Genomic DNA, 286,977 nt, shown 5'->3' on the forward strand with positions numbered 1-286,977 from the left:
AGGGTGGTGGGGTTTTGGGTTCCGCTGAATAGGTCAGGAGTTCACTACACTCAGCTGGCGGCTACACGGGTAGCGGAGGCTGTGTGGTGTGGACTGGGCGGTTTTTTAGGTTAGAAGGCCTCGGGAAAGTGCGGGATGGGCTGCAATGTCAAAGGGTGCTTGGCAATTACAGGATGTGCTTGGATCAAGGAACAGTCGGAATTTTAGTTGTAAATTGTTGTAGTTGCGCTGGAAAAGTCCCTGAGCTTCAAGCGCTAATAGAAAGCACAGAAGCTGATATCGTTATAGGTACAGAAAGCTGGCTAAAGCCTGAAATAAGTTCTGCAGAAATTTTTACGAAGTCTCAGACGGTGTTCAGGAAAGATAGATTAGGCAGAATTGGTGGTGGAGTGTTTGTGTCTGTCAGTAGTGGTTTATGTTGTAGTGAAGTCGAAGCAGATACTCCGTGCGAATTGGTGTGGGTGGAGGTTATACTTAACAGCCGAATTAAGTTAATAATTGGCTCCTTCTACCGACCCCCAGACTCCGATGATACAGTTGCGGAACAGTTCAGAGAAAGTTTGAGTCTCGTAACAAATAAATACCCCACTCATACGGTTATAGTTGGTGGGGACTTCAACCTACCCTCGGTATGTTGGCAAAAATACTTGTTCAAAACCGGTGGTAGGCAGAAAACGTCTTCCGAGATTGTCCTAAATGCATTCTCCGAAAATTATTTCGAGCAGTTAGTCCACGAACCCACGCGAATTGTAAATGGTTGCGAAAACACACTGGACCTCTTGGCCACAAACAATCCAGAGCTGATAGAGAGCATCATGACTGATACAGGGATTAGTGATCACAAGGTCATTGTAGCTAGGCTCAATACCATTTCTTCCAAATCCATCAGAAACAAATGCAAAATAATTTTATTTAAAAAAGCGGATAAAGTGCCACTAGAAGCCTTCCTAAAAGACAATTTCCATTCCTTCCGAACTGACTGTGCGAATGTAGGCGAGATGTGGCTCAAATTCAAAGATATAGTAGCAACAGCAATTGAGATATTCATACCTCATAAATTGGTAAGAGATGGAACGGATCCCCCGTGGTACACAAAAAAAGTCCGAACGCTGTTGCAGAGGCAACGGAAAAAGCATGCGAAATTCAGAAGAACGCGAAATCCTGAAGATGGGCTAAAATTTACAGACGTGCGAAATTTGGCACGTACTTCAATGCGAGATGCCTTTAATAGGTTCCACAACGAAACATTGTCTCGAAATTTGGTAGAAAATCCGAAGAAATTCTGGTCGTATGTAAAGTACACAAGCGGCAAGACGCAGTCAATACCTTCGCTGCGCAGTGCCGATGGTACTGTTATCGACGACTGTGCCTCTAAAGCGGAGCTATTGAACGCAGTTTTCCGAAATTCCTTCACCAGTGAAGACGAATGGAATATTCCAGAATTTGAAACACGAAGAGCTGCTAGCATGAGTTTCTCAGAAGTAGATACCTTAGGGGTTGCGAAGCAACTCAAATCGCTTGATACGGGCAAGTCTTCAGGTCCAGATTGTATACTGATTAGGTTCCTTTCAGATTACGCTGATACTATAGCTCCCTTCTTAGCACTCATATACAACCGCTCGCTCACCGATAGATCTGTACCTACAGATTGGAAAACTGCGCAGGTCGCACCAGTGTTCAAGAAGGGTAGTAGGAGTAATCCATTTAACTACAGACCTATATCATTGACGTCATTTTGCAGTAGGGTTTTGGAGCATATACTGTATTCAAACATTATGAATCACCTCGAAGGGAACGATCTATTGACACGTAATCAGCATGGCTTCAGAAAACATCGCTCTTGTGCAACGCAGCTAGCTCTTTATTTGCACGAAGTAATGGCCGCTATCGACAGGGGATATCAAGTTGATTCCGTATTTCTAGATTTCCGGAAAGCTTTGGGCACCGTTCCTCACAAGCGACTTCTAATCAAGCTGCGGAGCTATGGGGTATCGTCTCAGTTGTGCGACTGGATTCGTGATTTCCTGTCAGGAAGGTCGCAGTTCGTAGTAATAGACGGCAAATCATCGAGTAAAACTGAAGTGATATCAGGTGTTCCCCAGGGAAGCGTCCTGGGACCTCTACTGTTCCTGATCTATATAAATGACCTGGGTGACAATCTGAGCAGTTCTCTTAGACTGTTCGCAGATGATGCTGTAATTTACCGTCTAGTAAGGTCATCCGAAGACCAGTATCAGCTGCAAAGCGATTTAGAAAAGATTGCTGTATGGTGTGTCAGGTGCAGTTGACGCTAAATAACGAAAAGTGTGAGATGATCCACATGAGTTCCAAAAGAAATCCGTTGGAATTCGATTACTCGATAAATAGTACAATTCTCAAGGCTGTCAATTCAACTAAGTACCTGGGTGTTAAAATTACGAACAACTTCAGTTGGAAGGACCACATAGATAATATTGTCAGGAAGGCGAGCCAAAGGTTGCGTTTCATTGGCGGGACACTTAGAAGATGCAACTAGTCCACTAAAGAGACAGCTTACACTACACTCGTTCGTCCTCTGTTAGAATATTGCTGCGCGGTGTGGGATCTTTACCAGGTGGGATTGACGGAGGACATCGAGAGGGTGCAAAGAAGGGCAGCTCGTTTTGTATTATCGCGTTATAGGGGAGAGAGTGTGGCAGATATGATACACGAGTTGGGATGGAAGTCATTACAGCATAGACGTTTTTCGTCGCGGCGAGACCTTTTTACGAAATTTCAGTCACCAACTTTCTCTTCCGAATGCAAAAATATTTTGTTGAGCCCAACCTACATAGGTAGGAATGATCATCAAAATAAAATAAGAGAAATCAGAGCTCGAACAGAAAGGTTTAGGTGTTCCTTTTTTCCCGCTCGCTGTTCGGGAGTGGAATAGTAGAGAGATAGTATGATTGTGGTTCGATGAACCCTCTGCCAAGCACTTAAATGTGAATTGCAGAGTAGTCATGTAGATGTAGATGTATATCTAGAGATTGGCTGAGGTGATTAGAGATCACAGGTGGGCCCTCCAATGTCATAAGAGGCACCTCTCACTGGAACACCTCATTGCCTTTAAGTGGCTCTGTGCCCGGTCCCAACACCTTATTCGCAACAGAAGCAGGAGTGCTGGGAAAGGTATGTGTCTACCATTGGCATCTGTACCTCTCCATCGCAGGTTTGTACCAAGAGTAGGCGATTCTATGGATATCAGACCCCCGTCAGCGTACCTGTGCTTTCCCTTAATGGAGCAGTCTGTACTGAATCGGACATGATTGCAGAACTCCTAGCAGAGCATTATGCTCAGAGTTTCACTTCTATGAATTACCACCTGGCCTTCCACTCCCTGAAAGAGCGGTTGGAACGTCAGTGCCTTTCGTCCATTCGCGCCACCCAGAATCGTACAATGTTCCATTCAGTGAGTGGGAATTCCAAAGTGACTTAGCTGCTTGCCCTAATATGGCTCCTGGGCTGGATCACATCCACTATCAGATGCTCAAACATCTCTCAGTGGAGTGCCAGCGACACCTCCTAGACCTTTACAACCGTATCTGGGTTGTGGGTGAGTTCCCATCACCATTGTGGGAAAGCATCATCATCCCAATTTTGAAACCTGGCAAGATCCCCCTGGAGGGGTGGACAGCTACTGCCCAATTAGCCTCACCAACGTTCTGTGCAAGTTTCTCAAATGCATGGTGAGCTGGAGGTTGAATTGCCTCCTTGAGTCTCAGAGCCTTCTGGCTCCTCCTCAGGGTTGGTCCATAATGGCCGCTCTGCCACCAATAATCTGGTCTGCCTGGAGTCTGCCATCCGTATGGCATTTGCCCACCGTCAGCATCTGGTTGCTGTCTTTCTTGACATGCGGAAGGTGTATGACACAACATGGCGACATCACATCCTCACCACACTTCATGGGTGTGGCCTTTGGGGCCCGCTCTCGATTTGTATTCAAAATTTTCTGTCACTTTGTTCCTTCCACATGCAAGTTGGTCCGTATCTTGACGGCGAACCTCTTCTCTTGCTGTGGTGGAGAAGCATTGACTTTTGGGATTGCTTTTTGATACCCAGTTGACTTGGCTCGCTCATATTCAGCAGCTTAAACAAACGTGCTGGCAGCATCTTAACACTCTTCATTGCTCGAGTCACACCAGCTGGGGTGCCGATCGGTCTACCCTTCAACGACTGTGTCAGGTGTTGATTCAGTCCTGTCTTGAGTATGGGAGCCTGGCTTACAGTTTGTCCGCCTTGTGGTTGCTTGGCCTCATAATTCACTGCGGGATCTGACTCACAACTGGAGCTTTGCGCACAAGCCCTGAAACAGCCTACTTGTGGAGGCTGGTGTCCCACCATTGCGGATTCGACGCCAACGACTACTGGCAACTGTGCTGCACAAGTTTGTAGCTTTCCGGGGCATCCAAATTACCATCTCCTGTTCCCAAACTTGGTCGTCCATCTTACAGAACGGCGGCCCCGCTCAGGGTGTACGATTGTGGTTCACATCCGGTCTCTTCTCTCTGGACTTGAGTTTTTCCCTCTTCCAACTCTTTTTTCGGCCCATATATGTATAACCCCATGGTGTGTACCCTGCCTGTGCCTTCAGCTGGATTTGGCACAAGGCCCGAAAGACTCAGTCCCTCCTGAGGCCCTCTGCCAACACTTTCATTCCATCCTTGCCACGTTTTACGCCTCTGCCATAGTCTGTACTGACTGTTCAATGGTTGTTAGTAGAGTTGGTTATGCTTTTACTCTTGGGACAACGCTCATTGCTGGATGGCTGCAGTGTTTTGTCTCGCGCCCTAGAGTATATCTGCTCCTGCTCAGGTGAGTCCTTCATTATCTATAGTGAATCCCTGAGTGGTTTATGAGCTATCGACTAGTGTTTTCCTCACTCTTGTGTGGTGATGGCTACCCAGAAGTGCATTCATACTCTTCCCCATTTCAGCCGCTCCAAGGTTTTTGTGTGGACCCCGGGTCATGTCAGCATCCTGGGTAATTAACATGTCGACAAGCTGGCTAAACAGGCTATCAGTGAACCGGCCCTGGAGATTGGCCTTTCGGAACGTGATCTCCAGTCAGTATTGTGGCAGAAAGTCCTTGGTACCTGGGGTGATGAATGGTGCACCCTGCCTTCACCCAACAAACTTCGGGTCATCTAGGAGACTACAGGTGTGTGGCGCTCCTCCATGCGAGCCTCTTGCAATGAATCAGTTGTTCTCTACCGGCTACGCATTGGCCACACCTTGCTGATGCACGGTCGTTTATTGCACTGTGGTAACCAACCTCTATGTTGCTGCAGATCAGTGTTGGCAGTGGTCCACATTTTGTGGGACTGTCCACTTTTAACTGCGCTCAGACGGACATTTGCACTGCCTGCTCTTTTAACAGGTGACTCGGCAATGGCAGGCTTAGTTTTGAGTTTTATTTGAGCAGGGGCCTTTTATCGCTCAATCTGAGGGTTTGTCTCTTTTGTGTGTTGAATCTGGCCTTTGACCTACAGTTTTAGATTGAGGTTTTTAGTGTGTCTCTTGGTGATTGGCTACTCTCTCTCTCTCTCTCTCTCTCTCTCTCTCTCTCTCTCTCTCTCTCTCTCTCTCCTTTTTTTCCACCCCCCCTCATGGTGGCCAACTACTGTACAACTCTGTGTGCTTTTAATTCCTTTTTTTTCTGGTCTTTGTCTATGTCTTTCTTGTTCTGTGTCGTCCCTTGTTATCTCCGTTGCTTGCTTTTATTCCTTGTGGCTGTTTGGTGGTCATGGGAAAAGGGGCCAATGACCTATGAAGTCTGATCCCTTCAGCCCCACAAACAAACCAACCAACCAGATCTACCATTCCTTATCTCTCCAGTCACTCACCACCTCCCAAAGTCCCACTGTCCAGTCAACTAAGAGCCTTCTCCTCATGACTCAGTAGCACCCTGGACTGAAGCAAATGACACATTCCCCACCAGGGTTTCGACTACCTCTCGCAATAAGGAATGTCCTACCTTTCCCACCCCCTCAGACATTGGTATTCCGTTGCCCACCAAACATACACAATATACTCGTCCATCTTTACAAAACCCTTGTTCCCAAACCCTTACCTCGTGGCTCATATCTCTGTAATATCCTCCCACCACCACCTACTCCAGTTTGGTCACAGTCACCACCTGTCCCATCAAGGCAGGGCTATCTGTGAAACGTCATTTGATGTACAAGCTAAGCTGCCCCACTGTGCTGCATTCTATGTGGGCATGACAACCAATACAAGCTGTCTGTCTGCATGAATGGCCACCAACAAACTGTGACTAAGAAACAGCTGGGCCACCCCATTCCCGAGCATGCCACCCAACACAATATTCTTCACTTCAGTGGCTGCTTTACAGCCTATGCCACCTGGGTCCTTCCCCTCAACTCCAGCTTTTATGAAATGCACAGGTGGGAACTTTCACTGTAATATATCCTACGTCCCCGTTACCCTCCTCGCCTCAAGCTTCTTTAGTCATTGTCCTTACCCACCTAGCCCTTCCCTGTTCCCATTCCACCACTACACAGCCCTCTAGTCCACCAACACACACACACACACACACACACACACACACACACACACACACAGAGTCTTTTTACCTCTCTCCTAATGTCCACTATCCCCCCGCCCCCCAACCTCCCCACCTCTGCCCTCTGTCTAACCTCCCGACTACACTTAGTTGCCCTACCCTGTCTCCAACTTACCTCTGTATACTCCCACAAGTGGTGCTTTACTGTTCCTCATGCCTAACCTGCTATTGCTCCCCCTCCCCACCCCCAGCCTCCTCACCACCTCCACCACCTAGTTGTCTCTCCCATAAAGTGTGGGAGTATGGGAAGTGTTTGGTGATATGAACTAGGAGAGGAAAGATTCAATGTTGAGATTTGATTGGTTTTGTTTGGAGCTATTGGTGGCAAAAATTGTTCCATTGTAGAGCTATATTTTCCACACAGTATTTTATGTGGTCATGACCACCAACTGGCTGCCTTCCCAAATGAATCGCTACTGTCAATCTGTGGCCAAGAGATGAGGTAACCATTCAATGGCACAATGTGCTGCTGACTGCAGTGTGCTAGATTTCAATGGCTGCCTCACAATCCATGCCATCTGGATCCTTCCACCCAACACCAGCTTCTCTGAATTATGTAGATGGGAATGGTCCTGTCATTACATCCTATGGTTGTGAAATCCTCCTGGCTACAATATTTGCTGATCCCTACTCCAAAACTCGCTTACACTCCTGCCCCTTGACCTTAATTTCGTTCATCCTGCACCCATATACTCTCTTCCCCCAAATGCCTCCTTCTCAAACTCCCTCACACAAACTACAACCACCATGTCACCATGCACAGTTCACAACTCTCTCTGCCTGCAGTAAAATGAGTCCACTGGTGCTGTGCCGCATCCTGTCCTGCACACATGCTGCCTCTCCCTCACAGTCATCAACCACCTATACCCAACCTTCCATCCCGCTCCTCACTTTCTTTTTTATGTCACCTACTCCACCGCCACAACCCAGTCGAGCTGCAGTGCTAGCACAATGCAGCCAGCACGGACAAACAATGTAGCCACATAGGTGTATGTATGTGCTTATATGTATGTGTGTACTCTCCAGCTCTGAAAAATGATTTGTCCGCATGTTAGTTGTCAGTCTCAATTATATACTTTTTGATAACTCAGTTCATAAACTATTTAGTGAGTTGTTATTCTTACTCTTCAAACTAAAAGTTTGGTAGTGAAATATTAATAACCACCACCACCACCACCCCCACCCCCACCACATCATAGTAATCTGTATTCGACATCCATTGCTGAACAGAGGTTTCCTCTAGAACACTCCACATATTACATTCTTCATCACTATGTATCCATTTCGGTCCTATATTTGTTTTTCTGATGGCATTACTCAACCCCATTGTTGTTAGACTTCGTAGTAAACATTTTTACTTTAGATGAAATCAAATAATTTATTGTAATCACATTTTATATATGCTGCTTCGTATACAGACTGGTAAAATATTGTGCATTAAGTAATACGTGAAATGAATGAAAGCAAAGAGTGTGAAGTGCAAACCAGGTCAGGAAGCTGCTCTACACAGTCATGTTTGTGAATATCTTTACACACGTCACTTGTGGCACTCCTGTGCTCTCCACAGTTATTTAATCACCTTGTAGACTGTATTTTCTAGATGACCATAAAAGAAAAAGTGTACACCTGAAAAGAATTGCCTCTTCCACCCACCAATCTGAAAATAAATTGTCCTTTCATATCTTACTATTGGAGGTTTTTTTATAGGTAGGGTGTATATGACTGACATCTGTACAAAAGTACATTTATTATAACAAAACTGAAATATTTATTAAGAAAGGCTATAATTAGTCTTCTTTCAAAGTTTCTTCAACAAAGAAACAAGAATCAAACACGGGTTATTCAGCTATGCTACACTACACGTCCAAACCTGGCTGTCATCAACAGCACAATTGATGGAGTCAGTAGAGAGTTTCCATTGGCCAGTAATGCATATTTCACAAATTTATGTTCCCACAATATATGAACACAGTTTATCAGTAAACAATATTTTCTCCGCAAAATTATCGTGCAGGAGAAACAGTATGCATAATGACAAAAATTACTGCTAAGTATCTCTTTACTTGGTGAAAGATGGAATGAGTATGAAGAATATGCAAAATGATTTTTAATAGCTAGGAGACATGATTGGCTGATAGTACTTACTTCGAGGATGTGAAATTCCAGGTTCTGTTGATAGCTAGTAGGGAAAAACTATGCCTGGCTTTCAGAACATATGTATTACATCTGTGTGAATGAAAAAGGGATTTGTTGAAAAAGAAGAACAGGTCATGCAGACTTCATGTTGAGAAGGGATCTACACAATGAAGTTCTACAATTGGAACACACTGAAGTGCCAAAGAAACTGGTATAGGTATGCGAATTAAATAGAGGGATATGTAAACAGGCAGAACACGGCGCTGCGATTGACAACACCTATATAAGACAAGTGTCTAACGCAGTTGATAGATCAGTTACTGCTTCTACAATGGCAGGTTATCAAAATTTAAATGAGTTTGAATGTTATGTTGTAGTCAGCACACGAGTAATGAGACATATCATCTCTGAGGTAGCAATGAAGTGGGGATTTTCATGTACGACCATTTCACGAGTGTACCGTGAATATCGGGAATCCAGTAAAACATCATATCTCCAACATCACTGCGAATGGAAAAAGATCCTGCAAGAATGGACCAACAAAGACTGAAGAGAATAGTTCAACATGACAGAAGTGCCACCCTTCCGTAGATTGCTGCAGACTTCAATGTTGGGCCATCAACAAGTGTTAGCGTGTCAACCATTCAACGCAATGACGTCGATATGGGGTTTCGAAGCCGAAAGCTGACTAATGTACCCTTGATGACTGCACAACAAAAAGCTTTATGCCTCACCTTGACCTGTCAAAACTGACATTGGACTGTTAATGACTGAAACAGTTTGCCTGGTTGGAAAAGTCTCATTCCAAATTGTATCGAGCGGATACATGTGTATGGGTATGGTGACGACATCCTAAATCCATGGACCCTGCATGTCAGCAGGGGACTGTTAAAGCTGGTGGAGACTCTATAATGTTGTGGGGTGTTTGCAGTTCAAATGATACAGGACAACTGATACGTCTAGATAAGATTCTGACAGATGACATCCATTCATGTCCGTTTTGGATTCCAATGGACTTGGGCAAGTCTAACAAGACAATGTGACACCCCAGACGTCCAGAATTGCTAATGAGTGGTTCCGGGAATAATCTTCTGAGTTTAAACACTTCTGCTGGTCACCAAATTCCCCATAGATGAACATTGTTGAGCATATCTGGGATGCCTTGCAACATGCTGTTCAGAAGAGATTTCCACCCCCTCATACTCTTGTGGATTTATGGGCAGCCCTGCAGGATTCATCGTGTCGATTCCCTCCAGCACTATTTCAGTCATTAGTTGAGTCCATGGCACATTGTGTTGTGGCACTTCTGCACGTTGGGAACCCTACATGATATTGGGCAGGTGTACCAGTTTCTCCAGTTTCTTTGTACAGGTGCGTGAGCCGCCCCCCCCCCCCCCCCCCCCACACACACACACACGTTTGCACTTCAAGCAACCAGTGACGAAAGGAAAAGAAAGGTTCAGGAGTGTATTAAAATTCAGAATGAAAGGCTGTCAATGATAAGAATCACTGATGACATTGCTATCTATCATTTGTGAAAATGAAGACAACTTGCAGGGCTTGTTGAATGGAGTGAATAGTCTAATGACCACACACTGTAAATTGAGAGTAAACCACAGAAAGATCAACATAATGAGGAATATGAGAGATGAGATTAGTGATAAATGTAGCAGCAAAACTGTGAATATGAAGTAGACAAATTGAAGGAATTATGGTACATTGGAAGCAAAATAATGTATGGCAGACAAAGCAAGGACTACATCAAAACCGATTAGCACAGGCAAAGAGGGTGTTCCTGGCCAAAACATGTCTACTAATATAAAACATTAGCTTTAATTTGAGAAAGAAAATTCTTAGAGTGTAACTTTGAGTACATCATTGTATGGAAGTGAATCGTGGACTGTGGGTTAGCTAGAAGAGAAGAGAACCAAAGTATTTTGGATGTGGTGCTATAGAAGGATGTTGAAAATTGGTGGACTGATAAGAAGTGAGGAGGTTCTCCACAGAATTGGTGAGGAGAGGAATGTGGGGAAACATTAACAAGATATGTGCCAGTTGGTAGGGCATGTGTCAAGACATAAAAGGAGTAACTTCCTTGGTAGCTGAGGAAGTGTAGAGGGTAAAACTGTAGGGGAAAGAAGAGATTGGAAAAATATCCAACAAATACCTGAGGACATTGAGTGCAGGTGCCACTCTGAGGTTAAGGGGTTGGCACAGGGGAGGAGTTTGTGGCAGGCCGCATCAAATCACTCAGAAGACTAACCAAAAATAAAATAAAATAAATACTGTTCATTAAGTTATTCATTCTACTTATGTAATCTTCAACAGTCTTCTGTATTGTTACACTTCAAAGGGTTCTAACCTCTTCTTGTCTGAAATATTTATCATCCACATTTCACTTCAAAACATTGCTGCACTCCAGCAAATACCTTCAGCAAAGACCTCATAACTCTTTAAAGTTAGCTTTTGGCCAACAAGGTGTTTGTCAGAAATAAACACACACACACACACACACACAAATGCAACTCTCACACACATGACCACCATCTCTGACAGCTGGAGCCAGACTAAGAGCCTCAGTTTATTGTGGGAGAGGCAACAAGGTAGAGGGGAAGGGGGGGGGGGGGTTAAGGAGGAGGCTGGGGTGGGGAGGGCTAGGTGTGCAGGGTAGGGGTGAGGATCGGTAAAGTGCTGCTGGGAGCGTGCTGGGACAAGGTGGAAAGCAAGGCAGCTAGGTGCAGTCACGAGCTTAGGTGGATGGAGGGTAGGAGCAGAAAAGGAGAGAAGTAAAAAGACTGGGTGCATCAATGGATTGAGAGCTGTGTAATGATAGAGTAGCTAGATGTGGATTGAGAGCTGTGTAATGATAGAGGAGCTAGATGGGTAAGGACAATGATTAACCAAGGTTGAGATCAGGAGGGTTACGAGAACATAGGATATATAGCAGGGAAAGTTCCCACTTACAATATTCAGAAAAGCTGCTGTTGGTGGGAAGGATCCAGATGGCATTGGCTGTGAAGCAGTTATTGAAATGAAGGACATCGTGTTGGGCGGCATGCTCAGCAACAGAGTGGTTTAGTTGTTTCCTGGCTACTGTTTGTCAGTGACCATGATTGATTTCACAGATAGCCTTGCCTTTGATGGGCTAGGTGATGTTTGTGACAATACTGGACTATGGGTGGTGGGAGGCTGTATGGGATAGTACTGGGATTCATTCTGGATTTTCCATTGTTTGAATTTAAATTAGATGTTGATATCTTTAATGCTTCTGCTGCAGCTACCAGTCTCCATTTTATTACTTTTAGGGTCTCATTTCTTAATCAAATTACCTCATCATTGCCTGCTTTAATTATTCTGTATTCCATTACCCTTGTTTTACTTTTTGTGATGTTTACCTTACAACCAATTTTCAAATTATTATCTATTCCATTCAGCTGATCTTCCAAGTCCTTTGCCACCTCTGACAGTAGTAGAATGTCTTCAGCAAACCTCAATGTTTTTATTTCTTCACTTCGCTTTACAAATTTCTCTTTGATTTCTTTTACTGCTTACTCAGTATTCAGATGGAATAATACGCAGGATAGGCTACAACTGCATATCACTCCTTTCTCAGCTACTGCTTGCCTGTCATCCTTTGACTCTTGTAACAGTAGCCTGGGTTCCTGCAGAAGCTGTAGGTAATCTTTCAGCATGCCGTATTTTATCCCTGCTACCTTCGCTATTTTAAAGAGTGTGTTCCATTCAGTATTATTTAAATTTACAAGTACTGCAAGTTTGAGTTTTTACCTTTCGTCAGTTTATCATCGAAGACATGTTGAAGCGCATACATTCTCCCAGTTACTATTCAACCATTTCACATTATATGGTAGGCTCTCAACACAAATTCTTACTACCCACAACATCTAAAAGGAAACAGCTGACACAATCACAGATCCACTCGCACTCAAAGGTTGTTCAAAATTGTCTCTCACTAAACTGTAGGTTTTATCTTGCTGTATTTTATTTGTTATGGAACAGACAGTTAATAATTCCAACCACAGAAAATGTTTCCATGCATTGGAGGGCTTTTCCAGTCATCTTTAGGAGTTCCTATGGCATTGCATACATTTATTTTTGCTACTGTGCCATTCGGTTTAATTGATGTATGTTGCGTGAAACAAATTATCTGACATATGATTCTACAGATTTAAATGCAAATGTTTGCTGGAAGACCCAGTTTAATCCAAGCATTAGTTGGGCTAATGCCAGTCATCAGCTGTGAGGTTCTGAATACCTGAATACACAGGTGATAAACAAGCTGCAATGCATTCCTTTTCCTCCAGTAGGCATTGTAGCATATGAACCATACTGTTCCATCTGGGGTTTGTTTCGTGAATTAATTTGTATACAGGTTTTTCATTAGATCGTTGATCTTAAGGAGTTTTTCATTAACATAGCTAATTGTTTTAAAATAACTGGCCTTTTCCCTCATAATGCGGAACTCACTGTTGCTGTTTAAAGAACTTTTCACGGCAAAGTTGACGGTGTGTACTAAACAGGAAATCTATTGCTATTAATAATATCATGTTATTGGCATTGTTAGTTGTGATGCTTACAACTTTGTTTTTGGTGTACCATTTTGGAATCACATTATCTAATGCTTGACTAATATTTAGCACTGTCTGTTTTTGTGGGAAACAGAATGTCTCAAGAGCTAAAGCTTACAGGTGTCAGTCACTGTTAACGAAATGGCCCATTACAGCCATATGTGCCTCACAGTTCAGTGAGACCCAAATATTGATCAGTAAAGAAACACAGGTAGAATATTTCATTTCCAAGTTTCTAGCCTCTTGTTCTGTATGGCTATTTCCTTAAGTCATGTAGCATATTTTTTGGTATTGAGTATTTTGGGTCCAGCAGTGCAACAAAACATTGAAAACCAATGTCCTGTATTACAGAGAGAAGTTTAAAATCATCTGTTACATGGCCTCTGGTGCTATATCTAGTTCCTGTTGTCATTTGGTTCCCCCTTTTAAGTGAAACAAAAGATGTAAAGCACTGGTCCAGCAAGGAGATAAATTTTGCTCAAAAGTAGTCCAATAAAATTACATATCGTACCGTACTGAAGCGTCGAAATTTGTGATTTTGGAGTTGCTTGTTATCAGTCTGGTTTAAAAATCCAACTTCAGCAGTTGCTGCAGGCACTGTCCAACCTTTCGTATGGAGTTCTGTTTTTATGTGATTTGGATGAATAACGTACATACCTGCGTATTTTGTCTGACTCTCATTATTAGAAGAATGAGCATCTTTACCCATGGACATTGGTGTTCATTTGCTCGATAAATTGTGAAACTTAAGATGTCTGGTCATGCCTGTTGTAGTTTTTGAAATGTTACAGAGCTTTTTAGAACAAACATTGCCATAAATATTATCTCCATCCTATGTAAAATAATAGTGGCTTCATGACTTTAGTTTTTGTGTAGCCTTAATTATTTGTCCCACAACTTTATTCGAATGAAACCTGAGACATTCGAGTCACGAGCACAGCGAGCTGCAAGTGTGTTTGTGTAGTATCAGCATTCACTTCAAATAACAACCCTGGCACTTGTCAGCACAACAACATGCACCTCTGTGCCATTTCTCATTAGATTCTTAAGAATTGCTTGAGAAGTAGAAGCTCAAGGAACTCTCAGTGTGCTGAAGTCACCATTCCATCCTTACTCAGAGGCTTGAAGTTATTGCAGTAATGAATACTGCAGTATACTGTCCAGTTGAGGGAGGAAATTGATGTATCTAAAAAAGCAGTCATAGAAACAAGATAGTAAAATATCTATATAAGGAAGGTACCAGTGACTGAAACCTCGGATAACAATAAAAACTTTAATTTATCAACAAAAGAAGGAAATACAAAAAGTTCATGGAAAGAAGGGAATAAAGTAATATAACTCACTTAGGAATTAAATCAATAGGAAACACAGGGAAGCTAAAGAAAAAAAATAGCTTCAAGAAAAATGTGAACAAATTGCAAAGGAAGTGGTTGTCGAAAGGTTAAATTTCGCGTAAAGAAAGGCCAGATAACTTTCAGAGAAGTTAAAAGCATAAATTGCTACACTGAAAGCAAATGGAATTCCACTGTGAAATGGGGAGGAGGGGTTGGAGAGATGAAAAAGAGTATATTAAAGGCCTCTACGATGGGGAGAGGAATCACCTATTGACATGAGAGAAGAAAAATTGAATGTCAATTTGAAAGACATAAAAGTTTACAGAGCTTTGTAGAACTTACCATTAAACAAAACAGAAGGGATAGACAGCATTCCTTCAGAATTTCTAAAATCATTGGGGAAAGTGGTAGCCAAATGATTATTCATATTAGTGTATAGAATCTATTGGACTGAGTCTTGTCATTGGACTTTTGGAAGAGTATCATCTACACAATCCTAAAGGCAGTAAATGCGGATAAATTTGAGAAATGTCCATAGCTAGCACAACTGCTCATGCATCAAAGTTTCTGACCAGAATAAAATACCGAGGATTGGAAAAGAACATTAATGAACTGTTTTGTGCCCATCATTTCAGTCTAGGAAAGGTAAAGATGGTTGTTATGTTGTGCATGATAATAGAGGCTAGATACTTTCGTAAAATTTATGGAACCAGCAAAACATTTGATAATGTATAAATGAAGATCTTTGAAACCCTCAGAAAAATAGGTGTAATGTGGAAGCAAATATGAATAATATATGCTATGTCGAAAAACCAAGGGAGAACAATAAGAATAGCAGACCAAAACAGAAATCCTTGGATTAAAAATAATATAAAGCAGGTATGCAGTCTGTCCAACATGTGCATCAAAGAAGCAATGATAAAAACAAATATAATTTTCAAGAATGGGAGTAAAATTCAGGGTGAAAGGATATCAATGATAAGACTCATTGATGACATTGTCATCTTCAGTGAAATGGGAGAAGAATTACATGATGTGTTGAGTGAAATGAACAGTCTAATGAGCACATGCTATAGATTGAGAGTAAACAGAAGAAATACAGAAGTAAGGAGGAGCAGCAGAAATGAGATTAGCAATAAACTTAACATGAGAATTTGGGCATGGAAGTACCTCTTTGCCTGTTGTCTTAGAAGCAAAATAATAGGCAAGATGTACTGCAAGAATCTTAGAAGCAGACTAGCATAGGCAAAGAACATTCTTTGCTGGAAGAAGCCTAAAAGTGTCAAACATTGGCGTTTATTTGAGGAATAAATTTCTGAAAATATATGATTGTGAATAATGGACTGTGTAAAAAAAAAGAGAAAAAGAATGGAAGCATTTAAGATGTGGTGTTACAGAAGAATGGTGAAAAATGAGTGGACTGATCAGATAAGAAATGAAGAGGTTCTCTGCTTAGTCATGGAGGAATGATATTTGTGAGAAACAGTAACAAGGAGAAGGAACAGGGTGACAGGACATATGCAGATACATCAGGGAGTAGTTTCCATGGTACTATCGGCAGTCATAGAAGCCAAAAATTGCAATGTAAGACTAAGATAGGAATATATATAAAGGAAATTTTGTGTGTTTATTTATAATAAAAGGAAAGCCTTCTTTGGCTATTAATCTCAGTGACGGAAAAAAATTATACTTTACAGAGAATGTGAGCTCACAGTCAGCAAATATTAATATGTACTCCATAATTTCATGAGGTACTGGGAAGTAGTACAGTGCTTTGCGTTCTAATATCTGATACCCCCATCAGAATGCAAAACCATTTCATTGGCACAAAGAGCTGTATTCATACATTTTGTACATTGTACAGGAAAAGTAATCTGTACTGTCATGAATAAAAACACATAAGAGAACTCAGTGCCTCAGTAACAAATGGGTGAATAATAAAGCAATAAGAATGAAACAGTTTATATTAGTAGTGGTAGAAAGGGGAAGATTTATTTATTTTAATGACATGCATATTCATTTGAAGCAAGGATGTGGAATAAGTCAAAGAATGTACAAATGTAAATTACATAAAATATTTAACAAGGGAAAGTGCAGTTAATTTGAAGAGTTGTAGTGAAAATAAAAACATCAAACCAGAACAAAACAGAAGCAAAGTGTGACAAAAGAAGACATAAAAGTATGAGCACATGTTGTAACACAGTAAATAAAACAAAATATTGAAAATATGCACATAAAAAGTTTTATCAAGTAAATAAATCTTTATTTTATTTTTAAGTAATGCATTGTTTGTAAGTAGACTTTTGATGTTATTCAGCAATGAATTAAATGTTGTAATACTGGAGTGCTTCACACCTTTCTGTACCAAAGTTTTAGGTTTTTGAAAACCGTTATCATGCTTCTTATATTGTGATCACACTACATCTTACGTCATCATCGGGAATACAAAACTGGCATTCTGCAGATTGGAGAGTGGAATGTTAGAGCACTTAATCCGGTAGGTAGGTAGTTTTGAAAATTTAGAGAGAGAAAGGGCTAGCTCAAAGTTACATATTGTGAGAGCTAGTGAATTTTGGTGGTGGGAGGAACAGGTGAATACAGGGTTATAGCCACAAAATCAAATACGGGTGATGGAGGGGTGGGTTTAATAATTAATAAGAAAATAGGAATGTGGTAAGCTACTATGAGCAGCACAGTGAATGTACTATCATAGGCAAGGTAGACATGAAGCCCAAACCTAACACAGAAGTACATGTTTACAGGGTAACTAGCTCCACAGATGATGAAGAGATTGAAGAAATGTATGATGTGATAAAATAAATTATTCAGGTAGTTAAAGGAGGTGAAAATTGTAATGGGAGAATGGAAGTCAATATTAGGAAAAGGAAGACAAAGAAAAATAGTAGGTGAATATTTACCCGGAGAAAGGAATGAAAGAGAAAGTGGCCTAGTAGAATTTAGCACAGGCCGAATTGTAAACAAGGTTGTATATGTGGAGGAGGCCTGGAGACTCCAGAAGCTTTCAGATTGATTATATAACAGCAAGACAAAGTATTAGGAAGCAGATTTTAAATTTTGACATTTCCATGGCAGATTGGCACTCTGACCACGATTTATTGGTTATAGACTGTAGATTGAAACTGAAGAAATTTAAACAAGATAGGAAATTAAGGAGGTGGGACCTGGATAAGTTGAAATAACCAGAGGTTGTTGAGATTTTCAGAGGAAGTGTTATGGATCTATTGACTAGAACAGTAGAAAGGAATTCAGCAGAAGACAAATGGGTGGCTTGAATAGATGAAATAGTGAAGGCAGCAGAGGAATAGGTAGGTAATAATATAAGGCGTAGTAGAAATCCTTGGATAACACAAGAGATATTGAATTTAATTGATGAGAAGAGAAAATATAAAGCTATATCAAATGAAGCAAGTGAAAGAGAATAAAAATATTTAAAATATGAGATTGACAGGAAGTGCAAAATTGCAAAGCAAGGCTGGATTGAGGACAAATGTAAGGATTTAGAAGCATATTTCACAAGGGGGAAGGTAGATACCATGGACAGGAAAACGAAGAGGCCTTTGAAGAAAAGGGAAGCAGCTGTATAAATGTCAAAAGCTCAGATGGGAAACTGATACTAACAAAAGAAGGGCAAGCTGAAAGGTGGAAGGAGTATATAGATGATCTATCAAAGGGAGATAAACTAGAAGGCAAGGTTTTAGAAAGAGTAGAGGGACACAAAAGGGAAGCAGTGGTTGAGAATGAAGTGAGACAGTGTTGTAGCCTATCGTTGTTGTTGTTGTTCAATCTGTATACTGAGCAAGCAGTAATGGAAACAAAAATTTGGAGTATGAATTAAAGTCCAGGAAAAAGAAATAAAAGCTCTATGAGGTTTGCTGATGACATTGTAATTCTGTCAGATACAACAAAGGACTTGGAAGAGCCGTTGAATGGAATGAGTAGTGTCTTGAAAGGATATAGGATGAACATCAACAAAAGCAAATTGAAGATAATAGAATGTAGTCAAATTAAATCAGGTGATGATGAGGGAATTACATTAGGAAATGAGACACTTGAAGCAGTAGATGAGTTTTGCTATTTGGGCAGCAAAATAACTGATGATGGTTGAAGTAGAGAGGATATAAAATGTAGACTGGCAATGGCAGAGAAAGTGTTGCTGAAGAAGAAAACTTTGTTAAGATCAAGTATGTAGATTTAAGGCTCAGGAAGTCTTTTTCTGAAAGTGTTTGTTTGGAGTGTAGCCATGTATAGAAGTGAAACATGGATGATAAACTGCTTAGACAGGAAGAGAATAGAAAATTTTGAAATGTGGTGCTACAGAAAGATGTTTAAGATTAGATGGGTAGATCACATGAGTAATGAGGAGGTACTGAATAGAATTAGGGAGAAAAGAAATTTGTGGCGCAACCTGACTAGAAGAAGGGGTACATTCTGAGACATCAAGGGATCACCAATTTAGTAATGGGGGGAAGCATGTAGGGTACAAATGGTTGAGGGAGACGAAGAGACGAATGCAATAAGTAGCTTTGGAAGGATATAGATTGCAATAGTTATTTGGAGATGAAGAGGCTGGCATAGGGTAGAGTAGCATAGAGAGCTGCATTAAACTAGTCTTAGGACTGAGACCACCATCACTACAATAATACATCTTATTATTTCATAGTGCTTCAGGTTATAGTGCAACAAATACGAGGGTGAATCAAATGAAAACCTTAAATATTGTTTTAAAATATTATTTACTGTGCAGAAGTGGTACAAAGCTGTATAACTTTTCAAGATAATCTCTTCAACACTCAATGCAAGTTCTCCAGCACTTGCAAAGATCATAAATTCCTTTAGAAAAAAATTCTTTTGATAGTCCGCGCAACCACTCATGTACCGCGAGGCATACCTCTTTATCAGAACGGAACTTCTTTCCTCCCATTGCATCCTTGTGTGGTTCAGGCATATGGAAATCACTTGGGGAAGGTCTGGTGAGTATGGTGGATGAGGAAGAGATGCAAAATGCAGGTCTGTAATTGTTGCAACTGTTGTACGGGCAGTGTGGGTCCTTGCATTGTCATGTTGCGAAAGGACACCTGCTGCTGACAGCAGTCCATGTAGCTTTGATTTAACTGCAGGCCGCAGATGATTTTTTAGGAGATCTGTGTGTGATGCACTGGTGACAGTGGTCCCTGTAGACATGTAATGCTCCAAAATGATGCCTTTTTCTTCCCAAAAGAGTCAGCATAACCTTCCCTGCTGATGGTTCTCCACGAAACTTCTTTGGGTTTGGTGATGAGGAATGGTGTCATTCCTTGCTTGCTCTCTTCGTTTCTGGTTGGTGGAAGTGAACCCAGGTTTCGTCCCCAATAACAATTCTTGCAAGGAAGCAATCACCTTCTCGTTCAAAGCGCTGAAGAGGTGCTTCACAAGCATCAACTCGTCGTTCTCTCATTTCAGGAGTCAGCTGCTGTGACACCCATCTTGCAGACACCTTGTGAAACTGGAGCACATCATGCACAATGTGGTATGCTGACCCACCGCTAATCTGTAAACATGCTGCAATGTCATTCAGTGGAATTTGGCAGTTTTCCTTCACTATGGCTTCAACTGCTGCAATGTTCGGTGTAGTCACAACTTCTTGTGCCTGACCTTGACGAGGAGCATCTTCCACTGAAGTCACACCATTTGCGAACTTCCTACTCCATTTGTAGACTTGCTGCTGTGGCAAACATGCATCACTGTACTGAACCTTCATTTGTCGATCAATTTCAATAGGTTTCACACCTTCACTACACAAAAACCGAATAACAGAATGTTGTTCTTCCCTGGTGCAAGTCGCAAGTGGGGGGCCATCTTTATACTGATACTGCGATGGTATGTGTGCATTTGTGCACTATCCTGCCACGTACAGGCCATTCTGCACGCTGTTTGTAGCACACTTATCAACTTACTGGATAACGGTACGAAATTTAAATTTTCCATTACAAATTTAAGGTTTTCATTTGACTAACTCTCGTATATTTTGAAGCTGTAGTTATTGTCACAAGCTTCTTAAAAAACGATTATATCAGAGATTTCTGGGGAACTCTACATATAACTCAGATGAGAGAGAGAGAGAGGGAGAGAGGGAGGGAGAGAGAGAGAGAGAGAGAGAGAGAGGGGGGGGGTGTGTTGTAATAGTTTTGCCTACATATTATAGTTATCAGTATTCTAGAAATATCTTTATTCCTTCTCCATTTGTATCCTCTCTGCAAAGAAAAATAATACCTGCCCTTGCTGATCTATTTTCAATTGCAGCTGAGAATCCAGACAGCTTCTTTATTCGAAGCACAACATGGTACAATGTTGCTGCCATTGCTAGACACCCATTTCACTGAAGTATGCTATATATAAAATCAAACAATTCAGTAAATGTTCAGGTGCAGTCTCTGTGGGAAAGGATGATTACATTTATGGAGGATGCCTTGCTGTAATCGTGTCAAGACTGAATATGAAACAAATCTTACATTTATGAAAGTAATAAACTTTCTTAATGTCAGTCAGTACATTGAACTGGTCAGAAAGATTTCATTGTGTCAGTCTGAATATTTGTGTGCATACAGGAAATGGTGACGGGAGCTCAGTGGAGGATGAGAAAGCACACCATGGGAGTGCAACTCTACCTGGTGGATGCAGTTTAACATCCACACATGCCTCATCGTTGCGCTTTCCTTCAGATGAAAATTCAGAGTGCAGCTCTGTGACCAGTGAGAGCTTACCTGCAGGAGGTGGCCACCAGTTGCCACAGTCTCCTCCTCCCCATCAGCCTGCAGCGCACCACACTCCGCAGGTTTCATATTCTAATCTGGAATCTATCCTACAAGAGCTACATGAGCGTGGCGAAGACTGTGAGCGGCTTCGTGAAGAGCTGGAAACATTGAAGGTATTTTTGTCATCTTTTTTCTCTCTCTCCACTATCCACAAATTGCTTTTTGGCTACTGAATTCCTGTGAGAGTAGTTATTCTTTCAGGCTTTCTGTTATAATTGCTTGTAAGCACTAAAAGAAACTCAGTTGCATCACAATGATGGAAAAAGCATGAAATAATAAATTATTTATCAGGAAAAAAATTTTTAATGTAGTGTAAGTTTATGAAAGAAGTCTTACTATACAACAGCTCTGCTGTAATTTGTGCACAGCATTTTGTTTGTGTGTGACCACCAACCAGTTTTCCAACCAAATTGATGGCCACCACCAAACTATGGTAAAGAGCAGAGTTGACCACCATTGACAGTGCAGGTTTTTCAGCACAACATATTCTGTTTCAATGGCTACTTCACAACCTGTGCTATCTGGATTCTGGATCCCCCCCCCCCCCCCCTTTTGCACCATCTTCTCTGACATGTAGATAAGACTTGTCCATGCAACACATCCTTTGGCCCTGTATCATCTGATCTCAAACTCCATTAGCCCCTGTCCCACTCCCACCTCCAATTGTGCCCTGTAAGTGTAACTTCACTTCTCCTGTACTAACACCATCCTGCCCATGGCCTCCTCTTCCTCTGGTCTATATTTGTGCTCCCAATCCACTCCTCTACATGATTGTGTGCTGCACACAACACCCTCTGCCTGTAGCTCAGCAGTGCTACAACATTATCCTCTGTACCCTGTACCTCTTCGTACCAGCTGTCAACCACCCTTCCCCAACATCTCCTCCCACGCCCTGCCTCCATTTCCCATATGGAAACATTGGTGCAGGCTATGGTTAACCAGTTGTTGAAATCTGGAACACCAGAGACTAAAGTAATGGACCCAGGCACTAACTTTATGTATGAGCTATTGAAGCAGTTATGCCTATTATTGTGCATAAAGAAGTTACAAACTAGTGCACTACAGCTGCAAGTGAACAGCAGAACTGAAAGTTCACAGGACAGTGGGGAAAATGTTGAGTTATGGTGTAAATAGTAGCTGCAATAATTGGAATGCCCTTCTACAATTTGCCGTGCCATATATAACTTGAAAATCAACAAAAACATGCGGTTATCCTTCTACGAGGTTCTTTTTGGCCAAAACATGTGATCTCCTTTTGGATTATTCCAACTTACTGTGGAAGGAGATACATCTTCCATTCGAGATTTTGCTAAAAAGTTAAAACATATCTGGTTTTAGGACAAAAAGATGAGGGCTGCATAAAGACAGGAAGACGCCCACTTCGGGCAGTGGGTAAGGTTATCTAACCCTTACATGCCAAAGGCGAAAACTAAAAATTCATTTCATAGTACCAAGGGCCCTTCCAGGTTACCTGCCAACATCACCAGAACCATTGTTCTAAACACCAATTACTCTCAATTAACCCACCTGCCAGACATACCCTTAGAGATATTGTCCAAGGAAGTCATAATCTTCTTAAATAGCTCTCTATTTCTGACTCATTGGCTTCATTGGACCAGGTTATAGCAGCAGTAAATGGTTCCATGATGATGGAATAGTAGTAGTAGTAGTAGTAGGTAGTAGTAGTAGTATTAGGTATTAGGTATTGCCACCTCAGACATAGATATGCCCAAATCCCATGCTTAACTTCCTTAACCTGTGGGTCCATAGTAAGTGAAGTTGTGAAAGGGGAAAAGCAAAGGTAGACCTAGAATCTTTGTGTTTAATTAACCACCACAAGAATGAGATGGTGTACGTAACAGAACATAAAAAGGAGAGTAAGAACAAGCCAAGGAGAAAAGTCGCAAACAAATTGTTACACTCAGACTTTGTGCAGTAGAATGTCAAATGTCTCCTTACGGGTGCGGGGGTTATAATAGGCCCGAGGTATTCCTGACTGCCGTAAGAGGCGACTAAAAGGAGTCTCACATGTTTCAGCCTTTGTGATGGTCCCCTGTCGGGTTTGACCTCCATTTTTCCAAATTTTCCTGTAGAGCGAGCCAATTGTTGTAGAGCGCCTTACATGGTGCATCGTGTCCATCGTGCATTGCGACCTTCAGCATCCTTCATCATCGTGGCTTTGCAGTCCCGCTCAATCTCCATCTTCCTGGGTGCGTTTTCTTCCATCCACTATGCAGCCTTGTTTTGTGTACCAACAATGACCATGGACTTTTTTGCACCTCAAATCCTGCACAGTAGCCAGTCTGCTGAATCTTGCACTGTTAACTCCCCGTGTACGCCAAGGAGTAGCTGCCCATCACCCTGAGACATCGGAACTCCCTGCAATGGCCATCCTGCCAGGTGGCCTTGGCTGAGGCTGGGTGGCGCCAATGGGGAGGGCCCCTCGTCAGAGTGGTTGGCATCAGGGTGGATGACACACCATGAAGCGTACTACATCATCTTTTGTTGGTGGTCCAACACCAGCACTCTCTAAGCGGGCAAGGTCTAATTTCAATGCGAAGAAGTATGATACCAAATAGTTCCCCTCCCTGGCCACACTATGGGAAGAAGGCAAGGCTAAGGATAAGGATGGTAGTGAACCTTATTTGTCCCGATACCTCATATATATATGAGCTGATGGGGAATCTTCATGGGAGCATTTAGAGGGCAAGTTTTGGGAGGTGGAGAGATTGTCCAAAATGCGATCCAGGTCAGTCTTGATAAAAACAGCATCCTCTACCCAGTCAGAGGCATTACTCACCTGTGACCATCTGGGGGATGTTTGTTTCCATCACACCCCATAAGAGCTTAAATATGGTTCAGGGTATTACATTACTGGACATTAAAATTCGTACACCAAGAATAAATGCAGATGAAAAACAGGTATTCATTGGACAAATATACTAGCACTGACATGATTACATTTTCACACAATTTGAGTGCATAGATCCTGAGAAATCAGTACCGAGAACAACCACCTCTGGCCGTAATAATGGCCTTTATACGCCTCGGCACTGAGTCAAACAGAGCTTGGATGATGTGTACAGGTACAGCTGCCCATGCAGCTTCAACACGATACCACAGTTCATCAAGAGTACTGACTGGTGTATTGTGACGAGCCAGTTGCTCGGCCACCATTGACCATACGTTTTCAATTGGTGAGAGATCTGGAGAATTTGCTGGCCAGGGCAGCAGTCGAACATTTTCTGTATCCAGAAAGGCCCTTACAGGACCTGCAACATGCGGTCTTGCATTATCCTGCTGAAATGCAGGGTTTTGCAGGGATCAAATGAAGGATAGAGCCACAGGTCGTAACACATCTGAAATGTAATGTCCACTGTTCAAAGTGCCGTCAATGCGAACAAGAGATGACCCAGACGTGTAACCAATGGCACCCCATCCCATCACGCCGGGTGATACACTGGTATGGTGATGACGAGTAACGCTTCCAATGTGCGTTCACCCCGATGTCGCCAAACATGGATGCGACCATCATGATGCTGTAAACATAATATGTATTCATCCGAAAAAATGACGTTTTTCCATTCGTGCACCCAGGTTTGTCGTTGAGTACACCATCGCAGGCGCTCCTGTCTGTGATGCAGTGTCAAAGGTATCCTCAGCCATGGTCTCTGAGCTGATATTCCTTGCTGCCACAACCATCGTCAAACTGTTCGTGCAGATGGTTGTTGTCTTGCAAACGTCCCCATCTGTTGACGCAGGGTTTGAGACATGGCTACACAATCTGTTACTGCCATGTGGATAAGATGCCTGTCATCTTGACTACTAGTAATACAAGGCCATTGGGATCCAGCAGGGCGTTCGGTATTACCCTCCTGAACCCGCCGAATCCATATTCTGCTAAAAGTCATTGGATCTCGATCCACGCGAGCAGCAATGTCATGATACGATAAACCCCAATTGCAATAGGCTACAATCCGACCTTTATCAAAGTTGGAAACGTGATGGTACGCATTTCTCCTCCTTACACGAGGCATTACAACAACGTTTCACCAGGCAACGCTGTCAACTGCTGTTTGTGTATGAGAAATCGTTTGGAACCTTTCCTGATGTCATGACGTTGTAGGTGTCACCACTGGTGTCAACCTTGTGTGAATGCTCTGAAAAGCTAATCATTTGCATATCACAGTATCTTCTTCCTGTCGGTTAAATTTCATATCTGTAGCACGTCATCTTCGTGGTGTAGCAATTTTAATGGCCAATAGTGTATATTCCACAGGGACATTCTTGTGCAGTCTGATGATGAGCAGTGCGCCAATTTGGAACGGCGAGGTGTTCAATTCGTCCGGCGTGTTCATTGGAGTCTGTGGGATAATCATTTTGCCACCAGTGATTTCATTTTGGTGATACATTGCCTGAGAAGGTCAAGGTGATGGTCTACCATGTGACGTCAAGCCCTATAGCCCTATATGCCTACCCTGATGTGCTGCTTTAAGTGCTGGAAGTTCGGCCTTAAGTCTTCCCGCTGTACTTTCAGCCTCACACGTCGAGATTGAAGGTGCCCATCACATCCCAATACTCCATGTGTGTCAACTGCGTGGAGCATCATTCACCTTGCTCGCCAGACTGCAGGATTTTACAGAAAGAGAGGAAAACTATGGAATACAAGACCCTGGACCGACTGACCTACACTGAGGCTAAGAGGAAATTTGAGAGGCTACATCCTGTGCCTATGACATCATCTTATGCCACCACTACCTGAACAATAATAGCCATATCACTATCGCCAATTCCCGTCAGTTCTCAGAGCCGTAAGACTCCACCTGCCTCCTTGACGGTGGTAGGCCTATCCCTGTTGCTCCTGCACCGCGTACTTTCGGAGCAACTCCCCCCCCCCCCCCCCACCCCACCCCACCCCCCCCCTCCTCCCCCCAATCATCGGTGACATTGGTCCCCACTTCACAGCTGGAGAAGTGTATGTCTTCTTTGGCTCCTTTTGCTAGGAAGTGGTCCCTTGGGTAACTCCCTTCCCAGGTTCATACCAGTAGTAAAGCAGACACTTGCCAGTGGTTGTAGCATCTACACGTAGTTGGTCATAGTGCTTCACAGTCCTCCTCAGTCCCCGAGACTGAATCAGTCAATCCCTCCTAGCCAGAAAAACCTAAGGAGCAGCAAGAGAAACCAAAAAACAAAAAGACCCTCATGCACAACATCGCTACCTACAAGCTCTGCGCCTGAGGGTTAAGTGGAGATTCTAGTGTCTGCTGAGGACCTAGATATCTCTGGATCTTCAGACACAATGGATATTGATCGCACAAATACTCGGTCAGTGGCAGGAGGTGACCCTAAGGCGTAACCTGCCTCCGTGAGTGTTTCATGCGTTCCCTGCCTCCTAATAACATAATCCTCCAGTAGAATTGCAGTGTTTTTTTTTTTTTTTTTCCCCTCCGCCTAGCCGAGCTAAGGCAACTGTTACGCTTTACACCTGCTTTCTGCATTGCCCCCCAGGAAACTTGGTTCCTGGCAATGCAAAGCCCTGCCCTTCGCAGCTGTAAGGGATATTACAAGAACCATAGTGAATATAATAGTATCAGGTGGAGTTTGTGTCTGTCCTGAACTCGGTATGTAGTGAACCTGTGCCCCTCCAAACTGTTCTTGAAGCTGTGGCTGTCAGGATAAGGACAACCCAGGAAAGAACTGTCTGCAACGTATATCTTCCTCCAGATGGAGCAGTAGCACTGAACAAATTGGCTGCCCTGATTCATCAACTCCCTAAACCTTTCCTACTTTTGCAGATTTTAACACCCATAACCCCCTTGTGGGTGGGTACCATGCTTACTGGCAGAGGTAGAGATGTCAAAAATTTACTGTCTCAGTTTGACCTGTGCCTCCTAGATGCTGAGGCCACCAAACACTTAAGTGTCACTCATGGTACTTACTCAGCTATTTATTTATCACTCTGCAGCCCAGGACTTCTCCCATCTGTCAACCGGAGATCCCACGTTGACTTGTGTGGTAGTGACCACTTCCCCAGCTTCCTGTCACTCCCCTGGCATCATGCCCATGGACACCTACCCAGATGGGCTTCAAGCAAGGCAGACTGGAAGCTTTAACCTCTTCCGTCACGGTTTAATCTCCTCCCATGGTAACATCGATGTGATGGCTGAGTGAGCCGCCAGGACAATCATTTCTGCAGCGGAAAATGTGATTCTTTGTTCCTTAGGGTGCCTCCGGTGAAAGACAGTACCTTGGTGGTCGCCGGAAATTGCTGAGGCCATTAGAGATCGTAGGCGGGCTCTACAGTGACACAAATGGCACCCGTCCCTAGAGCATCTAATAGCTTTTAAACGGCTCCGTGCCCGCATTCGCCAGCTTATAAAAAGATGGGAAGGGAGTGCTGGGGCCGGTTTATCTCAAGCATTGGGTGCCATACATCACCTTCCCAAGTCTGGACGAAGATCAGACATGTTTTTGGGTATTAGACCCCAACAGGTGACCCTGGCGTTAACATAAATTGCATGTTATCTACCAATGCAAACACGATTGCTGAGCAATTTGCTGAGCACTATGCTCAAGCCTCTACATCGGAGAATTATCCCCTGGCCTTAAGCGCACTCAAACAGCAGATGGAAGGGAAGGTCCTTTGTTCACTACACACCACAGTTAACCCTCTCCCATCCAACTACAAGCGACATTTCCTCACCATCTTCAACCGGATCTGGTGCGATGGCGTCTTTCCATAGCAGTGGCAGGAGAGCACCATCATTCCTGTGCTCAAACCCAGTAAAAACACGCTCGATGTGGATAGCTATCAGCACATCAGCCTCACCAATGTTCTTTGTAAGCTGCTAGAATATACGGTGAACTTGTGGTTGTGTTGGCTCCTAGAGTCACATGGCCTACAGACTCCATTCCTGAGCGGTTTCCACCAGAGTCACTCTACCGCTGATAATCTTGTGTCCCTCGAGTTCGCCATACGCACAGCCTTTTTCAGATCCAGCACCTGGATGCCATCCTTTTTGCCCTATGGAAAGCTTACAACATGTTCTGGCAACACCATACCCTTGACTCATTATATGAGTGGGGTCTCTGGGACCCACTCCCAATTTTTATCCAAAATTTCCTGTCGCTCCGTACTTTCCGTGCCAAAGTTGGTGCCTCCCATAGCCCCCCCACATCCAGGAGAATAGGGTCCTGCAGGATTCCATATTGACTATCTCTCTATTTTTAGTGGCCATTAATGGTCTAGGAGCAGCTGTAGGGCCATTGGTATCACCTTCTCTGTATGCAAACAACTTCTGCATTTCCTACTGCTCCTCTAGTACTGGTGTTGCAGAGCGGTACCTACAGGGAGCCATCCACAAGGCACAGTCATGGGCTCTAGCTCACGGCTTCCAGGTTTCAGCCGCAAAGTTGTGTGTCATGCACTTCTGTCAGCATCATACTGTTCATCCTGAACCAGAACTTTACCCTAATGATGATCCACTCACTGTAGCGGAGACATACGGAGACATATTGATTCTTAGGACTGGTTTTCAAAGTAGAATTGATTTGGCTCTCTCATCTTTGTCAGCTTAAGTGGAAGTGCTGGCAGCACCTCAGTGCTCTCTGCTGTCTGAGAAACACCAACTTCGATGCAGATCCGCTCTATGCTGCTGCAGCTCTACAGAGCCTTTGTTCAATTGACTGTGGGAGTCTGATTTATGGTTCGGCGGTGCCCTCAGTGTTGCGTTTACTCAACCCAGAGCACCACCGTGGCGTTTGACTAGTGACGGGAGCTTTTAGGACAAATCCAGTGACCAGCGTCCTGATGGAGGCCACAGGCATTGAACTTGCTGACAGGCTAGCCAAACAGGATACGCGGAAACCACTTACCGAGATCAGCATTCCTGTAACTGACCTGCTTTCCTTATTACGCCGCAAGGTTTTTTGGGTTTGGGAGATGGAATGGCAAAACAGTATGCACAGCAAACTGCATGCTATTAAGGAGACTATGAATGTGTGGAAGTCCTCCATGAGTGGACTCTGTGGTTCTCTGCTGGCTCCGTGTTGGCCACTCTTGGGTCACCCACGGCTATCTCCTGTGCCTTGAAGACCCACCTCAGTGTCGGTGTGACGCCCGGTTGACAGTGGCCCATATTCTGTTGTTGCGCTGTCCTACTTTGGCTGCCGTGCGGTAAAATCTTCGGTTACCGGACTCGTTGCCATTAATTTTAGCTGACAGTGCCTCAATGGCTAATCTAGTTTTATGTTTTGTTCGTGAGGGTGTGTTTTATTATTCTCTTTAAGTTTTAGTGCGTATCCTTTGTCCCTCTGTGTCCTCCACCCTAGTGCTTTCAGGCTGGAGGTTTTAATGTGTTTCAGAGTGGCTGGCTTCTCCTTCCCTTTTTATTCTCATGGTCAGCCAGCCATGGTAATCTGCTTTCTTGTTTTAATCTCTTCTACCTGTTTTTGCATCTCTTTGTGGTTTTCTTGTCCTGTTTAGTTCCTTGTAGTGTTTGTGGCCTTTCTGTTGTGCTTGTGGTTTTTCCTTACTTTCGGTATTGTGCTGTATGAGGTGTGATTGGAAAGTTTTAAGAATGGATCAGCTACTGCATACTGGTTTGGCGGGCAGGTACACGGAGGTTAGGGAGTGTGTCATTGCCTTGTCCTTGAATGCCCTCATGACAGGAAATTTCATTTTCTTTATTCAGTTCGTTGTGACAGCTGGTTGAGTGCGGGTCTGTTAGGGCTTGTTGCCAGATTCTGCCTGAGTGAAAATGGACATAAAAATGGAGCAAAGAGTTTATTTGAAATTTTGTTTTAAAACAAGAAATCAGCTTCTGAGACTTAAGAACTATTGAAAACAGCTTTTGGAGATAATTGTATGAGCCAGTCAAATGTTTTTGGCTGGTTCAACAGATTTCAAAATGGCCATGAACATTTGAAGATGAACCACAGTCCGTCTATCCTTCCATCTCAAAAACGAATGAAAATCTTGTGAAAGTTCATGACTTACTGCACTCTGATCATTGACTTACAATTAGATAGATGGCTGATGAACTTAATTTAAGTTTATATGCTGTTAAGTCAACTTTAACTGAAGATCTGAACATGCCTCGAGTGTCCCTAAAATTCATTCCAAAAGTGTTGTCAAGTGACCAGAGACCAGAGGCACTTGAAGTGTGCCAAGAACTGATTAATCAGGCTAAAAATGACTCAGTTTTTTTAAACAGGGTAATTATAGGTGACGAATCATGGATATATGGATATGATACTGAAACTGAAGTGCAGTGTTCGCAGTGGAAGACCCCAGATACACCATGGCCGAAAAAAAAAAGACTCGGCAAAGTTGGTTGATGGTGAAGACAATGTTAGTGATTTTTTTTCAATTCTACTGGTATTGTGCATAATGAATTCACTCCTGGGGGACAGACAATTAACAAAGAATACTACAAATGTGTCCTCGAGTGTTTGCGTGAATAGGTGCGAAAGAAAAGACCTACATTATAGAAAGACAGGAGTTGGGTGCTAAGCCGTGACAATGCTCAGGCTCATTGTGTCTTCTCCATTGTTGAATTTTTGACCAAATTCAAAATTCCTGTGCTTCCATAGCTGCCATATTCACCTGATTTGGCCCCTGCAGATTTCTACCTGTTTCCTAAACTGAAATTTTCACTGAAAGTGAAACAATTAGACTTGATTGAAGATGTCCAGGCAAATACAGAGAGCATTCTTAACCACTCCAGGAAAAAAATTTCCAGAATGTTTCCAAAAGTGGAAACACCATTGGAGTCAGTGTGTTCAGTCAGAAGGGGACTATTTTGAAATAGATGCATCACAGTAGCGTGTAAGTACTACCATTGTACAATTACAAGCCCATTCTTAAAACTTTCCAATCATACCTTGTACATCTCATTTGTTTTATTCTTTCCATTGTGGGACTGTTTTAACAGGAACAAGGGACTGATGACAAAGCAGTTTGGTCCCTTTGATGCAGTTGTTTGACCAGCATTCATATATAACATTATAAGATCATGCCACCTATGCTAGGATGAGTAAAAATAGTTTTGTCTCTAAACCTTGAGAGTTATTTGACATAATTGAGTGAGTGGAAGGTGATGCAAATTCACTGTGTTGGCACTCATCGATTGCTGTACACTTGTTTGCCAGCTATGCTAGGACTCGAACTACTTCCAAAATGCAACATTTCTTTCCTCAATGCCTACAGCAGTCACTGCAGCAGGAGGTGAGTTTCCTGAGCCAGGCATTGACAGAGGAACGCTTCCGCAGTGAGCGTCTGGAGGAGCAAGTCAACGACCTCACTGAGCTGCACCAGAATGAAGTGGAGAACCTGAAACAGGCACTGGCTGACATGGAGGAGAAGGTGCAATACCAGAGTGAAGAACGACTCCGTGACATCCACGACATGCTAGACAGCTGCCAAACAAAGGTAGGTTGATGTGCTGATGATGGCCATTGTATGTTCTGCTATTAGACTACACTGACTCCACACTGGAACTGGTTTGTGTTCCTGATTTTATATATTATTTATTTTTCTGTTAATGAGATATCTTTTTCTGGAATCCAGAAAATTTTTAGCTCTTCGAAAGGCCAGTGTATCTTAAGAAAATTCAATCATTTTTCTATTACTTTTGTTTGTCTTACTTGTACGTACTGTATAACATAAATTACAATTGGTGAAACACAGATGTGTGTGTTTATTGTGTGAAGTACTATGGACACTGACTTCAACCTGATCACAAATCACTAGTTGGACAACATGGAAACCGAAGAGAGAGTTAATTAAAACAAGCAATGCTGAGTAAAAGGCAAGACTCCCCTTAAATCACAAACCACAAAAACAATAGCAACAGACCAGAGTTACTCTAGAGGCTTCTTACCATGTAATTTCCCCAATGCTTGCAGGTTGGACTCGCACATGCAGCACACTCGTAACAGAGTTGTCTCCTTTTGACCCAACAAGGGCTACAAATTGATATTTAGTGTACTGTAGTTCTCCTGTGTAATCATTTATTCACAAACTACAGTTGTGGTGATTGAATTAGAGATGAAGACAGAAATCACATTTGAGCCAGAGTTGTTCTGCTGCCATAGCCAATCGAATAGTTTGGCCTGCCATGTCATCTACCCCATACTGACTATTCACACAGCAGTTAGTCATGAGTTGGGTGAGCCATTTGATATGGGCTCATTCCGTCACTGTGGGTGCTCTCTACATGAAACATACCAGAGGCACCAAGTTTCTCATGTCTTGCAGTGTTGAGATTGAATTGCTGGTATGTTGATTTGAAGAAAACTTCTGTCACTCAAGTTGACTACTGTGAGCAACAGTGCATTGGTGAGAGGACTCACCATCAACTTTGGTTAATGGAGCAAATAGATTGTGAATTTAATGTGAGGTGAGAAGAGCCACTGTGAGCAGTCTTACCATTCACGACGACCTCCTTGTTATGTTTTGCAAAAACAGACATAATGTCTTATGGGATAACAGCAATCAGTGATTTTATAATGTTACTTATTCATATGACCGGTTTCGGTTCATTCAGAACCATCTTCAGATCTGATATTTCAGTTACAGGAGTAACCCGTCCAAATCCAGCGATTTTCACATGCTACTGAAATATCAGATCTGAAGATGGTTCTGAATGAACCGAAACCAGTCATATGAATAAAAAAAATTGTAATCAAGACTGTTTTTAAGTTTCCTTGTTATGTGTTGAACAAGCAACAAACTGACACACAACTCTCACAGTACATCACTCTATATGGAGAATAATATGACTTTGGGCTGACAGGCTGTGGTACATATTGTTACCTGACAATGGCAGAGTTCAAGTACATAAAAAACCATGTGAAGCTATGCAACGTGCTTGCCAACAGGGCATCATTCAGGCAGACGGTGAGAAAATTTAAAGAATCATCATTTGAAGCTGACTGCTGTACGATCCTGTTGCTGCCAAGACACATTTTGCCTAAGGACAACGGACATGAGAAAAATTAAGGCTTGTACAGAGGTACAGAGACAATTGTTTTTCACACACTCTCTATGCGAGTGGAATAGGGAGGGAGAAGACTAGTAGTGCTACAAAGTACCCTCGGCCACACGCCATAATTGAGTGAGCAACACCCCGCTCCAAACTCGCTGCCAGTGTCCATGCTATTACTGTAGAGGGTCACTCTTTGTTTTCTAAGGTTGGTTCAAGGTTCCACGCCCAACTCAGTTTTAGGCCACTATCTTGGTTGGTTACACCACCTTGAACCCGAATTTCAATGGCCTCTTTGATTTTACAGCCCAGAAGGAGGAAGACTGCCTAAGTAGTTTGGTGTTGTAACAGTATGGTCAGCTACAGCTGGTTTAATTCAGTGTGGCATCTACATTCACAAAACCTCTGCCCAGTGTTTGTTTTGCACCACTGGCAGAGGATTTGTTTGACCTATGGTTTTTTAAGGCCTAGCCTTTACTGGATGTAGTACCATATTTACTCGAATCTAAGCCGCACCTGAAAAAAAGAGACTCGAAATAAAGGCAAAAAAAATTTCCCACATCTAAGCCGCACCTGAAATTTGAGACTCGAAATTCAAGGTAGAGAATAGTTTTAGGCCGCACCTCCAAATTGAAACAAAGTTGGTCCATTGTAATATGAGACACAATTTAGGTCGAATGAATGACGATACAGCTACAGTAGTTTGGTGCGAGTTGTAAGCTTAGCAGTTAAGCTTTACCAGGTAGCCATTGCTATGCGTCAGGCGCTCCGTCCATATTTATGCGGGTACCCTTCCTTTTTCACGTGCTTCGTCTGGTATGAATCGATTGCTTATTTTGCTTTGATCTGATAAGTGCCGTTTTCTTTGTTATAGGTGTTTACGTCACTCTAAGTTGAAAATGCATTACTGTACTGTGTCATGCATTGTTTGTCACACTCTGATACTGCTTGTTTACGGCCTGTCGCCGCTCGCGGCATGACTTGCTTTTGTGTGCGCTACCGCCGCTTACAATTGAGAGAGAGAGAGAGAGAGAGAGAGAGAGAGAGAGAGAGAGAGAGAGAGAGAGAGGGGGGGGGGGGGGGGGAATCATCTCATTAGCGAAACAATGGCAAGAGGCTGCTATTTGTTGTTACTTACACTGCTGCTTTCTTTGATAATGATCAACAAGAACCAAATAATAGACTGCGTTTGATAGAACATGATCTGAACGAGAGTTAGGCTAATATTTTTCTCCGTTTGAAAATCTTTGCAGCCGCTTCTTTAGTACATCTAATTCTGCACAGAAATTAGAGTCGTCTTAGATTTAAAAATCTAGTCAGTTGCTGTGCTTCATTTCTGACTGTATCACTATTAGGCATAAGAATAATAGGAATATAAACATGACACGATACGTATATTCTTCCGCATTTGCTGTTGTCTCACTCTAGTTTCGTAGTTTATTTGGCAGACAGGATTTAAATGAGATAGCAGCAAACATGAAAGAATACATGGCAAATTGTTTATATTCGTATTATTCTTATGGTGAAGAGAATACTGTACATGATTCACATTTCATCAGGTTCCTATTAGCAACCATCTCTTCTCACAGGTAGGAAAAAATTCAAAACATAGAGTTGGCCATATTGACAAACATCCCAAACAGTCTTGCCAGTCAGATTTTCGTAGTACATTGAAATGCTGCTACATTCGAAGATGAACAATACGGAATTGGTATTTACTTCATTGGATATTGTATGAAAATGCAGTGGTCGAAACTCGGGGCGCAGAAAAAAAGCTCGTCTTCCACTTATATTTGACGCAGAGGGTTTTGGCGCCAGTATTTATCTTTGTGCCTACAAAGCATGCCTGTGTAGCGCTACATATATTCGTCGGCAGAAGTTAATTGTGGCGGCACTTACCAACATTTTTCAGAACCTCCGCTTGCTTTGCACTCGATTCTAAGCCGCAGGCGGTTTTTTGGATTACAAAAACTGGAAAAAAAAAGTGCGGCTTAGATTCGGGTAAATACGGTAGTGTAAAGGTTTCAGGTGTGGATGAAATATACTTTTAACATTATGTTGCTCCACGATTCTGTCAACTTTTGAGGTATTGCAGACTAACAGGATGCATTCTAGCGATTGATGCTGTTCTTTTCCTTCCAGCAGTTTTGTAGGTGCAGCCTGTCTAAATGCATACTTTATCTGGTTGCTCCTATATTCATTTCTTCAAAATGTCATCTACAGATACTTCAGCTCCGTTGGAAGGCTGTCTTGGTCACAGATGGATTGTGACCTCTGAACAAGTGTGCAGAAAAGCCTACATGCTGAGAATTGTGGTAACTGCTGGAGGCATGTAGGTAAAGATCAGTGTATGCAGTTTCACTCCAACATATGGTTTACCAGGGAGGTGGAACAGCATGGTCCCCTCCCATTCCTTGATGTCCTGGTGAAACGAAAACCAGGTAGCAAGCTGAGACATGGTGTGCTCATAAAACCTACACACACTTATCTGTATCTACATGCCATCAAAATTAGGATTCAAGATGGTCTAATCAACAAAGATAGAGGCCCACAACTGAGTCGTGCATGGAACTGTGCACTGACCCTAGAAATGAAAAGTATTCACAGTGAAGTCAGTACCTGACAGTAAGTCAGCACCTGACAGTGATATGGCAGACACTGGAGGCCAGAGTTTGGAAACGGACACAAGAACTTTATTGTGTGTATTTTTGTGTGAATATTTGGGACTGTTCTTGTCAGTAACTATACCTTAATGTAACAGGTATAGAACAAATATTAAACTAACATCAGTACCAACTATCTCCTCAACTGATGGACAATTCACTGTAAGTGGAAGGTGTAGCTTTGTGATCAGGAATTGTGTTTTACAAGGTTATATGATCTGTTGTTAGTGTTTAAAAAGAATAAGGCACAAAAAGGAAGTTTTTTGAAATGCCACATGACATGATTCAAGTGGGCAGAAGGGAAATTAACTTTGAGTGTGTTGTGTGTGCATTGTTTTGTGACAAACATAGAAAATCCCATTTAGAATCTAATGATCTACACTATTTATAAATTAAAAGCTAGAGGGTTGTTTACTATTCTTAACAAAGCAAATACTTCTTTTCCAGAAAATTAATTACTGAATATTTAAATTTTGCTAATTCTTAGTTGATGTGCAAGATAAAAGCAATCCTCCTAGATAACTGCAGTGTCAAGGACTGTAAGGTTCTTATGGTCAAAAAAAGATTATTATTACCACCAATCCCAGCAATACCTTCTGTGGCCTGGCACATGACATAAGGCATCCAAAACACTCTCCTGTTGCTAAATTGCAATGGATACCATTGCTCTTGATACGCATTATATGATTAGCGATGTAACAACTATACTGTGTGCAAGAAATTAAAAATAGAAATATGCTGTGGTGCCTATACAGTGGCAATAACTCAAGAAAAACAAGAGAATGAATTCCTCTCTGTAGAGTTCACAAATGATTGAGCTGATGCTGAGGTGAATGGACTGCAGTTGTCACCTTTTTACTTGGTCATTCGATGTCTTCTATCCTTTCAGGGTGTGTCATGAAAAACTAATCTCTGTAGCTTTGTGAGGTCATTATGAAAGTTAAACACCCTGTTTTCTTCCTCCTCTCTCTCTCTCTCTCTCTCTCTCTCTCTCTCTCTCTCTCTCTCTCTCTCTCTCTCAGGAAGTAACAGTTTTCTATCTTCAAAGGCCTCTTTTGCTCCAGTCATCTGTTCTTAAATTTCTGTCTTCCATCGCTTCCTGTCTGTATTTTTCCCATTTTAGCTCTGGCCTTTGTCTCCCCCTCCTTCCAAGTTGCTTCCTTTGCTGTCTTCTGTTTGCACACCAGACTTTTGGCCAAATGACTGAATAGAAGCCTCTGATACATGTAGCAATTTTACATAGAACCAGAATTTTCTCTAGTTCTTCAGGAGGTTTTTACTAATGTATGATGGTAGCAGCTGTATGCTTTGCACAGAGCTTTTTCTGTTTTTTTCTTTTCTTTGTAAGTTATTTTTGCACAGAGATCTTTGCGTAGTTGACTTAATCATCTTTTGTCTGTGTGCGTCTCTGTGTTCTCTTTTGAACTGAAAATACAATAATATCTGTTTTCTCAGAATTTTTATTTTTTTATTAAACAGATGTTTATATTTTCCCACCTGCGCATTGCAAATGTTTTGACTTTTGAGTGAAATGCCCAGTCGATGTGCTGTTGTTTTCACTTCAATTCTACCAACAGTGAGAGGTGTTTAGTTCTCGGGGTGTTGTAAAATCCCGGGATTCGTCTCGTCGCTGTGCAGCCTATGAAAAGGATTGCGGAAGACTCCCAAATAAATTCCAAAGCACAGTGCAGTTTTAACACCAATATATTTCCAGGACTCCGGTGTCAGAGCCTGGTGAACTGTACTGGTTACATCACATGTACCCAAAATTGACATCAAATGACACAGAGTTCACAACAATCAACAAACGAGTGAGCCTACAATACACTTGCTCGCAACCCTAGCCAAAAAACGAGTGCCCCAAGGCGCCTGCGTGACCTCTATTTATACTTTCGTTAACAAATTACCTACAATGAAAATTACAATTTTATGTAAAATCACAATTAAAAGTTAAATCGAATATGAGATACACATTGCTAAAAATTTACAATCTCAGTGCTGAACAAGGTGAACCTATTTTCAATTTAGTTCAGAGTTACTATAACGTTTTCTGACTAATTATGTTACAGGTAGCAATTACATTTCTAAATTTGATTATAACAAATCAACTAGTGCCTGAATTTTAGTGCTAACATATATCGGAGATTCAATTAACATGCTTTATTTATATGTTCTATTTAATTTGCTGTAGTAATTTTATGATGATAGGTTTACTGGTACATCCTGACCATGTGCTACATTTCTTTCGATTAGTTACAGTATGAATTTCACATTTATATTGTGTTTTTCACATAAGAACAATGTTAATCAGCAAAACATCATTTTCGAATTATATGTATACTGAAATAGTGGTTATTTTTGTGTGTAATTTGGAAACAGGTCACTTTACAATCGGGCAATTAGGACTGGTGATTATCTTGAATGCTCTCTGAGGGGTTCTGATAGGGCAATGAGATACAGTAATATTTCAGTCTCTGTGTTCTCTTTTGGACTGAAAATACAATAATATCTGTTTTCTCAGAATTTTTTTTTTTTTTATTAAACCACAGTGGGCCTTTTGTGTCCTTAATTCACTTACTCAGCACTTACTTCTCCAGGACACAATTTACAACCACTTTAAATTTGGTCGATAATTCCTGTATGTGCATTCATATTGGAGCTGAAAGATATCTGTTCATTGTCAAAGTAGCATGCTAACAGTGCTTATCTGCTCTTCCCAAAACAAAGATTCTCCTAGTCTTCTTTATGTATTTATTAACCTTAATAGCCATTGTGACTATATTGTTATTGCTAATCCCTCTCTCTTTGTCGATAAGGTCAATAAGGTCAGGCCTGTTTGAAGCTACAATTTCTAAAATATTTCTGTTGCATGTGCATTGTCGCAGTAATTAGTAAATACAATGTTTGGAGAAAGCATTCAGAACTTCTTTGAATAATAAATTAGCAAGCTGTCAAGTCAGTCAGACATATGATGCATGTATGCAGGCCTACTAGCTACCACTCACTGGTTAGCCATCACATATAAACATCTCCCACAGTTAATCCTTCGTGTATTGTATTAAATCTTTCTCCTGTTCCAAGGGAGTAGCTATTTCGTGTGACTTGCATTGTCTATTGTCCAATACTGAGTTGTACAGTTTCTTGTTTTTTTTTTCTTTTTTTTCCCATTTATGTTTGCAGCTTTTTTTTATAGGAAGTGCAGTCACCTTTGAACTCAGTTCTTCATTTCTCAATTGTTTGAACAAAGTAAGTTTCCCTATAAACCATCATCAACTTTTGATGAATTTCTATTGACAAATAACTATTGAAAATAAATAATTTTTTATGACTACTAGTAGTATTCCAGTTTATCCAGTTGAATGAAAGACATTACATAGCAGTTTTAAGAATCTAAATAAGCACAGCTGTCGAACAGATAAAGCTGACAATTTATATTGGTGCATACCATGTGTTAACATTTCATTGTCAAAATTTCATTTACTTTTAATATAGCACATCCTGTGATAATATTCTGGAACAGTCATTGTTTTGGGGCATGGGACTTTGTGTAAGTGAGCATTGTGTATGTTGCAAGCTGTGGAAAAACAAATGGTAAAGATGTGTGGTGACTGGTATCAATTGTTGATGCAAGTGCTAGACTGGGCCATGATAGTGCCCTCCTTTCCATATTACAACTACTGGTGGAGATTTCTGTTTTAAAAACAGAACCAGGTGGCTATTATGGTCAAAAAACTTACTGTATGAATAAGAACTGCAACTGCAGCTGGTACCAAAATAGGAGAAATGTACTAAAATATTTTACAGATTCTTTGAAGAAATCTTTGTACCTTAACAACTTCTTTTTGAAAATAAATAAATGTATGTTGCTTGTTGTTACACACTAATATTTGACCTTATCCAAACACCAGTATAAGATTATCTCTTTCTAACATATTTTCCTACAGATCTCAAAGATGGAACACCAGCAGCAACAGCAACAGCAATATGTGACACTCGAAGGACTGGACAACTCAAATGCTCGGGCACTTGCAGTGAAGCTTATCAATGTACTGCTGACTGTCTTGCAGGTCATTCTCCTTCTGGTTGCAACAGCTGCTGGCATTGTCATGCCATTCTTGCGCACACGGTGTGTAATCAGTAACGTCATTATACAGACGCCTGATAAACTTAAGTTTAAGCTAAAAGTGTAGAACTTGAAAGGAGAGAGATCATATTACAATTCAGAGAAGTTTTTGGTGATAGTTACAGAACTTTTTGTCTTCTACAGTTTTTCTCCGCATAAAAATAAGAGGAAGTGACACATCTGAGTTTGTTCCCTTAATTAATATGCTGGAGCCATCAGTGAGCATCACAATTTCTAAACTGTCCATTAGAGGCATTTGAAGATTATTTATGTATGTTAAGAACAGAAGCAGACTTGGTACCTTCCTTAGTGGAGTGTTATATGTTACATTCCTCCATTCAGGGTTTAATGAGACTGCCTATGATCTGAGAAGCATAACCCCTCATTTAAATTCTTTGAATAAATAAATACATACATTTTATTTATATCAATTGCGCTTGGGACACTTATCACTCATAACAATATATTCAGTTATAATTTATCATTTTCCTTCATAGAATATTTGTTGTTCCCAATGTATTGCCACAAAGCGTAGAAGGATAACGGAAAGAATATCACATTTATTACTGAATGTCTTAGCCTGAATATGGAATGAAATTGATAAAAAGCCTAAATAGTACTAACTGGTCCCATATCTGAATAAAACTGTTTCAAATTGAGATGTATATCATTAGCTACCATTAAGAAATTTTCTTCCGGCATTACCAACTTAGGTAAAATGTACTTTTGGGCCATAGATCCATAGTGACAAGAATCCTAAGGATGTAGAGCACATGATAACAGTAATACATATCACACATTTATGAGAAAAGAGACATAATAATGTTACTTACACATTAAATAAAACACTGTGTTGAATTCCTTGGGAATCCAGGTGGTTAACAAGTTAAAATGGAATCAACACGCAGATGCACTAACCAGGAAGCATAGTGCAGCACACTCTGCCTGTGCAAGTATATAAGTGTATTAGTTCATTTTGCATATTTTTGGTCTGTGGTTTTACGGAATTATGTTCTGAAAGAAAGCGTCTAAAGCAATGAAATATTTATTCAATATAAATGGGGAGTAAGAATATTAGATAGTTTAAAATATAAAATATTATTTTTGACTGTGCGCTCAGCAGCCATTTATGCAAATATATAAGTGTAACAGTCAGCCAACTGGTTGCAAACAACTTTTTTTAAAAACATATTGACAGGTTTTGATAGCTCTAAGACTACCTTTATCAGAATGGTAAAAGTGACATGAACTCACATGACAACTTTTAAATTTTCGGCAACAGTGCTATTGTGAAAAGACATGGGTTTGTTCCATGAGTCAAGAATATAGGTCATAAAAAAAAAGACAGTCAGTTATCAGAGTGATACAATCATAGTTGCAAGTGGTGGCACAAGTTAACTGCTGTAGCTGGCTAAGACTGGCACATACACAGTGCAAGAGGCATCAGACTAAACAACCATTTTATTAGATAACCATATTAAATAACCATACATCTTGCAGAGGTTTCCTTAAGGATCATGGAATTCTTACTAAAATTTATCCTTCCTTTATAGTTATGAAATGGAAAGAAATAGTGCATGAATATTCTGCTTTAGCACAGTCTAATTGCAGTCAGGAATATCTTATTATCTCTCATAATTATCATATGATTACAGTGCTCAGATTTATGCGAAAAATTACCAAATGGCTATGAGAAATGTCTTAACAGTAATGTAATACATAGTCACTTGAAATCAAAAATCAAAGCTTGAAATTGTGTGAGATAAGTTGAAGAAGACAACATGCAGTTCTGCAGGTAGTGTAAAATAGTTCTGATCAATTCATTTTTGTAGCCCATGAGAACACTTAGTCTGCATTATAATTAGTCTGTCTTCTCTATCTAGGCATCCTCTTCAGACGCTTCGTCACACACACACACACACACACACACACACACACACACACACACACAGAGAGAGAGAGAGAGAGAGAGAGAGAGAGAGAGAGAGAGAGAGAGAGAGTGAGTTCATAGAGTGACTAGCTGAATCCTCCAACCTGTATCTGGCAGAGTGGCTGTTTGAGCTGGGCATGGTTGGGCAAACAACTCACATGTGAGCAGTCTGGGAACTGGGCTGTAGACTAGGAAAAGTGCCTACAGGCAGGGATGGGAAAATGCCTTACTAACATGATAGAATGAGACACTGATGTGGTGCAGGAGGGTTGCCCAACAGGAAGCTTACCCACCTTTGCCCGCAAATACTAGCTTCTTCCTGTCTTCGTATCTACTAAAACTTACATCTATTCGAGAATGCTTACTGTAGTCAAGCTTTCATCTCCCTATATACAATTTTTACCCATACTCTTACTTTTACCAATTGACTTACTTGAGGCTTCCAGAAGTGTCCTATCAACTAATCCCTTCGTGTAGTGAAGATGTGCCATAAATTTCTTTCCTATTTGATTCTGTACCTCTTCATTAGTTGTCTGGTGTAGTCTTAAACATTCTTCCTTGGTGATACATTTCAAAATGCCTCTGTTCTCTTTTTGCTTGAACTGTTTATCAGCTCTGTTTCACTACCTTAAAAAGTGACTCAAAGACAAATGCCTTCAGAAAAGACTTCCAGGCACTTGCATATCTCTTTTACATAAGCTCCTTTCTTGTTGTTGACAATCTGCATTACATATGCTCTTCCCATTGTATCATCAATTATTTCGCTACCCAAATAGCAAAAATCATCAGTGCTTTTCATATCTAAATGTTGCTTGATTCAATTCTACCATATTCATTACAAATGTTTAATTTTTACTGATGTTCATCTTATAACATCTTTCAAACATATGATCCATTCCATTCACCTGATGACCAGGTCTTTTAGGACTCGTAGACACCACAATTATCATCGCTGCAAACAATGTATTGCTGCTCAGTGTTATTACACACATTATTGAAGTACTGATGTTTTACCAAACTCCAACACTGTTTATTTTAGTTAAAAGTAGGTTGTCAGTTTTCTTTGTGATGTGCCCTGTGCTTAAGATTTGGCAAGTGTCAGCACATCCATAATACATCTTTTGAATTATTATTAACAATGGAAGAACTAAAGGTAGCATTTCCTTTATAGTTGTCCCAGGACTGCAGTGTTTTCTGTTTTTGTTTGTAAACTCTGAGGAATAACATTGTCCAAGAGCTTAGAGATTATTTCAGTTTTGTTTTTGTGCATATGTCACTCCTCAGTAATACAATGAATGGTAACATCACTTCTCCTATTGCTTTGTTTCCTCACAATTTTGCAGTAGCTTTTGAGTTGTCATTACTTTGTGATTATACCTCAATTTAAAGAAACCAGTGTACAAGATCTGTTCAGAAAATTCTGGTTCTTTGTCCATAAAATTTTTCTGTGCTAACCTTCTGCTTATCGTGCATGGTACCCTTCGAAATACTCTTCTCCCCAGTTGATACAGTGCTCCCATCGCTGTTTCGATGTCCGGAAGCAGTCTTCGTATGCCTCTTGCTGGATGATGCAAAGTGCCGTTTGTGAATTTTCTTTTATCTTTTCTGTTGTTGCAAGCCTTCATCCTTTCAATGGTGTTTTCAATTTTTGAAGTAAAAAAAGTCCGCTGCAGCCATGTCTGGAGGGTACGATGAATGAGGCAGCACAGTGATTTCAGTTTTTGTGCAATAGTCTTGCACCAATGGGGATGAATGTGCAGGTGTGTTATCGTGATGCAAGAGCCATGAATTGTCTCGCCGCATTTCAGGCCATTTCCTTCTCACATTTTCTTGCAGGTGTTGCAATATGTCCCAATAGTAACATTGATTAATAGTTTGTCCCTGTTGCACGAATTCATGATGAACTAATCCTGCGAAGTCAAAACCATCAGCAAGTCTTTGACACTTGACCTGAGCTGATGAGCTGCTTTTGGTCTTGGAGAATGTTTCCAAACCCATTGTGAAGATCGAATCTTGGAACATCATAACTGTAGACCCACGACTCGTCACCAGTTATGATTCTCTTAAGGACTCTCTTATTCTGATTTACACGACCCAAAAGCTCTTCGCAGATTGCGAGGCAAAAGTCTTTCTGGTCTTGACTCACGAGCCATGGGACGAACTTGGTAGCAACACTATGTATTCCTAGATGCTGTGCCATGATTTCATGACATGATCCATCTGAGATGTCCAAATTCATCCGCAATCTCTTGGACAGTCAGTCTTCAATTGGCATGCACAATTTTGTTGACTTTCCTGACATGGGCATCCTCTGTAGATGTCGAAGGATGTCCTGAACAAGGGTCTTCTTTAACTTCAGTCCCCATGGCTTCAGCACTCATCACTGTAGGCTTCCTGCGTCATTTGGTGGTATCTGTCAGGGTTTTCTTTGAGTTTCATTCAAAATTTAATGCAGACATGTTACACTTCTAAATCTGCGACCTCGAAATTTGCAAATTGTGTGACACAATGCTTTACTCAATACAGTACTGACCATTAACTAAAAGACATGAAACAATGAAACTTCTGGCAGTTACACATTAAACACAGGTGTGTGCTGGGATGCCAAATGCATTTCGCTCCAGCACACCATCGGTGTGAAATTATGCACGTTCCAGAAAATGTTTGAAGAAACCACCTTTTGGTATGATAAAAGGGTGCTTGTTATTTGAATGATGATGATCTGTGACAGGAACAATTCATGTATTGATTATATTGTGTTAAAAGCTATTTTCTGCTAGTGGTTTTTTTTAAAAGTCCTGTTGCTGATATACACAACATTGGTGACAAAATCGATGTTCTTGTTACTTCCATACAAAGTATTTTTTGTGCTCCAGAACAAGACAAATGGGGTTGATATTTCTTTTCTCTGTTCTTTCAGTTTACGCATCCTGACAACAATTATTTTAGTTGGTGGAGTGGTGTTCGTACTGAAGCAGTGGCCAGAACTAAGGGATGTCGGTAGCCATCTGATACGTCACTGGAAAGAAGCTTTGTCTGTGAAATAGGAGATTTAAAGTAAGTGCAGTTTCAATTAATGGCAGTATACAATTACATTATAACACCAATGAATATGACAACCAATGAAATACACACTTACGAGTGAAAACATTATTACCAACATGCTGAATAGCATGTTGATCATCTGCAAAATGCAGTATTCAGTCTGACATGGATTTAACAAATTGTTGGTAGGTTTCCAGATGTATGTTGCACTGAATGTCTACACAGAGATCATGCAATTCCTGTAAATTACAGGCCAATGGTTTGTTGGTGCAGAGCTGGTGCTCAAAAGTAAATGTGTTCCATTGGGTTCAGATCAGATAAGTTATGCAGCCAAGACATCAGCATGTTCACTATCGCGCTCCTCAAGCTGCTGGAGCATGCTTCCAGTGGCGTGACATGGACCATTATCCAGCTGGAAGGTGCTGTCATCATTGGTGGGAACATGAAGTATAAAGGGATTCAGGTGGTTCACAGTGTCCACAGCTGTCTTGGTGTGTTCAGTTACTACTTCAGGTCCCATGGAAGCTCAAGTATATATCCTTCATAGCATAATTTTGTCTCCACCATGTTGGGTTCTTGGCACAGTGAATGTTTTGAGCAGCTGTTCACATGGATGACAATGTATCTGGTCATGACCATTGATCGGGTGTAACATGAAACTTGCTTGACCCAACCACGCATCATGTTTCCTGCTGTACAACTGGGCAAGTGCCCAGCCTTGTTCTACAATGATGGGTGAATGTTCAACACATTGTCAGTAACTCATGCTTTCACTATCCTTCAGCCACTTTCCATTGATGCTTATGAACAGTAGCTCATGAACAGATGACCAGCTTTTTTTGTTTCGCAGATCTCATTCCCAAGACACTGGGCCATCACAGTGTGTCAGTGGATTTTCTGATTTGTGGTCCATATCATTGCTAAAATGATTCCTCATTCATCTCTGCTCCTGATTCCTCATTCGTCTCTGCTCCACTTATATACATTCTTTACCACATCATGTGCCTGCAACGAAACCTGCCAGTCCAGTCGGCAGGTGCTTACGAAAGGGGAGTGCATAAGGAAAGGTCTGAATTTATGAGTGTTTAGTATGTGGTGTGAAGGTAATCAGTAGCATATAAAAAACTGAAAAGTTTTGACCATTTTTTCTCTATAATTTCCTTCTGTTGCATTTTTGTAGATCTTAAATTTTTTTAGTTTTCACTTGTTCAGTGGACTGTTTCAACACATACCACAGTATATAGCTTGAAAGAAATGACAAAATTCTCAAATTATCAGAAAAACTTCAAAATGGACTGGTTTTTAGTATTACTGTTTTAATTTTATAATTTAAAAAAAATTGTAAATGCTTTTTAATAGACAAAACTTTATCAACCCAAAGAAGCTGTATGCGTTGGACCATTGAATGACCTGTTGGCCCAGTGTCCGTAAGAGAACCTTATTGATTAGTACTGTCCACCATCCTGCCATCTTCCTCCACCTCCACCTCAACCTGAGCTGCTGTTGAAAACAGATACCTGCACATCGTATTTTGGTCCTATCGCTACACCTTGGACAGTACTTCTGCACCTATATACTTGGAAAGAACTTCATTTTAAATGGGCGGAGTATTAGAAACTGCACATTAAGTGCATCAAAGAAATGATTTACAACTACATTTGAACAGTGCCAAGAAAGCACATCTGTACTCCCAGAACATTATCAAAATAAAAGACAAAATGTATGTGTGGGAATTCCACAAATTCATGGCTGAAGCATACTTCACTATTTGTCATACTGAAAAATTGTGATGGGACATCTGTTCAGGCACAACTGTAAAGCAGGTCCTAATAACAGTGATGAAAAATTATGGGAGGCTGACTGATGGTCATGATGTACGTGGACCATGTGCAAAGGCACTTTAGATGCAATACCTTAGTAGTGGTTTAATATATTATTATTGGTTAGTTGATTAAAAATATTCTTTATTTATTTATTACAAGGTGTACAATTTTGCTTTCGCCATTTTTTCCCCAACATTTGAGGCTTTAATGAAACAAATTGGTTACACATGTGTCATTCAAAGTATTTTCCATTGCTTGCCACTACTTTCTTCCATCTTTTGGGCAGTTTATGAAACACGCGTCGAAAAAATAGTTCATCTTTTGAAACGATCCATGAACCGATCCAATTTGTGACTTCTTCATGAGATAAGAGGTGTTGTCAGCCAGGCCATGCGCTATTAATCTGAACAGGTGGTATTCAGAGGGAGCAATGTCTGGAGAGTGCGGCGGGTGGGGTAGGACTTCCCATTTCAATGTTTCCAAGTACATTTTGACCCCTTTTGCAACTTGAGGTCGAGCATTGTCATGCTGCAAAATCACTTTATTGTGCCTCTCATTGTATTGTGACCATTTGTCTTTTAACGCTCTGCTCAAATGCATTAATTGCGTTCGATAACGAGCACCTGTGATTGTTTCACTTGGTTGTAACAGCTCACCGTACATGACGCTGAGCTGGTCCCACCAAATGCAGAACATGATCTTGGAGCCATGAATATTCGATTTGGCCACTGACGTGGAAGCATGGCTGGGATGTCCCCGTGATTTTTTGCGTTTAGGATTTTTGTAATGAACCCATTTTTCGTCCCCAGTAACAATGTGATGAAGAAATCCCTTCTATTTTTGCTTCTGAAGCAACTGTTCAAAAACACACAAATGTCGTTCAACGTCTCTTGGTTTCAGCTCACACCAGACCCAAGTTCCTTCTTTCTGAATCATGCCCATAGCCTTGAGACATTTTGAAATGGCCACTAATCGTGCCAATTCTTCTTGAATCCTCACTCAACAATGTCTCCAATTCTGCATCTTTGAAAACATTCTCTCTTCCATCACTATGCCAGTCTACGACTTTAAAATCACCGTTCTTGAAGTGTTGAAACAACTCATGATACTTTCTTTCACTAATAGTGTCCTTACCATATGTACTTGAGAGCATTTGATGAAACTCAGCCGCTGTTTTCTTCATATTGAAACAAAACAGTAACACCTCCTGCAAATGACGAGAGTTAGGCTCGTAAACTGACATTTTCAATCAAGAACAACTTCATGTTGCAGACACAAATCGACTAATGTTTGAATGAAGTTATGTTGACCGAGGTCCAAGCTAACTGCCTGACATCTGTGATCTGTTTCTTTTGACCACTACTTACCGTTGTCACCACCTATTGGCAAATGGGGGAAGCATATTCTTTATGCGTGCTTTTATTTTAATTATTGGTTTTAGTTGGTTTAGCTTAATTCCTCATTTCCTTTTATCTTTACTCTCCTTAAAAACCTGGGAAATATAAATATTTCGTTTCAAACACTTCAGGAGAACAAGAGATGTATTCTGCAATGGTGATCTCGCAGAAATTCCTCGTTGTTATCTGCTGCGCCTGAAATCTCTAAAGCCTTTACTCACCAGGCAGATCGTTCAGCACAACTGTGTGCTATGTTGTTTTATGAGTCTGGAAGATAGGTCCAAAGATTTAGTAAGTTAAAATTTATTAATTCGGAAGTAATTTCTCAACGAATTCTGACTGTGAAAAATGCAGGTTCACACTATCTTTCCAAACTTCACCTCCGAGCGATTTACATCTTGTAATATCTGTACCATGATAATTAACTAATTTTGGTATGGAGATATACGTGCCTTGAATACTTGATGTTATTTACTGGATTTTATTTTGTTCAAAATACTATTTGAACATTCACTATATACCGTAATGGCGTCTCTCAACAATACACACCCTCCCCTCCTCTCACACGTCCGATCTCTCCATTTCCTTCTCAATGAGTCCATAAAACAAATCTTTCGTTCCTTAAGACACAGAGATGCGTTCATAGCATGGGACATCTGATTCTTGCAGTCAGTATATGCCGTTCACCACAATTTCAATTCATCACATCCAAATTAGAGTTTTGGACACATTGGTACACCATAGTGGGTATTCATTACCGAAGTACCAAAACAATCATGCCATGATTTACTGCACTTGTCCACAAAATAAGTCTTCTCTAGAACAACAATTGGTCTCTCAATTATTTTTCTTTTATCTAGTGGCACCAACAAATGGAACTTCATCTTAATACTGATGACTGAAATGCCAGCAGAGGCATTGTGGTTAAGCAGAAAATAAAACATCTGTGACGATAATGAACAACATTATATCAGAGTCTGTTGGTGTTGATAGTTTTATCTTCACTGCTGAAAATGCAGATATCATGGTATTTGTGACAGCATTAGCCTCTTCTCAGAATATCTGTTTCCAGAAGAGTGGGAGGGGTAACTTCCCCAGTGAGTTGCACTTTTCAACATACTTCATCTCATGCACCAAATGCTTAAATAAGTTGTTACCTGAACGCTCCTTTTATGTACAGTGAATGTTGCCTACTGAATATTCAGTCACTGTTAAGTATTATTAATCAGGGTCTGACTAGTCTGTACCCTGAACCTGTGTACCTTCTTCCTCCAACTAAACTCAGAATTTGCCTCCTTACAGGCTGCAGATAAAGCTGTTCTCATTCACACCACCACATTAATAAGAAGTGAGATTCAATTCACCTTCTTTTATCATCTTCAGAATTACAACTCGGTACATGATAAATGGGGACAACCACTAACTCGTATACTGCCTCTTTTTACTAAATACATAACAGATCTGATATTCAACTTGTTAATTAACAATTACAATACATTTATTATCTTTAACATTCCATGTTCTTAGATTTCATGGAAAGCTTTCTTCCACACCACTTGCTCCATGGAACTCGTATCTCCACCTCAGCAGGTAGGGTTGTCTGACAGCTACCAACTTCTGTACAGTCACTGGAGTGTTAGCTTTGGGATCAGCCACCTACAATTTGGAACACCTTCCAACATTGGGTGCTCACCACTTATCGATTACTCTGTCTTGAACATCTTTTCTCTGACATTTGTATTTAAGAATGTGATACCTCCATTCAGTATGTATCCTTGCACTAAGAGAAAAGATGTCTTGAACACACATTCATCTTTAATTATTATGCAAGCGTTACATAATTACACACAATAACGTCACTATCGCTTCCAGGTTTTTCATTGCGGTAAGTGTTTCTTTGTGGTTGGTTTTATCATTAACACATATTTCGTTACACATTATCACAAAAATCTCTTTCTGTCTTGGAGAAGATAAATATTATATATAATTCTAGAATCAACCATCAGAGCACTCTGTGATTACATTGCATCCTCAGAAACAGGAAAATTACTTAACTTAAATAATTCCTTTTAATCAGTCAATAGGAAATGCTCTCTTATTCACGGCCTCTATCCTTGTGCAAATAATAATACTCTACAACATTTCTCAACACTGCCCTTCCAGGGGTCAAGTACTGTTTCCTCTAAATTCATAGCCTCGCCAACCTTTTTTTTTCTTCTTTTCTTTTCTTTTACCATAAAGTAGTTGGGGTCCACCCTTCCTTGGGTCCACCCAAAACTCGTATAAGTTCCCTTCTCTGTGGTAACTTTTCCATAAACTCCCATCAAGTGCAAAACACAGCTTCTTCACTATTGTTTTGAGTGCTCCAGAACTTCTCCCTGCTGATTTACTTTTTCCTCTCTGTACATCCCCTACCAGACTCTTACAGACTCCTGATTTTATCAGGACAGTTGTCCTGCCTGATGGTTCTACCTGTCGCTACTCTCCTCCAAAACCATTTACTCTACATCTTAGCTTGTCACTCTTGCCTTTGGATTATTCTGAAAGCTGGCCCCTTTATTCCTTCCCTCGAAGAAAGAAAAAAAAAAGACAAAACTAACTCCTAAAAAGAACAATCTATGTGGTGCTACAGAAGAATACTGAAGATAAGGTGGATAGATCACGTAACTAATGAGGAGGTATTGAATAGGATTGGGGAGAAGAGAAGTTTGTGGCACAACTTGACTAGAAGAAGGGATCGGTTGGTAGGACATGTTTTGAGGCATCAAGGGATCACAAATTTAGCATTGGAGGGCAGTGTGGAGGGTAAAAATCATAGAGGGAGACCGAGAGATGAGTACACTAAGCAGATTCAGATGGATGTAGGTTGTAGTAGGTACTGGGAGATGAAGCAGCTTGCACAGGATAGAGTAGCATGGAGAGCTGCATCAAACCAGTCTCAGGACTGAAGACAACAACAACATTTTGTTTGTATGATATTTCCCACATCTGCTTGAAATCATGTGCACGATTGTACACTCGGTGTGTGTGTGTGTGTGGGGGGGGGGGGGGGGGGGGGGGCGGGTGGGCATGCCTCCGTGCGCACTGTTCCTTGTCCAGGTCACTGAGGTAAACTTTATAATCTCTCCACAATGAATATCTCTGTTGACATGGCAACTAGGAAGCGTCTCAATGATGGAGACATAGGAATATGGCAAGAAGGAATTCAGACTTGGTTCTCAAGTTGATAAGTAACAAAGTGAAAAAAATAGAATCAGTGTGTTTGACCTGAAGAAGGAATGAAGGAGGACAGTATCTCTTCGCCCCACCCCCACCCCACCTACTCCAGGACACCCTCCTTGCCAGGTTCTTCATCAGGACACTGGAGGCTGCAAAGTGGTCAATGTGCCCTACAGAATAATGTCCTGATTTCACCCGAACAGGCCCCAAAAGGTGAGTACAACACTCTGCTGAGGAATGCCTGTGTTAATTTTGTGTGTGTGTGTGTGTATTTTTTTTTTTTTTTCCCCCTCTGCCTCTATCACGCCTTAGTGGGCTCGAAATTGGACTATGGAAGCATAGTTTACTCCTCTGCTCAGCCGTCTATCCTTCGGCGTCTCGACTCTGTCCGCCACCGTGGATTACATTTAGCATCTGGAGCTTTTTACACCAGCCCTATGGAAAGCCTTTATGCTGAGACTGCTGAACCTCCGCTGTCCAATCAGCGAGCTGTCCTTCTGAGTCGTTATGTTAGCCATTTATCTTACACGCCTGCTAATCCGGCCCATAACATTTTTTTCGATGCCTCTTGGAAAAGAGAACCACTTGTATGAATATCAAGAGCTCAGATGGAAACCCAGTTCTAAGCAAAGAAGGGAAAGCAGAAAGGTGGAAGGAGTATATAGAGGGTCTATACAAGGGCGACTACTTCAAGACAATATTATGGAAATGGAAGAGGATGTAGATCAAGATGAAATAGGAGATACGATACTGCGTGAAGAGTTTGACAGAGCACTGAAAGACTTGAGTCGAAACAAAGCCCCAGCAGTAGACAACATTTCATTAGAACTACTGACGTACTTGGGAGAGCCAGTCCTGACTAAACTCTGCCATCTGGTGAGCAAGATGTATGAGACAGACGAAATACCCTTAGACTTCAAGAAGAATATAATAATTCCAATCCCAAAGAAAGCAGGTGATGACAGATGTGAAAATTACCGAACTATTAGTTTAATAAGTCACGGCTGCAAAATACTAACGCGAATTCTTTACAGACGAATGGAAAAACTGTTAGAAGCCGACCTCGGGGAAGATCAGTTTGGATTCCGTAGAAATATTGAAACACGTGAGGCAATACTGACCCTACGGCTTATCTTAGAAGGAAAGGCAAACCTATGTTTCTAGCATTTGTAGACTTAGAAAAAACTTTTGACAATGTTGACTGGAATACTCTCTTTCAAATTCTAAAGGTGGCAGGAGTAAAATACAGGGAGCGAAAGGCTATTTACAATTTGTACAGAAACCAGATGACAGTTATAAGAGTCGAGGGACATGAACGGGAAGCGGTGGTTGGGAAGGGAGTGAGACAGGGTTGTAGCCTCTCCATGGTGTTATTCACTGTGTATATTGAGCAAGCAGTAAAGGAAACAAAAGAAAAATTCGGAGTAGGTATTAAAATCCATGGAGAAGAAATAAAAACTTTGAGGTTCACCGATGACATTGTAATTCTGTCAGAGACAGCAAAGGACTTGGAAGAGCAGTTGAACGGAATGGATATTGTCTTGAAAGGAGGATATAAGATGAACATCAACAAAAGTAAAATGAGGATAATGGAATGTAGTCGAACTATCTCAGGTGATGCTGAGGGAATTATATTAGGAAATGAGACACTTAAAGTAATAAAGGAGTTCTGCTATTTGGGGAGCAAAATAACTGATGATGGTCGAAGTAGAGAGGATATAAAATGTAGACTGCCAATGGCAAGGAAAGTATTTCTGAAGAAGAGAAATTTGTTAACATCGAGTATAGATTTAGTGTCTGGAAGTCGTTTCTGATAGTATTTGTATGGAGTGTAGCAATGTATGGAAGTAAAACATGGACAATAATTAGTTTAGACAAGAAGACAATAGAAGCTTTCGAAATGTGGTGCTACAGAAGAATGCTGAAGATTAGATGGGTAGATCACATAACTAATGAGGAGGTATTGAATAGAGTTGGGGAGAAGAGGAGTTTGTGGCACAACTTGACGAGAAGAAGGGATCGGTTGGTAGGACATGTTCTGAGGCATCAAGGGATCACAAATTTATCATTGGAGGGCAGTGTGGAGGGTAAAAATCATTGAGGGAGACCAAGAGATGAATACACTAAGCAGATTCAGAAGGATGTAGGTTGCAGTAAGTACTGGGAGATGATGGAGCTTGCACAGGATAGAGTAGCATGGAGAACTGCATCAAACCAGCCTCAGGACTGAAGACTACAACAACAACAACAACAACAACAACGTGGATTTAGTGATGTCAGGCCACTCTTCCTCTCTACTACCACAGGAGTCCGCTTCTGTCAACTGTTACGTTCTCTTCCCTTCAACTTTCCTAAAACTTTCTTGACAACGTGGGGTACAGTACTGCCTTGGCTCCGGCCCCTGACCTTCCTGCTCCGTGACCTTTGTCAGTTTCCCAAGGATGGTACCCCTTCTTTTGTTTATCGTCAGGCATTTGCTGCTCTCTGCGCACAAATGGAGGATGCCACATTTATTTACAATGATGGCTCAAAAACATCATTTGGTGTTGGGAGTGCCTATATTGTCGGCGACACCCCTAATGGATTTTGGCTTCCCGACCAGTGTTAGATTTTTACTGCGGAACTTGGCGCTCTTCTCCAGGCTGTCCAATACATCCGTCGCCATCAGAGTATATTATATGCTCAGATTCGCTCAGCTCTCTCCTCAGTCTCCAAGCTCTCTACCCTGTCCACCCTCTGGTCCACCGGATTCAGGACTGCCTCCACTTGCTCCACATGGTGGGGGGGGGGGGGGGGGGGTGTTCTCTGTGGTGTTCTCTGGATCCCAGGACATGTTTGTATCCGTGGAAACAAGGCGGCCGATATAGGGGCCAAGGCTGCAGTCTCTTCTTCAGCCTGCTGTTTGCATGGTTCCCTTCAGGCGATCTACAGTGTGTTTCTTGTCCTCGTGTCACTGTTCTATAGCATGCACATTGGTCGACATTTCCCAATAATATAGTGTGGTATGCGAAAGCCCTTCCCTGTGCTTAGACCTCTTCCTCCCGAACTCGTCGTCGTCAGAAGGAGGTAATTTTAACTGGACTCCAGATAGGGCACTGTCTTTTTGCCATCGACATCTTTTAAGTGGCGATCCTCCCCCCGCTTTGTCCCCACTGCTCTCAACTGTGGACAGTGAGACACCTTTTACTTGAGTGCCCCTATTTTAATCTGTTACGCGCCCGTCTACAGTTGTTGCCTTCCCTTTTAGCAGATGACGCACGATCAGCCAATTGTGTTCTTGAGTTTATTAGTGTCAGTGAGATGATGTCAGTCATTTGAAGCTCTTTTTGGGGACAAACAACCCCCCTTCTATAGTGTTTTTTTAAGCTTTCCTTCTGTTTTTAGTTTCCACACTTTTTTTTTGAGTTTTGCTCTCATTGCTGCTGGTTTCCAGTTTGGTTTTTTTACCATTTCCTAAGTCACAGACCGGACGCTAATGACTGTAGCAGTTTTGCGCCCTAAAACCATAACAAACAAAAAAAGTCATTGTGATATCTATGATATTATTTAGGACTTACATAAGCAGATTGAAGTGATGAATGAAAATTTGTACCAATGCTTGAATTCAAACCCAGGTCCCCTGCTCACCAGGCGGATGCGCGAACCAGTAAGCCACCCTACCACAGTGATTATGCACAACTGCGCAGACTACCCTAGCACATCTCCCTCCTCAATATACCATGCCAAGGTGGCATGGTGCTTAGCACATCTTCCTAGTGAGCAGGAGACCTGGGTTTGAATCTTGGCATTGGACATATATTCATTTGTTGCTCCAGTCTGCATATATACATCATAGGTGTTTGAGGTCTTAAAAGGTTTTGGGGCCATATGCTTCATACATGACCTGGAGGTTTACTATAGATGCAAACAATTCTGATATTGCTAGTCACCAGCCACATAATGAGTTATAAGTTTTAGATTACATGTTAGTCCTATATGATGTAAATATAAATGAGAAGACAGCAGAGAGCAGGCTGAATTGAAATTCATAATTTGAAGCATTGAGATTAGCTTTAATCTGGTAAGTAGAAACTGAGATTGTCATGTACCCTGGGATCAATAACACTGTGTATAACTGCTCACAGCCTAGAAAGTATTGATAAAATTGCCTTTATCATCAGGTCTACTCTTCAGGGAGCTTGAGTAGATGTCAGTTTCCACTCAACAAATCAAGCCATCTGTTGAGAAAGTAAATTAAAGATAATACCACACTGGAAAAGCATGAGTGGGTGAGAAGCCGTTACATGAACAATGTAAGGCAATCACTTTATAGTGGAAGTACTGAATGTTTTACTGTACAGGCACATAATTAAGAACTGGGCTGTCATAGATTTGGCATGTGAACTTTCACTCCGCTTTATTAAACTATTAGAAAGTCATATGGGAAAAGGAATAGAGGGGTAAGAATTCTAAATGAAATAATATTACACTGAAATCGTGTGGTGATTGGTACAGGAGAAATTAAATGCACTGCCACAATTTTGGAGGCTGCCAGCCGAAACAAAGTGGCATGTTTTCCAACACCGCAGAACGACGTCACATTTCAAGGAGAATTTAATTGAAAGCAGCTAGAGCTGATGAAGTCTACACTTGCAAATAACAACTCCAGCCTTTAGGTATTTAGTCATTCTGTTAAGAGTTCTAATATTATAAAAATGAAGACAAGTCATAACATGTCTGGAAAACTCATCATCTTTCTCCATAACACCGAAGCTTGGATAGTACGTAGTTCATTATTTCTCTGATACTGACTGGTTTTGACTGCAACTGTGACATTCTTATATTTGAATGACCTCTCTGTCTTACAGTTACTTGTTTCACTTTAGGTAACTTGTTTACTGCATAGGTGTACCATTTTATTGACTAGATTTTAACAGTGTTTTCCTCCCTTCCAGACTAGCAGCACCTCACTTGCTGCTTTTCGCCCTCACTGGTGCTACGATGGAGGATTGTCAATGTTTGCATCTGGACAGTCAGAGGAATAGTACTGCATTGCATCACACTATGCTTGCTTAGTTTGAAGAGTCTGACTGTTTGTGTGATTGAGTGTACATACTATATTTTTGTGTATCATTATGTAAAGATATGCACATTTCTAAGAATTTTTAATTATTCTTTCGTGTGTGTGTGTGTGTGTGTGTGTGTGTGTGTGTGTGTGTGTGTGTGTGTAAGAGAGAGAGAGAACCATTGAAATTGATCTCCTGTAATTTTCTATAGTATTTGCAGTGGAAGCTGAATTGTTTTCATGTGGTCACTTGGCAGTCTGCAAAAGTGAACATTCAGATAAATGAAGAGTATTAAAAGCTGTCTTTCAGTTTAAAGCAATGTGATAAATAATACAATGGCTTTCTCTGTATAATTGAATCTCGTTAAATAAGTTTAACATTTTATGCAGTAAATATTACACAAAGCACATTCTGTTGCTATTTCTACACCTTCAGTGAATGAAGTTTTAAAAGCTTAAAAGGTATTTAAGTAGCCAAACCAGATTGATTGTAAAACGTGTTCAATTATTTAAATATTTATCTGTGTATTTTTTATTTAGTAATTATACTCTACTTAGAAAATATATGATTCATGGTGTGTGTGTGTGTGTGTGTGTGTGTGTGTGTGTGAGAGAGAGAGAGAGAGAGAGAGAGAGAGAGAGAGAGAGTTGTGTGTGTTTGGTGTGTTAGAATATTTTAGAACTGTATTGCACATACTATTTAAATGTCTGTCTTAAATTTGGTGGAACCCTACTGCCCCACCTCTCCAGCTCGCTTGGGCCTCTGTAGGCATTTGGAATTGCTTCAGTAGCATCACTGGCTGTGAATTTTCTGTGACTTGTGTTTTAGTGGCCCTTGCACATAACTAGTTTGGAAGACATATGAGATATCTTTATCATGGCATAAAGTGTTAAGTGTTTAATATATTATACTCCCTGTTTGCTTTGTTGTGTAAAGGAATAGTTGTCTATCAAACATGTGCTATTCTCAGATTTTCAGACTTTATCCAACAATGTATTTTTGTTAAGATATTGGTACTTGTAACATCAACTGGCTGACTTCAATTTTTGTGTTTCTTTTGTAATAGTGTTGAGAGATTCTGTTACTTCTGAGTTACGGATAAAAGAATGAATCATTGCCAGTAAGTGCTTGAAAATTCTGGAAGTGATACACTATAATTCAAACATAAATATGTTTTCATTGAAGTGGAATCAGGATACAGCTTTTGTCAGCACATTAAGAGAGAAATTTTTTAATTTGGGAAACTGATCCATCTCTTTCTGTTAAATTAAGAAAAGGAAGGAAAAATGTGCAAAATGAAAAATGACTGCATTAGCATCATGCCAAACTATTTTCCTTTCTTATTTCTCCTTATTAGCTGAGATTTTTAAAGTATGCTATACACGTCCATGTTATGATTTTAGTTTTTTATGATTTCCAATATTTTGTAAAAGTCAATGTTTGTTAATCTTTAAATAATTTCTTGTTTTATGGGTCCTGTTGCTCACAAATAAACCGTTATTTGTATTATTTGTCTGGCTAGGCATTTCTTATGCTTCTTTAAAAAGGCACTGTTTTCATTTATCCATTCGGAAAATTGTTAAGGATTAATAAAGATCATTACAGTGCAGGTAGTTAACAAACAATATGGTATACCTAACTAAATAAGTCTATAGATTTTCTGATCTTAGAGGTGATCAAACTTGGAAAGATATGACAGTATTATTTTGTTCATCTCAGTTTCCATTGAAACATGTATGGTTTACATAAAGTGTATTTTGTATTGTAGTAATTTAGATGCACATATTAATGAAACTGTATGTCCCCACTTTATTTAAAAGTATTTAACCATGTATATCAACATTATACATTTCTACCAAAGAATAAGTCATGAAAGCAAGTTGCTCAAAAAAGTTTTAGACTAACGCACATTTTAAACTTTTTATTAAGGGTAGAATACAGGCATTTTAATACCCTTACTCCATGGAGCTTGGTGCTGAATAAACAGACAAATCACAGATGCCTCATAAAATATACCGGTTTGATTGACTACGCTGTCTGTTGGCACGGTGAGGAGCAACTCTCGCTCTGGTATCTTCAACAAATTTCCATGAAATTGTTTTCTGTGAATTAAGTTGTAGTGTTGAGTTGTTTAGCTGGTGTACGGGCAGTAGCAAAGCAGGAATTGTACTTTTATGCCACGAATAAATCAAGAATAACATGTAAATTATGTGGATGATGGAGAAGAGATCTCCTAAGTATGGATTGATTTTTAGGTTTGTAGTCTTTAAGACCAATTACCTGTCTTTAGCACATCCAGTATTTTTCATAACATTGAGAAGTTGCTTCAGAAATACTCAGCTAATAAATTTGCTTAGATTGTATTGACAAAAACAGTATCAAGTTTGCTTCGGAAAGATGCAGAGAGAAGTGTAGCTGTATGACTTAAAAGCATAAAGCAAGATAAAAATATATTAATGGCTTTGGAACTCCAAGGCATACATTGAATTCTAAATGGAAAAATTGAATGAAGAGACCTAATCTTGATTCATTAATATAAATTAACAACATAACTGCATTAGTCTCTCACAGGCAGTCTGCCAGAACTAAACTGAAAGAGGAAAAAAGGTACATGAATAATAATTTATGTAAATGCAGTGCAAATACATGCATTGTGTGACTATTCAGTTATCACTGATATAAATATTTTATCCGTCTGTTTCATAATGTTTCAGGATTTTGATACTGTATTTAAAATGTATATATTTGGCTAGCAAGTGTTGCTCATCACATTTTATGAAATTGTGTGTTGGCAGGTGGGGAAAATAAAGAGTTCCTCTTATCAGTCTGATTTCTTACATATGATAGAACGAAATAACAAGGCCATTTACCACCCCTCCCTTCCCCTGTTTTTTTATTTATTTATTTATTTATTTTTTTTTTTATTAAAGTTTGTCTGTGTTTGTACAAGTACACTGTAGTTCGGCACACTACTAACCTTTGTCCAATTTCAGAACATATTTCAGTAACAATTTTATGTCACCAACCACATTTGGTTGGTTTTATTAACTGAAAAGTTTAGATATTAGCTTGAATAACCAGTATATTTTTCAAATCTTTAATTTTGTGGTCTTTCTGCTATCACAGCCTCTCAAATTATTTTAGAAAGTTTCAGAAATATTTGATACTGTGAGTGTGTTGGGGAAAACTAAATGATTTATTGCAGCTTAGTTTTCAGAAGAAAAGATAAAAGTAGTAATATAGGTTCCAGATTGGGGTAATTGATTCAAACAGATAATTAAAATTTCAGTGTGAGTATTTTGTTTGATTGTGTAATTTCTTCATGCAACAAGTCTGTAAAAAAAAAAAAGGAAAAAAAATTAGCTTTATTGGTTGTGCATTTCAGAGCACTAGATCTGTAGTACAGTATTATTTTGTGCAACATGTCAAACAGACCTTAGGCAAACTCCTTCCCACACAGTCTTATTATACTAGCATGCTTCCCAGTGAATATTGAATATTGGTTGTATCCATACAAGGAATACACAGAATCAGCGTCATACTGGTTTTGAGCTCATGGTACTCACACTGGAAATTGGTGAACATTTTGTGTGTGTGTGTGTGTGTGTGTGTGTGTGTGTGTGTGTGTGTTTTCCAATGTTTCTCAACTAAAAGTATTTAGAGCCTCACTTTAAAAAGAAAACTTTCCAGTCTGCTGTTAATTTCAATTATTCACATAAAACTAAGAGATTTACCTTAATTTTTATGAGGATTACAATACAGAATCTGATGTATTTTTGCATCTTATCTTCATACAGTGGATATATTATGAAATTAATTAAATTACAATGGTGCATTCAATGGTTTTTGTCAGAATTATAGACTTTTCAGGCTGGTATTGTGCATTGTGCAGTGTGCAGTGTCCAGTGTGAAATTGAACTAATGTCAGTTACGCAAGGAGGCATGTTGGAACATTTACTAGAATTGTAGTCATCATAATGTCAACTGTGTCAGTGTGCATAAGGAAACGCCTGTCTTTAACTTCATTCATATTTCTTCTACAGTTCATTTTGATATGCAGTCCAAAAGCATCATATTGTGATCCCTTTCAACAGGCAAAGATTCAGTTATATATTGATACACTATTTCAAATTATAAAAAAAAAAATTAAATCACTTGACAGTTTTAAATGCCAGTGAAACATAATTTCATATGTAGTTTTGCCTTTTTTCTTAATCTTGTCAAGACATTTTGGCCACTCTATACTGCAGTATGATGTATTGGAAAAATAAGAATTTCCACCTGATAAATGTTCTGACATATATAAATGTTGTTACTTTTTTCTTTTTTTTTTTTTTTTGTATTATACTATCATTAAATGACATATTTCTTTACTCATGGAATTGATGCCTTAAAATCATGTTTCAACACTTGCTACTGTGTAGCAGTTATTTATTTACTGGAACTGCTAGTTTTAAATTTATATGAACTAAATGTTGTACAACACTTTTCTTATTTGTTAGTGTGTAAAACTGTATAAATGTGCTTTGCAATATCAAGAGAAATTATAAAATGTCAGAAGAAAAAACATGGGCCATAGTGATGGGGTGCACTTCACGAGCACCCTTTAATACTTGTTTCCGATCCATGGTACAATTTCACATTAGTATCTGTAGACAGATACTTTTTCCCCCTCTCGCTAAATATTGTTCTGCTCTCTGCCTCTTCACGCAGCCCTGCCCCCCTCCCCCTTCCCCCCAAATCTTTCAGTCAACCTTCCCTTTTGTTCCCTTCCCTTGATGTGTTTGATAATTTTGTTCTTTCTAGGTGTAAGACAGTCATTTTATATTTTTCTTATTTTATTTATAAACCCATTTTTATGTGTTTGTAAGTAAGAATAATTTAGAAGTCAGAGTTGCAAGATGCAATTTCTAACACATATGCATCATGTCTTTTCGGAATTATAACTTGGTTACAGATTTATTGTATTCACGGTCAATGGAACACAGAAATCAGTTTTAGTTGTAGAAAAAGGCACCTATACTGATGTTACAGCCCAGAAAATTTTTTTATGCCTTCTGATTTATTGTGACAAATTGAAAACAGAAAAATAAAATGCTAATGCACCTTGTACGGCAAACATGTTTTTATATATTTTTATATTTTATATTCAGGGGCTGTACTGTGGCTAAACACTAAATGTTGTAAGAGTGGGTTATGTGTTATACAATATATCAAGACCTACATTGTGGATATGTATAAAACTGAAACCTGTAGAAAAAAAAAAAAAAAAAAAAAAAAAAAAAAAAAAAAAAAAAAAAGTTGTCATTATTATTTATGTGTACAGTTTGTCCTCAATTTTTAACACCGAAATTCCAGAATGATTTTAGTGGTAAGATTTACTAGCAGTTGTGTATCGCCTGTATAGTATGGTGAAGCACACCCAGTAATCACTCAAGTGGTGGATACCCCAACGAATCCCACTACTGTGAATAACACAACTTTCAGTGACTGCAGTTATGACATGTAGCTCAAACACCTATCCATGGCAGACATCACTGTACCACACTACAGTGAAGCACTCACATCTCGGCCACAAAATAACAGATTCAATGTTTATAACTCAAATTTGACATGTTGAAAAGATTAGAGATGTACAACGAAATTCATAAAAGAAGGTAATAGTGCCAAGCAGTCAGTTCCAAAACACTTTTTAGTCTTTTGGAAACAGGGCATAACGTTGTTTGGTGTGAAAGACTACTCAGGTGGAGACATCAAGCATGGCAAATTCGCTTAAGGTTTTCAAGTAGATTAGGTCTGGGTGGTGCACCACCAGAACCTTTTTTTTTCTATCTCCTTTTGTATCTCCTGCACGGTTCTAATAAAAGCAGTACAGTAGTCTGCTTCATGTGATCTAGTTACGTATATCTATATCACGGTGCTTAAAAAGTCATGATGTAACTGAAATGAGGTTTATGGATTTTTCATTCAAATATAAAATGTAAAGAAAGAAAGAAAGAGATAGCTAATGGAATTGACATACTCTGTGTTTGTTGAGTCCCTGTTATAATTAAAATGTTAATAATATTAGAAATTTGCCCCACACTCATTGACTTGTTGATATCTGGTAAGACAAGCTGGGCACTAATCTCACTGATGGTATATCATTGAATAGCAGGAAGAGATGAAATATTAACTCCACTGTATGTTGTCACAGTTCTCAGCTTAGACTTCTTCTCGTGCTGAGTGCTGATGGAAGATAACAGAATTTGTGTTTCCTGAAACCTAAACCTAACCAAAAGAGATTATATATGGGGCAGTCAAATGAAAATGAGACAGATGGAAAAAAGTAAATTAACTGTTTATTATTTCAAAAGTAAGTGATATAACTGTTGCAACATTTACCCCACTGTGAAAAAAGATGGTCAGTGCATTTACGGAAAAATGTTTGCAGTTGGTTATGGAATCTGATTGTACCCAGATATGCACCTCTTCTTATTAAGCAAATCGATGGCCACAAATCTCTCTCTCTCTCTCTCTCTCTCTCTCTCTCTCTCTCTCTCTCTCTTTCTTTTTTTTTTAGGGGCTGCAGATATTTGTTAATTGCATGGGAATAGAGTGGTACTGTTTGGAGGATTTGTAAGGTTTTCTGTGTGAAACTTCTACAGCGTAGTCAAAACAACCTTGGCAGCATGGGGCAGGCATTATCATGCATCAAGTTGAAGCCATCTGTCTACATTCCTGTGTGTTTGGACATGATATTGTGCTTCAGTTTTTACAAAGAATCCACACACCACTCTGGTATTAATTGTGGTGCCGTGTTCCAGAAAGTCAATGAGCAGTGGATCCTTGAAGTTAAAGAAAAAGGTCATCGTGACTTTCCCAGGGCTGACAGGCATTTTTTCATAGAAGGGGGGGGGGGGGGGTGTAATGCATATGCTTCAATTTTTGGCTCTGATGTTGACACTCTAGCTCAAAATGATGACACCACATTTCATCTCACATGGCAGTACAGGATAGGAAATGATATTCTTCATTGTGATATAGTTCTAGACGCTGTAGTGATGTCAGTATTCTGTTTAACTGCTGCTTCTATGTCAAGTGGTGAGGAACCCACTGCACAGATGCACTGTCACAATGGTGTGAGTGGTACCGTGACAGATGCCCAATATGAGCTGAATGCCTACCACCTTGCCCCGTCAGTCATTTCTGATTGCACCTTCCCCCACAAAAGTGCAGAAGGGTTAATGACATGAGGAGACTGTCCTGGCCAGTAGCTGTCTTTCAGTGATGATGTCCGACCTTTTTGAAATAGTTTATTCCCCAAAAATACAAGTACACAGGACTTATTGTGTTTGCCAAGTGCAGCAGATTTTCAAGCATAAAGTTCACTTCCTGAGACTCCTCCTACAGTCAAAAGCCATGCTACGCCACACTATTCCTCTTTTTGGCCTCCGCAGTGAAGTTGGATGAGTACACAACTTGATGGTCTCACATTGAGCACGTCAGTTAATGTTCACACCGTTCCATCCTAATTCTCAATAGAAATACCTGTGTTACCAACATCTGTGCCATGCTTGTTACATGGTCTGTCTCATTTTCATTTGACTCCTCTTATACAAAGAGAATGGAAACATTATAGAAATTGGTATCCTATGTGAAGAATTGTGTATTTGACATAACTAAAGTTCGCGTCATGTAGGAAGGTGGTCCAATTATCAGCTGTTCTGCGCATCCGCCTTCACTAGCCACTGGCAGCCAATAATATTCATTCTCTTTCTGAGCAGCTAGCAGCAAGTTACAGCTATAGAGCGAAAATCAAGATTCCACATGCTGCACTGTTGCTGTACTTCGCAACAACCAAATTGATCATTCAACTCTCTCTCTCTCTCTCTCTCTCTCTCTCTCTCTCTCTCTCTCTCTCTCTCTCTCTCTCTCTCTCTCTCTCTCTCTCTTTTCCTTGCAGCAGTATAGTTGTGAATGTGTATCTATAAATGTTTAACTGTGATTTAATAAGCAGCCAGGTGACGGCAATAAATGTGATGTGCTTCACAAGCAGACTAGGGGGATTATTTACTGCATTTGTAACTTTTTCAAACATGGATTTGAAAGCAGGTCTCCTATTGACATTTGAAGATAAAGGAATGGACTCCATAACCACGCGGTATTGGCAAGAGAACTGTAAAGAGAAGTGTAAACGAAAGTGTCAGAGCTTTAGGAACCCTAGAAAACGTTGGTTTCGTGTCACATGGAAAGGATTGAAATCGCAAGGAACCTGTAACTTAAATTGATGCTTTCAGTAACGATGTTTTAAAGTGCTCCGTGTGAATGGTGAATGCTAGACATAACAAAAATGTGTTATAGTTATGCAGCAGAAAATTGGCTTCGATGGTAAGTGCTTCATCAATGTAAAGAATCTTAAGATGTTGGTTCCGGATATGTTGAGGAGGAGGTAGCTCAACAGTGTATTACCTTGATAAAATATGGGTCATTTAGAATCATTCCAGGAAGATCTGCTTGCAAATAAGTGATGCTACTGGTGGTTTTAAAGTTCTCATAGGAATAGGTTCTCAGGCAATTATTCTGTATGCTGACTCCTTTTCTGGTTCTGAGAAGATACTTGTATTTATGTGTAAGAAAAACAACAGTGACTACAATTCAGAAATGAACGCTGCCAGTTTCGTGACATGATTCACAGTTCTCGTCACACCTTGCTTCAAAGTTGGCCATTGCCAATTATAATTCAACTGTTACAGAAATAACACCGGAAAAGTGAATATTTTTCCCTGGTACAAACATAAAAATATTAAGCACAGTATCAACCAGACTCTTCCCAAACTCCTGCGACTCATTAATTTATACAATCGTGTGACAAAATGTACAAACTTGTCTTCCTTGTACATAAATGGGGCCTCTCAGGCTTGCATTTAATCACGTGTCACTGTCAGTGTAGTCCCATGGAAATAATTTGCGCAAAGGGTTAAGACTACGTGGGAGAAAAAAATAAAACATTCAAGGTAACATACACTGAATCGTTTGTGCATGAGGCAATAGAAGACATGCCACCTGTAGCGTGGGCACAGTCTGTGCGGCATGCTGAAAAGCTTCAGAACGAAGAATTTGACAGAGAAGTGATGACTGAAATGGACATAAGCTATAAACCTATCATCATAAATTTACAATGAGATCGTTTGGAAACAGACTCAAATAGAAATGACGATGGTATAATGGTTTAGACTTTGGAACTAAATAATATTATTTCTTAGTTTTAAAGACTTTTGGTTTAAGCAATGTGTTTGTCAACATATCAGTTCCATATATAGTAATGAGAACTTCATAGCCTTTTTGATTAGGACTTTGTATCCTTTGAATTATGCAGACTAATGTTCAAGATATTGCCAAAGGTGAAGTTAAGCTTTTACCACCTTGTTGTATGCTCTAATAACATGGGGGAATGCAGCTGGATAAATTCATCAGAAGTCTGATATTTTCACACACAAACCCCTGGTCATATTCAGGCACGAACTGAATAATGTCCTTAAATTACAGTAACTGTTACTTGTCGAAATATCAGTGGATTTCGATGTTATCAGTCAACATTCCCTGGAGTTAGTCGCATGTGATGGTTAAATCTTTGCTTGTTTAATGTATTATAAATGCAGTCTCTCACTATAATGTCAAAAGAGTGAATTTACACTCATAACGCTCATTAAGAGCGAAAAATATGACAACTTACTGACCACTTGTACAATAGTCTTTTACATTCATCTTTTCTATTACTAGTTCTTTTTTACTTGCAGTGATTACACTTAACTATAGTCAAACACAGATACATGGTCACCTTACACTTTTTTTTAAATTCTATTGAGTAGAAACAGTTGTCAAGCAAACATAATGGTTTTGGTTTGTGCTTGAAGTTAATTTTGTTGTGCAGTAAATTTTTACATATAATACAGTTCAAATTACAATAAATGATGATAAATTATTGCAATCAGTTTCAGTGATATTGTTGTTAGACAATTGTCCTTTTAAGAAAAATAGTACTTCATGTTTTCACAAAGCTGTGTCAGCTATTCTTGCCTCCCGATGTCATGCAGAGTAAATCCGTGGAGCAGTGAACACACCATCGTCAAGATGTGACTTAATATTTCTCTCATGATGATTGATCAAAATTGGTTTTAATATTTACTATTCCCTTGTAGATTTGAACATAAAATATGATGTATTGTAGGCAAACGAGCAAGACTGTTGTCCACAGCAATGTGGACTTTGTTTGCCCACTGTTTGCTGCTGCGCATGCGCAGTTCTCGTGCCCCCACGCTTCATTGCTGCTCCACCTTTCTGCTTGGAAGCACCGTCCTACATGATGCAGGCTTTAATTATTTCTTCCTGAACTATATAGTTATTACAAACTTGTTTCTCCATTCATGCATGGTACACTTGGGGAGAACATCACAGTAGGCTATGGATTGTCAACTTTTGGTGGAAAGACTTTTTGTAAAAAATGTTTTCACAACACTTTGGTTCTAAAAGCGATATTACGTGGTTTCATCAGTATACACTCTCATTCACTTGACGCCATGCAGATTTAGTCAATAGTTCCATCCTTGAAGAAGAACGTGTAATAAATGCTAGCCTTGCCCAGAGTGGACCCACTTGAAAGTGCATTTACAGGTCTTTATTCTAGCCTCTCAGCTACTGAGCTACTATGGAAGGTATTGTATGTAAAGAACATGAGTACAAACGCAGTTCCCCCACTGGCAGTGGTCTGTGATGACACGCTACAGCTCCACCTGGAGATGGAGGCCTGGAGGTGTAGTCTGACATGACACCCCCAGTGTCTTGTGCATCCTCAGATTACTCGTGGTGTGTGATAGGAGCTTATATAGCCTTCTCGGGCTCTGAGTTTTTATTGCTTTCTTCAAGGAGTTTTCCTATCTTTGATCATCTGCTCTTAGTGGAGGAAGTCTTTTACAGCCCTTGCAGTACTTCATTTTCCAAGATGATGATGTGACAATACAGGAATATAGGTAGTACTATTTAAGGGGACACAGTGGACACACAAATTTCCAGGGGGACTACTGGGACAGAATGAAGACAGAATCTGTTTTGGGCAGCTTGTATTTCTTATCGTGGGATCTCAAAAACAAAATGTTCCAGAATATGTTTGAGGCTATTTGCTTACAATTTTTTGTTATGACATAAGGGGGCAAAATTAGCTAATAACTGGATCATGAAATAAAGTGTCTATCCATGAATCTGTTTTATTTCAAGAAATTCACAGCAGTTGACCCTTATACACAAAAAACTGTTCATCTTTGACAGGATGTGAAGTCGTGATTTTCCTTCCTTCCTCCCTCCCTCCCTCCCATCCTTCCTTCCTTTTGTGATGTTCATTTCTGGAAGTGTTTTGAGCTGTCTGTGATCATTGCAGTATTGTGCCAGTGTACCACCATGTGCAACCTTACAGATTCCCAACAAGAGCAAACTGTGGAAGACTTCTTAGTTAGTTCATCAGTGACAACAGTGGCAGTTTCACTAAGTGTATCTAGTGCTGTGGTTATGTAAGAGAATTTGTAGGGAAACTTTGCAGCTGAGGCAGACAGCATTGTATTAAACAAGGTTGTTTCTACTCATAGGAAGATCACTGACCTAAAAGTGAACCCTGAGCTTAATACTGTAAGGGTCAAACTTCCTTGGTAACTTGGCACACAGTCATTGTGCATTCTAGTGTTGACAGTAATGAAATTTTGCTGTCTGTTGCTAAAGTAAGAGGTGATCCAATTGTGAGCTACTCCCTGTATTCCATAATGGTTCAACTTCCGGAGCAGTATTTTGTGATCAACACAATCAAATGCCTTAGTAAAATCAAAAAATATGCCTATAATTTGAAACCTTTTGTTTAAGCAATCCAGTGCATCACAGAGAAAAGGGAATATAGCATTTTCAGTTGTTAAATCCAAATTGTACATTTGATAGCAAATCATGTGATATAAAATGATCAATTATCCTTACATACATAGCCTTTTCAATAACTTAAGCAAACACTGATGGCATAGAAATAGATCTAAAATTATCTAAATTATCCCTTTCTCCGTTTTTATAAAGTGGCTTTACTACTGAGTACTTTAATCATTCAGAAAACTGACTATTACTAAAGGAAAAATTACAAATATCGCAAAATACAGGGCTGACATGTGCAGCACAGTACTTTCATATTCTGCTAGGCACTCCATCATATCCATGAGAGTCCTTAGTCTTAAGTGATTTAATTATTGTCTCAATCTCCCCATTGTCTGTGTCACAGAGCAGTATTTCAGACATCAATCTCTGAAAGGCATTTGCCAAGAAAGTTATATGATTCCTTGCAGAAACTAAATTTTCCTTTAATTCGCCAGCAATGCTCAGAAAATGATTGTTAAATAATGTACATATATCTGATTTATCAGTAACAGAAATATTTTTCCTACGAACGTACTTTACGTCGTCGACCTTGTGCTGTTGACCAGACACTTCCTTCACAACTGACCGTATGGTTTTAATTTTGTCATGTGAATTAGCTATTCTATATGCATACCACATACTCTTTGCCTTCGTAATATTTTTAAGCACCTTAAAGTACTGTTTGTAATGGGCTACTGTAGCTTGATTGTGAGTACTTCTAACATTTTGATATAATTCCTGCTTTGTTCTAAATGATATTCTTATCCCACCCAGGCTGCCTACTACTGCTAATACCCAATTTAGAACATTCTAATGGAAAGCAACTCTCAAAGAGCATGAGAAATGTGTTAAGGAAAGCATTATATTTATCATCTATGTTATCGGCGCTATAAACATCCTGCCATTCTTCTTCCTTGGCAACGTTTAAAAGCTCTATTGCTGTTGGATTAAGTTTCCTACTTAGTTTGTAGCTGTATGTGACATTTGTTTGACTACTTAAGCCTTTTTGTACATCATGGTCTGAAAGCCCATTCACCCTTTTGCTAACAGAATGCCCAGCTAGTAATGAAGTATTGTCTGTGGCTATGCTACTGTTCCCCAGCACTCTAGACGGAAAAAACACAGTCTGCATCATATCATATGAATTTAGAAGATCTACCAACATCCTTTTTCTTGCACCATCGTATACAAAATTTATGTTGAAGTCAACACATACAACTGTTTCCTAAAAAGTGAATCAAGAACTGTCTACAGCTTGAACAGAAGTGCTCAGAAATTAGAGTTAGGGGACCTATAAACAACAACAAATAGACGTTTAGTTTCACTAAATTCAACTGCTCCTGCACAACATTCAAATATCTGTTCAGTGCAGTGCCGTGATACGATACTGTTTTTTATGTACATAGCTACTCCCCCACCCCGCAAGGAACTCCTTCGAAAACAGCCAGCTAATCTGGTAAAGGAAGCCTCTGAACTGGCAAATTATACAAGTGGTGTTCTGCCATACCAATAATTTCAGAGTCAACATCTATAAGCACCGAGAGGTGGCGCATTGGTTAGGACACTGGACTCGCATTCGGGAGGACGATGGTTCAACCCCATCTCCAGCCATCCTGATTTAGGTTTTCCGTGATTTCCCTAAATCATTTCAGGCAGATGCCGGGATGGTTCCTTTGAAAGGGCACGGCCAATTTCCTTCTCAATCCTTCCCTAACCCGAGCTTGCGCTCTGTCTCTAATGTCGACGGGAGGTTAAACACTAACCACCACCACCACCACCATCTATAAGCAGTTCACTAACTTTATCTGTAATACCTCTTATATTCTGATGAAATATGCTAATTCCTTCTCTACTTGGAAACATGACAGCCTCTGAAGGTGAGCCCTTAGTTATAGGGACTTCCTTTAAGCAAGTAAACCTATCAGCTGACTTCACTCTAAAAAAGGTGCAGCTCTAACACCAACTACTACAGGAATTTTTCCTTGAGTGATCCCACCACCACCCACTACTCTGTCACCTGTAAGCTTTGCCAGCCTCCCCTTCGCATACCTATTTGAGGAGCAGGCCATGCCTAGTGAAACCTGATCTACTGATAGACCCAACTGGCACCTCTGAGATGTTACACATGCCCTTTGCCATCAGTGTCCTCTCCAGCCCCATGTTAAAGCACCTGACAGCTGCATTAAGATGAGGCCAATCATGACGCTGAAACAGTTGCACGAAATGCACATTAGTGCCACCAATTTGAGTAGCTATCTTCATTATTTGTCATGACCAAGTAGAATGTTTTTCAATGTCAGCAGCTAAGTTGGTAAATCACATGGCTGCTTGCATAGGTAGCCCTGAATGTGATGGAATAGGAAACGCATTTGCAGGGCTGGAGTATGTCTAAGGGTCGACTTTTCAGCTAACAGTAGTGAGGCTGAGCTAATACTGTGAGCCACAAACTCTTTACTGTGTCTACATTAGAGCTGCAAGTTCAAAGATATCGTGCTGCAAGACAGGTTTTTATTCCGAATTCGGATCTCCATGTCCCAGTGTCACCTAGGCTGGACTCAAAAGAACTAAGTTCTGTTTTGGAAGCGAATGAAAGATTATTTAAAAAAATGAAAAATTAGTAGAACAAATGGTAAGTTGTGGGCTGCAATGAGACCAATGGCAGGTAGCATGTGGGCTGTGGTCTTTGCATCCCTGATCTAGATCTGTTACAGGGATATGACGATGGAGCTTACCTCAGTATTTGAGTCATTTCTCATTAAAAGGTCACACGGTTTGGCTTACACATGAGCTGTCACAAATAACACAATGGATCAGGTACACATTTCCCTGTCAAAACAACAAATCTTCTTCATAAAATTGTTTTTATGCAGCAATCTCCATAGGAGACAGAATATCATGTTGACAATGTGTTTCTCGCAGGTTTGCCCTCTCCTCAAGGAAAGAGCAGCCTTGTAAGTCAGGAACACAGCTGACTCAAAAGTGGCACACTTGTCTTCCTGATCATGTCCTTGCATTTTTGGTTTCATGTGCAACACCTTGAAAATCTGTTACTGGGAATTTCCAGTTACTTGGAAGACCTTCTTTGAGTATTCTGGTTCACGCAGCAAGGATTCATTCTCTGGGACATTGCATCCCCTATGCACCAAAGTTTTATAGTCATCTCTGATTTATGATGTTTCCTGTCTATTTCCTTCAACTGAATCTACAGGTAACAATGGACAGCTTCTTCAACAGCACTGGTGAAGGCTAGTATTGGCAAAATAGTTTCATCCATATCTGTACCTGCAAAGATATAGCGGACCTGACAACAAAATTCTGTTGCAGAGGCAGGCTTAGTCAGCTTAGCCATCTGTCTAGCTCAGTCAGGTTTGTCTCCTATTGTACCATCAGTCCAGTTCCATGTATAATGAAGTAAAATTTCTCCTGCCTCATAATGTAAGTGACATAACACAGTCCAACTTTAGACAAGTAAACCAGTTCTGTGGCACTCACTCATATCTTATTTCCCATTGTGATAAAGCATCCATCATGTAATCAACCTCGAAGCTCATTCCAACCGTGGCCGGAAAATATTTGGCTAAAATATCAGTTGCGCAGAAGGACAAAATACTGCTACCCGAAATATAATGGATTACTCATTACATCATGAAAAACTGACAAATCACAGTGATCATCTTTTCTCATACCACTGATATTTTCATAACTTAATTTTTCTTTACAGATTTCTTTTAATTAGTACAGTGACTGTTACCCAGAAAATTGTTTTCTTCCCTTTAAAAAGTGTCTACCAGTTTTTCAATGCTAAGTTTAAACACACAAATGTCTCAAGTCATAAATCAATGAGCAAAATATGATTAACTTGAAAAATATAGAACAGTGGAAACTCCAAGCTGGAAATCAACAATAAGAAAAAGGATAGACTGCTGCTTCCCATAAAGATTATGGGTTGAGTTGAAGATGGGCACAATGAATAGATGTTACAATTTAGGTTTTAGCCAATGCCACCTTTAGAAAAAAACACGCACACAAGTGCGCGGAAGCACACCTCATGCACACATGACTGCCATCTACAGCAGCTCGGACCACAACGCAACTGTCATATGAAACAAAAGCAGCAATCTGGAGGCACCAGGAAAGGGCAAGGGATACCACAGTGCAGGTGGGTGGAGAGAGGAGCACTGTCTGACAGAGCATGCAGGGACTAGATAGAGGCATGAAGGCTGCAAGGCACAGTATCAGGGGGTGAGGTGAGGTGGTGGTGGTGGTGGTGGTGGTGGTGGTGGGTAGAGTGGAAAAGTAGAGGAGCAGGGAAGGGGGAAAGGGGAGGGCACATCAGCAAAGGGTGGCACACAAAGAGGGTGAAGGAATGTGAATAGGAGTGGGGTGATAGGACAGAAGGGTGGAAACTATTGGATTGAGTATATGAGGACAGTACATTACTGTAGGTTGAGGTGGAGATAATTTTGGGTGCAGAGAATGTCTTAGAAGAATAACTTCCATCTGCATAGTTCAGAAAAACTGGTGGTGAAGCTTTTCTGAACTGTGCAGATAGGAGTTATGACACATTCTCTGCACCTGAAATAATCCCAGTCTGAACGTACAGTAACCTACTCCCCCCATACTCTCCACCCAATAGTTTCCACCCCTCTCTCCTGTCATCTCCTCTCTATTCATGCGCCTCACCCTGTTTGTGTGCTACCCTCTATCAATGCACCTGCCTTCTTTCCCTTTCCTGCTCCTCTCCATTTCTGCTCCACAACCCTGCCCCCTCCCACCTTGCCCCACCATCAACCTGCCTCACATCTCCCTGACACTGTCCCTGGGGTTCTTCCCCCTCCGTCTAGTTCCTGCACCTGGTGGTCTTCATGCCTCCATCTAGTTCCTGCATGCTCTGTCAGACAGTGCTCATCCCTCCACCCATTTGTATCCCTTCCCATTCCCTGCTGCCTCCAAATTGCTACTTTCATTCCATGTGACAGTTGCATTCTGGTCTGATTTGCCAGAGATAGCAGTTATGTGTGCGTGCAGTGTGCTTCCTTGTGTGAATGAATGTGTGTGTGTTTTCTTTTCTGAAAAAGGTTTTGGCCAAAAGCTAGATCATAATAGTATTTTCATTGTGCCTTTTTGGAACTCAGTGCGCCTTCTTTGCGGTGAGATGCAATCTGCCCTTTTCCTTATATTGTTGAAAAATATAGAACTTTTTCAACATCTTTAAGGAAATGCTGTGTCTCTGAAAAAGAGTTGTGACATGTCGGTTTTGTTCTTGTCTCATTTTGTGACATTGAACATGAACTGTAAGCTTTATTTATTCAGAAAGTAACAAAAAATCATTTGAAAATTTTCTTTATTGTTTTTAATATTAAGTAACAGGTAGTTCTTAGATTCATTAAAAAGTTCCTTGAATGAAATGTGTATATTCTCAATAAATAGTTGTCAGATATGCCCAATGAATGTAGTATGAATGCAAGTCCTGTGGCAATCTGAAGTACAACAATATGTCCAGATTAGTTACAAATGCCTATAAAGCCTATTTTTTGTCCTGCAGTCTTTGTTTCAGCAATAAATTATGAAATATGATACTTCATGAGAAATCACCTGGCTCCTTCTTTGTTATATATGGCACTTGACTATATATGCAAGTAGCCTATTCTCTCCTTTACAGCCCCCCCCCCCCCCCCCAAAAAAAAAAAATCCATCTCTCTCTCTCTCTCTCTCTCTCTCTCTCTCTCTCTCTCTCTCTCCATTTACTGTGTGCACACACATACACACACACAGAATCAATCTTGTGGATTTTTATGCTCTTAGGCATTTTAGTTCTTCTTGTAGTGATGTGATGTCCTGTGCTGTAGGTACTTATGGTTAAAAATTATCTCTTCAAATTCACTTCTTTACACCTTTTTGTGGCCACTTCAACTGCTCCTATTAGGGCAGCTCGTAGTCTGCTTTGTTCCAGCCAATAAAGAGCCTCAGCAGTGGAACCTGCAATGCAACACATTTTTGTTATTTGTAATTGTTGTGGAGTATATGTGGTATAACCATTTTAAGATCATGAGGATTTGTAGTTCATATGCAATGACAAAGCTTCTCTTATGATAGTAAAAATTGCTTCACTTTCTTTAGTACATTACAATTTTATTAGCCTGAACTGTATTATTATACAAGGATTGTACAAGAAGTGATATATTAAATATGAATTGCAGAGAACAGCCTTGTGAGTTTATATGATAGAAGAATGTTGGGCAATTAATGTGATAATGGAAAGTTCTGGTAGAATGTAAATAATTAGGAGTAAAGATAACAGCTTTCCAAATACTAGAGGTGTTGAGTCATCACCAGGCACAAAGGTTTGAGTTATTTATGTGCCTGTTGATGAGTCAACACCCATGGTATTCTGTGAGTTACTACCTTTACTCCTAAATTATTTATACAATTATTTGACTTTTATTCAGGGGAGATGTAATTGTGTGAGCTATAATCTGTCTGGATAATATAAATCTTTCTTGGACAAAGAATTTCCTGTTCCTTGTCACCTCATTTTACAGTGAAAGTGAAACTGTCGACAAAATGTTGAGTCACTCAATTAGCATGCGGTTCAATAATTTGTGACAACGTCTGTTCTCAACAGCAGCCATATAAATAGTATTTTCCCTTATATTAAAAACAAATTTGGATTCTGCATTGTAGTAGATGTTTTTACCTAAAATATGTTTCATGTTTTACTTGAAAAACCATCTCCTCTGGCCAAAATATTTGGTGTATGGGAGAAATTTTGTTGTGACAAGCTTTATAGTCGCTGACTGGACTGCCTTTTAGCAACCAACTCACATTAACTTTGCTGCTGTGTGCTATTGTGCATGACCTTGTTTACCGCACTGCTTGCTTCAAAACAAGTGGATATTTATAGAACCCCTTTTTAATGTAAAAAATGAAGAGTCTTAAAACATTCAAATATTGAATTCGTTTGTTGTCTTACCTACAAATGTTCAGATCTGCCATTAATAGGACTCATGATAATTTGCATTCATTATTTCCCTTTCTGATTTGCTAGTCCATGCTCATCAACATTATTTGGTGACACTAACCAAAAACAGTTTCTCAAATGGAGCAAACCCTCCACTAAGTTTGCATCTATTGGTTTGTTTCTTTTGCTCCTGTTACTGCATAAATGGGGCAGTTATTTGATCAGGAAAATGTAACTACTTCTTGTTTTTCTTCTTTACAGTTAGCTCACCAACATTTTCAATATTTTTTGTCTACCTACTAACCAACAGATCAACTGTACAGTGTGGTGTTACCTTTATTTAATTTTACTGTTAACAATAAATGTCATTTAGAAAGTAATGTACTAGGAAGTGTGGGAAAGAATTCCAATATTTTTAATATAAGCTTTTGTTTAATGAATATTCTTTGTTCATTAGTGGAATTTCCCCAGAACAGAGAGTGAAAATACAATAAATAATGTAGTATCTTAGACTCCAGTTTAGGTAATTCAAAACAGATACAGAACATCATGAACAGAACTGTTTGAATAGTTTTTCTGTGTTGGCTTCATTTTAGCTAGTCATGTGCATGGAAAACAAGGAATTTTAAACATATTTCATTCAGCACTTGATCATTAAAGTTTCTTTCTGACACAAATAACTCATTTTCATTTTTCTGAAACTGCATAATATGCTTGATTTTAATGACTGCATCAGAACCCATTCCATACAGATCTCCCCTATCCCAACACCAGCTTTTATGAACTACACAGGTATGAGTTGTTCGTGCAACACATCCTTTGTTCTCATAATCCTCCTGGGCTCAATTGCTGCTAGTGTCTGCCCTGCAACCAACTCCCACCCCCACTCGGGAACCAAACTTCATCCAGTCTACAGTAACATCCTCTTTCCCACAATCTCTCCTTCCTCTGTTCTGTCATTTACTCCCAATCCATTCTTCCACATATTCATCATCGTGTGCTGCATGAACTCATTACTGCCAGAGTCTATGTGTCTCATTCCCCTGCAACTCCTCACTCGAATAAACATCCAGAACTGTAGTCTCAGTACTATGTGTACAACCAGAAACAAGGAATTCTTGAAAGTTTACCAGGATAAGACCTCAAAACTACTTTCTGCAATCTCACACCCAAGACACTGCTCACTTCCTTCACCACCTTTCCGCAGTTCCTGTCCCATTATCACTAGACATCTTGTTGGTCACTGTTGATATGGTGACCTTATACACCAACAGTCCCATGCCCACGGCCATGCGGCACGGAACAGTTTCTTTCCCATCCTCCTCTTGATGCCAAACCCAGCACCTCTTTCACAATCTTCCTAGCCAACTACATCCCAACCCACTATTATTCAAATTTTGAAATCCATAATCTGTAAACAAATCTATCAACAAATCTGTGGTACTGCCATGGGTACTAGCAGAGCAGCATCCTGTGCCAACTTATTAATGTATTCATCTCTTGGTCTCCCTCTATGATTTTTACCCTCCATGCTGCCCTCCAATACTAAATTGGTGATCCCTTGGTGCCTTAGAATATGTCCTACCAACCAATCCCTTCTTCTAGTCAACCTGTGCCACAAATTTTTCTTCTCCTCAATTCTGTGCAAAACCTCCTGATTAGTTTGGTGATCTACCCATCTAATCTTCAGCATTTCAAAAGCTTCTATTCTCTTCTTGTCTAAACTATTAATCGTCCACTTTTTACTTCCATGCATGGCTACACTCCACACAAATACTTTTAGAAATGACTTCCTGACACTTAAATCTATACTCAATGTTAACAAATTTCTCTTCTTCAGAAGCGCTTTCCTTGCCACATTTTATATCCTCTCTACTTCGACCATCATCAGTTATTTTGCTCCTCAAATAGCAAAACTCATTTACTACTTTAAGCATCTCATTTCCTAATCTAATTCCCTCAGCATCACCTGATTTAATTCGACGACATTTCATTACCCTCGTTTTGCTTTTGTTGATTTTCATCTTATATCCTCCTTCAAGACACTATCCATTCCATTCAACTGCTCTTCCAAGTCCTTTGCTGTCTCTGACAGAATACAATGTCATCAGTGAACCTCTAAAGTTTTTATTTCTTCTCCGTGGGTTTTAATTCCTACTCTGAATTTTTCTTTTGTTTCCTTTACTACTTGCTCAATATACAGATTGAATATCATTGGGGATAGGCTACAACCCTGCCTCACTCCCTTCCCAACCACTGCTTCTCTTTCATGCCCCTCAATGCTTATAACTGCCAATTTGAAAGAGAATATTCCAGTCATGTTGTCAAAAGCTTTCTGTGAGTCTGCAAATGCTAGAAACATAGGTTTGCCTTTCCTTAATCTATTTTATAAGGTTAGTCGTAGGATCAGTATTGTCTCATGTGTTCCAACATTTTTATGGAATCCAAACTGATCTCCCCTGAGGTTGGCTTCTACCAGTTTTTCCACTCATCTGTAAAGAATTCGTGTTAGTAATTTGCAGCTGTGGCTTGTTAAACTGATAGTTCGGTAATTTCCACATCTGTCAACACCTGCTTTCTTTGGGATTGGAATTATTATATTCGTCTTGAAGTCCGAGGGAATTTCGCCTGTCTCATACATCTTGTTCACCAGATAGTAGAGTTTTGTCAGGACTGGCTCTCCCAAAGCTGTCAGTAGTTCCATTGGAATGTTGTCTACTCCCGGGGCCTTGTTTCGACTTAGGTCTCTCGGTGCTCTGTCAAGCTCTTCATGCAGTATCATATCTCCCATTTCATCTTCATCTACCTCCATTTCCATTTCCATAATATTGTCCTCAAGAACATCGCCCCTGTATAGACCTTCTATATACTCCTTCCACTTTCTGCTTTCCCTTCTTTGCTTAGAAATGGGTTTCCATCTGAGTTCTTGATATTCATACAAGTGGTTCTCTTTACTCCAAAGGTCTCTTTAATTTTCCTGTAGGCGGTATCTATCTTACCCCTCGTGAGATAAGCCTCTGCATCCTTACATTTGTCCTCTAGCCATCCCTGCTTAGCCATTTTGCACTTCCTGTCGATCTCATTTTTGAGACGTTTGCATTCCTTTTTGCCTGCTTCACTTACTGTATTTTTGTATTTTCTTCTTTCACAAATTAAATTCAGTATCTCTTCTGTTACCCAAGGATTTCTACTAGCCCTCGTCTTTTTACCTGCTTGATCCTCTGCTGCCTTCACTATTTCATTCCTCAAAGCTACCCATTCTTTTTTTTTACTGTATTTCTTTCCCCCATTCCTGTCAATTGTTCCCTTACACTCTCCCTGAAACTCTGTACAATCTCTGGTTTAGGCAGTTTATCCAGGTCCCATCTCCTTAAATTCTCACCTTTTTGGAGTTTCTTTAGTTTTAATCTACAGTTCATAACCAATAGATTGTGGTCAGAGTCCACATCTGCCCTTGGAAATGTCTTACAATTTAAAACCTGATTCCTAAATCTCTGTCATACCATTATATAATCTATCTGAAACCTTTTAGTATCTCCAGGGTTCTTTCATGTACACAACCTTCTTTCATGATTCTTGAACCAAGTGTTAGCTGTGGTTAAGTTATGCTCTGTGCAAACTTCTACCAGGCGGCTTCCTCTTTCATTTCTTACCCTCAATCCACATTCACCTACTACGTTTCCTTCTCTTCCTTTTCCTACTATCAAATTCCAGTCACCCATGACTATTAAACTTTTGTCTCCCTTCACTATCTGAATAATTTCTGTTATCTCATCATACATTTCTTCAATTTCTTCATCATCTGTTTTGGGTGAGAGGAATGGAAGTACACTCCTTATAATCTTATGATATCTTGCCATCTGTCAAAAACCCTTCACATGTTCTTGTTGCACTGTTAAAGATTGTATGGGGCATGACAACTGCTGTTCATGTCACTCATTTGGCAACTTTTCCTGCATGTCTGTAGAGCTTGTACTATAACTGCTTCTGTTGTCACTATTATATGTTGTCATGGGAACTAAGCAACTGCTGTTAGTGAAAGTAAGAACCTTCTTTCTGATTGATCAGTAACCTCTGCTAGCATATTTAAGTTCAATTTTGTACATGAATTTATAATGGTTTGCACTGGGGCTTGTTCACATCATCAAAAGGAGTGAGTTCACCAGCAATATGTCAGCTGGAAGGCTTGTTAAATGCCACAGGTATTATGAAGGGGTTTCCTTCCTCATCTCTTCATGATACAACAACTAAAGAATTTGTTGTTCTGCTGATGTGGAAATCCATTGTATTAACACTGACTTCAAGAGTTAGTAATGAAGGAAAATTGGTGGGATGACAATGATATCTTCCACCATAGATGTAAAGATTTGATGAAGTTGGATGACCGTATATGCAAACTTTGACTTATGATTCTTTATTTCACTATAGAAAAATATTGCTTACACTTTTGCAAGTGTGTGTGTGTGTGTGTGTGCGCGCGGGGGCGCGCGCGCACGTGCGAGAGTGTATACCTGCACTTTTTAGCCCTTTCTGCTCCTGGGATTGGAATGACTCCCCTTACCCTCAACCTTAAAACCCACATCCTTTTGTCTTTCCCTCTCTTTCCTGATGAAGCAACTGTTGGTTGCGAAAGCTTGAATTTTTGTGTGTATGTTTGTGTTTTTGTGTGTCTGTCAACCAGCCAGCACTTTCGTTTGGTAAGTCACTTCATCTTTGTTTTTAGATATATTTTTCCGGCGTGGAATGTTACCCTAGGGTAACAAGGTGTAATCCCAAGAATTTAACACTGTCCACTTCTTCTATCGGCTTGTCATCATATGTTAGGCATATACTCGTGGGACACCCCTTCCAAGTTCTGAACTGCATGTAGTGTGTTTTTTCAAAGTTTAGTGACAAAGAATTGACTAGGAACCAGTGATTAATGTCCACAAATATTTTATTAGCTGATCTTTCTAAGACTTCACTTGATTTGCTATTTATTGCAATGTTTGTATCATCAGCAAACAAAACAAACTTGGCCTCTGGTAATGATACTGATGAAAGGTCATTGATATACACAAGAAAAGTAAGGGTCCTAAAATGGAGCCTTGTGGGACCCCACATGTGATTAGTTCCCAGAAGGATGATGCCTGATAGCTTGTTACATGTCTCTTTCCTAATAACACAGTCAAATGCCTTTGACAGATCACAAAATATACCAGTTGCCTGCAACTTTTTATCTAATGAATTAAGCACATTTTCACTAAGTGTAGATAGCCTTCTCAATATCATACCCCTTTAGAAGTCCGAACTGTGACTCTGACAGTACGTTATTTGAGGTAAGATGGATATAAAGCCGATTGTACATAACTTTTGAGAATGCTGGCAAAAGTGAAATTGGACGGAATTTTGATGATATTTCATTATCTCCCTTCGTAAACAGTGGCTTAACTTCAGCATATTTTAACCTTTCAGGAAATGTTCCACTGATAAATGACTGGTTACACAGATAGCTTAATATGTTACTTAATCACATTCTTTAATTAGCTTTGTTGATATTTCATCATACCCACTAGATGTTTTTGATTTTAAATATTTTATGTTGGGCATTATTTCTGCTGGGGTAGTGAGGGTCAAATTCATACTATGGAAGTTACTTGAAATGTCTGGTCGAGGTATTCCATAGCAGCATCTACAGAACCTGACAACTCCATCTTTGCAGTAACAGTTATAAAATGTTTGTTAAAAAGTTCTGCAACACTATACACATCTGTCACCAATGTATCATTTACTCTTAATGCTATTTGTCCCTCTTCATGTCTGGCTCTACCAGTCTCCTCCTTCACTATATCCCATATTGTCTTTATTTTGCTATTGGATATGACCATCTTTTCCTTGTAATATATTTGCCTTGATGTCCATATTACAATCTTTAATATTTTGCAGTATTTCTTGTAATGTGCTATAGCATCAACATCGGAATTGTTTGGGATTGACAGATACAGTTTTCTTTTTGTTTTACAAGATACCCCTATTCCTTGAGCAACCCATGGCTTCTTTGTAGACTTTTCTCTAACCTTGGTAACTTTTTGGGGAAAACAGTGTTCGAATAAGGTAAGCACGGTATTAGCAAAAGTGTTATATTTTTCATTCATGCTGTGAGCACTGTAAACATCAGTCCAGTGAATGTCTCTGAGGAGTGTCGTAAAATAATCAATTTTTGGCTTATTGATTACCCTCTTGAGCTCAGATTTAACAAGATTTTATATCCTGTTCAGTATTAACATTTAGCAGAAGGAACTGCATGTCATGATCTGAGAGGCCATTGACTATTGGTTTTGTAATATAATTTTGTTCATTGGACTTTTCTATAAAGATATCAATGGCTGCTTGGGAGCAATTGGCTACCCTAGTGGGGAACTTTACAGTGGGAATTATGTTGAATGATAGTGTCACTAACTCAAATAAGTTCTTATTGAGAGAGTTTTTAAGGAAATCTACATTGGAATCACCAGCAACCACCATTTCTTTGTTTTTGGTTGTTAAATGGACCAGTGCAGCTTCAAGGTGGTTTACGAACAGATTAAAGTTACCTGCAGGTGCTCAATATACATTTAATATTATGAATGATTTTTTGTGAAATTCTACTTCTGTTGTACATGCTTCTATATGCTGTTCTACGCAAAATTTATGTATGTCTATGTTCTTAAATTTATGACAGTTCCTGATGAATGTGGTAACTCCTCCTTTCTCCATTTCTGATCTACAAAAGTGAGATGCTAACCTAAACCCTGTAACACTTAAAAGTTCTATACCAGTGGTTACATGATGTTCAGAGAGACAGTTTATGTTAGCTGGGTTTGAAGAATCTAATTCATCTATGCAGATAATTAATTCATTAATTTTATTTCTCAGTCCTCGAATATTTTGATGCAGTAAAGATAGCTGATATTTCACATTGACTGAGTTAAAATATCTGCTGATTGTTGAAAATTCTTAACCAAGGTCTGTTTATGCTGATGTAATAAGCTACAGTTATGTTTTTTGGTTTCTTTCTCAAACTGAAGGTTTGTCTCAGTCCTAACCTCTCTTAAAATTTGGTTTCATTCTGTCCTCGCTACCCTAAAAAAGGGTCTTTTCTGAACCCTATAACCACTGGTATTTTATTACTCATGACAGTGCCTCCCCCTTTAACTTTCCTGCTATTTTACCAGCCAGTTTGCCCTTCCTCTTCCTATCACAGTGAAGGCCATGCCTGGTGTAATCCCACCTATTGATAGAATCAACAGCAACCACACCAATTAGTGACGCTGCACCTGACATAAGCAATGGTCCCAACTCCAAATTAATTCCCTTCACCGAAGAGTTCAAATGGAGTCAGTCATGGCGCCCAAGAACAGATACAAACTCAACACTAGTATGCTTCGATGCTGATGCAATATTTTCCAGGTCACATGCTATACTGTACCCAGGATCTCTGTCAATACTATTACCTTCCCCACTCACTATAACCATGGTGTCTTCCATAGTGAAATCTTTGCAAAGTGATCCTAAATCCTCTGTCACCTGCTCAGCACTAGGTTTAAAAAAATTAGTGACCTGGTATTCTGATCCTAGTTCATGCTGCAAAAGTTGGCCAACACCTCTGCCATGGGAACTACCTAACAACAACACTTTCTTTTTCTTTACTGATTTCCCTACATTCTTACTTTTCAATTTTCTGCTGAAAGTTTGTTGTGCCCTGTCTACACCTGCAACTGCTTGTGGCTCACCAGCTTCTAACTGAAGCAATAGGTCAAATCTATTTTCCACATTCACCACGAAACTGTCAGACAAAGTTGTAGGCCTGTTTCTCGTGTTGGCTGTTGCCACTTCCCACCTCTCTTTACCCTTCTCCTCCCGTAACCTGTCAAGATCTCCCCTGGCCTTGTGTAACTCGGCCTTTTCTATTATCTTCCTATCTCTACTACAAATCCTACAAAACCACTGATGAGTCTCGTTTACTTCCGCTATTCCCACGCCACTACAGTCACCCATACGGAAAAAACTACAGCACCCATCACACCAAACCCCAACCTAACAATTCTATGGCAAGTCAAGCACTTTTCACTCATAATAAACGTAATAGTTTATTAAGAATAAGATTCAGATAAACACGAAAATATGGTTCCACAAATTTGCAACTGTGTGTAAACAAAAACAACAGTGCAAAGTTTCTGAAACAACAACTTAAACTTTACACTGCTTTCCGGAAATGTCACCCAAGCCTTGATGTTAGACCTCCAAATCACATTTAACCTGATCTTCTGGACTTTACACTTTTGAAGACTTGTGGAGTTTCTATGTAGTAAACAAGCAGCAGTTTAATTTTCAAACCACCACTTGTACTGGCACAGAATAGCAGTGTGAGATCGTCTTTCATTGGCTTGTGACCAGGCAATGTATTCTCCTCTGCTGTTATAAAGGTACATTTGGCATTTGCATCAGATAACCTCAGAATATATGAGCATCTTGGAGTTACTGATGAAGTTCTCTGCTGCCTTTTTGTCAGAGCTGGCTGCTTCACCTTGCCTCACAACACTGCGGATACGGGTTCTTTTCTTGTGCTTCATTATCCACCCACGGCTTCTCTCAAACACTTATTTGGCCACTGATAATCCTCGTGTCAACATAATGAGGTCAGTGAAAATCATTCTTGCCTTCTTACAAATGATGTCCTCATTAATAGTGTCATATTGCAGTTGCTTTTCATTTATCCATATAAGGAGCAACCTTTCAACTTCATCCAGAATACAAAACTGTTGTTTAGATACTCTTGTCACTCCCTTTGAAGCATCTATCTCCTTAATCTTGTCCTTGTTCTTGAGGATATTGCAAATAATTGATGTAAACTGATTCTATGTGCATGCTAAATCAGCAACACTCACATGGTATTCATGTTTTGCAATGGTTTTACATTTTATTTCGGTCATTTTATTTCTGTTATATTTGTGCTCTTGCAACTTTATCTTCAGGGGCATTTCTATGAAGGTTATTAAAATTTTCACACAAAAAAATACTGTGTGAACGAAAGTTTATAAAAATATGTGATCACAAGCTGCACTAAGATGGTAGCAGAAAGAGCACTAAACCCAGACTGGAATACTTGCCAAAGACATTGTTCATGAGCTGATGCTGTTAATGAAAGGTGTTCACATTGTTGAACCTTTCCCCTGCTGCATGTGAGCACCTGGTGATAGCACACTAAATTGTCATCACTCATTATGCGAAACATCACTTATTAGGTGAGTCATTTTTTTTTTTTTTTTTTTTTTTTTTTTTTTTTTTTTTTTTTACAATTTGCATTACTCATTATGCAAATTGTGTGTTATGGGAGGTGCTCCTTAAGTGTTGTTCCACTATACTTGGAAAATATCCAGAGAGATAGGAAGATTCCAGCTGGATTACATCATGGTGAAATAGAGATTCTGGAATTAGATATTGGATTGTAAGACATATCCAAGTGCAGATGTAGACTCAGATAACAATTTAGTAAGGATGAAGAGTACACTGAAGTTTAAGAGAATCATCCACAAGAGTCATTGTGGAAGGAAATGTGATACTGATGTACTGAGGAATGATGAGAAACATTTGAAGTTCACTACAGATGTGGATGATGCAATAAGGAATACCAGAGTAGGCAGTACCGTTGGAGAGGGTTGGGCATGTATAAAAGTACAATCACAGATGTAGAACAGATGAACACAGGTACAAGGCAAGTAACTGCGAGGTAACCTTGGGTAACAGAAGAAATACAGAACGTTTATAAATAAATTCAGTGCTTTTAAAAATTAATAACAAATTGGTTTGTTTCTTTATATGGGCAAACCTTACAGGATAAGTAGTGGCAACTGTCCCAAGTTTTTGATGCGCTATGCGCAGTTCACTTATGATGCTTAGGGTGCAGGTGTAGAATCTGTATACAAGATGGCTTCACACCAGGAAGAGGTTTCCATTGTTCTCAGGTTTGAGGTGTCCAGGCCTGTGTTTACAGTGCAGTGTGAGTTTCACGCACAGTTTAAGGAAGACCCACCACTCAAGAATAACCTATGTAGGTGGTACTGACAGTTTGTGGAAACCAGATGCCTTTGTAAGGAAAAGAGTCCTGGTCAACCTTGTGTGTCTGAGAGACATGTCAAAAGAGTTCACAAGGTATTCCACAGAAGTCCTTGTAAGACATTTAGTAAAGCAAAGCAGGGAACTGTTCATGCAAAGGTTACAATGTGGAAGCTATTGCATAAGCAGCTATGTTTTAAACTGTACAAAGTGGGATTAGTGCAGGTCCTTATGCCAGCAGATAAAGAAGAAATGCATGACTTTTGTGAAGAGCTACAGTTAAAAATGAAGGACAGTGGTTTTGTAGAAAGACTCATCTTCAGCAGTGAAACCACTTTCGATGTAAATGGTGAGGTGAACAAACACAGTGTCCATATGTTTGTACCTGGTAAGCAATAAAACACATATGCAGATAGAGCACCAGCATAACTCTCCAAAAGGAGTGTTTTTATGCAACATTGCACGAGAAAGCATATGGTCCATTTTTCTTTGAACAACAAAACAGTGTCAGGTAATTCATTTCAAGGTATGTTGGAAACCTGGTTGTTACCCATTCTGAATACCAGTCATGATGACTATGTTTTGAAACTGGACTGTGCTCCACTCCATTTTCAGAGAAATGTCAAGAGCTTCTTAATCACGTTCTTCAGTAACACTGGACTGGATTTGCTGCAGCAGCAAACAACAATTTTCTTTCCTGGCCACCCGTTCACCATATTAATCATCATACAATTTTTTTCTATGGAGATTTGTGAAGGTTTGTGTACCACCAATGCTCATGTTCCCTTCTTGTGACTGGATAAAGCATTTACTGCAGACCATCATGGAGGACATGCTATATCAAGTTTGGGAACACTTTGGTTACTGTGTACATGTGTGTCATGTGACCAAGGAAGCACATTTTGAGGGACTGTGATTAATGCATCAGAAACCTGGACGGTTGCCACTGCTCATAGTGTAAGGTTTGCCAAATAAAGGAATAAATTGATTTTTTAATAATTTTCAAAATGAAACCATTCGTTTATAAATTCGTCAAAAAAAGACGGAAGTAAAAAAAAAAATGTTCATAGAAAGACAAGAATACTGCAATATAAATCCCTTAGGAATGAAATATAAAGGAAGTGCAGGTCAGCCAAGGTGAAATGGCACCAGGAAAGATGTGAAGGAATTGTAAAAGAGATCATAGTTGGGAAAATTGACCAAGCATATACAAAAATCAAAACAGCCTTTGATGAAAATAAAAGCAAAGGTGACAACATTGAAAACTAAAAAACTAAACTCCTCCCAAACAGGCCATGAAGGCCCAACAGTACCGAATGGCCTCCGTGTCATCCTCAGCTCACAGGCATCACTGGATGCGGGTATGGTCAGCACACCGCTCTCCAGGCCATATGTCAGTTTCTGAGACCAGAGGTGCTACTTCTCAATCAAGTAGCTCCTCAGTTTGCCTCACAAGAGGTGAGTGCACCCCACTTGCTGACACCACTCGGCAGACTGGATGGTCACCCATCCATGTGCTAGCCCAGCCCGACAGCGCATAACTTCGGTGATCTGATGGGAATCGGTGTTTCCACTGTGGCAAGGCTATTGGCAGCAACATTAAAAGTACACTGGTAATTCCATTGTTAAATGCAAAGGCCAGAGCAGGTAGTTGGAAAGAGTGTGTTGAAGGCCTCTAAGGACAACTTGCCTGATGACATGATAGAAGAACAAATTTCAATCGATATGGAAGACACAGAGAGTCCAGCATTAGAGTCAGATTTTAAAATAGCTCTGGAAGACCTCAGATCAAATAAGACAGAAGAGACAGATAGCATTCCATCAGAATTTCTAAAATCATTGGGGAAAGTGGCAACCAAATAACTGAGTTGATATGTAGACTCTATGAGACTGACATGTCATCAAATTTTTGGAAAAATATTCACACAATGCCGAAGTCAGTAAAGGGAGATAAGGGCAAAAACTATCATACAATCAGCTGATGCACCCAAGATACTTACTAGAATAATATGCAAAAGAATAGGAAAGAAAATTGAGGCTCTGTTAGATGATGATCGGTTCGACTTTAGGAAAGGTAACCTGACATTTCACTGGCTAATGGAAGCAAGAATGAAGGAAAATCAAGTCACATTCAAGCATTTGTCAATCTGGAAAAAGAGTTTAGCAATTAAAATGCTGTAAGACACTCGAAATTCTGAGAAAACTAGGAGTAAGTTATAGGGGAAGAAGGGTAATACACAGTATGTGCAAGAACCAAGAGAGAAAATGTTGGAAGACCAAAACTTAAGTGGTCAAAGTAAAAGGCGTGTAAGACAAGGATGCAGCCTTTCACCCTTATTTTTAAATCTATACATCAAAGAAGCAATGATATAAATAAAACAAAGGTTCGAGAGCAGGTTTTAAATTCAGAATGAAAGGATATCAGTGATAAGAGATGCTGACATTGCTATCCTCAGTGAAACTGAAGAAAAATTATGGGGTGTGTTGAATGGAATGAACAGTCTAATGAGCACAGAAATGTACTGAGAGTAAACCAGAAAAAGACAGAAGTAATGAGAAGTATCAGAAATGAGAATAGCAAGTAACTTAAAATCAAAACTGGTGATCACAAAATAGACAATGTTAAGGAATTGTGCTACCTTGCAGGCAAAATAATCCATGACAAACAAAGCAAAGGCACGTAAAAACACAGAGAAAAGTCTACTGGTATCAAACATAGATCTCAATTTGAGAAAGAAATTTCTGAAAATGTGTTTCAAGCACAGAATTATATGGTAGTGAATCATGGACAGTGGGAAAAGTGGAACACAAGAGAATTGAAGTGTTTGAGTTCTGGGGCTGCAGAAGAATGCTGAAAATTATGTGGACTGATAAGATAAGGAATGAGGAGGTTCTCTGCAGAATAGGTGAGGGAAAAAATATATAAAAAATATTGACAAGAAGAAGGGGCAGGACTATAGGACAAGCATTAAGATAATAGTAAATAATCTCCATGGTACTAGAGGGAGTTGTAAAGGGGGAAAACTGTAGGGCAAGACACAGATTGGAATACATTCAATGATTAATAGAGGATGTAGGGTGCAAATGCTACTCTGGGATGAAGAGATTAGCATAAGAGAGGAATTCATAGTGGGTCACAGCAAATCAGTCAGTCTTCTGTTGAAACAATCCCTGACATGATCATCATGCACATTAAGGTGGAAAGAAGACTGACCAAAGGACACAAGATACTCCAAGTCCCCGCCATTTCGCTTCACATTTATTTATAGAGTTGTTCATTTAGGGAAACATGCCAGTGTGGCATCGAACCTGAGGCTCTGCAGAACCTTCCTAAGTATATGACACAGCAATTCCCATGGCAGATCATTTCTCTATGAATTCAGCACAATCTGTGAACAATGGTAGAGAGTGCTTAACATTATAAAATAACAAATTGATGTTTATCCTTATTATAAGCTGCCACATCACACTTTTGTGCATTATGTGACTTTATGATGATGAGTCTGCATCAAGAATAAACTTTGCTGAGCACTACTTGATGTAGTTTACTTGATCCCGTAACATGTCAAATATTCCCATAATACCTTAACAATTAACTGATAGTGCATAATAGTATCAAAAGCTTTAAGTTAAGAGATATGGATCATCAGATGTATAATCATGATGAAACAGTGTTTATAATCAAATGGTAACAGAAATTACCATGTAAAAATTTAAGAAATAAGATGGGTTTTAAAATGAATTGAGATCAGATTATCCTCCTCTTTTTCATAAATAAATCAGGTAGTCATAAACTGAAATCTTTTTGCATAGACAAAAGTAAAAGCTTGAGATGTTTGAAGTTGTAAACATGTCATTATTACAGTTCACCTACATGCATTAAGGAATGTTGATGACATATGACATCTTTATACAGTGGTTTTGAGAAGATTTCTTCCATGAGTTAGAAAGCACCCATAATTGTGATAGAAGAACCCCTGCTGTGCAGTGTTGCAGTCAGGAGATAGAAAAACAAAAATTTGTTTTTGTCTAAAAACAGAATGACATCAATGCAACCACTGTATTGAGGCATCATATTAGTATGTGAGGCTATGCTATGAACTGCTATGAACTGTTCACTACAATAGTGAATTCAGATGAGAAATGTAAATTTTCTTGAAATCTGTGAATCTGAAGACTGTTACATATTTAGTAGGTCTGATCTGGCAAACTATCAGTCTGATCCTGATTAGGAATTTCTGGAACAAGTATTCCATTGAAGAAAATGTAACACATAAAGAATGTAGTGTCACAGCTTCCAACTGCAATGACATTCAGTCTGCAAGCTGTGTTCTGCCTTGCAGTATTCATCTTAAAGTTCTGAACCAGTGGGCAGCTGCTGACAATGTCCAACCAAATTCACAGATCACAGATTAAAAAGACATCATTAATATCATACAAAATGAAAATGGTAAAGCAGTCAAAGATGAGGATTGAGAAGAAGTGCCTCGTCCTGGTCAATATATATTTCAACTGCTTTGTTTTATTCAACAAAACATCAATAGACTGTATCTACTAAACTGTATAGTAATAGTGTTCAATGTATGGAAATCAAACTGTACAGCCATCTCCCAAAGCAAGTAGAAAGTAGTCAAGAATCAACAGAATTTTAATAAGCCCAAAGAGCATTCCTAACAAAGCATTGCTTCTACAGCACACAAGATTTTCTAGAATGTGACCTATCATAAATCTGTCTACCAGCAGCCAGAGACTGTGGTCATGTGTGTGTAAGTTGCATTTATGTGAGTGCATATGTCTCTGATGAAGGCTTTGGTGGCCGAAAGCTCATTTTCTGACTGTCTTTTTGTTGTGTCTGTCTACACTCGACATTTTCATTATGTGTTGAGTAGTGACTATGCTCCTCATCATATTGCTATCATAAACTAAATTAGATATTTTGATTATCTTTAGAAACTAAATTGTTGTTTAGAAATAACCTATTGTCCATAAAGAACTTTTACAGTTTTATATGGCCAGTGTTGTTATTTGAAGTTATTCTAATATTATTATGAATACATACAGATCATATCTTCAGTGTTATGTTCACTATAAGAAAAAATGTTATGTATATATATATGTTCTTGTATCACCTGTTTGACTTGTCCCATATCATTGTTCTTTTCTGTACACCGAATGATTCGTGTATCAATAAAGATACAATACAATATAAGAAGAAAGCATAGAAGATATTCCAAGTACATATGAAATATTAATAACATGAACAAAATGATTATAAGCATGGAGAGACAAAGTGAACCAAAGCATATTCCGTTGTTGCACGTGCTGAACATAAAACAATATGCTCAAAAGAAAATGCATGAAATGACCCACAAAAAAAGTTAACAGACTTCTTTAGAGTGATAGAAAATGAACCTATTGTAGGTTACAGATGATGTTGTAAATTACTAGTCTCAACCTGTTTGAAGGGTGTGCTGATTCTGCAGCTGTTTGTTTAATAAGTGAGAACTCCTCCAGTTGTTGCTGCTAACTTTATTGTGTCCACAACTGATTTTAGCTTTTACATTAGGCAATTTTAAAGTGGTCATTTGATATTGTTCCTCTACAATGTAGTCTTTTGTAACCACTCGAAAATGGCCTAATGTAAAGACCGAAACTGGTAGTGGATGCAATAAAATTCTCCACAGCAACTGGAGTGGATTTCATTAATTAAAAGGGTTGTAACTAGTTATTATTTTGTAGCTTATTTTACATACCATAGTGTAATACTCTGTTTTATTTGGAACTACTGTAGTGTTACTGTTGTCCATCAGTTATCTGATTGCTGTATTTGGTAAGTTTTTTAAAATGTTTTACTTCTAATACACTGTATGGTATAGTAAAAAATTGCTTTATGTGAATTCCATTTCTTCAACAACCCAGTTGAAATGTCTGTTCGTGATTAAATTTATTCTAAGTGATTACTTTCATTTCCAAAAGTAATATTCATAGCAATGATGGGCTTACCTGCAGGGGAAGTCACATCATCACAAAGTTGTGATAAGTGTTGGTTTGACTCTACTGCTGTCTTAGCTGCACCTAGTACAGTTTGTGTCACTAGCCTTCTGGCCAATTCCCTTGGCAGGCCCATCCTCACACCTCCTGTACATAATGCTTCCATGATTGCGTACACCTGAGTCAGATAACAACGTATGTTGTAACATGTATACTTCCCTTAAGACCAATGTCAGGGGTAATAGATATTTTCTGTTTATTCATATTCATATCTTTATTTACCACTGACCATACACTGAGGTGGCAAAAGTTGTGGGATGGTGATATGCACGTATACAATGGCAGTAGTATCGCATACACAAGATATAAAAGGGGAGTGCACTGGTGGAACTGTTATTTTTACTCAGATGATTCATGCAAAAAGGTGTTTGACATGATTATGGCCACACGACAGGAATTAACAGACTCTGAATGAAAAATGGCAGTTGGAGCTAGACACTTGGGACATTTCATTTTTGAATTGTTATGGAATTCAATATTCTGAGATCCACAGAGACAAGAGTGTGCTGAGAATACCAGATTACAGGCATTATTTCTCAACATGGACAATGCAGTGGCCAACAACCTACACTTAATGAGCAAGAGCAGTGGCTTTCATGAAGAGTTGTCTGCGATAACAGACAAGTAATGCTGCGTGAAGTAACCACAAAAATCAATTTGGGACGTATGATGAACATATACAGTAGGACAGTGTGGTGAAATTTGGCATTAATGGGCAGACAACTTTGTTAACAGCAAAAAAATTACTTGTAGTGCCTCTCCTGGGCTCGTGACTGTCTCAGTTAGACCCTGGATGACTGTAAAATCATGGCATGGTCAGACGAGTACTGATTTCAGATAGTAAGAGCTACTGGTAGGGTTTGAGTGTGGCTCAGTCCCCATGAAGCCATGGACCCAAGTTGTCAAGCTACTGTGCGAGCTGGTGGGGGCTCCATAATGGTGTGAGTTATGTTTATATAGAATGGACTGGGTCCTTTAGTCCAACTTAATGGGAGCATTGACGAGAAGTGGTTATGTTTGGTTAACTGGAGATCACTTGCTACTATTCATGGACTTCATGTTCCCAAACAATGATGGAACTTTTGTGGATGACAGTGCACCATGTTACCAGTTTGAAGAACATTCTGGACAGTTTGAGTGAATGATTTGCCACCCAGATTGCCTCACATGAATCTCATCAAACATCTCTGGGACACAATTGAGAAGTTAGCTTGTACACATAATCCTGCATCAGCAACATATTCACAACTGTGGATAGCTATAGAGGTAGCATGGCTCAATATTTCTGTTGGGGGCTCCTAATGGCTTCTTGAGCCCATGCCATGTTGCATTGCTGCACTACACAGTGCAAAAGGAGGTGCCCCATGACTTTTGTCAACTCACTGTACATAAAACAGATTAGGCTGCATCTCTTATACATAATTACAGACGTACATAGTTAACAATACACTTAATTACAGTCATAGGTAATTACTGTCATTTAGTCATACATTTGCAATTTTAACATATGTTCACAATCTGTACATCCAGAAGTCCTGTTATATTATAAAACAGGATTTCAGCCAAGTAGTTATACAACATAATTGGAGATAATTTCCAAGATATGTACCATTCTGGGGGTAATAAGTTATTAAAGACGGCCACAGAGATGATTCTGAGTGAGTGGGCTACTTTTACCAGTCTGTATCTTGGAGTATCCATTTCCATTTTGCCCCTTGTGTTCTGCTCATAAATATCTCCTCCTATATGAAATTCTTTTATATTTATTATAATTTTTAGCTATAAGAGATGTATGCACAGGTTTACATTTTTGAGTATATTAAGTTTTCTAAACAGATGTTGACAGTGATCTCTTGGGTCAGTCCCACACATTTCTCATATAACCTTTTGTTTTTTATTTTCGGTATATTACGTATGATGAAGAGTGAACCCCCCCACCCCCCTTCCCCCACCAGCAGTCAATAAGAAATGTGAGACTGGAGCAGACTAAATATATTATGTCAGTCATAGATATTCAGAAGTAAATACATCTCATATTCTCTAGACTACATATATTTCTCTTGATATTCTTTAGCAAAACTGACTGATGTGTACTCCCCAGGTCAACTTGTAGTTAATATGACATCTCAAAATTTTAGCTGATTGATTTTCTGTATTGTTAGATAGTTCTAACAGAAGATAACGATTCTCACCTGTGTTGCACAGAAATTTATATGGACGAGAACCATTTCACTGTAGCACCTAGTGATTCCAGTGACTTTTATTTTAATAATGAGTTGTCTTTATGGGTGGTAAACTATTGTTGTGTCATGTGTATAGTAGATCACAGAATAGGAAACACAACATGACAAATTATTGCTTGAAATTATGAAAAAGAATGGTCGAAAAACTTATACCTGTCCCACTACATCCTCAACAATTTTCAGCAGAGAATCTCTGTTTCTCATAGAGACAAAATATTTTTATTACTTAAGTATGAAATACTTATTTTTATGGATGTATGACGCATAAAATTCAAGCCTCTCAAGTAATATTTCATCACGAATAGAATCAAAGGAGTATGTAGGTCACATAAAACAATGGAGGCCATGTTCTTATTTTCAAAAGCAGTGAGTATCTGGTTAGTAACATCAAGAACTCCTGGCATGGTATTTTACTCCATCTGTAATAAAATTGATTCTTTGAAAAGAGGTAATTTTCTTAAAAATAATCACTTAATTTATTGTATACAAGAGTTTCAAATATTCTGGAAATTATTGGAACTATTGAGATTGGGTGATAATTCTGGGGAAAATTTGTTCTTGAGGATTTGGTTCTGCAAAGTTATATCTTCAGATAAAAGACTGTGTTTAATGCATGGGAATAGCTGGAATGAAAGCTTAACAGGACACTACAAACAATATTGCAAAATTCTTCATCATATTGTCAAAAAAGGCAAACCATGTACTACACAAAAAAATTAAAATTACAGTACATAACTAAGGAAATGCAAATTGGAGCATTATTAAGTAAGAAATGTGTTAATTTGGAATGACAAGTGACATTCACCTTCCTACTGGCAGGCGTTATTAAATTCAAAACACTGCCTACTAAATTCAGTGAATTCTTCCTAATAATAGTTAAAAACACAAGTACAAAAAATACACAATTGGAAGCAGATCCAATAGAGTTACTTAGACAAGCATTGTGCTCTACACTGCCAGATACCTTTTTTATCTGTTTTAACAAATCATCTGTTAGCAGGCACTAAAATTATTAGATCAGTAAAAAGCAATAACTCTTATGGCCATGTTGTTATTTCAAACAAAGTATTCACCTTTTTTTGCTGACTTTCTAGTTATTCCCTTCAGTTACCTTGTATCATGTTATACACATCTACAGACAGACAATCACCCTCTGCAAACATTTGTGAAGTGCATGGTAGAGGATGCTTCTACTTCTATCAATTATTAGGTCTCTTTCCAGTTTCATTAACATGTGGAGTGTGGGAAGAATGATAACTTAAACAATTCTGTGCATGCTGTTATTAGGCTAATCTAGTCCTTGAAATCTCTTCTGGAGCAACTACTAAGTGATTGTAATATATTATTAGTTTGTTGAAACTTCATGTGCAGGCATTCTCAGTACAGTGTGCATCTGTCTTTGAGTGTTTGCCAGATTCTTCAGAATCTCTTTTTTCTCTTTAATGGATAGGCCCCAGTTAGTCAACATGCCAATGACTCAAAGTTCTGGTAGTGTGAATACTTCAGTTGTAGAGTGAAAGTTTAATTTTGTGGAATCCTGTATTAGAGAACTATGCACAAGCTACAGAGAACAGATTGGACACATACCACAAAAAGGAATACATTTAAGAAAATGGGAGCCGTATTCACAAAAAGGTGTTTGTGGCTGAAAAACTGGTGCTTACATAGAAAACTAATTAAAAAATCTGAACTTTAATTTACGCTGAAGCTGTATTAGAGAAGTAGGCACAAGCGTAGAACAGATTGGACACATACCACAAAAAGGAATACATTTAAGGAAATGGGAGCTGTATTCACAAAAACTTGTTTGTGACCTAAAAACTAGGGCTTACATAGAAAACTAATTAAAAAATCTGAACTTTAATTTACACTGAAGTGCCTGTAAACAGGCATAACACTGTCCATTGGTTGGCAATGTCTATATAAGATGACAAGTGTCTGGTGCAGTATGGCAGGTTATCAAGATTTAAATGAGTTTGAACGTAGTGCTATACTTGGCACATGAGCGATGGGACACAGCATCTCTGATGTAGTGATGAAGTGGGGATTTTTCAATACAACAATTTCTTGAGTGTACTGTGAATATTAGGAATCCAGTAAAACATGAAATCTCTGACATCACTGCACACAGAAAAAGATCCTGCTGAAAAGGACCAACAATGACTGAAGAGGATCATTCATGACAGAAGTGCAACCCTTCCACAAATTGCTGCAGATTTCAATGCTGGGCCATCAACAAGTGTCAGCATGTGAACCATTCAACAAAAAATCATCAATATGGGCTTTCAGAGCTAAAGGCCCACTCATGTAACATTGATGACTCCACAATACAAAGCTTTGTGCCTTGCCTGGGCCTGCCAACACTGATATTGGACTGTTGATGACTGGAAACACATTGCCTGGTTGGACGAGTCTCACTTCAAATAGACGTGTATGGTTATGAAGGCAACCTCATGAATCCATGTCAGCAGGGTTCTGTTCAGTCTGGTGAAGGCTCTGTAATGGTGTGAGGCAAGTGCAGTTGAAGTGATATGGAACCCCTGTTACGTCCAGATACAACTCTGACAGCTGACACATATGTAAGCATTCTGTCTGATCACCTGCATCCATTCATCTCCATTGTGCATTCGAATGGACTTGGGAAATTCCAGCAGGAAAATGTGACACCCTACATGTACAGAATTGCTATAGAGTGGCTCCAGGAACATTCTTGTGAGCTTAAACACTTGCAGTGGCCACCGAACTCCCCAGACATGAACATTATTGAGCATATCTCAGATGCCTTGCAATGTGCTGTTCGGTTGAGATCTCCATGCCCTCATACTCTTTTGGATTTATGGACAGCCCTGCAGGATTCTTGGTGTCTGTTCCCTCTAGCATTTCTTCAGACATTACTCGAGTCCATGCCATTTCATATTGCAGCATTTCTGCATGCTTGCAGGGGCCCTACATGATGTTAGGCAGGTGTACCAGTTTCTTTGGCTCTTCAGTGTACATAGGAACAGCGTTAATCAAGACTCATATTCCCAATGAAAGGCAACATCAAAGAATATCAAAAAGAGAATAAGTTGTTAACTAAAAATTAAACAGACACAAATTAGCACAAAATAGTAATACTATCTTCATGGCATTAACTTATTTGTGAATAATGAGAGCAAGGATAATCTGAGCTACTTACATATGCTGGACCAGACCCACTTAATGCAGTAATAGGATCCATATAAGTTTCAGGAACCTCTTCACAAGTTCCAATTGAGCCAAACAACTTTTTTGTCAAATTTATGTCCTCAGATCTGACTGCACTTCCACAAGAGAATACTGATGCTGCACAACGAACAGTTGCTGGAGTATTAGGCATCACCCTGATCACACGAACATCTTTGGGTAGGCTCTGAAAGGTAGGAAATATGAAACATTTAAAATGAAACAATGGAAGTTTCAGGATGGAGTGTAACAATATTAGTGAAGGAAATTTGCTATTCACTATATAGTGGAGATAATGAGTCAAAATAGACACAACAAAAAGATTGACACACTTTTAGCTTTTTCCCAATAAGGCCTCTGTCAGCAATAGACACACACACACACACACACACACACACACACACACACACACACACACACTCGCACGCGCGTGCACGTGCAGTCGCACAAACGCAACTTGCACACGTGTGCAGTCTCAGATAACTGAAACGACACTGCAGGCAGCAGCACCAGTGCATGATGGGAGTGGGACTGGGAGGGGGAGGAATAGTATGGTGGAGGTGGCAGACAGTGAAATGTTGCGTTTAGATGGAGGGCATGAGAGAATGTGGGGAGGGGAGGTAAGTAGTGGAAAGGAGAGAAATAAAAAGAAATTAAAAGAACGGGTGTGGCGTTGAAATGACGGCTGTGTAGTGCTGGATTGGGAGCAGGGAGGGAGCTGGATGGGTGAGGACACTGAGTAACAAAGGCTGAGGCCAGGTGGGTTAGAGGAATGTAGGATGAATTGCAAGGAAAGTTTCCACTTGCACAATTCAGAAAAGCTGGTGGTGGTAGGAAGGATCCATATGGCACAGGCTGTGAAGCAGTCATTGAGATGAGGGATATCATGTTTGGCAGCATGTTCAGCAACAGGGTGGTCCATTTGCTTTTTTGACCACAGTTTGTCAGTGGCCATTCATGCAGACAGACAGCTTGTTGGTTGTCATGCCTACATAGCATGCAGCACAGTGGTTGCAGCTTAGCTTGTAAATCACATGACTGTCTTCACATGTAGCCCTGACTTTGGTGGGATAGGTGATGTTAGTGATCAGACTGGAGTAGGTGGTGGTAGGAAGATGTATGGGACAGGTCTTGCATGTAGTTCTATTACAGAGGTATGAGCTGTGAGGTAAGGGATTGGGAGCAGGGGTTGCGTAAGGATGGACGAGTATGTTGTGTATGTTTGGTGGACGGCAGAATACCACTGTAGGAGAGGTGAGAAAGATAGTAGACAGGACATTTCTCATTTAAGATCATGACATAAGGTAATCAAAACTCTGGCAGAGAATGTTATTCAGTTCCTCCAGTACCGGATGGTACTGAGTTACAAGGGGAATGCTACTCTGTGGCTGGACTGTGGGACTTTGGGCAGTGGTGGGAAACTGGAAAGATAATGCATGGGAGATTTGTTTTTGTTCAAGGTTGGGAGGATAATTACGGTCAGTGAAAACTTCAGTGAGACCCTCAGTATATTTTGAGATGGACTGCTCATCACTGCAGATGCAACGACCACGGGTGGCTAGGCTGTACGGAAGGGACTTCTTGGTATGGAATGGGTGGCAGCTGTTGAAGTGGAGGTATTGCTGGTGGTTTGTAGGTTTGATAAGAACATAGGTACTGATGTAGCCATCTCTGAGGTGGAGGTCAACATCTAAGAAGGTGGCTTGTTGGGCTGAGTAGGACCAGGTGAAGCAAATAGGGGATAAGTTGTTGAGGTTCTGGAGGAATGTGAATAGGGTGTCCTCACCTTCAATCCAGATAGCAAAGATGTCATTAATGAATCTCAACCAGGTGAGAGGTTTAGAATTCTGGGTTTTTAGGAAGGATGCCCCTAGATGGCCTATGAATGGGTTGGTATAGGGTGGTGCCATGCAGGTGCCTATAGCCTTACCCTGGATTTGTTTGTATGTAATGCCTTCAAAGGAGAAGTAATTGTGGGTGAGTACATATTTGGTCATGGTGACTAGGAAGGAGGATGTTGGTTTGGAATACATATGGTGTCTGGAAAGGTAGTGTTCGATAGCAGTAAGGCCATGGGCATTAGGAATGTTAGTGTACAGTGAGCTGGCATCAATAGTGATGAGCAGGGCACCATGTGGTAAAGGGACAGGAACTGTGGATAGTCAATGGAGGAAATGGTTGGTATCTTTTATCTAGGAGGATAGGTTCCAGGTAATAGATTGAAGGTGTTGGTCTACGAGACCAGAGATTCTCTCAGTGGGGGCACAGTAACCGGCCACAATGAGGTGTTCCATTGCCTAGCCCAGCCACCCATGGTCGTTGCATCTGCAGTGATGAGCAGTCCCTCTCAAAATATACCGAGGGTCTCACTGAAGTCTTCACTGACCGTAATTATCCTCCCAAACTTGAACAAAAACAAATCTCCCATGCCTTATCTTTCCAGTTTCCCACCACCGCCCAAAGTCCCACAGTCTGGCCACAGAGTAGCATTCCCCTCGTGACTCAGTAACATCTGGAACTGGAGCAACTGAATTACATTCTCCACCAGAGTTTCGATTATCTCTCATAGTGCCCTGAAATGAGAAATGTCCTGCCCATTCTCCTTTCCACCGCTCCTACAATGGTATTCCGCTATCCATACCATTGTAGGACCACCCTGTTGCTAAACATGCTGCCAAACATGATATCCCTCATCTCAATAACTGCTTCACAGCCTGTGCCATATGGATCCTTCCCACCAGCACCAGCTTTTCTGAATTGTACAGGTGGGAACATTTCCTGAAATTCATCCTACATTACAGTAGGAATGTTAGTCACTGTCCTCACCCATCTAGCTCCCTCCCTGCTCCAATTCCAGAAATACACAGCTGTCATTTCACTGCCACACCCAGTCTTTTTGTTTCTTTTTATTTCTCTACTTTCCGCTACTCCCCCCCCCCCCCCCCCCCTCCTCCCCCCACCCACCCACCCACCTTCTCTCCTGCCCTCCATCTACACTGCAGCACCTCACTGTCTGCCACCCCCACATACTATCCATCCTCCTCCCTGGCCCAGCTGCCTCCTTACCCTCACCCAGTCTCCTCTCCCATCATGCACTGGTGCTGCTGCTTGCAGTGTGGTTTCAGTTGCCTGAGACTGCAGATATGTGTGCAAGCTGCATTTGCGTGAGTGTGTGCGTGGATGTGTGTCTGTGTCTATTCCTGACAAAGGCCTTAATGGCTGAAAGCAGTAATTGTGCGAATCTTTTTGTTGTGCGTATCACAACTCAGCATATACACTATATGGTGAGTAGCAACTTTCCTTCCCTGATATTGAAACATTTAAAACTTATATTTACCATTCTAACTAAGGTAGTCCGTACTGTTATTTGAGTTAGAGGTAAATTTTGAGAGTTATATTGTTAGCACTTATGAAATCAGTGCTCTTTAGTTCACCAGTCAAATATTGTCTTTGTCATTGTGTTTATACTGAACAGACTCATAAGTGGAGACATTATCCACAACAACATAAATGTTTCACTGATTTCACGTAAGACATAGCTGATGGAACAGGTAGTATCAAGATTATAGTATCTAATTTTGACAGACAGAAGTGGAAAGACTCCTAATGGGCATGAAGATGATAGTGCAAGAAGCATTCAATGAATCAGAAAGTAAAATATGGTAACTGATTTGAATAAAATTAATTAGTTTCAGCATTTCATATAGTTAGTATCAGGAGAGAGACTAACATAATGTCCCTGAAGAGGAGCAGCATCCTTTAAAGTGATTGTAGTGACAACAGCTTGGATGATTGATTGATCTGACCTAGTAGCACTGGCCAGTAAGGCCTAGCTATGTTGGTATTGTGAATGTCTGAAAATGATAGGAAACCACAGCAATTGTATTTCATAATGTCCTGCAATTCTGCTCTATGGTTTAATAATGATATCCTCTTGGGAAAAATTGTCCATGAGGTAAATAATCACCCATTTGTATATCCAAGTGGGGACTCCTCAGGAGGGAAGAGTCATCAATGAAAACAAAGTTTTCCATGTGTTGGAGATCAGAACATTAGAACCCTTAACTGGATAAGTAGGTTACAGAATTTAAAAAGCCTCATAGATAGGATGAAATTAGATATCACAGAAATTAGGGAAGTGCAGAGGCAGGAAGTGTAGGACTTCTAAGTGGTTGAGCACAAAATCAATTAGGGGTAATGAAGAAGTAAGCCTAGTAAAGAATAAGAAAATAGGACTGCAGGTGAGCTATGGTCTACAGCATGGTGAAAAAATTTTCATATCTAATATAGACACAAGGTCACCAGTCACCATGGTAGTAGAAATTTAAACATCTACTGGGTTTGCAGATGATGGAGAGACTGAAAGACTGTATGATGAGAGAAAATAAATTGTTCAAATTATTAAGGGAGATGCAAATTCGATTGTTGTGGGTGACAGGAGTTCACAGTATGAGAAGGCAAAACATAGATTGAGGACATAGAATGAAAGGAGGAGTTACTTGGTTGAATTTTGCGTGGAGCAAAATTTAATTATTGCCAGTAAATGGTTTAAGAATCATGAGAGAAGTTTGTATACCTGTAAAAAAGCATGAAGACACCAGAATATTTCAGGCAGATTATATCAGGATAAGACAAAGATACTGAGATTAGATTTCAAACTGCAAAGTATTTCCAATAGTAAAGGTGGATTCTTACAATAATGTATTAGTTGTGATCTACTGACTGAGACTAAAGGGAGTGCAGAAAGGTGGTAAGTTAATAATATGGAATCTGGATAAGTTTAAAGAATCAGAGGATGACAGTTTCATAAAGAAATTTGCCAATGATTAACTGGAACACACGAAATGAATACAAGGATGAATGTGTAGCCTTTTGAGATAATACAGTGAAAGCAGCAGATGGCCAAATAAACAACAAGTCAAGGCCTGGTAGAAATCCTTGGACAACACATAATGTACTGAAATTAACTGACATAAGGAGGATATATAAAAATGTGTAAATGAAGTGGGTAAGCGGGAATGCTGAAGTCTAAAAAATTTAGAATGATACTAAGTGCAAACTGACAAAGGAAGAATGGGTACTGGAGAAATTCCAGGCCATAGAAGCAAAAATGACTATGGGAAAGACAGACAAATTGTATGGGGAAATTAAAGAGATGTTTGGGGAAAAGAGAAGCACTGTATGAATATTAAGAGGTCAGATGGTAAGTCCATACTAAGCAAAGAAGGAGAGGCAGAAAAGTGAAAGTGTGATGTAACAAGGTGAAATCCTCATCAGACAACTTGCCAATATGCATGCACTTCCTGACAACTGATCAGGACCGGCAGTTCGAGTCAGCCCTGTTCTCCAAGCTCTGCCACTTGTGTGGGTGCCACTGGTTCCACACCATTACCTACCATCCTCAATCCAACTGACTTGTGGAACGGTGGCACTGCGCTCTCAAGGCAATGCTCATATGCCATAACCAGGAGTGGACAGAGGCCCTCCCTGGATGCTGCTGGGCATATGAGCTGCCTATAAAAAGAAGATCTGTATGCCTCACTGGCACAGTTGCTCTACGGGGAACCAACCATCACATTCTTTTTATTTTTATTCCATGTTTGTTATTTATTCAGAAACACTTTTTTTCACTTCATGAACCGCAAAAATTGCAAAGTACATATTTTGTGTTCTGGCATAACCACAAACACCAGAACAAAGATGGAGAATGCAAGATTAGAGAAGGTGGTGAGGCAATGTCAGCCAATAGTTAGCTGACAAGGACTGTGCCATGACAGAAGCAACCTCTGCAAGAAGAGAATATAAGCGCCACTCCTGCCAGCCTTGACCACTCAGTATTTGGACAGTACACAGATAGGCCTAGCAGAGAATGATTCGATAGCAGTTATTAGTGACCCACAAACTGTGTGTCAAACTTATATGAACATTGTATATAGTAAAGAACTCTGACTTGTTTGCATGTCACCCATTGCTTGTGACACCATTGTAAATTCCAAGTATTGTCACTCTTCTTATTTGTAATAAAAACTATTAATATTATTTGCTTGAATTATTGTATGGCATTCCGAGAATGGAGCATCTCTATATGCAATGACTGGGTAGGACTCCAGATTTTGAATGACAAATGTTCCCCTAAGGAAAACACATACAATATGCTGCAACCACAATCTGGATATTTAATCTGTTGCTTTATAGATTATGTTACTCATATCACTACATGAAAAAATATGACATATTTCCTTAAACTTACTCCTTTCATTAAACTACATACACCAGGAAAAAAGTAAGTTATACAAACATTTGAATGTGAGACAAAACATGATATTAAACTGTTTAAAGACTTTTACAATTAAGAGGAAATGGATAGATTTGTTCACAGTAACTCATCAACAGCAATACATATGGAAGAGAATTTAAACAAAATATTCTCATATAGTATTTTTGATTATAGACAAATTTGGAGCTCATAGAAATGTATGTGTAAGTCTGGTACAAGATGGTGCATAGTAATTTAACTCTAAAATTATTTTAGTATCATTCAGTAGCTGTCCCAACAATTTGGAACGTTACATGTTGAAATCAAAAGCTACTACCTGCAACTACCCATCAACAGTGACTATGCCTGGGGACTATCTACCACTTGGCTCTGCTACACTATGAAGCCCTCAAGAAATGAGAACAGGCAAAGTTCATTTAAGATGACCTTGATTGTGGGGGAGGAAAATCTGAATCTGAAAATCTGTCTTCCCAGGAACATAGTATGTGACAAACCACAATATCAAACTCTCTGAACTACCAGGGACCGGACATTCTTGATGTAGATTCACTCAAATTAAGATTATTTCATTCCACCGTCTCTCGATTGCACTTTATCTGAGCCTCTAATGGTGGAATTCTGGAAAATTGGCTCATCCAGGTCTCTGAAACAGGAGTCACAGGGCGGTGGCTGATATGAGTCTCCGACTGTCAGTTTCTCTAACTGATTATGGTTTGGAGGTGTGTACCTTGAATCACAAGATGACAGTGCCCTATCCGATGATAAATAATCACTCACACTCCTGTCACTTACTATGAATACTTTTATTCTCACAAAGGTGCGTGGCATAGATCATGTGCTACAGAGAAATGATCTGGCAACAATACACTTGTTCTTGCTGCAGTAGGGCAGCACTATTATTGGGGAGGGGGGGGGAGGAGGGAGGGGGAGGGGGGGTTAGAGCCAGTGATTCTACATCCTCACAAATAGAGTGACATCAGAATGACAGCTAGCAGCCATGTGGTGGTTTGTTTGTCTGGGATGAGTCAGAACATTCTTGACAGCAGATACACATTCTTGGAAATGAAGTGACTTAAGGCCGAAGAAGGGGTGTCATTGTTTGGGGGTTGGAAAAACCTAGCCATTGTGAACCATGTAATCTTTTAAAGCATGAAGAGATAACATTTCTCACACAGTGTGTAAAAATGCAAAGTGGAATTTTATGGTCTTCACATTAGATGATATTTTGTGAAGGAATAAACATATTCATTAAGCAAGAAACAACATATTGAAGACAATGTTGAGACTGAATCACTGGTCATCAGAGCTCTTGAATGCAAACAGCAGTTCCAGAGCTACAGATAATTTAAAAAATGTATTTTACTACCACAATTTGAAGTTAGTTAACTCAATTAATAAACCTGTTATGACACTCAGACAGATACCAACAGATAGATCTCAGTGAGAGCTGTTTATTAATATATTCACTTACATCATTTACATGTTTCTTTGGCTGACAGTAGACTGTCATTCATTACTGCCTTTGATTTATCACTTTTGTGAAGCTGCATAATTAACAAAATTATAGCAAGAAAAATTCTAGTAGAATGTAAGTACTTAAGGAATAAAGAAGGCCACTCGCATAAAAGCAAGCTATCAGAATAAATACAAATTTCTACGCTTTAACAAAAATTAAGATCAAAATTAGGCAACATTAAGTGTATATTATTAATATCATCAGTTATGTGAGAACCAGGAGAGCTACATTAGTTCTAAATCCGTAATTGTAGATAGGAGGTGTTCCCCTAAGGAAGATGATCTGCTTATTGTATCATCATAAAATTAAGATGGATTTTGATCGTTCAACATCTCATATTTTATGCAAATTCTACAAATCACAGTAACTCATAAAATATTTTAATTAAAATATACCGGTAGTGTTTAGTGTTATTTTGTTCAGAAATTAAGTATGTATGTTATGCTACAATAATTTTGTAAATATCATGTGTGTTTCAAAGGATATGAACTTTTGAGTCTGTTGAACCAGGATAGTGGTGGTTGGAGACCCAAGTGGGGGTAAAAATTCCAAAACCTGAATGTGGGGAGGGACTACTGCATGAGACATTTTTGTGTGAGGTACCTGTGTAAGTCTAGGTGATAGTTGAGCCACATGGGTGAAATAGGTGTTGGGACTTAGAAAATTAGTTTGTGCTTCAGTATCTTCGATGGGACTTCATAGAATTTAACTTTAGTGAGTCAGCTATGCCCAACTGATCTTACCATTCACTACACTCTGCACATATAGTAAACAATCAATTTGACTTCAATTCTCATGTGTGTCAATTACCATAATTTGAATTCAGCCTTGCATAATAATTATTTTGGAATATTTACAGGTTTTTTGAAGAATAATATCTGCAGCAGAAGAATGCAGTGGTACACAGAAAACCCTTTGACACAAATGAGCCAGAAACATTAAGTAGTTATCAGTTCATCACCTTACACTGTCAAAGTAAGATTTTTGATATTAAAAAATAAACTTTATTTTATTTTAAAACCCAAAGCAGGTGCAGAAGCATCCCTGAAGGAATACATAGAGGGGCTATACAGGGGAAACAAACTTGATGATAACATAACAAAAAGAGAAGAGAAAGAAATGATAATGAGATGGTATATATGACACTGTACGAAGAAATCCACAGAGCTCTGAAATACTTAAACTGAAAAAAGTCCTCTGGAATGGTCTATACTCCTCATCCTTGGGAGAGTGAGCCACAACAAAAGTGTTCCACCTGGTGTGCAAGATGTATAAGACAGGTGAAATACCCTCAGATTTCAAGTGAAACATAATGATTCAATTTCCAAAGGATGTAACTATGAATATAACTGAACCTTCAATTAAATAAGACATAGTTGCAAAATACTAATATGAATTACTTACAGAGAAATGCAGAAACTGGTAGAGACCAACTTCAGAGAGGTTCCAGAGAAATGTAGGAAAATACAAGACTATACTGTCTCTATGACTTAAATTGAAGAAAGGCAAGTCTACATTTATAGCATTTGTAGATTTATAGGAAGCTTTTGACAATGTTCATTTGAATATACTCTTCAAAATACTGAAGATATAAAATACAGGGAGAAAAAGTTATCAACAACTTGTACAGGAAGAGGTTGCCATCATAAGAGTTAAAGAACATGAAAGGGAAGCAGCAGTTGATAAAGGAGTCAGACAGGGTTGTAGCCTATCCCCAATGTGGTTCTTCAATCTATAATTTAAAAAAGAATTAAAATAGAAAGGACTAATTTGGAAAAGGAATTAAAGTTCAAGGAGAAGATATGAAATCTTTTAGGTTTGCCAGTGACATTGTAACTTTGGTAGAAACAGCAAATGATGTGGAAAATCAGTACAGAGTGAATAGTATTTTAAAAGAAGTTCTAAGATAAGTACCAACAACACCAAAACAAGGAATGAAATCAGGTGACACTGAGGATACTACATTGGGAAATGAGATACTAAAAGTAAAAAATGTGTTTTGCTATTTGAGCAGCAAAATAACTGACAATGGCCAAAGTAGAGGAGATATAAAATACAGAATGACAATAACAAGAACAGAAATTTCAGCAAAAGAGGAATTTTTTGACATGTAATGTAAATTTAAGTGTTAGGAAATCTTTGTTGAAGGTATTTGTCTGGAATGTAGACTTTTATGCTAGTGAAATGTGAACATAATTTATGGGACATAGTACTTTATAGGGCCAATGTAAGATACAATGAAGTACAGGCTGCACATAGCACTGAACACATTAATGGACAACAGTAATACAGGTTACATAATAGGCCAAGCAGTCATCTCAAATCACTTAAATAATACTGTTTCTTTGGCTGCTCACCAAAGGACACCAGAAGACCAACCCAGGTACCCTTGATAAGGAGGCCTGTGAGCTGTTTGGATGCACAATCTCTGAAATTTCGTGCATCATGAGTAAAGGTACATTACTCCTCCCTTTTAGGAGGTGGAAAAATCACATACAGACATAAAAATACTAAGCCCAGAAAAGTACAAGGTACAGAAAAATGTAGGGTTCAGAAAAATGCATGGTACAGAAAAAGAAAACTGGAGCATGTGAAGGCCAGGCACTGGTGAGTTGGGGCAGAAGTGATGAAGGGGTGGTTTGGTACCTCTCTTGTGAAAGGTGTCAGGGCAGGACCAGGGATGGCATCTCCATAGTGATGTCCTTGTTGAGATCAGTGATCAGCAATGACATCATCAGTATGGGCGTCAGAGATGATGGCCGCACAGGACCCAGAAATTGAGGTGGGGACTGCACCAGCTATGGCAGTCAAGGAGTGGGGGCAGAGGTAGGGACTCCAGACAGTGATTTGCCAGGCTGTGGCCCCTGCTGCTGTGTGAAACAGGCTGTCTGCAACACAGGAACAGGCAAGGTGGGGAAAGCAGTGGGCTCTCCAGAACAGGCCCCACCACGTACGGCCACTGCTGGTCAAAGTGATGGGATGTCTGTCCATCAGGAGTGTGAAAACATAAAAGTGCCAGCCCTGGCAATGCTCGATGATGGCAGGAACCCAGTTTGGCCAGTGGCTGAAATCTTGAGCCCAGACAGGTGCACAAGGCTGGAACCATCGCAGAGTCAGCAACACCGGTAGACATGGTGTCAGATGCAACATGTGAAGGAGGGTCTGTGGTTGGCATCCATGTAGCAGTTCTGCCAGGTTCTCGTCCCCCACAAGAGTGAAATGGTACAAACTCAAAAAATGGTCTAAAGCAGTTGCAGGGAATCTACCAGATACATACTTTCACATCTGAGTTTTAAATGTCCAAACCATTCATTCAGCCTCACCATTAGGTTGAGGATGAAATGAGGGGGCTGTGAGATGATGAACACCACTAGCCATACAAAAGATGGAAGTTCTCAAGAAACAAACTGGGGCCCATTATCAGTAACCACTATATACGGAAACCCCCAACTGCAAAAATCTTAGACAGGGCTGAATTAGTGGTCATCATGGATGTGGATCCCTCCCATGAACCATGGACCTTGCCGTTGGTAGGGAGGCTTGCGTGCCTCAGCGATACAGATGGCCGTACTGTAGGTGCAACCACAATGGAGGGTTATCTGTTGAGAGGCCAGGCAAACATGTGGTTCCTGAAGAGGGGCAGCAGCCTTTTCAGTAGTTGCAGGGGCAACAGTCTGGATGATTGACTGGTCTGGCCTTGCAACATTAACCAAAACGACCTTGCTGTGCTGGTACTGCGAACGGCTGAAAGCAAGGAGAAACTACAGCCGTAATTTTTCCCGAGGACATGCAGCTTTACTGTATGATTCAATGATGAAGGCATCCTCTTGGGTAAAATATTCCGGAGGTAAAATAGTCCCCCATTCGGATCTCCGGGCGGGGACTACTCAGGAGGACGTCGTTATCAGGAGAAAGAAAACTGGCGTTCTACGGATCGGAGCGTGGAATGTCAGATCCCTTAATTGGGCAGGTAGGTTAGAAAATTTGAAAAGGGAAATGGATAGGTTAAAGTTAGTTATAGTGGGAATTAGTGAAGTTCGGTGGCAGGAGGAACAAGACTTTTGGTCAGGTGAATACAGGGTTATAAATACAAAATCAAATAGGGATAATGCAGGAGTAGGTTTAATAATGAATTTAAAAAAAATAGGAGTGCGGGTAAGCTACTACAAACAGCATAGTGAACGCATTATTGTGGCCAAGATAGACACAAAGCCCATGCCTACTACAGTAGTACAAGTTTATATGCCAACTAGCTCTGCAGATGATGAAGAAATTGATGAAATGTATGATGAGATAAAAGAAATTATTCAAGCAGTGAAGGGAGATGAAAATTTAATAGTCATGGGTGACTGGAATTCGTCAGTAGGAAAAGGGAGAGAAGGAAACATAGTAGGTGATTATGGATTGGGGCTAAGAAATGAAAGAGGAAGCCGTTTGGTAGAATTTTGCACAGAGCATAACTTAATCATAGCTAACACTTGGTTCAAGAATCATAAAAGAAAGTTGTATACATGGAAGAATCCTGGAGATACTAAAAGGTATCAGATAGATTATATAATGGTATGAAAGAGATTTAGGAATCAGGTTTTAAATTGTAGGACATTTCCAGGGGCAGATGTGGACTCTGACCACAATCTAAACTGAAGAAACTGCAAAAAAAGGTGGGAATTTAAGGACATGGGATCTGGATAAGCTGAAAGAATCAGAGGTTGTACAGAGTTTCAAGGAGAGCATAAGGGAACGATTGACAGGAATGGAGGAAAGAAACAAAGTAGAAGAAGAATGGGTAGCTCTGAGGGATGAAGCAGTGAAGGCAGCAGAGGATCAAGTAGGTAAAAAGACAAGGGCTGCTAGAAATCCTTGGGTAACAGAAGAAATACTGAATTTAATTGATGAAAGGAGAACATATAAAAATGCAGTAAGTGAAGCAGGCAAAAAGGAATACAAACGTCTCAAAAATGAGATCGACAGGAAGTGCAAAATGGCTAAGCAGAGATGGATAGAGGACAAATGTAAGGATGTAGAAGCTTATCTCACTAGGGGTAAGATAGATACTGCCTACAGGAAAATTAAAGAGACGTTTGGAGAGAAGAGAACCACGTGTATGAATATCAAGGGCTCAGATGGCAACCCAGTTCTAAGCAAAGAAGGGAAAGCAGAAAGGTGGAAGGAGTATATAGAAGGTTTATACAAGGGCGATGTACTTGAGGACAATATTATGGAAATGGAAGAGGATGTAGATGAAGACGAAATGGGAGATACGATACTGCATGAAGAGTTTGACAGAGAACTGAAAGACCTGAGTCGAAACAAGGCCCCCGGAGTAGACAACATTCCATTAGAACTACTGACAGCCTTGGGAGAGCCAGTCATGACAAAACTCTACCAGCTGGTGAGCAAGATGTATGAGATAGGTGAAATACCCTCAGACTTCAAGAAGAATATAATAATTCCAACCCCAAAGAAAGCAGGTGCTGACAGATGTGAAAATTACCGAACTATCAGTTTAATAAGTCACAGCTGTAAAATACTAACGCGAATTCTTTACAGACGAATGGAAAAACTGGTAGATGCGGACCTCGGGGAGGATCAGTTTGGATTCCATAGAAATGTTAGAACACGTGAGGCAATACTGACCTTACGACTTATCTTAGAAGAAAGATTAAGAAAAGGCAAACCTACGTTTCTAGCATTTGTAGACTTAGAGAAAGCTTTTGACAATGTTGAGTGGAATACTCTCTTTCAAATTCTAAAGGTGGCAGGGGTAAAATACAGGGAGCGAAAGGCTATTTACAATTTGTACAGAAACCAGATGGCAGTTATAAGAGTCGAGGGGCATGAAATGGAAGCAGTGGTTGGGAAGGGAGTGAGACAGGGTTGTAGCCTCTCCCTGATGTTATTCAATCTATATATTGAGCAAGCAGTAAAGGAAACAAAAGAAAAATTTGGAGTAGGTATTAAAATTCATGGAGAAGAAGTAAAAACTTTGAGGTTCGCCGATGACATTGTAATTCTGTCAGAGACGGCAAAGGACTTGGCAGAGCAGTTGAACAGAATGAACAGTGTCTTGAAAGGAGGATATAAGATGAACATCAACAATAGCAAAACGAGGATAATGGAATGTAGTCAAATTAAATCGGGTGATGCTGAGGGAATTAGATTAGGAAATGAGACACTTAAAGTAGTGAAGGAGTTTTGCTATTTAGGAAGTAAAATAACTGATGATGGTCGAAGTAGAGAGGATATAAAATGTAGACTGGCAATGGCAAGGAATACTTTTCTGAAGAAGAGAAATTTGTTAACATCGAATATAGATTTATGTATCAGGAAGTCGTTTCTGAAAGTATTTGTTTGGAGTGTAGCCATGTATGGAAGTGAAACATGGACAATAAATGGTTTGGACAGGAAGAGAATAGAACCTTTCGAAACGTGGTGCTACAGAAGAATGCTGAAGATATGGTGGATAGATCATGTAACTAATGAGGAGGTATTGAAAAGGATTGGGGGGAAGAGAAGTTTGTGGCACAACTTGACTAGAAGAAGGGATCGGTTGGTAGGACATGTTTTGAGGCATCAAGGGATCACAAATTTAGCATTGGAGGGCAGTGTGGAGGGTAAAAATCGTAGAGGGAGACCAAGAGATGAATACACTAAGCAGATTCAGAAGGATGTAGGTTGCAGTAGGTACTGGGAGATGAAGAAGCTTGCACAGGATAGAGTAGCATGGAGAGCTGCATCAAACCAGCCTCAGGACTGAAGACAACAACAACAACAACAACAACAACATGGATGTGGATGGACAACAGGCCATGGAGGGAAAGTTGAAATAGCTGTCCATGAGCCAATACAGATAATAATAGTGAGCGTTTGGCATTGGTGGCCGGGAGACCCCTCGCAGGGCGGTTCGGCCACCGCTCCACAAGTTCTTTAACGCCACTACAGCGACTTGTGAGTGAATGAGGATGAAACGATGATGAAAGACACACAACACTCAGTCATCTCGAGGCAGAAAAATCCCTGACCCCACCGGGAATCGAACCTGGGACCCCGTGCATGGGAAGCGAGAACACTACCCCAAGACCACGAGCCGCAGACAGCCAATACAGATTTAGGAAGGACTCAGCAAAATTGACTTGTAGATGCTCCCATGGGCACTGCAGCATTGGCCAGGGTGAAAAAGACACCTGCAGGGCTACGTGTTGCTGAACACAGTGAGTGCAATCAGTGATAAGGTGCATAATGTCCTCATCTACACCCAGCCAATACACATGCCAGGGGGCCAAAGGTTTGGTGGGAGAGGTCCCCCAATGCCCGACATACAGAAGCCACAGTACTTATGGCATAAGGAAGCAGTGCCCTCTGTAGCTAACAAAAGAACTCCATGAAATACAGAAAGGCAGCACTGGAGAGAGAAGTAATTATGCAAGGGATCCAAGGTGTGGCCTGGGGGTTTCTCCGGACAACTGTGCCGCACAAAAGTGATTGCACTAGTGATGGGAAAACCATCAACTGCATTCTGGTTCTCAGTACCTAAATAGAAACAAAGCAACTCTTCCTGATCGAATGCCAGATTCAGCCCGGTTGGATGGCAAGATTGGCATTGACAGAGGAGTGTTGTGCCGTCAGTGGGTAATGGATCTGATAATGATAACGGGAGAAGAAGAGAGCCCACCAATGCAAATGATGAACTGCCTTGTCTGGCAAGGAAGCCAAAAGTTTAAGAAGAGCAACTAATGGCTTATGATCTGTGATTAAATGGAACTTAGAACCGTACAAAAAGACATGAAATTTCTTGAGGGTCAACATAATCACTAAAGCCTCCTTTTTAATCTGAAAATATCACTGCTGAGCAGGATTAAAGTCTTAGAAGCATAAGCAGTGAGTTATTCACACCTATCCTCATATTTATGCACCAACAGTGCACTAAGATCATGATGAGAGGCATCTGTAGCCAACACAAGATGCTGCCCAGCTGAAAAGTGGCCAGACATGGGGCAGGTTGAAGCTAAGATTTGAGCAAAATGAATGCTTGATCATAAGCTGAAGACCAGAAATAAGGCACATTTTTATGTAGAAGTGTGTCTGGGGCTGGGCAATGGTGAATGCATCCAGTAAAAGCTGATGGTAGAACACAATGTTACCTAGGAAAGCCTGTAGTGCCTTAATGGAGGTCGGCCATTGCAAAGCTGCAGTTGCATCGACATGATGATGCAACGGCTTGACACTGAGTGGGAAACATCAAAACGTAGGTACTCAACTGATGTCTGGGAAAATTGAGATTTGGCAACATTGTACTTGAGACCAGCAGACTGCAAAACAGAAAACAATTGGAGATTGCTAAGGTGGTCTTCAGTGGAAGAACCCAAAACAGTGATATCATCAAGTTAATTGATGCAGCTGGGCACAGAGGCCGTCAACTATTCTAAAAAATGCAGAAAAATGGAGGGCACACTAGCGATGACAAAAGGCAAGTGTTGATATTAGTACAGGCTGAAAGGTGTATTGACAAGAGAAAGTGCTTAGTGGCCTGAACCAAGGGGAGGTGGACGTATGCTTCTTGACAAATCAATCTTGGAAAATTAATGGGCACCTAATAATTTTGTGAGAAACATCAGTGTGTGTATTTGTCACAGACTGTAACAATGAAGTCACCATAGAGGATAAGCTTATCAATTTCTTAATGGTGACCAGTCATGTAGCGCATTCACTGGAAGAAATGGGCCAAATGACACTGAGTGATGCCAAATGATCTAATTTAGCCTTGACAGACTCACAAAACACAACAGGCACCTAAAGTGCCTGAGAAAAAACAGGGTGGGTGGACTCTTTCATGGTAATGTTGGCCTGAAAACTGGTGGCACAACCAAGCACAAGGAAAAACAGTGATGAAAACCCATAGCAGAGAGACTCCAGCTGCTGATACAGAACCTGATATGATGCTAAATTTACCTCATTGTCAATGGATAAACTGAAAATGTTAAATGCATATAACCCAAATAGGCCTGCAGTATGGGACTGATCCACAACATGGAATGTAAGAGGGTGAATAACAGATTTTTAAAATACAGGAGTGGAGAACTGATCAAGAACCAGAATTTCTTGTTTATTGTAGCTAATCTTTATGAAGGGGGGAGGGCCCAAGTCCATATACTTTTGTGCATTTACTAAAGTCATTGCAGCTCCTGTGTCCACTATCATTTTTATCAGTGTATTAAACATGCACAAGTCAACAAACAATTTGTCCAGGGAGACAATCATTATAGAGATACAGTTTATGTCCATTGGTGCTGCTGTGTCCACCACATTTGCAAAAGAGTTATACTTCGATGCAGTATGGCATTTCATCTGACACTTGTTGCAAACAGCCCGATGCTTAGCAAGTGCAGTACGCTCATATTGGATGAAGCAGTGCAGGTATGATGGGGGGGGGGGGGGGGGGGGGGGCACACAGCCACACAGCCACTTTTATGATGTGGTCTGCTGCTTCTGTGGCTGTAACCAATGCTGTCCAATGTGACTCTAAGTTTAATGTTGTACTGCTGCAACAGCTTCCCCATCATAATGAATACTTGCAGAGTTCCTAACAGGACTTGACTGAGCAACTCCCAGTACCTCCTCCCAGGCAGCAATCTGACTGCCTGTGACTCATGACACTTCAAAGAACTCTGTTAATTTGAGCACAAGTGTCAGACTCTCACATTGAAGTGTCTTTTTACAGAGTTCCCTATCTGGGGCCAGACAAATAATAACATCACACATCATGTCATCAGAGTAGAATTTGTGATTGGTACTAGAGACAAATTTACAATGATAGCTCAACCTGGGTAGTTCTGCAGCCCAGGCTTTGTAAGATTGATTTGAGTGTTTCTGACAATAGTAAAATACTACACTTGTTACAGAGACGTGTTCTGTCACAGTCACAGGTTGAGAGAAGCTTGCACATTTCATCAAGTGGTAAGCTGGCTGGTTCTTGCAAAGATGCAAGTTGGCATAACTGATACATGGACAGTCAAAGACAGGGAAGAAAGAAAGCCCTACACAGGTTAGCATTGCCAGCACCAAAAACATGGAAATATTGGTGCAACTGTGTCTTATAGAAGCTTCAATCAGACGGAAGAGTAATCTGCCTTGAACATGCAGATACTACTTGACTAAAAAAATTTAGTTACAAATAAAGATCAGTTTAAAAGGAGCCCGAAAGACTTACTAGTGGACAACTCCTTCTACTCCACTGACGAATTTTTTAATAGAAACAAAGGATGTGTTGTACATCTTCATACTATTAGTATTGTTATTTCAGATTTAAAAAGAAAAAGAAAAAAGAAAAAAAGATGACATGTTCCACATCCATGAGGATCTTCTCAACACGGATCTATGGAATGAAAAACTAATCTAATCTAATCTAAGTGTGGTGGTGAGAGCCTGCTGTTGTTCCATGAAAGTCTGTAGCTGGACAATGATATGTTGGAGTATTTCTTCCATTGAGATGTTTGTGAGGTGACTTAGCACTGATGCTAACACACAGATAAAACATAACCCTCACTCATTGCCAAGTTTGTAATAACAAGAACAAAAACGATTTGTGGAACATGGTACTTTATAAAGATAATGTGAGATACAATGAAGCACAAGTTGTGTGCAGCACTGAACATATTGAATGGACAGCAGTAATACAGGTTACAATATAGGCTGAGCATTCGTTTGTGGTTGCTTAAATAATACTGTTTCTTTGGTGGCTCACCAGAGTGCATAAGAAGGCTAACTCAGGTGGCCTCTACAAGCAGGCCTGTGAACTGTATGGATACATGATTTCTGAAACTGCACACATCATGAATGAAGGTATATCAAATGTGGATGACAAATACTCCCAACAACAAGAAAATAGAAATTACTGAAATGAAGTGCTACAGGAGAATGCTGAAGATCATGTAGATAGGTCATGTAATTAGCGAAGAGGTACTAAATCAAATTGGGAGAAAATAAATTTGTGGCTAAACAAAAGACTTGATTGATAGGATGCATTCTAAGGTATCAAGGAACTGTCAGGTTAATAGCGGATGGAAGTGTAGTGAAAAACAGTGGAGGGTGAGAAAGACTTGTCTACAGTAAACAAGTTCCAACAGATGCGAGTTGTAGTAATTATGGAAGAAGAAGAAGCTTGTAAGGATAGGCTAGTATGAAGAGCTGCATCAAACTTCCTTGAAAATGAACATTACAGCAATGCAAAGAAGTCAGTATACTGAAATCAACTATTCAGTCAATCAGTAACCATAATGCTACCCAAACAGATGATGTGATAAGGCTGAAATACTGAATTTGGTCTTCTGAAAGAGTCTGACCTTCAAATATCATGTTATAATTCCTCCTTTCAGTCATCACACAAACACTGAAATAGTAGGTATTGAGATAAGTGACTATGCAATGGAAAATCAATTAAAATTGCTCAAGAGTGGAAAGGATTATGGAGTGGATGTCACACCTGTGAAATTCTACACAGATTATACAAAAGAATGTTTTCCCTTCTAACAACATTTATTGTTGGTCACTGGAGCAATGAAAGGTGTGAAGTGATTGAAAAAAAGTGCAGGTCATTCCTGTTTTCAGGAATGATCCTCAGACAGAAATACATAATTATGGACTTACATCACTAATGTCAATCTGTTGTAGAATATGTTCTATGTTCATGCATTATGACTTTTTAGGTAATTAAAATCTCCTCTTTCAAAAATAAACATGGATCCTGCAAAGATAGATTTTGCAAAACACAACTTTGTGTCTTCAGCCAGGATACCCTGAGTGCCTTAGATTACAGTGGCTAGGTTGATGCTGTGTTGCTTGACTTCCAGAAGACATTCAGTATAGTTTCACAGTGACATTTAGTGAACAAATTTCAAGCTTACTGAGTAATGGATTGAATTTGTGACTGGATTGAGCACTTCAAAGCTGACCAAACTCAAGGTGAAATTAACATATCTAAAGATAATTTTTGGAGGACACCAAGGTAGTGTTATAATGCCCTTACTATCAACATATGTGAGTTATCTAGTAGAGTACATCAGAATATCTGCAAGGCTTTTTGAAGTTGATGTTGTCTGTAGGAATATTCTTTGTTCTACAAAGTTTTATCAGTATTACATCAGAGAACACATTCAGCTATAGGATATGGGGTTAAGCTAGTATAAACAGTTTGCTATCAAAAGTACTTTATTGACTTCTTCATGTATCCAACTTGTTGATGTCTTTTGCTTACTTTCTCATACTTTTCCTGTCTTCTCATTTTCTCAATTCTTCCTTTAGTTTTAGTATAACAGTTTATTTATTTTCTTCTCACGTTTTTATTCCTAATTTCCTTTCCATCTGTGGCCTGTGATTTCTTTTAGTTTCTATGTGTGGTGTCACCGCCAGACACCACACTTGCTAGGTGGTAGCCTTTAAATCGGCCATGGTCCGGTAGTATACATCTGACTCGCGTGTCGCCACTATCAGTGATTGCGGACCGAGTGCCGCCACATGGCAGGTCTAGAGAGACTTCCTAGCACTTGCCCCAGTTGTACAGCCGACTTTGCTAGTGATGGTTCACTGAATAAATACGCTCTCATTTGCCGAGACAATAGTAGCCTTCAGCTACGTTATTTGCTATGACCTAGCAAGGCACCATTATCAGTTACTATTGATATTGTAAACTATGTACCGTCAACACCGACATTCATCATTAATGGATTAAAGTTAAGTATTCCACCAGCTACATCCGTTTTTCTAAAGTCTAATTTCCTCGTCCTGTTCCAGACCTCACGCCAGCCTGCATGAGCTAAAACGTGTGCCTTTCGGTCTCCTCTAGTAACATGGTGTTGGCTCTCCTGCCAATAACAACACTATCTCTCATCTTTCAGCTGTTCACTGGTTCCTACCCATATTATGTTTTGAATGTCTCCTTACCAGCTGCTGTCCTCTTATGAGATTTGGAGCTTGTAACAAAATTTACACCCTCTTACATTTACAAGTTTCTGTCTGTCCAACTTCTTAACTCCCAATCTTTCAGAGCTGGCTGAATAATGGTGTCATATATCTTCATATTTGTTCTGTACCCATCCGTAGTTTGAAATTCTGTTCCTTGTCAAGAGTAACATTAAGGATGAGTCGCAGATAGGCACAACAAAAACACTGTCACAAATAAAGTTTTTGGCCAGTAAGGCCTTCATCAACAACAGATGACAGACATACACACATACACATTCACACTCTCACACAAACACAACTCACACACATGACTGCAGTCTCAAGCAACTGAAACCACTCTGTGAGCAGTAGCACCAGTGCAGGATCGGGGTAGCAACTGGATGGAGGTAAGGAGAGGCGAGGGCAGAAGTGCCGCAGGTTAGACAGTGGGCAGGGGAGTGTTGGAGGGGGGGCGGGGTAGAGGAAAAGGAGAGAAAAACCCTGTGTCAAAGGCGTATTAGACTTACCGCACCCTCCAAAACTCCCTCCCACCACTACACAGAATCCAGAACCTAAACAGACCCATAACACAGTCATGAATCTTTGTTTCAGAAGCCTTAGCCCCACAGGCCCCATCTTTTGCACCATTCCCAAATTTAATCGTGCAGGACTTGTTAAAGACCTTTTCTCCCTTCCCAGTCCCTACAGTGGAAGCATTTTTCTGCCACCAACCCTACCAATCAGACTCAACCAATGCTGAACCCTGCCTAATGCAGTTCACTCCTCAATCCAACCGTGATCTACCCCCACTGCCCTCAAATCAACCCCTGTTAACTTTCCAGAATTTCTTAACCTCAAACCTTGCCCCACCATCATTCTCCAAATCCCTCAAGATGCAAACTAACCTTAAATCCACAGAAAGAACTGCAGTCCACCATCTAAACACTGATCCTAGTCTTATAGTCCTACCTGCAGATAAAGGCTCCACCACTGTTGTTTTGCACTGCAAGGATTACCAGGCAGAAGAATTAAACCAGCTGTCAGATACTTCCACCTAAAAACCTTGCCCATTCCAGAGATCCAGCAGGATCTCCAGTCACTTCTCTAATCCTTAGGCTCATCCCAGAACATCTCCCTGGAGTCCGGCTCTCTGTTCATCCCTACCACTTGCCGCACTCCTACCTTCTACATGCTTCCTGAAGTCCATAAACCCAACCACGCTGGACCCATTGTGGCCAGTTACTGTGCTCCCACTGAGACAATCTCTGCTCTTGTAGACCAACACCTTCAACTTATTACCCAGAACCTACATTCCTATATATAAGATACCATTTCCTCCATGACTCTCCACAGTTCCTGTCCCTTTACCACACTGTGCCCTGCTCATCACTATTGATGCCACCTCCCTTTACACTAACATCCCTAATGCCCATGGCCTTACCTTTATTGAACACTACCTTTCCCAACACCCAATGGATTCCAAACCAACAACCTCCTTCCTAATCGCCATGACCAACTATATCCCCACTCACAATTATTTCTCCTTTGAAGGCATTACTTACAAACAAATCAGGGGTACGGCCATGGGCACTCACATGCCACCAACCTATGCCAACCTATTCATGGGCCATCTAGGGGAATCCTTCCTAAACACCAGAATACTAAACTCCTCACCTGGTTCAGATTCATTGATGGTATCATTGCTATCTGGATCAAGGGTGAGGACATTCTATCCACGTTCCTCCAGAACCTAAATAACTTCTCCTCCATTTTGCTTCACCTGGTCCTATTCAACTCAAAAAGCCACCTTCCTAGATGTTGAGCTCCAGCTCAAAGATAGTTACAGCAGTAGCTCCATCCATATCTAACCTACTAACCACCAGCAAAACAACTGCCACCTGTTCCATACCAAGAAGTCCCTTCTGTACAACCTAGCCATCCGTGGTCGTTGTATCTGCACTGATGAATGGTCCCCCTCAAAGTATATCGAGGGTCTCACTGAAGCCTTCCCAGACTAATTATCCTCCCAACCTTGTACAAAAACATATCTCCCATCCCTTATCTTTCCAGTTTCCCACCACCTCCCTAAGTCCTACTGTCTGGTCACGGACAAGCATTCCCCTTGTAACTCAGTACCACCAAGGACTGGAGCAACTCAGTTACATTCTCTACCATGGTTTCAATTTCCTCTTGTCCTGCCCACTACCCTTCCCACCCGTCCCACAGTGCTTCTCCGCTGTCCACCGAACCTATACAATACATATTCATCCATCCCTACACAACCACTGCTACCAACCCCTTACTTCATGACTCATATGCCTGTAACAGGCCTAGATGCGAGACCTGTCTCATACATCCTCCCTCCACCACCTACTCCAGTTTGGTCACAAAATCACCTATCCCATCAAAGGCAGGGCTACCTGTGAAACCAGTCATGTGATCTACAAGCTAAGCTGCAAGCACTGTCCTGCATTACATGTGGGCATGACAACCAATAAGCTGTCCGTCAGCATGAATGGCCACTGACAAACAGTGGCCAAGAAACAAGTGGACCACTCTGTTGCTGAGCATGCTCCCAAACATGACATCCTTCATTTCAATGACTGCTTCACAGCCTGTGCAATATGGATCCTTCCCACCAAGACCAGCTTTTCTGAAATGGCTAGGTGGGAACTTTCCCTGAAATACATCCTACTTTCTCATAATCCTCCTGGCTTCAACCTTTGTAAGTCACTGTCCTCATCCACCCAGCCCCTTCCCTGTTCCCATTCCAGCACTACACAGCCCTCATTCTACCATTGCACCCAGTCTTTTACTTCTCTCCCTTTCCTCTATCCCCCGCTCTCCCCACCTCTCCCCTGCCCTCTAACTAACCTGCAGCACTTCAGTGTCTGCCACCCATACCCTACTGTCCCTCCACCTCCCAACCCCAGCCTCCTCCTTACCCCCATTCAGTCACCACTCCCATTATGTTGCAGTCATATATATATATATATATATATATATATATATATATATATATATATATATATATATTAAAAACAAAGATTCCAAGACTTACCAAGCGGTAAAGCGCCAGCAGACAGGCACATGAACAAAACACACAAACACACACACAGAATTACGAGCTTTCGCAACTGGCAGTTGCTTCGTCAGGAAAGAGGGAAGGAGAGGGAAAAATGAAAGGATGTGGGTTTTAAGGGAGAGGGTAAGGAGTCATTCCAATCCCGGGAGCGGAAAGACTTCCCTTAGGGGAAAAAAAGTACAGGTGTACACTCGCACACACACACACACACACATATCCATCCGCACATACACAGACACAAGCAGACATATTTAAAGGCAAAGACTCTTTGCCTTTAAATATGTCTGCTTGTGTCTGTGTATGTGCGGATGGATATGTGTGTGTGTGTGTGTGTGTGTGTGTGTGTGTGCGAGTGTACACCTGTCCTTTTTTTCCCCTAAGGGAAGTCTTTCCACTCCCGGGATTGGAATGACTCCTTACCCTCTCCCTTAAAACCCACATCCTTTCGTCTTTCCCTCTCCTTCCTGAAGAAGCAACCATCGGTTGCGAAAGCTAGTAATTCTGTGTGTGTGTTTGTGTGTTTTGTTCATGTGCCTGTCTGTCGGCGCTTTCCCGCTTGGTAAGTCTTGGAATCTTTGTTTTTAATATATTTTTCCCATGTGGAAGTTTCTTTCTATATATATATATATATATATATATATATATATATATATATTAAAAACAAAGATTCCAAGACTTACCAAGCGGGAAAGCGCCGGCAGACAGGCACATGAACAAAACACACAAACACACACACAGAATTACGAGCTTTCGCAACTGGCAGTTGCTTCGTCAGGAAAGAGGGAAGGAGAGGGAAAAATGAAAGGATGTGGGTTTTAAGGGACAGGGTAAGGAGTCATTCCAATCCCGGGAGTGGAAAGACTTCCCTTAGGGGAAAAAAAGGACAGGTGTACACTCGCGCACACACACACACACACATATCCATCCGCACATATATATATATATATATATATATATATATATATATATATATGTGTGTGTGTGTGTGTGTGTGTGTGTGTGTGTGTGTGGGGTGTGTCATCTATTTTTGACGAAGGCCTTACTGGCCAAAAGCTTTATTTGTGACAGTCTTTTTGTTGTGCCTATCTGCAACTCAGCATCTCCACTATATGGTGAATAGCAACTTTCTTTTCATAATATTGTTCCATCCCAGATTTTCCATTGTTTGATTTGTAACATTAAGTTATGTTGATTCTCTCTCTCTCTCTCTCTCTCTCTCTCTCTCTCTCTACCGTCACCCCTTGCCTCTTTATTTATTTACCTATTTATGGGATTGTTCATGAAACCATCTGTAAGAGTTGTGTACTCCACCAAAATGAAGCACAACTGCACATAAATGATCTAAGCTTAAATATTGATGCACACAAAACAATCATATTTGCAGATGACACCACGATTCTACTAAAAGGAGGCGACAATGAATAGTTACAGCAGACAGTAAACATGGTCACGAAACAACTTAGTAGCTGGGCACAGAGTAATCAGCTTGTAATAAACAGTAAGAAAACCATTTCTCTAAAATTCCACAATGTTCCTAACAAGGACATGTGTATCCCATTAGTCAGGACTCTGGCTGCAGAGTAACACCAGATGGAATAAGCATATTGAATATCTCAATGCTGAACTGAGCAAAACATGTTATCTTCTTTGTTCATTAAATCATGCTGTAGTGAGAAAACAGTATTGAATGCATATCATGCGTACTTTCATTCTCGTCTTAGATATGGGGTCACCTTCTGGGGAAACTCTTAAACAGCTAATAGCACTTTTAAACTACAAAAAAGGGCCATTAGAATCTTGTTTGGGTGCAAGCCTAGAGACTCTTGTAAACCTCTGTTTAAGAAATCTGGTATTCCCCCATTACCATGTGTATACATTATGGAAACCCTTTTGTTCTTTAAATTAAATGTAATAGGCAAGGACCGGAGACTACAAAAAAACTGTGATATACATGAGCACTTTACCACACCAAACAGAAACTTACATATGACTCAAATCAGCACAGCACTGTGCCAAAAAGGCACTTTTCACATGGGAGTTAAGCTTTATAACAAACTTCCTGAAAACAAAAGCTATCACTGAGGTCAATACATTTGGAAAATCTCTAAAGTCATATTTACAGCATCACTGCTTTTACTCCATCGAAGAATATTTAAATTTATGAAATGTGTTATATAAATACTTACTTACGTGTAAAGTGTATTATTGTAAGCTTAAATATGTATGCCTTGAAATTACTTTCAACCTGTATATTTATAACTTGACTTGTCCAATGTGTTATGCATAAGCTGCTATGTAGACAACAGGACCAATAAAATACAATCTACAATCTACAGTCTACATTACTCATTAATTTTCGACTATAAGCAAGAATACAGGTGTTGCTCACATGCCATACAGTTCAGATGTAGCTCCGTGTGACTTCTTCCTCTTATCCAACAAGAGAGAGAGTAAAAATTTTACACTGTAGAGTAGGCTCAAGTGGAGTTGCAGAGCAGCTTAACAAAGCAATATCTGCAAGAGCCATTTTTAAAGAGGCAGAAATGTCCAGATCAGTATATTCACTCCTAAAGAGACTATTATGAAGGTGATGGTGCAAAATGAGAACTAGGTAAGATGTTATAATTTTAATTAATATATTTAAGGGATATTCAGTTACTAACCCACACATCTATACTACAAAAATATTAATAATTAATATATTTAAGGGGCTTTCAGTTACCACCCCATACATCTATACTACAAAAACCACCTTATGGTGGGTGCAGATGGCATTTGGTGTACCACTGTCACCTCTTCCCTTTTGTGTTCCAGTTGTGAGTGGCACACAAGAAGAATAATTATTGGTAATTCTCTGAATGAATTCAAATCTCTCTAATTTTACCTTTTTCGTCTTTTGGTGAGAAACACACATGGAGAAGCAACATGTTGGTTTACTCATCTAGGAATGAACACTCTTGGCATCTTAACAATGAATCACACTATGATGCACAATGCATCTCTAGGCACCAGTGCCACTGGAGCTGGGTTTGTGTGCTTTCTAAATAAACCTATGTTAAAATGAGCTTTTGTCCTAGCATCTCCTCTGTTTCCTCAGTCAATCCTCTCTGCTACTGATGAGTAATATTTGGGTCCAGGCTGAACTAGGGATACCTCCTTTGTGGCTGATTACACTTCCTAAATATTCTTCCAATGAATCCAAGTCTTGCATCTGCCTTTCCTGTAATTAGTTTTATATGGTCATTCCACTTTAAACTGCTCTGTACACATAGTCTGAGACATTTAATGAAAATGACTGCTTCCAATGATAGCTAGGCAATCACATAATTGTGCAATGATGGGTCTTCCCACCTATTTATATGCAACATATTCCATTTGTTTATGTTGAGGATCGCTGCCAACCACACACCAAATGTGAATCCAGTGCAGGCCTACTTGTAGGTTGTTATAAGCTTATAGCACTGCATTTTGTCTGTATACTCTGCATCATTTTTCAACAGTGCCATGAAATTTCTGATATTATCCACTCATTCATTTGTAAATATTGTGAATAATAATAGTCCTATAACACTCCTATATGATACACTCATAATTGCTTTTACATCTTGTAATGTAACTAGTAAGTGACCTTATTTTCTCCACAGACTGTAACACACAATACATACAAATATTTGGAATACCCAATACATTTGGACTACCAGATTACTCGATACACAAAAATACTTCGGGAATCATATATTTTGGTTTTGGTTTGATTTGCTATGATTAAATAAATTATAGAAAATTATTTCATTCAGGTACAAATACATTTAAATATACAGTAAAAATATTTCAAAATGTGAAAAGAATAAGCAGTTTTCACTCAGTTAATACTCGGCAGAAATCAAACCTCTATTTGAATTTGACTTCCTTAACTCTTGTGCAGAAAGATGTGGAGTATACTGTTGCATCCATTTTCAATAAGCTACCACTTGAATTCAAAAATCTTAGCAGTAATCCACACACTTTCAAATTGAAACTGAAGAGTTTCCTCGTGGGTCACTCCTTCTATTTTCTCGAGGAGTTCCTTGAAAAATTTAGCTGATTCTTGTTGTATTGTTGCATTCATTTACTTAAACTTATGGACTGAGTTTTTTGGGTTCATAAACATTTTATTACTTTTATGTTGTAATTCCATGTACTTACACGTTCCATGACTTTGGAGATTTGCTCCTCAATCTAGTCCTACGGAACTTGACATGTAAATAAATAAATGTGTTCACTGTAATTTTGAAAGAAACTGTTGAAATGATTAAATCTAATTTTATTGCTATTTAAATAAGCATTATATTCTAATTTGAAGAACTTCTGCAATGTATATGTCATAAAATATTTTTGATATAAAGTGTATCTTTCTATTTAAACAACTCGTATGTAACTATATTGCCTTTGAGTTATGATGTAACATGAGTGTTGTTGGTTGCAATGTATCAGAGTTAGTTGTATATTGACATGAATGAATGTCAGTCAATAATCTGGACTCTGTTTTGTTCTTTTGTAAGAAGTAGCATGTTCTTATTTTACTTGTGAATTATGACTGCAAATGGATGTGTGTGAAACATCTGTAACTTTTAATCTGAATAATAATATGAAACACAGGAAAGAAACCTTTTTATCCTACTGTATCAACAGTAAGTAATTACATCTATTAGACCACTGAGCCTGCATGAAGAAGAAGAAAATACAGTGAATTATGACAGAAAAGTTAAGTAGATCTTAATAGACTTGACAGTTATCAGTCCACTCATATTTAAATACTAGTGTCCTCCCTTTTATGCTCCAGTTGTTAACAATACTTGGAAATTGAAGAATAAACTAACTCATTTCTCAAATGATGTTTCTGACTCCCTTTTTATAAAGTAATAAATTTTAATAGGAGTAAAGGTAGAAATAATTAGAATAATGGGCATCAGCTGGGATAGTAATAAAATACTATGTACATCAATATTTTAACTTTTGTAGGAAATTAATCAAAAATATATATTGTGGAGCTGAAAAATTTGATTCCAAAGGACATGTATCCAATATTAAAGGGACTGGCATTGTTGGCAACAGCAGATGGATATATCAGATTAAGAACAAAGTGATTTATTGTATAAGAAAGATTAGTTTCATTATTGTGTTTTGCATGTGACAAAAAGAAGTTTAGCTAAAACGACAATCATAGGGCCAAAATTAGAACCTATAGCAGAGAGCAGTCTTACTTATATTTTCAAAAATTGCTCATTTTCATTTATATATTAGTCTACATAGAAAATGAACATTCACAAAAGTTTAAACACTCAAACTCAAAGTTTAAAATCTGGGTCAGTATGTAAAAACATTACATATTGTTGTGACAGTGCCATGACATTTAACAGTGCCACCACAACAGTATGCGCAAACAGCGATAGAGGTGCTCCGCAACTCGGCTGAACGCAGGAGTGCAACCTAGCTACGAATGGCGCTGGCCGCATGTCACGGCACGGCAGTCGAATAAGAGATACTGAGTTGTTATCACGTAACCAGCTATTGTTTCTAGGTGAATGTGTTTGAATATCCACACAATTATTGGTGATTAAAGGTTATAACACTTTTGGTGACGAGGTCGGATATTTTCACTGCATTGTGGATTTGTGTGTTCATGACAGGGCAGACATGGAACAGCTTATGCAAGCGCTCATTGAACAACAAACACAGCTAACGGCTGCTATTCAGGCACAACTAACACAGCTGATGGCTGCTATTCAGGCGTTGTCGACGTCGCTTACTCATCATCTGTCTTCCTCTTCTCCGCCTCCATTCCCTCCTTACGATGAGGCTGCTGAAGACTGGGAGGATTATGAGAAGCATTTGTGGCAACACTTTGGCTTTTGGTGTTGTCAACACTCCTATGTGTAAGTCGTTATTTCTATCTTGGATTTACCCACGGATCTATCAGCTGCTATCTCAATTAGCTCCTCTGTGGGAACCTGCCTCTCTGTCCTTCCAAGAAATGTGTGACTTATTGTCTAACTATTACCGAAAAAACACCCACGTTGTTGCCGCCCACGTGGCGTTCTACCGGTGTTGTAAACAGCCCCATCAATCTTACCGGGCTTGGGCGGCAGAACTACACAGTCTGAGTAGGGAATGTCAGTTTGTCACAGACACTCATCATGAGTCTTATACTGATTCAATGGTTAGGGATGCTATTCTACGGCTTGCTCCTGATAAAGAAGTTTGGAAACGTGCCCTACAACTGCCAAACCCGTCATTGTCGGAAGTTCTAAGCATCGCTCAATCCTCTGCAGTGCCTCATGCTGCTGGCGTGCAAATAGACACGTGGTGTGATGTAGGCGCTGTACAGTTGATTTTCAACACGGACAATTTGCCTGTTTCACAGGAGAACGAAGATGTGGCGGTGGTTCACTCATGTAAACAACGTCGTGTTGGGCCACAAAAATCGCAGCGAAAACAGCAACCAAAGAAGCAGGTTCGTTCTGCACTTCCTTCTTGTCCACATTGTTTTGTACAGTATGACAGGGCCGTGTGTCCAAAATGTTGGGCCACGTGTAATTCATGTAGGAAAAAAGGCCACATTGCTTCTGTGTGTCAGTCTTCTAAAGTTCCTGTCGACAAGGACGAGGCATCAGACATGGATGTTAACTGTGTGCTTTCTCAAACAAATGAGTTGTTTGTTACTGTTCGTGTTCTGGATAAAGACATTCAAAGACATTCGCATGAAAGTGGACACATGGCTCTGCAGTAACTCTCATTAATTCTCGTACGTATTTGGAGTTGGGCTCCCCTCCCTTGTCTCCAGTTACGCGAAATCTGAGAACTTTTAATAAACAGAAAATTCCTATCATTGGCCAGTTTGATGCTTCCACTGTCTACAAGTCTGTTGTTAGGCCCCTCACGTTTTATGTGGTGGATCATGCAGGCACTGAACACCTGTTTGGTTATAATGCTTTCCAGTTGTTCGGGTTCTCCATTGATGATGATGTGCACCTCATATATGAGGATATTCCGTATCAACAGCTGGATGGATTGTGTTCTGAATTTTCGTCCGTGTTCTCTGCTGGTCTGGGTTGTGCCAAGGATTTTGAAGCCCACATTACTCTTAAATCTACAGCTCACCCAAAGTTTTTCCAAGCACACCCTATTCCGGTGGCATTGCGTGCACCTGTCAAGGCTGAGATACACAGGTTAACAGCTTCAGGGATTCTCCTTCCTGTTACCTCCAGCGAATGGGCATCACCAATCATGGTGGTTTCTAAACCAAATGGGAGTCTGCGATTGTGTGGTGATTTTAAAGCCACTGTCAATGCTCAGAGCCTCATTGACACTTATCCTCTTCCCCGTCCTGAGGAGTTATTTACCAAGCTCGCTAGGGGCCAGTTCTTTTCCAAACTTGACTTATCGGAGGCATACCATCAGTTGCCATTGGATGCTTCTTCCAAGGAATTTCTTGTCATCAACACTCCTTGTGGGTTGTATCAGTACAAGCGGTTACCATTTGGCGTCGCTAGCGCGCCGGCCATTTTTCAGCAGTTTTTGGAACAGCTCACGGCTTCCGTTCCCGGCTGCATAAACTATCTGGATGACATTGTTGACACAGGGGCCTCCACTGAGGAGCACCTTCGCAATTTGCTTTCACTGTTTCGGGTTTTGCATTCAGCTGGGTTGAGGTGCAATCTGGACAAGTCACAGTTCTTCCAACCCTCCATTGTGTATCTTGGTTTCCACTTGTCCCGTGAGGGTATAAGTCCTCTACGTCAGCATGTTGTGGCCATTAACGCTCTACCCCGGCTGTCTACGGTCAAAGAACTTCAGGCATTTCTAGGCAAGATTGCTTATTATCACAAATTCATTCAATCCACGGCGGCGGTAGCTCATCCCCTGCATCAGCTATTATGCAAAAACGTCCCTTTCTGTTGGTCCGACAAGTGTGAGCAGGCTTTTGTCCACCTGAAGGCTCATTTGCAGTTGGTGCCTTGTCTTGCCACATTCTGTCCGGGTCAGCACTTGGTTCTGGCAACTGACGTGTCACAGTATGGCCTAGGGGCTGTTCTCGCCCATCGGTATGAGGATGGGTTGGAACAACCCATCGCCTATGCTTGCAAGACCCTCAACGATGCGCAACAGCGTTACTTTCAAATCGAAAAAGGAGGCGCTCGCTATCATTTATGCTCTAAAACAGTTCAGCGTTTTTTTGTATGGTTCTAAGTTTCACTTCATCACCGAGCACAAGCCGTTGGTCTCTCTGTTCAGCCTATCGACGTCGCTTCTGGATAAGGCAGCTCACCACTTGCAACGTTGGGCCTTATACTTGTCTTGTTTTCACTATGAGATTCACTATCGCCCCACAGCACAGTATGCCAATGCTGACGCATTGTTGTGATTGCCGATGGGCCCCGACCCGGTTTTCGATCGTGATGAACTACTGTTTCCACATTGATGAGGAAGAACATCGTGCGGTCGAGGGTTTTCCACTTACAGGTTTGCAGGTTGCATCGGCTATTACGCGGGACCTGGTCCTGCATCAGGTGATCGGTTTTGTTCAACGGTGTTGGCCGGACAGGACCAAGGGCCGGGCAACGGATCCCCTTCGCAACTACCATGCCTTCCGCCTTCGTCTGTCTGTTCATGATGGTGTTGTTCTTCTGGCCACGGATGGCGCATCTCCACGGGTCATGGTGCCAGCCTCTCTTTGCAAAGATGTTCTCAAACTGTTGCAGGAAGGCCATTGGGGTATTTCTCGGACTAAGTCCCTGGCCCACAGGCATGTTTATTGCCCGTTATGGATTTGGACATAGCTCACATGGTTGCTGCGTGTGGTCAGTGTGCTCAACAACTGGCTGCACCTCATACAATGCCCTCTCAGTGGCCTGATCCGGCACAGCCATGGGAACGGGTGCACGCTGACTCTGCCGGCCCCTTCCTCGGTACTTATTGGCTGCTGTTGATTGACGCCTTCTCGAAGTTTCCGTTTGTTGTTTATGTCCATTGCCCACCACTGCGGCGACAATGCTGGCTTTGTCCAAAATCTTTGTGCTAGAAGGTCTTCCTTCCACAATCGTCATGGACAATGGCCCTCAGTTCTCTTCGCAGGCCTTCCGTGATTGTTGTACTGGACAAGGGATTCATCATGTTACGGCACCGCCCTTCCATCCACAATTGAATGGGGAGGTCGACCACCTTGTCCACACTTTCTAAAGCCAGATGAAAAAATTCCTTACTGATTTTTCCACAGATGATGCTATGCTGCAATTTCTGAGTTCTTATCGCTTCACGTCTCTGGGTGATCGGAGCACTGCTGAACTCTTGCATGGCCACCAACTGCGCACTCTACTGCACCTGCTTCACCCTGTCAGGCATCGTGCTGTGTCCCCTAGTGCGGGAAAATACTCGGTGGTCACCGACGTGTGGGCATGAGGGTATGGGTCTCGCCCTAAATGGATTCCAGGGGTGGTCAAGGCTCTTTGTGAAATATGTACGGACGACGGCATGGTTGTTTGCCATTATGACCAGATGCGCCTACGAGTGGTGGCCACGCTGGTGACACCGCCCTTTCCTTCGCCTCCACCAGCCCGAGAAGCCAGTCCTGTCGCTGCTGCTGATCTACCGTATGTGTTGATGCAGCCGATGTTGCTACCACTTCCGAGTACGCCGGAACCGGCCCCAGTTGCAACGCCGCCTTCTCTGGGACCCATCTCGCTGGGGCACACACCCAGGTCCATGACACCTATGGATGTTGCTCCGGAGTTTTCACCCATCATCTCATCCAGGAGGCACGTTCCATGCACGAGCTTCCATCCTGGACATTTTCAACCATACTCTTGTGTCTCTCCGCGGGATCATCTCGGGGCCTCACAAGAGGCCATGTCCATGTCCATGTCTCCAAGGAAGTGAGTGTTTTTTTTTCAAGGGGGGAAAAGTGTTGTGACAGTGCCACGACATTTAACAGTGCCGCCACGACAGTACGCGCAAACGGCGATAGATGCGCTCTGCAACTCGGCTGAGCGTGGGAGTGCCACCTAGCTACGATCGGCACCGGCTGCATGTCATGGCATGGCAGTCAAATAAGAGATACTGAGTTGTTATCATGTAACCAGCTATTGTTTCTAAGTGATTGTGTTTGAATATCCACGCAATTATTGGTGATTAAAGGTTATAACACATATGAGATTTAGAAACTTGAGAAGAAACCTGGGAGTGTAGCAACAAAACTTTTGGCTATAGAAACAAAAATTGGAGAAATAGAATCTAGAATCAAACAAATCAAAGAAAAAATAAGTACCCACATGGGGAAAAATCAAATTGCTTTCCAAAGTGTCAACACAGGAATAAAAAATGTTGATGAGAATCTGAAAACCTGCATTTCTAATATTAAAACAAATTTAACTCTTCAGGCTTTCCCGGCGATCTAATGAAATCTTGGGTTATCGGGTGTTCTGCCGGATATCAGCGTTGTACTCGCACCTGATGAAGTCTATGAGCTACGTGACCAAAATATCGTGCAAGTACGATGCTGATATCTGGCAGAACACCCGACAACCCAAGATGTCATTAAAACAAATGTTGAAACAAAATTAGCAGCCGCTGAAAGTAACCTTTATGAAAAAGTGAAAGTAAATGATAGGAAGCCCAGGTTGGAATACTGACACAGTATTATAAAAAGGATAGATTGCTACTCACCATAAAGGTGATACTCTGAGTTACAGACAGGCACAATGAAAAGATTGTAGTATGCTGAGCTTTCATCCAAAATCATTTTTTATTATTTTAAAGTCATATATTCACACAAGCAGGCACAGGGACAAGGAACAGATGCAGTGTGTAGTGAGATTAGTGCCACACAAATTACAAAGGGTAAAAAAAGGGGTGGATAGATGCTGGAAGCAGATTACTCAAGAAATTATTTGGGACAGCAGATGAAAATGATTTAATTGAGCTGAATAAGACAGCAGAAGCTGCAAGAGAACTGGCAGAAGAACTGGACTACTGTAGAGAGGCATTCCACGTGGATTGTTATTTCAGAACGGAGCATGTTGAGCAACGCATGCATGCTTTGACAGCTAATTAGAGTGGTAAAGGAATGCACCAGAGAGCATTGGCTAGTACATTAAACCAGAGTTTAGAGGCAGTTGAAACACAGATGCATGAATAATGGTAACAAGACTGTTGCAGTCACTAGGAGATAGTGTCGGGCTGAAAGAGTGGAGTTAACAAGCTAACTAAAGGCTGTTTATCAAACACTAAATGGACAAATGAGTTGAGGGCTGTTGTCACCTGAGCAGTATCTGAAAGGTGTGGTGAGAATTACCACCAGAACTCCAGGTAGTAGAGAGCCCAGCAGCCAGAACCTGACTTTCTGCTAGCATGAAGCAACTGTGGAAGTATAATAAGGATAATGCACTGTTACATGTGCCACTAAAGGTACCAGTAGTGGACAAACACATATTGTTAACATGTTACACAGTGCAGACCTTTCCAGTAAGGCTAGAAATGGTGCGGAAGTTTGTGCAAATAAAAGATGATGGTATGTTACTGAGAGAGGAAGCTGGGGATCAGCAAGGCAGTAATAATTGAGGGTGAGCTACAACAAAAACAACTTGGGGTGGTCACCATATGTCCTACTCATGAAATCCAGATAGGAGATTGCACATGCACCATGCTATTGTTCAGTTGCAAGATAGAATGTCAACTTTGATGAAAGCAGGTGTTGGAACTGATGTTGCACTTACAGCGAGTGAGTCTACATTGGGTGTGCTCAATGTACAATGATATAGTAGTGATGGCAAGTTGCTGTGAACAAGGAAAGTCATGGGAGTTGCTTAGAGTTGAGAGGCAGTTGGTTGTTGATTAATGGATCCATGTGTGATACTATGAGATCAATGTTTCATTTACCAGCTACAATGAACAGAGTGACTCTTCTAAATATAACACAACTGCAGCTATATTGACCAGACAAGCATTTGGGGATGTTTCCTAAACAAAACATTACTGTTATTGGGACAATTTTGCCACTTTTTTCTTCTGCCTGTTTTGTTACCTCATAATGCAAAAATCGTTTTTAAAACCATCATAAAATGTGAGTCTCAATCTCTAGTTTCATAATACTTGAACAGATGACAAATTCATTATGTGTTTATACGTTAAAAAATGAAAAACACATTTGGAAAAGTTACCTGGAAAACCAGATAGCTTTTTCAACTGTGTTATAATCAGTGAAAATCACCAAAAATTACAGAAAGAGATATGTAAAGCATTGAAATAGTATATACATTAGTATTAAACATTGTAATGCAGGGACAGTTACCAGAAAGGTACACATGAAAATGAAAATCCTCAAAGTTAGAAGTAGAAAGAAAAGTTTGACATTTGTATCAGAGAGAAAAATTTGTCTCAGTTTTGACTGCATAGAAGATTAATTATGTGCACAAATCTTTTACTTTCAGGGAAGCTGCAACTGGTACATTCGGGAAGTAAATTTTTTTTGCCCTGTCTATTGTAAAGGTACAACACCTCAAATTCCCTGTCTTTGTAGAACTGAATAAGTTTACCAAGAAAACATTTGACCCTTTTTTTCAAGAATTTTACCTAAACAGATATTACTGGCTTTAGTTGTGTAAGATCCCAGGTTGTCTGGCATTCATTTTGTTTTGTTTACAAATTGTTGAATTTTGATCCTTCTCACAGCAAAAAGTGAGATGAACAGGACTGACTAACTCCTGAATAAGTTTTTCATAGCTTTTTCATCTTGTTCAGATTCAGAGTTATTTGTGTCATATATATTTATATAAAAAGTACAGTCAGAATCATTGCTGTTGTGATGGCTGTTCCTCTCAGTGCTCTTTCTTGGCTATTCCTGTCTATGTTCTTACTACCAGCCCCCTCAATTTTATCCATTACAGATATATCTGTAAGAGACTGGTAGTTCACCAAGTGTAATTCATCAACAGCTTCTCATGGGGCCATATCAGTTCTCCTTCTTCTCCCCTTCTGCAGATTGTAACTATGATTCCCACAACAGGCTTGAAGGTAGCTCATAAGTGAATCACTAATTCTAGTAGGTGTGCCACTACCATCAGCCCTCTCTGTATCTGGGATTCTAGAATAAACTTCTTCAGGATTTAGTGTCACAGTATTAGATTTCTTGAACATTGGTAAGATGTCCAATTTAATTTTCTCTTCTCCACCTGAAGCAATGAGGCCATATTTTGTTCCTTTTGGTCCTCCTATAATTCATATTTTCCTTAACAATATAATGAAAAGGACTGTTGCTACTCATCTTATAGAGTAGATGCTGAGTCACAGAAAGGTACAACATAGAGACTGTCAGAAAATCACCTTTCAACCAACAAGGCCTTTGTCAAAAATAGGTGACATACACTCATACGCAATCATGCAAACACAATCCACACACACATGACCACATCCGCTGGCAGCTGGAGCCAGTCCATTATTTATGTTTCCCTTAAGTGGTTTCAACAAAAAAACCATGAAACAAGCATGCTGAAACTGCAAACATTAAAGAAATATTTGCATTGGTAGAATTTATAACTGTTCCTGGATACTAGTATCCTATACAAAATATAATTTTTTGCATCTTAGAACATCGGTCAAATTTGTCTTATCATTGTTTAACCCCTTAATGCTGAATGTTGTGAATTTGCATCATACCATTGCTGTTCTACTAACAGGAAGGTTAACTATTTTTGTATGCCAGTGCTGGCAGATGCTGATTATGCCTGAAGCTAGCAATGCTTCTGACAAGTTCTGCATTCTCCTGAGTATTTCAGGTACTTCTAAAGAACTGTGATTTTTTATTTTCATTTTTTATCTAGAAATTTATTCAAGCATTAAGGGGTGGAAGAACTCCTTCTAACAACTGTCTTTCAAATGACTAAAGTATGCTTTAAGCTCTACTCTAACATTAGTTCAAGTACAATAAATATTTTGGTACTTATGTGAACAAAGTTATTGTTTATGTCATTTCACAAAATAATGGTACTGTCATCAGCAGGTAAGTTATTTTTGAATTGTGAAATCTGCTTCCCCATGGAATCCAAGAGACTTTTCACATTGCACCATTGATCAAGAGCACCAAGAAATATTATTCCCCAGCCAGTACATATGGAGAATTGTTCCAAATCTCCTCTTATTCTTCACAATTCAGTGTAATGTGGAACACAGATTTCTTTAAATAGAGACACTGTACTTTGTTTTGAATGGTATTGATCTCTTTTGGAGCTTTTCCACTGATCATTTGCTTATTAGTCACTGCAGAGACAGCTAGCTGTAATGCAGTGTCATAATAATTTTGATATATGTATGCTTTGGTTCTAAATGAGCCTTCACATTTTAACAACCTATACACAGGCCCAAAATGCTCAAATAAAAAAAAGTGGGAAACAGGTAATATTCTAGATTGGCAAAGTTTTCCCTTATTTCCTGAGCTTCTTTGTGCAACATTGCCAAGTTATATTATATACTAAATACACCACACAATTTAATTCTAAAACTGATTCTGAAATATAATTATATACTGTATTGAACAAAAGAAATAGTTATTACTTGTCAGAATGAATAGGCAGTGTGAGACACTTTTGTAGACAACTAGAAAACAAAATGTTCCACAAGCTGAAAGAAAAAGCACTGACTGAGACCAGGAAATGATGAATGATTCTAAAATGTGCTGGATCTGTTGCTCATTGTTTGCACTGTGCAATGAAAGCTTTAACACCTATATTGGATGATCAAGGAACTTGGTAGTGTCAGACACAATTTCATTCAAAAAGTGCAAAAGTTGCTCTAAAAAGTGTCCCAATTTAGGGTACCTTCTTAAATGATATCTGGGAAACAAGAGTAGCTCATTCGCTAAGTCAGATAATAGTTTCACAGGAAGGGCAATATCACTGTGGAGCAACTAATGCAGCCCAATGAAAAATATTGGAATGGTAGATAATGGGTAACTATGACCAATTCCTAGTACCATGATTTTGATGTAGACAGCTATTATTTTGGCGAGACAATAAGCTGTTCAGTAACCCAATCTGTCTTTAGGTAGTACTGGTTCTAGCGTACTAGATCCCTGACCAAGAGATGGAGAATGAATTTGTAGGCCTTAAGGAAGACGGAAAGCAACCATAAAATTTAATGCAGTAAATGTATAGTGTTTAAAATTGCCAGTCTAGTATAATCTTGAGAGAGTGTCACTTACTTTATAAACCCATAGGGGATGTAGCCATGGTGAAGATCCTGAGCAAGACCCAGGGGGATCTTTCTAAGGCATTTGACACAGTCTACCACAAGATTCTATTAAATAAATTAGAAGCATTAAGAATAAGAGGGGTAGCTCAAAACTGGTTTCGATCATACCCAACAGATAGGGTACAAATCAAACAATGGAAAATCCAGGATGGAATGTAACAATTGTGCCTACTGTGGCTCAGTATCTCTGCTATATGGTGAGTAGCGATTGTTAGATAGGGTACATGGAGCACAGGTAACACATACTTCAAACATTTAGTAAAACACTTATCAGAACCAAAATACATTAATATAGGTAGTATATTAGGACTAATACTGTTCCTGATATACATCAATGAGTTTCCCAGAAGTGTTACAGATGGTGAAAAAGTTCTCTTCGCTGATGACAGCAATAATATAGTCACTGAGAAAACAAGAGAACTCCTTGCCAAGAAAGCAAATGAAACTCTCAAGGAAGTTTATGATCGGTCAATAAGCAATGAAGTGACATTGAACATAAAGAAAACTAATACCATGAATTTCAGTTTGAAGAGGAAAAATGACAATGTTAAATTAAATGTTCTCTATAGACTGTGTAACAAATGTAAAATTTCTAGGAATGAATATTGATTCTCAGTTGAAGTGTTGTGAACACACATAATGTCATCAGCATGTTATGCCGTTAGAATCCTATAATCAGTGTGTAACATGCAGTGTACTTTATTTACATATTATTCATATGTACACTCAATTCTTAGCTATGGCATTCTTTTTTGGGGAACAAATGCACAAAATATGAACACAATTTTCAAACTCCAAGAAAGAGCCATAAGAATTCTAGTCGAGCTCATTGTAAAGATCTATTCAAAACACTGGGGATTTTAACTGCTCCATGTGAATACATTTACCAGTCAGTTGTACACATCAAAAATAACATTGGCAATTACTGCACAAACAGTGCCGTCCATGACCATGAAACAAACATAAAAGTCAAAACAGCATTTTCTACCAATGAATAAAATTGTACAATAAATTACCAAAAGAGATTAATGAAATTGCAAAAATACACTTATTTAAAAAGGTAGCTAAAAAGTACCCGTTAAGAAATTCATTTCATACATTGAAGGATCACTTAGCTGCAACAGAGTAGGGGTTTGATAAAAAAAATGTTATTAAATAAATAATAATAATAATGATTATAAAATATCCAACATTCCACATAACACCTTCACTTTATGTTTTTTCCTTCTTTTTTCGTTTCTAGAAATACTTACCCCCAAGCTATGCATAGCACAATACTAAACCTCTTTCTCTTTCTGAGCTCAACATCTCAATCATTATGGAGTGATACTGACTCAGTTTTTCAGGATAGCAAATGGGAAGTTGCAGTACAGAAAATGGCTCAGAGAACACTGGTGTGTGTGTGTGTGTGTGTGTGTGTGTGTGTGTGTGTGTGTTGAGTGAAGTGTTGTGGACCATGTGTGTATAATGTGTGCAGTGACTGATAGTGAGATATGACTGTACCATGTGGTATTACATTATTTAATAAGCTATTTGTAAAAAAAGTGTTGTATACCAGTAGTAAATCTAATGATTGTCTCTAACTAGAAGTCTGTAAATATATGTGTACATGAATTAGCTTATTTTAAATTGACCTAAATTTGTAAATATGAATATAATAGAGGGAAACATTCCATGTGGGAAAAATATATCTAAAAACAAAGATGATGTAACTTACCAAATGAAAGCATTGGTATGTTGATAGATACACAAACAAACACAAACACACACACAAAATTCAAGCTTTCACAACCCACAGTTGCTTCATCAGGAAAGAGGGAAGGAGAGGGAAAGATGAAAGGATGTGGGTTTTAAGGGAGAGGGTAAGGAGTCATTCCAATCCCAGGAGCAGAATGACTTACCTTAGGGGGAAGAAAGGAAAAAAGGACAGGTATACACTCGCACACACACACATATCCATCCACACATATACAGACACAAGCAGACATATGTTCCTGATGAAGCAACCATGGGTTGCGAAAGCTTGAATTTTGTGTGTGTGTGTGTGTGTGTGTGTGTGTGTGTGTGTGTGTGTGTGTGTGTGTGTGTGTGTGTGTGTCTATCAACATACCAATGCTTTTGTTTGGTAAGTTACATCATCTTTGTTTTTAGATAAATTTGTAAATACTTTGACATGTCCTATATCCTTGTAAAAAGAGAGCTACGGATGAATAAAGCTGCTGCTACTACTACTACACTACTACTACTGCATGTTTATACTATTACGATCATGTGTATACTACATTTCATTTTGCACTAACCTATTTACAATTTTACCTTTTTGTCATAACTTTTGCACTATTTTGTTGAAATCATATGTGTAGTGCATGGATAAAAGGAACATGATACTTATAAGGAGCATGAAATACTGGAATATTAGTATATGATGCAGAATGTAAACACAACAAGCATTAAGAAAATTTGATTAACATTGATTCCTCTCCAATAATAACAGTCATTTTAGCACCTGAGCATTAACTGTGATGTGACCCTTTCCAGTTGTTTGATTTTATAACACAATACTAATATAACTAAGGTATATCACGATGATATGAACTGTCAGTTACCCAGTGAGGTGATTGAGAGTGCTCGACCATGATGAAGAGTGTAAGGTAAAGGACTTCCAAAAAAATTATTATAAAAAGTCAGAAAAAAACTGATAAAAGTATTTTAGTCGGAAGTTTCACTTGTAATTACAAATTTTCTAAATTGAACAATGTACACTCCTGGAAATGGAAAAAAGAACACATTGACACCGGTGTGTCAGACCCACCATACTTGCTCCGGACACTGCGAGAGGGCTGTACAAGCAATGATCACACGCACGGCACAGCCGACACACCAGGAACCACGGTGTTGGCCGTCGAATGGCGCTAGCTGTGCAGCATTTGTGCACTGCCGCCGTCAGTGTCAGCCAGTTTGCCGTGGCATACGGAGCTCCATCACAGTCTTTAACACTGGTAGCATGCCGCGACAGCGTGGACGTGAACCGTATGTGCAGCTGACGGACTTCGAGCGAGGGCGTATAGTGGGCATGCGGGAGGCCGGGTGGACGTAGCGCCGAATTGCTCAACACGTGGGGCGTGAGGTCTCCACAGTACATCGATGTTGTCGCCAGTGGTCGGCGGAAGGTGCACGTGCCCGTCGACCTGGGACCGGACCGCAGCGACGCACAGATGCATGCCAAGACCGTAGGATCCTATTCAGTGCCGTAGGGGACCGCACCGCCACTTCCCAGCAAATTAGGGACACTGTTGCTCCTGGGGTATCGGCGAGGACCATTCGCAACCGTCTCCATGAAGCTGGGCTACGATCCTGTATACCTTTAGGCCATCTTCCGCTCACACCCCAACATCGTGCAGCCCGCCTCCAGTGGTGTCGCGACAGGTGTGAATGGAGAGACGAATGGAGACGTGTCGTCTTCAGCGATGAGAGTCGCTTCTGCCTTGGTGCCAATGATGGTCGTATGCGTGTTTGGTGCCGTGCAGGTGAGCGCCACAATCAGGACTGCATACGACCGAGGCACACAGGGCCAACACCCGGCATCATGGTGTGGGGAGCGATCTCCTACACTGGCCGTACACCTCTGGTGATCGTCGAGGGGACACTGAATAGTGCACGGTACATCCAAACCGTCATCGAACCTATCGTTCTACCATTCCTAGACCGGCAAGGGAACTTGCTGTTCCAACAGGACAATGCACGTCCGCGTGTATCCCGTGCCACCCAACATGCTCTAGAAGGTGTAAGTCAACTACCCTGGCCAGCAAGATCTCCGGATCTGTCCCCCATTGAGCATGTTTGGGACTGGATGAAGCGTCGTATCACGAGGTCTGCACGTCCAGCACGAACGCTGGTCCAACTGAGGCGCCAGGTGGAAATGGCATGGCAAGCCGTTCCACAGGACTACATCCAGCATCTCTACGATCGTCTCCATGGGAGAATAGCAGCCTGCATTACTGCGAAAGGTGGATATACACAGTACTAGTGCCAACATTGTGCATGCTCTGTTGCCTGTGTCTATGTGCCTGTGGTTCTGTCCGTGTGATCATGTGATGTATCTGACCCCAGGAATGAGTCAATAAAGTTTCCCCTTCCTGGGACATTGAATTCATGGTGTTCTTATTTCAATTTCCAGGAGTGTACTAATCTATATTTTATCAATTGATTGCTTTAATTAATATGATTTACTAGTAATAATAACTCATGGCATTGTAATATTTAAACACAATTTTGTTTTATCAAATATTTTTACACATTGTAAAAAAAGAACAGACCTTGATTCACACCCATGTAGCACATGACTGGCTCTGCTTCATGCTTGTCCTGATATGAATTCATATGTTCACTGAGGTATGCATATAAACAAGACTTTTCTGTCATGATTAAACAACTTTCAGCTAATTATATAATCCAATTAGGTAAATTAGTAGAACGATATTGTACGCATGGCATAGTAGCTGCAGATGTGAGCATCTGGTACACGTATGATTTTGTGTGTGTGTGTGTGTGTGTGTGTGTGTGTGTGTGTGTGTGTGTGTGTGTGTGTGTGTGTGCATGTGCGCATGCATGCATATACTATTATTTTTCATATTTTGTTAGTAGGTTTTTATGCGTTTAGTGCATTGCTAATATACTTGATAAATATTGCATTTATTTGACAAATAAATAGTAGCTATTCTTACCATCTCTATTTCTTCTATTGAAATCCCCATGGCTATTGAGAGCAATAAATGTTTTTCAGAAATGACAGGTTTTATGTCACTGAGAACTAGAGGTACCACCACTGGTTTCACTGCCAAAAATATCACATTGCACTGCTTCATGACAGATGAGTTACAGAACAACACATTTGCACCAAGTTTCTGTGAACAAAATGTTTCCTTTTTACATGTATGCTTCCATTAATGTAATGTCATTGAAAAATATATTGTCCAATAATAAAATGATGAGACAGAACTGCTGGTCACTAATTACCTTCAGGATGTGAAATTTTTATTACTGCTGACAGACACATATAAAAGTGCACAAAACCATCTTAGATTTTCGGACTATTAGTTTCTTCCTTGGGGAGGTAAGAAGGATATTTTGGGGATTGTTAAAAAGCATGGGCAGAATTAGCCATCATTGTGCAAAAAGTCATTAAGAATTTGCTACTATACTCTCATTATTCATTCTTCCACTCACACCTGCAGTATTGAATACTGTTGTGCAGAAATGCATCAAAGTCAGCTAATACAATACTGTAGTCATGCATCATTAACGGGGTCAAAGTAAGTGACTTTAAATCTTTGTGAGTGCTATTCTTATACCTAGTATTCATTCCAATAACTGAGCCATTGGTTTGAGAAAGGGATACATTACTTATGATAAATTTTGCTATAGATTAAATATACTTGTAAGGTGTAGTTGGTATCCTTGTTTCCTTGAACAGTCCTCTGCAGCACTTCTTGAGTTCACACCACAAATAATTTGTATTACACATTTTAGACTCAGAAAACTTTAGCTTGGCTTGGCGAATCACCCTAAAAAGTGATCCCACATGACAGAACGGAATGAAAGTAAGTGAACTATGCTAGCTTTTTTATTATTATATAATCTAGATATAACAAAATACACACTGTAAACAAAAATTTGTTCAGGTGGTTCAGCAGTTCATTGGTAAGTGGCTCTCAATTAAATTTATTATCAAATTGTAATCTCAAGAAGTTAACACTGTCAACCTCTTCTATTCATCATATTTTACTGTATACTGGAGAGGGAGATTCTTATTAGTTCTGAAATGTACATAGTGTGGTTTTCAAAGTTTAGTGACAAATCATTTTTTAATGTTCATAGAAATTTCATTAACTAAACTTTCTGAAACTATACTTGATTTGCCACCTATCGCAATGTTTGTATCATTTTTAAGCAAAATGAAATCAGCATCTTACAATGCACTGAGGAATGGTCATTAATATACATAACTGAAGGAAAGAGACCCTGCAATAGAAGCCTGTGGGACATCACATGTAATTAATTTCTATTTCTATTTGGATTATGAGTGATATATATTAATACCCGACTCTTTCCTATCGACACTCTTTGTTTTCTGTCAGAAAAGTGCAATCTGAACCATTCTGTAGCATTTCCTGTTATGCCACAATATTTTAATTTATGTGAAAGGACATTGTAATTTATGAAGTCAAGTGTCTTTGACAGATCATAGAATATTACCAGTAGCTATTATTTACTGTCTAATGAATTAAGTACATTCTTGCTCTTACATATTGAAATACTTAAGAAATCCAAACTGTGGCTTTGATATTTAAGTTGTTGAGTACTACCTGTCAGAAATTTAGACACCAAATCAGCCTAGTGGCTGCTCTAGCCCTTGAGGGTTAGGCAACCCCTTCAACACCACTTGTGTGTATCAACCTGCCTACAGGTACTAGAGCAGCTGCCAGGATGAACTGTTGTCGACATTCCTGAAAGGTACACTTGTAATGCGCTCAATAATGTTGTGTGGTTGGCATCAAGTGTGTCGCTGAATTGTTTTATTCATGTGCATGTTAATGCTGCATGCCACAGAAGAGTGGGGAACAGGAGGTATGAAAAAGCATAAGTAAAGTTTACTGTTTTGGATCATGTTCAGGTTTCATTGAAGGGTTTTGAACAGTCCCTAGTGGTTCCAATCTGTACACAAGAGCAAAAATTGTGGTTTTGCTGAATTCTGAAGGGGTGTGACCACACTCGACCACACTCAATGGGGAAGACATCCCACAGTGTTCTTAGAGAAGGGCTGAAACATCCAAAGGTATCAGAAGTGTCAAAGGTTGTCAAGAACATCTTCATGTTTTTCATCAGACTGCAAACTGTTGTTTTCAACTATGAAATGTGCAGGAATTAGTGCCCCAGGGAAAGGAGTGGTTTCATGAATGCTCTTTATGCCATCCCCTGAAGCCTTTTCTTGTCAATTCTGAGCAGTGATGTGTCTGAAATATTTTTCTTGGCCACCCATTAGGAAATGACATGATTTCAGTGCCGGGTGTTACAGCTCTAACTGTCTATGTGACATCATTAACCCACCTTACAGCTCATGTGAAGTTCTGAGTCTGATCTTTTTCTCAAATGTGTTAATAACTTGCTGTTTGAAGTGTCACCAAGCCTGAGGATGACATTGCAGAACCATTACAGAGGAAGATTGTAGGCACCTTATAGCCAAAATTTAAACCGAGGCATCAGAATAGGAGACAAATACGGGGTTTCAAAAAATTCTGTTGCTAAGTGTGTTGAGTCAGGCAACAGCCACTGGCTGAGCAACAGCAGCAACAGGGGAGCAACAGATTTAGTGAAATCTTATGAGCTCCTAACCAGAAGTGAACTAAATAGTGCTTTCTAGTTTAGTTTCTGAATTTCTGTGTGTCAATTTAATACACTGAGGAGCCAAATAAACTGATACAGCTGCCTGATAACATGTGGGGCCCTCATGAGCAAGCAGATGTGTTGCAACACGATGTGGCATGGACTTAACTAATATATGAAGTAGTGGTGGAAGGAACTGACATCATGAATCCTGCAGAGCTGTCCATGGAAATGGAAATGAGCATTTGGCATAATTGGCTGGGAGGCCCCTTACAGGGCAGGTCCAACCGCCTTGGTGCAGTTCTTATTACATATGATGCCACATTGGGCAACCTGCATGTCAGGTGGGGAGGAAATGATGATGAAGATAACACAACACCCAGTCCCTGAGTGAAGAAAATCCTCGACCCAGCTGTGAATTGAAACCAGGCCCATAGGATGGCAATCTGTCACGCTGACCACTCAGCTATTGGTGCAGAAGAGCTGTCCATAAATCCATAAGAGTACGAGGAGGTGGAGATCTCTTCTGGACAGCAAGTTGCAAGGCATCTCAAATATGTTCAATAATGTTAATGTCCAGGGAGTTTGGTGGCCAGCAGAAGTGTTTAAACTTAAAATGGTGTTCCTAGAGTCACTCTGTAGCAATTCTGGTTGTGTGGAGTGTCGCATTGTCCTGCTAGAATTTCTCAAGTCTGTCAGAATGCACAATGGGTATGAATGGATGCAGGTGATCAGACAGGATACTTACATACATGTCATCTGTCAGATTCATATCTAAACATATTAGGGGTCCCATATGATTCCAACTGCACACACCCCACACCTTTGCAGGACCTCCACCAGCCTGAACAATCCCCCACTGACATGCATGGTCCATAGATTCATGAGGTTGTCTCCATACCCGTACATATCCAACTGCTTGATAGAATTTGAAATAAGACTTGTTTGACCAAGCAACATGTTTCCAGTCACCAGCAGTCCAATGTCAGTGTTGATGGGCTCAGGCGATACGTAAAGCTTTGTGTCATGCAGTCATTGAGTGTACAAGAGTGGGCCTTCAGCTCCAAAATCCCATGTTGACGATGTTTCATTGAATGGTTCACACACTGACACTTGTTGATTTCCCAGCACTGAAATCTGCAGCAATTTGCAGAAGGGATGCACTTCTGTCATGCTGAACAATTCTCTTCTGTCATCATCTTCTTCCATCTGCAGTGATGTCAAAGATTTTATGCCTTACCAGTTTCCTGATGTTCACAGTACATTTCAAAATTGGTTGTATGGGAAAATCCCCAGTTCATTGTTACTTTGGAGATGCTGTGTCCCATTGCTCATGGCCTGACTATAACACCATGTCCAAATTTGCTTAAATCTTGATAACCTGCAATTGTAGCAGTAGTAACCAATCTAACAACTATGCCAGACACTTGTTGTCTTATGTAGGTATTGCTGAGTGCAGTGCCATGTTCAACCTGTTTACAAAAATCTGTAGTTGAATATGCATGCCTATACGAGTTCCTTTGGTACTTCAATGTACATATTAGACAGAGTTATCATGTTACTAACAAAGAGATAGAGGGGCTGGCCAGTACTTACCTCAGCTCAGTACAGCCGATAGAAACACAAAAAACAACCGAAAATTTAAGTTCCTAGCTTTCGGAATAAATGTTCCTTCATCAGGGAGGAGAGAGGGGAAAGAAAGGGAAGAAGGGAAAGTGGATTTAGTTACTCACAACCCAGGTTATGAAGCAACAGGGAAAGGAAAACAGGGAAGGTAGCAAGGATGGAGGCATGGTTGTCTGAGGGAAGCCAAAGATATTCTACTGCAGGTACTGTGCCAGCTTCAAACCAAAGAGGATGCATACAGAAGTAAAGAGGTGTATAGTATAAAGATGTAGGATGGAAAGATGCATGAATGGCTAAAGAGGAAAGGGAAAGAGAAGAAGACTGAAAAGTAAATGGGAGTGAGGTTGTTTAACGTAGGTTCAGTCCAGGGGAATGGCGGGATGAAAGGATGTGCTGGAGTGCAAGTTCCCATCTCCGCAGTTCAGAGGGACTGGTGTTGGGTGGGAGAAGCTTTTCAGTCTTCTTCTCTTTCCCTTTCCTCTTTAGCCATTCATGCATCTTTCCATCCTACATCTTTATACTATACACCTCTTTACTTCTGTACGCATCCTCTTTGGTTTGAAGCTGGCACAGTACCTGCAGTAGAATATCTTTGGCTTCCCTCAGACAACCATGCCTCCATCCTTGCTACCTTCCCTGTTTTCCTTTCCCTGTTGCTTCATAACCTGGGTTGTGAGTAACTAAATCCACTTTCCCTTCTTCCCTTTCTTTCCCCTCTCTCCTCCCTGATGAAGGAACATTTATTCCGAAAGCTAGGAACTTAAATTTTCGATTGTTTTTTGTGTTTCTATCGGCTGTACTGAGCTGAGGTAAGTACTGGCCAGCACCTCTATCTCTTTGTTAGTAATTGTTTCACATCTTTATATGAGATTTTCCATTAATTAGTTAGAGTTATCATGTTTTCATTTATATTGTAAAACAACCAATTTTGTGACTTTTATAAGTGCTAATTATTTAGTCTCACCTGCATAGTTTGATAGTTTAGTTTTTGAATCTCTGCATGTTAATCTAATTTACTAGATACAGTTTTTTTCATTTTTGTCAATGTCGATAGTTGAGTTTTGCAGTGTGTATTTGTATGTATAGTGTAGTTTTCTACCACCTTTAGTATGGATAGGGACTGTGTTTGTGGTGTGCATATGCAATCTGAGGTGGTGACACTGCACTCTCAGCTCCAGGATGCATTAGCTTCGGTTACACGGCTTAAGGTTGCAGTAGATGGCCATTACTGTAGGGACAGTGCATAGGAATCCAATAGACATCCTGCATGACCTACAAATCCCCAAGTCAGCCCACACCAGTGGCCAGCCTAGTTACTATTTTCATTGAGGTTGACCCCTCATTCTTTGTCAAATGGGCAGTTACCTTGGGGCATGGCAGGCTGTGAAATATGTCCTGAGGGGCCAAACATAAGGCCTCCCTGGTTAGTCTGACAAACAGATTCCAGGTGTCATATGTGGCTGACAATGTCCCACAGCCAGGTGCAGTCATTTGTCCTGCTTCAGAGGAACCTCCCAGCCTGCAAGTTTGGGCGTTCACAGGGGGTGAAATTATTCATAGCTGGGAGCTCCACTGTTAAATGCTTTATGAGGCCCCTTAGAGAAGTGGCTCCAAGGAGGAGAAGAAAGCCACTATGCACTTCATGTGCATATTGGGTGGAGTCATTCCAGATGAGAGATAGGTCTTTCTGGATGCCATAAGAAGCACAGGCTGCAGCCAGTTCAATTCAGTACCAATGATGTGTGCTGCTTTCGATTGGAAGAGATTCTCTCTGGTTTCAAGTGGCTATCTGAAGTGGTAAAGGCTGCCAGTTGTGCTTGCAAGATGAAAGCAGTGTTCACTATTTGCAGCATAGTCAATAGGCCTGATCGCAGACCTCTGGTATAGAACTGAGTGGAGGGTCAGAATCAGAGTCTCAGGTGGTTCTGCAACCATGCAGGCTGCAGATTCCTCATCTTGTGCCATAGGGTGGTGGGGTTTGGATTTCATTAAATACACTGAAGAACCAAAGAAACTGGTACACCTGCCTCATATTGTCTTGGGCCCCCACAAGCATGCAGAAGTGCTGCAACATGACATGGCATGTACTCAAGTATCATCTGACGTAGTGCTGGAGGGAACTGACACCATGAATCGTGCAGGGCTGTCCATAAATCCATAAGAGCATGAGGGGATGGAAATTCCTTCTGAACAGCACATTGCAAAGCATGCCGGATATGCTCAATACTGTTCATGTCTGGAGACTTTGGAAGCCAGCGGAAGTGCTTAAGCTCAGAAGAGTGTTCCTGGAACCACTCTGTAGCATTTCTGGATGTGCAGAGTGTCACATTGTCCTGCTGTCCATTGGAATGCACAATGGACATGAATGGATGCAGATTATCTGATAGGATGCTTATGTACATGTTACCTGTGGGAGTCTCATATCACTCCAATTGCACATGCCCTGCACCATTACAGAGCCTCATCCATTCTGAGCAGTCCCTTGCTGACATGCAGGGTCCATGGATTCATGAGGTTTTCTCCATATCCGTACACTTCCATCCGCTCAATACAATTTGAAATGAGACTCATATGACCAGGCAACATGTTTCCAGTCTTCAACAGACCAGTGTTGCTGTTGGTGGGCCTAGACAATATGTAAAGCTTTGTGTCATGCAATCATCAAGGGTACACGAGTAGGCCTTTAGTTCCAAAAGCCCATATTGATGATGTTTCATTGTGAGGTTCACATGCTGACGATTTCTACAGCAGTTTGTGATAGGGTTGCACTTCTGTCATGTTGAAAGATTCTCTTCAGTTGTTGTGGGTCCCATCTTGCAGGATCTTTTTCAGGCCACAGTGATTTCAGAGATTTGATGTTTTACCAGATTTCTGACATTCACAGTACACTCACAAAATGATTTTATGGGAAAATCCCCACTTCATCATTATCTCAGAAACTCTGTGACTCATTGTTCATGCCCTGACTATAACACCATATTCCAATCCACTTAAATCTTGATAACCAGCCATTGTAGCACCAGTAACTGATCTAACAGCTGCACCAGACCCTTGTTTTCTTATATAGACACTGTCGAGTACAGCACCATATCCTGCCTGTTTACATATCTCTGTATTTGAATATGCATGCCTATACCAGCTTCAGTGTATATCAAGAGCCCATTACATGCTGCAGGCAGCTATATGGGTAGTGGGGGCAGTGCAACATGGACTGGTTTTTTTTTTATTTTTATTTTTTTTTTTTTTTTATACGTTAGAAGGTCTCAGGGAAACTCAAAAAGGGCTTCAGTCTCAAAGGGTGCAGGTTGAACACTGGAAGAACATGGATCTAGGAACTGTCAGTATAGTGCTTGTAAATTATCATAGCTTTGTTGGGAAAGTAAAAGAGCTACAAGCACGAATAGAAAGCACTGATGCTCTAATTGTTACAGGCACTGAAAGCTGGCTAAGGCCAGAGATAATTTCAGCTGAAATTTTTGTGAAGTATCTAATGGTGTTCATAAAGGATAGGCTATATGCAGTTGGTAGTGACATGTTTGTTGCTGTAGTTTATCTTGAAGCAAAATTATAGTGTACTGTTCTTATGAGTTAGTAGGGCAGACACCATTCTTTGCAACCAGAAGATAATAATAATTGGGTTCTTTTATTGACCTTCCAACTCAGATGATTACTGAAAGATCAAAGAAAACTTGAGTCTAATTTCAAACATGTACTCAATTCATACAATTACATATAGCAGGTGGTCAATTTACCCTCTATACATTGGTGAAAATGCATGTTAAATCTGGAAGTGTACATAAAACATCACCCAAAATTGTGCAGAATGCATTCTCTGAAAATTATTTTGAACAGTTAGTTCATGAGCCCATTCAAATAGTAAACGGTTGTGAAAGCACTTGGCCTATTAACAACAAGTAATCCTAAGATACTAACAACATTAAATTGGATACAGGGCTCAATGAATTGCAGGGTTGTTGTAGCAAGACTGAATACCATACCTCTCAAATACACCAAAAATAAACAAAAAATATATATATTCAAAAAAGCAGATAAAAATTCGCTTGACATCTGTCTGAGAGACAATCTCCACTCTTTCCAAATTAACAGTGTAAGTGTAGACCAGATGTGGCTTGAACTCAAAGAAATAGTATTGACAACAGCTGAGTCATTTATATCAAATAAATTAATAAACGATTTAGCTGATCCCCCATGATATGCAAAACAGGACTGAACACTGTTGCAGAAACAACAAAAAAAGAATGCAAAATTCAAACAAATGCAAAATACGCCAAGATTTGTGATCTTTTACAGAAGTTTGAAATTTAGCACAACTTCAATGTGAGATGCTTATAATAATTTCCATAATAAAACTTTGTCTCAAAACCTGGCAGAAAATCCAAAAAGATTCTTGTCATGCCTAAAGTATGCTAGTGACAAGACATGATCACTGCCTTCTCTGTGCAATAGCAATGGAAACACTATCAATGAAAATACTGTTAAAGCAAATTTGCTGGATGCAGCCTTCTGAAATTCCTTCACCAAAGAAGACAAAGTAAATATTCCAGGATCTGAATCAAGAGCAGCTGTCGAAATGAGGAACTCAGAAGAATATATCCTCAGAGTAATGAAGCAACTTAAATCACTTAATAAAAGCAAGTCTTCTGGTCCAAATTACATACCAGTTAGGTTCCTTTCATAGTATGCTGATGCAGTAGCTCCATACTTAACAATCATTCACAACTACTTGCTCAACAAAAGATCTGTACCAAAAGACTGGAAAGTTGGATAGGTCACACGACTATTCGAGAAAGGTAATAGGAGTAATCTACTAAATTACAAGCCCATATAATTAACATTGATATACAGCAGGATTTTGGAACATACATTGTGTTTGAGCATTATGAAGTACCTCAAAGAGAACATCTATTGACACACAGTCAACAGAGATTTAGAAAATATCATTTTTGTGAAACACAACTAACTATTTAATCTCAAAAAGTGCTGAATGCTATCAACAAAGGATTTCAAAATGATTCTGTTTCTAGATTTCCACATGGCTTTTACATCATACCTGACAATCTGCTTGTAATCAAATTGAGTTCAAATGGTTCAAATGGCTCTGAGCACTATGGAACTTAACATCTATGGTCATCAGTCCCCTAGAACTTAGAACTACTTAAACCTAACTAACCTAAGGACATCAAATTGAGTGCTTATGGAATATCATATCAGTTATGTGACTGGATTCTTTATGTCCTGTCAGGGAGGTCATAATTCATAGTAACTGATGAAGAATCATCGAGTAAAACAGAAATAATTTCTGGCATTCCCCTAGACAGTGTTACAGGCCTTCTGCTGTTCCTTATCTACATAACTGATTTAGGAGACAATCTGAGCAGTCATCTTAGGTTGGTTGCAGATGGTGCTGTAGTTTATTACCTAGTAAAGATCAAAACAAAATGCGAAATTATTTAGATAAGATATCTATATGGTACAACAATTGGCAGTTGGCCCTATATAATGAAAAATGTGAGGTCATCCACATGAATGCTAAAAGGAATCCATTTGACTTCAGTTACATGATAAATTAGTCAAATGTAAAGGCTGTAAATTTAACTAAATACTTAGGAATTACTATTACAGACAACTTCAATTGGAAATAACATGTGGAAATTGTTGTGGGGAAGGCAAACCAAATACAGTGTTTTATCAATGGAACACAAAGAAAATGCAACAAATCTACTAAAGAGACAGCCTACACTACACTTGTCCATCTTTTGCAGTACTGCTGCATGGTGTGGGGTCCTTGCCAGAAAGGATCATTGGAGTACATCAAGAAAGTTCAAAGACTGGTATGACATTTTAGATTATCAAGAAATAGGAGAGAGAGTGTAATGGACATGATACAGGACCTGATGTAGAAATCATTAAAAGAAAGGCTGTTTTCATTGCGGTGGGTTCTTCTCATGAAATTTCAACTATCAACTTTTTCTTCCAACTGCAAAAATATTTCATTGATGATGAACTACGTAGGGAGAAATGACCATCATAATAAAATAAGGGAAACCAGAGTTTACACAGAAAGTTATAAGTGTTCATTTTTCCACACACTGTTCAAGAGTGGAATAATACAGAATTACTGTGAACGTGGTTTGATAAACCATCTGTGAGGCACTTGAGTATAATTTGGAGATTTAGTAATATTTTGCAGGATATCTTATACCCACCAGTCCACTTACAGGTAACTGTAGAGGTATTAAGGGGAAATGTGGAAATGTAATATTTAAATCCATAGACCTAAGTTCTTAGTATACAGACCTCCACATAGGCGCCTGTGGAACATAAATTACCACAGATACTATGGTAGTTATAGTGGTGGCAGTATAAAGGGAAAATGTATCCTTCTCTACACCAGATGAAACAACTTCTGAGCCAACTATATTCCAAAATCAAGATTTTAATTTTCATGGGTAATTTCAATAGCAATTTATTAACTAAAAATGATAGAAGGAGAGAATTAGAATACGTGATGAAATTGTCCAACCTAATTGCGGTAATTAACTCTTCCACTAGAATAACATGTAACTCCTGGAGCCTATTTGACAAAACACCCATTGACAGGAGCAGGAGCAACTATATTGATGTAAGTCACATTCTCAATAGATTCTCAGATGCTGATGGTCAACTGCTTACAGTAAATGACATTAGCCTTTGTGATGAAGTTAATCACTTCTTTTAATCTTTAAGGTCAGTCAATAATGATGCCCTAGAAACCTTCAGTCTTCACTTGGAGGAGTTATACTGGTAATGAAAGTCACTGAAAAAGTTAACCTGTTTTCTAACAATTCTGTGTCATTATCTGAAGCTGTATTTAGAAGAATTGCTAAATAACAATTCTGAGGCTACAGAGGAAAACACTGGATCACTGGAGAAAGTTAATGAATTACCAAGGGTATATTGTACGCCCATAAAAAAATACTATTCTAGATTGTACTATAATATTTTAAGAAGAGGCATTAAAAAGCCAAAAGTAAGTGCAACACATTGAATTTGACAGCTCCAGCAACAAAGCAAAAACTATTTGGCAAGTTATGAAAAGGAGAGTGGGAAAAAAGTAGAGTGCATATCTGATATACAAATAAGTCCAGGTGCAGATCCAAGGGTGGGGTGGCAAAAGGGGAGAAGGGGGGAGAAGAGTGTCATGGGGATAAAGCCTTAACAGTGACAGTCTCAAAAATGGCAACAAATTCAACAAATTAGTAGCCACATTTAGTATAACATAAATTTCAGTTGCTTGTATGAGTGACTGCCCTCATGGGTGGACTTACACCATGAACAGTAAAACTTCTAGCCAAACACACACACATTCCTGGATTTCTGGGTTGAACATTCCTGCTGTCAATAACCATTCCAATATGGTACATTAGTCAAGAGATAGAACCAACAAACAACAGAGAGTGAGAGAAGACAAATTTATGCCCAGGTAGAACTTGCTCCCAATATTCTTTGGATACATTCCAGCCTCTACCTTCCCTTACAGTTTTAACCCTTCACAGCTCCCTCAAGTACTATGTAAGTTATTCCCTAATGCCCCAACACCTTTCCTATCTTCTTGACTCCTCTTCTTGTCAATGTTTTCCAGATGTTCCTCTCCTCAACTATTCTGTGGAATTGATGCTATGTGATGAAACGTGTGAGGCCATCTACATGAACCCTAGAAGGAATCCATTTCACTTCAGTTACACAATAAATCAATCAAATCTAAAGAAATTGTACAAATTAGAACCACATTTAATACAGGATATTTTTCAGGAATGCCATCTTTACCTCTGCCAGTCTGCTTTTCATGTTTTCCTTGCATGAATTGTCATTTGTAAGTTTTATTTGAAGGTGGCAAAATTCCTTAATTTCATCTACTACGTGCTCCCCAGCAGAATTCCTTAATTTCATCTACTATGTGCTCCCCAGGATTGATGTTAAGTTTGTAGCTATCTCATTTCTGCTACTCCACATTACTTTCATCTTTATTTAGTTCACTCTGAATCCAAGATATGTACTTATTATACTGTTCAGTTCTTACTTTCACTTTCACTGAAAGTAACAATCTTATCAGTGAATCTTGTCATTGATATTCTTCCTCCTTGAATTTAATTTCCGCTTCTGAACCCTTCTTTTATTTGCACCACTGCTTCGTTGATGTACTGATTGGATAATAGGTGCAAAGAACTACATCCCTGTATTATAAACTTTGTGTCCAGGGACTTCATTCTTGGCCTTTATTTTTATTTTTCTCGCTTGGTTTTCATATATATTGTATATTATGCATCTTTTAATGGCTTTACATGGTCTACACCCATCATCCTGAGAATTACTAACATCTTGAACTATTTTACTTTGTTGAATGTCTTCCATATCAATTCCCATTTCTTCTTCTATCACATCAGAAGATAATTCCTCTGCTTTATAGAAGTCTTCGGTGTACTCTTTCTGCTTATCTGCTCTCTCTTGCTTTTGCATTTGAATTCCTATTTGCAATCTTAATGTTGCTTTTAATTTCAAAGATGGTGTTTTGACTATCCTAGTTAGATATGATTTCTTTGCTGTTACCTTTCTTGTACCTATATTTGTCTGTCCAATTTTTGTAACTCACTTTTTTGTGATATCCACTCCATTTCAACTGAACTGCCACCTGTTGTGATATTCATTATCACAGTATCCACAACCCTACATAACTTCAAATGCATCTCATCATTCATGAGTTCTTCAATATCCCACTTGTATATGGCATTCATTCTTCCAGATGATTCTCTTAAACTTTAGCCTACTCTCCACTCTCCATCATAACTAAATTGTGGTCTGAGTGTATACATATCTGCTCCTGGGCATACCTTACACTCCACTATCTGATTTCCAAATCTCTGTCTGACAATTATGTAATCCAACTGGAACCTTCCTGTACCTCCAGGCCTTTTGCAAGTATATCTCCTCCTCTTGTGACTTTTAAATAGTTGCAGCTTATTACTAGCTGAAATTTAATGCAGACTTCCATTAATCTTTCTCTTCTCCAATTTCTATCACTGAGCTCCTGTTCTCCCGTAACATCATCTTCAGTTATTTTCACTACAACAACATTCTATTCCCCCATGATTATTAAATTATCTTTTCCCTTGACACACTGAGTTGCCCTCATATATTCTGCCTCTTCATATCACAACAGCATATACAACATCTGTCCAAACACTTCTGAGACTGAGTTTTTTCATGGTGTATAAGAAATTTTGGTGCAGTAACTATGATGGCATCTTAAACTAACAACTGTAAATGACTGATACACTCTTGACCAGTCAGTCAGGAGCAAGCAGTTTTAAGTAGTGGATGTGCAGCCATAGTGTGTCAAAGTTGTGGAGAAAAATCTCTAAATTAAGTGCTCAAGACCTTCTCTAAACTTTTTGGAAGGAAGGAGAGAAAAGGGTGTGCTATGTTTGTCTCACGCACTCTGACTCTCAAACAAAAACAATGACATGTGAATGCACACTGCAACTTGATTGTAATGCAAAGCACAGACTGTTATTTTATGAAAAAAAATAAAAATAAAACTATCACATGTGACAAGACTTGATGATGATGATGTTGGTTTGTGGGGTGCCGAACTTTGTGGTCATCAATGCCTGTTCAAGTTCCAAATCTGTCTGTTTCCAGTCTTGGCACTTTCCAAATGATGATGAGGACAACACAGACACCCAGACCCTGGGCGGAGAAAATGCCTGAACCAGCCGGCAATTGAATCCGGGGACAAGACTTGATGTTATCAATACCAACCTACTAAAAAACAATAAGATGTAGAAATTCACAAAGAGGGTGAATGCTTTGATGATACAACCAATATTGAAGCCAATGCAAAATGCAAGTTGGACAGCATCCCAGTGGAGTACTCTTCTGAGTGTTTCATGTCACTGTATGAACATTCTGTGTGTTGTACTGAAGTGAGGGAAGACTATGTAGAATACCTAAAGCAGTAAAACCACCATCTTCACTTTTCTCTGTTTTATTACCAGTTTGGTTTCAAGACTTTTTAGACTGATGGAGTCTACCTGAATTATTGCTATTGATACTGGCTTGCTGCTGATTCTGCACACATGATCACTGTCTCTGACAACTGGAGTCAGTCTGCCTTCAGTTGCCTTGTCTATTTTCAGCAAAGGCCTTCTTGGTTAAAAGCTCACTTTCTGACAGTCTTTTTGCTGTGCTTATCTGCGACTCACTTCTGCACTATACAGTGAGTAGCAACTACCCTTTTCATAATATTGTTACATTCCATCCTAGATTTTCCATTGTTCAAATCCTATTCTAGTTATATTATTTTCTGCTGCTGTAGGTACGACCATTTATTCATCTGACTGAAAATCTTTACCTTCGTCTTTCACTTTACTGATCCCTACTGCCACTAGAATGAGCCTTTTCATTTCCCATTTCAGATTTCATACCTTTCTTACCACTATCACACATCTGACATTCCACACCCCATTTACTAACATTTATTACTCAATCTCTTCTCATAGTCACCTCCCTCTTGGCAATCCCCTCATGGAGATCAGAATATGTAATCTTTCACCTGTGAAGAGAATCATTATCACACATTTTCAATTACTAGCTGTATATCCTGTAGATACACATTACATGTCTTTAATGCAGTGGTTTTTGTTACCTCATGCATCCTCATACCACTGATTATTGCTGACTCTTCCACCTTTTAGGGGCAGTTCTCCACAATAAGTGCATGAGTCCCCCCCCCCAAACACTGTCTTCTATTCCTCCTTCTTTGACATGGCTGTCAGCAGACTGAGAGTGACTCCTAATATTGAAAGTCACTGGACAACATTGCTGATGGGACCAAGGCATTCTGATTACCAGTCAAAGATGCTAGTCCTAGACCTCCAACAATAAAAATAAATAACTGAATGACTGGCTTTCCCATAGGTAGAAGCAATTGAAAGAACAGCATTCCCCATCATTTCTATCCTCATATATCCTTTGTTCATAGTCGCTGTGCTAAGCACAATATTGATGATGTTGAGGACAGTCTTCTATTTTACACTATGGAAATTATGACATTATCAAAATTGTGAGAGTTTGTTACCATTACAGTTCCTATATTTCTTATATTTCATGATACATTCTCCTCAAATTTTTGGAGGAATGCTTTTAAAATGCTATATTTCTCTAAACTGCACTTTCATTCATGCTATATAGAGTGATGTCCTACATAGTTATGTAAACAAATCATTATTGTTATTATTATTATTATTATTATTATTATTATTATTATTATTATTATTACTACATTGAGCTGATTCTGATTCTGAGATATTTTATACATTTTATTGTTGTAATTATTATTACAATATTATTGTACAATCAATAAAATTGTAGGCATTCATAGAAGGTTAAAACAGTGCGTGACCACAAGCAATATTTTTGGTATGTAGGGAAAGATGCGGGAGGCAGCAGCTAACTGTAAACCTTCCCCTTCCAGAACCAAACTGGTTGTAAAGAATCAGTCAGTGATGTGACAAGCCTTCTGCATTAAGTTAACATCACCAAAGTTAGTCAGATACATGTAACTCTTATTACAGTTGTAGAAATCAGAAAGACAGCCAAAGAGATTAAAATAAAAACTTCATCCACAAGAATTCTTAGGTACTGTCATAAGTATATAAGTGCAGCCCCATGTCACACAATTAACAAATAGCTACATTGAGGTTAAGTCCCACTGCAATTAAAATATGCATGTGTGAAAACACTTTTCAAGAAGGGTAAGAAAACTGATGTAACAAACCACCATCCAATCTCTCTGGTAACACATTTTGTCAAGGTCCTAGAAGAAACAATGTTCAGGCAGCCAAGAGTTATGACTGTGTCAAACATGAAATTCTGCCAAATAAAACAGTTGATCAGAATAGAGTGGATGTGGACTAAGTTTTACCCAACAGACAGGTGGCATATTACTGAAAATAATAGAATTTCAGTTTCCTGTAAGTGGGGCACATTCAACTGTGGAGTGCCACAAGGCTTGGTGCTGGGGCTCTTGATGTTCCTTATATTTTTAATGCCCCACCCCCCCCTCCCTGCCGCCATTCTGTTCCATTGCAGTGAACAAATATACCCCCTTTGCAGATAATATTTGTCTCCTACTGAATACAACAGTTAGGAAAAATGTTAAAATCTCAGCTATTTGATGATACATTCAGTTGGTTTAATTGTAATTAATTTCATGTGATACAGAAAGAAAAAGAGGAAATAAATATAAAACATAATGGACAAAAACTACAGCAAGTGGACTCTGGCAAATTCTTGGGTGTGTACATTGATAGCAAACTAAATAGGTCCTGCCATATCCTAGATCTCGGACTTTTGTCTTACACATAACTGCATCATATACACATAAGGATACTGTCAGTGAAGCTTACTTTAGATATTTGCATGCACTGCTGTTTTACTGCATCATTTGGCCACCACTGGCCTTCCGGAGGTGAAATTTCAAAGTTATTCAAGACACAGTCATTGAATAAACCATGCAGATTACTGAAAACATGTCAAGGAAATGGGGAAAGATCTCTAAATGGATGACAACAGCTTCCAACCAAGAATAAACAGTAGAAAAAAAAAATGCCCTTTTCCTCATGTCATGTGGGCTCCCCTCATTCTAGGGTCTGAGTGAGATAAAACTCCTCTCCAACTGTCTGAAACCTATCCCTCTTTCCTCAGTGACAAAGGAATTAACAGTTCTGAGTTCTAGAAATAGATTTTTCAGCTTCTTGTGTCTATCAGCACTGTTGGAATTGAGCCTGCAGGAGGTAAGTTCTTGTCAGTTACACTGTTTTCTTGCATCATTACAGTACCCTAGTTCGCATAAAAATGTGTCATCCTAAGTCATTATGTAGCTTATATGTGACACACAACTTTAATTTTTTTCTAGACCAGGAATTGAACTAAACTCCTATGTTTGGCTGAAGCATATACTTTACACAGCTGCTTTGTGTGCTTCACTTGTTTTCATTTCTGCACGTTCCCAGTAGGTCTCAGCATTTGCTTGAAGTAAAGTGTTTATCACAATGTCAGCAAGACTTGAAGAAATAAAGTCAATTTTTTTGTAATTTCAGAGTAGACTGTGTTTAGAACATGGTACAGTAAGCCAGTATACCTTCCTCTGTCAAATAAGTTGTAGTTCGTTTCATCACAACAATACTGTGATATTTTTATTTCAGTGAATCGATAGGTATACTTTCATGTTCCAGTGTTCTCATAATTTTATAGGTATTTAACATTGAATTTTCTGAATGTTGCACATATGTCATTTATTTTCTAATATATTTTTCTACTATAAACATTATTCCTAAAACTTTGGTGAATCATATCAGTTAGTTTAAAAAAATTGGTACTTTAGTCTTCTTTTGCCCCAGAACAATGAATTGACCACCAACATAAACCGATCATAAAATCTAAGCTCAGGACTGAGAAGGATAAAATAACTAAAATAATCATCAATGTGAATAAGTTAGCAGTGACTAGTTCAGCCTGTTATTATATATCATGACTCATTCCACAACTTTGAACGTTCTTCTTCATAACTGGATTTGTGAAACCCAGTGTGAATGAATGCAGGACCAGTGCACCACTCATAAGTTTGAGAAAAAGCTCAACAAAAGTTTATTCTTTTATTGTTGTTGAGCTGTGGTAAAAAATTGCTGTTTTGAAGAGCGCACCGCAGCGCGTAGTGTGAAGCAGTCGCCCTCCGTTTCTGGCGGTGATGTTGCTGTGGCAATTTCATCTTTGGTGTCTCCCTCTGGTGGGAAAGAGGAAAGGTTGCCTGTTCACGTGCATTTAAGGGGTGTATGAGCTCCCCAGTCAGTCAGTCTGAGTCAGTCTCTCATCCCCAGCTTGCTAGTCTGTCTCTTGTCTGCATTTGTTAGGCAGTTAGTGTCTGTTTGTCGTTCAGAGTGCTAGTGTGTCTGTTGTTCAGATTAACCTTTAAAGTCAGCAAAATGAGAGTCTTTCCACTCCACTAGTAAGAGAACTTAGTTCCTGCATCTGAGTCTGTGTGTTAGGCCGCCAGTCTGCTCGAGTTTGCTCAGGCAATGGTCATTGGTGGTAGGATCGGTCAGTTGGTCGGTCACGTACTGAGACACAAGATGACTTGTCAATCTTGAGTGTCGGTGCATGTGAGGTTGCCATGTGAGTCCAGTGGGCTGCGGTGTATAGCAGTCTTCTTGAGAAATTGCAGTTTATTAGAAGTTAAGTGATTGGTGATATGTTGCTTGATTTACTCTTGTTAAATTCTACTTTTTTTTTCGGCCATTTTTCTTTGAGGTCGTCGCACCATTCTTCTCTGTTTGCCCACCCATGGGAAGGTGGTTGTTTATAAATTGGGTGGTCTGTTTTTCGCTTGTGGAGTAGGGGCGGGTTAGAGCAACCTGTGGTTCAGGTTGTTCGGTAATCTCCCTGTCAATTTAGCGTACGTTAGTAGCTGTCTCTGTCATGTCTATCAGATTTGGTGTGTTAATGAATTTATTGCTTGGAGTGTAACAGCCTAACACCTTTGGAAACTTTGATATTATTGCCTATGATTTTGAGAGGCAGTATCTGTGTTCTGTAGAGCATCTTAACTATTGTTTAGCCAACCTTGTAGAATTTTATATAAGTTTGCATTTCATAGGTTTTTATTTAAATGATAATTTTAGTATATAATGTTGCCACCCTTTCACCGTAAGACATTTCGTAGAAGTTAAAATCAAGTTGCACCTTCGGTGGCAAGGTTAATATTTTAATTGTTAGTGTTTTGTACCATTTCCACCCCTCCTACATGGGGTGCATAGTTTGTGTGCTTGTGTAAATTGTTAAAACTCTTAGTTTAAAGTTATCTGGTGTGTTGCAGATTTGCACCAGTGTAGTCTTTCAAGGGCTGTTGTTAGCGGTCGTAACTAAGGCCATGTCAGAAAGGAGTGGCCATGTTCTCCGCTTGAAAGCTCATACAGTCAAAACTTGTTTCTTTCTGCCTCTGAATAAATTGTAACTTTGATATTTAGAGGGTGCTTTCTGATTATAATTTAAAATCTGTTTCTTTTAAAAAATGCATTTAGGCAATATTAAAGTAAATAAAATTCCCATTTGTTAAAAGGAATTTGGTTATGATTTCATCTGTTACTCCCTGGCAACTACCCATGCTTACATAATGTGATTAAATGTGTTAATGTTCTTGATGAATCGCTTGTAAATAAAATAAATTCTTAAGAATATTCTTTGAAAATAAATCATGGTTCAGCTGTATTTTATTTTTTATCAAGGAATTCAAATTATTTTGATCCAACCCTGTACATTAAAAAACAGTTAACAGTTACCTGGAATGATTCAATAGAAGAATTGTCTGATGGATCACAACTGGCAATAATGGCATCAGCTTTTGTGAGACCTGTAACAAGCCAAATACTTTAAGAAATTTATTCTATGTATTTCATCACAATAGTTAAAAATCTACTTTTTGTATCAGTTCCCATTCATACATGGTTTATTTAAATTTACAAGCTGAGCCTAATAACAGATCTGGAGCTATAAGAGATGTATGATGCATGTAGCAATTTAAGAAATTACTTATGCATTGTGGGAACACAAGCTCTATGGACTTCTGTACCCAAGAATATCACTGCAAGGACAGTCCTCTGGACCTTGGGCAGTGTGTTCTGAGATGTCAAGTGTTTAAGTTGTACCCCACTTACTGTGACATGTGCTATGATCGAAGGGTGCAATGCCATTAACATGGACTTACTTGCTACACCAGCCTCACCACGCACTACATTTTGTTACACCGATGCCACCACAGCAACCGTGACAGCAGTGATGTGACTAATAGACCAGTGCGCACAGTGAACACATGGACAAACACTACCAGAAAACTGTGATATCCAACACAACTATATTTCTCTGCAGTCTGCCAATGCCTCTATACATCATATGGGTGATGGTACAGAAATATTTCATCACAATAGTTAAAAATCTACTTTTTGTATCAGTTCCCATTCATACATGGTTTATTTAAATTTACAAGCTGAGCCTAATAACAGATCTGGAGCTATAAGAGATGTATGATGCATGTAGCAATTTAAGAAATTACTTATGCATTGTGGGAACACAAGCTCTATGGACTTCTGTACCCAAGAATATCACTGCAAGGACAGTCCTCTGGACCTTGGGCAGTGTGTTCTGAGATGTCAAGTGTTTAAGTTGTATCTGTCCATATAATGTGTATAAATAAATATTGTGTACATGAATTGGTAATGCTGACAGTCATTACACTTCATGAACATTGTGTTTGTTACCCAAATCCTACATTGGTGACTCTGACATGATATGAACATGCAACCTCCTGGTGACCCTGAGTGTTTTGACAACTGCACCCTGACATTTTCGTGTGACATGTTGCTCCACCTCCATCCAAAGTGAGAATCCAACATCTTGCTGACCTGGACCCTACACACACCGATGGTCAGCCAGCTACAGTCAACGATATCAAGTGTCATGAGCATTTATCTAAAGACTTTTCGCCACTTCAAGATGGAAATTGCAATACTTCTGTGTTTAATACCTGCACAACAATGCAAACTTTGTCACATCACCACACACATAAGGAATACTATATAAAACTTCCATCAACCACACTACCTTTAACGAACATTGAAAATAGTGCTACGAGTGCTTATGTGCACAATAACCTTGTCAGACTACATAACAAAGGGACAATGATGATCGATGGTCACTAACAATGGTGCTACCCTGCCACTCCCACCATTCTCGAGTGCAATATTCCAACTGATATACATCCAATTAGTACTAATGCTACTCACAAGTCTCCATATTGGCCGAGTGACTCTACCATTATTGAGATGTTAGGCATTGACAGGCTAATAACAGACACCAACCACAGTGACATAACAGATGCAGAACAATCAGTGACAACAAATAAAAATGCAGGTCAGTATAGTTGGTGGTCTCACGGTCAGATAGTGATTTTGAATAGAATGGTATAACTCCGAAAACTGCTTTTGCTCTCACACGTCACACAGGTGACATCACAGGAGCTGCATCGCATACCACGGTACACCACGAGTGTGGCATCATGGCCCCACCAACCACACCACTCACTACACCCCACCTTGCACTGAGATATGCTGATGCCCACTGTGTGCTGCTACAGATGCTCGACACACTGTTTTACCACTATCGCACACCAGCAGTTACTAGGATGACACAACAGACTCATCAACAGCACTATGACCACAAGATGGATATCAGAATTACAACCTGACTGCTGTGCAACCTGAAATGACAATGAAGTGTGTCAAGTTAGAGCCAGACATTACTGCCATTCATACAGTGAACCCCATACCATGTGGGCTGGTGATCTACCATGAATTTATCCAGCTGACAATGAGTTCACGACATGCCACCAATTCTATGTGCACAACACACAGACCTACCACACCACGATGGCTTCCAAATGACCATGACTTCACCCCACTTACTGTGACATGTGCTATGATCGAAGGGTGCAATGCCATTAACATGGACTTACTTGCTACACCAGCCTCACCACGCACTACATTTTGTTACACCGATGCCACCACAGCAACCGTGACAGCAGTGATGTGACTAATAGACCAGTGCGCACAGTGAACACATGGACCATCACTACCAGAAAACTGTGATATCCAACACAACTATATTTCTCTGCAGTCTGCCAATGCCTCTATACATCATATGGGTGATGGTACAGAAATATCAGCTGCGCTGTGACACTCGGCACTCCACGGGTATGACGTCACCACCACACACTGGACCAGTGCTCCAACCAGAATATCACACCATACCATGCCAACAGGTACAACAGACAGTGGCCATACCTCATCAGGCCACAGCACTTGGTCCGAGCAGTGGGAAGCACCCACTGTCTATCAAACTCCACCTGCTGCAAATTCACACAGACTCACCAGAAATGTGGTTTAATTTATGTGAATGTGTGAAGAGGACAGCAGGGAGCAGGGATGACCAGAGCAAGCTGTTAATACTTCTCAACCTTCTCAGTGAACAAGTGGATCTCGTCAGCAATCTACTATTAAATACTCCAACTACACATAAGTATGAGACACTGAAGACACTAATATTGCAGCGATTATCACACATGCCAGAGCAACAACTGTACCTCGCCATTAATGAGATGACACTGGGCAATAACACACCATTGGTGTTATAGCACAAACTGCACCTGAAAATTGATAACAACCTACTACCAGATCAAGCCCTATGGTCATTATGGTTACTCAAGCTCCCAGAGAAAATACAAACAGGACTTCTAGTACATGTAGACACACCATTGGAAACATGCCTACAACTGGCTGATAAGATGTTGGCACTCTCATACCACCAGACACTGATCAGTACAAGGACACTTATCTATGACCACCATGCCAGCAGCAGATACAGTGCACAACAGACAAAGACAGCAGCAGTGGGAGACACAGCACAAAACACATCACGCAGATACTGTGCAACCTCCTCCTCCCCCAGCAACTGGAACACAGCCACCTTGCAGGCTGCAACTGCTGCAGCACCATCACAGTCACAGTGCATGGACCCACCTCCTGCAGGAAATAAACAAAAAAAAGGGAGATGCCCAATGACTGGGTCAGCACAACATAAACGAGCCAAAACAAAATGACAAGCAGCTACTGCTGGTTTCAAATGCAATTTGGCACCAACGCTCACCACTGCTGACAGCTGTGTGGCTACCCAAACTACACTGGTAGACTGGCGTAGGCACACCAGCCCACCTACTTTCAAGAACCTGCCTTCCTACTGGAGGTACCAAAGCACATAACATGCCACATATGCAGGCAGATGGCACATGACTGTTTACGAATGCCAGATACACCAGTACCTGCTGGTTGATATGGGTGTGGACATCAGCAAACTACCCCCACATTTCACCACAGGAGATTACAAGCCCTCAACCATAAAACTCCAAACAGCAAATTATTTAATAGTACTGGTAATGGGGACAACCTCCACAATGCTCTGGGTAGATGACCGCACACCACATCCATGGACTCTCTTTCTGGCTGAAATGGTGGAACCAGTACTCAGAGTTGACTTCCTCCATCATTATCACCTCATCCCAGTTCTCAGCAGGGTTCTGTTATTACAAGGTGATGGACTGCACTCTATAGGGGGCATCTGCAGTGACAATCTGCTGTGCAACACAAATACTCCTCCTCCACCACTAGACATGGAGATCACAATTAATCTTGCATTACAATGCATAACACTGTGTGATGAACTCCACGAAGAGCACGGACTATGAGAACATCTGCAAAGAGAACAACGAAACATGTACAGAAAATAGAGAATGAGCAGCTACATAGCTGCCATCACGAACTCCACAGCCAACTGCAATAAATCCGGCAACTACCACACATACGCCGCCGTCCCCGACACCTAGTCCCACACAAACTCAAGGCGGCCAAAGCAGCCATTGAAGAATTTCTCCAGGATGGTATAATCATGCCTTCAGACAGGCATCACTTATCACTACGCAGCCAAAGAAAGACAGTACATGACACCTCTGCGGCGACTACCGGTATCTCAATGCCAGAAGGATTATAGATACCTACCAGGTCCCAAATTTCCAAGATTTTGCACACAAGTTGGCAGGGGCAACCATCTTTACATACTGGATTGTAAAGGAGCGTACCCCCAAATATCTATACCCCTGGAGGACATTCACAAAAAGACCATTATCACTCCATTCGCTTTATATGAATTCTTATTCTTGCAGTTTGGGTTGAAAAATGCCACACAGACATGGGTTGTTTTTCAGTGTGCCACACTGTTACTGCTATTTAGACAATTTAATTAACTTCTCAAAATCCACAGAGGAACATGAACAACACCGGCATGGAGTATACAAGAAGCTGTCGCAACACAGGGTGGAAATTAATATGACAAATGTCAATTATGACAGCCTTGTGTCATGTTTGTCGGCACCTAGTTGATGCAACAGGCACGTCGCCCACACAGGACAAAATTGAGCAGATTACTAACTGGTCCCCTCCCACAAATAACTAAGAATACATAAATTTCTCGAAGTTGTCAATTTATACCAATGACACTTACTCCGTGCAACTGAAACTCTACTTTCCACCACAGGAGCTCTACAGGGAAAAAATACATCAGGGAAGAGGAAGCTAACATGGACAGCCAAGATGCAAACTGGATTTGACAACCTTAAAGCTCAACTAGCCCACACCGTCACACTTCCACTACCTTCACCGACTGCTCATCTTATCATTACATCAGACTCAAGCAACCAAGCTATAGGTGCTGTATTACAGCAGGAAGTGCCAGGGATGACACAACCTCTCCATTTTTTCTCAAGGAAACTGACAGGCCCTCAAAGGAATTGGTTGATCTTTCACCACAAACTACTGGTCATGTAAAAAGTGGTGTGCTACTTCCACGATGATACTAAAGGGAGACCACTTACTACCTATACAGACCATTGCCATTAGCTGATGCAGTAAAGAATCCATCTGCCAACGCCACACCATGAAGGTTTAGGCACTTGGACCACATCTTACAGTTCACAACAGATGTTCACCACATGCACGGAGTGGACAATATGGTTGTGGACTACCTGTCCTGTCCAGTGACCAGTCAACTGGATTTCAATAACCTCATGGATGCACAGGCAGGTGGCAATGGGATTACAATATGATGATCCCCAGTGCCGGAAACCAACAAACTATTTTTGTGCGACATGTCAACAGGGAGGCAACGACCTTTCATCCCTGCCAACTATCACTGAACAATAACTTAGCTCACCCTAGAGAGTGCCCCACAATGAAACTAGTTTTGGAGTGTTATGTCTAGCCAATTATGAAGAAGGATTGTGCCACTTGGACATGAGGGTGCATTCCTTGCCAGAGGGCGAAGACGGACGACACAACCAGCCACTGTTAGGGAACCTCCCCGTCCTGAAGGGCCGTTTTTGCCACACACACATATATAATGTGTGGTGGGTGGAGGCCACTCCGCTCAGGGATGTATCAGTGGAGTCAGTGTCGAGATCATTCATTGTCCTATGGATAGCAAGATTTGGCTCCCCTGTGTCACTAACAACTGATCAGGGCAGACAATTTGAATTGCCCTGTTTACAGAACTGTGCCACCTCTGTGGCTGCCACTGATTCCACACCACAGCCTACTATCCACAGTCAAATGGCCTAATGGTATGGTAGCACAACATGCTGAAAACAGCACTGGTTTGCAATGACAATGAATGGTCAGAGGCTCTACCCTAGGTGCTGCTGGGTATCAGAACAGCCCACAAGGAGGACCTTGATGCCTCACTAGTGGAGATCCTGTACAGTGAAGCGATTAGCCTCCCAGAGGAATTTGTCACACAGACAATGAAGGCAAGACCTTGTACAATGGATCAGAGAATGGATATGCAGCATCAGAGTCCCGCTGCTGTCTCAGGACACAACACCCGCTGTATTGATGCACAAAAACGTACAGACTTGCACTCACGTAGTGCTTCACACAGATGCCATCAAGCTACTGCTGCACCCAGCTTACAGCGGACCATATAAAGTACTAAGACAGGAACCCCAACACATTAGAAATAATTCTAGCCAGCACACCAACTACTTAGTTTGTCAATAGACTGAAGCCAGGATGGACTTCAGCAGATATGCCGGGGAACAATACTGCCCCTTTGACCTCACACCATGACTTAGCCCCCTTTTCCATCAAAGCTGATGTCAAGCAATACCTTCAAGAAGATCTCACAGTGTCTCTACTTCACATTATGATCATGGTATCCGCCATCTATGAAAACTGACAGGTCAGCAACAGCATGCTGTCGTGATCATTGTACCACTCCACACTGATACCACAGTCAGTCGATACAGCTGCACTGTTATCTATGATATCCATTCATGTGTCAGCCACAAGCCACAACATGGAAAACCAGATGCAAGATCAGCCTACAACCCCACCACGGGATCATGTATAATCATGAGCAGACACCTAATGATGCACCTCCAGTACCAACTACTCAGCCAGAACTGCTGTCAAGAATAGGCAGACTGCTATGCTGACCAAGACATCTAGATGAGTACAAGCTAGACAGTATCTCCAGAGATGACCTGCAACATACCACAACATAACTTCAGCTTTCCATGCCTTTGAGCAGGAAGCCCTGTGGGGACACAAGCTCAATGGCCTTCTGTCCCCAAGAATATCACTGCAAGAACAGTGTCTCTGGACCTTGAGCAGTGTGTTCTGAGACGCCAAGTGTTTAAGTTGAATCTGCCCATTTAAAGTGTATAAACAAATACTGTGTATGCAAATCAGTAACAGGACAGTCATTACACATCATGGACATTGTATTTGTTACCCAAATCCTACAGCATATTTAAGTCAGTTTCTGTGTGTTTGACATGTCCAATATCTGTAGCACTCAGTGTTATTATAGATAAAAAGAACTAATGAAAAAACTTAATTTAAATTTCTGCTGCCATGTGCTTTCTTTGATATTCACAGATGATTATACGCTTGAGTAAATTTGTCTTTTGTTTTTATTTACAGTCTGAGCTGTGACTCAGTTCTTTTCCTACATCTGCATCCACATCTGCAGCCATACTCTGCAAACCGCTGTGAAGTGCATGGAACAGGGTATGTCCCATTGTACCAGTTATTAGGGTTTTTTCCTCTCCAAATTAAAAATATAATAAAAACAGTGCAGACTGCATAAAATATTTTATTTAAAAAAAAACAATGACTGGTTTTGATCAATGTCTGATCATCCTCAGACTATTAATATGCCTTGCTGACTGTTGGAGGTCGTGGCATAGAGCACTTGTGGTGATTCAACCTACTTTTAATTCTTTGTTTGCTGATTGCTGTCCTCAGTGTTGATGTACTGCATTGCTACACTGGCTGAAATATGGGTTGTAGCTGCCAACACGCACTACTGTAAATCATGTAGCAGATAGGTGCACAGTTGCGTTTCACAGTACTTTAATTTCACTGTTAACAACCTGCCAATAATACACAGTTATATGGCTAGTGTACTATTGTTTAAACTTTTCATAAGCCTCATTAATAGCTAGCAGGCAAAACTCCACATACTGCTACAATAGTTTACCGTTGAACATCTATGAGCAGTGAAAACATAACTAGAAAGTTCACAGTTACTGAAGAATAAACAGGTACATATGGAGCAAAATAACTGATGAGGGTCGAAGTAGAGAGGATATAAAATGTAGACTGGCAATGGCAAGGAAAGCGTTTCTGAAGAAGAGAAATTTGTTAACATCAAGTATAGATTTAAGTGTCACGAAGACATTTCTGAAAGTATTTGTATGGAGTGTAGCCATGTATGGAAGTGAAACATGGACGATAAATAGTTTGGATAGGAAGAGAATAGAAGCTTTCGAAATGTGGTGCTACAGAAGAATGCTGAAGATTAGATGGGTAAATCACATAACTAATGGGGATGTATTGAATAGGATTGGGGAGAAGAGATGTTTGTGGCACAACTTGACTAGAAGAAGGGATCGGTTGATAGGACATGTGTTGAGGCATCAAGGGATCACCAATTTAGTATTGGAGGGCAGCGTGGAGGGTAAAAATCGTAGAGGGAGACCAAGAGATGACTACACTACGCAGATTCAGAGGGATGTAGGTTGCAGTGGGTACTGGGAGATGAAGAGGCTTGCACAGGATAGAGTAGAATGGAGAGCTGCATCAAACCAGTCTCAGTACTGAAGACCACAACAACAACAACATATGGAGTGGACACTGTCACTGTTTTTACACATAGCCTAATTGTTTAACAATTATTACTGTTAAGCTGATGCATTGTTGTTGTCCTAAACAGCACAGGTTGCTCATACGAAACTCGGATGTGGGCTGACTGTCTTGTGACAAAGAATCAAGCCCTTATATATCAACACAATGATAGATGCTGAAAGTACACATTGTTTAAAGTTATGTTTACAGAAGTAACAATTAAAACTTAACTCACCCACTTAACTGAATAGATCGAAAATTGCTTCTTTTTTACTGTTTCTTCTACTACAAGGTTTAGGCAGAATTATTTATTTAAATCATGAAATTAACAAATACTTTTGACAAAACTGTTAATTACTTTGGAATTAATGAAGGCTGGTTTTGCTAACATGTTTTTGAATAGAGCCAAATAGATACTTTAAGATTACTAGTACTTTGTCTTCCAATTGTTTACAATTATTACAGAATTTATACTTGTTTATATGTCAACAATAGAATTTAAGCTAAGAAGCAATCACTGATTTCACCCTATAACAAACAATACTAACTAGGAATAGTCGCAATAAATTAGAAAATCAATTACATACATACAACTAGGCACAAAATTAGATCTCATGTTATATTATTTAAAACTAAGGGCCAATCTTTCTCTTTTATGAAAATGCAGTTCTCTTAGGTTGTTCGCAGATGATGCTGTAATTTATCATCTAGTAAGGTCATCCAAAGACCAGTATCAGTTGCAAAGCGATTTTGAAAAGATTGCTGTATGGTGTGGCAGGTGGCAGTTAACGCTAAATAACGAAAAGTGTGATGTGATCCACATGAGTTCCAAAAGAAATCCGCTGGAATTCAATTACTCGATAAATAGTACAATTCTCAAGGCTGTCAATTCAACTAAGTACCTGGGTGTTAAAATTACGAACAGCTTCAGTTGGAAAGACCACATAGATAATATTGTGTGGAAGGCAAGTCAAAGGTTGTGTTTCATTGGCAGGACACTTAGAAGATGTTACAAGTCCACTAAAGAGACAGCTTGCACTACACTCGTTCATCCTCTGTTAGAATATTGCTGCACGGTGGGGATCCTTACCAGGTGGGATTGACGGAGGACATCAAAAGGGTGCAAAAAAGGGCAGCTTGTTTTGTATTATCACATAATAGGGGAGAGAGTGTGGCAGATATGATACGCGAGTTGGGATGGAAGTCATTAAAGCAAAGACCTTTTCGTCGTGGCGAGATCTATTTATGAAATTTCAGTCACCAACTTTCTCTTCCGAATGAACAGGAAGGTTTAGGTGTTCATTTTTCCTGCGCGCTGTTCGAGAGTGGAATGGTATAGAGATAGTATAATTGTTGTTTGATGAACCCCCTGCCAAGTACTTAAAAGTGAATTGCAGAGTAGTCATGTAGATGTAGATGTAGATGTTAATGGTAACTAGTTAAGCATGAAAAAATGAATTTAAGGTGGAAGATGACAAAACAAGCAGGTAATTAAATTTATTCCAGCTTGCTTTGTCACACACTAACTGCTTTAAGCTTACACAAAGAGCAACTGATGGACCAGTCTCACACCAAATGCACTAAATAATGTGACTATAGCATTGGAGCCTCTTTAAATATGTTGTCTACTGTTTTCTGCCACAAGTTGAAATTGAGAAACGGCATGTCCCACAACAGACTGGAGTGTCTCAATAGTCACATTCAGAATACACTGCACAATGCATGCTCTCAATTCACCTACATTCGTAACTTGAGCACTGAATACAACGTCTTTCAGATAACCTCACAGCCAAGAGCCACACAGATTAATATGATGTGATGTGAATGGCCAGCGTGTAGGGAAATGAAGGCTGATAATTCTAGCATTTCCAAAATGCCTTTGTAGCAACTGCTTATTGGCTTTGTGTTATATGGTAACAATATGCATGTAGGAGGGGTAGAGTCCAACTGAGGAACAATAAATTATGGCGTTCCACAAGTTTCTGTCCTTGGTCTCCTGCTATTTCTCATATATATCAATGACCTAGTTTTGTCCTGAAACAAAGCAAGCAACTTTACAATGTTTGCAGAGGACACAAGTATTGTGATAGACAATAAGACTTCCCCTGACCTAGAATTAAATGCCAAACAATAACTTGGGGATATTCTGAATTGATTCACAATAATTTCTCTATCAATAGACCTCAGCAAAACCAATGACATTCATTTCCATTCTGATCACAAAAGCCCACAGGAGATAAACATTGCACATGCAAGCCGGCAGATACAGAGGGTAGATTGTTTGAAATTCTTGTGCATACATATAGATAATGGGCTTAACTGATAACACCACATCAACAAAACCGTGAAAAGTCTTAGTTCAACAACATTTGCCATCTGGATAATCACCAAAATTGGCAACATAAATGCCTCAAAATCTACTTGCTTTGGCTACTTCCATTCACTTATGTGTTATGGAATAATCTTTTGGGGCAGTTCACCATTGTTAGAAGAAGTATCCTAAAGTCAGAAAAAAGTTGTCCGAATTTTGTGTGCAGTGCCTCCAAGAACCTCATCCCAACATTTTTAAGCAAATTGGATTACTAACCACTGCTTCAGAGTATCTCTTTCCAGTTATGACATTCGTGCTTCACCATCCTTCTCACTATGAAACAAATTAAACATACCATCATCATAACATAAGAAGGAATTGTGACATACACTATGACCTGAAAAATTTGTATCTGGTGCAGTGCACTGCCAAGTAATATTAAGTGTCTATGAGGTAATAATGTACTGTTTAAAAGCAAGCAAGAGGAGTTCTTGCTTGAAAAAAGTTTCTATTCTCTAGAAGAATCCTATATCAGAGATAGCTATTGGTGATCTGTAAGTCAAGAAGATGGTCACTTATACTCTATAAAAAATTGTTTCGATAAGATCTGAAAATTGTATCTTAACCTTTGTTAGTTAGTGTAATTAGAACTTACTGATTGTGTTACTTTATTATTATTTTCAATTTGTATTTGTAACCTTCATTTGTTGTCCAGATGGAAACAAATGTAATAATGAATTAAATTTTTTAACTCTTTCCTCATCCATGTGTTACCATGTAAAAATGGGTCTTTGGAATACGTATTCCAATAAAAATAAATAAATTTGCAATGTATGGAGGAGTCCCATCTTGCATAAAAATGATTCTACCCACAAATCTTCACTGTTGAAGGCTGGGAATGATGTTACAATGTTAAAGACTCTCATAGCATTTACCAGTGATAGTACAGGTAACATGACCCACAGGACTCATCTCCTTGGAAAAAATATGGCTCTACAATAAACGCTGCCATCAACCCACACCCAACAGTCACTCTTGCGAAATAAACTGGTACTGGCTGATGTGCCTGTGAATTTCCTATTGCCCATATTCTACCATTGTGTGTATTGTCTGTCCACTGAATTTTCCATGGCCATTCATTGGTCACTTCCATACAAGGAAGAAATTCCAGAGTGAATGTTTGCCTTGCTAGCAAGTCAACAGAGGCAACTTCTGAACATGTGTGATTTTGTATGGATAGCAATGCAGGATGTTACATAGGATTTTATGCACTGTGTTCACAGGCATGTCCAACGTTAGGGCAGTTCCCCACACACTGCTGTTTGCACTCTACCACTCAACCCCTCCTACAATGCTGTGGCCACACCATTCTTATAAAAGAGCTTTACCAGCAGCACATGATCCCTCATGAAGAAAGTCATGTTGGGTCTAGGACGCAAACTGAGGAACATCTGTGCGCCATGTGTCTGTTATTGTGCATATTCTGATGCTTACAGCACTGTCTATTGTCCATTTTTTTCTTTTTTTCTCCAGCATGATGATGCCTCCTGTTTCAGCAACATGTTGTTCAAATTTGACATCATTCTGAGCAGTGGTTCTCTTGCTGCAGTTTTGAAAGTGGAACTTTAATTACAAACACCCTGCATATAGTATATCTGTCTTAAGGGTTGTCAGGTGCATTATCTCTGGTGTTCTGACAGATATTTGCAATTTCATTCTTGCGATGTGCAGCTGGAGTCACATCAAACAAATGCTACTCATCATGTTTTATTATGCAATGCCTAGTGTCAATGGAAAGTGTTGATTTCTTTACAATTACAAACAAAAAGATTTTTAAAGAGGAATTTTACATGCCCATTTGAGGTTTCAAATTAGTCTATTGAGATGTTCGTTTTATCAATGTGTATTAATTGGGACAGTAAAACACAAATAATAACCAATACTCCATCAGCGACAGCACCACCCTGGGCCACACCGAACACTATCACCATGCAGCAGCACTGTTCAGTCCCTGTTGGAGTACTGGTGATTCTTCATGTTTTAAAGCTTCTGTTAATAACTTAAAATTCTGCTTTAAAAATAATTTTGTTCATAATGGAAATAATGTCATGAGCAGTGTTTGTCTGAGGAGATTCCACCTGTACATCACAAAAATTGCAAATGTCTGGCAAAACATCAGAGAAAATGTGCCTGACTGATAAGGATGTGTTTTAAAGGGCTGCTCTATAAATTGTTGCTGTCACTAATATATGTGAATACTGTAATCAGTTGTGAAAGTGTACCAGCATCTACAATTAAACTAACTGGTGGAAAACAACATCATGGCCAAGACTACTTATTTGAAGGCAAATAACAACATAATCCTACTATCTGAACCTATTTTTGCAAGCTTGGACAACAAGAAGAAGCAGGAGCCTGGGAGACTACCATCAAAACTTCGTTATCAGAATGCTAAGTACAATTAATTCAGCTACACCTCCTTCATTTTTCCAAATTTAGATACTTTAGGGTAGAAGATGAGTACTATAATTTGGTCATACCCAAAAGCTGTTGGGATAGGTGGATGAAGTGACATTAGATCCTTCTCAATGACTGTTGAGAATGTTGCTGCATATCACCTTCCTAAGTAGGCACCTGATTCATGCACCCATGCTGACTGCTATTCATCAATGACGAAGGCTGGAAGTTGCACAAATGGATATCCTCTGAGTGGCAACAGGTGGCCTTTTCAAATGAATCATGTTTTATGGTCAGTCAGACAGATGGCCATTGGCATGTATGGTGCAAAACTTCTGGAAACAAACACCCTGCAACAGTTGTCAGAAGGTTACAGGCCAGAAGAGAGAGTGTTATGGTCTGGGGAATGTTTCTTTTCCTTCTTTTTTTTATTGAGATTTTTACTTTAAGTCGTAACTGGTACCTGAATTTTGGTTGCTGCCTCCTTGAATGATCAGCTTCTGCATCAGTTGTTGACGTATTGGATTCTGGAGGAAGTTATTGTTCTTTAAGGTTTAAAATATGACTCTGTTAGTTACTTGCCCATATTGCAGATAGCTTTGAGCCCAAGCTTTCATAGCTGTTCATACCTAAGGCACCACTGTTTTAAGTAAGTAAGATGAAACAGCAATCTGCTTTTTGTGAGAAAAGGAGATTGCTTGACACACAAACTTCCTTCATACTACATGTCCTGCTACATCAAAATTGGTCAGTGGAGTTCAGCACCATACTATTGTACAAGAACATAATCCAACTACTGTTATTAAGAAATTATGAGAGGTTGTTACTTATTGAATGAAAACTATAGAGAATGCATTTCTTTTCCTGTATTTTAGTGAACTTTGTATATGTACAATTCTATTGATTGATAGACGGCAATGACAATGAAGTTCACCTCCTTTTCCAAAAAGAAGATATTTATAGTCTTCACTTCCAAAAAATTTGTACACATAAATGTTTGGCAACTCTTACACATACTTCACTCGGTTTTATCACTAGAATATCAATTTTCATTAAATATAACAATACGTTCTGAGCGACGGCCTAGTGACACGCCCTCTTTCCACAAGATACAGATTAACAGTCATTTTTAATAAAATCAATTGTCTTTTTTTAGAGTCCATACTCAAAGATTCTCTAATGCTATTATTGTGGGGATTGCATGCTAAAGAGTTTCTTGCTGTCCAGCTGCACTTCACTTCAAGTACTTTTTGAATCACATTTATATTTTCGGTATTTACATACATTACTGAGCTTCTCAGAATAAAATCAGGCACAAATTAGTTAAAGAAGAAAAAGCAATGAGGTACACATAACATTACAAGTCAATTCAAATATGTGGTGTTTATCATGTCTTTTATGTGACACCTGATGTCAATGAATAGTGTCAGTTTGTTTCCTCACAAAATGATTTTTAAAGTGGAATCTTGCATTCCCATTTGACAGAATGGTACCAAATTAATCTAGTGTGATATTCATTTTATCAGTATCTATCAAAGGGACATTAAAACAGGAAGAGTAATGACTACTCCAGCAGCACTGCTGCATGGTGATAGTGGAGTTACCAGGCTTAGTGGAGTATCAAGTGGTGTGAACAGTGTCAGATGTTGAATGATCATTATGAAGCACAGGGAGATGTCACACACTAATGTGAGACAGACTTATCAAAACCGGCCACGGTGGTATCGCGGTTCTAGGCGCGCAGTCTGGAACCGTGCGACTGCTACGGTCACAGGTTCGAATCCTGCCTCGGGCATGGATGTGTGTGATGTCCTTAGGTTAGTTAGGTTTAAGTAGTTCTAAGTTCTAGGGGACTAATGACAACAGCAGTTGAGTCCCATAGTACTCAGAGCCATTTGAACCATTTTTTAGACTTATCAGAACCTGATAAGAATTTTAAAAAGGCTTTATTGTGAGTCTCCATTTTGCTGCCTCATTGTGCAATATCCAGATTTGTGGGGCACTCGGTGTTGGACTATATAGGAATGTGAGGGCAAGAGTACTCATCGTTAAGTTTCCAGGCAAACACGTCTGACCACCACAAGGGAGGATCACCATGTTGTGTACAAATCACATTGAACCTCTTCTCTTTTGCACCTGCCATCCAAGAATATGTTTGCAATATTCTGTGTCATCCCACATTATTAGCTTAGGCTAGCAGCAGCCAGACTATGGAATTACAGCAATGTGTAGGTTGCTGTTAACACCATGATACAAACAGCTGCATTTAGAGTGATGCGATGGATGGGATGTGTGGAGTTGCATAGCATTGTTTTTAGAAATGAATCATGGTTCTGCACTTTGTTTTATGATTACTATTCATGAGTACTGCACCAATATGAGAAGCAGTTCCATTCTCCAAGGTTATGGAGAGGCACAGTGGTGTTACTCCTGGTGGCATGGTGTGCTGAGCCATCAGGTATGACTTGAGGTCAAGGCTGGTAGTGACAGAGAGAACTCTGACAGCACAAGAGTATGTCACTTACAACTTGCATCTTCATGTGTTACCTTTCGTGTGACAGTATTGTGCCACCATTTTTCAACAGGACAATGCTCTTTTCACAAATGGTATGTGTCTCTATGAACTGTCTCTGTGATGAAGTGCACCCATGGCCAATGGGATCCCCAGATCTCTCCCCAATAGAAAATATGTGGTACCGGTTCAGATGTCACCTACGTCCCAGTTTCAGAACCCAGAATATTTATGATCAGTTTCATCAGTTAAATGCCAGCTTGCCTCAGGAGAGGGTGCAATCCATTTTGACACACTTATTAATAAAATCAGCGCATGCATTCAGGCCAGAGAGGGTGCAATGTTGTACTGATAAATGGCCTCATACTGTCGACTTCTTTGTAAATTTGATTCAGTTTTGTAACCATTAAAATAACATTACACACTCTCTTAAACCACGAATTTTCATTTGGTTCTTCTTTTGGGTATTTTGCTTTTTTGTCAGGCACTGTACATACAGGGTATTCAGAAACAGTCTGAAAAAGTTGTAAGGTTTTCCAGGGTATGTTGTGTTGAGAAACACTTCTGAGAAACACATTCGATACATTGTGCCATTTCCAAGTTAATTAGCATTGAAATTAGCCAATCAGGTCTTCTGCATACAGATTCAGGCAATCCATCAGAGATGGTGTCACCAACCATGTTCTTTGTTTGGTTCACTAAGACCAAACAAGAAAGCAATACAAATTGTGGACAAGGGAAAGTAGTAAAGATTGAGCCCAAGCCAAAGTCTGAGCAGTCTCGTAAGCTATCATCTACACTAAGAGAACAACTGACACTAATTTAATCTGCTGGTCAGCTTGAATTTGTGGGTGCAATGGCCTGATTGGCTGACTTCATTGCTCATCAACTCAGAAACAGCCCAATGTATCAATTTTTTTAACAATTATTTGCCAGCACAACCTACCCTATAACAGCCTTACTAGCTTTTCAGCCCATTTATGAGTGTACTGTGTATCCTTCATGCCTCCTTACAGTGCGCGGGGAAGAGTTCTGTTCCCACTCCCCTGTTCCATTCATGAATGCCGAGTGGTAAGAATGATTGTCGCTAAACATTTGTATTGCCACCAATCTCTTGGATTTTCACATTGTGGTCATTTTACGAGACATGTGTGGGAGAAAGAGATACATTACCCAACTCTTCCAGTTTTGATAGTAAACCTCTCTGTGATGTACAACACCTCATTTTTAGCACCTGGAACTGGTGTTTATCGAGTATCTCCACAATGTCCTCCATGATGAAATGTTCCAGTCTTTGTGGGATTTGTCTATCTCTTTTGTTAATCTAGTCTGGTAAGGCTCCCAGAGTGATAGCATTAGACAAGAATCTGTTTTAAGTGTTTTGTAAGCCACTTCTTTCATACATGAATTATGTTTCTTTATGATTCTTCCTATGAATCTCAATCTGATATCTGATTTTGCTAATATTTGTTTCATTTGGTCAGTCCACTTTATGTCATTCCAGATGGTTACTCTTCTTGCTATTTTTCTTATAGATGTCCACACGATATACGAACAGCATCATGGAGCTTCTGACGTTATGCACTAACCTTTGCCTGCTGATCATATACGTAGACTGTTAGTTGTAAAGGTGATCTGACATTACTATTTTGCCTAGTAATGTGTTAGGATATGTATGTTTTTATCATTCTGGTGTTTTAATTGATATGTATTGTTGTCAGGGCCAGTTAAGGCCCAAGCAAAACAACCGAGTACAAAGGGTGCCAAGCTAAGAGAGCACAGGTGTCAAAGTGCACTATCTGTATACATGGTATATCATAATTAGTACTGAAAACTACATCACTGCTTTATAACTGCTAAGGAACAACTGACATGTGCAAGGAAATAACTGGCAATTGCTGGGGAACAACCTGCAATTACTACAGAACACCCGACAACGATAGCGAAAGGAAATGTAGAGGGCAGGACACGTCAACTGCAGCAAAGACTCTCCCTGAATGCTCTGTATGCATTAATCAGCTCATGGAGTACAATGTATGACAAAGTTTTTTGTGGAACTGATTTGTGTGACATTCCATGTGGTACGGCAACATGTTTGCAACATATCATTTAAGTACTTATGATTGCGGCGGGCTTGAAGCCAGTCAGAGTGTTGCTATTGTTGTCACAGTAATGGCTGCATCCAAAAGTATCATCTCATGATTTTAAGAAGGCCACTGAAGGTGGAAATGCAATACAAAAGCATGCTGGTGGTAATAGATGCTCCACCACACTGCAAGAGGACGATATGTAACCCTAGTGGTGAAAAGGAACAAACATCTCATTCCTGGACAGATCACTGCAGACCTTGCAGCTACTAAAGGTACACTCATCTCTGCCAGGACCATTTCGTGGTGATTAAGTCAGGTTGGTTTGTAAGCTCAGGAGCCTGTATCCCATTTCAAGCATGCCACCGTCAATAAAGAATTTGTTGACGAATTGAACATGTCAGTTGGGGTCAGCAAAACCTGTTCCAAGAAATGTTCTCTGACGAATCCTGCTTCACTGTGGCAAGTGATTTTGGCCACCAGTTAGTCTAGAGAGAGAGAGGGGAACATGTTACATTTCTTGTTATAAATAAAACACTCCGCATCTATTATGTAAGTACTGTGTTTCATGTCATCCATCAATGCCTTTGATTATTCCTGTCCAACAATGTCTCTGTTCCTGTCAAGCAGTGTATTTGCACAATCACTGGATCTTGATTATTTTTAAATGTCTTACAAAGACCCCAAGGAGGTGGCGGGGCGTGGGGGGGGGGGGGGGGGGGGGGGGGGGAGAAAATGGGGAGCTAAATGATACGTTGTTTGTGTAGAAAAATGTTCTCGATATTGCAGCCACTGATACTTTGTTTTAGGATTGTACACTAATTTCAGATTTATGCTGTACTAAACAGGTAAATGAAATGTGATGTGAAAAGCTTAGAGACAAAAGTGACTCTCTTGACGTGATATTGCCAAGTAAATTAGCTCAATAAAACTTGGACCATATATAGGAAGCACTGCTACAGTACAGAGGGTACATGAAGGAAATAGGTAATGAAACGAACAGAAATGACACGTTAATTCGAAGACAATAATCATACTGAATCACCAGGATTTATGATCGTCACCTGGACATTAGAAAAGACAGGAAATGCTTCTGCTGATCCTGGCGGAGGTTCGAGTCCTCCCTTGGGCTTGGGTGTGTGTGTCTGTCCTTAGAATAATTTAGTTTAAGTAGTGTGTAAGATTAGGGACTGATGACCTTAGCAGTTAAGTCCCATAAGATTTCACACCCATATGAACACATTCTTCAAATGGTTCTCAACAGGCTGTGTGATTGCCACAGAGAGCAAAGCACGCTCTGTAATGTTCTTCCATATGGAATTGCCGTGGTAAGGTGCTCCATCCCTCTGCAAGCACATTGATGACTCTTGGGTGGATGGTCATTGGTGCATGTGGATGAGCTGCAATAAGTCTCCTGAATGCATCACATATGTACTCTATGAGATTTAAGTCCAGAGAACAGGTAGATCAATCCATCCACCAAATATCCTGTCGTTCCAAGAGCTCCTCTACCTGCGCAGTTCAACTTGGCTGCACATTGTCATCCATAAAAATGAAATCAGAATCAAATGCACTTCTGAAAAGACGCTTATGGGGAAGGAGTACAATGTCACTGACACTGACCAATAAGTGTACCATGTTCAAGCACTGGAGGTCAGTACGCCCATGTAACATTACGCTTCCCCATTCTATAACACCTGGACCACCAAAATGATCATGTTCGACAATGTTCATTGGTTCATTATGTGTTCCCACCTCTCGTGATATGAGACATGACCAGTATCACTAATCAGACTGAATGTGCTCTCATCGTCCGAAGTTCGTGGTCGTGCGTTAGCGTTCTCGCTTCCCACGCCCGGGTTCCCGGGTTCGATTCCCGGCGGAGTCAGGGATTTTCTCTGCCTTGTGATGACTGGGTGTTGTGTGCTATCCTTAGGTTAGTTAGGTTTAAGTAGTTCTAAGTTCTAGGGGCCTGATGACCATAGATGTTAAGTCTTATAGTGCTCAGAGCCATTTGAACCATTTGATTTGTGCTCTCATCTGAAAAGAGGAAGTGATCCCATTCCTCGTTGGTCCAGTTCCTATGCTTTTGGCATTGCAGGTGTCGGTGGAACATAACACATTGTCGTCAAGCAAAGAGACCACTCCATGCAGCCACCACAGTGGATTGTGAGACAGCATTCCTTGCAGTCCTGTTAACTGTAATTTCAATTGCACACATTGTTCGACATGGGTCCCTTCTTGTCTGTTGCACAGTGTAGCGACCATTTGCTGCTACAGCTGCCCGTGGTTGACCATCTCCTCCCCTTTGGGCAGCAGTGCCTGCCAGTTTTGGAATGCTTCCCATACCTTTGAAACAATGCTGTGGGCAATACTAAACCTCTGATCTACAATCGTCACACTTCGTCCTTCTTCCAGTTTCTCAGCGTTTCTTTCAAGTGGGAACTCATCCAAATGCTGCATCCGGACAATTTTGTAGTGAAAAACACAACAGTGCACCGTAACTTCTCGTTGACACACACACGCTATCTTTTCCCGTTCCTTCAAGTTCCGCTTGTTCGGCGCCAGCCCCATATGGCACTATAGTCACGCTGGCCTCACACCACGCGACGTCCAGATTTCTATACACGAGTGGGAGACCGCTGGCAACAAGTTGCCGCATTTTCATCAATTTGTATCGAGTTCTTAGCAAGTCATGGTAGTTTATCCACCTCGTGTTTAAGTTTTGCAGAGCAGTGCATGCATATAGGATGTGGCTCTTCTAAGAGTCGTCCGAAGTATTTTCTCTGGTCTTTAGGCAGATATTTGCAGTTTCGTTTTTGCAACGTGTAGCTGGAGTCAGCTCCAACACCTACTGCTCATCACGTCCTCCATGCGAGCCCAGTGTTGACGAAAAGCGTCACTTTGTTTCCCATTCCAAACAAAATTATTTTTAAAGTGGATTTTACGTGCACATGCGATAGACCCTGTTAACACATATCAATGAAACGCGTAACGCACTACACTAATTTGGGAACGGTCTATCGAATGGGCATGTAAAATTCCGGTTTAAAAGCCACGGTACTTCTAACGGGAAACAAACCACGCTTTCCATTTACATTGAGTGTCGCATGAAAGACGTGATGACCCGTATTTGTTTTGAGTGACTCCAAATTGTAAAAGTGAAAAGGAAAGTATCTTCTGAAACACCTTAAAAAGTGTGCTTGATGACTCTTAGGGAGGCAGCGACATCTTTGCATGCTGCGAAACATTTCGGTTCAAGGCTATGCTCGTTTCTTGCCTCTCCAAGACTAATACAATGGTTCTAACCAGACGACTGCCTTGTGATAGCATTATTCGTCCTTTGATAGGTAAGAAACCGTAACGATCATGAACTGTAATATATGTAACGTACAGAAATGTACTGTTTTAGCGGATGACAAGGGTCCTTCTATATGTTTAGTTGTGAGGATAGAGGTAAGAGTTAACTATCTTACCAGATGTTTTCGTCTACCTGTGCGTAAAATGTTACGTTTTCTTATGATCAATGTGAATTACCAATCATCAATCCACTGCAGTCCTCCTTGAAGTTCACTACTTAGGGATACTTCCTTCTTTAGTGATTGTGATTATAGTATGAGTTACTACAAGATGCAATTGATACTACTTATAGTAGAGAGAGGCACAATTTGAAGCTAGCGACCACAAAGTTATTCTGTGAGTGTCGGCAATATGTAATACCTTCGACACGGAATAGTCCTAAACATAGTGGCTAGTGAAGAAGAATAATACTGTACAATACTGCAGAGTAAAAGAAAATATTCGTGAAGACATGGACCATGGACGATCACCAAACTGGCGTGTTGTGAGAAAGTGCGAATATGAGACGATCATGCCGGCCAAGGTGGCCGAGCGGTTCTAGGCGCTACAGTCTGGAACCGCGCGACCGCTACGGTGGCAGATTCGAATCCTGCCTCGTGCATGGATGTGTGTGATGTCCTTAGTTTAGTTAGTTTTAAGTAGTTCTAAGTTCTAGGGGACTGATGATCTTAGAAGTTAAGTCCCACAGTGCTCAGAGCCATTTGAAACATTTTTTGAGACGATCAGTGGACGGACTACGGTCGCAATCCAATGACGAAGCATGGAAACTTTACACATGTATTGGGGTGCAAAACGTAAGGACAAATAACTTTCGCATGACGTTCCACTGGCAAGTTATATAACTCAATGAAACTTGTACCATAAATAGAAAGAACTGCTACAGTATAGTACAGACGGTAAACTAAAGTAAACTAAACCCCGTCCGAAGAGGCGTTGGAAGGCCCAGCGGTACCGACCAGCCGCCGTGTCATCCACAGAACACAGGCGTCACTGGATGGGGACGTGGAGGGGCACGTGGTCAGCACATCGCTCTCCCGGCCGTATGTCAGTTTACGCGACCAGAGCCGCTACTTCTCAATCCAGTATCTCCTCAGTTTGCCTCTCAAGGGCTGAGTGCACCCCGCTTGCCAACAATGCTCGACAGACCGGATGGTCACCCATCGAAGTGTTAGTCCAACCTGACAGTGCTTAACTTCGTTGATCTAACGGGAGCCGGTGTTTCCACTGTGGCAAGGCCGTAGTACAGACGGTAACTGACAGAAATACATAATGAAGTGGACAGGGATGATGATTTTAATTTATATAATAAGTAGGGTAAGGTGGGGTAAATCCGACCAGGTGGGTAAACCTGACCGTCCTCTATTTGTGAGAAACGGCAAAGCGGAGCGATTTCGCATTAGTGTTACCATATAGAGCATTCGAAATAACGAAAATGTCACCTTGACAGTTTTGCCGCATTTGACATTTAGAAAGTCGGAAGACAAGTGTGTTTTCGATTGTTGCAATTTAATTTTTGTGCAAATTGCATCACTAGATTTATCTTATTAAATAAAACGATCGCAAAACAAACGGTAAGTGATTTTGTAGTGCATTTGGTGACCTATTCAGTGTATGTATCGTTTCTGTTGGAAATTTCGTGTAAATTGTTTCTATGTGTCTCAAATGAAAAGTAGCATGGTGGGGTAAATTCTACCACTAAATGGTGGGGTAAATGCAAATGCATATTTTTTATCGTTTATGTGTAGGGGCCTATGGAATTATTTACTTATGGAAACAAAGTGAATTCTTGTTTATTTTTAGGAGAATGGTACGAAATTACAAACGAAAAACGACTAAACGCAATCAAAACGATTTTCGCCGAGCAGTTGCAGTTGCAATGCAAAGGGAAATGTCTTTACGAGCTGTCGCTCATTATTTTAACATTCCGAGATCGACATTGCTGTTGCAACTCCGTGCAATGAAATCATCTTTTTTCAGTTAAAATTTACATTCATTCAACTTTCAGTACATTTAGTATTCTAAACATTGTTATTTTTTGAATACAGTTTCTTCATTTATGCAAAAACATAATTGCATATAATTATTTCTCAAAAAAAACCGTTCATTTAGAACTATTTCTGTGTAAAATCAGCCAAAAAAGAGGTCGGATTTACCTCTCAATTTTTGCAAATGGCAAAAATGAACGTTTCTTAAATTCGGATATCTCAAAAACTATTGATAGTATAACAAAAATATTTTGCAAACAGTTGCTCCTTTATATTACCTATAATTTAATGGATATAACGTTAAGATCCGACCTCGGATAAGCGCTTTATAGCCACAAGAACTTATTAGGTCGGATTTACCCCAGCCTCCCTACACTGAAGTCATCGCGTTTCATAACGGTTCCCTGGGCATTACAAAAGGCGGGTTATCGCTTTTAATAGGTGTCTGATCACCATGAGCGGCATTGTAAGCTGCGCAAGGTGCCCCATGCTGGCGACTAAGTTGATAAGGAGTTCTTGTGGTGGGGCATTTTATTCTCCCTCCATAGCGGTTGAGAACTGCTGGATGTGGATGTGCTGCAAAACGTTTGTACCACACAAGCTTGATGGGATTTAAGTTGCGGTAACGGACAGGCCAGTCCATTCGTAGAACATACTCTTGTCGCAAGAGCTCCCCCACCTGCGCTGTTCGGTGTGGTCGCACACTGTCATCCGTAAAAATGAAGTGAGGACCGAAGGCACTGTTGAAAAGATACACTTGTAAAAGGAGTAGAATTTCACAATAGCGTTGACCGGCGAGTGTACCATCATCAAATATTTGGAATTCAGCACGCCAATGCAACATAAAGCTTCCCCACATCATTACAACTGTATGACGAAAATGATCAGTTTCGATTGTGCTGGACGAATCATCATATGGCGAGAAGTGGGAACATGTCGTGCACCTGGGAACTCTGTCAAACATCATTTTCTTAAGAATTACATTTTAAGTTTACAAAATTCTGGAATATGACAACAGTTCTCATATGGGATCATTTATGAAATATACAGTTTTCAGAAAGGATTAGATTTTTTTTAGCGCAGCTAACCCACCATGCTGTGTTTCAAGTTAACTAATTGCACTTATGATTTATTGATTTTATAGTTATTGGATATTAGGTTTTAGGTTATCATTTTGTGAATAACGCAGTTTACACTTCTGAATATTGAAAAAGAGGTATGAATCATTACATGGGTCAGAAATGTGTCAATATTTGTCTGAACGCTTGTGCAACTTTATTCAGGCAGTACTTTGGCATCATTTGTAAAAAGACTGAGACTGCTACAGTATTAAGGTTATCCTAAAACACTTCTCAGTGGGGTACCTGAAGTTGCTTGTATAGTGGACACTCAAATGAAAAGCCCGCATCTCGTGGTCGTGCGGTAGCGTTCTCGCTTCCCACGCCCGGGTTCCCGGGTTCGATTCCCGGCGGGGTCAGGGATTTTCTCTGCCTCGTGATGGCTGGGTGTTGTGTGATGTCCTTAGGTTAGTTAGGTTTAAGTAGTTCTAAGTTCTAGGGGACTGATGACCATGGATGTTAAGTCCCATAGTGCTCAGAGCCATTTGAACCATTTGAACTCAAATGAAAACGGGACAGAAAGGTAGCAAACTGTATCTCATTTAAAAAGTAATTTCCATAACTACACTCCTGGAAATGGAAAAAAGAACACATTGACACCGGTGTGTCAGACCCACCATACTTGCTCCGGACACTGCGAGAGGGCTGTACAAGCAATGATCACACGCACGGCACAGCAGACACACCAGGAACCGCGGTGTTGGCCGTCGAATGGCGCTAGCTGCGCAGCATTTGTCCACCGCCGCCGTCAGTGTCAGCCAGTTTGCCGTGGGATACGGAGCTCCATCGCAGTCTTTAACACTGGTAGCATGCCGCGACAGCGTGGACGTGAACCATATGTGCAGTTGACGGACTTTGAGCGAGGGCGTATAGTGGGCATGCGGGAGGCCGGGTGGACGTACCGCCGAATTGCTCAACACGTGGGGCGTGAGGTCTCCACAGTACATCGATGTTGTCGCCAGTGGTCGGCGGAAGGTGCACGTGCCCGTCGACCTGGGACCGGACCGCAGCGACGCACGGATGCACGCCAAGACCGTAGGATCGTACGCAGTGCCGTAGGGGACCGCACCGCCACTTCCCAGCAAATTAGGGACACTGTTGCTCCTGGGGTATCGGCGAGGACCATTCGCAACCGTCTCCATGAATCTGGGCTACGGTCCCGCACACCGTTAGGCCGTCTTCCGCTCACGCCCCAACATCGTGCAGCCCGCCTCCAGTGGTGTCGCGACAGGCGTGAATGGAGGGACGAATGGAGACGTGTCGTCTTCAGCGATGAGAGTCGCTTCTGCCTTGGTGCCAATGATGGTCGTATGCGTGTTTGGCGCCGTGCAGATGAGCGCCACAATCAGGACTGCATACGACCGAGGCACACAGGGCCAACACCCGGCATCATGGTGTGGGGAGCGACCTCCTACACTGGCCGTACACCTCTGGTGATCGTCGAGGGGACACTGAATAGTGCACGGTACATCCAAACCGTCATCGAACCCATCGTTCTACCATTCCTCGACCGGCAAGGGAACTTGCTGTTCCAACAGGACAATGCACGTCCGCATGTATCCCGCTCCACCCAACGTGCTCTAGAAGGTGTAAGTCAACTACCTTGGCCAGCAAGATCTCCGGATCTGTCCCTCATTGAGCATGTTTGGGACTGGATGGAGCGTCGTCTCACGCGGTCTGCACGTCCAGCACGAACGCTGGTCCAACTGAGGCACCAGGTGGAAATGGCATGGCAAGCCATTCCACAGGACTACATCCAGCATCTCTACGATCGTCTCCATGGGAGAATAGCAGCCTGCATTGCTGCGAAAGGTGGATATACACTGTACTAGTGCCGACATTGTGCATGCTCTGTTGCCTGTGTCTATGTGCCTGTGGTTCTGTCAGTGTGATCATGTGATGTATCTGACCCCAGGAATGTGTCAATAAAGTTTCCCCTTCCTGGGACAATGAATTCACGGTGTTCTTATTTGAATTTCCAGGAGTGTATTAATACATATATCCCCACTGTGAAACAAGACAATCAGTGACTTCATGGGGAAATGTTTGCAGTTGCCTGCAGGACCGTGATTATACGTAGCCATGCACCTCTTCGTCAGAAACAAATCGACGGCTGTGGATGTCTTTTTTCAGGACTCCAGAGAATGGAAATCACATGAGGAAAGACCGGGACGTGCGAGGGCTTTCCAGAGAAACTTCTGCAGCTTAGTCAAAACAGGCTTGGCAACACGTGGGCCGTCACAGTAGTGGTAAAATAAACAGCAACAGTGGTAGTAAACAAACGCTGCAATTCTAGAGAGCTGAGGAACTTGGCCAGAATCTTCACATTTATGCATTTCTTCTATACGTGTGATAATTTATTACCGCTGTCCCAGACGGGTCGCCCGACGGTAGAGACTTAGTGCTGCCCGTACGAAGCAGGGGCGAGTCGCTAGTCGTCTATATTGCACAACCGAATGGCCAAAAGTGAAATGAAACACAACTCTGATCAGTGACCAGTAGGGGGGAATGTTGTAGCTCGGAACACTTGTCAGACTTTCGACTCTAGCCAGACCTGTAACAGAAATGTAACATATTTTCGTATTCTATTTTTAAATTGTGGCATTCACTTTTTATGTGCAGCAGTCTCTTTCTGTAATTCTACAATTACTCCAGAAAATTAAGGTTCTTTGAATGTGAGAACATGTTCCGAGGTACAGCGTGATTACGTATATAGGAGCAAACATTTTACTGAAAGTATTATAATTGAAAAAATATTATTTACACTGTACGTAGACGCCTATCTGTTACAATATTACTCTATTAGATACCGATAATTGATAATTGAAATCAACTAAAGCCGAAGTTCTCTCAGAAATTAGTTAAATTTTGAAACTGAAGCTATTGAAAACTAACACATATTTTCATTTTCAACACAGGTAAAACTGCTTGGACGATAACAAAACTCGGTTTTCTTTCCACCATATGCACCGTAGTAAAAGACCTGCTTTTGTTTCACGTTCATGACGAAGTACAGTTTAATCGTCCACACGTTATACAAACAGTTTTAAAGATATATAGGATTATACTTGCCGCAAAAATCTGTAACTGAATGATTAACGATTTGTTCCAAATAGCTTTTAACACTTTATACAGCACTCAAATGTATAGAACTCGAAATATACTTTAAGACAAATAAAAAAAGATGCACCACGAAGGAATTATCCGAACCAGATGGAAATCTGTGCATCTGATGTACATGTACAGACAAATAAATGATTACAATCTCAGAAAAAATGTATTCAAGAGAAAGGCTTCACAAATTGAGCAAGTTAGTAACGAGCTGGTCCACCTCTGACCCTTATACGAGCAATTATTTGGCTTGGCACTTAATGACAGAGTTGCTGCATGTCCTCCTGAGGGATATGGTGCCAAATTCTGTCCAATTGGTGCGCTAGGTAGTCAAAATCCCTAATTGGTAGAAGGATCCTGACCATACCGCTCCAAATGTTCTCGTTTAGGGAAAGATACGGCGACCTTTCTGTCCAAGATAGGGTTTGTCAAGCACGAAGATAAGCTATAAAAAGTCTCTCCGTTTTTTAACGGGCATCATATTGCTGGAATATAAGTACAGGATGGCTTGCCGCGAAGGGCAACTAAACTTCGTTTAGAATATCGTCGACATCCGCTGTGCTGTAAGGTTGCCGCGAATGAGAACGAAAGGGGCCATGATATGAAAAGCAATGGCAATCAGGTCATCACTTGTCATTGTCGGGCCGTATAGCGGGCGACAGCGTTTCGTATCCCATCGCTGTCCAGGGGTCCCCAGACACGTCTTTGCTGGCCATCGGGATTCAGTTCGAAGCTGGACTCACCACTGAAGAGAATTCCACTTTGTTCAATGACATTCCCGGCCGAATACATGTCTGGGGATACCAGCCTGACTGCCGCCAGCTATATCCAGGAGTCGTGGTCTGTAGTGCCATTTCTTTTCATAGAACGGCACCTTTGGTTGTCATTCGCGGCACCCTTACAGAACTGTGGTACGTCGACAATATTCTACTCCCCGTTTTGTTGTTATTAATAGGAAGCCATCCTGCGCTTACATTTCAGCCAGATAATGCTCGCCCGCGCACGATTAGAGTATCTACTGGTTGTCTTCGTGCTTGACAAACCCTTCCTTGGCCAGCGAGGTCACCAGATCTCTTCCCAACTGAGAACGTTTGGAACATTATGGGCAGCGCCCTCCAACGGTCTCGGGATTTTGACGATCCAACGTGCCAACTATACAGAATTTGGCACTACAGGGTGTTACAAACAGGTACGGCCAAACTTTCAGGAAACATTCCTCACACACAAATAAAGAAAAGATGTTATGTGGACATGTGTCCGGAAACGCTTAATTTCCATATTGGAGCTCATTTTAGTTTCGTCAGTATGTACTGTCCTTCCTCGATTCACCGCCAGTTGGCCCAATTGAAGGAAGGTAATGTTGACTTCGGTGCTTGTGTTGACATGCGACTCATTGTTCTACGGTACTAGCATCAAGCACATCAGTACGTAGCAACAACAGGTTAGTGTTCATCACTAACGTGGTTTTGCAGTCAGTGTAATGTTTACAAATGCGGAGTTGGAAGATGCCCATTTGGTGTATGGATTAGCACGGGGCAATAGCCGTGGCGCGGTACGTTTGTATCGAGACAGATTTCCAGAACGAAGGTGTCTCGACAGGAAGACGTTCGAAGTACTTGATCGGCGTCTTAGGGAGCACGGAACTTTCCAGCCTATGACTCGCGACTGGGGAAGACCTAGAACAACGAGGATACCTGCAATGGACGAGGCAATTCTTCGTGCAATTGACAATAACCCTATCGTCAGCGTCAGAGAAGTTGCTGCTATACAACGTAACGTTGACCTCGTCACTATATGGAGAGTGCTACGGGAGAACCAGTTGTTTGCGTAGCATGTACAGCGTGTGCAGGCACTATCAGCAGCTGATTGGCCTCCACGGGTACACTTCTGCGAATGGTTCATCCAACAATGTGTCAATCCTCATTTCAGTGCAAATGTTCTCTTTACTCTACCTGTGCTGCTAGAACATGTGCCTTTACAAGTACGACACAACATGTGGTTCATGCACGATGGAGCTCCTGCACATTTCAGTCGAAGTGTTTGTACGCTTCTCAACAACAGATTCGGTGACCGATGGATTGGTAGAGGCGGTACAATTCTATGGCCTCCACGGTATCCTAACCTCAACCCTCTTGACTTTCATTTATGGGTGCATTTGAAAGTTCTTGTCTACGCAACCCCGGTACCAAATGTAGAGACTCTTCGTGCTCGTATTGTGGACGGCTGTGATACAATACGCCACTCTCCAGGGCTGCTTCAGCGCATCAGGGATTCCATGCGACGAAGGGTGAATGCATGTATCCTCGCTAACGGAGGACATTTTGAACATTTCCTGTAACAAAGTGTTTGAAGTCACGCTGGTACGTTCTGTTGCTGTGTGTTTCCATTCCATGATTAATGTGATTTGAAGAGAAGTAATAAAATGAGCTCTAACATGGAAATTAAGCGTTTCCGGACACATGTCCACGTAACATATTTTCTTTCTTTGTGTGTGAGGAATGTTTCCTGAAAGTTTGGCCTTACCTTTTTGTAACACGCTGTATGTCCCTCAGGAAGATGTTCAGCAACTCTTATCAATCAGTACCAAGCCAAATAATTGCTTGCATAATGGCCAGACGTAGACCAACGCGTTATCGACTTGCTCAGTTTGCGAAGCTCCTTCCCCTGAATAAACCACCTAATTTTCTGAAAATGTAATAATTTGTTTATTTGTACATGTAAACCACATATGCCAATTTCCAACCCATTCGGATGATTCCTTTGTGGAGCGTTTTTCACAACAACAAAAACTGTAAAATATGGCCGGCTGGTGTGACCGAGGGGCTCTAGGCGCTACAGTCTGGAACCGCGCGACCGCTCCTGTTGCAGGTTCGAATCCTGCCTCGGGCATGGATGTGTGTGATGTCCTTAGGGTAGTTAGGTTTAAGTAGTTCTAAGTTCTGGGGGACTGATGACCACAGATGTTAAGTCCCATAGTGCTGAGAGCCATTTGAACCATTTGTAAAATATGGCGGAAACTGCTTATAGCGCTTTATTGCGCATTGCTTTATGTGACTGAAATCAGTAACTAGACTGAAGCACCTACCAAAAACTATCACGTGTTCCTAGGTACACTATTGTCCCCTACTACATAAAAGTATCGCTTGATCACAGAACTTGACAGTGATACGATCGCTGAGTAAGGACTACGCTGCCGATGGCTCAAGAGAAAGTGTACAGGTAACACATGTAGCCTAGTATCGGTACTGTTTGTCTGGGCTCGAGAATAAGCAAGAGAATCGTATATCAGTAGGTATAAACACAAAAGGCGAGACTATACCGCACGTCCTTTGTGACTGGATGACTGCTCACTGATTATTTGCATAATATGAGTTATTTACCGTTAATTAATTAGGGCTTGTATCATTCTCTCCTACCATATAGTGGGCGCGCCTTTTGGTGAAGTAGTAGCAGTGGATCACTTTCCTTGAATCAGAAAAAACCTCACGGGTGACTCTTAGTTCCGTAGAAGTAGTAGAAATTCTCTGCAATAGACTTAATTGCTTTGACAGTCCATATTTCCTACCAGCATACATGAATGGCAGATTATTATATTCAAAATACCTATTCATATGCATAATACTCGATACCTTTAGGTATTACTGGTGATGAATATGAGAAATATTCGTATATTTATAATAATCCAGCGATGCAATGTCTCCTCACTAATGAGCTGTTTGAGTATAAATAGTTTTAAACAGCGCCTTACAAATAATAAAATCATTTGCGATACAAGTTGTTTTTACGATGAGCAAAGAACAGAAATTACTTTATTGGAATAATCAATTATCATTACAATAGAAAACTATTTAAAAGACAATAAAGGGTGATTGGACACTAATGTGAATCTACTACCTTACTGTTCTATAGCAACGTCAATGGCCTAAGAAACGTATCTATCGTTCACTTGTACCGTCACAAGAACGCTCTCTCAACGGTAGGTCATGAAGGACCGTTAATCTAAAGAGATAAGCACATGCGTATACAAACAAATGACAGTGAAGCGACTCTGTTGCAATGGTGTATTTATATAACACATCGTAACCTACTATCTATCTATAGTACGTAAACTTAGTTGACCTAGCACCTCTGATAATGGAATGGCGTCTCGAAATAGCGTGACCTAGTGTCCTCGCTCCCTGCCTAGTTCGATTTCTGTTTACGAATCCCGTGTACCTTGTGAGTGTGGAAACAACCACAGCAAAACAGCCACACCGCCGACATAGCTAGTGGTGATGTACAGTGCACGATGGTTGAACTGGAAGCGCTACAAATAATTTTAAAGACGGAGGATTTGTAGTGAACCCACGGGTCTGTCCTCTATAGACATCATAGGTTTCTGAGGTACTTGACACGATAAATGTTAGGCGTAGAATAGATGTTGTCTGTTAAAAATATAATTTCATTATGAAGATTGTGAACGAGACACTGACTTATACGTTAATGCGCTTCAGGAATTTCAGCTCAAAAAAAATTATTTTATTGCTATTTCATCTCCCTTACTTACACTGACGAGAGCAGTAGGCAGTCAATGATAACGCTTATAACCGTTCTTCAGCCAGTGAGATCTAAAACATATATAATAATTAAAAGAGTTTAAAAACATCTCAAAATGTATGTTGTATAAGGTAATACATCTACATATTACTTTTAGTTTTTATCACAATGTGAAAACTAATTTTTATCAGAATATAAATCACATTGTTAACTCCACCTGGTGTTTGGCTTTATTAATGGTGATGGTACACGACTTTGGTCTGTTGGGGAGCTGGGACGAACAGAGAATAACGAATTTTGTTGATTCGTGTAATTAGTGTATGACAAGGGTTTTTGTGGGAGACTTTTGTAAGAAGGACATGGTACGGAAGTAATTGGGAAGAGGGTCCTGAACCAAGCTATTGGAAAGGGGGAGGGGGGAGGGGAGGAGGGAAAGAAGAGCGAGTAGAAGGAACCCTGGCATGCAGAAGAGAGGTAGTGTTCTGCCAGTTTGAAGGGAGAGATAATAGGTGAAAGGATGGAAAATTGTCGATACAACTGCAGCAGGGTACGACGATTGGCATTGCAAGTTGAAATGATTGGGTGATTACTGTCGAGTTTGGGGAAGTATACACTACTGGCCATTAATATGGCTACACCACGAAGATGACGTGCTACAGACGCGAAATTTAACCGACAGGAAGAAAATACTGTGATATGCAAATTTCAGAGCATTCACACAAGGTTGGCGCCGGTGGCGACACCTACAGCGTGCTGACATGACGAAAGCTTCCAGCCGATTTCTCATACACAAACAGCAGTTGACCGCCGTTGCCTGGTGAAACGTTGCTGTGATGCCTCATGTAAGGAGGAGAAATGCGTACGATCACGATTCCGACTTTGATAAAGGTCGGATTGTAGCCTATCGCGATTGCGGTTTATCGTATCGCGACATTGCTGCTCGCGTTGGTCGAGATCCAATGACTGTTAGCAGAATATGGAATCGGTGGGTTCATGAGGATAATACGGAACGCCGTGCTGGATCCCAATGGCCTCGTATCACTAGCAGTCGAGATGATAGGCATCTTATCCGCATGGCTGTAACGGATCGTGCAGCCACGTCTCGATCCTGATCAACAGATGGGGACGTTTGCAAGACAACAACCATCTGCGCTAATAGTTCGACGACGTTTGCAACAGCATATACAATCAGGTCGGAGACCATGGCTGCGGTCACCCTTGACGCTGCATCACAGACAGAAGCATCTGCGATGGTGTACTCAACGACGAACTTGGGTGCACGAATGGCAAAACGTCATTTTTTCGGAAGAATCCAGTTTCTGTTTACAGCATCATGATGGTCGCATCCGTGTTTGGCGACATCACTGTGAACGCCCACTGGAAGCGTGTTTTCGTCATCGCCATATTGGCGTACCACATGTCGTGATGGTTACACGTCTTGGTCACCTCTTGTTCGCATTGGCGGCACTTTGAACAGTAGACGTTACATTTCAGATGTGTTACGAGATGTGGCTCTACCCTTCATTCGATCCCTGCGAAACCCTACATTTCAGCAGGATAATGCACGACCACATGTTGCAGGTCCTGTACGGGCCTTTCTGGGTACATAAAATGTTCGACTGCTGCCCTGGCCAGCACATTCTCCAGATCTCTCACCAACTGAAAATGTCTGGTCAATGGTGGCCGAGCAACTGGCTCGTCACAATACCCCAGTCACTACTCTTGATGAATTGTGGTACCGTGTTGAAGCTGCATGAGCAGCTGTACCTGCACGCCATCCAAGCTCTGTTTAACTCAATGTCCAGGCGTATCAAGGCCGTTATTATGGCCAGAGGTGGTAGTTCTGGGTACTGATTTCTCAGGATCTATGTACCCAAATTGCGTGAAAATGTAATCACATGTCAGTCCTAGTATAATATATTTGTCCAATGAATACCCATTTAGCATCTGTATTTCCTCTTGGTGTATCAATTTTAATGGCCAATAGCGTAGATAACATAATGTGTTCGATGTGAGAGCGGAGAAAAGGAAAGTTCATAAGTTCTTTTGGGATTCGAATGGGTAAGATTAAACAGATACGGAAAGTGGAGCAGAGTGGATGCATTCCTGGATTTACAGGAAGTGACACCGTTTCTTTATCATCGGAAGGCATTCGATGCAGTCCCGCATGGCCCCTAATGAACAAAATACGAGTGTTTGGAATATCAGACCAGCTGTGTGATCGGATTCAAGAGCTTTTAGCAAATAGAACATACGAGGGTAATCCAAAAAGTATGGTCTCATATTTTTTATAAGTACATAGACCTGTTTATTTCTACAATGGTTTACAACAGTTTACAGCTTGAATATTTAGCTACTTTTCGACATCACCATTTCTGTAGATGCATTTTTGTAGACGCTGTGGCAGTTTTTGTATGCCCATGTCATACCAGCTCGCCGCCATGCTGTTCAGAAAGTTATCAACCTCTTCTTTCACCTCGTCGTCGGAGCTGAATCGCTTTCTGGTCAAATGTTCTTTTGTCCAGTCCAGAAAGTTGTCCTGTTCGGCTGCAAGGCGGTGAAGAAATGCGCGGGAAGCATCAACTCGTTGCCGCACGTGGTCTTCAGTCAGCGTGCGTGGCACCAATCTTGCGCACACCTTCCGGTAGTTCCATGTTTTCGTTAAAATTCTGTTAGCGGTGCTTCGGGAAACCTCAGGAACCAACGTGCAGAGATCATCCAGGGTGATCCGCCGATCTTCACGCTTGCTTTGCTCAACCTTCAACACTTTCTCCTCAGAAATTGACGGTCTCTCGCTCCTTTGTTCGTTCGTAGTGAATTTCGGTCGGAGCAGCTACAAACTCTCTACACCACTTACGAACAATTTTGACATCCATGCACCACTCACCATACACTTCCGTTAATTGGCGATATATTTCAGTCGGCGCAGTGCCCTTTGTGTTCAAAAACCGAATAACTGGGCGCAATTCGCACTTGGCGGAAACATCCAAGCCAAGACTGAGCGCGGCGTGCGCATGTTTACACACAGCGCGTGAAGCACTCTTCATAACAGTGTGACCAACTGCCACACAAACAGAGTTCTGTACTTATAAAAAAAATAGGAGACCTTACTTTTGGGATTACTCTCGTAGCATGTCATTCTCTACGGAGAGAAATATTGAGGCGTAAAAGTATCTTCGGGCGTACTCCAAAAGAGTGTTATAGGATTAATATTTTTCATAATTATGTAAATGACCTAGTGGATGATATCGGGGGTACCAGGAGGCTTTTCGCGGATGGTGTTGTCACATACAGAGAAGTCACAACGGTAGAAAATTGTAATGAAATGCGGGAAGAACTGTCGAGAATCGACACTTGGTGCGGGGTTTGGCAATTGATCCTCAACAAAAACAGATGCAAAATACTGCGCATTTATAGGCAGAAAGGCCCATTATCGTATGATTACACGATTGAAGAACAATCACTGGAAGCAGTCACATTAATTAATCTAAGAGTAAGTGTACAGAGCTATTTAAAGAGCATAAAGAGAAACAAGCACATAAAGCTAATTGCTGGTAAGGCAGATGCCAGACTGAGATTCACTGCAAGAATTCTCAGGAAATGTAGTACACCCACAAGAAGATGGCTGACGAAACCAATACCTGAATATTGTTTCTCGGTCTGGGATCAGTACCTAGATAGGAGTGATAGAGGAAATAGAGAAGATTCAAAGAAGAGCAGAACATTTGGTTAAGGGTTCATTTAGTAAGCTCGAAAACTATACGCAACTAACTCCAGTGGAAGACTCTGCAAGAGAGGCGTTCTCCATCATGGTGTGGTTCACTGTTGCAGTTCCGAGGGTATACGTTCCTAAAAGAGATTCAATATACTGCTACATCTCACCAAAAGACCATCGACATAACACGATAAATACTCGAGCTCATACAGAGGCTTACCAACAATCGTTACTTCTGCGAACTATTCGCAAGTGGAACGGGAAAAAAGGGAAGTGACTGTGGTACACAATGTACCCTCCGTTACACGCCATAAGGTGGCTTGCAGAGTGTAGATGTAGATGTAGAGAGATATAATTAAATGGACCAGAGATTGGTGTACTAGAGGGTAAGGCCATATCAAGTGTAGAGAATGATGGAGGGATGAAATCTACATTTTCAGACATTTAGTAAATTTTGTCTACTGTGCCCTTTTTCTTGGATGGTTATTAGGTATGATTTTCATATTAGTTCTCTGTCAAGACTTAGTCCGACGTATTTTAGTGTGTTAGTTAATTCGATAGGTTTCTGTCCACATCCGCTGCGAAAGTATAAATCGCAAAAAGAGCAAGAGTCATCGCAAGCTGTGCAATGAATATACAGGGTGTCTCGAACATTTTCGATAAAATTGAAATGGGCGATAGCGGGTTCAGAACTGGTTGTATGGTATCTGCCGTGAAATGAAATGAGCGTATGTCATCGCTGGCCGGGGAACTTCGGCCGCCTAGTGCAGGTCTTATTTCAGTCGACGCCACATTGGGCGACTTGCGCGCCGGGGATGAAGCTGAAATGGTAATAAGGACAACACCCAGTCCCCGGGAGGAGAAAATCTCCAACCCGACCGGGAATCGAACCCGGGCCCGCTTGCGTGGGAGCCGAGCACGTTACCACCCAGATAAGCAGGTGAACGGTGTCTGCCGCGTTATGGCCCATACACAGCGTACATTGCATTACAATAATGTAGCTCATAGTAATTGTTCAAAGTGAAGACAACCAGTCTTGCATGCATAGTAAGTTCTACCACACTTTCTCGTAGACCCATGGCGTCTGTTGTAGCAGGAGACAGGCGTCCTGGACCCTAGCAAGCAGGTCTTCATCCATTTATATGGGGGCTTCATACACCAACGTCTTGATGTAACATCAGTCGAAAGAGTCCAGAGGTATGAAGAGCTTTGCGAGAGTGCGGCATAACTGCATGCTCCGTTGCCATGCATGCATCGAGAGTCTCGGTCGTTACTTTGAACAATTACCATGAGCTACGTTGTTATGCGGTGTACGCTATGTATGTCCACAAGATAATAAATTTGCATTTCCGACGATCGGTTCTTCTGTCAATGTATGCGGTTGTTGACCCACTATCACCTTATCAGTCTGACCCAAAATGTTTGAGACAACCTATTTACCAACAGCGAAAACAAAACAGTCCAGAAATAAAGCAGGGTCATCGTACTCGTTGCAGTATGACGAGATACGGCACTGAACACGTGACTGCTGGACACCCGGTAGGCTTACATCGGCGAGAGAAGTGCGGCCCACGTGACTTGCCGGTTCCGTCTATTATGGCTGGACGCGGCGGCTGTCGTGGCGAGGTGTAGCATCTCTGACTCGCTACCGATACCTGCTGTAGGCGGAGATACTATAGACAGAACGGTTATAAGGAGCGGTATGAATGTCGTGGCGGCAGGAGCGAAGTGTGTTCGTTCTATAACTTTGTCTACGACTTGCAAAAGTTGCCCTTGAGGAGAGGTTGGTCGTACTAGGAGGTAAACTGGTCGAGACAGAGAGGGAACGTGATGTCATCGGCGAAATGGAAGAGGTGGGCAGAAGGAAAGGTGTTGCCATATCAGCAGTCTAGCGGATAAACAGTAATGGCAGTAGGACAGAGCCCTGGGAACGCCCATAGTTGGGTGGAAGGTACGTTTCTAGGCGTTGTTTGTTGTTACATAGGATGGGTAGTTGGACAGAAAGAATTTAATAAATCGAACATAGTTTACTGGGACTGAATCTGTCTAGCGTCTGTAACATGCAAATTAAAAGGTCACTTAATAATATTGTGAGCAGCATCACATCACATTCTTAACAATTATTCTTTTGGTGCATAACTTCGTGACGCTTTTGTTTTGAACGTTGGTATTCTGGTTGCTATGAGTTTATTTACAGATCATCATTTTTTATTTGAGTTTACATTTTGTAATATTGTCGTTTCTAAGTGGTGAGTGGAGCCGTGAACGCTAGAAAATGGAGTCACAAGTGAAGAAATCGGATCATTTCCGACATATTTTTTCTGTTTGTGTTCAGTATCGGGGTGACAGCAGCGGAGACAGCCTGAAAAATTTGCACCGTTTGTGAAGAAAACGCCACAGGACAGAGCACGGCAAGAAAATGGTTTTATCGTTTTAAGGAGGATCGTTTTGACGTTAGTGACTCTCCACGTTCAGGAAGGTGTTTGGGGTGTCACAAGGATCGTTTAAACCCGCTAACCCACAATGATCCACACCGCTTACTCGAGTACAGGCTGATGTGATGAACTGTGATTATTCCACCACCGTATGACATTTACATGCAATGGGGAAGGTTCAAAAATCGGATGTGTGTGTACAACATGCCCTCAACCAAAATCATAAAAATCAGAGGTTGGTCATATGTGCGTCTCTGATGGCTTGTCATTAACTGGCTCGTGAACAACGCAACCATTCCTATCCTGTATCGTTACTGCTGACGAGAAGTGGTGTCCGGTGTGTCGCTCGCACCAGCACAGGGAAAACAGTGATCAAAGTTTACAAAAGTTTATTTACCAAAGAAAAAAGTATGTTTTGACGATAATAACAAAATGACAATTACAGTGTCTCACAGGTAGGAAGACTTGACAGTATGGAGATCCCACATTCTGACAAAATAACACAATTAGGATCTTCATAGACAAATACACTTGTATGGAAAATATTCTACACCAGCTGAAGCTGTCCTGAATAACACTAGCATAGGTACACAAAAGTCTGTGCTGGGTATAGTCCGACTGTACCAAAGGAAACAACTTTTTTTTCCTTTATTGAATTTCGATTCCCCCCTCCCTCCCCCCCCCCCCCCCCGAAGGGGGGCGGGATGACAGCAGCTTAGTACGCTGCTCTTCAGCCTACAGAATTTTTAAAACATAAGAGGAAGGCAAAAAACAATAAAAACAGGCGATAAAACGGCGACTTAAGTTGTAAAACAGCGGAAAATTGTGGAAAGTTAAAACATAAAACAAAAGGTTTGCGATGCTAATAAAATACACTGGAATCAGGCATGTAAAACAGTAGACAGACAATTAAAAAACACGTCGACAGTCTGGTTTCTGTTCGTAAGAGATATAAAAATCACACCCAGCGACAGTATGATTGCCGTTCGCAACACTTCGGAAAAGACGCACAACACTGAACACTCACTGGAAACACTGGACTAAAAAGTCAGCATGAAGATAACACACCACAGCCAAGAGCAGATGGGAGGGGGGGGGGGGACCTGGACAGATGGGAAAAAAGGAGGAGGGGAGGAAAAACGAAGGGGGGGGGGGGAGAACCGACAGAGTGAGAGGACTCATAAGGGGGGGGGGGGGGCAGCACAGATGCGAAAGGGAATGGGAAAATGCAGAGGAGGGAAATGAAAAAGGACTTGTGGGAGAGAAGGGACGCAGAGAGAGGGTAGGCAGAGAAAAACAGCATGGAGGGGGGGGGGGGGGAGAGGGAGCCCAGGAAAAGGACAAAGGAAGGGAGGGGGAGGTGAGGATCAGAGTTGATAGGAGGGATAAATGGAGGGAGAGAGGACATCATCCGGGAGGGGGAGTCGTCGGAAGCCACCTTGGGAAAGGAGATGAGGGGTGTAGAGAAGAAGGGTAGGGGGGACACAATGGTGAAGGCATGGCAGAGGGCGGGGGTTGGAGACGAGAGGATCAACCAGGGGATGAGGGGGATCGAGGCGGCAGGAGGTGTAGAGTATGCAGATATGTTCAAGGAATAGGAGCAGATGGGGGAAAGGAATCAGGTTGTAGAGGATCTGTGTGGAGGACGGGAGGCGTATATGGAAGGCGAGGTGAGGTGCATGGCGCTCGAGGATCTGGAGGGACTTTTAGAATTTGGGGGTGGGGGGAAGGAAACAACGATGAATGCTGAGTACAGTGGTTTTGGTCCCTACGATGGACTTCAAGAACGTCCCAAGACCATAGGTGTGTAGCATCCGCCTGGCGGCTAGTAGGGGCTCTCGAAGTCGGGAGAAGTGACCTCTGCAGCTCTGGCGCCGACCTTAGTTGCGGCTGGTGGCGGAGTACTCGCGGCACAATTTTCTACTGCCGTGTGGTAGTCGTGAATAGGTCCCTTGGAAGTGGCGGCCTGTGCTAGCGCTGGTACCGAGGCGTGCAGGGATCATGTAAGCTGCACGCGTGCCCCAGGTGCCCGAAGGATTGCTGACTGCTTGTGCGAAGATCGCAGGCATAGCAATGTTTTTTTACTATGCAAAGATAATGTTTGCATCTGTCGGAACAGCGCCGGTGTGGTGTACTACGAATTGATTCCCTGAGGTGTAACAATAACTATCTGGTCGTACATTGTTATATCGAGTGGCGAAAGAACAATAGTACTCCACAAAAAGAACGAGAAAATGGTGAACAGTGTGGAGAAGATCAGAACGCAAAGTTGTGCTTATATGTCAGTAATAAAATGGTAGTGCAGCCTCCAGACCAGATGAGAGGAAACGAAGATCAGCAAATCGTAAATTACGTTTTTACGTAAAAAATCGCGACGTGAACTGTTTAATAATCCAAAACTAACAAAACTGTATCTTTATAGATCACACTGATGATGCCTTAGAACAAGAAAAAGGCGAAACGTGTCTGGAATAAATACATTAAGTGGCAGCAAGAAAAGGCGGTTTTATTTACATAACAAGTATTTCAGCGCTTGTTGCGGAGGATGGCCACGCAAACAAACTTGTGATGTTTGTACTGACAAAGAACAGTTATACCAAGTGGCGTGCTGACTGCGTATTTGATTCGTGTATCTGTATTTTTACGTGGCCCTGTTGTAAACCATCTGTCTACTAGCAAGAAAGCAATACCAGCAAACTCACGCCGGCCGTAGTAGCCTAGCGGTTCTAGGCGCTACAGTCTGGAACCGTACGACCACTACGGTCGCAGGTTCGAATCCTGCCTCGGGCATGATGTGTGTGATGTCCTTAGGTTAGATAGGTTTGAGTAGTTCTAAGTTCTAGGGGACTGATGACCACAGCAGTTATGTCCCATAGTGCTCAATGCCATTTGAACCATTTTGAATCAGCAAACTCAAACTCATTAAAACCTGTGAGCGATAATGACAAATTAGAGGTAAGTACGTTTAGATCTACTCGATCTTTCTATGACCCTGAAAATCTCAATAAGTACAAAAGTGATCCCTGTGCGAAAATCCATAAGCTGTGTGAAATAAATTTATTATCTCCTATTGGTGTCGCCTTGGATAACGCGTTGTTGTGATATCAGCACTATTAAACTAACTGCAGTTGGAAAAGCCAAAATACAAGGTATTTAACTGAGACACATTTAGAATATCTTTAAATAAAAACGACTTGGAGTTGGGAGGCGGAAAATGACTGAGGAAAATGATTGTGATAACTTACTTGAAAATCTTACTATATTGTGAAACTGACTTCCAATTGTTATGCAATGTCATAAAAATTACATTTACGTAAGCAAATGATCTTTACCGTCTAGTAAGGTCAAACGAAGACCAGTATCAGTTGCAAAGCGATTTAGAAAAGATTGCTATATGGTGTGGCAGGTGGCAGTTGACGCTAAATAACGAAAAGTGGGAGGTGATCCACATGAGTTCCAAAAGAAAGCCGTTGGAATTCGATTACTCGATAAATAGTACAATTCTCAAGGCAGTCAATTCAACTAAGTACCTGGGTGTTAAAATCACGAACAACTTCAGTTGGAAAGACCACATAGATAATATTGTGGGGAAGGTGAGCCAAAGGTTGCGTTTCATTGGCAGGACACTTAGAAGATGCTACAAGTCCACTTAAGAGAGAGCTTACACTACACTCGTTTTTCCTATGTTAGAATATTGCTGCGCGGTATGGGATCCTTACCAGGTGGGATTGACGGAGGACATCGAAAGGGCGCAAAAAAGGGCAGCTCGTTTTGTATTATCACGTAATAGGGGAGAGAGTGTGGCAGATATGATACGCGAATTGGGATGGAAGTCATTACAGCAAAGATGTTTTTCGTAGCGGCGAGATCTTTTTACGAAATTTCAGTCACCAACTTTCTCTTCCGAATGCGAAAATATTTTGTTGAGCCCAGCTTACATAGGTAGGAATGATCATCAAAATAAAATAAGAGAAATCAGAGCTCGAACAGAAAAGTTTAGGTGTTCGTTTTTCCCGCGCCCTGTTCGGTAGTGGAATGGTAGAGAGATAGTATGATTGAGGTTCGATGAACCCTCTGCCAAGCACTTAAATGTGAATTGCAGAGTAGTCATGTAGATGTAGATGTAGAAGTTCCGCTCGTTCATTATGCTAGAGGCCTCGGTACAGTGGAATCAGAGAACCGCTGTAGACTTTCTGCATTATGTTCATTTAGGTGGTTGTTGGTCTGTTCAAGCTGCTTCGCGAACTGGAGATGGGGACTGCATCTGCTGTAAACACTAAAGTATCCCGAGGGAGCAAGTATAACCGTTATGCCTAAAAATCCTGGAAAAAGAAGGTGTTACACTCGTATGCATGATTCAGCTATCTTCCACCAGTCAGTAGATACATTATGTGATCAAAAGCATCCAGACACCCCAAAAAACATACTTTTTCATATTAGGTGCATTGTGATGCCACCTATTGCCATGTACTGAATATCAGCGACCTCAGTAGTTATTAGACATCGTGAGGGAGCAGAATGGGGCGCCCCTCGGAACTCACGGACTTCGAAAGTGGTCAGGTGACTGGATGTCACTTGTGTTATACGTCTGTACGCGAGATTTCCATACTCCAAAACATCTCTAGGTCCACTGTTTCCGATGTGATAGTGAATCTGAAACGCGAAGGGACACGTACAGCACGAAAGCGTACAGGCCGACCTCGTCTGTTGACTGACAGAGACCGCCTACAGTTGAAGAGAGTCGTAATGTGTAATAGGCAGATACTATCCATACCATCACACAGGAATTCCAAACTGCATTAGGCTCCACTGCAAATACAATGACATTTAAGCGGTAGGTGAGAAACGTGGATTTCAGGGTCGAGCGGTTGTTCATAAGCCACATATCATATAGGTAAATGCCAAACGACGTCTTGCTTGGTGTAAGGAGCGTAAAAATTGGACGATTGAACAGTGGAAAAGCGTTGTATCGAGTGACGAATCACGGTACACAATGTGGCGATCCGATGGCAGCGTGTGGTTATGGTGAATGTCTGGTAAGCGTCATCTGCCAGCGGGTATAGTGCTAACAGTAAAATTCGGATGTAGTGGTGTTATGGAGTGGTCGTGTTTTTCATGGAGGGGGTTGCACCCCTTGTTGTTTTGCGTGGCACTATCGCAGTACAGGGCTACATTGATGTTTAAGCACCTTCTTGCTTCCCACTGTTGGAGAGCAATTCGGGGATGGCGATTGCATCTTTCAGTACGATCGAGCACCTGTTCATAATGCATGGCCTGTGGCGGAGTGGTTACACGACAGTAACATCCTTGTAATGGAATGTCCTGCATAGAGTCCTGACCTGAATCCTACAGAACACCTTTCGTGCCAGGCCTCACCGACCGACATCGATAGCTCACCTCAGTGCAGCACTCCGTGAAGAACGCGCTGCAATTCCCCAAGAAACCTTCCAGCGTCTGATTGAACGTATGCCTGCGAGAGTGGAAGCTGTCATTTAGGCTAAGGGTGGGCCCACACGATATTGAATTCCAGCATTACCGATGGAGGGCGCCACGAACTTGTAAGTCATTTTCAGTCAGGTGTCCGGACAGTTTTGACCACATAGTGTATTTTAATAGCATCTTGCCCCTGCTTTTGCACGTTTGTCTCAAATTTATTGTTAATGTTTTTAAGGAGACAAACTGGATGTTTAATAATAATTTAAAAGGATACATTACAAAAAAGGGCAACAGCATAACAACAGCATATCATTCAAGTATATAAATTACGGGAAGTAAAGAAAGAAAAAACTATATTAATTGTAATACCGACTGACCCTGGGCTAGCGCTAGTATATGGCACTAGTAAAAGTGTGGACTTGTAATCTGCTTATGATGCTCTGGCGAGAGTATTCTTAAGTTTCTGAAAGATTCTTTATAAAACTGTATCTTCTTATCAGATGGAGTGCACTGGACTTTTTATCGGATATGAAGCCGCGAACTCGGCTATGATACGGTGCATGTTAATCAATTGCCCACCGGCGCCGTCAGTATTAACAATAATGAGAATATAAATCACTAACTAACGATTATTATTGGCACTGGTATTTTGAGATTATCAGGTGGGCCGTATCTCCAAACCGAGTAAATTAATCAACGTGTGCTTTTCGTCACATTTAGGCGATACTGTGGTGAATTTTTCTACGTACTGAAGCAAAGCAAGCGCTGTATCATGTATAAGATACAGAGGCGAGCGAGTGCACGGGACTTACCCTAGTTCACTGCTAGTAGCGTCACGTCATCGTAACGCGCCTGCATATAGTATTGCACCACATTTAACATAAAAGTAAAAATTAAGATTTGTGTGTAAAACTTTGTTAAAGTATAGTTCTATGTAATAATGTTTCAGGTAACAAATCTTAATGTTATAAAATTAGTAGTTTACGTAAAATTCACGTTTTGAAAGAAAAATAGGAGGCGCTAAATAATGACGCTAGGAAGCCAAAATTTGGTGAGAAGGTGCAGTAAGAAGTCATTAATGAGTGGTGCTGGTTTCCAAAACCATAAAACTAAAATTGACTCCAGAATCCGCGTTTTTCGGAAAAATCAGAGGCGCGAAATAATAGAGCTACAATATTGAAAATTGGTAGGATGCTTCAGTTCACCCTAATAATAATAATGGAAATACCACAATCAGTTACCTCTTCTAGTTTTTTAGTAATTTAGTAAAAACTACTTTTGTGAGTAAAATGTACATAAGCATTATAGATTAAGTACTTTAAATTTTAATGATAAAACAAATTCTTTAAGACCAATGATCAGATAGGACAATTAACAAAGCTACACCAAGTTTTAGTCTTGTAGCATAATTAACAGCTGATACAAGTCTTGATAAAGCTATGGTTCAGAGGTAACAATCTACCGTTAGTTCCATTGTAAAAATTCTAGAGAGTAAAGTTTTAATTTTAGCGGGCTGAGATTTTCTACGTGCTTCTGTACTGCTCAGATGTATGTATACAAAAATTGAGAAGTTTGTAAAGCTATTATTATATGTGATATTTAAGATTATGTGCCTGAGATAGCGATCATTTGGACGCTGCAGGCATCTGCATAGGAACGGAAAGAACAGATGCTCTCTTGGCGGTACGCGCCGGAGCTATATAAAAAGAGCGGCAGAGGCAGTAGTAAGCTCACTCCGCATTAGACCAACGCCTAGTCCACGCGAGCTTAACGTCCGATCGCGCCTCGCCTCGGGTGACGTCATAGCGGGCTGTGACATGCGCGTACTTAGCAATGTAAACGGACATTGAAAATCGCGAGGACTGTACACCGTCCTGGATAGTTTAGACTTCGGTAACAAACTGTTATTGTGCCGTCCGTGTGAAGTATAATTCCGCGTGGCAAGTGGTGACTAACTCCACTTTTAAGGCGAGCATTAATCTTTTTTTTTTAACATTATTGCGAACTATTAATAGAGCACCGTTAGTTAGAGTAATGAACTATTCGGGAGGAACTTGCTGTAGAAGTCGCCTCTGAACTATTAAACGATTGGCTGAATTAACAATATTTAATGTCTTTAGCATTTTCAGAAGTTTCGAGTAATTTGTGTGAGCCTTTAAGATAATAAAATCTTGTTTGGAACTTTAAATTTTATTGAAGCAGCCCTAATCCCGTGAAGAACTATGGATATTTTTCGTTTAGCTGGGCTGTACAGGAATGTGGCCGTGCAGACTGGGAACTAAGGTCAGTAAGTTTCCCTTCGCTTTCTGACTGGCCACCAAATTAGTTGCCAGGCTCGCGTGATTTAAGGTGGCAATGTTCAACTTTCATTCAACATTAAACAACGACTTCTTCGCCGTCCCACATATGTTGCATCGGCAATAGTCTGTTACGTGAAATGAACATTCAAACAACTCATTCGACAACTTCTGAGCCGCCCCACATATGGTGCTTATCGGCCGGGAAAACTGAATTAAAAGGAAATAAAAGTGCTCGATGTGTGAAAGCGATTGGTATAAATTAACGAACTCGGTAGGCAATAACAGGACACTGAATTGAACTAGTGTGGGAACAGCGTTACCAGTAAAGGCAGGTGTAGTGTATAAACAATAAGTGTCTACCGCTGTACGTTGGTTAGTGACGATGGTGAGGAAGGCGACGATGCTGGATCGCGGCTGCCGACGGCGCTGAGACTAAAGGAAGACGGTGCGTCATCGCGGAGCTGCGCTGATCTGCGAGACAGCTGCCGGCTGCGCCGAGCGGTCAACGGTGCCTTGCTGCCCCCCCCCCCCCCCCCCCCCCCCTGGAGCTATTGCAGTAGGCGATTCCTGTGGCGGTACTCGACGCTACAGCTGCTGCTGCTGCCTTCAATACGTCGCGACGCGTCGCATCACGATTGCTGGTACACCGCGACGACATCATTCGTCGACATCAAGCATTTAAGTTAAGTCAAAGACTTTTAAAATATTTATTAACTGCTGCTAACAAACTAAAAGATATGGAAAGTAGTGTACATTTCAGAAGGGAACCGGTCTCTGACCAAGAATCCTCAGGATCAGGAATTGAGTTTAATGAGGATGGTTCCATTAATCCCTCAAATATTGAACTAGAACGTAATTTGTCACCAGTAAATTATGACTTTAATTTAAATGAGAGTGCAGGGATGCAATCAATAAGTGAAATAGAAGTCAAAAGGGAGCCAGTAGAGTTGCTAACTTTGTCAGGTAGTGAAACTGAGCTCAATATATCTCCAGCTCAGTCAAGTCAAGAGATACAAAGTATCAAGGTAGAAGCTCCGGATTGGATGCAAATACTGTTTGCCAAACTCGAATCAAACCAAAATAAAATTGAGGCTAAAATTGAAAATAGTAATAAAGAGTTGGAGAATAAAATTGAGGTTAGTAATAAAGGGTTGGAAAATAAAATTGAGGATAGTAATAAAGAACTAAAAGAAGAACTGCAATCAAAATGGAATAGTTTGAATTATAAGATAGATGCTATTCATCATGACATTCAAGTAAAAGTAGGGCAACAGTTAACTAAAATGCATAGTACTTTCAAATGTGAAATAGATCAAATTCAAAAAAATTATCAAGAGGCAGATGAACTTTTGGAAGTGAGGTTGTCCGAAAGATTGAGCAACGAGTCCAAACTTTGCTCTGACAAAGTTAAAGAGGTACAAATTAAAGTAGATACTTGTCAGAAAAACATTGAGAAAGTAAAAGAAACCTGTACCGAAATTCGTGGTGCAGTGGAACAAAGATGTTCTGTCAGGATAGAAGCAGTAGAGTCACAAGTAGAGGAATTAAATACTAACATTGCTAACCTAGAAAATAGAGTAACCTCTGTTAATTCTAGTCATTCTACTGTACAGCATGTGACTTCAGTTGACGCCGCTTTTATAGGGTGTCGACAGTTTTTGCGCTTTGATCCTGATAAGTACATTCACCCTCTTGAATTTTGGAATGACTTTGAGGATGTTCTCCCCAACACTTGGTCAGAAAGAGAAAAAATTTCATTTATAAGAAGTCATTTGTCAGGTGATGCTTTGCGATGGTCAGCGGATGTAATGATCAAATGTAAAACTTTATCTGAATTTAAGTCTGCATTTCTCAACGAATACTGGTCACATAACAAACAAAATGATGTGTTAAGGGAATTCTGGAGTGGTAAGAAGTTTTTCCCAGGGCGTGAATCAGTAAAGGATTTCGCTAGGAAGTGGGTTTCAAGACTGTCACATTTGACAGAAAAGATGAAGCCAGATATGATCATTATGGGTTTAGAAGGTAAGCTGCCGTGGTACTGGCAGAAGAGGATCATTTCCGCCCCTAGAGATAATATAGACAAATTTATTGAATATCTGGAAAGAGTGGAAAGAGTAGCTGCTGCTGAGGAGCAGGTGCAGCAGAATAACAAATCTTCTAACAATCACGTACAAAATAATGGAAACGTGAACGTTAGAAATATGGAAGTTAGGCACACCAAAACAAACTATCGAAACCAAAGCCGTGGCAGAGGAAGAGGGGGTAGATACTCACCACGCTTTCGTAACAACTACTATGACGAAAGTGGAGAAGTAAATCCTATGCCATTAAGACAAGAAGGGAGTCATGATGCTACTATATCTAGTGGTGTCACAGATGAACACAACAGGCCGCGTGTGGGAAACTAAATCCCGTCTATGAGGAAACTGGCGCTCACCAGGCGGTAACAGTAACACAGCCAGTAACGGAAACACAGACAATCAGCCAACATACACAGACAGACAACATGGATGACGAAATAAATACAGATAATACCAGTGATGTGTTAAGCCACTCTCACAAAATAGTGGATAGTATTTTGGATACACTAGAAAAATGGGTCAAGGAAGAACAGGAACTCAAGGTAGATAATGGGGAAGAAATAGATAATGGGTTTGAGTCTGATGGGAATAATGATGAAGTAAAAGCTTACATCTTCGATGAAAATGGCAATCTAAAAGCTGAAGTAGAAGTAGCAGAAGTAGAATCAGTACTGCAAAACTTTAGAGAGGAGGAAATGATGAATGAAGGGGGTAGAAATAGTAACGAGGTGAAAGAATCTAGTAGCTGTGTAAACGTGCCACAAATGGTTGAAGGTGACGACATTCTTATGAACAGCAATATTGCGCAGGGACGCAGTTGCTCAGAGGTAGAGGATAGTTTGGCTGATGTGCAGCAAACAAAAGTAGAAAAAGTCGTCAGATGCTTCGATTTAAAGTTAGTGGACAGATTAGAGAAAGCAGCTAAGATTATAGAGCATGATGAGCCCCAGGATGTAAATGTAAATGTAATTGCAACTGATCAGAATTACTTTAGCTGGAAGAACATAGAACGAGATTTATTAGACGAGGTGTGTGAGCAACCTGTTCAATGTAAAATAACTCACCCTGTTATCAAAGTAAACATATCAGGAGTCACTGTGCGTTGTCTGCTTGACAGTGGCAGTGAAGCAAGTGCTTTATCACAAACATTTTTTGACACCATACCCAATAAAGAGAAGTTAACAGTTATGAAAGTAAATGGCTTAAAGATTATAGGTGCTACTGGAAAAGTCTCTAGACCAGTTCAACACGAAGCTTTGATACCCATTGGTATAAATGACGTAGTAATAGATCATCCTTGTTTGATTGTGCTAGGCTTAAGTGTTGATATGTTGATTGGTACTGATTTCTTATCAAAGTACCAGGGAAAGATCAATTTTGATCAGAACAACTTAATTTTAACTTTACCTGACTCTAAAGTGATAAGAGAGTCTTTTATAGGAAGTCATATAGGCGGTAGTAATGAAACTTGGGAACTGCCTATTAGAGTAATAAAGAATAAAGGATACTTGCAGGAAAATTTGGTTTTCAGTGAGAATGAGAAGAAAGCACAGGCCAGGGCAAATATACGCAAAAGAGCTTTAGATAGGAAAAAGAGGCATGATGCAAGGGCTTCCCCCACTAGTTTTAAAATTGGTGAGCTAGTGCTGGTCAAAACAAAAGAAAAATCAAGGAAAATTTCTGCAGAAACTAAAAAGTTTATGCATGTATATCATGGACCATTTAGAATAGTAAGTAAACCTCATGCAAATGCCTATCGTTTGGAATATCCAAAGAGTAAGAGAGAACTAGGTCTAAGAAATATTGTGGATCTAAAGGAATTTAAAATTAACAGTAATTAATTACTGTAGGGAGTCTGCCACTCTTTGGCGGATACACGGTTTGGCGTACCGTGCAGTCCCAGCTGGGTGAAACTTTATTTCCTTTTCAAGTTTCATTCCCTTCTTCTGGTCTATCATAACAGGTAAGAGTCACATATGTCTTCATGTTGTATATATGCTATTAGGTTTTAAGTATTCTTAGTAAGGATCTACCTAGTGAATGGCAAAACAAAAGTCTGAGTACCAATAAGAGGCAAACATGGCTAAAATAAATAAATTAAAATATTTCATGTAATTGTAAAGGGTTAGAAACTACAACTAAGAGAGACACTTTGCAGTATACGAAGTACGGTATGAATATGAATAATCCATGAGATTATGCAGAAGGTAGTATGTTGCTAGAAATAAGGTTGTCTGAAGGAAAACAGCGTAAGAAGGTAATGCTCATAGAGGCAAGCAATGGCGTTTTAGAATTAAATAAATGGAGATGTGTGGAAGTGGTGTGAGGATCGCACCAAATATATAGAAACAGGACGTCAATAGGCTGACAAAAGGAAAAGGGAGAAAGAAGTGGAGAAATGAAGTATTTTGAATCTGGAAGAAAAGGGAGAAAATGAATAAGGTGAAGAAGTGAAGTAAGTAAATTGAAGTAAATGATGTAGGATTAAAGAATAATTCCCTCACATCTCGTGAAATGGTGAAAAACGCTAAATCTTGCTTGAGGCAAATAAATAGTTAAACAGACAACAGAAACACACAAATATTGGAAAATGCAGAAATTTGGAATCGGTATACTGAAAATAACTAATTTCTTTAGTAATTCATACAATAAAGCAAAGTGCTGGTCAGCAAATGACTTCTTTGATGAACTAATCCATACGATAATTAAGCCAGAGTACATTAAAACTAAAAGGTTACTCAATTTTCTAAGTTGAAGCAAGATCTTAATATATTAATTTGCTAAAAGAATTTTCACTATTTAGGAACCTAAAAGATTATTTATGAAAGAAGAAAGTAGGAGCTATTGTATCAGATACGACTTAGTGCTAAATGTCTTTCTGACAACTTCACAATTAGTAAAATAATGCCAGAATATAAACTATAAAATGTACTTTGTCCTACCTTAGATATAAGTTGAAAACAGAAACTTAGACTGTATTGTCTGTTTCTCAGGGACATGCAGGCTGCATGAATGACTGACAACAAGCGGTAGGGAGATTGGAAGTAGAGACGCAAACCACAGTGAATACAATTTCCTCCCACAATTTTGTCAATCAGTGAAATTAAATGAGTGTTACAATAGGACACCCACCACAGTGCCGAGTATTATAGTAAAAGAAAAATGTGAGTGCGTTGCAGTGATAAAAGTCGTGTGTATTTTCTTTTTCAGGAAGAGACTGATTTTAAAGAAAAAAAAAATAACTATTTTGTAACCACTGAAAAATTTATATTTCCATGTAAATGTATGTAAATAATTTGTGAATGTCTTCTGTACTAGGTTTTCTATGTGTATATGAGTATGGTTATTTTGTGTATGTAGTAATAAGGAATTTCCTAAGAAGAAGCAACTTAAGTTGAAAGAGGTATACTAAAGTAATCCATCGCTTGTTTGTTCTTTTAGAAATTTAATTTTGTTCAAAAATAGATTTTCACGAAAATTAAAAAGGGGGTGATGAAGCAAAGCAAGCGCTGTATCATGTATAAGATACAGAGGCGAGCGAGTGCACGGGACTTACCCTAGTTCACTGCTAGTAGCGTCACGTCATCGTAACGCGCCTGCATATAGTATTGCACCACATTTAACATAAAAGTAAAAATTAAGATTTGTGTGTAAAACTTTGTTAAAGTATAGTTCTATGTAATAATGTTTCAGGTAACAAATCTTAATGTTATAAAATTAGTAGTTTACGTAAAATTCACGTTTTGAAAGAAAAATAGGAGGCGCTAAATAATGACGCTAGGAAGCCAAAATTTGGTGAGAAGGTGCAGTAAGAAGTCATTAATGAGTGGTGCTGGTTTCCAAAACCATAAAACTAAAATTGACTCCAGAATCCGCGTTTTTCGGAAAAATCAGAGGCGCGAAATAATAGAGCTACAATATTGAAAATTGGTAGGATGCTTCAGTTCACCCTAATAATAATAATGGAAATACCACAATCAGTTACCTCTTCTAGTTTTTTAGTAATTTAGTAAAAACTACTTTTGTGAGTAAAATGTACATAAGCATTATAGATTAAGTACTTTAAATTTTAATGATAAAACAAATTCTTTAAGACCAATGATCAGATAGGACAATTAACAAAGCTACACCAAGTTTTAGTCTTGTAGCATAATTAACAGCTGATACAAGTCTTGATAAAGCTATGGTTCAGAGGTAACAATCTACCGTTAGTTCCATTGTAAAAATTCTAGAGAGTAAAGTTTTAATTTTAGCGGGCTGAGATTTTCTACGTGCTTCTGTACTGCTCAGATGTATGTATACAAAAATTGAGAAGTTTGTAAAGCTATTATTATATGTGATATTTAAGATTATGTGCCTGAGATAGCGATCATTTGGACGCTGCAGGCATCTGCATAGGAACGGAAAGAACAGATGCTCTCTTGGCGGTACGCGCCGGAGCTATATAAAAAGAGCGGCAGAGGCAGTAGTAAGCTCACTCCGCATTAGACCAACGCCTAGTCCACGCGAGCTTAACGTCCGATCGCGCCTCGCCTCGGGTGACGTCATAGCGGGCTGTGACATGCGCGTACTTAGCAATGTAAACGGACATTGAAAATCGCGAGGACTGTACACCGTCCTGGATAGTTTAGACTTCGGTAACAAACTGTTATTGTGCCGTCCGTGTGAAGTATAATTCCGCGTGGCAAGTGGTGACTAACTCCACTTTTAAGGCGAGCATTAATCTTTTTTTTAACATTATTGCGAACTATTAATAGAGCACCGTTAGTTAGAGTAATGAACTATTCGGGAGGAACTTGCTGTAGAAGTCGCCTCTGAACTATTAAACGATTGGCTGAATTAACAATATTTAATGTCTTTAGCATTTTCAGAAGTTTCGAGTAATTTGTGTGAGCCTTTAAGATAATAAAATCTTGTTTGGAACTTTAAATTTTATTGAAGCAGCCCTAATCCCGTGAAGAACTATGGATATTTTTCGTTTAGCTGGGCTGTACAGGAATGTGGCCGTGCAGACTGGGAACTAAGGTCAGTAAGTTTCCCTTCGCTTTCTGACTGGCCACCAAATTAGTTGCCAGGCTCGCGTGATTTAAGGTGGCAATGTTCAACTTTCATTCAACATTAAACAACGACTTCTTCGCCGTCCCACATATGTTGCATCGGCAATAGTCTGTTACGTGAAATGAACATTCAAACAACTCATTCGTCGACTTCTTCGCCGCCCCACAGTACCAGTACGTTTGTAACTCACGAATTAAGATTCAGGCATTATTTTTTTTAACGGGACTATATACATCAATTGCGTGTTAAGTCTGGTGAGTCAGCAGGCCATTTTATGTTTCCCAGACGACCAATCCAATGTTCTCCAAATATTCAGTTAAGGTCTCTAATTACCCGTGTGGACTGCGCGGTATATCCGTCTTATGGCTAGCACACGGATGCCTTCTGTCCAGTGAGATGTCTTTCAACAATTGCGGCAGCACATCTCCCTCCTAGGAACTGTAGGCGTTTGTGGATGTTCAGGGCCTCGTCAATAAAACAGGAACAAATGACGCTATTTTGGAAAATCAAACACCACAAGTTGACAGACCACCGTCCACGTTTCTCAGTCAGAGTGGCTTTTCAACTAACCGGTCGTGCATACTGAACAAACTGATTACTTCATAGTTTGTAAACGATGCTTCATTCATAAACAAAATCATGCATAGAGACGCCGCATAACTTTCATGTTTCCATAGGCTCTTTCGGAGAACTGTAAGCGATTTTGAAACTCATTGCCATAAAGCTGTCGAAATAAGGAAATGTGAAGATTATGAAAGCTTCATTCCTGGTTTTTTTTTTTTTTTTTTTTTTTTTTACGTTCTTCCCACATTCTCTTCATATGCTCGCTGTGTTCTCTAGCGTCGTTCCCACATTTCTTTCCTGTTCTCTTTTCTATGTTTTTGTTTAAGTGTATTTTTTTATATTTCTGAACTGCACCCGATTGCTTGTGTTATCTTGCGTAATCCCCGTTTCTTTAATGTCTTCTTCTGTTTATGTGATCCATTTTATCTTGTTTCTGCTTGTCTTGTCAGCCTATTTCCGTTCATCTTGTGAATATGTCTACAAAATTTCATCCTTATTTTTCTAAAGATGTCCGTTATTGTTTCTATCTTTTTTTATGTCTGTCGATGATCTGTTTTTCAAATTCCTTCATGAAAAAGTGGTCCGATTAGTACCCTTTCCTTCTTTTCAGTCTCTTATTTTTGTGTGACCATGTATCACCATACTTTCTTCAGCGTGTTGTAATGCCTTTTAGTTTTCCGTTGACGGAGACAGATTTTGTTTTATTTTAGTGGGTCCACGTGAACTTATATGCTTCTTCTAATTTTGAGATTCTTTCTTGATTGGATGCTGTGTTCAATCCTGATGGCTGAATGATCTCTCCTAGATATTTAAAGTGCGTAACTTGCGACACTTCTCTGAACAGAATTATAACGAGGAGGTTATCTGCAGGCTTCGTTTTCGCAAATTGAATGTTCTCATAGGATATTTATAGGCCAGTTTTCTGTGAAATTTCGTGAGGTTTCTTCTGGGGAAATTTGGCCTCACCTGTAGCGTTTATTAGAACAGAAATGTCATCTGCAAAAGCTAGACAGTTCACGTTGATTACCTGTTCTTTCTTAATTCAGGAATCCAGCGGGTAGTAGTCAGCGTCTGTTCGCATACTGATGCGGTTGCTACATGCACTGCTTGATCTCAACAATCAAATCGTAGACATGTGATCTTTCCCAGATTATCTCAAAAAAATTGCTCTTCTTATATGTTTGCGTATTTTATTATCAAACTTCCAGGTTGCCTTTTTTTTAAAAAAATGTTGTTTGCAAAAGCAAATCATGAAGCCCGTCACGATCAGGATACCTGTCAACACATAGCCCAACCTCTGCACTAACAGATTGGCAACACTGACCATCAACGAACTTATCCACCTTTTCGACTGTCGTATACATTGTGGAAGTCTGAACAGCTCCACGATCGAGTAAGCTGTTTGCTACAACAGCAGATCATAGACTACAGCCTGTACTAGAGTGTGCAATCTCTCCAGGAGAGGTGGCCTCGGTGTTCCATTTGTTATCAGAGTGTGTGCGGAGGAAAATCTACGTAGGTGTTGGAAGTCTCGTAGCTTCTACATTCATTTAGAGCGCCAACCAGCTCTGAAATCTCTGTCATTCTTTGCAGCGAGATCAAAGAGGGCCGCTGAATGCCATGAATCCCTTCCGACGCAAGTGTAAAGCAACACAGGAAATACCTGCCGTGGGTCCCAAATAACTCATGAGTTAGTGGTAATAAACAAGCTGATAGGCTGCCTAGGACAGGAGCGATGACACCTTTGTTTGACCAGAATCTGTCTTATCAGTAACGAAGGCGATGATAAAATCAAACCTACGTAGCTGAATCGGTAAGCAGCACGGAAAATATGGAAGTAAGATCCAGAAATAAAAACGTGGTAAGCCAATGATGTCGAACCATGTTTTAAGAGGGGTTCTGTAACGATACTCTTGAACGGGATGCAAATTAAACTCGTAGTAGAAATAATGATTGGCCATTGAAACTTCAGAAAACACCTGCATTCAATCAATATACGTCTACACCTACATCTGCATGATCATCCTGCAAATCACTATTGAGTGCTGGCAGAGAGTTCATCGAACCACCAAGCTATTTCTCTACCGTTCCATTCTCGAAAAGCGCGGGAAAAACAAACAGTTAAATCTTTCCGTCCGAAGTCTGATTCCTCTTAGTTATTATGATGATAATTTCTCCATATGTAGGTGGGCGCCAACAAAATATTCTCACAATGTGAGTATAAAGCTGGTGACTGAAATATAATGAGAAGATACTGCGGCAACGAAAAAACGCCTTTGCTTTAATGATTGACACCTCAATTCGTGTATCATATCTGTGACACTCTCTCTTTTATTTCGCAATAATACAAAACGAGCTGCCCTTTTTTGAACTTTTTCGGTGTACTCTGTCAATTCTGTCAGACGCGTATCCCACACTGCACAGCAATACTCAAGGGCAGACAAGCGTAGTGTAAGCAGTATCTTTAGTAGATCAGATACATTTTCTAAGTGTTTCTGCCAATAAATCTCAGTCTTTGGTTTGTTTTCCCTCAACAATATACATATATGATCGTTGCAATTTTAGTTATTCGTAATTGTGAACCTTAAGTATTTAGTTGAGGTTACAGCCTTTAGAATTACGAGATTTATCGAGTAACCGAAATTTAGCAGATTCCTTTTACTACTTATGTGGTTGACTTCACATTTTTCATTATTTAGAGTCAATAGTTTTTTTTCACTATACAGATATCGTGTCTAAATCATTTTGCAAGTCGTTTTAATCACATGGTGACTTTACACAACCGTAAATGACAGTATCACCTGCAAACAGTCTTAGAGGGCTGCTCAGATTGTCTCCTAAATCGTTTATGTAGATCAGGAACGGCACAGGGCCTATAATAATTCTTTGAGAAACGCCAGATATATCTTCTGTTTTACTAGAAGATTTTCCGTCAATTATTACGAAATGTCACCTTTCTGACAGGATATCACGAATCCAGTCGCACAACTGAGACGATACTCCATAGGCACGCAATTTGATTAGAAGTCGCTTGTGAGGAACGCTGTCGAAATCCTTCCGGAAATCTAAAAATATGTAATCAATTTGACATTCCCTGCAGATTGCACTCATTACTTCCTGAGAATAAAGAGCTAGTTATGTTTCATGAGAATGATATTTCCTGAATTCGCGTTGGCTGTTTGTTCAAAATGGTTCAAATGGCTCTGAGCACTATGCGACTTAACTTCTGAGGTCATCAGTTGCCTAGAACTTAGAACTAATTAAACCTAACTAACCTAAGGACATCACACACATCCATGCCCAAGGCAGTATTCGAACCTGCGACCGTAGCGGTAGCTCGGCTCCAGACTGTAGCGCCCAGAACCGCACGGCCATTCCGGCCGGCTTGGCTGTATGTCAATAAATAGTTTTCTTCTACGTAATTCATAATATTCGATCATAATATATGTTTCAAAATCCTACTGCAAATCGATGTTTGCGATATGGATCTGTAAATCAGCAGATTGGTCTTATTTCCGTCATTGGGTGTTGGTGTGATTTGTGCAATTTTCCAGTCTTTAGGTACGGATCTTTCGACGAGCGAGCGGTTATACAAGGAGGTCAGAAAATGTGTGAAATGCTTGTAGGGATGTTACAGAGCAGGTTGCGCTGAGATATAAATGTTAAGAAAGAAATTCGATACGTTGCGCCGTTTCCGAGTTATTTAGCATTGAAATTAGCCAATCAGCTCGTCTCGCACGTGAATTCAAGTTTCAGCTAACGAGACAAAGCACTCGTGGGGGAACACCGCTTGAATGCGGGCGCGCGACACCCCGATTGGCTAAATTCTATGCTAAATAACTCGGAAACGGATAAACGTATCGAATTTCTTTCTTAACATTTATGTCTCGGTACAACCTGACCTGTAACATCCCTACAAGCATTTCACACAGTTTCTGACCACCCTGTATATAATGGCTAAGTATGGAGCTATTTTATAAGCATACTGTGAATGGAACCAGACTGGTATGCAATCTGAACCGGAGGTCTTGCCTTCATTAAGTGATCTAAGCTACTTCGCTACACTGAGGATATCTACTTTTAAGCATCTCATGTTGGTAGTTGTTCTTGATTCGAATTCTTGAATATTTACTTTGCCTACTTTGGTAAAGGAATACCGGAAAACTGTGTTTAGTAACTCTACTTTAGGGGCGCTGTTATCAGTAACATTACCATTGTTATTGCACAGGAGCGGTTATATATAATACATCTACGTCACATATACAGATTTCCGTACTAATCGTGTAAGTCCTTAGTGATGCATCTTTTTTTTATATCCTTTACTATCGATCGAACAATATTATCTCTGCTGCCGTCTCATTTTCAGTTGTCTTAAAACAAATTAAAAATGCACACGGAGATGTACTTTGAGATCTCCTGGTAGATGTTGCACTGAGCGGTCGCAAATAAAAGGATGCTCGTGTTTATTGACTCAATAAACGGCGAGTCTTCAAAGTACTTTGGCCTGGACTGCGTTACTAATAACCTACTCGATGATTTTATCGTTGTGTTATTAGGAGGAGGACATAGAACGAAGAGAAAAGATTTCATTCGTCAGTCGCTATTTGTTATTTGAGAGACCGCAGAGGAGTCACGTGTTTACTTAGTTTTGGACTAGCAGAGCAGACGTTTGTGTGATCTCTTCTCCTGACGGCGGGACAGTGGTTTGCGTGCTGCTATTTTGCTACTATTTGACCAAGTTCTGTACATGTTATATATAAGGGCCACTCAAATGAAAACGAGACAGATGGAGAAAAGTAACTTTTTATTGTTCCAAGGGTAATGGCCATAACCGTTAATGCATTTATGTGAGACAAGCTGGTCAATGCCTTAATGGAAACATATTTTCGGCTGACTACAGAACCAAGACTATTCCCAGGCGTACACTTCTTCGTTCGAGGCAAATCGACGACCATATATGTCTTTCTTCAGGATCCAGTAACTTGGAAATCGCATAGGGCGAGATCGACATTGTATGGAGTACGTGAAGGGCTTCGCGGAGAAACTTCTGCCTCTTAGTCGAAACAACACTGACGTGTGGATGGCGACTATAATCTAACAGACTGATGTCGGCCGTTAATATTCCTGAGCGTTTCGGACTTGATGGTGCGTTAATTTACTAGGGTGTGTGAATTGGGTCGCCGTGTTCCACAAAATCATTGAGCAGAGGAGCCCTGGCAGTAGAAACAAACGGTCATCATGATTTTCCCAGAACTTTGAGGGGGAATTCATATTTCATTGTTGGTTCTGACGCTTGCTCTCCAATTCAATATGATGACACCTTGTTTCATTTCCCTCTACAATACGGGACAGGAAACTATATTCTTCATTGTGGTACCGTTCCAGGTGCCATCCACCGTAGCAATGACAGAAGGGTTGGTTACACAATGAGCCTTCCCTGGCCGGCTGTTGTCTAAACCTTATCGAAATCGTTTGTCCTACGCAAACATCAGCTCAAGTGACAAACTGTATCCGTCATACACAGAGACATTCGGACATGAATTTCACTTCCTGGCACTCCTTTTGCAGTCAGAAACCGTACTACCCCTCGCTATTTCTCTTTCTCGGCCTCCAGAGTGAAGTCGGACGCACACGTGGCTCACGGACCTCACCTCGAGTACGTCTAACAAATGGCACAGCAATGAAGGCTCGCGCTGTTCCTGAGTCCCAATAGAAGGCACTTCCGTACTCACACTTGTCTGCGTTGCCAACGTCCGCGCCATGCTCGTTATATAGTCTGTATCGTTTTCATTTGACTTCTTTTATAATTGAATTCATCTTCGAATGCTCTTCCCAAAGATACAGGGAAAGTGTTAAGTTACATTTAAAAATAAATCGGTATCGTAATTAGGTAGATACAAAGTTTAAAAGTTATTTGCGCACGTCAGAAAATTTGCTACCCTGTACGCTTTAACTTAGAGAAAATCGCACCTCGATATACTCTGTCAGTCAAAATGTTTGGAGACTATATAAATAAAAAGTAGAGAAAATTTTAGCTGCTGGTTTCAGTGCTTCAGATGTTCTACATAGTCTCCCTCCACTTGAGTGCAACGTACAGAACGTTCATATAACCATGTGAAACTGTCAGAGAAGTACTTCTTCGATATTTTGTTCAATTTTCGCGTCACGTTGACTTTAATGTCAGTAATATCGCGAAAGCGTAGTCCTTTCATGTGAATTCCTGCTCACTGATGCTTTGTGGTAGCTTCGAATTGATAAAACCAAGTCTCGTCAACCATGATGAATTTTTTCAGAAAAGAACTGCCCGCGTTTCGCATTTCAATCAAGTCGTGAGAGGCGTCCACTGATCGTTATTTGTTCGGAAGTCAAGATGTGAGAGACAAACTTTACACACATTGCTCTCTTTTTCAAAACATTCCGGAGAATCACTGCTGAGATTTCTACGCACCAGTAATCAAACGTGTGGTATATTTACCATAACATGTTTCGAAACTACTTTATCCCATCAACAAGTGCTGTAAAACAAGCAAACAAATTCTTGAGAATCAGCCACCAACTTATTTAAAGTGTGGCGTTAGGTTTAATGTTTTCTGTTGACCATTATATATGGACGCACACATTGCGACATAGGTCCACTACTGGTTTTTCTGATTCGCAAGGAATTGACATATAACGTTCAAAGATTTTACGATGGACAATATCATTGTTGGGGGCTGCGATATATGCATCACAGGATAATATTGGCTTTGGTACGTGAAGGCAGCTGCCTATACCTTCCCACTGAGCCTTGTGAGAGTATTATGTACCAACGTGATATGTTCAATGAGTAGCTTTATTGTTGACAATGCATGTTTGCTGCTGGATTTTTTCTTTTCCCGGTGCGTAGAAGCTTTAAGGTATGTTGCACTACATGACCATATAAATAATTACATCGGTGTCACTAAATGTAATGCTGCGATGCATTGATTAATTTCCTTGTTTTACAAGACTTGTTAATGGGATAATATAGTTCCGTACAAGTTGTTTTGAGAACTGGTGCATGAGATTCTCGTTACTGATTGATGAGACAGTTGTACAATGTCTTCACAATAGATATTCTGGATAACATCTTGAACACATGATTTAGAGATTTTGCGCCATTGCAACTTGTGACACAACAACGTTGACACACTAAGGCCTCATACCTACGACTTAACAGTGTCTGCTCACAAATGACTGGCCAAATGTACATCTGTTGTTTACAGTTGTTAGTTCAAGGTGCCATTGTAGTTACTACGCTGTGTCTCTTGTACGCCAGGAATAACATCAGTCTCTTAACTTTTTGGACAGACGCTGTATGTACTCGTTTTTTATATATTTTTGATGGCCTGTCTTAGGTGCCTCGTCTTGTAGACTAAAGCTAACGCCTTGTTAAACAGTACTTTATAATTGGATTGCATTTTTGAGTGTTCATTTGTAGACATAAACCATCTGACTTGGTATACTTACAATTAAGTTACACTCATCGATTTCACTTGCCCTTCTTCTTAACGAGTGTCGCATTCGATTGTCATCGAGATTTATATATTAATGAATTTATTTAACCTAGCAATATTTAGGTGAATGCCGAGATGGTTCCTGTGAAAACGACGCGATCTATTTACTTCCCTGTCCTCCTCCAATCTCAGCTTGCATTCTGTCTCTAATGAGCTTGACGTCGACAGAACGTTAAATATTGATCTCCCTTTTTCTGAACGAGTGTATCACCGTCGGACGAGTCCGAATATTAACATACTGCAAGAACAAAAGGAATGAACAGCACACGCTTGAAACGAGCAGGTTCGACGAAGAAAATGGCTCGTTTCCTGTTCAAAGAAATCACCGCCTGCGTTTATCTACAAAAAAAAAAACCGATATCTCGGTAGACTCACTGGAGTTTGAACAGCGGTCCTTTCGAAGACAAGTCCTATGTCTTAAGCAATGCGTTACAGTTTGTTTTAATAGCACCTTTATCGCCTTATTTTCTTTATTAAAATCTATTCTTTCTTCGTATAATGAAATCAAGTTTTGTGTATAATGATTAACTTTAAAAATTAAAAATAATAATTAAATTGCACTACAAAAAGCTTAAGCCTTCAACAGTCTTCTAGAGAGCCAACTCTATTCTAGTAAACATGAAATACTACGTTTTCTCGAAAACTAAAATTCCCCCAGGAATCTAAATGTTCTTGGAGGCTAAAAGCCCGCTTTTTGCCATCTTTAAAGTAATAGTAGTGTCAAAAACAAAATACAATTATGCACTTAGTACGGTGTTAAAGCTATCAGTAGGTGATTCTGGAATTTGTTTCTACAGGGTGTTACAAAAAGGTACGGCCCCACTTCCAGGAAACATTCCTCACACACAAATAAAGAAAAGACGTTATGTGGACATGTGTCCGGAAACGCTTAATTTCCATGTTAGAGCTCATTTTAGTTTCGTCAGTATGTACTGTACTTCCTCGATTCACCGCCAGTTGGCCCAATTGAAGGAAGGTAATGTTGACTTCGGTGCTTGTGTTGACATGCGACTCGTTGTTCTACAGTACTAGCATCAAGCACATCAGTACGTAGCATCAACAGGTTAGTGTTCATCACGAACGTGGTTTTGCAGTCAGTGCAATGTTTACAAATGCGGAGTTGGCAGATGTCCATTTGATATATGGATTAGCACGGGGCAATAGCCGTGGCGCGGTACGTTTGTATCGAGACAGATTTCCAGAACGAAGGTGTCCCGACAGGAAGACGTTCGAAGTAATTGATCGGCGTCTTAGGGAGGACGGAACATTCCAGCCTATGACTCGCGACTGGGGAAGACCGAGAACAACGAGGACACCTGCAATGGACGAGGCAATTCTTCGTGCAATTGACGATAACCCTAATGTCAGCGTCAGAGAAGTTGCTGCTATACAACGTAACGTTGACCTCGTCACTATATGGAGAGTGCTACGGGAGAACCAGTTGTTTGCGTAGCATGTACAGCGTGTGCAGGCACTATCAGCAGCTGATTGGCCTCCACGTGTACACTTCTGCGAATGGTTCATCCAACAATGTGTCAATCCTCATTTCAGTGCAAATGATCTCTTTAAGGATGATGATTCATTCCAATGTGATCGAATTGTAAATTTTCACAATCAACACGTATGGGCTGACGAGAATCCGCACGCAATTGTGGAGTCATGTCATCAACACAGATTTTCTGTGAACGTTTGGGCAGGCATTGTTGGTGATGTCTTGATTGGGCCCCATGTCCTTCCACCTACGCTCAATGGAGCACGTTATCATGATTTCATACGGGATACTCTACCTGTGCTGCTAGAACATGTGCCTTTACAAGTACGACACAACATGTGGTTCATGCACGATGGAGCTCCTGCACATTTCAGTCGAAGTGTTCGTACGCTTCTCAACAACAGATTCGGTGACCAATTCCATGGCCTCCACGCTCTCCTAACCTCAACCCTCTTGACTTTCATTTATGGGGGCATTTGAAAGCTCTTGTCTACGCAACCCCGGTACCAAATGTAGAGACTCTTCGTGTTCGTATTGTGGACGGCTGTGATACAATACGCCATTATCCAGGGACGGAGGGGGGATGCATGAATCCTCGCTAACGGACGACATTTTGAACATTTCCTGTAACAAAGTGTTTGAAGTCACGCTGTTACTTTCTGTTGCTGTGTGTTTCCATTCCATGATTAATGTGATTTGAAGTGAAATAATAAAATGAGCTGTAACATGGAAAGTAAGCGTTTCCGGACACATGTGCACATAACATATTTTCTTTCTTTGTGTGTGAGGAATGTTTCCTAAAAGTTTGGCCGTACCTTTTAGTAACACCCTGTATACATGTCTCTCACACTGTAAAATAAAACCGGAATGAGGTGAAACCTGTTCTTTTTATGCGCATCTAAGACTACATCGAACAACGCAGCACTGAAATTTGCAGGCAAGGCACAGGAATTAATATTTTTCCGTAATTGAGGCCAGTATACAGGAGAGTATTTGAGATGCGTATGATGTCGCGGGGTGTTCCCAATCAGTATTTGATGAATCGACGCTGTTCCTAGCCTCTATTCTCGAAATCCCTTCTCAAAATCTCTTCTCTGACCTACGAGGGCTTGCTGAAAGGTTACTCCGAATTTCTTGTGTAAAAACTCTTAAAAGCTTTTCAAATTAAAAAGAAAACATTATTAACTTTCTACATCTTAATTATTCGTGTCTATATATTTGTTGCCCTCTGCCACCAGAGGGCTTCCCATTGTAGCGTGTAACGTAGCGGTGTGTAACGTAACTATGTCGGTGCGTGAGGAACTCTGTGCTGCAATCGAGTTTCAAATTCGATGAGATCGTCCACACGTGGAGCACCCTTTCCTCCAGCATCGCAGTATCAGACCACATAGGAGCGCTGCTACATCTGCAACAATCCGACGGTTTGGGTTCTCTGTCACCGAAGGTCGTTCATACAGTCCCGACTTGGCCCCATCCGATTTCCGTCTGTTTCCGAAACATAAAGATCACCTTCGAGAACTTCACTTTCATCGTGATGAAGCAGTGCTAGCAGAGGTGAGGTTGCAACTCAATCAATGAAGTCAAACATTCTACAGTGATGGTATCAACAAATTGGTCTCACTTTGGGAGAGATGTGTCCGTCGACATGTTGGCTTGTTGAGAAATAAATGTGTAGACGCGAAGATCAAAGAAGGTGAACGTTAATAACGTACGTCTTATTTAAAAAGCTTTAAGAGTTTTCACATCAAAAATTCGGAGACATTACTTTTCTGCACGCCCTAGTAACTGGTTTAGTATCCCGTTGATTGGGCGATGCAGGCAAGAAGGAAGATGTTAGCAGGTAACCACGATCAGTAGAACAATAACACAGAGAGTACACAATAACGTTTGGCTCTGGATAGCAACTGAAACGGTGTTAAAAAGCAGGCAACTAAAATATCATCTCGATCCGATGGAAGTTTGTCACTAACGCAATAACTGTTATTCGAGGCACTGTCGGCAACCGTAAGAAACACTGCCTTAGACAAAATCTTAACATGTGGCACTGGCGATGTTTTAGCCTCAAACTCGCACTGACAGGCGAGCTGCTGGGTGTCGCCCTTATAAGAACGTCGGGTAGAGGAGCACTACGAAGTTATGCTAGTATCGTGTGCCACACAGGGGCGAGCTCGTGTTAGCAGTGTGGCAGTCCCAGAAAGTGCAGCGGCTGTCACAGGCACGAAACTTAAAGAACACCTTCCAGAACTCCATTTTCGTAGTGATGAAGCAGTGCAAGCAGAGGTGAAGTTGCAACAACTCCATCAATAAAGTCAAGCACTCTACGGTGATTGGCGGCGGCTGAGTTGCAGACGCCTAAGCAGGACGGCAACCCACAGCACTCAGTTTCTTAGGGTGTGGCGGGATCGTCAGGCGCCAGCTAGACGTCACAAATGGAATTTAGGTGGAATAGGCCGATATAACTGGCCGCTCCCCTCTAGAGGCTGGCATCTGTTGGTACTATGGTATCTGTGGGCGGATGGAGATGGAACAAAGTGATAAAAACCGGATATTGCAAGTATTTTAGATATAGAGGGTGAATCACCTAAAATTTCCACCGCAGATATTGCAGAAATGGAAAGTGCTGTTGCTGTGTGGTTTTCACGAAATAGAGTGTTAGTCAGCTGCTCGCATTGTTAGCCAATCAACAAATTGTAATAACTCTTAGAAAGTGTATTTTTTGTGCAAAAATACACCTTTTTTAAATGGAATAATGGCTATTGACATTAGCAAACTAAAAGTAGGTCAGAATAAGAATATGAGTAATGTTTGTTGCAGAATTCTAGTGCGAGTCGGTTACGAGATATCGGACCTTCACAAGTTTCCACACCGATACTTGTACAGTCCCTATGGTAGCACACACTAAACAACGACATAAGTGTATACACCAGTTATGTGAACTCTTAACTAGTAACGAGACAACCGACCATTGCAGTTTGTATTCAAAATGACCACTGGCAGCGGAGATACACAATACACGCTTCCAGTCTGGTATAGAACGACTGCTGCATACATGCTAGAATTCCAGTGGGGATGCTCGAGCAGGCTGCAGTAAAACGTCGTCGCTTATCATCAGGTGTAGTGTTATGTCCTTGATGACGACGTCTTTCAGCTTTACCCACCGAAATAAAAGTGTAGAAGCGTCAAATCAGAGCAACGGGCCAATCAAGACACAAGTCCCCTGCGTCCATTCCAACGATTTGGAATCAGTTCGTGAAGACATGCCGTAGTACTTCGTGCTCTACAGGCTGGGCAGCCGTTGTGTTGGTACCACAGGTTCCTCCTGGTCTGCAGAGGAACGTCTTCTAGCATCCGTGGAAGATGGTCTTTTAGGAGGATGCGTTTAGTGTTAAGCCTATGAATAACGGGCCTATGAGCTGATGATTCACTATCCCACAACCCGCTTTACACACCGTGGGTACAGACGTTCCACCTGTCGGAGCCAACGAAGACTGTCAATAGACCAACAGCGCATGTTTCGGATTTACCTGGCCATGATTGGTAAACGTGGCTTCACTAAACAAGATACGTGACACATCTGTAGTTTCTTGTCGTAATACCGAAGTACAGAAGTTAACACGGTTCTCATAATCGTTTCCATGCAGCTCTAGATAGGAGGAAAAATGTGATAGGGATGGAACCTAAGTCAGTGGAAAATGCGAAGTACACTTGGCTGACTGACGCCACTTCCTCATGCGATTGCGTTTGAGCTAACGTGCGAACCAACTGCATCGAAAGCAAGATCATTAATTTCTTCCTCTTCTGTTGTCACTTGTTTCCTTCTGTTACATTGTCTAGTCGTTACACTACCAATTTCACGTACCTGGTTGGAGAGGTAGATAAGTAACTATTGAGATGATTGATGTCTATTGGGATATCTTGCCGCATATATATTACAAGAACGAACTGCATTCTTCCTACACTCTCCATACACTACGAGAAATTCTGCTTTTCCTGTATTGGTAAATCCCGTAGTTCATTAACGATCTGCTGCATGGACTGTCACACACTAACTGACCAGCAAGTCGTAATGCAAACAAGGATCACCCGAGCACTTTGGAAGCACACATAACAACACCGTAACTAGCAACTACGCAGGTTAAAAGGCACAAACAAGTGTCGGTGTGGAAACATTTCAAAATATGTTATCTCGTTAACGAGTCGCAGTAGAATCCTGCAACAAACACCGTTGACACGAATTTACCCCACTTTTAGTTTGTTGACGTCAAAATCTATTGTTACATTTAAAAATGTGTATGTTTGCACAAAAAATTCTCTTTCTAAGTATTATTACAATCTGTTTATTGACTACCAATATATTGTGGCAAAACCACATAGCAATAGCACTTTCCTTTTCCCCAATACTTGAGGTGTAAGTTTTAGCTGATACACACTGTATAGCGACACTGTGAAGACTGAGCAGGCGTAGTCTAGGCGTGGCTGTTACATTGAAGGACAGCTTGAAGATATTTATTGATTTTATTTATTTGGGCATTTATGGCACATAACAAGGTAGTGGGGGGTCTTTTGGAGAGAATATAGTTAACGGTGAAAGATTGCCTGATATATGTCAAGGGTGTGAACTGAAGATGGTGAATGGCTACCTTCATTAGTAAGATATTCGCGAACTCACTTTACTTCAACATACGCGACAACTTAAGATCACAATAGACTACATTATATTAAGACAAAGATCTTAACTTAGGACTAATGTAAGGGTATAAAGAGGAGCGGACTGTAGCACAGACCAACTGCCGCTAAAGGAGGAAATCTTCCTTAAATATGAAAAAAAGAGAGAACACCCAAAATATGACAACGCCATTGAAGAACGAAAATACAATCTAAAATTCCTCAAGAATGAGTCTGTACAATCCATGTCCAAATTACGTTTTATAGAGAAAATAAGAAAAATAAGGAAGAATAAGTAGGGCTTAGCAGATGTTATGTATGAACAGTTAAAAAAATGTGTTCATGTGGCAACCAATGAAATGCTGGATCTGATCCCTAAATGCAAATAGCACGACAGTCGGTGGCATCAGGAATGGGAGAGCAGGCGTTGGATAAACGAAATGCATAAAGAGCAAATCTTCACAAGTTTCTCAAAAATAATACAGCAAATTTTTTGCTCCTCTCAAGTGCGCAACAATCTTCGACCTTTTCTCATTGTCTAATGCAGCTTAACAAGTAAGTTACATTGACAGAGTCAATATGTAAATCAAGTGTATTTTTTACTGTTACAGAACAGTTAAGTTACAACAGTAGTGCCACGTATGTTTGAAACAATTATAGAACAAATCTTTACGTATTTTTATAAATAATACAATTTAAGTGCTATTTCATTTTGGTGCAAATATCGAATTTTCGTTCGTTATCAGCGATCCGTGTAGAACCTTGACCATCCTTTTACATACAAAAGTCGAGCAATGTTTACGAAGCTTACTTATAGCATTTGGTGCATTTAGAAATAATACTTGAGTGTTACGGATACATTCAGTTTAACTGATGCACCACATTAAAGATCTCACCAAAATACAGAATTTTTAATATGCTCTGTTGCCCTAAAGTGTGACGTCCGCGAATGAATTTGCTATTAATATTGATTATGGAGATGCAGTCTCTAATCTTTTTAGCTGCCTTGGCACCATAATTCCTTTTAGTAAATGTCGCAGCCTTTGTCTTTCTACATCAATATTTATACCTCCAGTAATATACTCTCTTTTAGGATTAAGATAAACCATCATCGACGTGGAAACAGCATTGTGGCACATAATTAAGAGTCCAGAGTTATGTTTTAGGTGTCATTTGTATCTTAACCTTACACAACAGTAGCACTCTTCCAAACTTATATCTTTTTGATAGTTAATACATATATTTTAATTGTGGATACAGTAGTTACACCAGTATTGTCAATATTTTTAAGTATTTTTAATAAATATTTCAGGGCGTGCAGAGTTTTTGAATATGACGCCGATTTACGCATTTGAAGCCTTGCGGATTCTTTTGAACATGGCCCCAATTTGCACAATTCAGGTCGTTCAGATATTTAAGAACTTGGTGACAATTTACGCATCTCAGATCGTTCATGTAATTTTAAACTTGGAGCCTATGTGGCCAGATAATGATTGACTGTTTCGTTAATGCGGTTGAGGATGTGCGGATACTTTTAATCATGGCAAAGATGGTCGGTAATTTTACATATTTTTGATAAATAGTACAGACTTTTAAACGTGGAAATACTGTGACTGAGGCCAATATTGTCGGTATATTTACGTATTTTTCATGCAATGTGAGATCATGCGTATGTATATTATCTTGGTCTTTTGTGCAGTACCACGAAAAGCCTTGATTTTGGTTGAATTTTCATTTGTACAGACATACTACTAATTTATTTGGACAAAAGAGGAAATTAGTAACACTATTGGCAATACACCTGTGAAATCAAGGCAAACTTCAAAAATTTTAAATTCGCGTGACTAGTACTACGATTTTTTCTATCCGAGTAAACAATAAATAAAAGAACCAACTTGAAGTCCTCAAACTTAGGATTTGAAGTTACATGTTTACACAAATAATACTACAAAGAGTTTACAAATCTTAGGCGGAAACATAAGTGACGATGAAAGTCTGAACAACGCCTAGAGGCGTGCTCAGGTAGCCTGATTATTAAGGCGGTTACTCGTTAAAGGCACGAAATTCACATTCACGGACAACTTTCCATGAGTTACTAAATGTTTAAAACTTTCAAGTTATTCAGCCATACTTTTGTATTATCTGTTAACTTGCAGAAGTCCGCTATATCACAAGTTGCAAAACCCACTTCTGCAGAAAATGGTTCGTTTGTATCATTCCACAATCTTTAGCGGGGACCACTTCACCATCTACCTACTGTGTCCTCCTACACCATCTCGAATCCTGTTTAACGTGATCCGCAATTTTTATGGTAATTAAAATCTTAATACTTGCTTATTCGGATTATCAGCCTAAAGTTAGGAACCGTCGTCGTCTACCAATGACTCTTCCATTCGTAAGGGTTGATAGGTTTTGAATTTGTGAAAAATAGCTTTCGGGATCTAAGGCGACTTATTTGCTATAGATCTACCAGCACAACATGTATCATTCAGCAGCGCACAAGGAATCACAACCCACAATGATCGAATCCCCCTCAGACGTGGGCACAGTTGTGAAATAACGCCCCCCGTGACTCGGTAGACATAATCAATTATTTATGTCAAAGGAAAGATATACACTCCTGGAAATTGAAATAAGAACACCGTGAATTCATTGTCCCAGGAAGGGGAAACTTTATTGACACATTCCTGGGGTCAGATACATCACATGATCACACTGACAGAACCACAGGGCAGAAGCGACTCTTATCGCTGAAGACGACACGTCTCCATTCGTCCCTCCATTCACGCCTGTCGCGACACCACTGGAGGCGGGCTGCACGATGTTGGGGCGTGAGCGGAAGACGGCCTAACGGTGTGCGGGACCGTAGCCCAGCTTCATGGAGACGGTTGCGAATGGTCCTCGCCGATACCCCAGGAGCAACAGTGTCCCTCATTTGCTGGGAAGTGGCGGTGCGGTCCCCTACGGCACTGCGTAGGATCCTACGGTCTTGGCGTGCATCCGTGCGTCGCTGCGGTCCGGTCCCAGGTCGACGGGCACGTGCACCTTCCACCAACCACTGGCGACAACATCGATGTACTGTGGAGACCTCACGTCCCACGTGTTGAGCAATTCGGCGGTAGGTCTACCCGGCCTCCCGCATGCCCACTATACGCCAACGCTCAAAGTCCGTCAACTGCACATACGGTTCACTTCCACGCTGTCGCGGCATGCTACCAGTGTAAAGACTGCGATGGAGCTCCGTATGCCACGGCAAACTGGCTGACACTGACGGCGGCGGTGCACAAATGCTGCGCAGCTAGCGCCATTCGACGGCCAACACCGCTGTTCCTGGTGTGTCCGCTGTGTCGTGCGTGTGATCATTGCTTGTACAGACCTCTCGCAGTGTCCGGAGCAAGTATGGTGGGTCTGACACACCGGTGGCAATGTGTTCTTTTTTCCATTTCCAGGAGTGTATTTTGCGTTAACTGCAGCGATCATGTAACACTGATTGAGTGTTACTGCCAAGTTTACTGTGATCTGTTGCTACTGTAAATTACGATGCGTGTCCGATTTTGCGCTCTCTATTGTTCTAGCTCTTTTATGTTAGCCTCTCGAACTAACAGTCAGCTCAAGTGAGCTCTGTTTCTTAATATTGTAATTATTATTTTTGTCTTATGACGAATTATTCATCTCAATTACCGCGATATTATTATTTCCCACAATGATTTGCTCTGCTGATGAGCATTCTAATTTCTAAACAAGAAATATTAAACTTTATTAACGATAGCTAATTTTCGCTTTAAGTTGGCAAATTCCATTGTTTTTTCTTTTCAGAAGATGTCTGCCATGGAACTCGTCAATGTACAAAACAATTTTCCTAAATAATAACCTGAATTGTTGTAAAAAAAGAGGGAGGTTTCCACAAAATTATTTAGTACTTAGATTTCCAGAGTCCCAGATATTCTATATTTCATCATTAGCCGAGCCCACTTCTGGACACTAATAAGAAGAAATACTTTTCTTTGCGAAGTTTTACCCTGCTCTTTAAAAGCTAGCCATAATGCAAACCAAAAACGATGTATTTAACGCTGGATGACTTCTTCCAGAACTTTGCTACAGATACTTCAAAAGGTAAATCTCAAGTCGCTAACTTATAAAAGTTACTATTTACTGTCAATAGAAGTCATCTTAATTATAAAATATTCTCACTATTTGACAAGATTTAACATTGTTTCAAGTAATATAGAAAGTTATATTTTACAGTGAGCAGTGCACTGCACAATCAGGAAGTCGCCACTCCTGTTCTTACGCTGTGGAGGAGCGGACTCCTCCTCGCAAGACATATCTCCCCAAAATACTTTTCGTTTTCCAACCGCAGCGTCAGAGACATCTTTAAAACCTCTGCCGAGTACGATGGCTAGAACCAACCGCCATTGAGCTTGTGTGGGATGTCACAGGACTGTTTTATTCCAGTCTATAATTTTTAAGTACTGTAAAACTTCGTTACTCCAGCATAGTCATTAGGCGGAAATTATTTTCCCGGCATTACGTGTTTTAGTCCTCAGTAAGAAAATTGGTTTACTGCAGCCCTACGCAGTAGTATACTCTGTGAAAATTTGTTCATCATTGCGAGACTATTGGAAAATAAATCTATTTTAACTTGCTTTTTTGTTCAAGGTTTGCTCTCCCGTTGTAAATCCACCCATCCCACTCCCTTTAACTTCTCTCCATTTCTAACTTAAATATTACTTTACGTCACTGATGTAAACGCAGATGCGACCTATGATCTTAGTTTCTGTTCGATCTGATTCAGTACTTCTACATCTACATCTGCATACAAACTCGTACTCCACAAGCACCGTATGGTGGTACCACTACTAGTCATTTGTTTTCCTGTTCCACTCGCAAATAGAGCCACGGAAAAACGATTGTCATTATTCCTCGGTAGGAGCCATAATCTCTCTAACCTTGTCTTCGTGGTCCTTGCGCGAAATATACGTTGGCGGCAGTAGAACCGTTCTGCAGTAAGCCTCAATTGCTGGTTCTCTAAATTTTCTCAACCGTGTTCCTCGTAAATAACATCGCCTTCCCTCCAAAGATTCCCATTCAGTTTCCAAAGCATCTCCACAATTCTTGAATGTTGTTCGAATCTATTGGTAACAAATCTAATAGCCCGCCGCTGAACTGCTTCCAAGTCTTCCTTTAGTCCGACCTGGTGCGGGTGGCAAACACTCGAACAGTACATAACAACGTGTGGCACTAGGAACCTACATGCGGTCTCCTTTAATAATGAACCATACTTTCCTAAAATTATACCAATTAATCGATCTCGATCATTTGCCTTCCCTACTACAACCTTTACATGCTCTTCCATTACCCAACTTACCCACATAAAATTCGGATTCTTCTATAACACCGGACCTCAAAATACTGTTGTTCTTGTCTGAGCTCACGTTTCACTACACTCCAGACAAACACTTTCAAGCTTACTGCCATTTAGATTAAATCTACGAGGTGCATTCAAGTTCTAAGGCCTCCGATTTTTTTTCTAATTAACTACTCACCTGAAATCGATGAAACTGGCGGTACTTCTCGATGTAATCGCCCTGCAGACGTACACATTTTTCACAACGCTGACGCCATGATTCCATGGCAGCGGCGAAGGCTTCTTTAGGAGCTGGTTTTGACCACAGGAAAATCGCTGAGGCAATAGCAGCACGGCTGGTGAATGTGCGGCCACGGAGAGTGTCTTTCATTGTTGGAAAAAGCCAAAAGTCACTAGGAGTCAGGTCAGGTGAGTAGGGAGCATGAGGAATCACTTCAAAGTTTTTATCACGAAGAAACTGTTGCGTAACGTTAGCTCGATGTGCGGGTGCGTTGTCTTGGTGAAATAGCACACACGCAGCCCTTCCCGGAGGTTTTTGTTGCAGTGCAGGAAGGAATTTGTTCTTCAAAACATTTTAGTAGGATGCACCTGTTACCGTAGTGCCCTTTGGAAACCAATGGGTAAGGATTACGTCCTCGCTATCCCAGAACATGGACACCATCATTTTTTCATCACTGGCGGTTACCCGAAATTTTTTTGGTGTGCTTCCACTGAGCTGAATGGCGCTTTGTTTCTGGATTAAAAAATGGCATCCACGTCTCATCCATTGTCACAACCGACGAAAAGAAAGTCCCATTCATGCTGTCGTTGAGCGTCAACGTTGCTTGGCAACATGCTACACTGGCAGCCATGTGGTCGTCCGTCAGCATTCGTGGCACCCACCTGGATGACACTTTTCGCATTTTCAGGTCGTCATGCAGGATTGTGTGCACAGAACCCACAGAAATGCCAAATCTGGAGCCGAACTGTCCAACAGTCATTCGGCGATCCCCCAAAACAATTCTCTCCACTTTCTCGATCATGTAGTCAGACCGGTCTGTGCGAACCCGAGGTTGTTTCGGTTTGTTGTCACACGATGTTCTGCCTTCATTAAACTGTCGCACCCACGAACACACTTTCGACACATCCATAACTCCAAATCACCACATGTCTCCTTCAACTGTCGATGAATTTCAATTGGTTTCACGCCACGCAAATTCAGAAAACGAATGATTGCACGCTGTTCAAGTAAGGAAAACGTCGCAATTTTAAGTATTTAAAACAGTTCTCATTCTCGCTGCTGGCGGTAAAATTCCATCTGCCGTACGGTGTTGCCATCTCTGGGACGTATTGACAATGAACGCGGCCTCATTTTAAAACAATGCGCATGTTTCTACCTCTTTCCAGTCCAGAGAAAAAAATCGGAGGCCTTAGAACTTGAATGCACCTCGTAATGTTAGCAAATTTATACAGAGTTTCCCAGAAATTTTTCGACAACCGACGAGAGGTTGCAGAGGGTGTCATGAAGAACAAATCGAGGATAGGAACCCGTGTCTGGGAACGTCATGTAACGACGCTACAGAGCGTCGAAGTTACAGGCGTCGGCGCCTACCAGTAGACAACTCCTTCGGCACCAAACGTGACTTTTTACGCTGACGGAACATAGACGCAATGTTTTTTGTTACTCAGTGATGGCGACTGATTGCTCCTGACGAGTGGAGAAGATGGTGCTAGCTGTTGCTTGGGAAGGTTTTGTCTCCTATGAATGTGGTGCTCGGTTGCTTCGGTGGATGACAGTTACGGACACGGGTTTCTATCTGCAATTTATTTATCTCCTGGCCCTCTAAAATCTCTTATGTTTTTCGGTGTTTAGGAGGAAAATAAACTGCAGGTGGAAACATGGGTCCGAAACAGTCATCCACTGAGGCAACATAGGGTCGCATTCATAGGAGACACAGCCTGTCTAAGCAGCACCTCCACTGGCGATTATGGCAACAGATGAGATCACTGAATAATAAAAACATCACGAGATGTTCCGCCTACTGCCCGTCAGCGAACAAAGACGCGTTCGGTGCCGAAAGGGTGGCATAGTCGTAGGTGCCATCGCCTGCAATCTCTGTAGCGTCATCGGATGACGTTTCCAGAAACGGATTCCTATCCTCAATATGTTCCTCAAGACACCGATTACAAACCCTCGAAATCTGTCGCAACATTTCTGGGACTCTATGTAATTTTCCAAAACCGTTTTCTGCGCGGTCTCCTTTAAGGTTCCACCAGACTTTCCTAGAACTCTCCCAAATAAATCTTAGTCGAGCACACACCATCCCTACACCTCGCCTTGTGTGTTCATTCCATTAATGTCGCTTCACGACTTTTTTGTATTTTGAGTCCCACTCTTCTGATTGGTTTGATGCGGCCCGGCACGAATTTCTCAATCTTTTCTTCTCAGAGTAGCCGGCCGCAGTGACCGTGCGGTTCTGAGCGCTACAGTCTGGAACCGAGCGACCGCTACGGTCGTAGGTTCGAATCCTGCCTCGGGCATGGATGTGTGTGATGTCCTTAGGTTAGTTAGGTTTAATTAGTTCTAAGTTCTAGGGGACTGATGACCTCAGAAGTGAAGTCGCATAGTGCTCAGAGCCATTTGAACCATTTTTCTTCTCAGAGTAGCAATTGCAATCTACGTCCTCAATTATCTGCTTGATGTTCTCCAATCTCTAATTTCATCTACGTTTTTAGCCTCTACAGATCCCTCTACTACCATGGAAATTATTACTTCACGTCTGAACAGACATCTTATCAACCTGTCCCTTCACAACTGTACGTCTGGATATTTAAATCGACGTATCTGAGTCAAGCAGCATACCATTAACTGCATCTCAGAACATTGCAGAGACGGTCCTCTAGCCCATCCGCATTAACTTACAGTTATCCACATTCAAACCACGCTGTCTTTCATCATACCAAGAAGAAATCATCCTAAATCTCTGTAGGGTCATTCAACGACGCCACTTTCCCGAAGACAGTCTTTGATGACTTCCCATCCTACCCAATGTTTCGTCAGGAGCGATCATACCACACTTCACTGGGACATTCAAACATAGGCTTTGTCCCTAATGAGGATAAGGTTTCGAGATCGAAACACTGGTTTGTATTACTTGATAAGTCTTCGAGTAAGTCACTTATCTGAGGACCTAGTCCATATGCATGGATTCTTGTTAACAGTCTACAGTGCGGCACAGTTTCGAGACGAAGATTCGTATATTGTATGCAACTGAAGATTTAGAAGAACTGCACAATACGGCCCTGAAACAAAAACTTGTCTCTGTAAAGACTGATGTGGAAATGAACATCAGGAAACAAAAATACTACACTATGTGATCAAAAGTATCCGGACGTCCCCAAAAACATACGTTTTTCAAATTAGTGCATTGAGCTGCCACCTACTGCCAGGTACTTCATATCCATTAGACATCGTGAAGGGCCAGAAGAAGGCGCTCCGCGAAACTCACGGACTTCGAACGTGATCAGGTGAATTGGTGTCACTTGGGTCATACGTCTGTACGCGAGGTTTCCACACTCCTAAAAATTCCTAGAGCCACTGTTTCCGATGTGATAGTAAGGTGGAAATGTGAAGGGACACGTTCAGCGCAAAAGCGTACAGGCCGACCTCGTCTGTTGTCTGACAGAAACCGCCGACAGTTGAAGAGGGTCGTAATGTGTAATAGGCAGACATCTATCGAGACCATGACACAGGAATTCCAAGCTGCATCAGGATCCACTGCAAGTACTATGACACTTAGGCAGGAGGTGAGAAAACGGATTTCATGGTCGAGCGACTGCTCATAAGCCACACATCACGCCGGTAAATGCCAAACGCTACCACGCTTGGTATAAGGAGCGTAAACATTGAACGACTGAACAGTGGAAAAACGTTGTGTGGAGTGACGAATCATGGTATACAATGTGGCGATCCAATGGCAGGGTGTGGTTATGACGAATGTCCGGCAAACGTCATCTACCAGCGTGTGTTATGTCAACAGAAATATTCGGAGGTTGTGGTGTTATGGTGTATTCGTGTTTTTCATGCACCCTTGTTATTTTGTGCTGCACTACCACAGCACAGGCCTATATAGATGTCTTAAGAACATTCTTGCTTCCCACTGTTGAAGAACAATTCGGGGATGGCGATTGAATCTTTCAACACGATAGAGCATCTGTTCATAATGCTTGGCCTGTGGCGGAGTGGTTACACGTCAATAACATCCCTGTAATGGAATGGCCTGCACAGAGTCCTGACCTGAATTCTACAGAACACCTCTGGGATGTTTTGGAACGCCGACTTCGTACCAGGCTTCACCTACGGACATAGATGTCTCTCCTCAGTGCAAAACTCCATGAAGAATGGTCTGCCATTTCCCAAGAACCCTTGCAGCATCTGATTGAGAGTATGCCTGCGAGAGTGGAAGCTGTCATCAAGGCTAAGGGTGGGCCAACACTATATTGAATTCCAGAATTACCGATGGAGAGCGCCAAGAACTTGTAAGTCATTTTCATCCAGGTGTTCGGATACTTTTGATCACATAGTGTATGCCGAGGCGACGAATCACTTATAGTCGGAAACCAGTCTACAGAAACTCTCATAAACACATGTCTCTTGGCCACAAGATTAAACTAGGGATAAACAATCAAAATGCACGATAGATTTGAGCTGGGCAGCGTTCTGGATCTAAGATGTTCCTTACCAAGAAGGATTTTCTAAATAACCCGAAAGGTGAGGTCTGTAACATGAGCATACTAAGATCTGAAAACTATGACTATGGCAGGTGTTCGTAAACAACAGGGCACACAACGAGCCATGGGGCGACAGATGCTAGGAGTCAGCCTCAGGGATGAGATTCGATCGGAGTGCATTAGAAGGCGAACGAAGATAACACACGTTCTGTAGGGTATTGCAAGACTTAAGTGGCAACGGGATGGACGCACAGATCGACAAGATTAGAGTACGTGGACCCCTAGAATTGTTCACGGGAGACCATCAGACCGTGAGAGGTATTCGAAAACCACAAAAGAGATGGTCTGCTGATGTGAAGCTGGTGGCTCAAACACGACGGTACCAGGTGGCTCAAAAGCGAAGACAATGGAAACATATGGAGGAGGCCTATAATCGGCAATGAAATTGAGATAGGCTGAAGAAGAAGATCTGAACAAGACTGGAGTGTTAGAGTTGCACCAGAAATATCCTGAGAAATAATTAACTGTAAAGGATCAAAGGATTCTGGCATCCGAGGAACTGCTTGTGAATTGCAGATAACAAGCGAAGGAAGCCGTTGTGCTCGCGCTGTGGTCAGAGGTCAGTTTCTTTGCGTAACCGCGAGCGAGTGGACTCAGCCGTAGTAGTGTGACGTCACGGAAAATGACAGCGACGAGGCGAATGTGACAGTGTGCAGCCGCGGCACAGATAACGCGGGACTTTGTCCCAGGATGAGGGTTGCCTCCGTCCAGCGTTTGGCGCGCAACCGCGATACGAAGCAGAGCAGGGCAGTGTCTGTTAATTTCTGCAAGCGCCGTTATAGCCCAGTGAACAAACGAAAATTCGGGGAAAAAGTTCGTGTAGTCGCAATTTCTTGTGCAGTTGTAGGAGGGAGTGCCATGAACGACATACAGGAAATCCTGACCGGTGAAGTGTGAGCTGAGAGTGGAGGGGTGGGGGTATCTTTTAAATGTCACTTTTTTATGTTTTTCAAGAATAGCTCAAAAACCGCAGCTTTTTCCAGTAAAAAGATTAAACTACATTTCATTTCCTACAAAAAAAAGGTCCTGTTAATGTTTCCTCGAGCTCCGTGATAATGTTCGAGAAGATAGCTGTTGCCATAAATGTAAATGCAGCATCTTAAGGAAACTGATACCATAACCCATGCGAAATCATGCCATCCCAGACGGTACAAGCAAGCCTATTTTTCATTTAGTTTTCCTTAGTATGTTGCGACTGCCTATAGCACAGGACGAGATCGATTGTAAAATTGAGAACTTGAAGAAATATAGACCGGTAAGTCGACGATATTCTACACCCCGTTTTGTTTCTCTTCATGGCAAGCCATCCTGAATTTACATTTCAGCAAGATAATGCCCTTCCACACACGGCGAGAGTTTCTACCGCTTGTCGTCGAGCTTGCCAAATACTGCCTTGGTCAGCAATGTCGCCAGATCTTTTCCCAGTTGAGAACGTTTGGAACATTATGGGCAGGGCTTTCCAACCAGCTCTGGCTTTTTACGATCTAGCGCTCCAGTTGTACAGAATAAGGCACGATATCCCTCAGAAGTACATCCAACAACTCTACTAATCAATGCCAAGCTGAATAAATTCTTGCGCAAGGAACATACCTAGACCAACACGTTATTGACTTCCTCATATTGTGAAACTGTTTCTCCTGAATAAATCGTCTAAATTTTCTGAAATTGTAATCATTTCTTTGTCTGAACATGTACATCACACCTACCGATTTCCATCCCATTCGGATAACTCCTTCCTGGTGCGTCTTTTTTTTTTGTCATAGGGTGCATTTTTCAAGACCTCTTCCATTTTGTTTTGTCAAAATGAAGAAAATATGTGTACTTGATTCTGTAAGCAACTCGAAGTGGTGTGAAAAATGTGGACCGAATGCGTGTCTAAAACAACAAGTAGCAAAATAAGTCAATATTATAATTAACTAGATTCCTTACATGGAGCCGAATTCCATTATCTTACTTACGAGAAATTTTAGTTCTACTGACCATAGACGAAAGCTTCAGAAACATTTGAAGTATACAGTGCATCATCCCAAGCGGTAGGAGCTTTTTAGTTTCGCTGAGTCCATTCATGGTCCATACAAGCACAAGTGTGTGATATAGTAGTCGTGCTCTATTAAACCTTAGGTTAATCTCTTTTAGAGTAAAAATATAGCCACTTGCTTCGGATTCCACGTTAAACTGTAGGTCCCCTTTCCCCGGTAGAATTACTGGCATAGGTTAGGGACATGCAAGTCACCGAATTGGATTGCAGGCCGTTCAGGCACCTAAATTATTATTATATCCTCTCCTCTCACTGTATAAGTAATTTTTTTGAAACATTTCGTAATGTATGTCGTTTCCTAGTCCGAAGAAGAGCCGTACGGCTTCTGCAGGCAAAACTGAGAGACATTGCTAAAGAAACAGAACAAAAACAACCTCAGTATGTACAGTAACTGGTTTAAATCAATTAGTTGTTCATCCGACAATGCCATCCGACCTTATTATTTCATGAATAGTATAGCATCTCTTTCCATCACCTCTTTCAATTATACAAGTAACTGTTTCAATACATTTCATTATGTATGTCGTTTCTTTGAGGAACATCGTGCATCTGCTACCAGAAAAATTGAGAAGCATTGTCAGAGAGAACAGAACACAATCTCAGACTATACAGTAACTAGCTTAAAGATAAGCAGCTAAACTTAAAGGAAGATAAAGATGAGAATGAAATTTTTAGGCCAGGTGCTCCGACACTTAATCTGTTGTGTGTAAATTTTGACTTTAAAGTCTAATTCGGGACCATCTCACAGACTCTGTATGTATTAACTACCGACGGTCACAAACGTGAGTTAACCTGGAGTATAAGTGAGTGAGAACGTGTCGTTAGACTCGTACCATTAGTTTTCCATAGCCATGTAACATGCTGCATAGTGTTATGAGGTAGCTCTTCTGGGACAGAAAGATGAATAAAACAGAACAAAGCCGTAAGGTGTTTGCAGACATCTAGAAAACAGTGTATGCTTCGGGCCTCTTTTCGGAAACTAAATACTATGACAGTTTCCTCATTATTTATACTCAGTTACCTATTATACGAAAGAGAAAATCAGCACAGCTACAAAGTAATACACGTCACAATCGTATCATTGAGGATTTAATAAAACTCAAACACAGCTTCGAATTAAACGTTACAATTCGTTACGTTCCCATGCATAGATTGTGCCATAAACGATTTTCAAGAATGTAATACAAAACTGATTTTAAAAAAGCGGTAAGCTGCGAACCAGGATTTCCAAGACTTTCGAAAATGATTTAATTTTGAGTTTGAAGTCAGATAAAAATTGACAAAAATAATTTTGTCGTATGGTATAATTAAAAATTAACCATTTTCAATTTTTTTCCTGTGGTTGCAGCGTGAAAATTTGCTTCTTGGGAAATTCCATAATTCTACGTCAATTGTAACTACCTGTCGGTTTTGGTGTCTGAGTCTGCGATCATCGAAATATGTGAGATAAATGGCCGTATCTTTTGATTGCTTTGATGTAGAATATTCATTTTCTTACATCGCCAAGGGATCGTAGGTATTAACATAAGACACAAATTTCAATTTCATCCATCAACCCGTTTCCGAGAAAAAGGATTTTGAATAGTCGGACAGACAGACCTCTAAGAGTTACGTTGTTACCCGCGGCACTGTGTACTGTTTACTTTGTGCAAACTTTGAAGAGATCCGTACCGATTGCTTTTATAGTGCTCCAAGATGAAAGAATAAATGTAATTACCTGCTGCAAGGAAGCCGTTGGCGAGCGCATGCGCCATCTTCCCGGCGCCCAAGAACCCGAGCCGCAGCATGCTGACCACTGGCTGTTACTGCCCCGGCCACTGCCTGCTGGCTACTGCTGGCGCTCTGCAGATAGACCGCTATCGCGCACTGCCGCAGCCACAGGCGTCGGCCGCGTCTGTCGCAACTAAACATTTTGTTTACTTCATATTCGTAGTGACCTACACTAACATGACGTTCACAAGTTTCAAGGACGGTGGTTTCCTCGAAGAGACGGATATTTCTATGACTTTCCTATTCGTCACGTTTCGGCGAAGTGGTTCATTGATGTTTCGCGCCTTTCAGAGGAATCCACTCGACTAGAAGCCCGGAAGTGTCTAAACGCAGTCAAATACACAGATGATTAGTTTTAAAGAAATCTATAGTGGCTTTCAAAACATGAAATATTTCTAAAATAGAAATAAAGAGTGTTCAATACTTTAAGAGGTGGTAGTACTCATCGAAACAAGAAAAATAAGTTCAATAAACATGGGTCCGAAAACGTGTACTTTCCGAGATAAACGTGTGTTTATACGAACGGCTGCTCGACACTTGGTTGCGGTAATTAATAACACAGTCGTTGCGCTGGCGCTCCGTTAAATGTGTCGGCAGGTTATTGTGTTGTCTTACTCACAGTACTCTACCTACCATTAGATGATCTGCTGTCATTTGCGTGGTCCGAGTCATGTTGCAGGCTACGCCAGTTTTCGTCGTGTTTGTGTGCCTTATTATACAGCACTGTCAACCTTGTTGTTGTTAGCAGAGGACGCCTACTACTCGACAAATGAAATGGCGGATATGATCAGTCTGCTATTATTTAACAGATGGACATAGTCTGCTAGGCCATGCCTTCTATGTTAAAAAATATCTCTGATAAGCTGTTCGGCAGACTTGTCCAGCGTCTGAGGGACGTAGGTACCACTACACCTCGGAAACTGACAGACGAAGGCCCCTCACAGTTCCTACGTCTGACGTGGAGGAACGTGTGCTACATACAGTGGAAGAAACCCCTGGGATCAGTGTGCGACGATTACCAGCAGCAGAAGGCGTGTCTCACTCTCTTATTTCGGGGCAATTTATGAACAATTGCTCCACCAGTATCATCTACAGCGCCTTCAGGCCCTAAGGTTACAGGATCATCGTGGCAGACGGCGGATCTGTTAACGGCCATTGAGCGGATCCACTGTTCACATCCAAGATTTTATTTACTGATGAGGCAGAGTTCACAAGAGATGGTGTTGTGAAGTTCCATAACCAGCATATGTGGGCAGACGTAAATCCTCAATCAATTCAGGAAAGAGGGCATCAACGCAGACACTCAACGCATGGGCAGGCGTACTTGGCGATAGATTATTAGGCCATACGTGCTATCACAAAGGTTATTTGGGGCAAATTATCCGGACTTCCTCATTAATGTATCGCCTACTTTGCTGGAGGCTGTGCCATTGCAACAACAAATACAAATATAGTTCATGCATGATTGAACACCAGCACATTTTCGTCACAAAGTGCGTGAACATCTAACGCAGACATTTTAGGAGCACTGGATTGGTCGAGGGGGTGGGGGTGGGGGTGGGGGGACGACGACGACGACACGCCTTGGCCTGCTCGTTCCCCAGAGCTCAATCCCCTAGAATTTTGGTTATGGGGACACCTGAAAGAATTGATCTGCGCTATGCCAGGGTCGGGTCGGGTCTTGAATGCGTGCCAGCAGGTACAGTAACAATCGGGTACACATGAAAGGGTGCGTCATTCCTTACACCGAAGGGCAGAGGGCTGCATTGTCATGAATGGACGCCACGTTGAACACCTGTGCACACTTGTTTATTGCAGGATGTATGCTTTTCTGCACCCACGTTTATTGGACTTATTTTTCTTGTTTGGATAAGTACTACCACTAATAGAAGTATTCAACAGTTTTCTTTGAACACCGTGTATATGTATTGCACAGTATGTTTCGTATAGCGCCAAGATCCTGCATTAAATTCCACAACCCTCTGCAGAACCTCATGGAGCGAGGTGACGTTGTTGATTTTGATCCATCCATCGGTGCGGAAGTTAAGTCAACGTATAGCGTGAGTCGACAGAAATATGAAATGAGTGTAGGTTAAGTAACAAGGAAAATTCGTTATTGGACTGCAAGAATACTGTCAAGCGCGAATTACTATTATTGAGAACTAAGTTATTGCGTCATTAAAAAATAATATGAAATCTCAATGAATGTTTTTAGGCATGTGGATGATCGACCGTAGGTGCAGGGAGTGACGTGGATGATTGACCGTAAGTGCAGGGAGTGACAATTGACCCTCAATATAAGTAAACGAACGTACCACTGATCCATCCGTCAGTGCGTAAGTGCAGCCAATGTATAGCCTCAGTCGACAGAAATATGAAATGAGTGTAGGTTAAGTAACAAGAAAAATTCGTTATAGCATTGCACGAAAACTGTGAAGCGTGAATTATTATTATTAAGAACTGAGTTATCGTGATATTAGAAAATAATACAAGATCTCTCTGAATGTTTTGAGACCTGTGGGTGATCGATGATTGGTGCAGCGAGTGACGATTGACGCTGAACAGAAGTAAACCAGTCTCAAGTGGGAAATAGAGTGCCGTCACAGTTTGATTACACTATTGGCAACGAATCAACCGTAAAGTGCCTGTTAGTAACCGTTAGCAGCAACCTAATGTGCAACAATCAAACAAAACTAGGCTTAGGGAAAGCAGACGACTGCCTGACATTCGGTAGAAGAATCTTAAGAAAGTCTAACGCACCGACGAAAGAAGTCATTTCGTGAGACATTTGTAAGAGGAAGTAACATGTTGTTAGACTCTTCTTGGAAAGTAAGTGCTCGGATTTTCAGCAGTAAATCTCTCCGTGATGCACAGCATCCCTGTCGTAGCGTCTGTCACTCAGTATTGAAGAATCGCTCGAGTGCCACTTCTCTCGTACATGAACTAAATATCCTTAATATGTTTCCAATGTATCTCATCCTGGTATCAACTTCTGTTACAATTAGTTTTTTGCTGTCATTCCACTTTAAATCGTGTCGGGGGGCCGCTACTACAATTGTGGAAATCAGAATAAAGGCAGAGTTCAAACGAAAGTAACACTACAATGTCTGAAGCATAAGTGTATCGAATTTATTGTGAAAGCAGTAGATACATATAACACATAAACAACCATGACGAAATTACACCGCTTCTTTCATAACACGAGTAACAAATTAATGCGTTCGTGATTACTGGGTGGAAATTGCTATAAAGGCACTCATTGTCTTGTTGTGTTATTGCATTGTTTGTAGTTTGACCAACTTCCGTTCTTCCTAAGTACTTCAAAAATTCTATTCGTCATTGATTTTGTTAGGGTTTGTAGTTCTTGCACTGCAGTTTCCGCGCACTCTCCTCATATAGTCTTCCATTGCAATAAACATACCTTGCAGCTATCCCCAGACGTTTTCTACGGGTTAAGATCAGAGTTACGTGCAAGCCTGGGCAAGACATCGATATCTTTATCTTCAAACCACTTTTTGACTGTAGCAGAAACATGCACGGATGCTTTATCTTGTTGAAACTTCAGGCTTTCGTGCCCTAGGTTCTCATACCTTCTTATCAATTCTGTTACTAGCATCTCACTGTACTGTTCAGCCAAGTAATATGATTTCGCTTTAGCGGAGGAGGCTGCCCAAATCATAAAACTTCAACCACCAAGATTTCTGCACATTCTTACCTATCGCTCTGTTCTCAGATCATGCCAATAATATTGAAATCCACCCAGCACATCGAAATTAAACTTCTCCCCATCACTGAAGATCTCCTTATCCCCAGTCAATGCCATATGTTTTGCAGCAATCTCCAATCTAGCCTGTTTACTCTTGGGTGTTAGAGTAGGTTCAGATGGTTCAAATGGCTCTGAGCACTATGGGACTTAACTTCTGAGGTCATCAGTCATCTAGAACTTAGAACTACTTAAACATAACTAACCTAAGGACATCACACACATCCATGCCCTAAGCAATCCCAGAACCGCTCGGTCACCGGGGTGACCGGCGTTAGAGCAGGTCTCTGCAGTCATGGTATTTAACAAATTTTGTAGCACAGGTTTGGTAAGTAGTGCCAACTGTAAATCAGCAAAACGTAACGAATAATAACGGTTATGACCCTTGCTTCGTGCCGTTGTAACCGTTTAGATGTCTCAGATATTACTTTTACATTGCCCATATTTTCCGTTCTGTCCATATCGTGTACCCAAACCAACAACATGATCAATCACAGTACCTGAACGGTTCAACTGCTTGGCAATTTGACGATTATAGAGTCCCATTTCTTAGTAAGCACCAATTTTTGCTATTTCTTTTATCACGGAATAACTGTCTTCCGTGTGACATTGTTACAATCGTGGTTTATGTACACAGCAGGAACTGTCACTAATGGTGTCTCTTTCCTATCTGCAGTAAAGGGGCGTACACACACACACTAACACCCCACAAGCCGAGTGTGTTTATACCGAGTTCCACCTTCTATTATCTGAGACGCTGACATTCTGTCATATACTGCATTAGAGTCATCAAATGCAAAACCATCTGACTGCATCTGTCGGCATGTGGGATGTAGTACTATTGCATATACACAGTACTCAATTATTCCATCCGACAATGTTAATTTTCTTACAAATGTCCATGCCTTCATACTGATTCCCACTACTGTGGGCAGTTTACGGTTCTTACTGTTTCCAGTGAATTATTGGCAACAGTGTAATCGAACAATATAGACTCTCTCTACATATTTATGCGCGAAACGTGATTTTTGTTTACTTTCAGGATCAATTGGCAGTACCTGCACAAATAATCAATCCCCTGTTAGTCTTCCTGTACTTCGCTACATTTCGGGCTTTGCAACATCCATATAGACGACACCACCGTCCATGAACATCTACAAGGAACTTTCGTCGATATCTTCTACATCAGATACACATATTTCAACAGCAACACACTTGCAGCACACCCTTATGCTAGTCCTGTAGTAAATTTAACAACTATTTCTTCATGTTAAGAACGAAGAATGGGGGAACGTTGCTCAGCATGCATTGCCGTCTGCGGAGATCACACACCCTGATAAGAACCAAGTCCCGCCGTTCCTGGGGACCACCATGAATCGCGGTATCTCAGTGTAATTATTGTGTTTCAATAAAAGTGTGATTTCCGTTCTTCTCGTTGTGTATTTCTTGCATTTATCTTCTGTACTACACTGTAACAGTTCTTTCTATGCACATTATGTTCTAAGTTTCATTGCACTATCTTATTTGGCAGTGACACATCACGCGAAAGTTAGTTTCTTCCTTATGTTTTGCACACCAGTATATTTTGTAACCAAATCAGATCTCAAACCTATTTAGCTCTCGTTATATTGACGGCAGTACTAACTGCGGCCCATCCACAAACAATCTTATAGTAATATTACAGAATATATTTTTGTTTGAACTAGTGAAAAAGTATTCGGTTTTCAAGAGTCGGTAACGTAACACTCCGTTCGAGGCTGTTTGATTCAGACCCGTTAGTAAGAGCTGGATCGCACGACAAAGTTAATACGCACTGCCTCGGACCGATTTCGTGGATGGCTGCTCTCAGCAGTGGCACACATTGCATTTTTCATCATCATCATCATCATCATCATCATCATTTAAGACTGATTATGCCTTTCAGCGTTCAGTCTGGAGCATAGCCCCTTCAGTGCTAACATTGGTGCCGCTTCTGGTGTTAAACTTATTACTTCAAAATCATTCTTAACCGAATCCAGGTACTTTCTCCTTGGTCTGCCCCGACTCCTCCTACCCTCTACTGCTGAACCCATGAGTCTCTTGGGTAACCTTGCTTCTCCCATGCGTGTAACATGACCCCACCATCTAAGCCTGTTCGCCCTGACTGCTACATCTATAGAGTTCATTCCCAGTTTTTCTTTGATTTCCTCATTGTGGACACCCTCCTGCCATTGTTCTTATCTACTAGTACCTGCAATCATCCTAGCTACTTTCATATCCGTAACTTCAACCTTGTTGATAAGGTAACCTGAATACACCCAGCTTTCGCTCCCATACAACAAAGTTGGTCGAAAGATTGAACGGTGCTCAGATAACTTAGTCTTGATACTGACTTCCTTCTTGCAGAAGAAAGTAGATCGTAGCTGAGCGCTCACTGCATTAGCTTTGCTACACCTCGCTTCCAGTTCTTTCACTATGTGGCCATCATGTGAGAATATGCATCCTAAGCACTTGAAACCGTCCACCTGTTCTAACTTTGTTCTTCCTATTTGGCACTCAATCCATTTATATTTCTTTCCCACTGGCACTACTTTCGTTTTGGAGATGCTAATCTTCATACCATAGTCCTTACATTTCTGATCTAGCTCTGAAATATTACTTTGCAAACTTTCAATTGAATCTGCCATCGCAACTAAGTCATCCGCATATACAAGACTGCTTATTTTGTGTTCACATATCTTGATCTCACCCAGCCAGCCTACTGTTTTCAACATATGATCCATAAATAATATGAACAACAGTGGAGAAAGGTTGCAGCCTTGTCTTACCCCTGAAACTACTCTGAACCATGAACTCAATTTACCGTCAACTCTAACTGCTACCTGACTATCCATGTAAAGACCTTTAATTGCTTGCAAAAGTATGCCTCCTATTTCATAATCTAGTAGAACAGACAATAAGTTCCTCCTGGGAACCCGGTCATATGCATTTTTTCGATCTATAAAGCATAGATAATATTCCCTGTTCCACTCATAACACTTCTCCATTATTTGCCGTAAGCTAAAGATCTGGTCCTGACAACCTCTAAAAGGCCTAAACCCACACTGATTTTCATCCAATTTGTGCTCAACTAATACTCGCACTTTCCTTTCAACAGTTCCTGAGAAGATTTTACCCACAACGCTGATTAAAGAGATACCTCTGTAGTTGTTACAATCTTTTCTGTTTCCATGTTTAAAGGTTGGGGTGAATACTACTTTCGTCCAGTCTGATGGAACCTGTCCTGACTCCCAGGCCATTTCAATTATCCCGTGTAGCCATTTAAGACCTGGCATTCCACTGTATTTGATGAGTTCAGACTTAATTTCATCCACCCCAGCTGCTTTATTGCACTCCAATCTATTGACCATTTTCTCCACTTCCTCAAATGTGATTTTATTTCCATCCTCATTCCTATCCCATTCTACATCGAAATCTGAAACATTGCTGATCGTATTTTCACCTACATTGAGCAACTCTTCAAAATATTCCCTCCATCTGCCCAAGGCATCCACAGGATTCACCAGCAGTTTTCCTGACCTGTCCAAAATACTTGTCATTTCCTTCTTACCTCCCTTTCGAAGACTGCTAATTACACTCCAGAATGGTTTTCCAGCAGCTTGACCCATTGTCTCCAACCTGTTTCCAAAATCTTCCCAAGATTTCTTCTTGGATGCTGCAATTATCTGTTTGGCTTTGTTTCTTTCTTCAACACAACTTTCTCTGTCTACCTTAGTTCTAGTATGTAGCCATTTTTGATACGCCTACTTTTTCCATTTACAGGCTGCCTTGACTGTGTCATTCCACCAAGCTGTTTGCTTCATCCTACTTTTACACACTACTGTCCCAAGACATTCTTTAGCCACTTCTAGTACCGTGTCCCTGTACCTTATCCATTCCTTTTCCATTGACTGTAATTGACTACATTCAACTATCTGGTACCTTTCTCACATCGCTGTTATGTACTTGTGCCTGATTTCCTTATCCTGAAGTTTCTCCACTCTTATCCTCCTACATATGGACCTGACCTCGTGCACTTTCGGCCTCACAATCCCAATTTCACTGCAGAGAAAAGAGAGCCACTTGTATGAATACCAAGAGCTCAGATGGAAGCCCACTTCTCAGCAAAGAGGGGAAAGTAGAAAGGTGGAAGGAGTATATAGAGGGTCCATACAAGGGCGATGTACTTGAAGACAATATTATGGAAATGGAAGAGGATGTAGATGAAGATGAAATGGGAGATACGATACTGCGTGAAGAGTTTGACAGAGCACTGTAAGACCTGAGTCGAAACAAGGCCCCGGGTGTAGACAACATTACATTAGAACTACTGACGGCCTTGGGAGAGCCAGTCCTGACAAAACTCTACCATCTGGTGAGCAAGATGTACGAGACAGGCGAAATACCCTCAGACTTCAAGAAGGATATAATAATTCCAATCCCAAAGAAAGCAGGTGTTGACAGATGTGAAAATTACCGAACTATCAGTTTAATAAGTCACAGCTGCAAAATACTGACGGGAATTATTTACAGACGAATGGAAAAACTGGTAGAAGCAGACCTCGGGGAAGATCAGTTTGGATTCCGTAGAAATGTTGGAACACGTGAGGCAATACTGACCTTACGACTTATCTTAGAAGGAAGATTAAGGAAAGGCAAACCTATGTTTCTGGCATTTGTAGACTTAGAGAAAGCTTTTGACAATGTTGACTTGAATACTCTCTTTCAAATTCTACATGTGGCAGGGGTAAAATACAGGGAGCGAAAGGCTATTTACAATTTGTACAGAAACCAGATGGCAGGTATAAGAGTCGAGGGGCATGAAATGGAAGCATTGGTTGGGAAGGGAGTGAGACAGGGTTGTAGCCTGTCCCCGATGTTATTCAATCTGTATATTGAGCAAGCAGTGAAGGAAACAAAAGAAAAATTTGGAGTAGGTATTAAAATTCATGGAGAAGAAGTAAAAACTTTGAGGTTCGCCGATGACATTGTAATTCTGTCAGAGACAGCATAGGACTTGGAAGAGCAGTTTAACAGAATGGACAGTGTCTTGAAAGGAGGATATAAGATGAACATCAACAAAAGCAAAACGAGGATAATGGAATGTAGTCGAATTAAGTCGTGTGATGCTCAGGGAATTAGATTAGGAAATGAGACACTTAGTAAAGGAGTTATGCTATGTGGGGAGCAAAATAACTGATGATGGTCAAAGTAGAGAAGATACAAAATGTAGACTGGCAATGACAAGGAAAGCGTTTCTGAAGAAGAGAAGTTTGTTAACATCGAGTATAGATTTAAGTGTCAGGGAGTCGTTTCTGAAAGTATTTGTACGGAGTGTAGCCATGTATGGAAGTGAAACATGGACGATAAATAGTTTGGACAAGAAGAAAATAGAAGCTTTCGAAATGTGGTGCTACAGAAGAATGCTGAAGATTAGATGGGTAGATCACATAACTAATGGGGATGTATTGAATAGGATTGGGGAGAAGAGACGTTTGTGGCACAACTTGACTAGAAGAAGGGATCGGTTGGTAGGACATGTCCTGGGGCATCAAGGGATCACAAATTTAGCATTGGAGGGCAGTGTGGAGGGTAAAAATCGTAGAGGGAGACCAAGAGATGAATACACTAAGCAGATTCAGAAGGATGTAGGTTGCAGTAGGTACTGTGAGATGAAGGAGCTTCCACAGTATAGGTTAGCATGGAGAGCTGCATCAAACCAGTCTCAGGACTGAAGACCACAACAACAACAACAACAACAACAGTGTCATCAAAGAATCCCCTGAATACACGTGCATCTCTCACAGCGTTCCTGAATTCCTGATGTGTTATTATATAGTCAATGACAGATCCGTTTCCCCTGCCATCCCAAGTATACCGGTGAATGTTCTTATGTTTAAAAAAAGGAGTTTGTGATTACTAAGCCCATACTGGCACAGAAATCCAAGAGTTGTTTTCCGTTCCTGTTGGCCTCCATATCCTCTCCAAATTCACCCATAACCTTTTCATACCCTCCTGTTCGATTTCCAATCCTGGCATTAAAATCACCCATGAGCAGAACACTGTTCTTGTCCTTTAACAACTACATCTCTGAGTGCCTCATAAAAACTATCCATCTTATCTTGATCTGTCCCTTCACCATGCGAATGTACTGACACAATCCTAATTTTCTTGCTAGACACTGTCAAATCTATCCATATCAGTCGTTCGTTTATATACCTTACTGCAACTACTCTGGGTTCCATTTCTTTCCTGATGTAAAGCCCTACACCCCATTGTGCTATTCCTGCTTTGACTCCTGACAGGTAGACCTTGCATTCTCTCACTTCCTCTTCTTTCTCACCCCTTACCCGAATGTCACTAACAGCTAAATGTCCAGCCCCATCTTATTTGCAGCTTCTGCCAGCTCTACCTTCTTCCTAGAGTAGCCCCCATTGATATTAATAGCTCCCCGTCTCATTACCATTTGTTTGCCAAGTCGTATCTTAGGAGTCCCTGGTTTGCCAGTTAGAGGTGGAACTCCGTCACCTCCAAAGGTCCGAGGCATTTTGCTCTGATTGTTGCCAGCATCATATTTAAAGTACCAGGGAAGCAGGTTGCTAGCCTTACTTGCCCCGAGTCCCATTGAGTTTTACCCCTAACGGTTGAGGGACTAACTGGTGGATTTGGTAGTCTTTGCCGTATGAGCACAAAGGTGACCACGACTTAGAATATGTCGGAGATGCCCAGCCTTATTCCAAAGTAGCTGGTATCCCCACTGTCGGAACCACTTACTTGGCCACTCATACGTTGCCCGTGGTTAATGAACCAGGACATGACTACAGGAACCCACACCATGAACCGTTGTTCAACTTAGCAAAAATTTCATAGAAATGTAACTTTTCAGGAGGGGACGACGTCTGAGGGAGAACACACAGATTTATTTATATTCACAACTAGTTGATTTAAGCCACGTGAAACTATTTCTAAAATTTGTTTTTTAAGTTTTGTTGATAGCACTAAGAAACAGACAGGTTAAAATATGCCATTGTCAGGCCTCTCTACAAAAAAGAGGCAACCACAGATGTCAATAATTACCGGCCAGTATCGTTGCTTACAGCATTTCAAAAATTTTTGAGAAAGTAATGTACTCAAGAGTGGTTATCCATCTCAACAGTAATGGGATACTTAGTAAATCACAGTTCGGATTTCAGAAATGCTGTTCCACTGAGACAGCAACATACAATTTCACTGTCCACCTAATAGAGTCTTTAAATAGTAAAATGTCACCAGTAGGAATATTCTGTGACTTATCCAAAGCACTTGATTGTGTGGACCATGACATTGTGTCAGAGAAATTACAATTCTATGGTATAAATGAAACAGCTTATGAGTGGTTTAAGTCATATCTACAGAACAGGAAGCAAAAAGTCTCTTTATATGCTTCAAGTGATTCAAAGGAGTTTGCCACTTCATCTAACTGGGGTGAAATTACATTAGGTGTTCCACAAGGTTCGATCATGGGGCCCCTCCTGTTCTTGATTTATGTGAATGACCTCCATTCTTATGTGAAATAAGATGCTGAACTGACACTGTTTGCTGATGATACAAGTATAATTATTAATCCAGTAAAAAAAAGTCCGATACAAAATGGTGTAAATAAGGTCTTTGGAAAAGTCATTAATTGGTTTTCTGCGAATGGGCTTGCTCTGAACTTCGAAAAAACACAGTGCATCCAATTTTCTGCTACATAAAGTATAATTCCTTCAATAAACATAACACGTCCAAAGAAGTCAGTAGCCAGGGTAGAGCATACTAAGTTTTTGGGTGTACATATAGATGAGAATCTTAATTGGAAAAGTCATACTTTGGATCTCCTAAAGCGACTAGGTTCAGCAACTTCTGCAATCAGAATAATTGCCAATTTTGAGGATGTAGAAATTAGTAAGCTAACATACTTTTCATACTTCCACTCTCTGATGTCATACAGAATAATATTCTGGGGCAACTCAACACTTAGGCAAAATGTATTCACTGCTCAATAGAAAGTAGTCAGAATAATGTTTAGGGTTCATAGTCGCACATCGTGTAGGCATCTGTTTAAAAGGTTAGGAATTCTTACAACGGCTTCACATTACATTTACTCAGTCTTGAAACTGATCAACAGCGACATTCATGATTACAATACCAGAAAAAAGAAAGACCTACACTATCCTTTACTTAACCTATATTTGGCACAGAAAGGGGTAAAATATGCTACTGTAAAACTTTTTGATAAATACCAGATGAAATAAAATATCTGACAGACAGTAGTAATAATTTCAAAAACAAATTGAAATCATACCTCTTTGACAACTCCTTCTACACCATAGATGAATTCTTGAATATGAATAAATAAATCTGGAGATGTAATATATGCATTTTGTGCCATTTACGGGAATGGGATTCATAATAGAAATATTTAGGTATAAGGCTATAATGCAAAAAAAAGAAAAAACATCTTGTTTCCTGTGTGCATTTCTTGTGCATTTGACTCGTTCCACATCATAACGGTTTTTCCGTGCTATTGATCACTATTGATCAATGGAACACGTAACTAACTAACGGAATATTCATGGCTGTTTCAGAGTGTTGCCAAAGTACGCTCGCCTATGCAGATTTCAAAATGATTGAAACACCAAAATGTACGGCGTAATTACTGGACTCGAAGTCCTGAACAATGGATATTATCGTTTGTGGTACTGTCTGTTCGAGAGAGTTTATCGACAGGCAGTGGTGCGGCTGTTTCTTCTGCCTATCGGCGGTGGTGTTGGCGGAAACCTGCATGTTGGCGTGCCCAATCGTAATGGAAGGTTTTCAAATGATTGGAGCTGGGCTTCTCCAGTGGCTGAGTAAGCGTAGTCCCGCACTGAAATGGCTACCAGTTACCCTCGCCATCAGGAGAGAAACCCAGACTTTCAGACAGTGAGTGCGGCAGCTACTATATATTATCACACTCGTCACTGTTTCCTCAAGCTGCCTCTGTAAGCAAATACCAATCCAGTACCGTGTGTGAAAAGTGACCGTGCACGTCGAAAAGCTGCTTTTCGAGCAGAGCTCGGCATGGGTGCGAAACGTGGACATTGAGGAAGACAAAAATGAAATGATCGTATGGCATTGTTGGCCGGGAGGTCCCATGCGGGGAAGTTAGACCACCGTATCGCAAGTCCACTTCGGCGACTTCAATGATGATGAAATAGACACAGCACCTACTCATCACGAGTCCGAGAAAACCCCTGACGCTGCCGGGAATGGAACCCAGGCCCCCATGCGAGGGAAGCGAGAACGCTACCGCAAGACCACGAGCTGCGGACTTAGGAAGACAGAAATGAATCTATTAGAGCGTTGAAACGCGCGTGTGTTACAGGAGACTGTCGAAGATCAGGTGGATTGATCGTGTAAGACATGCAGGGGTCCTGTAGATGTCAATGGTACATACTGCCTAATGGAGACAACGTTGAATCGAAGGGACAGTATGCATGGGTGCCTACCTCGACACGAGTTGTTGCTGAAAAAGTGTGAAAGGAATATGTCGCAGGGACAGGCCTGGATTATAACGAAATACGGCAGATCGTTATGGTATGAGCCGAGAATAGTTGGCAAGCGAAGGGAACGATATGAAGCAACAAACCTTATGTTGACGAGCAAGGCAAGAAAAGCGGACATACTGCACACGAGGCGATCCTAACCAATCAGGCAATGCTCGTGGATTCTGGTAAATACACTACTGGCCATTAAAATTGCTACACCAAGAAGAAATGCAAATGATAAACGGGTATTCATTGGACAAATATATTATACTAGAACTAGCGTGTGATCACAATTTCACGCAATTTGGGTGCACACATCCTGAGAAATCAGTATCCAAAACAACCACCTCTGGCCGTAATAACGGCCTTGATACGCCTGGGCATTGAGTCAAACAGAGCTTGGATGGCGTGTACAGGTACAGTTGCCCATCCAGCTTCAACACGATACCACAGTTCATCAAGAGTAGTGACTGGCGTACTGTGGCGAGACAGTTGCTCAACTACCATTGACCAGACGTTTTCAATTGGTGAGAGATCTGGAGAATGTGCTGACCAGGGCAGTAGTCGAACATTTTCTGAATCCAGAAAGCCCCGTACAGGACCTGCAACATGCAGTCGTGCATTATCCTGCTGAAATGTAGGATTTCGCAGGGATCGAATGACAGGTAGAGCCACGGATCTTAACACATCTGAAATGTAACGTCCACTGTTCAAAGTGTCGTCAATGCGAACAAGAGGTGACCGAGACGTGTAACCAATGGCACCCCATACCATCACGCCGGGTGATACACTGGTATGGTGATCACGAGTAACGCTTCCAATGTGCGTTCACCGTGATGTCGCCAAACACAGATGCGACCACCATGTTGCTGTAAACAGAAGCTGGATTCATTCGAAAAAATGACGTTTTGCCATTCGTGCACCCACTTTCGTCGTTGAGTACACCATCGCATGCGCTCCTGTCTGTGATGCAGCGTCAAGGGTAACCGCAGCCATGGACTCCGAAACGATAGTCTATGCTGCTGCAAACGTCGTCGAACTGTTCCTGCAGATGGTTGTTTGTCTTGAAAACGTCCCCATCTGGACTCAGGGATCGAGACGTGGCTGCACGACCCGTTACAGCTGTGCGGATAAGATGCCTATCATCCCGACTGCTAGTGATACAAGGTCGTTGGGATCCAGGACGGCGTTCCGTCTTACTCACCTGAACCCACCGATTTCATATTCTGCTAACAGTCATTGGATCTCGACCAACGGAGCAGCAGTGTCGCAATATGATAAACCGCAATCGCGATAGGCTACAATCCAACCTTTATCAAAGTCGGAAACGTGATGGTGCGCATTTCTCCTCCTTACACGAGGCATCACAACAACGTTTCACCAGGCAACGCCGGTCAACTGCTGTTTGTGTATGAGTTTTCAAAAAATGGTTCAAATGGCTCTGAGCATTATGGGACTTCACATCCATGGTCATCAGTCCCCTAGAACTTAGAACTACTTAAACCAAACTAACCTAAGGACAGCACACAACACACAGTCATCACAAGGCAGAGAAAATCCCTGACCCCACGAGGAATCGAACGCGGGAACCCGGGCGTGGGAAGCGAGAACGCTACCGCACGACAACGAGCTGCGGACCCCTGTTTATGAGAAATCGTTTCGAAACTATCCTGATGTCAGCACGTTGTATGTGTCGCCACCGGCGCCAACCTTGTGTGAATGCTCTGAAAAGCTATTCATTTGCATATCACAGCATCTTCTTCCGGTCGGTTAAATTTCGCGGCGTCTGTAGCACGTCATCTTCGTGGAGTAGCAATTCTAATGGCCAGTAGTGTACGACCTCTAACAAAGAAAGTGAAGCACCCAGAAGACATGGCCGGATTTCAGTGTAACTTATAAACGTACACACCATCGGCGGATACGTAAATGATTCAGAGTTGCAATTCTGTGCGACATATAGAACGGCTACCAGATTGCATTGGCGTTGTGGTGTTTAGTGTTGTTATCACGTCTGGTAGGGTTGAGTCATCACTATCAAGGACACGGAGATGCCGCATTCTCGTTTGAGACACAACAGAGCTTGAAAGAGATTTCATTGTGGGTCCCGATTGGGACAGTTGGTCGAATCGTGCAATTTCCAAATTTGTGGGGCATTTGTATGTGGCAGCGGTCCGATGTTGGTCTGCATGTGAATGTGGGGACAGGTATACTCATCGTCAAGGTTCCGGTTAACGCCTCAAAACTGCGCCAGCCACCTGAAAACAAGTAATGCAACTTTCTATGACATTCGCACCATAGGTCGGAGACCAGCGGCAGCTGGATTACGCAGTTACCCTCCCATTCGTAGAACGCAGTTAACACAACAACACAAACGGCTGCGTTGGATGTGGTGCTGTGACCGCTAAGTGTGGACTGCTGGTGAATGGAGTAGTATTGTGTTCCGCAATGAACTGCTATTCGATACTACCACAAGTGACCATCGTTGGAAAGTATGGAGGCGAGTAGGGGTGAGTGCTGTACTCCCAGTTTTTTGAAGAGACACTCCTCACTCTTTGCATCATCGGGTATGAGTTTAGGTCATAGCTGGTAATGTTTAAGAGAACTTTGACGCCACATCTTCATGTGCGACCTCTCGTCTCATAGTATTGTGGTGCCACTTTTCAACAGGACAAAAAATGCCTCAGATGGCTCTGAGCACAGTGGGACTCAACATCTTAGAACTACTTAAACCTAACTAACCTAAGGATATCATACACATCCATGTCCGAGGCAGAATTCGAACCTGCGACCGTAGCGGTCACGCGGTTCCAGACTGAAACGCCGAGAACCGCTCGGCCACCTCGGCCGGCTTCAATAGGACAGTGCCCGTTCGCACATAGCATGTGTATCTATGAACTGTTTGTGTGATGTTAAGGTACTTCTGTGGCCAGCAACATCTTCAGATCTGTCCCCCATAGAACATGTGTGGGACTAACTCGGACGCTGATGCACAGTATCACTCACTAATTACGGCAGTTGTGATCCAGCTGGCCTCAGGAGACGATACACTGGCCTTATGAAACACTTCCCAACCGAAGCAGAGCGTGCAGGCAGAGGCCACAGGCGATGCAACGTCATACTGATAAGCAAGCTGATAATACCAAGTTCTTTGTACATTTGACTCGATTTTGTTATCACTGAAATAACATCATACGCCCTCTGAAACAGCGACGTTTCATTTTATTTCCTCCTTCCCTTCTGGGTGCTACACTATTTTTTGTCATGCAGTCAGGGTTGTGATATCCAGACATCATGATTCTCATACCAACCTCATGAAATTCTCGTATTTTAGTAAAAATTCTCGTACGTTTTGAAAATTAAACCTTATTTACAAATGAATAAAACTATGAACAAAAATTTGTAATTATGAAACAAATTCGATGTCTACATCTTCTTCTTCCTCTTTCGTTTTATAAAGAGTGTCCGACGTCATTTTCTCGTACATTTCGTGTGTTGGCTCAAAAGTTACACATGTTCCATTGTTTCCTGGTCGTTTTTAATGCATTCAGATTCTAGAAGTGCTCCATTCAGTGTACTGGTTTGGAGTCTGTTCCTAATTTTGGTTTTCATTAGGTTTACCTGAAGTTGAACACGAAACTTCAATAACCTGACAAGTATGAAATCATATTATTAACTTGTTATTAACTTCATTGCTTTACATACCTTAGAAAAAAAACTCTCTCGCAGTTTGCATTTGAATGAGGTAAACCCAAAATTGAGAGAGCGAAAACGCTCAATTCCTTAAATTCTTCAGATTCGTTATTTAATATATTCCAGATTTTATCCAGTGATAGTTCCTTTTGTAGTGAGTCTGGAAGACAAGCCAAAACCAGAGGGAGACACCTCCACGGGTCATCTGTAGCCTGTGGTAAATCGAGATCTGAGGGAGGAATTATACGTGGCAACAGTTCCATTAAAGGCATGAGTGAAGGTGTTGGATACTTTGTGACAGGGCATTTGTAGGTTTGAGTGCCGCTAGGTTGGACAGCACTTTAATTTCCATATCATACTGTAATTTGATCTGGCACGAAGCTGTCTGTAATATTTGAGAATTAATAGCTCTCATTAGGTATGCCACACATAAACACTCAAATGTATAGAAAACAATAAAACGCAAATTATATATGATTTCAGGCAAACGAGGTGTACTCACCACAAGAAAGTTCCTGCATCGATGATAAAAATCCTTGATAAGATGTGGGTGATTATTTATCTCTGGTGTGCCAACGTTCTTCAGAATGTTCACACCCAAATACAGTTCTGAATCTTCCAAATGATGAGCTGCCTTTTTTGGGTCAACATCACTGTGATTTTTTACCATGACATACGTGCGTTTCATGAAATACAGAAGTATTTCTGTATAGAGAGCTCTAATCTTATCATGAAGGTCAACAATTACTACTGCTCTAGACTGGAAATACTCGTTGAAAGTAGTAAATTTTGGTAGAATCCACTCTAAGAACATATAATACATTTTTGCAAAGGAGTCATGTAAACAGGTAAAAACTTGTTCATCACTTAGAACTCGCTCAGGAAGCCATTTTTGGTTAAAAAACAGCATTAGGGCATCCCAGTTTTCCAGCACTGTCCTAATAACCGCGATCATTGACAGTCAACGTGTCTGTGAAGGATGTAGTAATTTGTGTGGTTCCAAGTTTAAAAATTCCTGGAATAAAACATAATGTTTATCCTATTTCCACACGATCGGACGTAAAATAAAGTCTATGAGATATAAAATGCCACAATACCTGAAATTCCTTGAACTCTGCTTGCCTCTTCGCACTGAGTTCGAAAAAAACCATAAATATTCCTCTAGAGGTCCTCACAAGCTCTTGGAAGGTTCTTGCACGCCTCGCTTGGCATACATGCACCGAATGACAAACACACTTCATTACAAAAATTCCCGAGCAGCTATCTCGGAATCTGCTTGCTGCAGAATTACGAACTCCCAACATAGTATTGCAACTATCTGCTCCAAAGCCAATAATATTGGCAAATGAAATGTTATGTTGCTGAAACGTTTTTACTACACCATTGTAGAGATTTTAGGCAGTAGAAGCTTTCTCAACATTTGAGTCTCCATCTTCATAAACTTTATATAGCTCCCAAAACTTACTTTCAATATAACCTGTAAATGGAGAAGTGATACAAAGTGGTAACTTAACAGGAAAATTTATTTTAGAATTAATTTGGTTATTATTTCAAAACTAGCTCTTATTATTACTCACCTGAATCTTTGTCATAAAAGCGGATCGCCACGCAGGAATTTTTCACAGTTCCGATATCGGTGGACTCGTCCGTCATTATGCTAAATTTGGCGTGTTGTAGTTTTTTCACCAACACTTCTTTGAGTGACGTTCCAATAACATTAGAAACAATGGCACGTGCTTTGTGCCGTTTAAGAGTCATTGCCCTATTATGCTCGGCTAAGAATGCTGATAATTTGATTTCAGCTTTAGCAACCTTCCTCTTAACTCAGGGCCGGCCAGAAATTCTGCACGCGTGCGGTGCTCCTGCACATGTGCAACTTCCGGGTCACAGCGTGCACGCCGCAGCCGTCAGCGTTCATGTAGTGCATGTTTCTACGCACAGATGTCGCTTTATCCACCTGCTGGGATACTCTGTACCGGCGCATTCTAGTGCTCTTTCCACAGCTTGCAAGCCAACCATGGGAAGGTATTTCGCGTATTAAACATTTAAAATACTGTCACAGTCTACTCATTGAGACATCTACTTTTATGTTAACAGTTTAACCCAGTAAGACATGTAATACAGTTAACAACCGTGGGTTTTTATTAAGCAAGCTTGACTGACAGCAGGTAAATACCCGTAATTTTTTTGAGCTAGTATTTAAGAAAGAGAGCACACAGCGACTTACAACGAACCTTATTCATGATTTCAAATAACATTAAACTAATGCAAGGCTTCCTATATCTAATTCTCGGTGCCGTCAGTTACACCCACATAATTTCTGTCTCACTGACCTCTGAGCAGAATGATAACCGCAGACCTCTCGATGATCACCTGTTATTTCAATACCATTATTCCGTCTGAAATCTGCATAATAACCGACGGTTGATGAATGTTATGTTTCATCGACTTCATCTGAGCGTAGCCCTTCACACATGTAAAAAAAAAAAAAAAAACCTAAATGTAAGTATACATTGAAACAATCGGTTTAATGACCAATTTTCCTCTTGCTTGTACCACATAAACAGGGAAGTGGAGCCACCGCCGTTCATTTAGGACACATGTCTAATAACAGATGTCGCTGTCGCTCCCTGTCGCACACGTACACACATGTGCAGCGTTTGGCCGGCCCTGTTTTAACTGGTTGTGCGTTTGTGACAAATTGAGCAACTGAAGGCTGTCGCACGGTAGCAGACTGCACCATGGTTAGGTGCTTCTTACTTCTGGAATGGTTTTTAATATTCTGGATTTCGGAAACCATGCTGGTTTTGCAATATCTGCATCGCGCCCCGATCGGATCACTATCGCGCACCAGCCAATTACGTAGACCTGGCATATGTAGCCACTCATCACGAAATTTTTGTTGTCGATGGACAGGCCGTTCTGTCTTCTAGATGTCACCTGTATTTAGACGTTTTTTCTCTGGCGTGCACGAAAGTTTCGTGCTTGTGTTTTCATATTCACTGTCACTTCCCATTTCTCCTCTCACAGTAACACACAGTAACCCGAAACACTTACAAAAAGAAACTACACAGTAAATGAATTCAGCTAAATGTACTCGTAATGACTATACGCGAGTATCGTTTGTTGAAAACGAAACAATACCATCTGATGAAATGTCTTTCGTTTGTACTTAACAGTTCCACAGTATTGTAGGGTAATTAGGTCTACTGTTAATTGCTTTTCAATAATATTCGATTAAAGTTCCATTTAGTGCTTTGAGATTCGTTGACCGCTCTATTTCTGAAACTTAACAATTCGAACTGAGTGAAATATGTCACGCAAAGCAAAGTGATTTGTTATTGTTAGCTTATTTAATTTATTTTCCAGGGCCAGGCTTTGAACTAAGCCTCATTCTCGACTTCAATCGTTTTGTCATGTCGGTAGTTTGTCGCTCTCTCTCCTGCCTGAAATTTGTTGATTGACAGAGACTGCATGGATTCGTAACAGTTTCTAATCATTTTTAAAATATAAAAGATGAATTGATTATTTTCCAAACAAATGTGTGTAATGTATATTTGGTAAAAAAAATTTGGACCCGCCTCCATAGCCACACGACTTGGTGTGGTGTCACGAGCCACGAGCCCGCAACTACTAAGGTTCGAGTTCCCCCGCGGCATGTATGTTTCTGTGATGTCTGTAGACTAAGTTAGGATAGGATAGGGTAGACTAAGTCGTCTGTAACGACTCCAGTTATCGATCGGATAAAAAAAAAAGTTTTAGGCAAAATTCTCGTATGTTCGTGTACGATATTCACTTTTGCCTCGTACATCGTACAAATGACGAAATTCTCCTATGCGTACGAGAATTCTCGTACATGTCACAACCCTGCATGCAGTGTACATCTCTTTTTCCCTAGGTCAACGTTTTCCATTGTAATTCATGTCACCTCTACTAACAACTTTCAAATAAAATTAAACATTGTTCTACTTAAAAATGTACGATAAACATCTTCAGCAGCATGCTAACAGGTAAATAAGTAAATATTGAGTTACACAGACGCTATAGTCTACATTGTTGTATAAAAATGACATTCATTTAACATGTTCGTTGTGTTGAGTATCAGTGATTTACAGCTGTTGAGTTAAAGGAGTTGTCAAACTGATCTGATTTTAGTTAATATGTATAATTATTTTCAGGAGTACCTGGTTCTTCATATTGTTGGTTGAATGGTAAAGTATCGTAACGGTTACATTACTCAGGACTTCCGCCATTCTTCTAATGCTGGCCATTCAGAGACGTGATTGATTTGCTAGCCTGCCTCTGTGGCCGAGAGGTTCTAGGTACTGCCGTGCGATTCTGGGCGCTACAGTCTGGAGCCGCGCGACTGCTACGGTCGCAGGTTCGAATCCTGCCTCGGGCATGGATGTGTGTGATGTCCTTAGGTTAGTTACGTTTAAGTAGTTCTAAGTTCTAGGGGACTGATGACCTCCAATGTTAAGTCCCATAGTGCTCAGAGCCATTTGAACCATTTTTTGAACCTGAAGCATTTCCGTAACACTCGCGTGATGATCAAACCTACCAGTAACAAATCTAGCAGCCCACCTCTGAATTGCTTCTATGTCCTCCCTCAATCCGACCTGATAGGGATCCCAAACGCTCGAGCAGTACTCAAGAATAGGTCGTATTAGTGTTTTATAAGCGGTCTCTTTTACAGATGACCCACATCTTCCCAAAATTGTACCAATGAAACGAAGACGACTATCCGCCTTCCCCACAACTGCCATTACATGTTTGTCCCATTTCATATCGCTCTGCAATGTTACGACCAAATATTTAATTGACGTGACTGTGTCAAGCATTACACTACTAATGGAGTATTCAAACATTACGGGATTCTTTCTCCTATTCATCTGCATTAGTTTACATTTATCTATTTTTAGAGTTAGCTGCCATTCTTTACACCAATCTTGTATCCTCCTCCAGTCACTCAACGAAGACAACTCCCCGTACACCACAGCATCATCAGCAAACAGCCGCACATTGCTATCCACCCATCCGAAAGATCATTTATGTAGATAGAAAACAACAGCGGACCTACGACACTTCCATGGGTCACTCCACATGATACCCTCACCTCCGATGAACACTCACCATCGAGGACAACGTACTGGGTTCTATTACTTAAAAAGTCTTCGAGCCCCTCACATACTTGGGAACCAAGTTAGGAGTCTGCAGTGGGGCACCGAGTCAAAAGCTTTCCGGAAGTCAAGGAATATGGCATCCATCTGATACCCTTCACCCATGGTTTGGTCATGCAAACACTTCTGGAAATCCGCTTCTAGTTGCCAGTTTTCCAATTCCCCAATCCATTTTCGCTCCCACGTAAACGCAACAGGTTTTGAAACGTGTTTGGGCTGTCAGGTTCCGTCTTGTTTTTAAAAATTTTCGACTAGTATGGAAGTGGTGACCTTTTGCACAGTGAAGCATAAGCTGAAATATTAAATTGAAGCTAGAATGAGATTTTAACACTGCAGCGGAGTGTGCGCTGATATGAAACTTCCTGGCAGATTAAAACTGTGTGCATGACCGAGACTCGAACTCGGGACCTTTGCCTTTTTAAATTGAAGCTGTTTACACCTCGAAGGTACTAAAATCAATGGAAACTATCGTAAGAGATCGTTACCGAAAGCAGCTGATGCGTTTGAGCCCAGGACTGAAAGACAGACGGCCATAATACAGCGATAGACTGGAAAGATGATTTTGCAGCATGACAGTTGCCCGACCCCATCTCGGAAAACCCATCAAAACATACTTACAGATATTGAAATGGGAAGTCCAACCCCATCCACTGTATTCTGCAGGCATGATTAACACTTCTTTCCATCTACGGTACGGGCCTGGCTGACCAGCACTTCCGGTAATACGAACAAGTGCAAAATTGGATCGATTCACGGATCTCTTCAAAAGACACCCAGTTCTTCCGCCGCGGGCTTCGTATTCTGTCCGAAAAATGGGAGAAAGTGGTGGCCCTTCTCTGTCCACGTTGAATATCCCCTGTTAGTCCTATACGGTGCGGGTCCCACAGACTTGTGTTTTGCAAGAAGTCTCATTTCATAAGAAGGCTGTTTAGGTTTTTTTATTTGTAACACCACCTCTGTATGAAAATCACTGGCTGTGCTGTGTGCAGTCTGTGGCTGGTTGGCATTGTTGTAATACTCGCCATTGTAGCGTTGGGCAGTTGGCTGTTAGCGGCGCGTAGCGTTGCGCAGCTGGAGGTGAGCCGCCAGCAGTGGTGGATGTGGGGAGAGAGATGGCGGAGTTTTGAAATTTCTAAGACTGGATGTTATGAAGTGCTATATATATATATAATATATATATATATATATATATATATATATATATATTATGACTATTAAGGTAAATGCATTGTTTGTTCTCTATTAAAATCTTTCATTTGCTAACTATGCCTATCAGTAGTTAGTGCCTTCCGTAGTTTGAATCTTTTATTTAGCTGGCAGTAGTGGTGCTCGCTGTATTGCAGTAGTTCGAGTAACCAAGATTTTTGTGAGGTAAGTGATAGGTGAAACGTATAGGTTTTGTAGGGATTTTTGAAAGTCAGATTGCGTCGCGCAAAAAATATTGTGTGTCAGTTTAAGCACAGTTATGTATAAATTTTTCGAAGGGGACGTTTCATATGTCGACCCTTAGCCGAGGATACCTCACTGGAATCTTCTGATTTTTTTCTTGTAGTTTGTGTAGTTAGTGTAGCCTTTGTTTATTGCCAGCGCGTAATTGTAGAGAGAACTTACTCTGTAGTTGTAGTTTTTCATTGTTGTACAGTAAAACAGTTGTGGCATGCATGTAGGTTTGCACCAAGTATTTCGCAGCTGCGCTTGCAATTAACTAGATTTTCAGTGCTATGTTAATGTGTTCTCTTATTTTTGCTCTTCAAATTGTGGTTTTTTGTGTTATCGTGTGAAATATTGTGACAATAATGGCGTGTGAAAAACGTAACACTAGGCTCCAAAGTAAACTGAGAAATAATAGTGACGACGAGCGTAGCTTACCAGCACCACTGTGTAATGAATTAACAGACATTGAAAGTAGTAATTTGGTAACTATGCATAGGGAAATGGAGCGGGCGTCAAATAATGGTGTAGACAGTGAAACAGGTAGTGAACAGGGAAGCATTATCGATCGATCGGTCGGCAACAGCTCGCCTCAGGAATCCGAAATGATAGAACACAATATTGCAAATACTGTAGATTTAGGTTTTGGGTCCTCACCGTTTTCTCAAATGAGTCAAGACACATTTTCTGCCTGTCAAAATGTGAATGTTGCCGATGAAAATGCACTGCCAAAAAGCATAGAGAAACTGATTCCAGACACTAATACATTATTATTGCAATTAATGCAACAAATGGAACAGAATCATAAGCAAATGGGACAAAATCTGCAAAAGTTAGACACAATGGAAGAAAATCAGAGACAAACACAGCAAAAACTTCAAAAGTTAGACACAATGGCAATGGAACAAAAGCTTCAAAAGTTGGACTCAGTGGAACATACGCTTGAACAAACACATGATGATTTAACTACTGAGTTGCATAAAATCGAATCGAAATGTCAAAAAGTCTGTAATGACTTAAAAACACAAATTTGTGAGCATTTTCAACCTATTTTTTCGCTGCATGAAAATGCATTACAGAATCACGAATCGGCCTTAAAAGAGCTGCAAACTATTGTTCATGAAAATCATGAGACCTTGCAAGCCAAAACTGACTCAGTTGCATCTACCGATTCGGTTACACAACTTGCAAAAACTCAAGAAAACTTAAAGGACACAGTAGATACTCTGAAAATTGGTTCAGAAAGACACATGGAGGAAATTAGTTCATTATCAGAGAAAGTAGTTGAACTTTCGGATCAGCTAAATAATTTACCTACGAAGGTAGATGATAATCTGAATGACACAAAACCGGTAGTCTTTAATGACACAGAAGAGTGCGAACAAATTAGGAAATTCAAACAAAGTCAGAATCAAATTAATACGCTACACCAAAGAGAAATCTGGGAAGTACAAGATCAGCTGACAACAAGTAATACAAGAATTACGTATTTCAGAGGACACTCGCGCTCCAATACGGGAAGAGGGACATAGAAATACGGAACAGCCACAAAATAATAACACAGGGCACTTCGGAAATTATGAAAGAAATTGGCAAGGTACACCGAATTTTGAGATGGAACCGCCGAAACGACGTAACAATGACCGACATGCGACTCGCCGACATAATGATTTTGACTATAAGCTGTTCATTACTACACGTAAATTCAAAACATTTAAGAATTCGGGCAACGACATTCATCCACAAGCGTGGCTTCATCAATTCTCTCATTGTTTTCCTCCCAACTGGTCATTAGAACACAGATTAGAATTTATGTGAGGCTACTTAGAGAATGAACCAACTGTAAGAATGCGATCGGTCATTCACGATTGCCACAGTGAAGGAGAATTTTATCATGGCTTCCTCTCAGCATATTGGTCTCAAGCCACACAAGACCGAGTAAAACATAGCATCATAATGATGAAACATTTCGAACAATCTGAATTTTCCAGTCTTGTGAAATATTTTGAAGACATGTTAGATAAGAATCAGTATCTGTCAAACCCATACAGCCCATCAGAACTCATTCACATTTGCTTAATCAAATTGCCTGAACATTTACGACATATTATTTTGGCAAGACGTTGCAAAGAGGACATTGAAGCTTTTCAGTGACTGTTACAAGAATTGGAAATTGACACTGGCAATCGCGGAACGCGAAAACAGGAACACAACAATTACAGGTCACATCCGTCACAATTCCGCGATGAAAGAAATAATAACTGGACACGACAAGGCTATTCTCACAATACAAATCGTGACCAAAACAGACACCACTCTATGACAACCGTTGGCAGACTAGTAATAATTACATGGAAAGATCACTTCTCCGCGGTAGTGGCTATCACAGAGACAATAAGAGAAAGGAACCAAAATAATTATTATCAAGGGAGACAGAATAACTTTAGACGCAGTGGTCCGGCGCGCAGTTACGATTCAGGGAGAAATTCTCCACCACGTGACCGACAAGAAAGAAACTATGGAAACTTCCGACAAAACGACAGACCTGAATTCCATCAGAACTGGCGAGCTTCAAACAGGTCAGGGCCCTCTCGACAAGGTGAATTTGTAGAAGTTAGGTCTCCAAATCCCAATAACGAGGCGCGCCAACAAAAAGACAATAGGCAATGACTCATACCGCTGGCAGCCACAAAATGTACTTCTGAAACTGACGAAGCAGCTGCCGTAGCTAGTAATTACGTAAAAATGAAAGACATTAGGGACATCTTACTCCAGGAACACGACATAAAACATTACAACATTGCACATCCGGTGATTCACATTACAGTAAAGGACGTAAAATTTACGGCAGTACTTGACTCTGGCAGTCCCATTTCAGTAATTAGTGAAATAGCCTTTAACAGATGCAACAAATCGAACGATTGCCCCACACTTCCTTTACGTAAGATTAAATTACAAGGTGCAATCTTTGGGAAAAGTGTAGATGTACGCAAACAAACCAACTTAGAATTCTCTTGTCAAAGCCACAGCTCCTCTATGAACTTTTTTATTGTTCCATTATTGTCGACGGAAATTATATTGGGAGTAGACTTTTTCAATGAACACAAAGCAATCTTAAACTTTCACGATGCTGAAATAAGTTTAAAGAAAGAAAGTAAGTCAATAGCTTTGAAATTTCAAGATTGGCTCTCAAACCATGACGAGGAAATTAATCGGCTTTACCTTCTGTTAGACAACAGTTCGGAATTTTCTACGGAACTAGACACTAACTATCACTCTGCAAGTACTGACAGGAATGATATCGTCGGCATATTTGATACTAATGAGTTAATTCAGAATAAAATTCAAACAATTGAGAATTGTAATGACACTGATAGGCAAGACCTTTTTGAGATTTTACAAGCACATTCCACAGTTTTTACTCACAAAACAGGAACAATCAAGGAATTTCAATACCAATTTTGTGTTCGTGAGCATACTAAATTTTGTGTTAGACCATACGTAATTCCGGCGCATTATAGGGACCGTGTTAGAACAGAAATTCAATCAATGCTTGACGAGGGAATTATTGAGCGTGCAGTAAGCTCATACAACAATCCATTACATGTTGTTGAGAAGAAAAATGGATCGATCAGGCTTGTCTTAGATTCGAGACAAATCAATACTATCATCATTCCTGAAACAGACAGGCCGCAAACGTTGGAAGAACTTATTCAAAATTTTAATGGTGTAGAAGTGTTGTCTTCTATTGATCTCAGATCCAGCTTTTATCAGATCAAACTTCATCCAGAATGTAGAAAATACACAGGTTTTCTTTGTTTCGGCGTTTGTTATCAATTTCGGAAACTTCCTTTTGGTTTGAACATTTCTTTGGCAGCATTCATTTGCGGGCTAAATTCCATATTACCTGATTTCTTAAAACGTCACGTCACCTTATATGTGGATGATATTCTAATAGCAGAAGCCTCATGGGAACAATATAATCGCATCCTCAACAGTTTGTTAAGTATTTTTGCAGAATCTGGAATTACAGTTAACTTGGAAAAGTCTGAATTCGGTAGGACAAAGGTGAAGTTTTTGGGACATATTATTTCTTCTGAAGGCATTCAGCCTAATCCTGAAAAGTTAGAAGCAATCAGAGCCATTCCAGTTCCATCCACAAAAAAAAAAAAAAAAAAAAACAAGTCCGCAGTTTTCTAGGTCTCGTAAATTTTTACCGTCGTTTTCTGAATATGCAAATTCTAGGTACGCGAAAACTTTGTTCTCTCACTAGCAAAAAATACTATTTCGAAGTGGGACGAACAAGCACAGTTGGAATTCAATTCTTTGAAAGAATCGCTACTTAATGCGCCAATACTAGCTCATCCACATCTCTCACAAGATTTTTGCCTTAGCACGGATTCTTCTGAAGTCGGTCTTGGTGCCCATTTATTTCAAGAAGCCTCAGAAAATGACATTACTGTTCAGAAAACCATTGCTTTTGCTAGCCGAGTGCTAACAAAATCTGAAAAAAATTATTCCGTTACGGAATTAGAAGCTTTAGCTATCGTTTGGGCATTTAACAAATTCCGTTTCTTTCTTTTTGGTAAGCACGTAAAAGTATACAGTGATCATCGTGGATTATAATTTCTTATGTCTTCAAAATTAAATCATGACAGGTTAAAACGTTGTGCATTGTTTCTGCAAGAATTCTACTTCACAATAGTCTACATTCCCGGCAAGAAGAACATTGTTGCGGACGCACTGTCACGCGCACCTGCTGGGTTTGAGAAAAGTAAAACAGAAGGCAACCTCGAGAAAAATTTCTGTATTCTTTACATTCAGAAAGTCGCCTTTGAAAACTCCATCAGCATATCTTTAAAGGACATTGTTCATGAACAGGATAAAGATCCGATTTGGAAAGACATTAAAAGTAAATGGCATGAAAAACCGCACATTCAGATTCAGCATTATTATCTGGTTAGAAACAACATACTCTTCAAACGCTGCACTGTTGATGACAAGCTATGGGTACTTTGCATTCCAGACAATTTTGTTAATAAGCTCGTTTGGTACATTCATTTCAGCTACGCACATTTTGGTCCACGAAAATGTTATCATATTCTTCGAACGACTTGTTATTTTAACAATATGGAAAAGAGAATTCGAAGAGTCTTGTCTATTTGTAAACTTTGTCAAAAGGCGAAACCATCTACTATCTCACATCGTGCTCCGTTGTTTCCTATCATTCCTTCTAAATTAAAAGAATTTGCTGCTGTTGATCTCTTAGGACCCCTTGTCAGAACATCTAATGGATTTTCGTACATTCTAGTCGCTGTTGAACTTACTTCAAAATTTGTTTCTTTCACTCCGTTACGTAAAGCCACTGGACGGTCTGTATGCAACGCCTTTGTTAAAAATTTCTTACGTGAAGTTGGACATGTTAGTAAAGTCATTTCAGATAACGGACCGAAATTCAGATCTGCTGTTTGGTCACGCATGCTGCGGGCCCATAAAATCAAACCCGTTTTTATTTCATTGTACTCACCACATTGTAACACGTCTGGACGGATTATGAAAGAAATCAATAAGCTTTGCAGACTTTATTGTCTCAGAAAGCATCAGCATTGGACAGATATTTACACTTATTTCAAAACTTGCTGAATGAAATGCCTCATGACTCCACTGCTTTACCACCTATTCTTGTACTGAAGAATAAAGAACCACCGAACAGAATCAGAGAGCTTGTACCTTTTCCGAATACACGTAAACTTCGACACAAAGACATAATTGATTTGGCTATTAAAAATATAAATTCTGCAGCAGACAAAAGGAGAAGACTACACGGTAAAGCAAATGCAAAGAAATTATATATTGGTCAGAAAGTTCTCATTAAAGCTCATTCATTGTCACATAAGAAGAAACACTTGAGTCACAAATTCTTTCCGATTTACAATGGACCTTACAGAATCCGACGTATACCACATGATAATTGCGTTGAAGTTGAAACTCTGCGTACTAGGAAGAGTAAAGATTTACACCACATTTCACATGTAAAACCGTTTATTGAAAGATAATCTGCTTTTTAACTTTGTCTTTGCCATACAACTTTTCACTTTACATTACTAGTATGCTTTGTCAGACTTAAGAAATTGTTAACATGCAAGAATGTTTGAAGTTAAATATCCAGTCAAGAACCAAGAGAACTTATTTAAACATCAATTGCGAATACATTGTTATTGTGAACAGACGACACAGTATCATTGTGTGTGTGTACATTCTTGATTGTTAGTGGCACGATTATGTAACGACCATAAGGCTCGCATGCTTAGAACATTTACCAGTACTGCTAATGAGATTTTAATGCAACATTTTGGTTTACTTGAAAATACATTCTGGATTTAAAGTACTTTCTGTGAGATACCAGATGACACAGTGGTTAGTATATGTGACAGCTACACGATTATATCACGATGCTACTAATGGGTGACAATTTACAATGTTGCTTTTGCGGTGTATCTGTTTTATATCTGCACAGTTTTTCTGAATTATTCTGGAAAGTAAAACATGTTTTAGTAGTAACCTTTGTGGTATAGCTACAATGAGACAGCCTTTTCCGTAGCACAACAATATGTTACAGCACAGCACTTCCTTCATCACGGCAATAAGCGTAATAACTAAGATATCTATACGCAAAGCAATTCACTTCGTTTATTACAAGGGAAGTACATTGACTTCAGCAGAATTTTGCTTACAGAGGACGATAACTACGACACTTCCACAGAGATTATCTTACAACAAGACGCACAGTTTAGCGCTACAGTACACGTATTTGAGTGATTAGTTTTGTACTTAAAACATTTATTTTTAAAGATATTTGAAGTACAATGATACAAAGGTTTACCGTGATACATTTCATTCCAATGCTGTAATCTGTAACACCTGAGGGTATAATTACATTAATCCTCAGGGGGGGTACACGCTTACTTTGTGTACCATGTGTGTGGCAAGCACAAGGAGCCCTAGCTAATATGGTATTTGCTTATACAACTTTACACATTGGTAACATATTTCTCTAACACAGAATTACACAGCTATGTGATCATTTAACTGAGAGACAAACATTTTTTTTATTACGTCAATGACACATGTTTACGCAATAACACAGTTGGATAATTTCACACTTATGAAATTGTATTTGATCTGTTCTTTGTGAAATGTTAATATTTTTCAGAACCATTGTGATACTATGAGAGCTTTGAATGATGTATTTGGTATGGAATCATGATTTTTTTAGTACGTTTGAGGCAGATGACACTTTCGACATGAGCAGAGAATTTTTTTTAGGTTTTGAAATTATTGGAGGAAGCTACGACGATTTTGAGAATTTGACTGAGGTGTTATGATGTTGTTATTACGATGACTGTGTATTACGCTGTTGCGGTATGTTTATGATCAATAGGCTGATGCTATGTGAGGAATTTGATTATGCTATGTATTTATTATGATGAAATATTGAAGAAGTTTATACGAATATGTATATATATAATAAGGTAAGGAATAATGAGTAGTGGTTAGGGACTCTGATTTGTGGAAAAGGTTGTTGGAAACCAAGAATCGTACTTTAAGAGCTATGAAATGTATGTAAATGCGTGAATGTATTACAATGCCGACGAAAATTTTTTGGACACTGTTATATCAATAGGATTTTGTTTCTACAGATGTGTAACGCAAATTCTTGACCTGTGAAATTTTTTATATGAGACTGACATTGTAGCGGAAACTGGCGTAGTAAATATTTCGGTAAGACAGTTAAGTGACCAACTGCACGTAATGCGTCGTGGGCATTGAGCTGCGCGACAGCCACCTGACAAAAGAAAGCCATTAGGTGAAAAAAAAGAGGCCATTATCCTCGCTATTGACATTCCTTTGTAGAAATCATCGCAAAAACGACATGCTCATTACTTGGAAAGATACTTTCTTACATCTGCACACCTGATAATGACAAGCGTCTTTCTACGAGAGTTAAGAGAATTTCTACTAACTTATGAAATGTCACATGACTATTGAATGATATTTTTGTGCTTTGCGTTTCATAGTTGCTTATTTCATTTTAAATCTGGTTTCCAGCTGTGTTGCAGCATTGGTTTTAAGAAATAAAATTAAGTGCATTTGCTGATGTGAACAGATTCTGTCAACAGATCTATTAAATAATCATTTTATGATCCACATTCTTCAAAAAAGAAGCACTCGGAAAGGAAAGAACAATAAGAAGGGATTAATAACAGTTACTGCATACTTAATTTTCTTTTCAACTACTTGGTAATATCTTTTGTAGAGTTAGTTTCGTGGTGCAGCACTTTAATGACATAGATATTAATATGTGAATATACATTTCCCTTTTCTGCATTGTTGTCTTTACTGTAATATTTTTTCTGCTTGAGCTTTGTCATGTTTAGATATAAGTTATTCCATTTGCTGCTGCTGTTTGCCAGGCATAGTGTTACTCAATTTGACTTTGCATTACTCTGTTAACCTAATTTTACTACTAATTTATTTTTCTTGTTGCTGCACATTGGCTCATATTAGTTGTAATGTTGCATTTGCTTTTCTAAGTCCTATATTGCTGCTTTTTTGCCAATTTGCATTTTTTTGTCATTGGTGTTTGTGTTAATTGTTCTGTGCTGCTGCATTGTGTCGTCCCTTAGTTTAGCATCTGAGCTCAGTAGATTTTAGTTAGCTTAAAAGGGGGTAGACTATATAAGAAACTAACTATGATGAATTGGAAGAAATGCATTGAGAAGCTGTAAGAAAATGGTTTGGCCAAAAAAGTAGTGTACAGTGGGGAAAAACTATTTTTGAAAGAGGATGTGAACAGAATACAGAAAGCATGCTTGGATAGGATTTTTCTTGGCTGGAGCAACTGTTGAAGTAAGAGGGACGATCTGTTGAATGAAGTTTTGGGTTGGACTGCAGTACCAAATGTTACACTGAAAACAAACCCTGTCCTATCCTTTTGTGTTATTCCACTATGTTTTTGTGTACCCTTGTGTATTTGTTTTCTTCCTGCCTCTGTGTACTGTTTCATAGAATTTTTTCTCTTCTAATACTAAGCTACATTCACTATGGTGAGGAATACTGTCATCCTAAAATATAATTTTCATTAATAATATGTTATTTACTTCGTAAAGATGCTTAGACATTATTTATTATGTTTTGTTTTAATGCTCATGTGTGAAGTTGATGTTTCAAAAGTTATTCTGATCGTTTATGTATTTACTTATGTCATAATTCCTGTAAAACTGATGTATATGTAAATTTCTATTGTTTTGTAAAGCCTATATAACTACAAATGTTATCTGTATTGTTATGGTCTTTAATGATGTATTTTGTACCTTTGTTATTGTATTCTCATGTTATTAAATTGTAATTGACACCAATTCATCAAATTAAGTAACTTGTAAATTACATTTCACTACACATGTTTCTGTTGGTCATAGTATATGCACAATATGTGAGAAGTAGGGACTGATAGTGTTTGCAAGTGTGTTAATAATTCAGCGAGGGACTGGATAACATCATTGCTGGTTCTAAGGACATTTCAAACAAATTCTTTGTGAGTGGACAAGCGTTGGTTTATGGACTTGCTATAATGTCCACAAGACTCTTCGATGGTGATTGTGCACCTGCACAGTCGCAACAGTTGGCTGCTAGCCATCTCTACAAGGACTACAGTGGGTCTACTCCTTTGATGACTCACCAATATCATTATTTCTACAAGGACTGCAGTGGGTCTGCACCTCTGGTAGCCCACCAATACCATAATCTCTACTAGGACTACAGTGGGTCTGCTCTGTGACGACCAATATTCTTCAAAACTTCGACTGACTCTGCTGTGGGTTTGCTCTTTTGTGGCCATTACCTGTCTGCATGTCAAGAGTCAACACTGTCTTTCCGTTGGAAGGACAACACTACTTCAAGACTGCATGGAAATCCACTACTTACATGTGCGTTTCCTTTTACTGCTCAGACTTTGAGAAAAACACTGCTATTTTACTGTGATGAATAATCAGGACTGTCTTTATGGACCTTGAGAAAATTTTAGCTTTTGACCAACATTGTATCAATAAGTGTGTGCATTTGATTTCTTTGTTATTGTAATTATAATTATGAAATTTTTTTTCAAATCTGTATTGGCCAGTGCCCAAAACAATTTGTAAAATTTTTTGTAGGGAGCGTGGGGGCTATGTAAGTAGGCTGTTTAGGTTTTTTTATTTGTAACACCACCTCTGTATGAAAATCACTGGCTGTGCTGTGTGCAGTCTGTGGCTGGTTGGCATTGTTGTAATACTCGCCATTGTAGCGTTGGGCAGTTGGCTGTTAGCGGCGCATAGCGTTGCGCAGTTGGAGGTGAGCCGCCAGCAGTGGTGGATGTGGGGAGAGAGATGGCGGAGTTTTGAAATTTGTAAGACTGGATGTCATGAACTGCTATATATATATATATATATATATATTATGACTATTAAGGTAAATGCATTGTTTGTTCTCTATTAAAATCTTTCATTTGCTAACTATGCCTATCAGTAGCTAGTGCCATCCATAGTTTGAATCTTTTATTTAGCTGGCAGTAGTGGTGCTCGCTGTATTGCAGTAGTTCGAGTAACCAAGATTTTTGTGAGGTAAGTGATATGTGAAACGTATAGGTTAATGTTAGTCAGGGCCATTCTTTTGTAGGGATTTTTGAAAGTCAGATTGCGTTGCGCAAAAAATATTGTGTGTCAGTTTAAGCACAGTTATGTATAAATTTTTCTAAGGGGACGTTTCAATTTGCAGACTGATAGCATATTTCTAGTATTCGCCAATGAACCGAAGTCTGCACCTACTCTACCTACGACAGAGCCTATGTGATCGTTCCTTTTCATACTCCTACGAAATGTTTTACTCATATATCTCCAAGAGTTGACTGAACCCAACTGACTCGTTGATAATGTAGTATTTGTTTACTGTAGGGCGCAAATTTACGTTTCTGAACGTCTATAGCTAGTTGTCAATCTTGTACCAGTTTGAAGTCATTTCAAGATTCGACTGAATGTTTGTGCAACTTTTTTAAGCTTTCACTAGCCGGGTGTGATGTGTGCTTTCTTCCAACTGCTGGGAACATTTGAAAATAGAGCTCAACATTTCTACTTTTGCTTTTCTAGCCTCAATTTCAGTTACTGTCTCGTCCATGAAAGTCTGACAGCCTATACATATGAAAAATAATTTTTTGGATTTGGTGGGGGATCCTTTCAATATTCTGCTAAGGTAGTCGTTGAAGGTCTCACGCAATGCTCTCTCCAAACTTGTCTCAAGCAGTATCATCCTATGTGTAGCCCTAGTCTTTGTTTTAGACTTCAGCATGAACTGTTATACTAGGCATTTATTTGTGAAGGCAATGGTCAACTATTCTTCTAAACCCGAGCCAGACTTCTGAATGCTCTTCTCCAGAATAAAATGTATCCAACTCCTTACTGAAATACGATAGGCTACTAACGCCGCTAACCTGAATTACCACATACAGAATCTTCTACTTGTCTAGTTGCCGATTGTACTTCCATAATCATTGTTGCTAGATCTGTCTCATGATCACTGATTCCAGTTTCTAACGAAACGTCAGAGGTGAAGTCTCTTTGTTAATTTAAAGAAAAGTAATTATCCATAGATGGCGATGAGTAGGCTATAGAAGTACTGATTAACGGTTCTGTAAATAATTATGATTTCTTATGTCTATATGGTGACATGTTTAAATAGATACACTTTTACACTTGATGCACGAGTTAGCACACTGTACTCCAATTCGGACGGACGACGGTTCAAATCCGCATCGGCCATCGTGATTTAAGTCTTCCATGATTTCCCTAAATCTCTCCAGGCCAATGCTAGGATGGTCCCTGTGAAATGGTACGGCCTATTTCCTTCCCTATACTTCAAATATGCCGAGACTGTGCTCCGTCTCTAATGACCATGATGTCGACATGGTGTTTCCTTCTTTTTTACGCAGAAATGGATACACTAGAAGTGCACAAAAGATTGTAAACAATAAACTCAGCTTGTGACTGTGGAAATAGGCTAACTTCTGCAGCTTGCATGACTCAGTAACAGGTAAATGTAATGGCAACGCGAGCAGTGCTTCTGAAACGTTGCACTGAAATGTAGAAGCGGCGGAAATCTACAGTCTTAGACATAAAAACTGGCCGCCGGCCGGTCGCCACAGACTAAGTCCAAGTCGTTCACTTAAGGTGGCCAATAAAACTGACCGTCCCTGACAAATCTAATTCCGGCTATCTGTACAATCTGGCAACACTGTAAGATGCGGAAGTGTTGTCTACTTCCGAGTTGTTCTCGGACTGGGTGAGCCCGTGGTCTAGCGGTGCCGGCACGGTAGCTCAGCATGTTCGGTCAGAGGGTTGAGTGCTTTCTGTAATAAAAAAAACTGAGTCAAAGAATCAACGATGAATTTGAACAGATGTCTTGTGACGTCCGCTCAGACCAAATGCAACGAACAATATCGAACAAAATGAAAAAAAAAGTTGTAATCGTCGTGCATTCTAAACTTGTAGTCAAATGTTAGCGTCCAGTGAATTTTTTTTTTTAAAAACCACATGTCGGTCTAAAGTTATGAGTCTGATTGAACATGGAAGATAATTCGCTTAACATTCTACCCACAAGTATTCCAGAAACAACTCCGCAGGACAGTTCGTGGCTGTGTCACGATCATAACAGCTTACGCTCGAGCGTTTCCTTACGCTGCAGCGGCTACCGGCCACCGGCCAGATGCCACCCGCCGCCTGAAATCCGGAGCCGCCCATGTGAACGTGGCGCGACGCTGTCAGTGTATGTATCAACTGTCATTTTCGAATTTGAAGTTCTAATTATCATCTTGTAGTTAAGCATTGGATTTTGCATACTTGAAAATCATGAACTACAGCTACGAATTTTAAAACTGAGTCGCAAGTGGAAAGATGTGTAACATCTGCAACACAACGTTTACTTTTGATATAACAGAGGGGTGAACGCAGAGGAGGCAGCTAGAACGATTAGAACTGTGTTTGGAGCGATTGCTGTTGTGAAAATACGCCAAAGACGGTTCTGGCATGAATGATTTTTCACATTTAGGAAGTCTCGGCTACTGGTATAAGTGATACATTACCGTTTTACCATCATGCGACATCTGCATTCAATAGGCTAAGTTCAGAAGTCTGGTGAAGGAGTACTGCATGCTCTAATTCGAAACAACAAAAATTAACGGAGTGACTACTATTGAACGTCATCAGGTCGCTCATTGAGTATTCCTATGCAGTACTGTTACTGGTGACGTGTTATGATGCCTTTATCGTAATGTTCCTAAGAAGAAATGAAAGGCTGGGCCCCACAAAAGGTGTAAACTCGAGCAAAGAGTAGTGTGAACATAATGTTTTACATCTGATAGCTCCAAAAGTGTGTTTTAGGCTACGAATTCCGTCCCAAGGAGTGTGTGCAACACAGCTGGAATTTGTTGCCAACAACACCCAGGAGATTGATAGGAAAGTCGTCTCTCAGGCACTTGAATTGATAGGGAAGTCCTCTCTCAAGCACTTGTCCCTCTCGTCATATATTCGTAAAATTTTCCCTTTCCCGCTCTTGATTGATCAACCGCCGAGGTCATTCATTTCTAGACGAAAATACTCTTAAAACTACACTGGTTTAATGACACTGTTAGAACCAGTGGGTTTCTACGGGCGTAGAATTTGTAAACAACTTTAACATTGTCAGATTGTTTTAGATATCAGGAAAGAAAATTCTGCTGCTGATTAATTTTTCTTTGATGATTACTGTTGCGTTTAGTAAAGTAATGGAAAATACAATTAAAATATTCACTGTACTAATACAAATTAAAATCAGTTTACTACAGAAACATCACGACAGCAGTTTATCTTAATAAAGCGTTAAGTGTCTGTAATATGATTGAGCCTATTTTGACAGGAATTAGTAGGATATTTCCGACTTTTGACTTCGTAAAAGTTTGTATTTACTTCATTTACTATATCATTCGCAAGTATTATGAAAATGTGGCATTGGATAGATAAATTATGTAATCACAGCAACAAAAAATATGTCGGCAGAAAACAAAAGTGACATGAATTTGGCAGTAGCGTCCGGTTTTCACTCTGACACTAAGGGTTACTGAAAGTAGCAAGACGAATTTTGCTTGAGCGTTTCCTTATGATTCCCTTATTGAGTTCGCATCTGCCTGCTTGTAGCTCTGCTACAAAAGAATTAAAAATCTGGCCTTCAGTGAGTCTCGAAAGGCGAACGAAAGCAGCTTGCACCTGGCAGCCAAGCATGTTAGCTGGGAACTGGTTTTGTCCTAAAGTGGGAAGACATCCTTTTGTGGTTGACTTGTTGGCAGATGTCAGTCAGACATGTGCCGTTGGTCTAAGCGTTTCAGCGTGCTGAATTTGTACCAATGATTTTTCTTTTGGTTTTTTCTGTCCCAATTAGAGAGCTGAAGTCTCCCATTAGTATTATCACGTCATCTTTACCAGAGATCTTCGATATTCTCTGCTGTGCTAATTGGACTCCCCATAATCCGAAAATCCAACTGCCGCCTGTCGACAGCTGGGTTGTGTACCACCAAGGGTAAAGTTGACTTTGCTTGCACAGTTCAAGTTTGTTTGTGTTTCATTGTTTTGGCCTGGGTGATTCCAGGACCGGACAGGACCAGAGGGTGTTTAAGCTTTGGAAGCAAATATTTTCAGCCGAGCTCATTGAGATAACTAACGGTGACCAGAGTAGCGGTGATTTTCACTCAGACGTGCCTGGATTTTGGGTTCATCGGATTGAGTAGCTGTTCAGGATTGTGTTAGTATTTGGTTCACCCCAAGTATTTGGTTTCAAAATGGGTCAAATGGCTCTGAGCCCTATGGGACTTAACTTCTGATGTCATCAGTCCCCTAGAACTTAGAGCTACTTAAACCAATCTAAACATCAGGAAACATCAGCAAATCTGATATGGTGTATCTTCCCACCGCTGAAATAGATGTGTATTGTTAGATTCAGTATTTCCGTCAAATACATATGGGTTGTAATTAATTTATATTGCTGCTAGTAGACATATTTCTCACCTTTTCTTAGACAGTTGCTACCTGTTACTCCATCATGGGAATTTATGTGCGCAGAGTTGTTGCAATATAGACGTTTAAATTATCCGATTTCTGTAATTTCATTTTGATACCAGATCGTTCTAATCGGATTCAGCCAGTCAGTCTTAATGTGGATATCGGAATACGACTCTCATCATATGATGGATTTTGTAAAATCACATTCTTAATCGGACTGTTCAATCTACATTACTTATCTAATACAGGGCCTGAATTCTTAAACACAGTGGAAAATAATAATCGAATATGCTTATTACAAACACGTTATATAAATATAAGTATATTAACTAACGAGATAACAATTTATTTACAGGAGCAGAGCCCCATCAATCATAGCAGAGGAGTGCGAGTTTGGTTTCAGGCCAAGAGAGGATAAAGCTGTTGCCGTTTGTTCCACGATCACCGAACATCAACCAGATAGAGAATATGTGGGCAGAGGTAACAAGGTCGTTGCCATGTGGACCTTACAAATGCAACCTACCTTTGGACGAATATAGAAAATGTATTGTGGGAAGTAAACCAAATGGCTATGAGCAGTATGGGACTTAACATCTGTGGTCATCAGCCCCTAGAACTTAGAACTACTTAAACCTAACTAAGCTAAGGACATCACACACATCCATGCCCGAGGCAGGATTCGAACCTGCGACCGTAGCAGCCCCGCGGCTCCGCACTGCAGCGCCAGAACCGCACGGCCACCGCAGCCAGCTGGATACACTGCCCGCGGGTTCTTATAGTAACCTACGCGAGACTCTACTCACAGGTGCCATGGAGCAATTGCAACGGCATTAGTCATCAGAATATTAACCAGTGATGAAATGTCCACTTTATTTGAATCCCAAGAAAATAGGAACCTTCTCACAAAGGAATATGAGGTGATATCAAGATTTATCCAACAAACAATAATTAACTGCAGGGCTTTCATGTATGCAGTAGTAGCACACACGGAAATATTATGTCTTGGAAGCGTATATTTCATTTCCTCTTCTCATATTAACGCCCTTGTTTTAGTAAGAAGTGAGAAAATAAACACGAAAAACTAAAGTTCCTGAGAAGCCTATAGGTCATTTCCTCTTCTCATATCATCACTTTTGTTTTAGTATCAAGTAAAAAAATAAACAGTTTAGGGTTGTGAAGCATAATATGACTCCAGATTCTTATCGTAGGCGCTATCGGAAACGCATAAAGCAGGGAGCTGTCCATTCTTTTGTCCAGCAGTCTGTTTCCTTTCATGCATTACTCCCGCTAGGAGATTCTTATTTAAGGACTTGTGGGCATCAAGTTCTTCAACAGAATAAGCCTAGTGTTATTGTGCTAATTACAGTATGGAAAAAATGCAGCAAAGACTAGTTCGCCTAGAGCAGCTAGGATATTTGCACATGTATGTATTCAGCAATGACTGCCAGCTGCCACAGCACTTCACAGAATCCATGCGGCAGGCAACACAACTGTGCATGCACTTCAGACTTCATTCAGTAAGACGCCAGGTGATGGATGGAAACGTCAAATTAACGTCGTTTCCGAGTCGTATTCAATCTAGGATGAGGTGTTATTAAGGTAGTTGAGCGTTCTAGCAATTGCACTTTTATAATTCCCATATGAGTAGGCTATTTCGATACCCAAAAGAACCCGTTAGTGCGAAACCATCGGGAACTGCATTAATATCAAACTGCAAGAACTTGAGACAATACGTGGACTCTTCTCTTCGCTGGGTGACCTGTTACTGTTATTTAGGATTCTCTCCGTCCTTCAGAGGCACTTTCCGCTATTCTTGACAAATGTCAGCAACTTGTAATCACTGCGAGTCACAACTGCGTGATGATAATGGTCCAGGTTGTCAGTAGTTGTGGTGGTGTTATGCTGTCAAACTGCGTTCAGTCACGTTAATGCTGACGCACGTAATTTAGCACTGACTGCCTACTTAGGTAAAGATAGTGTTGTGGCGTCGTCGCTTCTCTTTATTTGTCCTCAGCTTGAGTAATCCGATTTAACGAACATAGTACTCCATTCGCGGGCTGCTAATGATACAGTATGACGACAGAGATCATCGTGGGGGTATTACATTAAATCTGCAATGAATTGCTTTGCAAATATTACCCTCAGCTATGAAGCTGGAATGATTCATTATCAGGTACTCTATGTTGCACTTGGTTAAGTGATCAGTTCGCTGGAATGCTGCTTCTACTGTTCGCAAATACTTGTATTCTTCAAAAATGGTTTAAATGGCCTTGAGCACTATGGGACTTAAATTCTGAGGTCATCAGTCCGCTAGCACTTAGAGCTACTGAAACATAACTAACCTAATGACATCAGACATCCATGCCCGAGACAGGATTCGAACCTGTGACCATAGCGGTAGCGCGGTCCCAGACTGTAGCGCCTAGAACCGCTCGGCCACCCTGGCCGGGCAGTATGTGATTTCCTCGATACCACCCATATGGGGTAGGGTTTCCCCTTTTCAGCACCAGGATTCGGAGGCAAAGAGAGGAGGGGTCGAAGATCCAAGGCCGGGCCACAATGCCTCCCCCATACCTGTCACTCAGCAGCTGTATTATTCATATGTATTACATGTTTGCATCCATATATTACTTTAAATTGTAGAATAAAATTGATGTAGTTATTAAGGAATTAAAGACATACTTGTAAACTAATACATGCCACTAAGACAGGAATTACGAAACTTCTGTTCCCTCGTTAAATCCTGGGTTTAGGAACGCTCCTCTTAATGTAGAATGCCAGCCTAGATTACGTCCGAAAATACTATGGCGATTGGAGCTGTATAAGACTTCCACCAGCACAAACCAACACTAGAACCGTACATGATTATATTAACAGAAATCGTCTTCACAAAGCAGTTCCGGTAAATCAACCTAAAACAAAATTGGAGGAACGTCTGGAAAAATATCAAAAATAAAATGCTACCAACTAGAGTCAGGTAGAATAAATTACAGATTGCAGCCTCCTATGGCGTGCGTTCCCTGTAGAACGTAACTTATAACAGTGAAAAGGGTGATGGAAAAATACTAAACAAACATTCATTCAGAAATATATTCGCAGTTTAAGTTATTATGCACTGGATGCTTATGAGGTCTGTAACGAAGCCATTTATTTTTCAACAAATGAAAGAAATTTCGGAGCCAGAGTGGTTTTGCCAAATTAGAACAGTTCTGATTTCAGAATCAACGTAAAAGAATATTCCAGGAATAAAAAAAAGTGGAAGAATAGGAATCTGCTTCTAACCAATAAAACTGTCCAATAGATAAAACTGCAATAGATAAAAAATTTGAAACCAGCTTAAACTGTTCTTTTGTAATATAAAACATGTACTCTTCTAAGTTTTGTTTGTTACGACGTAAAAAAGAAACTGTCCCAGAAGCCACGAATAACTGTTATTCTTTGCGGACAGGTAACATTTCCAGTCTGGTTGTAAAGCTTCAGTTATCGGTATATGACTATCTGCGGTTCTGTTGATAGTGCTAATTTCTTCCTAGTCCAGTTCCAAATTCTGATTCTATTTTCACATAAGAAGACGTGCGCTACAGTTTCTACAAGCCGACATTTGTCGCAGTATGGAGATGGTCTCAATTTGATTTTCCATAAACGTTCTGCTGTGGGTATGGTTTCGTTTAGAAAGTCGCACCATACGGCACTGGCTCTAGTTGGTGGAATTTTATTGTTGATATTTTTCCAGACGTTCCTCCAGGTTTTTTGTAGGTTAATTTATCGGAATTGGTTTGTGAGGACGATTTCTGGTAATATAATTTTAGACGTTTCTAGTGTTGGTTTGTGCTGGTGGAATTCTTGTACAGCTCCAATCTCCATAGTTCTTTCGAACGTAATCTAGGCTGGCATGCTACATTAACAGCAGCGTGCCTAAACCCAGGATTTAACGAGTGGAACAGAAGTTTCGTAATGCCTGTCTTAGTGGCATGTATTAGTTTAAAAGTACGTCTATCATTCCAAGTCCTCAGTTTTGCCTCCACAAAGTGGCCGTGGGGGAGGATACTTTGAAGATATTTTATTTCCACACATACCAAGAGGCTACAGCTAATATTTTATGAGGAGTGGCCTGCGTTATCGGTAAGACTGCTGCGGCATGATATATTTTGCTAAGTATGTATGTACACTCCTGGAAATTGAAATAAGAACACCGTCAATTCATTGTCCCAGGAAGGGGAAACTTTATTGACACATTCCTGGGGTCAGATACGTCACATGATCACACTGACATAACCACAGGCACATAGACACAGGCAACAGAGCATGCACAATGTCGGCACTAGTACAGTGTATATCCACCTTTCGCAGCAATGCAGGCTGCTATTCTCCCATGGAGACGATCGTAGAGATGCTGGATGTAGACCTGTGGAACGGCTTGCCATGCCATTTCCACCTGGCGCCTCAGTTGGACCAGCGTTCGTGCTGGACGTGCAGACCGCGTGAGACGCCGCTTCATCCAGCCCCAAACATGCTCAATGGAGGACAGATCCGGAGATGTTGCTGGCCAGGGTAGTTGACTTACACCTTCTAGAGCACGTTGGGTGGCACGGGATACATGCGGACGTGCATTGTCCTGTTGGAACAGCAAGTTCCCTTGCCGGTCTAGGAATGTTAGAACGATGGGTTCGATGACGGTTTGGATGTACTGTGCACTATTCAGTGCCTCTCGACGATCACCAGAGGTGTACGGCCAGTGTAGGAGATCACTCCCCACACCATGATGCCGGGTGTTGGCCCTGTGTGCCTCGGTCGTATGCAGTCCTGATTGTGGCGCTCACCTGCACGGCGCCAAACACGCATACGACCATCATTGGCACCAAGGCAGAAGCGACTCTCATCGCTGAAGACGACACGTCTCCATTCGTCCCTCCATTCACGCCTGTCTTGACACCACTGGAGGCGGGCTGCACGATGTTGGAGCGTGAGCGGAAGACGGCCTAACGGTGTGCGGGACCGTAGCCCAGCTTCATGGAGACGGTTGCGAATGGTCCTCGCCGATACCCCAGGAGCAACAGTGTCCCTAATTTGCTGGGAAGTGGCGGTGCGGTCCCCTACGGCACTGCGTAGGATCCTACGGTCTTGGCGTGCATCCATGCGTCGCTGCGATCAAGGTCCCAGGTCGACGGGCACGTGCACCTTCCGCCGACCACTGGTGACAACATCGATGTACTGTGGAGACCTCACGCCCCACGTGTTGAGCAATTCGGCGGTACGTCCACCCGACCTCCCGCATGCCCACTATACGCCCTCGCTCAAAGTCTGTCAACTGCACACACGGTTCACGTCCACGCTGTCGCGGCATGCTACTAGTGTTAAAGACTGCGATGGAGCTCCGTATGCCACGGCAAACTGGCTGACACTGACGGCGGCGGTGTACAAATGCTGCGCAGCTAGCGCTATTCGACGGCCAACACCGCGGTTCCTGGTGTGTCCGTGTGCTGTGCATGTGATCATTGCTTGTACAGCCCTCTCGCAGTGTCCGGAGCAAGTATGGTGGGTCTGACACACCGGTGTCAATGTGTTCTTTTTTCCATTTCCAGGAGTGTATTTATAAACTGAACTTTCAGCAGTCGGTCTAACGATAGCATATCATGGTCCTTCAACAAGGTTCCAATAACATTAAGTGTTCGCTCCCAATTTTTCTTGTCCATGCGCTTGGGATTCGTCCTTAACCACAACTGGAGTCTCTCATCAGTTACATCTAACCAGTGCACACCTATTGCAGTATTGTAAGAACCGAGTTGCAGGTTCATTGGGCTACAAGAACGCGTATGTTCCTCCAGCACGACAGTGCTCCTGCACATTCTAGTCATCAGGTGACACATTTTCCAAACCTAACATTTCCCGGAAGATGGATCATTAGATATTGGCACTTCTCTTGGCCTTCAAGGTCCCTGGACCTCATCTCTTTGGATTTTTGCCTGCGGGGATGGTTAAAGGCGAAGTCTACAAAGAAAAAGTAAACCCAAGAGCCGATTTGATAGTTCGAATTATGAATAGTGCAGTCCTCATAAAAGAACGCAAAGACGACTTCAGAAGAGCTACACGTGGTGCTATCAGGAGAAGTCTATTGTGCATTAAAGTTGGTGGGGGAATTTTTGAAAATCAATTTTGAATGTCCTCATTTTCCTCACTTTGAGTTTGTTAGGGTTCCATACGAACAGCTGTATCTCTGTACTCAATAAAAAGTAGGCGCATTTATATGGAAAATTTTTTTATGTAATTCGTCTGTACTACTACCTGCTAAAATATATACTATTCCTCCTGAAACACCCTGTATATGGACATATGTGTGGTGTCTGTTCTTTCAGACATGTCC

General features: G+C 40.7%; 2 protein-coding genes across 8 annotated transcripts in view; one reads left to right on the top strand and one right to left on the bottom strand.

Annotated features, from left to right (window-relative positions):
* Nucleotides 1–60,817, top strand: part of LOC126268154 (transmembrane and coiled-coil domains protein 2) — a 201,442-nt gene extending 140,625 nt beyond the window's left edge. For 3 of the 4 annotated variants that reach the window (XM_049973700.1, XM_049973696.1, XM_049973699.1), the window contains 5 exons: nt 21,265–21,584; nt 31,682–31,903; nt 40,066–40,247; nt 45,095–45,231; nt 56,593–60,817. In XM_049973700.1, coding sequence (XP_049829657.1) covers nt 21,265–21,584; nt 31,682–31,903; nt 40,066–40,247; nt 45,095–45,221 — 851 coding nt within the window. In that variant the 3' untranslated portion in view covers nt 45,222–45,231; nt 56,593–60,817. The remainder of the gene's footprint in view (nt 1–21,264; nt 21,585–31,681; nt 31,904–40,065; nt 40,248–45,094; nt 45,232–56,592) is intronic. The other variant, XM_049973697.1, reaches the window with a different exon arrangement.
* A 13,135-nt stretch (nt 60,818–73,952) lies between these two features.
* LOC126267473 (pyrroline-5-carboxylate reductase 3) lies at nt 73,953–241,966 on the bottom strand. Of its 4 annotated transcripts, XM_049972750.1 has the most exons (6): nt 241,818–241,962; nt 160,656–160,726; nt 140,976–141,155; nt 97,133–97,345; nt 91,664–91,829; nt 73,953–74,604 (listed from the first exon to the last, which is right to left on the bottom strand). In XM_049972750.1, exons 1-6 carry the CDS (start codon nt 241,885–241,887, stop codon nt 74,492–74,494), a joined length of 813 nt encoding a protein of 270 aa, XP_049828707.1. In that variant the 5' UTR covers nt 241,888–241,962; the 3' UTR covers nt 73,953–74,491. The 4 variants fall into 4 exon arrangements, with proteins under 4 accessions (XP_049828707.1, XP_049828710.1, XP_049828709.1 ...); XM_049972753.1 differs by lacking the exon at nt 140,976–141,155 and having other exon boundaries at nt 241,818–241,965; XM_049972752.1 differs by lacking the exon at nt 160,656–160,726 and having other exon boundaries at nt 241,818–241,930.
* Between the last annotated feature and the right edge of the window lie 45,011 nt (nt 241,967–286,977).

The sequence above is a fragment of the Schistocerca gregaria genome, chromosome 4 (genome assembly GCF_023897955.1).
Source record: "Schistocerca gregaria isolate iqSchGreg1 chromosome 4, iqSchGreg1.2, whole genome shotgun sequence".
Lineage (NCBI taxonomy): Eukaryota > Metazoa > Arthropoda > Insecta > Orthoptera > Acrididae > Schistocerca > Schistocerca gregaria.

Coding starts and splice junctions, on each gene's coding strand:
- LOC126267473 (XM_049972750.1), bottom strand. CDS start 241,887: ATGCTGCGGCTCGGGTTCTTGGGCGCCGGGAAGATGGCGCATGCGCTC. Junction 160,727..241,817: donor CAACGGCTTCCTTGCAGCAG/GTAATTACATTT, acceptor GGCTTGTTACAG/GTCTCACAAAAGCTGATGCC. Junction 97,346..140,975: donor CAATAGAAGAAATAGAGATG/GTAAGAATAGCT, acceptor CCTACCTTTCAG/AGCCTACCCAAAGATGTTCG.